Below are 247,744 nucleotides of genomic sequence, written 5' to 3' on the forward strand. Positions count from 1 at the left end.
TTTCATAATCCATTGGGTTTTGTTTTATTTTACTTGTGTGTGCATGCATTTTTGTGTGCACATGCACAGGTGCACATGTGTGTGTATGGGGGGGCAGAGGTCAACCTTGATATTCTTTAGTGTCATTCCTTAGATATCATCCATCTTGCTTTTGGGGACAGAGTCTCTCACTGGACCCTAAGGCTTGCAGATAAGGAGAGGCTGGGGGCCGATGAGCCCCGGGGATCCCCCATCTCTGCCTCTCCCCTGCTGGGATTCCAAGGGTATGTCACTGTGCCTGGCTTTGTCTGTGGGTTTGGGGATCGAACTCAGGTCCTCACATTTGTGCAGCAAGCGCTTTACTGACCACACTATCCCTCTAGACCCGGGTGTTTATTTTTTATAAGGTGAAATGAAATAATCTTTGTAAGCTTTGGGGCACCAAGGTCTCTGTGGGAAGACAGTCATCCTTTGTAGAGATGCTGTATCCCAGGGGAAGGAGGCATGCTCAGAAGTATAAGAATCGAGTGAGGAGGGAACACCAAGTTTTAGTCCCAGGCTGACATTTTCCTGCTTTGGGTTTCTTAGTCACTCTGATCCTCAGTTTTTCCACCAACAAAGTAAATGGAGCACTGTTGACTTCAGTAGAGTGACAGTTACACCCTCAGCAGATGACGGGGATGCTGTTCCGAGAGGTACCAGACAGGTAGCTGGGGTGGGGAGTCTAAAATGAGTGATTTGTATTCTAATCTCCTGGACAGCAGTAATAAATATGTATGTGTAAGGTAGCTCCTCTGTATATCACCAAGACTCCCATGTGGCCTGACAGACACCAGGGTTTGAGAGACACTCACCTGCATCCTGTGGCGTCTACAGTGTAGCCGTTCAAGACATGTCATCTGAAAGCTTCGTCTACACCCAGAGCAGTCCAACAGCAACTTTAAATAAGTCAAAGGTAATTCGTTTTGACTTGACCTTGAGTTTCGATGGCCAGAGACCTGGAGAGGAGAAGAGGGCTGTCAAACGTTAGTCTCTTCTGTGTCCCCAGCAGCTGCTCCACTCTCGGGCCAGAGCCTTCAGCCCGAGGCTGTAATTCCAGACCGTCAATGCTCATCCTTTCTCTACCAGTAGAGAAGTGTACTCTAAAAATGCGCACTTTACACACTTCTCAGTTAAAAGCTAAACATCCAAACTGACTTTATAAAGGTGGACTTTTTTTTTCATATTTTGGCTTTAACTGCATTATATAGTGCATGCATAATAATTTTAGAATACAGCCTCTCCTTTCTGTTATCGACTCACCTTATGTTATTAAATCTTTGACACCAGAATCACTTTGTTTGTCTCCTCAGTTCCTTCATATCAGGCCCCCCTGGATGTCCCTTCTGTGGGTGTCCCCATAGAAGGACACCATTGGGCTTACTGAGATGCAGAGGGACCACAGCTTCTGAGGCTGGAGAAGTCTAGAAGGACATATGTCCCTTCCTAATAACATGAAAGATTTAGCTAATCCACCTCAGGGTCCTGGCTTGTCTGATCTATAAGAGGGCTAAAACCACAGAACAATCAACTTTCCAAAACACTAGGGAACTGAGGTGCCCCCCAGAAGTACTCCTGAGCCCAGCTTACCTGTGAGAGAGGAACCACAGCTGCCACCGAAATGTCTGAAATTGGGTTTGTAATTGCCTTCTGAAGGCTGAGTGTGAGAAGGCCGGACACCTGGGCACAGAGGCATTCGCATAATGAGCACAGCCTCGTCTCTACAGACCTCCTGAGCACTCAGGAAAGAGCCAGTACTTGGAAGAGAACCAAGAACATCCCCTTAGATGGCAGATTCAGAGGAGGGGGCAGCCCCCACTGTGGGGAAGGAGTAAGTCTCTGGCTTAGATCTTTCTGCCCCATTTCTCCTATGGGCAGGAGCCATGAATGACTTAGGGGAAACTAGAGAGAAGACTCATCTCTGCTGGAGCAAAGAGAAAAGACAAGATCTACACTTATGAGGGAGGAGGATTCCATCACAGGCTCCTATCATTAGATACTCCTCTCATTGTGCCCAACCGTCACAAGACGTGCCCAAATCTGTGGGAGACTGTGGCTGCCGCAGGGAGGGGCTCAGCATCATTTAAATCATCTGTTACTGTGGCCCAGTAACGTGGGTCCTCAGGGCCTCATAAGACTAAAGGTGAGCTAAGCCAACAGGGAGCCTCACTCGGACAGTCAAGCAAAGGTCAAGAGACATGTCACAGCAATCCACCACTGGGAAGGTGCATGACTACTGGGAAGGACAGGAACCTTTGGTGGGACCAGGAGTATGGGGAGAGGGGAAACCTGTGCAGCCCAAGACTGTCCTGATACACAACAGTGCTAGAATAGCATCTGTAGTACAGTAGCAGACACCAGAGCAATAAATAGTCCCATGCCTAGCTCATCATTGACTAACATGTCCCACCTCTCCTTGTGAAGAGTTAGCATAAAAAGTCATGAGCTCAATTCCAGGCACAAAGACTGCTTATTTTAGCTTCTGGATGCAAATGATGTTTGGAATTCAAATAAAAGTTACAAAATACACACATATGCACACCATACACATACACATGCATGCATACACACATGCACACACTCATACACATAGAGACATACTACATAAATACACCACACATGCATGCATAACACACACACACACACACACACACACACACACACACACACACACGAAAACAACCTATTATCAAGAGGCAAGTAAATCAACACAGCATGGCAGAAATGAGTTATGGAAACTATCATACAGAATTAAATACCAAAAGTTAAGTGGTTCCAAACAAGGCTACGGCATGTGTAAGGACCTGTGTAGTCCAACAGATCAATGGCCATTGTATAAGACACAGAATGAAAATTACAGAAGCAAATACAGTGACAGACATGAAGAAGGTCTTCAATGGGTTCATCAATAAAATTGACCTACACAAGGAAATTATCTGATTATTCAAAAGTAGGCCAATAGAAACAATGCCACATAACAAACATAATTGCTCAAATAATAAAAATATCCAAGAGCTGTAGGGCGGTACTGAGCATCTTGAATCTCAGAGGAGAGAAGAGAAAAGATGTGTTTGAAGAGATAATGGCTGATATTTTCCCAAATGAAATGAAAGATATAAAATACAAATCTTAAACCTTTACTGAAGGGCTGGAGAGATGGCTCATTCGGGAGAACTTGCTGCTCTTGCAGAGGACCAGAGTTCTGTTCTCAGTTCCTGCATCGGGTGCCTCACAACGTCCTATACCTCTAGCTTCAGGGAGTCCAGCGCCCTCTCTGGTTTCTGTGGGCAACTACATGCATGTGCAAATACCCCCCATATATATATACACACACACATAACTTAAAATAAAATATTTAAAAGTACACCCACAGAAGAGCAAGCACTATAAATAAAACTCACAGAGAAGAACACACACACACACACACACACACACAGAGGCCTGGGTTGGTTATATTCAAATTACTGAAAATAAAACGTAAAGAAACAATTCTTGAAGGCAATCAAAGGAAAAATGAGAACATATGACACACACAGAGGAAAGACAGGCGTTCCAGTAAACGTCTTGTGGGAGATTTTGCACAACAGACGGCGGCGGAGTGAGGTTTTTAAAGATCTGAGAGGAAAACATGTCAATGTGGAAATATGTGCTGGTGAAAGTACAGAAGCAATCAAGATATTTTCAGGAAAAACACTGGAAAGAATTCATTAGCAGCACACCTGCTCTCTAAGAACTACGAGGAAGATTTCATTAAGAGGAGAAAGGGAGAGCCAGGCGAGAACTGAGATCCGCACAAAGGGATAGAGTGATGGCGTGATAGAAATGAAAATGTGAGAGTCATCTGTTCCGTCAGAACTGCCCCAAAAGATAGCTGACTGCTTAAAGCAGAAATCGTGCTTGTGTGTGCGCACAGGCTGTGTGCACGTCTATGCAGGTACCCGTGGAGACCATAAGGGGGAGCCAGGTCCCTGGGAGCTGAAGTTTCACCTAGTGGAGGTGCTGGGAACTGACCTCCAGTCCTCCATAAGAGCAACAAAAGCTCTTAACCCCTGAGCCCCGTCTCCAGCCACTGTGGTAAAGTATTCCAAGTTTACAGGCTATGTAGAGGAATATGCAATAGCAAGAGTAAGAGGAGATGGAGTAAAAGTCACACATTTGTGGTGTGGGGTTACAGTTTCTTAGTGACCACTGATGTGGGGCATCTTCTCATGTACTTGTCAATATCCTTAGAAAAATGCCCGCTCAACCCTTTTGCTCATTTCCCACTGGGCTGATTATTCTTGATGCTGTTAAATTGGAAAATCCTTATCAAATGTCATTTGCAAATATTTTCTTTCCTCTCATGGGTGGCCATTTCATGCGCCCAGTGGCGTCCTTGATTTTGGTAAGTAATATTTATTCATTGTTTTTCTTTCAAATAGTCTACATTTGATGTCTGTACTGGTTAGTTTTTTGTCATCTTGACACAAATGAGGGCCATCTAGAAACAACCTCCATTAGATTTGTCTGTAGGCAAGTCTGTGGGGACATCTTGATTGATGATTGGTATGGGTGATGCCATCCCTAGGCAGGTGGTCCTGGGTCATATAAGAAAGGAAGCTGAGCAAGCCAGGAGGAACAAGCTAATACACAGCATTCTTCCATGGTTACTTCTTTAGTTCCTGCCTCTAGGTTCCTGCCCTGTTTGAGTTTTTTCTCTGAATTCTCTCAATGATGGACTGTGATCAGGATGTGTAAGCCAAATAAAGTCTTTTATCCCCAAGTTGCTTTTGATCATTGCTTTATCACAGCAACAGAAAGTTAACTAGAATAATGTCATATGCAGGAAAATATTACCCCACCCAATGACACAGAGATATATTTCTATGTGCATGTGTGTGTGTTTATGGGTTTATGTGTACCACATGTGTGCAGGTGCCTGTGGAAGCCAGAAGAAGATATTTGATTCCCTGAAACTAGAGTTACAGGAGGTCGTGAGCCATCCAATGTGAGTACTGGGGACCAAATCCAGGTCTTCTGCAAGAGCGTTAAGTGTGCATAACTCCTGGGCCATGTGTCTTGCCCCAATACTAAGGTTTATTCTCCTGTGTTCTTCACAATATTCTCTGGTTAGAGGTGAGTTAGACAGATAACTTGAGTGATTAGCATGCTGTCTTATGTGACACTTTCCTAATGTGACACAGCACACAGACACAGATACACACACACACACACACACACACACACACACACACACACACACACACACACACACACACCTACTTACCCCAGATAGGGATGGCAGATCAAGATAACTATTCTATCAAAGTCCAATTTGGTGAACCATTGAGCTACTGGGGTTACACACAGGAAGAGTAGGCATGACTCAAAGGCAGTTGCATCACCAAAACCCCATTCTAACACAGATGGAGAGTCATGAATCTGTCCCCCCAACACTCTGAGCCCTCTGCAAGGTATGTGGTCAGCTCGAGGGGTCCAAGATCTCCTTTCAGCAACTCAGCTGCTCAGATCCTCCTCTCCAGCAGCTGTTGACTGACTCCATAACCTGGGAACAGACCCTGGTAACTCGAAAGTTTCTGCTTTCCCAGAGCATGAGGTTCATGCACTTCCCCCTCCTTCCTGGAAGAAAGAGTTCAGTTTGGAGGAGATTTTGATACAATACATGCCAATCTGCAGAAGGTGGCAGGTGTGACCCAAAACAAAACCAGACAGTCAGATAAGGGGAGAGGTGCCAGGATTCCACGCTGCTTTCAGTTCCCCATGGACTCAGCTGAAGGGCCAGTGCTTTTTAGCAGAGGCAGCTTCGAAATGCATGTTTCAGTCTCAGGGTCTTAGCTGAGTGTTTGCATGCCCAGGACAAACTGTGCTCACAGGCATTTGTATGTCCCCAGATCTGGTTCACTTGTACTTTAGGACACACTCTTGTGTAGGTACTCATAAATGACCTGAGTTTGTAGTTTTCTGGTGCTGGCTTTGTTTTGTTATTGGGATGCTGGGATGCTTCTGGCCTCCTGGGATGGCTTGGGAAGTTTTCCTTCAACATGTAAACTTTGTAAGCATTTGTGGAGGCTTTGCATTTTTTCTTTTTCTTTTCTTTTCTTTTTTTTTGGTTTTTCGAGACAGGGTTTCTCTGTGTAGCTTTGGAGCCTTTCCTGGAACTCACTCTGTAGCCCAAGCTGCCCTTGAACTCACAGAGATCCACCTGCCTGTGCCTCCCAATTAAAGGCGTGTGCCACCACTGCCCGGCCGTATTTCTTCTTTTTCTAAACATTTGTTAGAGTTAATCAGGAGATAGCTGAAATTCGTCTTCCCTGTATTTAAGAATAATTTTGGTTTATAACTCTACAATGTTACTTGTTCTAGCTCCATTTAGACTTCTATTCCCCTTCATCTATGGTGTGATGGCTAGTTCTAGTTGTCAACATGACACACCTGGGAAGAGGCAACCTCAGTTGAGTAACTACCACCATCAGACTGACCTGAGAGCATGGCCGTGGTGGCATTTTCTTAATTGCTAATTAGTGCAGGAGAGCCCAGCTCATGGTGGACAGTACCACCCTTAGACAGATGGGCCTGGGCTATGTAAGGAAGGTCAAAGAACCTGAGGTGTATTTACAGCTGCTGGTAAGGTATTTAAATATGACTCTTGAGAAGCCTGTGTCCACATGTGGATGTGCACTATCCATCAACCCCTGTGCTTAAATTGATGTTATAATGTCTTCTTGATAAACTCCAACTCTGCTTCCTATTGGCTCATCTTGAAATTCTCTTCTGCAGTGGAGTCTTGACTCCACCTGAGTAGAGGTCCCTGAGCAGAACTCCTTAGTCTTCTACAGCCAATAGCATGGAGCTGTGTCTCCCTCTTCCATGCCCACTGATGCTATGACACAAGCAAATCTTTGGAAATACTTTAAGTAGGCATGGAGAGTAAGAACGTCTGAAAACCTGCCCAATAACAAGAATTAAGGGGGAAGTGGTGTTTCCCCCCAGAAGTCTAGAGTCAAAAGCAACAGCCTGAACAGTATTTGTTCAAGAGAAATGACTGACTCTAATAACAGTGGGTGGGGGCTGGATAGATAACTCGAAGTTAAAAGCACTTATTGCTCTTGCAGAGGACCTGGGTTGGGTTCCCAGCACCACATAGTGATTCACAATTGTCTATAACTCCAGTTTCAGGGAATCCAGTGCCCTCTCTTGACTCCCTTGGTTACTAGGCAGACATGTGATGCACAAACGTACATGTAGACAAACACAACACATAAAATAAAATTACAAGTTAGTTTTGCAATGGTGTGTTTGTCCCTTTCTTCGAACCGTCTCCACAACTCTATGGAACACAACTCTGAAGCCAGCAGTGGTGGGTGGCAGTGGGTTCCATCTAGTCTGACTCTTGGTTTTATTGGTACTCAGAAAAAAAATGCTAATGTAACAGTTTCTCTCTTCTGAACTTAGGAAGCTGCATGATTTTCCTGATTTGGAATGGGCATTTGTAACAGTGGCCCTTTTTATTCCCAAACAGCTCAGTACTGATTTGGCTCATGTCAAATGTAGAGTAAACAGCGGACTCTGTCTCTGTGTAGTTGACTAGCTCTCTGATGCCTGCTCAGCAGCTCACACACCAACCAGGAGGGATGATTCCTGCAAACAAGAGTGGACTGTGCCCGGATTACACTCCAAGTCTTTGTCCTGAAGAGTTGCCAATGGCCAACTCTATGTGGAAGTTTCCTTAGGCTCGGTGGTCAGGAAATGTGATTTCAAGAATTGTTGATTTTGTCTGTAATATCTGCTTCAATATTGATTTAGCTCACACTTTCCTAGATCTCTGAACTACACATTTACATCTATAATCAATTTAACAATGGGATTGAAACCTTTTAGAAGCCCCAAATACATGCTTAATAAAAGACCTAAAACAACAATGAAGGAAAACTATTCCTTTCAAGATAGTTTACTGTGTGAGAACTCTTTGGCAACTGTGAAACTATTCACTCTCTTATTTATAAATATTTGTTGAGTAGAGTCTGCTCTAGGCCTAACACAAAATGCTGGAGCTATAATAACGATTAAGGTAAGCATGGCTGCCTTCCCTCTTTAGAAGAACTCAAAACCAAAAGGACAGAGAACTAGGTCGAAGAATTGCCTCCCTCAACCTTTCTGGATAAGCAGATATACACAGCAAACTCTGAGGGCTTGCCTCTGGGAGAGTACAAAACTGAAAGAAATATAGCCAAGATGTAAAACCATGGAGAAAGGGTCATCGTGGGCAGCAGACAAGAGCGCACGAGTCATTCCCTAAGCAACAATCTCCCTGATTGTTCAATGGCACCTGTACTGCTCATAACGTAAAGCATGCTAGAGGTGGGCACACTCCAGAGCATGCAGAATTTACTATGCACATTCCTGAGCATGCTCAGTTTAAGGTCAAGTTCAAGAAGGAAAGATGGTGAAGTTCAAGCAGGAATGCTTCTGGGCATGTTTAGCACATGTATGGCAAAGATGGCCAACAGGAATACCGAGCATGCTCAGTGTGTGTCATAAACATGGCAGTTAGCAAGACTTACAGACACTTAGGGTGACATGCAACTAAAGAGATGGGACATTTAAAATTTTTATTTATTATTTGTGTGTGCATGTGCATGCGTGCGTGTGTGCGTGTGTGCGTGTGTGTGCGTGTGTGTGTGTGTGTGTGTGTGTGTGTGTGTGTGTGTGTGTGTGTATGTAGGTCAGAGGATAACGTGTAGAAGTGAGTCCCAGGGATTGATTTCAGTTCACTAGGCTTGTAGCAAGTACCTTTATCTGCTGAGCCATCTCGCCTGTCCTAGAGATGGAGTAATTTTAGAGACTTCAGGATCCCCTGCCATTCCTGGCCCTTCATAATAGCACAATCTTGTCTCAGAAAGCTGTGGACTTCTGCTAAAGTGAAAAAAAAAAAAAAGCCCTGGGAAAGTCTTGAGTCATTTCTATATAGAAGTCAATGAGTTTATGCTAGAAATTTCTATTTTAAAAGTTAATTAAGTATGTGTGTGTGTGGGGGGGGTGTTATTATGGGTGTGTGCCTGTGAAGGACAATATGGGGTGTCTTCTGCTCTCCACCTTACTTTTTGAGGCAGGATCTTTTGCTGAACCTGGGGCTCACAGTTTTCTAGCCTGGCAGGCTAGGAAGTACCCAGGATCTGCCGGTCTGCCTCGTCAGTGCTGTGGTTACAGATGCTCATGGTCTTGCCTGGCTTTTAAATGAGTCTGGGATCCACCCTCAGGTCCTCCTCACACTTGCACAGCAAGCGCTTTACCCACTGAACCCCCCACCCCCACCGCCCAGCCCCTATTCAAGCCTTTTCTGAGAATGATTTTGAATGGGAAAGAGAAAATTTGGGTGACTGAAGCAGCTGGGAGGCTGGGGCAGGGTTGAGAGTAACCTACCTCCCAGGGATGAACGGGAAGGAATTCGGGCTGACAGGCAAGCTGCTCATTACTCAGCTCCTTTGGTGGATCCTCTGAACATTGTATCTACCGCTAATGTCAGTAGAATGAGAGATGATCAAAGGCCATTGTCTTAATACTGGGGAGAGGAAGATACTCCGGGTAGCTGAAAGGGCGTGGAGAGTTCGTTCCTCTCTGTGTTCTGTGCCTCTGATGTGTCTCTGTCCTGCAAGCCCATGCCCTCCCCCACCTCAAGAGAGAGAATTCTCCACTCAGAGGATGTGGAGTTCCACAGAACCCTATGTGGACTCAAAACTAAAGAGAAGCACAGAAAGATTTTTAGAGAGATCAAAGGAGCATTGAAACTTAGAGACAGAGCAAAGCCAGATGTGGCCATTGGCGTGGATTTGGTTAGCTCACTGTTCAGATGCACCTTGGTCAGTGTGGCTCTGGCAGTGTGGCCCCTTTTCTTAAACATCCGCTTTGACGGTTCTGTACAAATAGTCCCACTCCCCTCAAAAACAGCTCAGATTTGAATCATTAATCATTCTTTCCATTTCGGTAGGACTGTTGGAATCATTGTTTTCAATTTTAACTGATTAGTTTTAATGACTGGTTTTACAGTCCTATTAGACAATAAGGTTTTTAATGTGAAAGAAATGTCTTCAACCGACCCAGCATTTAAACAGATAGCAATTGTGTGAAATCAAGTGCAATCGCATCCAACGTAAAATATGTGGACATAACAATTAGAGGCCATCTGTTAAGCTGGCATCTTGCTGTAAAGGAATGAAATTTCAATTAAGTTTTAATATGGGAAAGTGTAAGTGACAGACCCCATATGAAAGTCTACAGCCAGTGAACTGCGGAGTAGAGGGTGGGCTGTTACACGGTTAATGAGTTGGATAGAGTTCCCTGATGGCATGCTTTATAGATAACATGCCTGTCCTCCAGCACTTGGACACACATACTGTTTGTGAGGATGGAGGCTTTGGAAGTGATGCCCATATGGAATGTAAATTGGAATGATTGTGTGGCACAGTCCAGAGTCATGTGGTTTATGTGTGATTTGCCACTTCAGCTGGAGACAGAATTAAATCCTGCATGAGATAAAAGGATGGCTTGGACTTGCCTCATGAGTGTGGAGACATGAGTTTGCATCCCCATGACCCATGTAAAAAAATCGAGTGCGATATTGCTTATCTGTAATCCGAGCAACGATAAGATGCAAGGTGGAGGGTGGCAGATCCCTGGAAGCTCATGGGCCAGCTAGTCTAGCCAACAGGGCATAGCTCCAGGCCAATGAGAGATCTGGTCTCAAAGCAAACAAACAAAAAAGGTAGCACGCACCTCTGTCCTTTATGTGGGTTCTTGTGGATGTGCAATGTGCAATGCATGTGCACACACACACACACACACACACACACACACACACAGAGGAATGGCTTGGAAATAGAGAAATGAAAGTCATACTTCAGCATTCTCTAAGAGCTGTTTGACTGGCTGGAAGCTGCACAGCCTTGGCTCATGGACCAGTTCTCAGTTCTGAGGACTAATGTCATGGCCCACCAGTGGTTCAGCTGTGGCTTAGAGTGAACCCACCAGGGAGAGTGTCTCATGCCACAAAGTCCCAGGACAGGAGCCCGGTCTACTAGTGGGAGAACATATGGACTTACAGTTTCATCAGCAACTGTGTCATAACTGATTGGACAAGGCCTTTGTTTTCTGAATTGTCACTGTCGTATCTATTATTGCCAGGGCTAGTGGGAAAAAAGAGATGACACCCAAATTCTAACCCCTCAAGCAATAACCTGGGGAGCTGTCAAAACGAAGCTTGGTTCTCTTCCCCATAAAACAAGTTAAAAATAATCTAAAGCTGCTTCTCTTTCAAGTACTTATGAAAAAGAAAAGCCATGTAATTAAATAGAGGCCTCATACATCATAAAAGGCTCAGTCTGCAGCTGTGGACCTCAGGGAATTTTTCAAACTTCCAGGATTTTTGCTGAGTAATGTCTGTGTGGGCTAACAGCCAGAATTCAGCACTGGGCACAATTTGCCAGAGGCATCTGCAGCTGGGCAGGGTGTCCTGGTGGGGATTACCTTCCCAAAGGAAATTCTCCAACATTTTTTTAACGACTGGCCATGTCTTCCAGCTTTCAGTAAGGAGTGGTTCTTGTGGTTTTCTGTCCCTCCTCCCTCCCTCCTTTCCATCCTTTCTTCCTCTCTCTTCGCTTTCTTTTCTACCTCTTTTTGTTTTCCCTTCCCCAGTGTGTGTGTGTGTGTGTGTGTGTGTGTGTGTGTGTGTGTGTGTGTGTGTGTGTGTGTGTATGTGCAGGCATACATGCATTCTGTGTGTATTTGTGTGTATGAACACGGGTATACATGTGCATGTATATGCCAGTGCCTCGATTTCTTTTCATCTTATTGATGGATGGAGACAGGATCTCTCACTGGACCTGGAGCTTGCTGATTAGGCTAGACTGGGTGCCTAGCAAGACCCAGGGATTCTCCTGTCTCTGTGTCCCATTGCTAGGAGAGCAGGTGCCCACCATCCTGCCTGGCTTCCACACCGGTGCTGGGGATTGAACTCAGGTCCTATTGCTTGCTGACAAGCACTTTACTGACCGAGCCCCATCTTCCCAGTCTCTTGTATTACCTTTAAAAAAGAATCAGTTGACCACAGGAAACCGTCCCCCCCCCCCATACATACACACACCCTACAAAAGGAAGTCTTCGTTGGAACTGGCCTAGAATACACTGTGTGGAGTCCCTCATGGTAAGAACAAGCCTAGCGCTAGGATGCACTGGAACACAGACACACCTCAACACAGCAGATGACTTGTGACTTAGTTTTTAATACATTTTTGTTTTTAGTGGAGGAGTAACTTACAAACAGGGAAACACACAGTTCTTGAGCCTGCAGTTTCTTATTTTCTGACCGTTGATACACCGTGAATTCCTACCCCTGTCAACACATGGAGAGTTCCCACCGTGCCAGAGTGATCTGTGTCCTCTTTCCCATCAGCCCATCTGCTGCCCCATCCTCCCAGGCAGCCACTGATCTGATTCATGCCTGCAGATCCATCCTGCTCTTTGCAGAGCGGTGTAAACGGAACCTTTCACATGATGCCTTTGCTTTGGGCTCCTCACATCCTGGGCAACAGCTCAGAGGTTCTTACACGTTGTGGGGAGTGTGTTGGTCGGTACTCTTACTGCTCAGGAGTGCTACAGTTTGGACCCAGTTTTATTTATTGTGTCTCTCCAGTGACAGTGATAGAATTTAAAAGATGGCTCGGTCAATAGAGTCCGTGCCTTGCGAGCATAAAAACCCAGATCCTGGGGTTTACTGTCCAGCTAGCTTAGCCTATTTGGTGAGCTCCAGGCTAGTGAGAGACCTTGTCTCAAAAAAACAAGCTGGAAATGTGAAACTGTGTAGGGAAGCTCAGACCCAAGGCAGCATGATGGCTAATCTCCTTTGTCACCTTGACCGGATCTGTAGTGATCTAAGTGACTGAGGCACGTTTCTGGGTCTCTCTCTCTCTCTCTCCCTTTCTCTCTCTCTCTCTCTCTCTCTCTCTCTCTCTCTCTCTCTCTCTCTCTCTCTCTCTTTCTCTCTCTCTCTCATAAATTCATTCATTCATTTATTATTTATTTTACATCCCAGCTGAAGTTTCTCCTCCCTCCTCTCATTCCAGTCCCTCCCCCACCCCCTTTGTTTCCATCCCCCAATCCACTCCTCCTCTGTTTCAGTAAAGGACAGATATTCCATGAGTATCAACAAAACATGGCATATCAAGTTGTATTAATACTAAGCACCTTCCCATGCATTAAGGCTGGACAAGGCGACCCTGTATGAGGACTAGGGTCCCAGAAGCTAAGAGTCAGAGGCAGCCCCTGTCCCCACTGGTAGGAGTCCCACAAGAGGCCCAAGCTACACAACTGGAAATATTTGCCGAGTGCCTAGGTCAGTTTCTGGGTATTTCTATGAGGGCTTAACTGAGGGGAAAGAAAGAGTCTCCCCATGGGCTGCGGCCTGGGATGGAAGAGAAGAAGAAGACAGACAGTGAGCTGAGCATCACTGCTGTCTTAACTGAGATGTGAAAAGGTACTGAGTCCCAGGTGCGTGCTCCCACAGCCACGGAAGAAATGCACCACTTCGAACCCCCAGCCGGAGCAAATCCTCCCTCCTTCAAGACACTTCTGCCAGGTTCGCTTAGCGCAGTCAGGAGAAAAGAACTGATACAATTCATGTCCAGCCTATCAGTCCCTCTGGGGTCAAGGACAAGTTCAGATGCTATTCACTGAGTTCTACTTTCGCCGTGATCTGACCCAGTTAAAGGCACCTGCAGAGCTTTTTTTCCAGTGTGGCCTCTGGTGTGACTGAAAGGTGGTTATCCCTTTAAAGCTTTGTCCTGACCAATGTCACCACTCAGTGCTCGTCTGATGTCAAAAGACACCAGAGATTAGATGTGGGAAAGACTGAGCCTGAGCAACAAGGTAAAACACAAGCCAGTTAGCTCACCAGAGAAGGCACAAAGATCTGCCTGAAGATCTTGGAAAGGGCTTTGAAGCTGCAGAGGGCACAACAGCTGGGTGGATACCACATGTTCAAACCCCAGTTCCCAGGAGAGCAAGTTAGGGTTTGAGTCAGACTAGAACCTCAAGTCTGGACTGGGGTGCGGTTCTGTTGCTAGAGTGCCTGCCTAGTATGCACACAGCCCTGGGTTTGATCAGAGCACCACGTGAGCATGGGCATAGCAGTGCACTGTGTAATTCCAGCACTTGGGATATGGAGGCTGGAGGATCAGGAGTTCAAGGTCATCCTCAACTATACAGCAGTCTGGGTCATAAGAGCCTGCCATAAAGCAAACTTTTGCTTATGCCTTCATCAACAGGGCCATGTTCGGGGGAAGCGTTCCTTAAAGCAGAAGCAGAAGCCTCACAAAGCAGCTTGCCTGGAGAAACCTGACAGGTGTCCTGAAGACTAGGCTGGGGTGATGGGGTGAGGGAGGCAGGCGGCCCTGCTTCGAGCATCAAGAGGGAGAGTCATGAGATGCAGGGATGCAGCCTGAACACTTTTCCTTCCTTCTTTATTCTTCTTAAAACCAAGGTAGGGTTGTCATTGGTTCATTGTTATGCCTACTTTTAAAATGTATTTTTTGAGAATTTCGACACAAAACACAAAGAACACTTCTTTCATTTGGAAAGTCTGGGTCTCTGTGACAGGCTGGGCCTCCAGCAGCAAGCATGTATGTCAACACGGCCGTTTCTGGTCTGCAGCTGCATCCTATGGCTGCTGTATGGGCAGGAATCTTGGCTTTGCTGAATCTGTCTGACTAGAAAGGTTTCGCCGTGGCTGCTGCTGAGTCTGTGTATCTCAGTGCGAACCCGTTTCCTGGAAACGCTGGAATCCCAGGGCCATCAGAAAATGGGAAGGGACTAAGGGCCGGGTTCAGTTTTCCTGTTATGATCTCAGATTTTGCTAAGTCGCCTCCTTCTCCCTCCCTTCCTTTTCCTTGGGTCCTTCCGTTCCTCTCTGCTGCTTCCTTCCCTTCCTTCCACCCTTCCTTCTTCCTCCCCTTCCTTTCCTCTCTCAGCTCCTCTCCTTCAATCCCTCCCTCCCCTCTATCCCCCTTCCTGTCTTCCCTCCCTCCCTCCCCTCTATCCCCTTTCTGTCTTCCCTCCCTCCCTCCCCTCTATCCCCCTTCCTGTCTTCCCTCCCTCCCTCCCCTCTATCCCCCCTCCTGTCTTCCCTCCCTCCCTTCCTCCCTCCCCTCTATCTCCCTTCCTGTCTTCCCTCCCTCCCTCCCTCCCCTCTATTCCCCTTCCTGTCTTCCCTCCCTCCCTCCCCTCTATTCCCCTTCCTGTCTTCCCTCCCTCCCTCCCGTCTATTCCCCTTCCTGTCCTCCCTCCCTCCCTCCCCTCTATTCCCCTTCCTGTCTTCCCTCCCTCCCCTCTATCCTCCTTCCTGTCTTCCCTCCCTCCCCTCTATCTCCCTTCCTGTCTTCCCTCCCTCCCTCCCCTCTATTCCCCTTCCTGTCTTCCCTCCCTCCCTCCTCTCTATCCCCTTCCTGTCTTCCCTCCCTCCCTCCCCTTTATCCCCCTTCCTGTCTTCCCTCCCTCCCTCCCCTCTATTCCCCCTTCCTGTCTTTCATTCCTCCATCTTTTCACCCATCTTTCTCTCCATGTGCTCACCTTCCCCACCTCCCTCAGTTCCTCCCTCCCTCCCTTTTGCAAACAGCTCTGAGATGTTTGTGGTAAAGGGCAGCCCCCCTGCAGAAGTCCAGTGCTCAGCAATCCTTGACCTCAGGGAAGGAAGGATGACTGGGCCCGTGGTTATGAAAAACAGAGGCCAAGGAGGAAGAAGAAAATCTCAAATCACAAAACAGCTCCCCTCTAGGAATTTTCTTTCAAGCCATTTTGAAGGGAAATGTTTAAAAACCACACACACACACACACACACACACACACACACACACACACACACACACTCACACACACACGAGAGTTGCTACCGTATTATTAAAGAATAACATAATACAATAGAGGGCTGTGAGTGGAGCTATGGAACCTTCATCTCAACACATAACTGGCTGTGGTTAGGAGCAAAATGACTGTAGAATTAATCATTTTAGCAGCGTACTGAATATGCAAGTTTAGTCTCAAATGCAGGGCACAGACATAGATTGTTTGGTTCATACAAAAAAATTGAACAATTGTACCTCAATTACAATAGGAATTACTGAACAATCCTAAAGGATTGTAATTTTCTAATTTTCTGCTTTTGTTCTGTTGGGAAAGATTTGAGGATGTTTGCCAATACTGCAGGAAATCGTTCATGGCGGCGCTGGGGAAGGCGATTACCGGCTGTCTGAATACTGCAGCTGTAGTGAGTAGGGTCAACAGGCTTCCCAACACCTGGACTCAGCTGCACCTGCAGGTCCTCAGTTCTTAGGACTTAGCAAGCCTGGTTCCAAACTCCACCTCAGGCTCCATCTCAGTTGAGGGTGTTTGCAGCTTTTATTACCCAGAGACTACCATATGTCAATCAACTGGCTCTTAGGGGTGGGAAAGAAACCTGGGTATTTCCTCCAATCTATCCAGGCAATTCGGAGTCGGGGGCGGGGGCTGGAGCCATGGTACAGCCATTAACAACACTCTGCTCTTGCAGAAGACCCAGGTTCCCGGCACCCATTTGGTGGCTCACAACTGTCTGTAACTCTAATTTCAGGAAATTCGTCACCCTCTTTTGGCCTCCTTGAGCACTGCCTTCACATGGTACACATTCATGCATTCACATACATTACACATTTGATGTGTGTAAGAACACATCAAATAAAAATAAAAGTCTTTTTTTTTTTTTAAAGGAAAGAGTTGAGAAACACTGTGCAGAGAGGGGGAGGGTAGCAATCATGTCCTGTGGGATCATCAGTGACAAACATAACAAATGCTGCTAGGGTCCAGAAAGGATGAGTGCCAGAAAGAAAGGCCCCCAGGCTGCAGACTAAGGTACAGAGCATCCCTTAAATGGGTCCAAAGTGGGAAAGAGAGTAATGACTTCATGTTCCCAACACTGAGGCCCCGGGTAGCTTCGAACACCTCAAGCCACAATGGGTGGTAGGTCATTAGAGATTCTGGGTCTTGCCAGTTCTGAAGAATTGCAGTCGATCAATGATATATAGTATCATCTTCAAAGATCCACGTTTCGGCAAAGAGGTGGCTCTAGGCAGAGTCAGCCCTGCTCTTCTGGGAGGGGTATATTAGAAGTTGAGGAGCCGCCACACAGCAAGAAGCTTCAAACAACAACTGTGATTGGCTGGCTTTTAAAGTAGATGCTAGGCATACTGCAGTGTCTCTAAACACTCGAGAGAAGGCAGGGGAGCAAACTGCTGGAAGTTCTTCCATGATGGGTGAAGACGACTTCAGGATTCATATAGCACTCAAGTCTACCCATAATTCAGTTATTCTCTCTCTCTCTCTCTCTCTCTCTCTCTCTCTCTCTCTCTCTCTCTCTCTCCCTCCCTCCCTCCCTCCCTCCCTCCCTCCTTCCCCCTCCCTCCCCCCCCATGCCTATTTGTAATAAATGTAGATGTAAGCATTACTATATGCATGTGAAGGCCAGCGATCAACCTTGGGTGTCATTCCTCAGGGACTGTCCACCTTGGATTTGGAGTCAGGGTCCCTCACTGGCCTGGAACGCACCATGTGGGTTAGGCTACCAGGCTAGCAAGTCCCAGAGACTCTCCTGGCTCTGCTTCCACAGTGCTGGGATTATAAGGAAGTGCCATCACACCTGCAATTTTCGTTAGATGGGTTCTGGGGATTGATCTCATGTTCTTGTGAGTTCGCTGTCTCCGTTACTGTTCTACTGCTGTAAAGAGACACCATGATCAAGGCAACGTTTAAAAGAAAGAATTGAGTTGGGGACTTGCTTATAGAGTGAGTCCATGACCAACACAATGGGGAGCATGGCTGCAGGCAGGCAGGCATGGCTGCAGGAGAAGTAGGTGGGAAAGAGTTTCCATGTTAAGACAACAACTGTGAGGCAGAGAAAGCAAGAGTTAACTGGGAATGGCGTGGGCTTTTGAAACCTCAAAGCCCACCCCCAGTGACACACCTTCTCCGACAAAGCCACACCTCTTAATTCTTCCTAAACAGTTGCAGACGGAGCATTCAAACATGAGCCTATAAGGGCCACTCTCATTCAAAGCATAAAATTTACAAACTGAGTTATCTCTCTAGCCCTCATATGACTTTATAACTGAGGTACCAAAAGCAAAACCTCTGGCAGCTTAGAAACCTCATCAGCTTAGTGTGTGCCCATCCTTGCATAGGCTGGTTTCATGGACTGCTACTGCTGGCCCGCAATCAGTCATTTACCTCATCACAAAAAGTGGATGTTTAACGATCCTGGTTTCTGAGGTCTACCTCTGAGGTTTCAGAAAGACTGAATCAAGCTGTCTTGTGTACCAACAAATGACACCCGGACCTGGTGCACAGGCTTGCTCCATGTTGTCATGATATTTCACTTGCCTGTTCATCTCGTGAACAGCTATTGCCAGTGCCAGCCATCTGGGTACCTTTGGAGGTCGTGGCTCCTGGAGTGCCACACAGTAGTCCTAACCTTTCTCCTTCAGGCTGTCACACTCTCAAGCACTCCCACGGTGCAGGGAGTGGTGGCACACACCTGTAATCCCAGCACTTCGGAGCCAAAGGCAGGAGGACTGAGGTCTCGAGACCAGCCTGGGCTGTGTGATGAGACCTTCTCTCAGCAACAGTGACAATGTGTTAGTTATTGCTCTTGTTGCTGTGACAAAATATCCAACCAAAATGACTCCGGGGAGAAAGGGTGTACACAGTCCACCCTGGCAGGAAGAAGCTGGTCACATGGCATCACAGTCAGGAAGCAGAGAGAGATGAATGCTGGGGCTCAGCTCTTTCTTTCTTTTTCTTTCTTTCTTTCTTTCTTTCTTTCTTTCTTTCTTTCTTTCTTTCTTTCTTTCTTTCTTTCTTTCTTTCTTTCTTTCTTTCTTTCTTTCTCTCTCTCTCATCCAGGACCCAGAGCATAGGCTAGTACCACCACCTTCAGGGTGTTTCTTCCAACCTCCATTAACCCAATCTAGAAACTCCCTTGCAGACACCCCCAGAGGTTTTCTCCTATGGTGATTCTAGCTACTGTCAAGATGACAACTAATATTAACTATTACAACATGTAAATGTATTATTTAGGAGCTGGGAGTGCAGTTAGTGGTCAAGTAGGTGTGGTTATCTGCCTGTAATCCCAATGATGGGAAGACAGAGACAGGGGTCCCTGAAACAAACTGCCTAGGTAGACTAGCTGAACCATTAAGCTCTGGGCTTGTAAGAGACTCTGACTCAATATGTAAGGTAGAGAGGAATCAAGGAAGACACTCAATGCTAACCTCCGGCCTCCATGCATGAACACAGCTGCACCCCCATGCATGTGAATACATGAACACTGCACATTCACACACATTCAAAAAAGATTACTTGTATAACAATGAAAAACCCCAAAGAAGCCTTTGTGTTAAATCTGTAGTGGTGCAAAGAATGGCTGGGGTCGGTCTGCCTCCCACAGACACACAGCACTGAGATGTTGTGCACCACATCTCTGTTCGCCTGAAGAGGTCCAAGTCACACAGGATGAGGAGTACATTGGGGTCAGGTCGGCAGATGTCGTCTTTGGTTCTGATTTCCTGAGGTCATCGTGGGGGGCAGGAATGCATTGTGTAAGAAACACCTTGGGTTAGCTCAGTGGATAAAACACTTGCCTTGCGATCACAGGAGCACACATAAGGCTGAGCTCTACTCTGTATTACAGGTGGCACCCCAGGCTATTTCTCTGCAAACTGCTGCAGCCCCCTCCCAGGTAGGGCAACCTGAGAGTACTTAAAGGAAAGAGATATATGGGGATGCCTCCCACATGCTCAGGAGATGGCAAGTGTATCCTTTTGCTTTTTCCACCAGAATGAAGATCTGAAGGGGCAGCCATGCTCCAGGGTTGCAGGTGTGTGCACACTTCCCCCTGGAGAAAGTCACTGTAGTCAGAGCCCAAGGTCGTGTGAAGGTGACGTCTTAGCTTGCTCAAGACTGCCTTAATGACCTTGTCTGAAAGCCAGCAGGTGTCTACAGAGGACATAAAATGTTAAGGTGGCAACATAACCATTTAGGGATAGGAGAGGGTGGAAAGTTGCAACTGTCTTTGGCATATTCCCCATGGTGCAGACAGTAGCCTACAGGCTAAATGTGACCCCTAGATAGTATTTGGTTTCCTCCTGTGAATCTAGACTACAATGTGTGTGCGTGTGCATGTTAATATTCAATTGTATGTTACACCTTAAAGCAGATTTCATAATTCCTAAATCCCAGCTTATCTCAAAGTCTCAGAAAACCTTCCTGCATCCAGCAAGGCAGGCACGAGCTATGAGCATCCTTCCCAATAGGCCTGGAGATCTCCAGGGCTGCTAGTCCTCTTCCTTATCATCTCCCCACACTGAGCCTAGTGTCCATCTGTCACTGCACGTGCATGTGTGCCACACTGCAGATAAGGGACGAGTCCCCTAGTAGAAGGAATGAGTTATCACACGTGTTTACCATGTAAACAGAGAACGAAGAAAGGAGGTCCTGCAAGGCGACCCTGGCAGCCCTTGGATGTACATTGCCCCTCCCCCAGCTTTCGCCAGCATTTGGGTTTGTGGTCCACGTTTTTTAACCCGCGTGCATTGGGACATCTTGAAGACATAGCTTAGCAGACAAGTGAGCTGGTGATGCTGATTCCAGGCTTCCCCAGAGCAAAGGCTCTGGAAGGCAGGCAGGACCCGGAATCTTCTGGCAGAGCAAGTTTCTGGACTAGTAGAAAGGGAGCTCCTGGAATGGGGAAGGAGCTGACGTGACTTCCGTCCCCAGAACCCACATGGTGGAAGGAGAGAACCGACACCTGGCAGTTGTCCTCTGACCTCCACACGTACACGCACATGCGCACACACGCACACACTCGCATATACCAACATGCACAAGCATGCATGCGTATGCACCCACATAAATAAAATGTAAACAAAAATTAAATGATGTGTTTGGTTGTTGAGCTGACAAGGTATGGACTTGGGATTGCCTAATTAAGAAATACTGAGGGTACTAATGGAGGCCCACTTTTGCATGTGTGGTTGTTTCTAGGGACATTTAACTGAGGGGAGAAGACTGTCCTAAATGAGGGTGACACTGTTCCGTGAACTGGAGTCCTGGATTGTATGAAGAAAGGGATGGGGATGGTGGGCTGAGCACCAGCATGCATCTCTCCTTGTTCCTGACTGCCGATGTGATGTGAGCAGCTGGCTCTAGCTCCTCCTCCACCCCTTCCCCCCATGATGGACTGTATCCCCTCAAACAGTGAACTCAATAAACCCTGCCTTCTTTAAGCTGATTTTATTAACAACAATGAGGTAAGTAACTAACACACCCGAGACCAGATCTTTAGTGCTAACTAGAAGTTCTTGGTCCCTTGGGTGGGTCAGTCACACTAGCAGGAGGCTCTACCCAGGTGGTAAAGGGGTCACCACCACAAGCTGACTCTTCCCAGCTTTGCCTACAGAGGCCTCAGGGGCTGCATCACCCCTGTCAGCCTGGGATGCCTGGGTTCTTGGCACTCACCCAGCACTGAGGATGTGTGTGTGTGAAGCAGCCTGCTACCATCTCTGAGTTGCTCGAATATACCTGGCCCTGACTTAGGCTTGGGGCTTCCTTGAGAATCTCATAAATTGCTGGTCAATTGCATTTTCTTCTCCTTGGTAACCTCACTCCAAACTCTCTGAGGCAGAGAAAAAAAGAGCTGGAGGCCATGGGCCTGGCAGGTGCCTTGGGTTCCAGAAAGGTCCACTGAAATGAAGTTGCTTAGCCAAAAATGTGGTTGTTCACTTTACCAGTTACCACTTGACCATCAGCCAAGGTTATACTGGAGAGGAAATTAGTAGTTGATTTTGCCAGAGGGTGATTTGGCTGATTTCATATGGCTGATTTCAGGGTCATGTCCTCTATGTGGGATGTAGGTCTCCTAGGCCCCTGCCCATCTCTGTCCTTCTCATCTGGACACAGCTCAGCCCTTACCCCATGCTGATCCCTTTCCAGCCTGGCTGGTCCACCTCCAGTCACTGTCATGCATGAGTCCTTGGAGTTCCTACAGCCTAATGGTTGGGCGCCAGAGCACGTGATTCTAATTTTGCTGAATTCCTGAGGGTCTGTCTAGGTTGAGCTAAGTGTGACTGTGACTTGTATGAGGAAGATTTTCACAAAAACAAAATTAACAGACAAAATTACAGGGATGCTTGGCTCAGAGACAGCACAGTCTGCTAAGACCATACACCATGTTCAGGGCTCAGGTGAGGTATCACAATATAGTCCAGACCCTGCCCACTCTCCTCATTGCGAAGCTTTCTCTCTTTCTCACCCAGCCCTAGCCCTCTGCATTAGCAGGGTTCTCTGGAGGGGCAGAGTCAATATATAATATATATTAGGACACCTCCCGAGGAGCTGGGTAGTCAACAATGTCTCTCTGCATGCTGGACAAACAGAGAACTGGAGATGCTCAGTCCATGAAGCTGGATGCAGCCCCAGTCTGGCACTGAAGGCTTGGCCTATGCCTGGAAGAAGTGGAAGAGGCTGGTGTTTGATGTCACTGAAGGATGGTGGTGGCAGCAGCAGTCCTAGACACTAGTCCTACCAGAAGGAACGGCGGGGAGGCCACTGCCTTTTCCTGGGACCGTACTGTATCTGGGTCACCCACTTTGAGGGCAGCCATCTCCTTTAGCCAGTCATCTCTGGAAAGCACCATCACAGAGGTGTGTCTCCCAGGAGATTCCAAATCAAGCTGATGATGAAGAAGAACCATTACACTACCCTAGTGGTCCTGGAAAGTCACTGCTATAAACCACATAAAAAAGTCCCATGACAGCACCGTGTGCAACTGTCACTCCAAAGAGCCTCAGGGGACATAGTCTGTGTTTGTCGGCGCTTGTTTAATGCATCAGTGGATGAGGAGGGTTTCAGCCACAGGGGAGATGTCAATCCATCTCCCCCAGGGGTTCTGATGGGCTCTAAGTAGGACCTTTGTGTGCATGATCTGGTGGCTTTAAATGAATGGGCTCACAAGACATGGGATAGCATGATGTCACGGCACCGTGGGTGACACTGTACGACCACATGCTATCAGTCTGTCCTTCCATCTTCCTCCAGCCCTGCTAGTTCCTCACAGTGGACTCTGGCTCTCCCTGCATCCTCCCCTAGCTACAGCCTTGGCAATTGTATCTGACACTCACTGCTGAGGCAGATTTGCGGGTCATCTCTGACGAATGCTTAGAGCCAGAAAATGGCAACTTTTGGAGAAGCTTCCAGCGTCCTACGTGCCTGTTCACTTCAGTTCCCACCCAAGGTCTAAGGTAGACAAGTCTCCCACCAAAGGACTTTCAGCATCACATGACATTGTTTTATTCCCAAAGCAGAAAGGCCAACTGACCATTGATGGGACCTCCAAAGCTGTGAGCCAAAATAGTGCTTTCTTCTTCATAAATTATCTCAGGTATTTTGTTGTAGCAACAGAAGCCTAACAAAGCAGAAATCTGTGGGTTCCTCATTTTCCTACTGCATTCTTTTGATTTTTTGAGCAAAGCATCTCAAAGGTGGGCCGTGTGTGTGTGTGTGTGTGTGTGTGTGTGTGTGTGTGTGTGTGTGTATGTGTGTGTGTGTGTGTGTGTATGTGTGTGTATCTGTCTAAATGTATATGTGTCTGTCATTCTTATTTTATTATTTTATTTTGGTGTGTTGAAACAGAGTCTTCCTATTCAGCACAACCTGGACTAAAGCTCACCATGTAAAGCCCAGGCTAGTCTCCAGCTTCTGGTCCTCCTATATCCATCTCCTGAGTGCTGGGATTGCAGGAATATGCCACTACGCTCGGGCTAATGTGTTTAATTCTTTATTTATAAATATTACCAAACTGTAGACCATTTAAAATTCTTGTGGCTGTCAATGAGTAGATTATAGAGACCATAAGTAAAAACTTATGAAGCATCTCAATGGAGAAGCTTCCCAGTTCTTCCCAAGTCTCGTCCCATGGAGAAAGCAAATGGATCTAATGGTCTTTCTCTCTTTTTTGTGGGGGGTGGTTGGTTTTTTTTCGAGACAGGGTTTCTCTGTGTAGCTTGCTCTGTAGACCAGACTTGCCTCGAACTCACAGAGATCTGCCTGGCTTTGCCTCCCGAGTGCTGGGATTAAAGGTGTGCGCCACCACCTCCCAGCTCTCTTTCTTGCTCAGTCCTAGAAGGTAAGGATGCAGGGCTATAAGTGACCCTCTCTCTCTTCTCATCATGTGTCCGGGGCCTTGGAAATCATGCCACAGCGCCACCTCCAGGTGAAGCAGATAGCTGCCAGCTGTGGACAGTGGACAGACCCTGGCAGAGATGCTCTGTGTTTAGTGAAGGGCTCAGCCACCTGTTTACAGGTATTTAGAAATTCACATTGTGAAAAGAAGAAACTAAAAGCACTGCATTTCAAAAAATCCACGAGAAGCCGGGCGGTGGTGGCGCACGCCTTTAATCCCAGCACTCGGGAGGCAGAGCCAGGTGGATCTCTGTGAGTTCGAGGCCAGCCTGGGCTACCAAGTGAGTTCCAGGAAAGGCGCAAAGCTACACAGAGAAACCCTGTCTCGAAAAACCAAAAAAAAAAAAAAATCCACGAGGATGATTTGTGTGTCCTGCTATATAGGTTAATGAGATGCAACTTATATACATACTCAGAGTCTAGAGGGTAAGGGAGTTGGCAGGAAAAGCAGGGTGGTAGAAAGTGAAGTATCGCTTCTCCCCAGGGGGGACGGAGTCTTGTGATGCCTGGGAGCATTTCTGAGTCAGGGTCAGGGTTGGCCTCCTCATGCTTCCAGAGGAGGAATTCAGGAGAGCAGGAAACCTTGAGATTGAGAGTGGCTCATGGGGCTGCAGAGTCAGCAAGTTACAGTACGGGATGCTGAGCTCCGTGCGGATTCCCACAGGAAGTGAACACTTCATAAACAAACCATCAGTGATGGTTACTACCATCCACTTGACAGGCTCTACAATCACTCAGGAGACAAGCCTCTGTCAGGGCGTGGCTGTGCGTGAGTCTCTAGACCTACCCTGAATCTGGGGTCACCACCCCATGGATTGAGGTCCTGGATTCAAAACAAAGGAGAAAAGGAGCTGAACACCAGCCTTCACCTCTCCGTGCTTCCTGACTGCAGATGCCATGTGACCAGTTGCCTCACACCCCTGCCACCGCCATGACTTTCCCACTGTGATGGACTGTACCCTTGAGCTAGGAGCCAAAACAAACCTTTTCTTTCTTAAGTTGCACCTTGTCAGATACTTTGTCGCAGCAACAAGAAAAGTAACTAATCCAGCACCCTTCCTCTACTGTAGCAAGCAGATGAAGCAGACCGAGGCACTGGCTGGGCACCTCCAGCAGATGTTGGTTCCTTACACAGCCTGACTCATCCTGTTTCTCAGGAGAATCCCACTTCACTAACTACTCCTGGCAGGAGCCTCCTGGAGACCTGTCTGTGTCCAGCTGGCCCCAGGGCCATGATGACTTATGCAGAGGACCGTGAGCAAATCCCATTGTTACTCACATAAGCAAGGAGACATGTGGCGTCAGCACATCGTTGGTCCTGAGTGTGGAGCAGAGTGGAGCCAGGACCCCTCAGACCTTTAGAGCCAACGTCTTCCTCTAATATTCTCCACTGAGCCAGAGGAAGCCAAGTTTGGGGGTCGGCAGGTGACAGAATGAATCACTTCCAGTCCCAGCTGCCCTGGTGTGTGTGCTGGTACGGACTCTGGTCGTGAATGTCTCCTTGTTTCTTTTGCTCCAGCACCCGTCCCGTCCTTTCCTTTCTCTCCAAGGAGAGAGTAGTCTGGCCTCATGTAGGTTCCAGATTGTGTGGGAACCATGGTCATTTTTGTACTGGGACTGGCTCAGATGGGAGTCTGTAACCAAGTCTCACCAAGAAAGGCGAAAGAAAGACCTCCATGGCTGCTGTCTCCCAAGAAAGAGTTTACAGGGGAAGAATGGCTTTTACCCATCTGGATGCCTTGGCTGGAGGAGCAGCAGCCTCCTTCAGCTTGAGAGACATAGACAGGAGAGAGGGTAGACTTTCAATCTGCAGCTGAGTTTAGATATTAGGAAAAGTCTGTGCTGGTGGATTCCTTTATCTTATCTGAAGAATTCTATCTTCCAAGGGGAGATGCTTTTTAGACACATTGTGCAGGCTTGCAGCTGGGGAAGGGAATGTCAGTAGAGATCAAACACCCATCAAAGGGAGTCCCACATACAGCTCACAAGGAGGCTGGACTTACGTCGAATTCATTAGTTACAATGTGCAGCTTCTCATAAAAGGAGTACAGTTCCAAGTGGTTAATAATGTCTAAATTCCTGGTGTTGGGGAACAAGAGGGAAATCAGACCCAGGAAGGTGAGGGGACCCTTTTCCTTCTTATGTCTTTTTTATTCCCTAACCAACTATCCTGACTTTCTACACTTAGGGACTCTGGGGACACAGATGTGTCAATCAAATCTTCTGGACACCTGATGCTTCCTAGCACCAGAGACAGTGGGACCCAGACAGTGCGTGGCCCTACAGCTGATGAAAGCCCAGCACTTCAGGGCTCCATGTGTGGATGACACCCCCACATCTGGTTGCAGCGATCCTCTGCCGGTGAGTTCCCAAGTTCACATCCAGCTGCTACTCATCAGCGCCTGGAGGCTAAGCACACTGCAGTCACTCTGTTACCAAGTTGTACCTGACGCCTTGTGCACTGTGGCAAAAGTAACCTCACCAGGAATTGTGGCAGCCAGATGTCTAGTTCTGTGTGGCCATTAGGGGACTGGAATCTGCATTAAGTGGAAGAAAGCCTCAATTTAATTTTGAGCAAACCTGGGTAGGAAAGACATGACCCAAGGAGGGCAGGGGGAAGAAAAACCCTTCTGTGGGAAATTCAGAAACCAACTGGAGTCTTTTTTCCCTGGTGTTTTTGACCTTCCCTGCTTTGTTTCTTGGCTTAGGCTACTTAGGATGGCAATGAGGGGGCCAGTGAGGTAGACCCCCTTCCCCTTGCTGCATCAGTCATGGTGACGGCCACCGCACAGTTCTCTTGTTAGCAAATTAAATGACTTTGAATAATTCAAGAGTGCTTTCCAGCACCATTTATCATCGCCGTGTTTTTTCTTTGTGGCACTGCTCAACAGTTACATATTTTATTCGCTTCAAGAGAACAAATTAGCATTGCTTTCTCCCTCAAGCCCTTTTTTGCTTTCTCTGTTACTCAAAGGAAGACCTTCTTAATGTCTCCACCTTCAGGTTTCAATGAGGAATTTGAAAATCTATAAGAATAGCCCCTTCGGGCTGGAGAGATAGCTCAGTAGTTAGGAGCACTGACTGCTCTTCTAGAGGTCCTGAGTTCAATTCTCAGCAACCACATGGTAGCTCACAACCATCTATAATAGTATCTGATGCCCTCTTCTGGCATGCAGGTATAGATGCAGAGCACTCATACATAATATATAAATAAATAAAAATTTTAAAAAAGAATAGCCCCTTCTAAAATTTTTATTTTTATTTCATTTTATGCATCTGAGAGTTTTGACTGCATATATGTATGTGCACAATTTGCATGCCTGGTGCCCATGGAGACAAAAAGAGACCATTAGATCCACTGAAACTTGCATTGCAGACAGTCATGAACAGCCAGGTGGGTGCTGGGACTGGACCGTGGGTCCTCTGGAAGAGCAGCCAGTACTTTTACTTGCAAAGCCATCTCTCCATCCCCGATAGTGGCTTTTAAAACTGTGATTCTGAAACTGCATCAAGTTTGTTGAAGACAGCCAACAGTGGTATGGAGGTGCCAAGCTTTCTTAGATTATTGTTTTTTAATTACTATTACATTTTTGGGGTACCAAGGGTTGAACCCAGGGCCCTAAGGCAAGGGAGGCTGATATGTACTGGCAATTTTTCATCCTTAGAGATATTCTTAGGAGAGAATCCTCAGGTGCAAGGGCTGGAGAAACCATTGCAAAGGTAGATGTGTGTGTGTGTGTGTGTGTGTGTGTGTGTGTGTGTGTGTGTGTGTGTATCTGTGTGTTCATATACATATTTACGTATTTGGGGTATACAAACACATATGTTTACATGGATGTGGGTCCAAGGTCAATGTCCCTTGGGAACCCTTTCTCAGCCATCCACTTCATTTTTTGAGAAAGTGTCTTTCCCTGGGACCTGGAGCTCCCTGGTTTGGAGAGACTGAGTGACCACAGAACCCCCAGAGATCAGCATGTCTCTGTCACCCTAGTCCTGGGATTATAGACATGCACCATGATGCATGGCTTTCTCACGTGAGTCTGGGGGTCGAGCTCAGGTCCTTTACTGACAACCATCTCCCCACCCCCTCCACTGAGCTTTGTTGCCCTCCACAAGCACATCCCACGAAAGTGGCAATGGACTGACTATCCCAGGGCCACACACAGTTACGGCAACCAAGGCCCAGGGCTGAAAGCTCTGACACCCCGCTCTGCTCCATGCGGAGAAGGGAAGCGCCAGCAAGCAGCCATGTGGCCATTGTGACAGGGCTCTGCTCACCCGCTGAGAAAGCCCAAGACAGAGCCTATCATTCAGGAAGCCAAAGGGAGCCAGGAAACAATTTGGCCCTGTGGGGGTGGGAGGGGCCTGCGAGGCAGGACATAGATACCTTTGTTCCACACAGTTTTTGAGCTCTTATTTAATAACAGACAAAGAAAAAGGTCCAGACCTGTAGCATCTTACAGAGTTCCTCCTTTATAGACACATCTGCATGCTCATGGTGGGGCCGGGATCTTTAGCCAGTGTGCCTGTCCCAAGGCTCCACGGCTTTGCTGCCACTCGAAGACCACTGTGATGTGGTTCCTGTTCAGTTCTCCTGTAAAGAGGCTTTTGCTCCAATTAAATAGGACTACTTGACTTTGAACCGGGGTGCATTTGTTATGGGGCACATCAAAGCCTCAGGAAGCAGTCTGGGGGTTTCCTGAGGTCTCCAAAAACCCCAGAAGTGCTGGGCCAAGCAAGGGGGAAAGCATGCTCATTTCCAAATTCACCAATGCTGGGCTGCATAGCAGGGCCACCCAGCAGGCTTATGGTAGCTGCTGTTCAAAAGGCCAGCCCTTACTTTTAAGTGAGGTAACCCCGAACACTTTGGGCAGGGCTCCTGGCTAGAGCCTGCAAGGCATCGAAAAAGCCAGACTATGTCCTCCCAGGTTGCCCCACTTGACACGAACAAATGGATTCATTGTAAGACAGGGTGACGGGGCTGGTGAAATGGCTCATAGCGTGTACTCCCCCCCCCCCCCCCCCCCCGCCACTAAATGTAAATAAAAACCTTAAGAAATAGTCATGAAGAAGCCATGTGTGAATGCATGTGGAACCCAGAGGACAACCTCGGGTGTCATTGCTTAGGTGCAGTCCACCTTGTCTTTTAAGGCAGGTCTCTCCCTGTCCTAGAATTTGCTGACCAGGTCAGGCTGACTCTCCAGTGAGCCCCAGGAACTCCCTATCTCCACCTGCCCAGCACTGGAATTACAAGCGTATTCTGCCGAGCTTAGCTTTTGACATGGGTTCTGCGGATCAGACTCAGGTCCTCACACTTCAAGGCCAGGACGTTACTGTGGAGCCATCTTTCTGTAGCCTGAGGTTACTGTGACATGGTTTGTTTTGTGGTTGTTTTAGCACTGTGGATGGAACCCAGGGCCTTGTGCATGCTAGGTAAGAGCTCTACCACTGAGTCACATCCCCAGCTGTAAAGAGTATCCTATGGGAGGAAAAAAGAGGCTCTTGAGAGGGGGGTAGAAAGTTCACATGATGGGCGGGGCCAGCCTCGGAGAGGTGCATTGTTTTCCTTCCTCCTCTCTGGTGGGTCTCAGGAGACTTTGCTCTCCCACTGGTCAGGAAGAGAGCTCAGGGAGAGAAGAAGGTGAGAAGACAGGACAGAGAGCAATGGTTGTTGTCAAATGAACTCCTGCTTAGTGTGACAGACTCCCATTCCCCACAAGAGAAGAAAGGGTCTGTCCTAGTTTGGGTTTCTATTGAAGAGACACCATGACCACAGCAACTCAGAAAGAAAACATTTAATTGAGGGTGGCTCCCTTACAGTTTTAGAGGTTCAGTCCATGATCATCACGAAAGGGAGCAGGGCGGCGTGAAGGCAGACATGGTGCTGGAGTAGCTAAGAGTCCTACATCTTGCAGGCAACAGGAAGTCAATTGAAAGTCACACTGAGGGAAGCTTGAGCAAAAGAGACCTTAAAGCCCACCCCTGCGGTGACACACTTCCTCCAACAAGGCCACACTTTCTAATAGTGCCACTCCCGTTAGGGGCCGTTTTTTCTTTCCAACGACCACAGGTTCCCTGAGAAGTAAGGTCTCAGGAGAGCCTGAGCAAGCAGGAAGTGGTCAGCAGGGTGGACAGACAGGTGCTGCATGCAAGCCAACCATTGGCCTGCGAGCTGTTCAGTTACATAATTTTCATGCTGTTTCTGGGGGTGGAGGGAAAGCCAAGGCCAGGGAGCTGCATCTCCAGGCTTTCTGTCCCTTAGAAGGGACAGGGAGGTGACAGGGACCCCCACTGAGAGACAAGCTGAGCCCTGGTCATTTGACACTCCAGGGGCACTTGCCTCTTGCTCAGCAGTTTAAAGAGATGGCCATACCCTCAGGAATCCCGGTGCGACAAAGTGCCCCTTCACTTTAGAGGTGGGGAAATGTGAGCTGCCAGGAGGTACCCAGGCTTCCCAAGGTCACACGGGAGCCAAGGGTAGAAGTTGAGCAATCAGCAAAGTCTGTGACAAGAGAAGGGAAATGTGAGAAGGACACGGGGAGGGAGCAGAGCATCCAGACAGAACGGAACTAATGGGCAGTATAAATTCTTTAAGTGATTTCTTAAGCTTGAAATTTCATCAGGAATTTATCGTGCAAGTTGGGATGCTGAGGGTCAAGGCTGGGGGAGTTTTGCCCTGAATACCCCCTACATCATCTCTGATGATGGAGTCATGTCACCAAGCTTTGTGTCACAAAAACAAAAGCCCCTGAAAAACATAGAAATAGACAAAGAAGATTAGGAGACCAAGCCTTCAAGCCCCAGACAGGCAGACAGTGGCTGCTCTCCTCACAGGAACTGTAATGAGGTCACATGACTCCCAGGAGCACGGTAGGCAGACAGTGTGGGTCAGCATGTGTCACAGTGATGGAGTATCTCAGAGCTTTTCCTGGGGAGACCTAACATAAAATGTCAACTCACCCAGAAAGAGAAGATGCTGGTAGACTAAAGGGATTCCACCTAAGCCTGGCTTGATGATTCAATGACTTTATTGGGGTGACTCACAGACCACCACACCGCTGGGAAGTCCCCTAGATAACTGGCAGGCGGCTACACCGCTGAAGAGTCCCGCATCCCTGGTCAGTTGTCTACCTCTTAGGTAATATCAGGTTGGGGCAGACTCTTGAGAGGATCTCATGAAGGCTCCTGAGCTCTTGCACCACTGTGCCCCATCTCCCCCAAAGGAATGCTAATAGGCCCTATCTGGAGATGCTCTAGTCTCCTGTGCATCATCACAGCTTCTGACTCAGGAGAGCCTCCCCTCCCTGACCTCCCCACCCCCCTGCATCCTTGCAGTCCTGACTTCGGGTCCTGTCTGAGAAGCATGGAGGCAGGAAGGTCTTCTAAAAGCTCGGCTTCTCTGTCACCCAGCATGTCATTCCTCTCCAAATGTGGGACCAACTGAGAGCAGAGCCCTAGAACTCCTGGACACTCGTATAAGTGAGCACAGCACAGCGTCCCCCACAGCACAGGACGTGAAATGACATCTGAGAGATTGTTTCTGGGGTAAGGTGGAGGGCACCCGAGCAATGGAAGTCAAGGTTGTCCTCTGGCCTCCACATGCACATGTGCATACACCTGCATACACATGCATTATACACACACACACACACACACACACACACACACACACACACACACACGAGGTAGCTCTGCTTTACTTGGTGGCTCCTAGAGCAGAGAGTGGAGAGTGCTTATACCTTTAATGTTATTTTCCCAGCTTTTGAAGTTATTTTGCTCTATAATTTTGGCTCATTATTTTCTCACTGGTCAAGTTCATGTGCAGGTTACATATAACAAAAGTCCGTTGTCTCTCCTCTCTCTCTCTAGCCTATCCCTATGAACACTAAGCTCCCTACATCTCCACTTGCTCTGACCGTGGAGCCCGCTTTCTCCTGCACCAGATTTGACAGGATGCATTTTATGGACACACTGACCGGAGGGATCATTCATTCCTGTGGTGGAGGTAGGAATCACAGACTTCTCTGCAGCAGCCATAGCTATGAACATTCGCTGTCCTTTGAGGTCACAGGGGTGGCTCTAAGCTGGTCCTTCTCCCATTCAACTAGTATATTAGCTACTTTTCTCACTGCAGTGACAAAAACCCCCGACAAGTAGCAACTTCAGAGAGAAAATGTTTATTATGGCCTGTAGTTCAAGGGGACACCGTCCATCACGGCAGAGGACAGGGCAGGGAGGGCATGACAGCAGTAGCAGGAGCCAGGTGGCCACACTGCACCCACAACTAGGAAGCAGAGAGGGAACAGGAAGTGGGGCCAGACTACAAAACCTCAAGGCCCGCCCCCACTAACTAACCTCTTCCAAGGTTCCACCTCCTAAAGATTCTAAAACCGTCACTAAACAGCGCCACCAGCTGGTAGCCGAGTGTTCAAACACTTACCACTGTGGGGTGACGTCTCACATCCCAATCACAACTTGTGCTGTGTAGTCTTAGGTCTGTGCATGTTTAATTTATAAAGATCTCAACAAGTTTCCAGCATGTCCTCTCTGCTTCAAGCCCCACGTTGGCTAATTCATGCCAGGGCCAACATTTGTTCCCAATCTGACTATGGATTTGAATCCAGAATATACAAAGAACTATTATAACTCTGCAACTAAAAACGATCAATAAAAAGGGGGAGGAAATAATGAATAGATGCGTTCCAAAAGAAAAATATACAAATGGCTAATTAGCACATGGAAATGTTCAACCTCATTAGTCACCAGGAAATGTGCATTCCAAACACAATAAGATAATCACTTAACAGCTAACATTAAAAACAGAAAAACTACCCAACAATAGCAAGTATTAACGAGGACACAGAGGAACGGAAACTTTCAGCCTCTACCAGCTGAAGTGGAAACATTTGTAAACACAGTGGTTCTGAGTGTCTTAAAGAGTCATTGAATGGAGCAGACGTTCCGCAAGTATTTACCTAAGAACAATGGAAATAATCATGAGTATGGAGACAGGGATACATGTTTAGGGGTCTCCCCCCACCTTCTTTTTCTCTCCTCTAAACTGGAAAAAAAAAAGAGTGCCCATGAGTACAGAAGACAACTGTGGTATACTTTATGCACAGAATAGAACATTACTGCTCAGCACCAAGAAGGGACAGACTGGAATGAAGGAAAAGCCCTCGTTGCAAACTTGGAGTTATGCATTTTGGAACCCTGTGCCATGTCAGCCTTGTACCTTCTTCTTGCTGCCTCTAGTTTGGTAGTTGGGTTTGTGTGGATCTCCTCTGGGGGTGTGACTCATGTAAATAACTACACAGATGGACACAAAAATCACTGTAGGTGAATTAGGCTAAGTGTCTACAGACATGCTATTCCAGACCAGGTGAAGCTAGCCGATTTCAGTAGAAACTGGATCAGGGCTGGTTTGGTTGGAGAGTCGAAAGGGATTCCAGGGAGGGAATTGGGAAGTTCTGGGGTCGGGTATCTGTCAGAATTGATTGAACGTACTTGCCACTTACTTTAAAACTCGTGTATCTATAGGGCTGGGGAGACCGCTCAGTCCTTAAAGTGCTTGCTGGGTGACCCTGAAGACCTGAGTTCTGTTCCCAGATCCCATGAAAACTGCCAGACATGGTACAATATACTTGCAATCCCAGCCAGGAAAGGTGGGACCCTGGGACTCCCTGACCAGATACCTCCAGGCCATGGAGAATCTGTGTCTCAAGAGGAAGTAGATAGTGTTCCTGAGGATGATGTTCAGCTTTGTCCTGGGGCTTTCACAATCGTGTATGCACACATAGATCATCTCACACACATGCGCACACACAGGCATACACACACACACACACACACACACACACACACACACACACACACACGCATTTTAAAAATTCAACACATACAGTTTTGTGGCTGTATGTATTAAATTAAATGTGGAGCACAACCAAGGAGGATCCCATTTTCCTCCAGTAGAACATAAGCATCTGGTTCAAACTGGAAACTGTAATGAGCAACCGAGAGGCAGCTTTCACAGGAGTAACCTACCTATTTGTTTAAAAGTTCTCCCTAGCTCCCCAGCTGAGGGCACCCCCTGAAAGCAACTCTGAGAGCTTCAAAGGAAAGGGATGTCAGGGAAGAGGGAGGACGTGGCTTCTCCTAAAGGAGATAAGAAGAGAGGCGGGTTGATTTTCTCCCCAATTTAAAACGGCCTCTTTGTTTGTATAATTAAACCTCTGCTAATTTGCAAGACCCGGCAGGCAGACAGAATGCTCGAATTCAAAGTCCACATTTCAGCAAAATACAGTTTAAACAAAGCGAGAGAAGCAGTAATTATAAATCGTTGTTAATTACAGTTGGAGGCCACGGGGAAGATTAGTAGTGTTCTATAAAGGACTCCCGGCCTCAAGTTCATGGGAACTTGAAAGTAACTGATAGCCCGTAAACCTCTGTAGAGGAGCAGACACTGTATTCCAGGGGCCTCTGGGACAACTCGAACTCTGTCACCAGGGGGATGGAGTCAGCCTTACAGTGTGGAAAGGGGACTCTAGATGTGTTTGTCTCGTTCCAGATGAGCTCTGGGATGGGGCGCAAATGCAGGTCCCCAAACTCCTAGGTAAAGGTGTGGCTCTGGAAAATGACCTGAGACAGAGTCACAGGCCAAAGCCATCTGGTGTCCCTTCCCCAGCTCCAGATTTTAGTTTGTGTTTTGTTCGGTTTGGTTTGGTAGCTGTATTTTATACGGACAACTCCATCCCCCAGAGTAGAGCAGCCGCAATAATAACCAGCCAGGCTGTGGTAGCCCTTTGTTTCCTTATTAACTGGCTCTGCTCCGAGGAGTGCTGTAGGGCCCTTGGATCCTATCCCAGGCACGTGGTGTCCCCTAGCCAGTCAGGCAGGAGGACATTAGCAGGCCAGGAGGTCCAGCCAGATGTAGCTGCCATGGTAAATACCGTGGGGCTCTTGGCACCCTGTCTCAGTATACTGTACTGCTGAACTGCAGACATGATGCTTTACAAGTGAGGACCAAAGTGACTCTCGTTTGCGTGTGGACATGTGTGTTTGTGTGTGTGTGCACTTGGAGGCCAGAGGTCAACACCAGGTGACATTCACTTTTTGATGCAGAGACTCTTGCTTTTATTTGGAATTTATTTGTCTAGGCTAACAGGCCACTAAGCCCCAGGGATCTGCATGACTCCACCCCTCTCCTGCTCTAGGATTGTATGTACCAACCCATTCAGCTTTTTCTTAAATTCTAGGGACCAAACTCAGGTCCTTTTGCTTGCAAGGCAAGTGTTTTGTGAACCGAGCCATCTTCCCAGCCCTGGACTGGCTTCACGGACCCAGGCTTGCTAAGTGGTGCTTTTTAACTTGGTGGTTGAACACAGAGGGTGTAGTCAGGTGACCTGAAGGCTGGAAGTGATAGAGCTGTTGCTACAGAACCACGCTCCTGGATTCCCTGGGACCGTGTGGTCCTGTGATGTCAAAATCAAGGTGACATCTGAGTCTGAGTGAGGACCCGTAACAATCGCAGCAAGGTGGAAGGGTAACTGGGAGAATCTAACCATCAGTATTGATCCTGATGGCACGGGATTGCCGCGGGGCGGGGTGAGGGGAGATGAAGCCTCATTTGGACATTCTGGAGGGCTGTACCTGGGATGCTCACAGCCATAGATGGGGAGCTCAGCCTGGTGGGCTGAAGGGAGCACCTCTCTCAGGTATGCCAGGTTGGGACGATGCCTGCCCTGTGCTAACAGTAATTCTCCTTGAATTTCGCCATGAATCAAGTCCTTCTCTTGCCTCAGCCTTAGCCTGGTCCCCAGCCGAGCTGCTAGAATGGAAGTGAGTGGATGCTTTGTCGCTACGGAGAAGAGGAGGAGGAGGAGTGGCGGGCCAAGACCGTGCCACTGGAGATAGACTGAAGACTATACCCCAAGTGTTTCACAGGACATACTTACGCTAAAACCTTCCATTTATTTATCTTCATCTTTTTCAGCAACTCAAGCACATTGAGGTGCTGAGCTCCTGACCGTCCTTACCCAGCTCCACATGGAGCGTGTGGAACCCTCAGGCCTCTTCCCTCTCCTCTGGCCCTTCCCCACTTTCAGGCCTCTGTGCTGGTGGATCTGGCTTCATTACAGTGTCGGAGCAAACAGCCTGGCTCCTCCTCCCCAGCAGCACGTAACTGGGCAGCAGCAGTTTCTATCCTGTTTGTAGTACTGGCATCAAGTACTTCAGGAGGCTCTGGTAGGAGAGCCGGCCCCACCCACATAGTTGATACCCACAGCTGTGGGCCTTCTAGTCAGGGGAGCCATCCCGGCTCGCTACCTTAAGTCCCAAAGTGAAGAAGCATTCCTAAGGGTGACAGTCTGCATACGCAGGGGTGCTCATCACAGAGGGCCCTCCTCAGCCCCTGGGCATCACAGACACCTGAGCAGCCTTCCATTGGCTCCCCCAGCTCAGTGCTAAGAGCTCTTTTAAAGGGTGCGTGCAGCTGGGCCACACAGCTCTACATGGCCACTTTGAGGGGGATCGCTAAGCCAGGTTGTAACGGACTCCAAGACAACACAGCACATTCAATACCAGCAAAGCGCTCTCCTCAAACGTTGCAACGAAATCTGATCCAGTTACGTGTCCGAACAGGCCTGCTGTTCAGGAGTGTCTCTATTCCCTGCTGTGCCTGAATCCCATAGCCTAGCATGTGTGGTGTGTGGCACACATGGGCTTGTATGTTTTCAAAAACACTATTCTAATTTGGAAAACACTAACTATAAGATTATAGTGCTGAAATTTAAATAACTTCCATTATTTACGCCGTCACTGCCAACATTTCAGATTACCTCTTCCCAATTATTTTCACGCAGGTGTTTTTCATTTATTTTAATGCAATTATAATCTCATGGTATGTGAAATGTCCTGGGCTATTCCTTTAAGTATGTTTGTTTGTTTGTTTTCTTGTTGCAAATGGATTCAGTGATCCTGAGGCTTTTTAATTTCCTGTGCCCCGAGGCCAGGCTGACTGGATGAGTGGGATTCGGTAGCTCAACAATTATAAAGAACTTGGTTCCTCTGTCTCTGCTCTGGCCAGAATCCTGACATCTGGCACAGAAGGAGGTGAAGCCTGCCCCATATAAAGACTCAAGGTGGACAATTTTCCAAACACAGGAAGGCTGAAGATGCTCGTTAGCGGAAATGGAAGTCCAATGTTAACGACACTAATTTACGGTGTCGTGAAAAGCTAAAGAATGTGTGCCAGAGTAGATGGCAGGACCCAGGAAGGGGAAGTGAGTGAAAGCTTTGTGCTCTATTGGGAAGAGGAAGAGGAGGCAAAGGAGGAGGGGGAGGAGGAGGAAGAGGAAGGTTCCACTGCAGGTAGACTAAAGTCTGCACCTCTTGCTTTTCACACACCAAGGAGAGGCAGTAGACACTAGCTGGCCCTGGCTAGGCCATGGGAGAGAGTCCCTTGGTGACTGCCAGTATCTCATAAGAAATGCAGGGCACAGAGCAGCAAGCGATGCAGTGCAACTACCAGGAACCTAGAAGGTGACACACCACAGTGTCTTAGGGTTTCTATTGCTGTGAAGAGACACCATGGACACAGCAGCTCCTATAAAGGAAAACATTTAACTGGGGCTGGCTTACATTCAGAGGTTTAGTTCACTATCATCATAGCAGGAAGCATGGTGGCATGCAGGCAGCCATGGAGAGGTAGCTGAGAGTTCTACATCTGGATCAGTAGGAAGCAGGAAGAGAGAGTGACATTGGGCCTGGCTTGGGCATTTAAACCTCAAAGCTCATCCCCAGTGACACACTTCCTCCAACAAGGCCACACCTCTGAATGCTACTCCCTAAGCATTCAAATATGTGTTTATTCAATATAATTAGGGGACATCCTTATTCAAACTACCAGATTTCTCTTCTTTTGTTTCCCTTCCTTCCTTTCTTCCCTCCCCTTTCCATCTGTCCTAGTTAGCTTTAATGGTTAACTTGTCACAGCCTAGAGCCACCTGAGAGGAAAACCTGGATCGAGGAATTTCAGAAATCAGTCTAGCCTGTAGACATGACTGTCGGAGATTGCCTTGATTGTTAACCCAGCTTACCGTGGGCAGCACCATCCCTAGGCAGGTGATCCTGGGATGTATAAGGGAACTAGGTTGGCAGGAGCCTGCATGGCGGATGCAGCAAGCAGTGTTCCTCCATGGTTCTTGCTGCACTTTCTTGATTACGAGTTCCCTGTCTGGAAGTAATGCTGTGTGGAATAGCAAGTTGGCCGGCCTTAGAGTCTGCCTTGAATTTCTGTCCTTAATTTCCCTTAATGTGGTCTGGAATTATAAGCTGAAATAAACTTGGTCAGGGTGTTTTGTCACAGCAACAGAAAGGAAATTAGAACTTCCTTTCCTTTCTCCCTCCTTCCCCCTCACTCCATCCCTCTTTCCTTCACCCACCTCCTTTTTGAGGCAGGGTTTTGCTACATTGACCAGACTAGCCTCAAACTTGAGGGTTCTCTTGCCTCTGACTCTTGAGGACCTGGGGTTACAGGTATGTAGCACAGCCTTCAGCTCCACTGATATTTCTAACAAGGAAAATGAAAGAAGAACAAAGGAGTTGAAGGCCTTTTACGTTACCACGGTACAGCAGGTGTTGGCCTCTGCAGCCCTTGCCCAGGATAGACCCAATCTTCCCGTGTCCTCCATTTCCTGATCCTCAGTTGCTCGTTCTTTGGTTGGTGGTCATCCCGCTAGGTACACATTGTGTACAATATTCTTTTCTCTACATCACGAACTAGTTGTATCATGTTAAGATGTGGCTTCTGAATGGGAAGTTCCCTGTCATGGGCATCTTTTCCCATGCAGAGTATCAATTTGCACTAAACATGGACAAGTAGAGGTGACTAAGCTACATTGACTGGGGACGGCTCTGTTCCATTTGAGAGTCTTCCAAAAGATCTCCGCCACAAACGAGGAGGCTTGGTGCTGATGCTTTCCATTGAAAAGTGAGCCGTCAAGTCTAGAAATGTATTTGCTTAACACTACTTGACTCTTGACCCTGGGGTTTCAGGGCTAAGCCTGGTCCATCCCTTCTCATGGGGCCTTCGTTTTGGCAGAGGAGAGGGTCAGCAAACAAACTCAAATGTTAGATTATCCAATTGCAGTTACGTTGAGGGAAGTGAGCTAGGAGGTGGGGCGGGAGACCGTGAAGAAATGCTAGAAGATGATTTGAGATTGGGCCTTTGAACACAAAGAGAAGGCACTGTGGAGACCCAGGGACAGAGAAGGCTGTGGCCATGTGGCCATGTGGAAACATTTCTGTCATTCCCATACCAAACCAGGGCAGGTGGAGGGCTGCTCACTGTCTTGCTGGGCTACAGAGCAGGGCAGTCCAGTGGCCATCTGCCCCAGACCTGCAAATGAAGGCTTTGAGAGGCAGTGAGCGCCGGGCATGAGCCCCTCCTCCTCCCAACAACTCTTTCCCCTGCTTCCCCCTCACCATGGGGCCTCTTTAGGAAACAAAGTAAGGGGCTGGGAGGCAGGGGTTCAGGAAGAGACAGGGTCCATCTACCCCCGCCTCTGAAATCGGATCGGTGTCACACTGGGTGACAGGAATCAAGAGCCCAGAATCTGCAGTTTCATTGGCCCACAAGCCACTGTTCAGCCAAGACACAGAGCAGGCTCTCAAGTGTCCCAAGGGGGCCGGGGAGACGGCTCAGCTGGCGAGGTGCCTGCCTTGCAAACAGAAGAGCAGGAATTCAGTCTCCAGAATGTCTGGAGAAAGGGGTGCGGTGACATGACCTCAAATGCCAGCGCTGGGGAAGTGGACGCAGAGAGACCCCTGGAGCTCACTGGCCAGGCAGCCTAGCCTACTTGGCAAATTCTAAGCTAGTGAGAGAGAGACTTTGCCTCAAATGTCAATATGGCTAGCACCTGAGAATGGCAGCTGAGGTTGGCCTCTGGCCTCTATGTACTTATCCACACTCACACACACACACACACACACACGCACACGCACACGCACACGCACACGCACACGCACACGCACACACGCACGTCCACCCCGATCCACAGGGTCTCAGACAGACACAGCTTTAAAGGGATAGTGACATTAGATTCAGGGGAGGAGCCACTGCATCCTGCCTCACTAGGAAGACGAGGAAACAATGGAGGAAAATGAATGACTTCCGAAGGTCTCCTGTCACAGTCTGTCAGCAGACTCTGTAACACTTGGTGAGGCAGCTCCAACCTGACTGACAGGATAACCTCACCTGGGAGTGGCAGAAGGCCAGGAGAGAGGCGTCACCAGTGCTTCCCACACACGTGGCTCCTCTTTCTTGTGCTATACCTCGCAGGTGATCCTGGGAACAACAGGGGCTGACCCCGTTAAACAGAGATGATTTCCATCATGGATGATTCAGGGGATTAGACAATGACCTTGAATAAACACTTACATGAGAAAAAGACCCTTCCTGCTGTCACAAGGAAGCCAGTGTGCCTGCCTCAGCTCCAACATAGCAGTGGCTGGTCCCTTCGAGGACCCACAATCTCACACCCAGAGTGCCGGGGGTGGGTGTGGTGGTGGTACTCTCATGGTGCACCCGCATGGCCACTTGGTTACTGCCTGACTAGGGTCATCCTGTCCACTAGGACCTGCAGGATAGCGAGAGCAATTCCAGAATGCTCTGGAGAAGAACAAAATGAAGCCAGCCGGAGAGTCTGGGTGACGTCTGTTCTCACAGTGGTGATGAGTCGCTGCTATCTTAGACCCTCTTCCTGCTGTAATATGAGTCGGGCCTTCCTCCATGGCAGAAAAGAAAGCCATAGGCTGTGTCTGTGGACCTCATGCACTCTTGCAGCTCTGTGATCATGTCGCTGATCACAGGACCACATCAGTGAGCAGAAATACTGTGCGGAGGGTGAGGGAAGACCGGTCCCCGATGCCTGGGTGGAGTCAGACTTGGTTGTCTTCTGTCTATCTATCATCTATCTATCTATCTATCTATCTATCTATCTATCTATGCAATCATTGTACACAGACACATACATATTACAGATGCTTCAAATTCTGATTTTCCACTTCATTGTAGTGTCGAAGCAATACTCAGTAGAAGGCAAACCTGCATGTTTTGCCTGGGACCTTGTCCCAGGATAGTCATCTGCATCTGATACTCCACCAGCCACGAGTGCCAGCTCCGTCAGCCTCACCCTCACAAGGGTGAACACCCCTCACTACAGCACATGGGGTTACCGCTAAGCCTCTGCAGTCTGTAACTTGTACACTGAATACATTTTCAACTGAGGGCAGTGTGGTGGGCGATCTTGACTGTCAACCTGAGGAGAAATTGATATCGATGGGTTTGGGGATGTTTTGGAAATGGGTGTACCTGGGTGGGTGATGCAGCCCTGGGCAAGCCCTTCCCCTGTCTGTGCCATGGTTTCTCTGTGTACGGAGTAGTTTCTCTGAGTTGCTATCATTTACAAAGCTCTTTGAACTGAGCCTCTCCACAGCTCTGTGTGAATGCTAGTGATTACTGCTGGCTAGACGTGTGAGAGGATTCAAAGGCCAGTGGCTGGAAGGTAATGCCAGCTCCCTCACCAGCAGAGTTTATTCAATAAAGCAGAAGACCTGACCTGAAGAGGCAGCCAAGGAATTTCCCCATACAGCACAAACAAAGGCATTGTACTTCGGAATGGAAAAACACTGTAGCTTGTGGTGGTAATCTAATTGTATTGAAATATTATTCTGATTTGTACTGAAATATTAATTTGATTGTATGTTAATAAATAAAGTTGTCTGGGGGTCAGAGCTATTAGAGCCATAGCAAGAGTGTGGCGGTGGCGGCACACGCCTTTAATCCCATAAGATCTCTGTGTGTTCAGGGATACAGCCAGCATTGGAGACATATGCCTTTAAGACCTAGGGGGCTGTACATTCAGACAGTGACGAGGCAGTCATGTGTTTGGGTTTACAACCAATGAGAAGGCAGAACAACATACTTTAAAAATACGAACGGACAGGAAGGAGGTCTCTTTTCGCGAAGCTGGGACAGCAGGAGGAAGGGTGAGATTTTAGCTCTGAGCTCTGACCTCTCGGCTTTCTCTTTTACATTGTTTCTGTGTTTCTTATTTAATAAGACGGTTGGTTACATCTACATCTGGCGCCCAACGTGGGGCACGAACCCACGACCCTGAGATTAAGAGTCTCATGCTCTACCGACTTTAAACTTTGTTAAGATATGAATGGTCACATAGAGTACTAACTAATTCTAGAAAAAAGGCTAGCTGCATATATATGTTTTTGTGTTCGAGTCTCTTATCAGTTTTCTGCAGGAAATCACGGCCAGGCCTAATATCAACTGAAGTCTCCAGAAAGAAGATGGGGCCCCACAACAACAACAATTCCACGTGGACAATAATAATATCATTAAGCTGACAAACATCATCCACAGATCAGCTTTGAACTACAAGGTGCTCAGAGCAATTTTGAGATGACTAGCTGAGATGATCCAGTCTCAAAGACTACTTGAATAAGGACTTGAGATAAACCCTGAACTTTGGCATTATACACAGACTGGATAGTGAAGGATATAGTTACCTCTCTTAGAATTTGACAATTAACCTAAAATTTTTCTTTCAGGATAAAGAAAACTTCGCCCATACCCAGCAGGAAGCAATTTTAAGAATACGACGCCCACATTCCCAAAGAGGTGGTGTGGGGCAGGTGGTTTTTTGGTCTTTTTAATGGGTTCTGGGTCTGGGATAATTTTCAGTATTTAGGGGGGTTGGTTACAAGTTATTGTCAAGGGTTAGGAAAAAGGCTAAGCAAAGGAGATTAGATTTAAGGTTCTTGTTTAAAAAAAAAAAGAAAGAAAGAAAGAAAGAAAGAAAGAAAGAAAGAAAGAAAGAAAGAAAGAAAGAAAGAAAAAAAAAAAGAAAGAAAAGAGAAAGACAATTACTAGTTTTAAATACTTTACATTGGATTGAATTGTTTTATATTCTACACAAATTTGAAACTGATATTGTTAGAAAATGCTATATGTATATTTCTAATTGTATTTATTCCATCCATTTAACAATGTAATGCAAATTTCTGATCCTTGAATGTTATTATTATCAACTATTAGGATATAAAGAAATGAAAGCTAGTAGTTAGACATTATCATAGAACTTGTAGTCATATTAGATATGTTTTAAAAATTGAGCAGAGATGTTTTAGACAGGTCATCTTCAAACCCTTCAGAGATCTACAGAATATGGCATTTAAAATGTTTTAATAACTTAGAAAATTTTTCTTTTTTGAGACATGTCGGCTCCTGGCAGTACCAATCTACTTTAGAGAAAATATGGGCATTGAAGAAACTGCATATGGAGTCAACTTTCATTCTGGCAAAAGTTAGCCACTGGACAACAAAGTATCCTCGAATCAACAGGACAAAATGGACAGACAGATCACGAAACAAGGGACTACTGATTCTTGCCAAAACAAGTGTGGTTATGGCTTTATCAAAAGGCATCTTCTGAGGCCAGGACAATATGGCCCCATCCCTGAAGTGGCCTTCGCATCCGGAAAAGGTACGGTGCCCTTTTCTTCGAAGGCAGCTTAACAGGCAGAGGGCCGATGGATTCTGTTGTACAATGGAACAGCAGCTGAAAGCTCATGCCTCTCAAAAGTAGACCGGCATTTAATAGAGGGATGTGGAGAAGAAGGGGATGCTGAGATGAAGCCATATATACACAGCCAAGAAGAATGGACAGCTGAATTAAAAAACTGTCAACAATTTCCAGAATTTAAAATCCTGAATCATGACAGGACACTAGTGGAATTCAGGTGTTTCTGGTACGTGGACTGCTCTCACCCAATGTGAGGTTGAACTGTTGACCTTGTGTACATCCTACTTCACAAATGAGTCTGTCAGATACACTAAGCCTATAGGCTGAAGATGATGCCCCAACACTGCGGAGAAACCTCAGGTGACTGCCCAGGCAGCTGGCTGTTTCTGTCAACTCACAAAATTTTTTTGGAAGTTGCTTGCATGCACTTCCTGTTTTTATTTTTGTTAGCTAATATTATTCCCTTCTTGGGTCTCTGAGGGAGTTGAAGATTAGTTAGTTATGGTTGAAGATTAGTTAGTTATAGTTGAAAATTAATTAGGATAGAAAGTACATTAGATACATCTTGGAATTATCAAAATAGGATAGATAATGGAATTATTTTCTCTGATTCGTCAAATACCTGTTTAGGTATTCATTACTTGTATATATTGTATATAGTTATTGTACTTTTGTATATAGTTTTTCTTTTGTTAGTCATAACCTTTTGCTTCTTTTCTTTTTATTAAAATAGAAAAGGGGAAATGTGGTGGTAATCTAATTGTATTGAAATATTATTCTGATTTGTACTGAAATATTAATTTGATTGTATGTTAATAAATAAAGTTGTCTGGGGGTCAGAGCTATTAGAGCCATAGCAAGAGTGTGGCGGTGGCGGCACACGCCTTTAATCCCATAAGATCTCTGTGTGTTCAGGGATACAGCCAGCATTGGAGACATATGCCTTTAAGACCTAGGGGGCTGTACATTCAGACAGTGACGAGGCAGTCATGTGTTTGGGTTTACAACCAATGAGAAGGCAGAACAACATACTTTAAAAATACGAACGGACAGGAAGGAGGTCTCTTTTCGCGAAGCTGGGACAGCAGGAGGAAGGGTGAGATTTTAGCTCTGAGCTCTGACCTCTCGGCTTTCTCTTTTACATTGTTTCTGTGTTTCTTATTTAATAAGACGGTTGGTTACATCTACAGTAGCTCCTAGATATTTGTATTTTTCTTCAAAATTTGAACATTAGGTATAAAAGGCCGTGTGTGTGTGTGTGTGTGTGTGTGTGTGTGTGTGTGTGTGTGTGTGTGTTTTGTGTATTTTTCTCATAAGGCTGAATCTATTTCAGACATATGTCAGATCCTGACTATCATAATATCTGGGGAAATGGAGGAGGAAGGAAGAAAGTAGAGAGAGGTGTGGAGGCAGAAAAGAGGAAAAGGCAGGGGGAGAGAAGGAGAGAAGGAAGGAAGGGAAAGAGGGAAGGGAGGAAAATGGGAAGGACAGGAGGAAGAGGAGGAAGAAAGGGGGACAGGAAGGCAGGCAGGCAGAGGGATGGAAGGGGGATGGGGGGGATGCAGGAGGGACATGTCAGCCAGTCTCTGTGCATCAGCTGCCTGCATGCATCTTCACTCCCTGCAGGCACTCTGACTCCCATGCAGCAGGGGCAGGATAGGCCACAAGCATCACCATCTGAGCCAAGGGGGTTGACTAGGAACCGGGACCAGACACACTGTCCTTCCTTACACAGGGAAGCCACACAAGCAAGCACGCTCTCCAGGCCTCCCATTCCCTGCCACTTGTCCTTAGTAATTCTCTAGGAAAACCTCTGCTAGCTTCCCACTTTCTGGGAGGGAGGCTGGAGGGAGTTCCCTTGGTTCCTGCTGGTTTGCTGGAGACTGAAGGACCAAAAGTCTTGAGCAAGAGGAGACAAGTAAACAAACGAGTTGTGTCTTCCAGACCCTGAGGGTTTCACCCACTGCTTCAGAGAACTGGACTGTGTGCTATCAGCAGGATGAGGGCTCAGGAGAGGCAGGAAGAAACAGCTGGAATCACCTCTCATTCAGGACTCCTCAGCCCAGGCTACTGTAACAAGGAGTCAGTTTCTTGTCACAGCATGCAATGACAAATGTGCCTCCCCCACAATTGTGGAGGCAGGGAGTCTAAGATCGGGGTGCTCCAGGGTGGATCTTTTCTGTTCATATGGTGGGGACCTGGGCACTCTGGAACCTTTTTGTGTTAGGTGGGGATTCCCGTGAATGGATGGAGACAGGAAGTCAGCCTGCACCACTGGGCAGTATCCTAGTGGACTTTAGAAACTCCCTGATTGTATTCATGAGGGCTCCACTCTCCCTAACTCATCACCTCCCTCCAGCTGGATCTCTTAGGTATTATGTGTGGTGGAGTGTTCACACATCCTTTGGGGACGAGGCACATTCAAGCCATGGTATCCTAATTAGAGGGAATCACAAAGGCTGTAGGAAAGGCTCAGCTGTCTTTGCATGCACCGGATGCAGTGGTGTGCACTTGTAACCTCTACATGGGGAAGGCAGAGACAGGAAGGTCCCTGGAGTACTGGCCAGCCACTTTAGTCTACTTGGCAAGCTCCAGGCCAGTGAGAGACTGTCTCAGAAACAAGATAGATGGTTCCCGAGGAACATCAGAGGTTGTCCTGTGGCTTCTGCACACAATTACAATTTACTCTCTCTCTCAAACACACACACTCACACATGAAAAGAAGATAGCCAAGTTTGGATTCCGCATGGTACTCGTTTGCTGTGACCCTTTTCTTTGATGCTAATTTACTAAATATAAAGTATTTAAACTATGTTGTTATTGGTGGAGACTGTATGAAGTGCTTGTTCATTGAGTTCTCATATAGTGAACATACAATATAACTGTCATATATTTAACATGTATATATTTAATGGATAAAGAACCTCCATCTAGCTGGATTTGGTGGTGAATGTCTATAATCCCAACATTCAGGAAGCTGAGGCAGGAGAAGCTCAAGTTTGGGGCTAGCCTGGGCTACAGAAAGATCTTAAGAGAATGAGCATGAGAGGGAGAGTGCCCAAGAGCAAGCACATCTATGTAGAAATTTTCTTTGTCTCCTGAGATACTGATTCTTTATGTCTGATTCTATGTCTTTGAGCTACTGAACTCAAAGTGAGAAAAGAAAACAACCAACTCTCAGCGGGCCTTACAATTCTAGACTGCGTGTCAGTGATGGAAAGTGTTACAGGATTAATATTTAAAATGAATATTTTGGATACAAGAGGCACTTAGGATCGTATATACATGCTTTCTTTCTGTGTTAGATTCTCCTGTGGGTTTACTTTGCTTACATCAGCTCTTCACCGACTCCAATCTGCATGCAGGTGCAAGACGCGGAAGGCGGGTTACCCATTGGGATAATAAGTGATACACCGTCATAGTAATACAGGATTATAAATGGCGCTGAGATGACCGTGGCAGGTGGAGCGTGCCAATCTTCTTAGGTGATTTCTTTCTAAACAGCAGGAAACTGGGCTGTTAGATTGGCATAGATGGCCTGCTGGAGGGAGTGCAAAAGATCGGTGTGTGTGTGTGTGTGTGTGTGTGTGTGTGTGTGTGTGTGTGTATGTGCTTTACACACACAAGCCAGTTAAGGTGAGTACTCCCGGAAATTGCTTTCTTCACCAGGATGGAGCGTGACCGATCACAAGTCCAACTGCACTCATGCTAGACTGAAAAGGTCTACAGGGACCTGGCCCACGGCCACTGCCACTTCCTTTGCTGGTGGGACTGAATCTCTGTGGCTAAGTGATGTGAGGATCCCTTACTTTCTTTCCGGGAGAGCCTGTAGGTGGCTGTGGGTTGGCAGACAGGGGTGTGGAGGTATGAAGCAAGGAAGGTGGGCTTCCTGTGCATGGCTGGGGACAGGAAGTCTGCCTGCATCAGTGGGCAGCAACCTAGGTGAGCTTGAAACCTTCCTGCAAACGGGTTACTCAAGCCAAACAGTTTAGGGAGGCCATTGTTTGGGGCCAAGCTGCTTGGCTAGCCCCCAGCAGTCCAGACCAGGCCAGAATGGGGGCAGTCACTAATGCTAAGGGTGACCGTCACACTGAGCTTTGAAACACTAGCGAGTTCCCCCAAAGTGGGGGAGTCTAGTCCCCTCAATCAACACACTGAGGAAGTCCTGTTTCAACCATGGACGGAGAACTCTGCAAAGAGAAGCCCCCTTTTCGTTTCGTTCTTCTCCGTCTGTCAAACCAGCTCCAGCTCCGTGGATACTCATTGTTTCCAGGTTGCAATAACAAGCTAAGTCGGGTCTTTAAACTAGACTCCTGCTACCTTGTCTCAGATACTCATCTCTGGAGGTGAAGGCCACGATAAAGCAAGGTTAACTTTTCCCCAGCTGACTGCTCTACACCAGTGAGGACACTGTACAAGGAGTTCGAATCCCAGCAAGGTCCGCTCCTTCAAGAAGGGTTTCTATGGCCCCTATTGTTACACAGCTGACCTGGAGCCGGGGGTGAGGGTCTCAGGGGCAGAACTCAAGGATACCTGAAGCAGCAATGGCAAGGTGCCTGACGCTCCCACGGACACATCCTTGCAGACACCCCACGTGAGTCTGTTACACAGTAGCACAGGGAACCCTAGGGACCTGGTTTTTCGAGACAGGGTTTCTCTGTGTAGTTTTGGTGCCTGTCCTGGAACTCACTCTGTTGACCAGGCTGGCCTCGAACTCACAGAGATCCGCCTGGCTCTGCCTCCCGAGTGCTGAAGGGATAGCTCAGCCATTAAAGGCTAGGCTCATAACCAAAAATGTAAGAGACCTGTTTCCAGACCTTACAGACAGCCACCACGTTAAAGCACCTAGAGCAGGGAGGAATGCGCGTGCGCTGTTTGGGGGTGGGGCGGGGCAAGTTGGAAGCGCATGCGCAGCTACGCGGCTGTACTTTCCGGGACGGCAGGGGCGTGACCTTCACCGTAGGGGCGGAGCCTGGCCGCCCAGTCTGACCCCAGCTGTACTGCACCGCGACCCCCTAAGCACATGGCGCGGCACGTGTTCCTCACCGGGCCTCCAGGTGACCCAGGGCCTGCCAGACTTGGCGGGGAGGGCGCGCGGCCTGACCCTCCGTCCGGGTCTCCGTCTTTGGCTGCACTTGCGGCTTGGCTTGGTGCATTGCAGCCCGGCGGGAGGGAAGGCCGGGAAGACGGCGGTGCGCCAGTCTCAGGTTCCCAACGACCGGCTGCCACCATGGTCTTAAGCCACGGAGGCCGAGGTGTACTTTGTAGGTTTCGGAGGCCCTTGAGCAGTCAGAGGCTTTGGAGAGGAGCAGAGGACGGTGGTAGGGGACGCGCCAGCCTTGCCCAGCACGCCCTGCGTTTGAAATCGGGATGCAGTTGGCTCCCCAGCATCCTGCTGTGGTGTTCACCTGGAGCCATAGCCATATCTGTGTTCATCAGCGATTTAGTGAACACAGGACTCACATGCTCCCCCCCCCCCCCCGCGCGTCCTAGCATAGCCATGGTGTGCAGGGTGTCCTGGATTTGCAAGCACCTCCACCCGCTAACTTGTCTCCCAAGTTGGTAGTGCTCCGCCCCTTGCGCTGCAGGCCCCACCCCTGTGGTCTCAGGAGCCCTCTTGCTTTAGGACACACTTTACTGTCTTGTTTGCTTACCACTAACTGTCCCAAAGGATCTGGTGTTCCAAGTCCCTATTCACACGCTCAGACCTCCAACTAGCTAACGAGACTTATAAAAGAAATCACCTTATGTACCTTCTTCTCTCAGCACGCCTGTCTCTTAGCACTTTCCCAAATACTGACCAGCATCTGTAAGCCATCCCAGAGGGGGCTCTCTGGTCACCAGAGCCCACTCAACCTAAGCCAACGTGGCATAGAGCTAAAGAAGCGCCAGGGGTCTGGCCCACGCTGCTGTTTGTAACATACAAGGTCCTGCGAAGTGATAGCCTCTGTCTTAAGAACTGTGGGGCTGCTGTGTGTTGTCTTTTTGAAAATAGGAATATACTAAGTTTAAAAGCTACATTTATTTATTTATTTATTTATTTACTTACTTATTTATTTATCTATCTATCTACTTGTTTATTTATTTAAGGGTATGTGCGGGTATAGAGGCCAAACGCCAGCTTTTGGGAGTTGGTTCTCTCCTCTCACCATGTATGTCTGAGGGATGGAACTCAGGTCGTCAGACCTGATGGCAAATGGCTTTACCCTTTGAGCTATCTTGCTGGTCCATAAATGCACTTTCTCTCTCCTTATGCTAAAAATGCTGCCTGCGTAGCAGAAGAACAAAAATGAAGTGTTAAGAAAGGGACAACCCAGGGAACTCATCAACCATGTAGAATTAAGACTGGGACCTTTGTTCTGTATTGCTCTAGACCAGTGTTGTGTGGACACATACATGCTTTGCTTAAAACCCATGAGGATTATACTGTGTATTTCTTTTATAATCAACCTTTTTATTTATTTATTTTTTTTACTGTGCATCATTTTTGTAAACTGGGATCCATTTTCCATGTAAGTAAGCAGTATCCCTTTTAATGGCGGTGTAACATAATCCTGCACTGCTGTGTGCTGGATGCCACAGCTGGTATTCCCTCTCTGGTCAGCATTTAGGTGATTTTCAGTGTTTTATTGCTATGGAGAAGCCCACAGTGAGCATCCAGTTTCACACATCCTTGTCTGGGTCCCCAAGCAGCAGAGGCTGGGGTGGGTATAGAGAGGTGGCCCTTCAGGAAGGGGGGGGGGCTGGCTCACATGGTCAGTCAGCATTAAGCAGATCCCTTGATTTCCTCGGCCGCAGAGGTTAGAAGTGGATCTTGATCTGTTCTGTGGGGTTCTCTGCCCACCCCAAGATCAGCACCTGCCACCACTGTGTGCTGCCCACACGCAGGCCATTATTTTAGTGTGAGTGTGGAGGAGAGACGCATCAAATAAGGACTAAGGATCAATTGTTTTCAGTACTTGTTAATTTTTTTGTGACTGTGCTAAAATACTGTGACCAAGGCAATGTATAGAAGAAATGATTTATTTGAATATAGGGGACCAGAGAGATTAAGTCTGTCACGGCAGGGAGGCATGGCCACAAGCAGCAGCATGGCAGTAGGAATAGGAGGCTGAGGGCTCATATCCTTTACCTTAGGAAGGAAACAGAGCAAAACAGAAGTAAGCGAGGCTCTTTAGACTCAAAGCCGGCTCCTAGGAACATACTTCCTCCAGCAAGGCCCTACCTTCTAAACACCCAAAACAGCGACACCAAGTGGACACAAGTGTCAAGATGCCCGAGACAATGGGGGACATTGCTTATTCAAACCACTGCGCAGTACTAGGGGTTGAGTCTAGGGCTTCAAAAATACCGGGTGATGGCTTACCACTGAGCGGTAAAACTCATGAATTGCCTTTTAAGGAATATTAGCCCTAAGGATAGCCACTGAAGTTGTACCGGTTGGGACCCTGTAGTGTAGCGGAAGTGCTCAGCTGTGGATCTGCTGGAACCTTCGCTGTCTTGGCTTGCAAAGTGTGTTTCCACAGTGTTTGTTCCCCCGGCTCTTGCGTGTGGCAGCGATTGTGCTGGTAAACACCCTGGAGTTTCTTAGTGTGGCTGGCTTCCAGACTGCGAGGGAAAAGGCCCCGGGGGTGGGATGTAGATTGGAGGCACGTGGGTGGCCTCCGATTTGGGAGCATTTGTGGGTCAAGAGGAGGGACTGCTTAAGAGCCTTGGAGCCCCTGATGTCAGAGCTTTGGGGGACAAGCAGGATTGCTTGGGGCCCCGGTGGAGGTGAAGTCCACGGAGGAAATCTAGGATTAGTCTGTGAAGCCTGGAAATGACCTCGTCTGAGCTGTTTGGAATTTAGAATATGTGTGTGAACCGAGTTACATTCACACTAGTAAGCCTAGGTCTGCATCTCTTGAAGGCTGCACTTTTGATTCCCAGTGCCAGGTCTGGCCAGGTCAGTCCCTAGGTGGTGTCAGTCACTTTTCATTGCTGTGACAGAGACTGTGACAAAGGCAACTTCATGGAAGAAAGATGCTTTGGGGCTCATGGTTTTGGGGGACACAGTCCAACAAGACAGCCAAGTCCAGAGCAGCCAGAGCAGCTTGGTCCGTGACAGTGGCAGCTGGTGGGACTGCTGTTTCTCATGGTGCTAGCCAGGAAGTGGAGAGCCTGGGCTGGAACCCCGAGGGCTGCAACCCTCTGGCCCCCCATCACTGACCCACCTTTATCAGCCTGGCTTCGTGCCCGAAAGGCTTAACAACCTCCCCCCACGTATCATCAGCCTGATTAAACACACGATTTAAACGAGAACAAAGCATAAATCTAGGGCAGTGGCTCTCAACCTTCCCAATGCTTTGACCCTTTAATATCGGTCCTCATGTGGTGGTGACCCCCCCAACCGTAAAATTATTTTCATTGCTACTTGATAACTGTACTTTTGCTACTGTTATGAATCGTGTTGTAAATATCTGTGTTTTCTGATGGTCTTAGGTGACCCCTGTGAAAGAATCGTTCGACCCTCAAAGGGGCGGGGGCGTAGCCCACAGCTTGAGAACCTCTGATCTAGGAGGCAAGGAACCTGGGTGCCAGATGCATCCGGGGATTGTGTTTGATATCAACTTCATGCCGCTCTGTCACCACTGTCCCTGTCTCCACTGGGGATGAGAACTCCTCACACCTGGAGCAATCAGCATGGCAGTGCAATTATTAATAGTCATAAAACCCATTTGCAGCCCGCTCCGTTCCCGGCGATTGCTCTAATAGGCTGGGCAGGCTTGGCGAGCTAAAGCTTCCCGACTTACCTCCTTTCTTTGTCTTTTTCAGGGGTTGGCAAAACAACCTTGATCCAGAAAGCCAGCGAGGTCCTGCAGTCCTCCGGGGTGCCCGTAGATGGATTTTACACCCAAGAAGTCAGGCAGGGCGGGAGGAGGATCGGATTTGATGTCGTCACCCTGTCTGGCTCTCGGGGGCCTCTGTCCAGAGTTGGGTACTGGTGTTTTGTTTCTTTGCGGTTTTGTCTCTAGCCTGTGCTGCCCACATCTTGTGTGAGTGTGCCTGCATGTGGAGCATGTGTCCGTGCAGAGGCCGAAGGAAGCCATCTGGTGTCCTGCTCTGCCACTCTGCCTTCGTCCCCCCAGACAGGGTCTCTCACTGAACCAGGAGCTCGCATGAGGGCCAGCAAGCCCAGGAAGTCTCCTGTCTCCCCTCTACAGCACTGGGCCTACAGGTACACATGGCCATGTCCAGATTTTTACATTGGTGCTGAGGATTTGAACTCAGGTCCTCAGGGGTATGGAGCAAGTGTTCTTGCTGGCTGAGGCATCCTCCTGTCCTGGGAGCTTCTTTCTTACTGTGATTTCCCTACAGCCGACTCCCCTAAAAGCCGTCTGTGGGGCCCATTTATGTTGTTCTGCCCATGATTGGGCTGAGGGTCTCACTGGACTCGGGGATAGCCAGGTGACCCTGCCTATCCTGGACTTCAGAAATTTCTCAGAGAAAGAAAATAGACCATCCTTGGAAAATGAGGATAAAAAAAAAGTCCTGTTTGATTTAAAACTTCGGCCACAAATTGTACACATTTCTCATGTGATTCTTAGCTCTGTGTCTAGTGCCGCTAATATTTACCTTATTGTTCTTTGGAGGTACTTACAATTGCACCCAGGACTCTCCCATATTATGCAAGCCTCTTTCAGGTAGCTATCTTTCCAGCCCTCTGTTTAATTTTAATCTTAATTTTGTTTTTGTTTTGTTTTGATACAAGGTCTTGCTATATGGCCCTGGCTCGCCTGGAACTCACAGAGATCCACCTGCCTTTGCCTCCTAGTGCTGGGATTAGAGGTATGTGCCACCATGCCCAGCACCCCCTATTTGCTTTTTATATTGAGAAAGTCTAAGTTGCCCAAAGTGGCATTGAACTCAACTCTGGCCAAAGAAGAAGTCCTTACACTTTCTGTCCTCCCGCCTCCTCCTCCTGGTTAGTTGGGACGATGACAGGCCTGCGCCATCACACTCCGGCTGAGACAGGCTCAGCTCTTGTGCTGTGCTTGTGGGCTCATTGGAGTTGCAGGGACTTCACTGGTCCACTGCACGACTGACTTGCAGAAGCAGTGCTGACGACGTTCATCAAGGCCCTGGTTTCAGGAGAGATACCCCAGCGGGCCCACGCTTGCACACTCCCACCTTTTGTATGGGTGATTGTTGAGGGTGTGTACAGAGAGCCAGTGACTCAGCAGATCAGCCAAACCCAGAAATCAATGGGGAATCCGCATCAAACACTCTTTATTTTTTAGGTCACAGCCTCCACCTGGAAAGCCTGAGTGCCGAGTTGGGCAGTATGTGGTGGACCTGGCTTCTTTTGAGCAGTTGGCACTACCTGTCCTAAGAAATGTGAGTATGCATTTTCTGTTTCAAAAGCCCATTGGCCTCTGTATTGTGGGATTCGCTGGCCACTTGAACACAGTGGCTTTTTTTTTTTTCTTGTAATTAGGTCTCAAAGTTTTAAAAGTCTTCCAGCTACTGAGCCTTGCTAAGGATAGGCACTCTACTTTGCTGTCACTCAGAGCGGTCACATGCCCAGAGAATGTGTAAAATATTCCATGTTAGGAAGGCATTATGCAGATCTGTATTCCTGTGCTCTGGTGCACAGAGCTTGCTTGAGTATGTGCTGAGGGTCCTGTGGATACTCTATACTGCTCTGTGTCTGCTCCATGGTGCACAGAGCTTGCTTGAGTGTGTGCTGAGGGTCCTGTGGATACTCTATACTGCTCTGTTCCTCTGCTCCATGGTGCACAGAGCTTGCTTGAGTATATGTTGAGGGTCCTGTGGATACTCTAAATTGCTCTGTGGTGCACAGAGCTTAATGTCATGTGCTATGTACCATTTAGCTGAAGCCTAGAGCTGCTGAGGGATTGGTCAGCCTCCATCTTCAGAGCCCTGGGATCCTGAGGTCTGTGCTGATGTGGAACTGCTGCTCCTAGGATCCCAATGAGGGCTCCTCTGCCTCCTCTCCTCCTCCTTTCCTCAGTTCCTCTGGGAATGAACCCCCATTTCTGGGCTGGGCTGTGGAGGCTTCTCTGTTGCTAGCAGCTGGGAGCAGGCAGAGAATGATGCATCTTTTTGCTTATTTCCCACGGGACCCATGCCTTCCTCTCATATTCAGACAGCGGTGGGAAGTGTCTGATGACATTCTGAGTGAGTCTGGCTTTGGGCGTAGGATCCATACAAAGAATTGATTTTTGCTCAGACAAGCAGAATCCTGGGAGGAGATGGAGTGCCCCATGCTTGGTGTCTGGCTTCAGACTTATGGAAGAGCTCCTGTGTGCTTGCTGACCAAGTCAACAGTTTGCCTCTTGTTTTTAATGGAAAAAGAAAAATAGAAACTGCTCATAGTTTTACAGTCACCCCATGCGTCTGTAATAATTAGGACTGTAAACTCAGGCCACCAAACTGGACTTAAGTTGAGTAATTACCTTGATCTGTGGCTGATGCTCCATCTGAGCTACATAGACATTGGTTCATCTCTCCCCATGAAGAGTCATAGCACATCCTATTACCTCCAGCAGTGATGGCTTCCTGGGGAGGGGTCTGAAGGTGAAGGCTGGGTGAGAAGGGTTGGGGGCTGCCCCAGGCTTCGGGGGCCATATATGGGAAACAGTTCATCACGCTGCACATCTGCCAGCACTGAGTATGCGCAGTAGAAATGTGCCTCTGGTCTGCATCTTGAGGGATGATGGACATACATACTTTTGGTAACTTACAGAGTGTTTTAGAATCTAACTTGGTGGTTCAGCCCTCTTTCCAGGTTTTGTGTTTTGATGTATCTAGACCTTTCGTTGCTTCTTCGATTTGATGTGTCTGGGTGTTTTGCCTGCTTGTGTGTCTGTTTGCTGTGTGTGTGCAGTGTCCTCAGAGGCTAAGAGAGGATGTCTAGTCCTCTGCAACTGGAACTGTAGACAGTCCTGAGTCACCTTGTGGTGCTGGGAGCCACAGGTCCTCTGCAAGATCAGTCAGTGCTCTCAACTGTTGAGCCCTCTCTCCAGCCCCTGCCAGATACTTCTTAAAGCAAATAACCTTTTAATTTTTCAATTCTACTTTTCTGTTCTTCATATTGATTCTTTCTTTCTTTCTTTTTCCTTTTTATTGACAGAAAAGCTCTGTCCTGATCCAAATTAATACAGCATTTTACCTATATGTTTATTCTTCTATGAGTTTGTTAAAAATATATTTTTAATCCATCTGGATTTGTTTTGAATATAGCAAATAGTGACACTCTTAATTAGTTTCTTCAAGATGCTTAGCCAGTTTACTAAAATTATTTGCTGAAAGCCCATGTCTAATTAGTTTATACTTTGTAAATTGTACTTTAAAGCATGTGCGTGATGATTTGGGATCATCTCTTCTATTCCACTGACCTTTTTGATGCTTGCCTGAATACCACTCTAGTCTGGGTAACTAGCTAATTAATTATGTTATTTTAGAAAAAGATTTTCATTTTTTATTTTAAAGTTGTGTGTGTGTGTGTGTGTGTGTGTGTGTGTGTGTGTGTGTGTGTGTGACATTGGAAGACTGTATCTGGAGCTGGAGTTACAGGTAGTTGTGAGCTCCCTGAAGTGGCTGCTGGGATCTAAACCTGGGTTCTCTTCATGAGCAGCAAGTACTCTTACCCGCATTTTTGGTCTTTAAAAATGTCTCATCATTTATGTTTGTTCCTTCCTCCACACAAAGCACTGACTGTATCCACAGTTCACCCTTAGTGAAGTGGAAGCTATGAGCCAGGCAGGAGCCCATTGTAAACTCAGAAGGCTCCATCCTGTTTCTCAGATGAGGAAATGGAGGCACTGAGTAGCAGGAGGGGCGCAGCTCATCAGTGGTGGAACTAAAATGAGATGTACAATCAAGACTTGCTGTCCATTCAAAACATCACACGACACAGTCAGAACTTCACCAGATTCACTGTATTTTCTTTCTCTTGCTTGGTGAGGTCCTTTGTAGGGGTCTTCTGATTTCTGGGACCACAGTGACTAGGTTCTTCATGGTCTTCTAGTAGTCAGGACTGACATGGTAGGGCTCATCTTCTCTGTAGTGGTCCTTTTGACAGCTGTGATACCAAGTGCATCATAGAATGTCCTGTATGTGTTGGTTTTTAGTGTTTCTCTTACAAAGGGAAGATCAATGAAGCGCAGCAAGCACCTGATTGCCACCATGTCCAGACCAAGCCGTGTCTGTTCCCTCAGAGACCTTTGGAGGCAATGGAGGTGAAGTCAGCTCAGCCCCTGGAAAGTAACTCCCTGTTCTGATCCAACATAGACTTTGAAGTGTTTAGGATCTGTTTTGGATCCTACTTCACATCTTCCAACTTCTACTCAGATAGGAGAACACTTCTGTCAGGGGATGGTGTGTGTGTGTGTGTGTGTGTGTGTGTGTGTGTGTGTGTGTGTTGTGTTGTGTTTAACATATGACCAGGAAGTAACACTTTGCGTTTCAAGCCACAGAGCTGTGGAAGCTATGGAAGGATCCAGAACAGTCAGGCTCCAGTTGGATCCTTTCGTAGAGGTTGGTGAGCTTCCCTGCATTGTTGGTGAACATGGCGTTTGTTTCTTGCTTTCACATTTTGGCTCTCTACCTCATCACCCCTGTGTCACAGGGTTGGCCATGGAAACAGAAACCATCTGGTGTGACGACAGACATGTTTGAAAGTCTTTAAAAGGCTTCAGTGAAAACATTCCTGCAGGGACTCCAGAGGAAAAGGAACTGGAAGCTCCGCCCCAGATTGGCTCCTTAGCTGCCCCCACCCCAGCCCCTGCTGACGACATCTTCATGGTGTCCCTGTGGCACTGCATGAGCATGAGCAGGGAGGCACTCCCTGTGGCTGTGGCCTTCTTCTTGTCAGACTTTCCCTGACAGTTCTGCTTTCTGTAAACTTTACTTCATCATCTGAGGATTAGAATAATCTCCTCGGAGGCCCCAGCCGTCAGGCAGATTTACCCATCAATCCCTTCTCCACCACAGTTGCAGCGATTAGCACGAAGTTACCGTGCGGTGAAGGGCTGAGCTCCCAACGCCTTGATGGTTCTTGATGGTTCCCCCAGATCTGATCTTCCCTTTGTGTCCAGTCACCTTGTCAGTTAGAAAACAGGTCACCACTCCTTCGCTGTAGCAGAAAACCAATTATCTGCCCCCCAGGCATCGAAGAGGACGGTGCCAGGCAGGAAAGGTCTCAAACTTTTATCAAAAGTTGAAATATTGATTCATTTTTCCCCCAGGCATGTGCAACTTTTAGAGAACGTTTGGCAGTTGTGAGCGCTTGGCATGACAGGAATTAGAGCCTGCTAGGTTCCGGTCACAGTTCTGTGTGTGCACGGAATAGCTCCCTCAGGCTGCTCAGGGCCTGTGCTGTGTGGTTAGGCCTCCCTGATGAGCAAGCTGTGCACTTACACACTCCCTGCAGCAATGTGGCGATGGTGACATCTCCCACACCCACAGTGTGTATTCCTTGTGACAATGTGAGCCGTCTTTATGTGTGGCCCTGGCCTCTGTGGCTCCCTGGGAACCACAGTGCCATCCTGCTTCTTAGACGCAGCTCTGCCTCCTGCCAGGGGAGTACAGATGTGTGGGAGGGGCTTCGGAGGCAAGTGAGTTTGACCTTGGCTCTTACTGTGCTGTCAGTAAAGGATATCTGTGCAGATGCTGTTGTAACAGCCGGGGACCGAGCACTGCAGTTCTGCTCAAGTCCCGGTGTTACTTACTGAAGAGCAGAGGAGATGGAGGTGGTGTAGGCAACCATACTGGGAAGGGACCATCCATCACAGCTTGATCTCTTTATCAGGGAGCTGGGTGTGGGGGGGCAGTGTGGGGACATGAATCTGCCATGGAGTCCCACAGGCCCAATGTCCAGGCTGGTCCCCAAGGCCTGGATTATGAGTACATCCTTCTTCACCCTCTGGGCTGTCAGCTAGGATGAGCTGTCTTGGTCCTAGGACCGCTCTCCTGTTCTGGAAGACACCTTGGGTACCACCCACTTCCTGTTTGGTCCTGTAATTGCATGCGACCCCAGGACCACAAGGTAGGATACCTAGACAGAGCCTCAGCACTTGCCTGCCTAAGCTCTGGGTGTCGGCTGTGTTGTGTATATTGAGCAACTGATGAGTGAGGAAGGGTCCAGCTGCAGCCTGGACACACCCCTTCCAGGTCAGCCCTGGCCTGGTGTAAGCAGCACAAGACTGGATGGAGCTCTGCAGTTCGGAGGCCCGAGGCACTGGCTCCCTGGCTTCTGTTCCCATTGTGTGCTTCCTGTCCTAGAATGTGTGGCTCTTGGGGGACAGGTTGCGGTTCTGCTACCTAGTGTCTGGTGCCACCCTCTTCCTTCCTAGTGTCCAGAACCCGCTGCTGTGGTAGATATGCACAGAAGCCAGACTCTGTGATGTGAAAATCAACTAACATGCCACCAGGAGGAGTACTTGATAGGCACACAGTTCAGATAAGGGCAGGGCCACTTTAACTACTTCACTTTTGGTTCAATATTTTGGTTACATAAAAATCTAGGCATAACTTTAATCCCAGCACTTGGAAGGCAAAGGCAGGTAGAGCTCTGTAAATTGGAGGCCAGCCTGGTCTATATAGTGAGTTCTAGGACAACAAACAAAAATGCTTCTTTGTATTCTTTTTTTTTTTCAAACTTTCTTTTTATTGATTCAATGTGTCTTTCACATCATGCATCTCAATCACATTCATCTTCCTGTCCCTTCATATCTGCCCTCTGCCCTTGCAACCTCCCTGCCAAAATAAAATAAAATTTAAGAGAAGAAAAAAAGAAGAATCTTGTCATGGAAGCTGTAGTGTGACGCAGTGTGTTACACGGTATATCCTTTTGTCCACAAATCTTTCCTTGCAGGTATTCATTGCAAAAAGTCTTTGGTCTGGTTCGAGGCCTCTGGTTTGTGCTACACTATCTATGCTGGGCCTCACTGGGACTCCTCTTGGATTCTTGGCTCTTCTGTTGTTGCCATGTGTTGTAGAGATCCTGCAGCTTTGGGTCTACAGGACTTGCTCCTTCATGTGCTCCAGGAGATCATAGGTGGGGTAAATGTTGGGGTGAGCCAACTCAACCCTGGTTCTAGGCCTGGGTAGTTGCAGCTCTTGCCTGTCTTCGCCACCAGGGTGAGATCTCCAGCATTGCCCCAGCTAGTTCACCCCTTATAGAGATGACCAAGGGACGGGCTGGCTCTCCCCACCTACACCAGCAGGGCCAGCTCCACTGTGTTGCCAGGCGAGGGACAACTCTCCTGTTCTTATGACCTCAGCGCCAGCTTTCTCAACTGCCACAGGCTGTGTGTGTGTGTCTCTCTCTCTCTCTCTCTCTCTCTCTCTCTCTCTCTCTCTCTCTCTCTCTCTTTCTCTTGCTTGCCTACACCACCATATGGCTGATGAGGGATGGAACCAGATCCATCAAACACACGTTCTCTGGCCGGTTCACCCGCAGGCCTGGTGAGGTGCAGGGCCCGCTCTCCTGAGTGCTGCAGCAGGTGAGGGGGAGGGTCAGCTCACTCCCTCCTCCCCCACCCTGCTGCAAGTGTGGAGGGACAGGGCCAGGCTTCTTTGTATTCTTAAAAGTACTTAAAAAGATAAAAACAAAGGAACAAGAACAGTGTCGCCCTCTTTTTGGACTGTGGAATGGCGTTCTGTTGCCCTGAGTCTGTTTCTTATCCTTCTGGAAGGCAGAGTGGTGGAGTTGAGGGGCTGTCCACAGCTCCTGGGACCCCGGGCCGACTGTTTCTGGGACTCAGGCAGCATCTTTCCTCCTAGGAGCTTTTCCTCTTGTCGCTGAGAATTTATAATCCGCTGCAACACTGGCCAAAGCCAGGTGCAGGACAGCTGTGATACATGAGTCAAGGGTAGGTTGAGCCCTTGGAAGTGACCCTGCACATGTCATCTTCTGGGGAGATGGGGCCACCCAGATGCCAGGCACACAGTGACTGCCTGCCATGTGACCAAGAGGCACCCCCAGCTCTGAGTTGCACAGGGAGGCCCTAGGAATGAGAGCAGCCTGATGTTGTCATCTTCAAACTCCACCTGGTGCTGTGGGCCATGACTCGGGAGCTCAGAATCTGGGTTAGGTCCACAGGGCGAGCCTCCATTGACTTCTGTGTTGTTTCCCTCTGGGCTGGCTCGAATATATATGCGAAAACAGCAGTTGGAGACATAATGATGTTTCTTTTTTAAGCTCTTCTGAATACCCTGTTGAGCTGTTTAGAGAAGCAAGCTGCATGTTGCCTGTTCTCAGTGCCCTGACCTCCAGCCCCTCTCTCTATGACATGTGAATCACTTCCATTTTTTTTTAAAAACCTTATTTTTTGCAATTCCTGCAGTCTGGGCAGAATGAGGGTGTTAGAAGTTCGGGGTCCACAGTGAACAACAAACACTGCCCTTGCAGGCCTGAGCATCTGTTCACTTCTGGGGGGATGTTTTGGAGAGCTGCAGGGGGACTGGTGTAGAGGTGTGAGCTTTGCACCCACATGTGTGTACGTTCATGCAGGGCCTTATGCGATTACCATCCGCCACATGTATTTACTGCACTCAGGTAAACACACACATTGTACACATGTTCTTCCCCAGTACCTCTCCCTTGTCTGATTTGTTGGCTTTCAACGTTGCCAATCAGTGTTCCAAACAATTCTATTGGTCTCTTACATGTCAGCTTCTGGGAAGGTGTCTGTTTAATCCACCGTCTCTGGGGTGGCAGTGTGCTGGCCATGCCTTGGTAAGGGTTGGGTCAGTTGTAGTGGCGTGGTTCTAAAAAGAGAGACCTTCCTGTGTCATCAGCTCCTTTTTAAAGCCACAGACTGCTGATAGCCATTTTCTTTCTCCCAATTTGGCACTCAGTTTTGAAGAAAAAGCTTAGATTAGGTGGCATGTGACCCCACAGCTGCTCTTCCTGCCTGCCAGTGGGGGCAGTGCCAGCCAGCCGCAGCTTCCCCGTCTCAACTCTGCAGCCCCAGGAAGTTCCACAGTGAAAGCAAAGCTGGGCACATGGGTGCTTCTGCCTTGGCAGGCATGAGAAATGAGGACAGGGTCCCCAGGTGGGTTGTGGAGGCCCACAAGGGTTTCCTAGTGAGATCTGAGCTTGCTTTAACCAGCAGGGCTGCATTAGAGAATTGCTTGACCATGTGTGTGATTACTAGGTGATTGGAAAGGGTCTGCACTTGGCTATGCTAGAGGGAGGTCTTTTGCTCCACCCCTTGGTATTCCTATAAAAGGCCTTTAGCCGGGCAGTGGTGGTGCACGCCTTTAATCCCAGTACTCGGGAGGCAGAGCCAGGTGGATCTCTGTGGGTTCGAGGCCAGCCTGGTCTACAGAGTGAGATCCAAGACAGGCACCAAAACTACCTGGAGAAACCCTGTCTCGAAAAACCAAAAAACAAACAAACAAACAAAAAGGCCCTTTAGAGGATACCGGAGGGGTCAGTGGGTAATGATCCAGGCTCTCCCGAGGCTATCCTGTGTTTCTGTTTCTCTCCCCTTCATCTTTCTATCTAAATATTTCTCCCTCCTCCCTTCTCAAGAACCCTGGGGAAAAAGTGGGAGCGGGCCTCCCACAGAGAAATGGGTAGCTCCCACCACAGTGGATGAAGGTCAAGTGTGTCGGAACACAAGCCAGGCCACTGTGCAGATACCTCAGGCTGATGTCGCTGGTGAAAGATAGGTGACCTGTCCTGTGGGCGTGCCAGTGGGTGGGAAAGAGAAAGGATGACTAGAAGACTGCGTTCCTGCCTCCCTCCTTCACAGCCTGGGCCTGCTACATGAAGGGCTGTCCCAGCAGGTGCCAGTGCTGATGCGCCTCCCTCTACCCCCTAGTCGCAGCTGGCACCTTTCCTTACCTGTGTCCCTCTTGCTTAGCTCCCCTCAACTAGAGGAAAAGGCCTCTGGCTCTGCTGTCCTCCAGAGCCGCTTGGCAAAGTCTCACCTCCAGGCTCGATCACGTGGGTGCTGCCTCTCCACCCTCTCTGGTAATGGTGTACGAAGCCTCAGTGGTACCTCACCTCAGACATTCATCAGTTGCCTCCCAACAGGGCACCACGTGCCCTCAGCCAGAGGAAGGCCAAGGCAGAGATGGCCACTTTTTGTTACCCAACCTGAGGAGGGCCTGGTGCCACGTCTGCTGCATCCTCAATGGCCACATGACCAACCCTGGGGAAGTGTGGCTGGGGACTGTGGAAGGATGTGATCCCTGGAAGTTGGGGAGGAGGCTGCATTTTCAGGGATGAAAGGGACCCAAATCCAAAGGGGAGCTGAGATTCACTTTCTCTTTTTAAGAACATTTATTTTATTCATTTGTTCATCCATTCATCCGTTTGTGTGTGTTTATGAGTTGTATGCACACATGTGTAGGGCGCATGCTTCCATGTGAGCCCTGGGAGGCTAGTCCTCCCCAGCTGCTCTCCAACTTAGTGCTTTTGCTGTTGGGTCTTTTGCACTTAGAGCTCATGCTTTTCTACTAAGATGGCAGCCAGCAACTTCCAGGGGTCATCCTGTCTCTGTCCCCCGTGGAGGTGAGGCACAGGCATGCAGGGTCACACCGAGCTTGTTGCATGGATGCAAGGAGTTGAACTTGGCTCCTAATGCTTGCTGGTAGCACCTTCTCCCCTGTCCCAATGCAGACACACACTGTACTGGCTGGTTTTGTGTGTCAACTTGACTTAAACTAGAGCCATCAGAGAGGAAGGATCCTCAGTTGAGGAAAAGTCTCCAAAAGATCCAGCTGTAAGGCATTTTCTCATTTAGTGATTAATGGGGTGGGGGGTGTCCAGCTCATTGTGGCTGGTGCCATCCTTGGGCTGGTAGTCCTGGGTTCTACATGAAGGTGGACTGTATAAGTCACAGAAAGCAAGCCAGTAAGCAGCTCCCCTCCATGCCTTCTGCATCAACTCCTGCCTTCAGGTTCCTGTCTGGTTTGAGCTCCTGTCCTGACTTCCTTCAGTGATAAACAGCAATGCTGAAGTATAAGCCAAATAAACCCTTTCCTCCCCAACTAGCTTTCTGGTTATGGTGTTTTATCTCAGCAATAGAAAACCTAACACCACACACACACACACACACACACACACACACACACACACACACACACGAATTTTGGCATATGTTACGTATGTACATACATGCTTATATTACCTGCCAGTTCTTTGTATAAAAATACAGATGTGATTATATCCATTTATAAAATAATAGGATTGTACCAGAACAACAGCAGTTATCTCTGAAATAGCTTCCATTTTTGTCTTTATAGTTCTATTTAAACGATTTTTATTTGGCAATACAATTTCATGCATGTACAGAATGCATTTTGATCATTTTTGCCCTCCATGACCCTGTCTCCCTCCCTCCCACGCCCACCACATTCTTCTTGTGAGGTTAGCCTCTGAGATAGCTCAATACTTGGTCACGTTAGTCGTCATTATTCTGACCACGTTCGCTTTGAACCAGACTCCTTTCCATCTCATTTCATGACTTTTTTTTGTCAACTTCTAGACTGGATTGGAATACACAGGCACCTGCCTGCAGCTCTCATCTCCTTCCCATCAGAGTTAGGAGTACAACCCAGCATTGAAAAGAGGGGGTGTGTTAGTGAGCCCCCCCCCCCCCCCCCGCCAGCACGGCTGTCCTGTTTCCCTCATACCCATGGCACTCTCTTTCTCTCACTGTTCACAACCTTTATTTCCGGGGTGTGTAAAGTGGGAAGTCTGGTTACCACTGGGCCATTCTAGAAGAAAACACATTTTGAGAGAAACTTGGGCGGGGAGGTGCAGTCACAGGGAGACTTGTATATGAGCCTTGCGGACAGAGCTGTGTCTCATGCATGTGGAGACAGTCCTCTGGTGCATAAGGCACAGCCCACTTGCCTTGCCCTGGACACCGGTGCATAGTTAGTCAGGGTGGGAGCCCCTGGGTTGCGACCCCAAGGCTTTGCTGTCCCGGTAATGGTGCCTTCCATCCACAGGCAGGTCCCAGCGGCGGCCCCAGGCACCGTGTGTGCATCATTGATGAGATTGGGAAGATGGAGCTCTTCAGCCAGCCTTTCATTCAGGCAGTCCGCCAGACGCTGTCCACACCGGGCACTGTTGTCCTTGGCACCATCCCAGTCCCCAAAGGGAAGCCACTGGCCCTGGTGGAGGAGATCAGGAACAGGCGTGACGTGAAGGTGTTCAGTGTGAGTAAGCCAGCCCTTGGGGACCTCCTACCCTGGGGTCACACCCCAGCCCTTGCGATCTTGCTCATCTACCTCTGCCAGCAGTGGCGTAGTCAGGGCAGGATTTGAGGTGTTGGCTGGGAAGGTCTGTCCAGGGAAGAGCTGTGGAGACCAGAGCCATGCAGGTCATGTGCTCAGTGGCAGAGTTCCAGCCCCATCCCAGCCGAAAGATGTGTGCTTATGGGAAAATTAGTTACTCAAGTCTGGGCCTTGACTTTGGAATTGTCTTCGTAATAAAATAAAGTAAACCTGTAAAAAAAATAAAAATGGGCAAAAGATTTGAATAGCTGTTTCTCCAAGGATCATGAGGAAGCACGGAGAAGACATGTACCCCACCAACCATGGTGACCATGACACCACACCCACTAGAAGGCCTTCCATTTCTGTTAGAGGAGAGAGAAGGGAGGGCTGGGAGAAACCTCAGCCTCTCTACCTTGTCAGTGGGAAGGAACTGAGCTGTCCCTGGAAAACCACTCTGGTTTCTCCAGAGGTTGTGTGTTAGTCACTATACCAGCAAGTCCACTCCTAGGCATTCATACAGAAGACTTAAAGACACGTGATACAAAGCTTGAATGAATGCCCACAGCAGCATTATTCACAATACTTTACAGACTGAGAGGGGCCCAGATGTCCACCAGCAGCTAAATGGGAGTGTAACGTGTGCTCTAGCCATCTGGTGTGGTGTTAGTGGCACAAAGGATAAAGCACAGCCACATTCTGAAGCCTGCATGAAGGCCGTATTGTGCTGAGTGAAAGAAGCCAGTCACAGAAGGTCACGAGCTCCGTGATTCCATTTATAGACTGGGCGTTGAGACAGGAAATAGAGTGGTGATTGCTGGTGATGGGCAGGAAGGAAGGAGGTGGCTGTGAACGGGGGCCTTGTCTGTGATGAAATGTCCATCTCTAGCCCTTAGAGGGTGAACTTCCATGGCATTTGCAGTGCGTCTCAGCCAGGCAGTTCACACACGTACGCACACAGAGGTCAAAGCCATGGCGGCACCGCTTTCCCTTTAAGACTCATGGGCATACCCTGTAAATGGTGACGGCTGGTCCCCTCCCCACCTAGGCATGGCCTTGCTGCATGACAGCATGGCGGAAGACCTCACATGCTGAGACATGGCAAGCATGCCTGCTCAGGTCTCCTTTCCTTTTACAAAGCTCCTAATGCTGGGCTGGCAATGACTCTGGAGTTCGTACCCAGCATGCACAGCGTCTTGTGTTCCATCCACAGCACCCTTATAAACAGGTGTTGTGGTACACGCGACACATCTGTTGCAAAAAAAATATATAAATAAAAAAGCCACCACTGCCATCCTATGGGCCCTGCCCTCAGGATGCCCTTTTAAAGCCCTTCTTCAAGTACCTTTAACTCATGGAAAGGCAGGAGATAGATTCTGGCGCATGCACTTTGGGGGTGTGATGAGACCTATGGTGGACAGAAACTCCTCCTCATATCTACATGCTCACTGAAGCATCCAGGCACACCGCCTCCTGCTCTCTGTGATTCTTGGCTCTGCACCTCTCTGAACATCATCCACCACCCGACCAACTTCCTTCCGCCCAAGCTTTCTTCCCCTGGACTGCTGTCTGCAGCCCCACCCAGCCTGCACTGCCTCTTCAGGGATCTTCCCCACAGGACCTTGCACACTTCTTGGTCTTTATGTCCTTTCCCATCATGGTCTGTGAGGTCACAACCTTGGGGGGTCTGATCTGCAGCACACACCAGGTCAGGAGACCTGTGTGAGACTCTGGGATGCATCCCCTTGTCTTCTCTGGCTCCCCTTCAGCTCTCAGAGGAGCAGGAAGCTGAGGTCAGAGGCTCCTTGCAGCACTCAGATTCTCCAGGGTCATGGAAAGACCTGTAGATGTCATTGTCCTTGGGAGTAACCCAGAGTTGTGGGCAGCTACTGCAGTGTGCTGCTCTCTAGGGCTCAGGTCCAGCCCAATCCCCTCTTTGCGCCCCCCCCCCCAATCAGCCTGCAGCTGCTGAGTCTCACTCTGTCCCACCTCCATCCTGTGCCTCCCAGTGCCTCCCAGTGGTCATGCATTCCACTTGGGACTTGGTGATCCCAAAGAGCTGGCTTCTGCCTCCACCCCTGCTCTCGAGGAAATGTTGGCTCGAAGGACTAGAGGGAAGTGCTCTCTAAGCTTGCTCTCTTGCCTCTTTCCACAGGTCACTAAGGAGAACCGAAATAGCCTCCTGCCGGATATTGTGACCTGCGTGCAGAGCAGCAGGACCTGAAGCAGCAGGCGACCTGGTCCAGCTCTGCCTGCTGGTTACCCAGGTTTGCTACCTCCCTGTCAATGGGCCTTGTGCCCTCTGTCCAAGAGAGCTGGGCAGCTGCTTTCTACAAAATGTGGGTGAGATCAGAATTAGCCCAGTGCCTGCTGGGCCGTGCACAGTGAACAGTGCACTGTGTCTTATGTATGCTCAAGGGTTCTGTCTATTTCCTTTTGCAGCTGTGCGTGTGATTTGAGTAAATTCGAAGTGAACGTGTCAAGTATTAGTGGAATTTGCTCCCGTCGGGGTTTCTGGATGTGTTTGGGGCTGGGGAGAGGAGTTCACTTCTTCACTGACTTTACATGCTGTGGATAGTAAATACCTCTCCAGGTGCAGCTCCAGACTCCTGCAGCTCAAGACAGTAACAACAACTTGATTCTCTTCGTTATTTCCAAGGAAAAGCATATTAGTTCCGCTCTTCATCTCTCGTTTATTCCTTTCTTTATTGCCTAATAAAACTGGAAATAAGTCCGGTGCTTCAGGCACAGGCGTCCTCGCGTGGGAGGGACGGTTTTCAGAATGCTGGTGTTAGCCGATGCTCCGCAGGCCAGACGTGTGCAAACCCTCCTGTTGTGCAGAGTTAGCTGGGCACAGTTTTCAGCCACAGAGCCCAGGTGCCCTCCCAAGAAAGAAAGGGACGGGACAGCCATCAGAGGAAGGCTTTGGAAGCTGATGTGAACTGCGGGCACCACTGGCTGCAGGCGCTCCTCTGTGAGGAGTGAGGGGACAGGCGGGGGCCCAGCCCACATTGGGCTCTAAGAAAAGCGAATCAACTATGGAAGCTGCTGGGTCCATAAAGGCCAGAGGCTGACGGCACCGGAACTTTAGTCATTTTAGACATTTTTTAACAACAGCATTAATGACAACACCCATTGATGTGAGTACCATGGGTCCCTTACTGGGACCATGGACATATATATGGGCCTGTGTTAATGGGGGTGCCTGTGAGCTGGACACTAGGACCCGGTGGATAGTGCAGTAAGCACTCCACTCAAGAGCCTGTGGCTAGGGCAGGATCTCATGTTGATCCTCCATCCAGGGTAGTTTTCAAAACTTGGCCTGCTCTTTCAAAGCAGGTCCCGGAGGGACCACTGCAGGCATGCCTTCTAGATCAGGAACTGAGCCTCGGAAAGGCCTTCCTGTCTAGTAGGAGAATTAGGTGCCTCCCTCCACCATCTGTGCCCCATTAGGTTCTTCAAGGAGGCCAAGTATGGAGCTCATGGCCTTGGACAGGCTGGCTGTGATGCCAGCCATGGGTACCAGGGCAGGTGGGACACAGCATAGGTGTGGGCCATAGCATCAGTGTGCCTGGCCACCCAGGACCTGAATGTACCCAGTCAAAAGCTGCTACACAGTCTGGCCCTGTCGGGGAGCCCTCCTCAGCGCTTTGAACCCAGATGAAGGAAGCAGGTAGGAGAAATGGTGGCGGTGGAGGCCATACAGTGTGCCCCTGCTAGGTCAAAGGGGAACTCCTGTGGGTACCTTACGTGGTCTCTCTGGTGGCGTGCACCTGTAATGGAAGCACTTGGGAAGCAGGAGGATAGTGAGTTCCAGGTCAACCTGGGCTACACAGGGAAGCATTGTCTCAAAAACAGTCTTAGAATGCCACAGATATGGGAGATGGGAGACTTGGACCCAGTCTGAGTGGCGTCAGAGTATCTGCTTAGTAATGTGCTCCCTTTTGTGTCTTCATCTAGGCTCTGTCATCTTGTGAATTGTGTGCCCTAGACCTCACCCTCACACTGATTTGTAATTGTGCAAACTGACACGTCCTTTAGTGACTACTACTCTGGCAGATGAGGGTCAGGGTCAGGGAGCAGGTACACGGATTTCAGATGCAAATCCTGGAACTCTAAGGAACGTTGATGCAGGGGCATTGGGGTCTCTAATGGAGTTGGATGTGGGTCCTGACTTGAGGAGTTCATGTTGAAAGAGCACATTGACGTGCGCATTGCTCACATGCATTCCAGCCAGAATAACATGGACGACAGGATGATGGAGAACCAGCTGGAGACAGACTGACGCTGCCCTTGCTGCCTCCCACTTAGCAGGTCATACCACCAGCCTCTTCACACCCAGTGGTCTGACAGTCATTTCTTTCTTGTCTCTGAATGAAGGTAAGCTCACGTGCGGAGGCAACTTGGCTTTCAAATAAATAATAGAGACTCTCCCAGGATCTCCTGGTGGATGGAGAGGCTTCCAGGAAAACTGCAAATTCCTGGAAGGTTCTGGGAACAGTGAGGTGACCCTGTCCTCCCCCCATCAAGACTGGTGGGTGTGCCACCTGTTCATGCTGTGACACGGGCTTGGGACAGAATGACACTGAGTGGGGAGTGGCTGTGTAAACAGACCGTGCCATACATTTCAGAGGCAGAGACACCGGAGCAGCCGCTGCTTTTAGACCAGTGTGTGCCAGACGCGAACACTACCGCACAGGGCAGGATTTAGAGTTGGTGCCGAATTAGCCACGATATATACAAAGCCAAGTGCTGCAGTTGTTGTATTAGCTTTGGAAGGGAAATGCTCTTGTATGGTGTCAAATGCATTTAGACAGATGCCAGCAGAACATTTGAGCCACCCTGGCAGGAAGTGCCGTGGAGGCCTTCCTCTTGTACCACCACCAGAATGAGGAAGGCTCTGGGATGCAGGACTGGCTACTGGGAGGACCAGGGCAACATGTCATACATAAAAGCTTTATAATTAAAACCAGATATGTACAAATCCCTCCCCTCAGGGCTCAGGAAACCCTGCAGAAGAGGAGGCAGAAAGAGTGTAAGACCCAGAGGGGGTAGAGGTCACCAAGAAAACAAGGCCCTCTAAATCAACATGATCAAAACTGGTATGAACTCACAGACTGAAAAACCGCAGGCACAGGGACTGTCCGGGTCTGCTCCTGTCCTCTACCTACATATTATGACTTCCAGTTTAGTGTTTTTATGGGACTCCTGAGTGTGTGAATGAGTGGGTCTCTGATTCTTGTGCCTTCTCTTGGGCTCTTTCCTTCTGTTTTGTATAATTTCGATGTGTTAGTTTTTGTTTTGTCTTATTTTATTATCCCTTAGAAACCTGTTTGTTTTCTAATGAGAGATAGAAAGGGAATGGATCTGGATGAGAGGGGAGGTGGAGAGAAACTTGGAGGAATAGAGGAAGGGGAAACCATAATCAAGATATGTGACTTAAAAATTTTATTTTCAATATAAAAAAAAGACCAGAGATGTAACACAGTGGACAGAAGCTTACCTAGCGTGTAGGAAGCCTTTGGCTCCATCCCCAGCACCACGTAAATGAGGCATGCTGGTGCACACCTGGAATCCCAGCGATCAGGACGGGAGGAGGCACGATCAGAAGTTAATGGTTATCCTTGGCTACCTAGCAAGTCTGAGGTCTGCCTGGGCTACATGAGATCCTATCTCCCTGCCCCACCCAAATTACACAATAAACAAAAAGTTAGGATCATGTTCTTAGTGGTCTTGGACAGCTCCAAGGAGTCTTTCCTTGGTGGGTTTGATGTGCAAGTCCACGTCTCAGCTTGTACACCGAGTGCCTGTGTTCCTCCATGGGCTTGTCTAGATGGTGGGCCTGGTGCTCACCTATTACATTTGCTCTTTCCTTACCAGCTGGTACAGCCCCTTAGAGAGCTTCCCTTTTGTGGATGCCAAGCGGCAGCCAGCTAGGCTCCCAGATGGTTGCTACTAGGCACATGTCTTTTCTCACTGGCGTCAAGCAGGGGCTGCACCCCCACCTCAGAGCTAGTCACTTAGTCATGAATGTTGGCATGCGGCCCAAGGGAGTTTCAGGAGAGGCCAGCCAAGTTTGATTTAGTCAACCTGAGAACAGCAGGTCACACCAGCTTCTCAGATCCACAGCTGCGTGGAACCCAGAAATATTGTTTCTAGGGATTATAGAGAGATGCCCTGTCTTCTGTTGACAGACCCCACCTACTGCTGTTAATTGCTAATTCTCTTTCATGTCTGTGTATGTACTCATGCTTGCTGGTGTCAGCATGGGTGTTGACGTGGCTCAGTGTGTATGTGGAGGTCAGAGCAGCCTCTGCTCTCAGTCTGTACCCTGAGACAGTGCATTGTTTGGCCATTGCTAATTCTTAACAAATAGAAAGGAGATGCTGGAGACATGGCTCAGTAGAGTGCTTGCCTGGAAAGCATGAGATCCCGAGTTTGGTCCCAGCGCCCACACAAGGAAAGGAACAGATGTGGTGGCGCACACTTGTAATCCAGCACTGCAGAGGACACACTGGGTGACTGGAGCTCACGGGCCACTTCGGCCTGACCTGCAAGCTCCAGGACAGCAAGAGGCTCTGCCTCAAAGACCAAGGTGGGAAGCCCCTGAGGGATGATGTCTGAGTTTGTCCTCAGGCCTCTAAATGTGCATGGTGTGTGCACTTGTGTACACACACACACACACACACACACACACACACACACACACACGGAGACCATTACCACCTCCTTTCCCAGTGGTGAGGGACTGCCGTATCCATCCTCTGCAGCTAATATTCCAATCTTAGATGCTTTTGGAGACTTTGCCTAAACCGAGCACGTCTCTCTTTTCCCTGCTGCCATTCCAGAAGGCTGTCAGAGTGAAGCAGATGAGTGGCGCCCTTGTCTTCCTAGCAGGAGGTTGTGCCTCTGCTCTACTTTTAGGAGTATCTGAGATGGGATTTGCATCTCTCCCACAAAGGTCTTTCTCAGAGTAAAGGAGACGTGTTTCGGAAGGATGGTACACAGACACAGACACAACCATAACTGTAAACATTTTAATCCCTACAACAAAGGTGTGTGCAAATGTGCTCAGATACAGTAGAGCTTGCTCAGCTTGGAAGACGAGTGAGCATGCATTCCTGGGAAGCACGCAGGGGGCCTGGGTGGCCCAGAACTTGAGGAAGGAGCCTATCACCTCTAAACTCTCGTCCTGGACCAATGCACCATCAGGCTGTGGCTAGTGGCTTGCACTTCCAGCTGCGCCAAGGTAATAAAGAATGAGGCTCTTTCCAGTTGGGCTTAACCTGAATGCCTGTGGCCTGATGGCCTCAGGAGCTGTGACTCAGTGCTCTCTCATGGTGACAATAATGTGTAAAATGCCAGTAATTTAGCATGCAGCTGTTCTAATGTTACCAGGGCAGGAAGGAGCCAGTTGTGGGCTCTACTCATTCTAATTGTTTTAAGATATAACATGGCTTTTGTGAGACTTGTCCAACTCTTGTGCAGTGCTTGAGGGAGAAGGTGCAATGTCATCTCCCGACCCCCACTATGTGAGAGTTTTCAAGAACCTGAGATAAAGTTAGTGTTTTCTAGAATAGCTCTCCTTTTCCCCCAGGAAGAACCACGTGGTTCTGGAGCAGGGAGAGAGTCCCCAGACATGTGTTCCACTATTGCTCATCGGAGGCACTCTGCTGGGAAGCTGTGTCATCCAGGCCCATGTCCTCCTGGCTCGCTCTCCGACACAGCACCCCCAGGTTCTCTGCCACAGCCTCTGCCAGTCGGCGATCTTGAAGCTGCCCTTGCTCTGGGGTATCAGTGGGTTCACATGGCTCAGAGAAGTGCTTCAAAAAGGAGAGAAGCAGAGACAGTTCAGTCTGTACTCACTGACTGGCCCGAGTCACCTCACCCATCACCCCGATATCATAGGAACTGAGGCCGGGGTGGCTGCATGCCTTGAAGGTGGGCTCTTAAGCTGCACAGGACTGAAAGGCAGCCTCTGAGGTTAAGATGTGCCACCAAGCTGCATGTCTACATGGCCTCTGAATGGGGCTTTGCTCTGGAGAGCTGGGCATGTCCCACATCCAAAGGGAGCCAAAGGGAGTGGCCCCATGTTTTCCTGCCTGCCACCCTGCGAGCCCTGGTTGACCCTGTCCACCCAGCCAGCCCTGGTACTACTGATGCTGCCCCTGCAGGTTCAACCCAGCAGTTACACAAGAGCCTTTGGATTCTGGATGCTTGGAGTCCCAAAGACCTTTCATCCTTGCTGGAGACAGAAAAGGAAAATTTGCCAGGACCCTCAAAGTATTCCTGTAGAGTAAGTTTTAGACAGATGGGAAGAGAAAGGAAGGACAGTCTGTGTCCTTTTATTGAAGGAGAAAACAAAAAGAGATTGAATGATGGTTTTGCTCCTGGAGTCGCCAGTATCCTTTCTTTGGCCGGGAAACATGAATCTGCCCGAGCCTTACCTTAACTCATTTTTTTTTTTCTTTCCTAACACAGGGCATAAGAGAATTCCTGAGTTCTGTCAATCTCTTTCTTTCTCACGTATGAATCCCAGCTAGTCATCTAATGTTAGTAGCATGAATTCTGAGCCAGTAGCATCTGATTTGATAGACTCTCTTAAAACTCTGTTTCTGGGATGGAACCACTTGGAAGAGGTTGGTCATCTTGAAAATGGGGAGCCCACGACAGTTAACTCCAGTGTCTACCCTTGCCCTTTCTTCTCCCTCAGGCCAGAGCGGCACAATTGGGAAGGAAGGAATCCTGCCTCCATAGACTGGGTGAAGGGAGGCTTCTCCCATTTCTGGGCTTCTGGCTTATGGAAATAATTATGTTGGGGTACCCTGCTAACACCCATGGGGCTTGTGACCCGAAGGCTGGGGGATGCTCTTTTGTTTGCTGTAGAGCAACCTACCCTGGAAGAAGACAAAAAGTATGTGACAGGTGGGTGGGAGCCCCGGGCCCTCTGATGCGCTCCTGCCCATCCTGGGGCAGTCCTTACCCGAGTGGCACGGCCAGCAGCCCTAGTGGAAGGGCCCATCACAATGTTGACACTGCTGGATGACTGGGTGTCGCTGGTGTTGCCCCCCTCTGCAGCGGAGAGTCCAGATATGACAAGTGCACTGGAGAAACTCCTTTTGCCGAAGAGGAAGCTGAGAGTAGAGCTGGTTGAAGAGCCCAGGCTAGACCGAATGAGTGCCTCGGCCCGCTCTCGGACACTCAGGTGGCCTGTGGTGGTGACAGGAGGTGGCTGGGAGTGCAGGGATGCAGCCGAGGTGTGCAAGGAGAGCCGGCTGCCTGAGGGTCTCTGGGCTAGCTCGTGCACAGAGGTGGATGTCTGCAGGAAGGCTTGGTGGCTCTCTAGGATGGGGCCCGAGGAGCTCAGAGTAGGTGGCCTCTGGCTTATTGCTGAGTGTGCCTGGACGGACTGGCTTCTGCCTTTCCTTCTGCCTGTAAGGGAGAAGAGCACCTGGTTGAGCCCTGGAAGAAGTACTTTATGAATATGGGGACAAGGTTGGCCCTTTTCTATTTATGATCCATCAATGAGGGCAACACCCTCTTGAACCTTATCTTGGGATGGTGGGCTTACCTCCTTCCTATGTGCCACTTCCCATGACTGAGTTCACTTCCCATGAGTGAACTCACAAACCATGACTGTCCCACCTTGGCTTTGCATTAAAGGCCACAGCTTCAAGATGTGAACTTTCTGAAATCATTTCCAATACAAATCATCGGAATGCTTTTATATGTGTAATTTAATTTCAGAAGACCACAGAAGGAATGTAGGTATATCACCAGACATTATTCCATCATTTAAAATATATTGTTTATTGTGTTCAATGAAATCTTTTTTGTGTGTATATGTGTCTCTCTGTGTGTGTGTGTGTTTGTGTGTATACACTTAAGTGCAGCACCCTTGGAGACCAGAAGTTATTAGATGCCCTGGGGCTGAAGTTATAGGCAGTTGTAAGCTGCCTGATGTGGGAATGAAACTCTGGTCCTCTGTAAAAGCAGTAAGTGCTCTTAACCACCAAGCCATCTGTCTTGGGGTTTCTATTACTGTGAAGACACCATGACCACAGCAACTCTTATAAAAGGAAAACAATTAATGGGGGGTGGCTTACAGGTTCAGAAGTTTAGTCCATTATCTTCATGGCAGGACATGGTGGTGTGCAAGCAGACATGGTGATGGAGGAGCTGAGAGTTCTATATCTTGACCCACAGGCAACAGGAAGTGAACTGAGTCTACATTGAGCATAGCTTGAGCATAGGAAACCTCAAAGCCCACCCCCATAGTGACACACTTCCTCTAACAAGGCCATACCTACTCTAACAAAGCCATACCTCCAACAGTGCTACTCCCTATGAGTTTATGGGGCTCAATTACATTCAAATGACAACATCATCTCTTCAGACTCCAAATGAATATTTTTAATATTGTATATGGCTATTGTCTTTAGCTTTCCAGGAAACTAATACCAAACCAAGAGAGTGGGATTTATGCTGGGGTTCAATAATACAATACAGTGAGTGTAACATCTCACAGCAACTAGATAGAAGAGTCTAAAGATGCCTAACATTGAAATGACAGATGTGGAAGGGGCTGTGAATACTGATTTGATCACCGCCCAATGTTGGCACACATCAGAGTTTCATTCTGTGCCTCATACATGTGGGCCAATTAAGAAATAAAAAAATTTTAGATCTTAAAAACAGAGCACTAACCACAGGTGGCCAGGTACACCAATATCTGTGTGGTGGGTGGGTATCTGCTTTGCCTGTGCCATAGAAAGCCAAGTCCACCCAAAGAGACTGGAAGAGGGTGGGAGCTGACCAAACAACCCAGGCCTCCCATTGATACCACTTTGGACACAGTGATGGTGGTGTGCTCATTTCCAAAGGGTATTCACTGGTGACCTGCATGGGTTTCCTCTACCTATAGGGAGTGAAAATGGGGAGACTCAGCTTGAGGCTCTGCCTGGGGTACCCAGAACTGGTGCTGGCCTCTCTGGTCTGAGTGGTGTGAAGCCTCTCTGTCTTGGGCACAGGGGAATGGCCTTGAGCCTGAAGGTCCCTGTTAAGAAGGCAGTCAAATATGAGTGTGTGTGTGTGTGGGGGGGGGACTCTAAGGAATCAACATTATGAGCAAGGGTAGTGCCTTGTTTAGCTAGAATCTGGAAAGGCCAAACTTCTGTGATTTCTAAAGCTGATCTCTGTCAAAACCTGCCACAGCCATCGCCCACAAATCAGTGTTCTCCACCTGCACTAGGCAGGGCCTTCTGCCCATCCCAAGGACAAAGGGAGAGATGGTCACAGTATCAAAAGAGAGCTAGCCATACCTAGTCCATGCAAGACAAGGGACTGCCCCAGTTCTGAAGCTTCAGCAATTGTGTGTGTGAGTGTGAGTGTGTGTGTGTGCGCGCGCATGTGCGCGAATGTGTTCACATATGTGTGACTCTGTGTGTGAAGGCCAGAGGCTGATGTTAGATGTCATCCTCTATCACTCTCTATTCTATGTGTTTTGAACATGGGCTCTCACTGAACCTGGAGCTGCAAATTAAGCAGTGAGCCCCAGGCATCATTTTTTTTTTTTTCTGCCCCACTCACAGCGCTGGGCTGATGGGCTGATGTTGCTCCCAGCTTTTACATGGGTGCTGAGGATCTAAACTCAGGTCTCCAGATTTATGTAGCAAGCATTGTACAGACTGAGTCATCTCTTCAATTACACCTCAGATATTCTTTCAGTTTTTTTTTGTTGCTCTTTTTTTTTCAATTTTAATTTTACAAATTAAATAGCATCAAGAAAGCTGTGTTAAAATCATCTGTGCTGCTCAGACTCATTATTTTACAATTAACTTATTTTTCCAATAACCGCATTATCAAATCACGAGCATTTCTAGGGAAAACCTTCAGACCTGAGTGGAAACATAATGTAAATTATGTTCCTTGGTTCGTTATTTTTTCTTTGTCTTTGATCATTAGCTGGAAGGTTGTGATGAGAGCCCTTGGAAGCAGCCCTTCTCTCTGGTGTGCGGTTCAGTCTAGTGACGGGTTTCTATCTACTTGTGGTAAGAAGTAGGTCACCAGGCTCACTGCTAGGCCAATTCTGCTTGGCTGTGACATTTACTGTTGAGGACGAGGAAACGACTATGGGTTGTTGGGAACTTTGTGAGGCTGGCACATGGAGCTCCTGGCAGTGGGTATGAGTGTGAAATACCCAGCAAGCCAGCAGTGGCTGCCCAGTGTGGTGGCCTGGGTGGCCTGCTTGTTAGGGTTCTGGCCAGACACCAGTCCTCTGGGATTCTGGCAAAGGATCAGAACTGGAATGGATGATGAGAATCAAGGCAAGGAGCAAAGACAGGGTGGGGCAGTGATGGGGGTGTGCTCAGTGGTACATGAGAGGTGAGCCCGGTCAGTAGGAGTGGTACAAGGTCCTGTTAGTATTGCACACTCACTAGTGCTGAGTGACTCCTACCTAGCCCTTCCCAAAGGTAGTCCTCCACCCTTGAGTGGCCTCGTGCCTCGCTATCACATGACAACTGGCACTTGTGGTGTGAATGAGAACCTGACTCCTCCAAGCTCACGTGTGGCATCCGGTTGGTGGTGCTCTTTTAGGAGACTGTGACACCTTTGGGTGGTGGCACCTCCCTGGAAGAAGTGTGGTGTTTATAGCCCACCCATGCTTCCCTCTGAGCACAGTCTGCTACTGTGATGACCAAATGCAGAATCCCATCTATAGACTCAGCTTGCGTCAGCCACCATGCCTTCCCCACCACGACGGACTCTATACCCTGAGTTAGTCACCCAGGCTGCTCAGTGAAGATTATGAACTTGTGACCTGTAGGGTGACAGAAAGCCAAAGAGAACCATAGCCAGCATAGCCTCTTCTTTCTTTGAGTTGGGGAGGGGCATGTCTCCTCTCTTCCTTTCTTTTCCCAGTCTACTGGGTATGGGCTCAGGCTCTGCTTGGGTGTCTTGCTCAACTGCAGTGCCTCCTTCCCTTGGCACATCATTTTGTCAGGAGAGGGAGGGGTCTTGGCTGTCTACCATGTTCCTGTCCCCATTCCTGCCCACAGTGGGAAGGGGCTGCCTCAGGAGGAAAAAAGCGTCAGTTCTACCCACCAAAAGGAAGTGGGCCCCTTGCCAGCCAGGGGACAGGGCAAGGCTGTGGCTGGTGGGGATGTAGTCAGAGGTACAGATGGAATGCTGGGAGTGTCCAGGTGTCCTGGGGTTCAACGCTGTCAGAGCTAGGACAGGGTAGCAGCTGAAGAAGCTCACAGTGGTTAGGATCGGAGGTTCAGGGCGATCTTTCCTCATCTGAATCCCAGGTTGGCTGCTCCCTGACTGGGTACCTTGACTTGCCTTTCTGTGCCCCTGTGTCTCCATCGGGGAAGGGAAGACAGGACACCCCTAAGAGCCTAGAGCCATGGAGGCGTAAAGGAACCTGTATAAGTACAGCCCTGTGCACACAGCCTCTGCAGCAAGGTGTGGTGGTCACATGGGATGCAGAATGAATGAGGAGAGCACTACAAGCTAGGTCAGGGCTGGGAGACCCTCGCCCAGGACTGATTAGGTTCAAGGGCTGGGAACCCAGGGTCTGGGGTATTTTGCCAGCATGCCTTGTTCCCTTAGAAGTTCAGACCTAGACTGGACTTTGTAGGAGAGTTTTAAGAAGCAATAATGAAAAATCAAGGCCTGGTTTAGCTTTTCAAATATCTTGTACCAACATGGGCCCTCAGCATCCTGCACCTCCCCCGTGTGGATCTGGTGGTAGTGGCAGGGACCCCAATGCCATGGCCTGGGTCTCGAACAAAGCGTGGCATCTGGATTCTCTGGCCTCACCAGCTAAGGGTACTGCTCTGCTCTGAAAAAGCAGAAGGCGTTCACCAGGAATGGACCTGCCAGGGCCTCTGACACACTCTGACCCTCTCTAGCCTTGCTCTGGCCAGATATGTCAGCAGCAAGGACAGGAAAGTGCAGGTGATCACGTTTTCCCATCTGGAAGATCACCTGTGTGTCCCTGGAACGTTTGTCCCATCATATCAGAGGCTATGGCAGCAATGAGACCACAGACTTCAGGTGCTGTGCTGGGCTCGGGGAGACAGCAGCTGGTAGGAGGGAGGAGCTATGTTTCCTTCCTAGCAGCTGACTTGCATTTCCCCTCTCTACCCAGTGCCTGCTCACCTGCTTTACTCTGTGCCGCCAATCACCCACCTGCCTATCTTCCTGTTATCTACTGCCTGTCTCCTCTCTCTATAGTCCCCATCTCTCACCTTTCCTCATCTGTCTGTTATGTACCTGTTATCTATCTATCTATCTATCTATCTATCTATCTATCTATCTATCTATCTATCATCTATCTATCTATCTATCTATCTATCTATCTATCTATCTATCTATCTATCTCCAGCCATCATCTATTTCTATGTATAATGTATCTATTATCTATCATCTCTCTCTGTATAAATATCTTTCTCTTTCTCTACAAATATATATGTATATAATTTCCCTAGCTATCTAATATATACAGATCGTCTATTGATGTATATGTCATCTAGACTATTATCTGTAATACTTATATACCTACCTACCTATTTTGTCAACTATCTCCATCTAAGTATCTATCATCTGTCTGTCTGTCTGTCTGTCTGTCTGTCTGTCTGTCTGTCTGTCTGTCTGTCTGTCTATCTATCACATCTGTCTATCTATCTATCTATCTATCTATCTATCTATCTATCTATCTATCTATCTATCTATCTATGTATTACCACATCTATCTACCTACTATCTATCATCTACCTATTATCTATGATATCCATATATCTATGATCTTCCAATCATCTGTCTATCATCTATTATCTACCAATCATTTATCTGTTTATTGGTTCAGGCACCACCCCACCCCCAGCCAACCAGTCACATTTATATAATCTTATATTTTGTGCCCCCATCCATGCCTTGCTCTTGGTACTCTCAGGTGGTAGGCACTGCCCTCCTGACCCCTCCAGTGCCGAGCTACAGGCGAAGCATGCACACACAGGGGTGCTTGTTACATGCTTTTAGAAGTTGAAGAAAGAGAAGCTGAGGGCCAAGGCCAGAAGCACTGACAGGCTGTCCAGGGCAGAGCCATGGAGCATCAGGAACCAGGCTAGAGCCTCTGCCTCCCCAGGCTGTGTCCTCTGTGAGCCCCTGGCCCCTCCTTTCTCAGCCAGCATTAGAGTCATGTCCATCTGGTAGAGTGTATTCCATGGCTGTGAGACATAGGGTTTTCAGCTTTAGACTCAGCTCGTCCCTTCCTCTGCTACTCTGCTTGTATCCTTCTACCCCATTCTTTCTGCCTTGGAATGGTGGTGGTCACAGAGCATGTGAGAGAAGCAGAGGACTGGCTATAGACAGAGAAGGACACCACGTAGGTCTGTGGCTGCAACATGACATACCCAGGATGCATATGGTGGAACAGCATTGAGAAGGACAGAGGGAATGGAGTGTCTAATGGTCGTGGAGACATACAGACAAATGGTACCCAAGGTAATGGACACATACATGGATGGATGAATGCCCAAAGCTGGACCCAGCCAGCCAGCAGGCATCACGAGCAAATCTCTTCCAGCAGCCACAGCCACTAACCCTAAGCTCCTTGATTGCAGCAAAGAGGCCCTGGAGATTAGAAAATACATTCCATGATGTTGGACCTCCGGCCCTGGGCACTCACCTGCCCGATGAGCCCCTCCACGGGGTGAGGCCCATTGCTGGGTGCCTCCTTTCCTGGGTTGTTCCGTGCTGCTGTCCCGGCTCTCTCCATTAGGGGCATTACTGTCACCTGCTGATGGCACTGGTCCGCCGTCTACGTCTTCGATGTTGCCACCTGTCCTCTGGCCCACACTGCAGTCCTTTCTCATCCTGTGGGAGGGGCGGGAGCGTTAGGGTCTCACTGACACATCTCTCACATGCCACACGGTGACATCACTTGAGGACAGTGATCTCATGAGATTGCGTCGCCAGGTGATGTGTAGCTGGCTTGCTTTGTGCAGCATTGATGTTCTTATCCATGCATTCCACAGGCTGGATTCCCATTGTGCCACCTAACTTACACTACTGATCCCCAACCCCAGCAATGAGCGAACTGGGTGGACGGGCACTCTCCTCAGTGGACAGCGCCCCTGGAGTGAGAAAGGGGCTCAGTGTCGAATAAACAAGTAGGCATGGCAGAATGAAGAAGCACCCGTCTGAACCGTCCATGAGAACCCACCAGGAATGCTGTCACACTCCAGCGAAGCTTAGGATGCCCCCAGCAACCAGAGGCTCATTACCGCGAGAGGAAGAAGACGGCACTGAGTGACAGGCCAGAAGCTTCATTGGTTCTCTCCAGCAAACAAATAGTTAAAACCCCGAGGAGAGCTGGGGAGGGGGAGATGGCTCAGTCTGTCAAGCAAGCAGTGCCAGCCTGAGGCCCTGAGTGAGGCCTGCGGATCCCATGTGAAAACACTGGGTATGGTGGTGTGCACTTGTAATCTCAGCGCTGGGGAGGTGGAGACTGGCAGATCCCTGGAGCTCACTGACCGGCCAGGCTAGCCTCATTGGTGGGTTCGGGGCCAGTGAGAGACCTTGTGTTAAAAAATGAATGCTGGCAAGATGGGAAAGGAACTACACAAAGTTGGCCTCTCAGTTCCACATGTGTATGTCTCAACACACCACACACACACACACACACACACACACACACACACACACACTGGCACACACATGAACATATACATAAACAAAATAAATTTTTTAAAAAAGTACCCACTATCCTTCAGACCAGTTAGAGGGTAGACACAACCTGGGCCTGAGGGTGGAGAAAGTGACTCTGTGTATGTGACATTCCCCAATGATTCACTCTGAGGCCACTTGTTAGACACATGACCTGCTGAAGGTCAGTTGGATCAGCTAGGCACAGCAGGTTGACTAATGTAAGACAACAGTAATCATCATCATCATCATCATCATCATCATCATCATCATCATCATGCCGCCCAGAGCTCCGGAGAGCTCAGCTCCACACACTCCTCCCTGGTGCCCAGGCAGAAGCCTCTGGGAAGTCCTACCTTAGCCACCTGGTCTGGAACCATGTCCTCATGCGGTTCAGCGTGACAGGCCCACCCCAGACACTCTGCAGCTGCTTGTGGGTGCCCAGGTAGGATGTGGTCAGTGGGGAGACATACATGGGGTATCCCAGTGGCTGGTCGCAGGAGGAGTTGATGAGATTGCGCAGGACCTGCTTGTTGTTCTGGATGCTTCCACGCTCTGGGTTGCGGTTGCGCAGGAAGATGAGTTCCTGCTGCTGCCCTGCCCAGAGTCCCCGCACGCACTCCTTATTCACCTGTAAGCAGGGGTGGGGATGGGAGAAGCACAGGGACCCTGGCTGTCAGTCTGGGTTTAGCCCATGGAGAGTGGGTATGGTTCTGGGACAGGGAGTCTGGGGATGTAACAACTCGGTCTAAGGCCCTTGTCTCAGTCCTGAAAATGATGTCATACTCACAGGGGAGGGGGCGTGGGGGGAGGAACTTGGGGAAAATTAAAGGAAGTAAGTTTTTTTCCTTAGCCCTGTGCAAAGCTGGGCCATGGGGAAGAGGACTCTTCCACCCAGGAGCAGGCAATCAGAGAAAAGTCTGCAACTTTGAAGTAGGCATGTCCAACTTGCAGCCCATGGGCCACAGGTCCTAAATCAGAAATTACTTAAAAGATTAAGATACTTAAAACAAAAAAAAAAAAAACCCTCTTGTGAATTTGGTGGACCTTTCCCACACACTGGTTCTCCAAGGAGGGAGATGACTCCAGCCGTGGACCGTGGCTTTCAGGCTGCGTCTCTGGCCGGCCTCTGACGCCTGGCTAGCACTCCTCCGACTTAGGGACCAGTTGTGCCCACTGCCTTCCCTTTCTTCCTGTTCCCCAGTTGGAGACCAAGGCATGTGGCCTACCTTGATGACCTTGAAGCTCAGGAAACCCCTGTGGAGCATGATGACCTTGTACTCATCAGCACCCTCGTCCACCACGTGCCTCAGAGTCAACAGCTCCTCCTTGTTGGACAGCACAGCGCCCCTCCAGGCTGGGTCTCCCTCGTGGCAGATCACGACTTTCTTCTCAAAGGACTGGATGGCCTCATAGAGAACTGCTGGGTCTTCATACTCATCCGGGCAGGTGAACTGGTCCTGGTGGGGAGAGCCCAGGTGGGCTCAGTGAGGCCAGAGCTGCTGGTCTGGGCAAGGGCAGAGGGGGACTTGCAGTGGCCTCTAGGGCCACATGCTCTCCTTGTTTTCCTCCCCCAGTCCCCCAGTCCCCACCCCATCACTGAATCCTAAGCTGGGCACAGAGGGCAGCTCAACTTATTGTCCCTAACCAGATGGAGCGTGCCTAGGAAAGAGCTGCATTTCTCAGACCTCTGTGACATTTAGGTCAACCCCCCTCTTCCTGGTTCTGGCTGTTCTAGAACTTGCTTTGTAGGCCAGGCTGGCCTCGAACTCACAGAGATCTGCCTGCCTCTGCCTCCCCAGTACTGGGATTAAAGGCATGTGCCCCCAACTGCCCAGCTCAGAGACTATATTTTTATTAATTCACTTTTTGTAGGTTTTTTTTGAGACAAGATCTCATTCTGTAGCTGAAGTTGACCTAGACTAATTCACCATTTTCATTATTATTTGAGCATGTAATATACATCAGAAAGAGATGAAGACCATGTTATTGACTTTCTCCTTCTATGTGTGCAGTGTGTGTATACTGCATATGTAGAGACCAGAGGACAGCCTTGGGTGTCTTCCTTGGTGGCTATCCACGTCATTGTTCTGAGATAGGGTCTTTCACTGATCCTAGTGGTCACCAGATTGGCTAGACTGACTGGCTGGTGACCCCCAAGAGCCTCTTGTCTTCTGTCCCCAGCACTGGGATTGCAAGCAAACTAACACACCTAGATTTTCTATCTGGGGTCTATGGTTCAAACTCATATTCTCATCTTGCACAGCAAACACATTATTAACAGAGGCCTCGCCCCAGCTCACATTATTTACCCTTTCCCTTGCTGAAACCCAATACTGGACACAAACAACTTAAGTTTGTTTTCTATTTCAGCCATGGTGAAGAGGATTTACGCCATACTCCTTGGCTGAGCTGACTCTAGGTCAGTGAGGAGGCAGATCATGGAGTGGGGTCCTTGGGAGGAGGGCGGAGAAGATGGCTGCTCACTGTACAGTGGGCAAGAAGTAGGTGTAAGGGGGCAGACTCCTTCCCCCACACCCCAATTTCAGATTAATCCTTCTTTCAGAAGTGGCTTTTTACCTGGTGCAGTTTCAGGGACATCCGGATGGCTGGAACAACAACTTTGTGCAGCAGGTCCATGTCGGCAAATACCCACTCATCTCGAGCTGTGACCCGGAAGTCACCTTTGAAGAGGGCATGCAGCCCGTACAGAAATGAATCCAGGCTGCAAAACAGAGTCACATCACTGTGGGATCACTCTGCGCAGTGCTTATGATCGCTTCATCCCCACCAGCATCTGCATCTCCTGCTTTAAAAATGATCTTCCTGGGCCTAGGAAGATCGCTCAGTAGGTACACACAAGCATGGGGGCCCGAGTTCCCAGTACCCCGCAAAAGAGTCATGTGTGGGGGTGTATGCTGGTTATCCCAGTGCTGAGGAGGCAGAGGTAGGATTGGTGCCTGGTTCTCACAGGCCACCCAGTGAACTTAACCAGTAAACTCCAGACCATTGAAAGACGCTGTCTCAAGTAAGATAGATGGTATCTGAGTGACAAGACATGTATGACCACTTGCACATGCGCACACACAAACACACTCATTATCTTCCTGTATTTTAGACTGACCCGGCATGGAAAGGAAGATGACTCTGTACTTTTCCCAGAACCCCCTGTGCCTGGCCCCGCAGCGAGGTGTGAAGTATGCTGGTGCCTTGGTGTACGGTCATCTCCCATCATCATAGGATCCACTAACATGATCTCTGAATGTGAAACTGAGATCCAGCTTGGAACAGGCCAAACACATACACCAGGAAGCAAGCTTGCCCTCCCCAGCTACCCTGGCTCTGCCACACATACCCTCCCCACACCAGGGTCTTATTCCTCCTCTTGAGATTTCAGGGCTGTGTTAACCATAGTAAAAATTGGATTCTGCCATGATATATAGAGGGGGAAAAATAACCAAATGTCATCCAAGCATGGATTCTTAGATTATCAGAGCACAACTGTTCCCTCTGCCACCCTTTCTTCATGGCTAGGGAAGAAGCAGGGTGACCAAGGTCAATGCCAGTGGCTAATGGCTCTGCCAGGGTTGTTCAGGTTTTCACAGTGTCTTAGTCAGGGTTTCTCTTGCTGTGAAGAGACACCATGACCACAGCAACTCTTACAAAGGAAACTATTTCGTTAGGGCTGGTTTACAATTTCAGGGATTTAGTCCGTTATCATCATGGCGGGACATGGCAGCGTGTAGGCAGATATGGTGCTGGAGAAGGAGCTGAGAGTTCTACATCTTGCAAGCAACAGGAAGTGGTCTGTCTCACTGGGTGTGGCTTGAGCATCTATGAGCCCTCAAAGCCCGCCTCCACAGTGACACACTTCCTCCAACAAGATCACACCTACTCTAACAAGGCCACACCTCCTAATAGTGCCACTCTCTGTGGGGGGCATTTTCTTTCAAAGCACCAACCATGCATGTCCAGGTTTTCCCCGCTTCGTTTCACTTCCCTGTCTTTCTCACCTGTCATTAAGTGCCACCTGAGTGAAGAACAGGCTGTCACGCAAGGGAAGTTGCTTAGGGCCTGGGACCTTTTCTGAGTGAACATGGTGAGTGGGCTCAGGAAAAGTGTGTCCTGTATTCTGGGTCTCGGAAGGAGAGATGGTTCTCCTCTCCTCCATTCTTATTTCTGTACGGCGCCCTCTCATAGCTACCTCCAATGCTCCTGAGATGCAGGGGTGAGGCAAACATGGCAGCCAGCACCCTGGACAGGGCTGGACAGGGACAAGAGGTGCAGGACATGCATGGGAAAAGGTTTTCAAGGATTTAATGAGAAGAGCTCTGACTCAACACAGTGCATGGGACCTGTGCATCAGAGAAGCATGCGCACCACTTGATGTTGTAGCACTCTGCTGTGGCACGTACCTCTGTTCATTTCCACCCGGAACTCCCGTGAGGGAGACTCAGAGGCTTTGCACTAGAACAGGCTGTGCCTCCAGGCCCTCCTCAGATGGGGCTGCTGGTGTGGCCTGGAGGAACCTAGAACCTTCTGGAAAGAGACTGAGGAAATAACCCTTCCCAAAGGGTTGTTTGCTCACAGAGCAAAAGCTCCCAAGGGGCTGAGAACCACAGCCAGCTCCTGGGAGGCAAAGAGGCCGTTGGAGCAGAGCAGAACTGCAGGAAGGCTGGAACCATGAGCAGAGGCTTCCCTACACGAGCGATGCCTGCCATCTGCTCTCCAGGGGAACATCTGAGGATGCCCCTGGTGTCAGAAAGACACTAATTGTAGAATTCGAGATGGGGTGCTAAGTCATGATGGGGTGAGTGGCAGGAAGGTACGGGGACACCACACTGCACACTCAGTGTAAGAGGAAAAACTCCTTTTAGATAGTACAATGGAAAACTTGAGGATTCGCCCAGATCCCCCAGGCAACACCCACAGATACAAGAGCCTCAGCCTGCTGCTTGCTCAGCCACAGGCCATTGCTTCCTCCAGAGCCTTACTAAGATACCCAGGCCCCCATCTGAGGCCTCAACAGTCTATACATCAGCTGTTGATTTTCTTTTCAGAGAAAATGACACATGGCAGCGCTTACAGGTGCTGTATTAAAGTGACTCTCCACGTGAGCCACAGAGCCCAGGTGAGAATCCCTCCAGCCTGCGGAATCACCCCTTGACCTCACACATGGAAGAGTTTTAATGGGAGGTGTTTCATAACTGGCCTTTCTCCCTGGAGGGAATAAAGAGGAAGAAGATATCCAGCAAGCAGCCTGGAGTAAAGCAGGGCAGGGGGTGGGGTGGAGCGAGGAGAGTGGAAGCCTCCAGAACGCCTGCCATGCCTTTGGATTTGGAGCTTCACTGGCCTTTGTCCTCTTAAGCCTCTGTTGAGAAGCCAGTGTGATCATAGCAGTTAGGATCCCTGAGTGGAGAGGCAGAGATAGGTGGGTCCCAGGGGCTCCCTGGGCAGCCAGCCAGCCTGGCCCACAGGGAGAGGCCCAGAAGAGTGACAGCCAAAATTATTCCCTGGCTTCCACACACGTGCACACTTAACAGGCACATGAACACACACACACACACACACACACACACACACACACACACACACAGTGACTAGACTGAGAAGTGACAGACTCTCACCCAGCTGGATCTGGGCTGCCACTGCTGTGGCACACAGCACAACCAAAGTTGTCTGTCTCGGAGGCTGAGCCCCATCTGAAGCCCACCAAGGAGGTAGGCAAGCCAGGCTATCTCACCATGGTGCCAGGATGCCGGGAGCATCAGTAGAGATTAGCTGTGTCTAGACAGGGACGGCAGGGAGGATACATCTGGCTCTGACCCCACCCCTTCTTGTCACTAGCTCCTTTTCCTGTCTGACCAGCTCTACCATGCCCTTCACATCATGATGAATTTGAAACCATGAGCCAGAACAAACCATTCCTTCTTTGAACTTGCTCTCACGGGCGTTCTGATCATAGTGACAGGGAGAGCAAAAACTCACACAATCCCTGACCAACCTGGCTTGGCTGTCACCTGTGATCTCTCCATGGTGCCTCTCAATCACCGGTACTGGGCCCACAGGGGACATCTGTCCATGTCTGGGGACAATTTTGATGTCACAACTGATACAGGGACACTGGGTAGAGTCGGGGGTGCAAAATCAACTCAGAAGAGCCACCCAAGGAACTGCTAGAGCTCCAATGTTGAAAACCCCCAGATGCATTGGGAAATGAGACCAGCCCCAGAGTGGGGGTCATCTAGTACCAGGCAAGAGATCACCGCCTTGGGTTTGTATTGTAGACTTTGGGGAAACAACTTTGCCACAGGAATCGTTTCTGCAGGACTCTTCAGGGTATGCCCCGCACAGACTGACTTGTTCTGCATTCCAAACACGCTGCCCCCCTCCACACTGCTACACCCAGGCTTTGTAAGAGCAGCGCAGCTAGTGAGGGGCACCCAAGAGGGGATGCACCACTGCATCAGCCTGGGGGTGCAGGTGCTCAGGATGTCAGCCTCTGCTGCCAAACTCGGGCGGGACAAGAGACCCGCCATAGGATCCTAGCCAGCTCTCTTCCTGTGTCCCTTACTCCCCTCTGGGACATCTGCAGACAAGGCATTGGCTTTTCTGTTGCAGTCACTTTTGTGGCATGCCAGTTCCCAAACACCAAGGGCCAGATGACCAGTGCCACCTCACAGGCATTTTAATCACAGTGACAAAAAAAAAAAAAAAAAAAAAAACAGAAACAAACAAACAAAAACAATAAAACCAACCAACCAAAGAAACAAACCCCCTAACACAGTTCCTGAGTAGCCCGACTCTGTTCCCATCTGTGGCTTTCCACGTGGCTCTCAACTATTGCCATCAAGGGATGTGTTAGAGCCCATTGGGTTCTAAAATCCAAATATTTCCATGGGGAAGCCTGGCTTATCCTAGGTGGTACAGAACACTCAGAATGCCCTGTTGTTCCTCCAGGGCAAGTGCCTCCCTGGGAGGGAAGAGATGTGATCCAGAAACTCTACTCCCCACATCCCTGTCTCTGCCTCCCAGCACTGGGGTCTCAGATGTGCATGATACCGGACCCAGGTTTTGAAGTGAGTAAGGGGATCTGAACTCAGGTCCCCATGCTCGAACAGCAAGCTCTTTACCCCATACCATCTCCCCACACCTCATTTTTCATTGTGAGTTAGAGAGCTACGGACAGGTTGGGGACAGTTCCCAGCGAATGCCTGTCAGCATTCATGCTGTGCTATGGGCCCAGTGGCTGAAGTTGAGAGATGCAGGCGTGTCCTAGTGACCTGGGCACAGAGGGTGTGTGCTGGTCGCCATGGCATGGGAAAGGATCCATGTGGGCAGGAGAAGACATGGTGCCGCTCCAAACGGCATGACATTCCTGAGCTCAGACTGTACTTGAGCCACCACACAGTTAAAGCCCAGGCAGCTTCTGTCATCAGTCTGGCACAGGACATGGCGACACAGAAGCTAAGCAGGTGGGAGGAAGTGGTAGACACAGGATGAGCTGAGTAGCTCTGGGGCTCTTTCGTTTTCTCCTTCCTTCCTTCCTCCTTATTTCCCTCCAGTGCTGGGAACAGAACCTAAGTTCCCATACATGCTAGGAAGTACTTGACCATGAGCTCTACCTGCAGCCCCATTTCCCCCCTGGCTTTTAAACTCAAATGTTCCCTCGTGTACCAAGATTCTGATTTCAGCTGATGTCAGGAGCTCCCTTCCCCCCGCCCTACCTCCCCCCCCCCCCCCCCCCCCCCGTCAGTTTCTCTAGTGCTGAGTACCAAAGATGAAACCACATGATAGCCACTGACTGAGGGGTTGGATGTCACTAGTTAGAGCATCTTAGCTGGAAGAGAGGGGACAGCAGGGCCCAGGCACAGCTTGTCTGTGACAGACCCTGCTCAGGGACAGAGGGTGAAAGGGGCCCAGGGAAAAATGATGGGGATGAACCTTTCCCAAATATCGACTTTGCTAGGCACCTCGAAAACCTCCATAAGAAGGCTTACAATCATTTTATTTGAAGACAGGGTCTCATGTATCTCAGGCTGGCTTGAACTCACTATGTAGCTAAGGATGACCTTGAACTTCTGACCCTTTGCTTCTACCTCTAGAGTGCAGAAATTACAGGTGTATGTCACCATGCATGCTTTATACAGCGCTGGCTGTTGAACCCAGGGCTTCAGGAACACCAGGTAAGCCTTGTACCTGTATTCTTAGCACAACCCGTACAACCTGAAAGGTCTGAAACCTGGGACCTCTGGGTTCCAACTGCCCATATTAGTATTTCCAAATGCAATAACATTCTCAAGTTTACAATGACAAGAAATGTTTTGCAGACCCAACCTGATTCCTGAGGAAAGACGCATCTAAAAGGCTTTCCAGCAGGCCAGTTTTGAAGTAAAGAAAATGACTGACATGATCCATCAAACACAAACCCCAGGCACATGCACAAGGCTAAAACACCCCAGCTGACTCCTAGGTACCTCATGGCCATATTGTGTGCTGCTGTTCCCAGAGCTCGCCTTCCCAGAATGCACAGGGCAAAGGAAAGTGTCACCAGAGGTGAGTCTTCGTCACTGTCCACAGGTTCCAGGGCCTTGGAGAGCTGGAAGAACAAGGATGTGAACCCAGCTGTCACACAGGCTTTCACAAGTGCGGCTGAAGCAGGCTTGTCGGGGGACACTGTCGCCAACCAGGCATCTCCGAAGTGACCCCAGAGAGAGGAGTCTTTTGCTGCCCATGGCCATCTCTCTTATGGTTGGGCATGGAAAGATATACATGGGAAAAGCAGTGTTACTTACTTTTCTAAACACAGTCATGATATTTCTGATAAGAGGCAATTTGAGGAAGAAGGGTGTTATTCTGGCCCACAGAAGAGGCACAGTCCATCATGGTGGGGGAGGCATGGCAGCAAGAGGGAGAGGTGACTGGTCATGTGTGCAGTCAGGAAGCAGAACATGAACAGGATGATGTAGGGCTAGGCCATAAAGCCTCAAAGCCTTTGTGGTGATTTGCATAAGAGTGGTCCCATAGGCTCATATGCTTAGTCACCAGAGAGTGGCACTATTTGAGAAAGATTAGGAGGGGTGGCCTTGTTGGATGAAGTGTGTGGTGATACATTGTGCATCCCAATAAAGCTTACCTGGGGATCAGAGGACAAAGCCAGCCACTATATTAAACATAAAGGTCAGGCAACGGTAGCACACGTCTTTCATCCTAGCATTTGGGAGGCAGAGATCTTTGTGAGCTCAAGACCACACTGGGAACAGAGCCAGTTGTGGTGGTACACACCTTTAATCCCAGCACTAGGAAGGAAGGAAGATGGCAGGGTACAGAAAGGTATACAAGGCGTGAGGAAACAGGAAGTCTCCTCTTGAGGATGAGAATTTTCCTAGAGGTAAGAACTTGTGGCTGGCTTGTTCTGCTTCTCTGAATTTTCAGCTTCACCCCAATATTTGGCTCTGGGCTATTTATTAATAAGAAAGTTTGTGTTACAGAAGTGTGTCACTGGGAGTGAGTTTGAGGTTTTAAAAGCCCAAGCCAGGCCCAGTTTCTCTCTCTCTGCCTGTGGATCAGGATGTAGAACTCTCAGCTGTCTCTCTAGCACTGTGTCTGCCTGTGTACCGCCATGATGATAATGGACTAAGCCTCTGGAGCTGTAAGCCAGCCCCCAATTAGATGCTTTCTTTGGTAAAGTTTGTTTTGGTCATGGTGTCTCTTCACAGAAATAGAACACTGACTAAGACAGCCTGCCTCCAGTGATCTACTCAGTCTAATGAGGCTCCGTTTTTTTAAAGATTCTACAATCTTCCCAAGTAGCAGTATCATTGAAGGACCAAATGTTCAAACATATGAACCTATGGGGGAAACATCTCACATTCAAACCACAATGGGTACTTCCCGAGAGCAAGGTGGCAAAGGTTAGGTTTGATGAGCAAATTCCCTGGGATGAATTCTTATGACAGATTTAGGTCACTAACACAGTCAGACCATGCCCTCTCAAGAATGCCCACCATTACTGGCTCCTACCATAGAGGAAGACCTGCCAAAACCAGATCAAGTAAGGCTTTTCTCTTCTCCCCCAGATAAGGGCCCTTTCAACAAACTGTGAATGCAAAATCAATGACTAACAGTTAGTTACATAAAGTCAAACTCGGGCCTGATGGTACAGGTCTGCAAGCCCAGCTACCCTGGAGGCTGAGACAGGAAGACTGTCAGCTCATGGTCTGCTTGAACTACAGAATGTATTAGAGGCCATCCTTGGCAACTTAGCAAGGCCCTATCTCAAAATACAAAGTAGAAAACAGGATGAGGCAGGCATATAGGTCAATCAATGGTAGATCACCTGACTAGTTTAGCAAGGCCCAGGTTCAATGCCTAGTACCACGAGGAGAAAAAAAATATATGTACATTTACACACACACACACACACACACACACACACACACACACACACACACACTACATGGTATATGTATTATATAATATATACCATATATTATATATAAAATATTATATACATATATATCATCTGTTTACTATAACATGGGATAAAGGAGGCACATCAAGAGTTCCTTTTCTTTTCAGCCCATATCCCTAGGCTGTGACCGGCTTCCTGACCCTGAGAAGTTAGTGTCATGGCTTGGTACTCTGTCAGCTGCTAGCGTTGTGGCTCTCAATCTCCCTCCTACACCAGCATTCATGGACTCAGTGTTCAGCACACAGAGTGGATGGACATCCAGTGCCCGGTTCACTCTGTCTCTTCTGTCTGTGAGCAGCCATTACTCCGGGCTTCACTTCCAGGAGACAAGCCTTCGGGTGTACACTCAGCACATGAGCACTGCCCTGGAGAATGGTAGTTATAGACGCATCTGGACTATCTGATCGCTGAGCAGATGGTGCGTCTATGAGTCAATGTGCTCAGTAAATCTTCCTGACACCAGCAAAGAAATATGTCATGGGGCAATCTCAAAAAGAAAAAGAGGTCTATTTTGAGACAATGGCTTGCTATGTGGCCCAGGCTTGTATAACCTAGAATGACCTTAAACTAGGAGATCTTCTGCCTCAGCCTCCCCACTACTAAGATTATAGACATGAGCCAACATGCCTAACTCAAAATACAATTCAGTCATTGGAGTGCTTGCTTCTCAAGCATTGAGACCCAAGTTCAGATCCCAAGACTTCCTGGAAAAACTTGGGGGCACGCTTCTGTAATCCCAGGTCTGGGAAAGTAGAGATGAGGATTTGCTGGCTAGTCAGTCTGTACAAACTAGTGAGCTCCAGGTTCAGAGAAACACTGTCTTAGGAGGAAGGTGGAGAGTGGTTGAGGAAGACACCTGACACTGACCTTTGACCTCCATATGTGTGTGCACACTCACAGGCACCAAATCAAATAAAATTTTTATAAAAATTTTATAATTTTGTTTTGTTGGTGGTGCTGGGTATCAAATCCAGGGTCTTGTCTTGTACAGGCAAGTTCTCTGTCACTGAGCCCTCCAAATACAAATTTATTCAATTTAATTAATTCATTAGTGTGTGTGTATGTGTGTGTGTGTGTACCCATAGGCACACTCTCCACATGACTCTCTTGAGATGGGGTGGCTCACTGGTTTGGTGCTGGGCTGGTGGCCAGTAAGTCCCCAGCAATCCTCCTGTCTCAGCACCACCTCACTAGCACTAGGATTACTGCCATGAGTCACCCCTCAACACACACACACACACACACACACACACACACACACACACACACACACTGCAATTTTAAACAAGGAAGTTTCCAGTATCTTGATGCTGCTCTAGAGACTTAAATATACTGACCCTGAACATCGTTTAAAGGGATGGATACTTTCAAAGCTCTGTCATTGGAGACAAAACATATTGTCTCTCAATTGTGTACTAAGCATTTATTCAGAAATGAAACTTTCCTCACCTCTATTTTCTATTATCTACCTTGGAGTGCAGTAAGAGGAAGGAGGTTAAAGAGCCTCGCTTTTTAGCCTTGTACTCAGTGGCTCAGCCCAGGTCCTCTCCTACCTCCTGTCTCTTCCCTGCGCAGAACTGAATCCACTCCAGGAACACAGTGCAGTAACTCGCCCGTGTGATCCCCTGGAGACATGGGACGTAATCGTCGTCGATGTTGATGTTAAACATTGCAAGGTCACGCTCGATGTGATGCCACTTGGCGAAGGGCTGGAGGGACTTCAGTAGGGGTTCGTTCTTGACCCAGGAGAGGAGTTTGGGGGAAGTCACCATGTAGTATATGATACTCTGCAGAAAGCAAGCAAGACTGTGAGATTTCATAGCCAGAAGACTTTATTTATTTGTTTTATTTGCTAGGTCTCAGTAAGAAGGGACTGGAAAGATGGCTCAGAGGCTAAGAGGAGACATCTTTGTCTCCATCAAAGACAGCTTTGGCTGGTAGGGTCTGAGGCCTCTGATGGGACCTTTTGACTCTTAGCATAGTATAGAGGGCATGAGGTTCTTTAGCTCATAGATAATCACTAGGGAAACCAGGAATGTTAAACATGCAGGGTTGTCTCTTCAAAAGAAGAGATATATAACCAATCTGCCCAGCCGGCTGGGAATGGATGCAACTAGATCCTGGTGACTTCTGTGTTATCTGTGGGGTCAGGGCACACCTGAGTCCTCCAGACTCTCATGTTTATCTCAGACTCTTCCTTCATAGACCCTTATCTTGAACATTGTTTCTCAGTCAATATAACCATCTTTATGGAAGAGGTCATACATACTTTGAAAAGAGTTTCAATATAATCATGTAGTAAGCTTTGCTATACACATAGGATTGAGTTAATTATCATCAGAAAATTTTTTCCCAAAGTTGTGCTGTGTTTAAATATGCCTAAAATAAATTGCCCGGGGTCAGATTCTAGAAGTTTGAACTAACACCGACTACTGAGTTGTGTTGAACCAGACTTCCTTCTTACCGCCCGTGGATTGACACTCCTGGCCCTGGTGGCTGCAGAGACACCCCCCCCCCCCCCAGGACAGCATTAAATTGCGGAGCCCTCAGCAGGCTTGTCCCCAGGCATAGCCTCCCCCAGCACAGGGTCCATCACGGGGGTTTCTTCTGTCCTCTTCTGTCCTTCTGGTCCCTGCTTCTTAGAACACAACTCAGCCCACCTGGACCAGAACCACATTTTTCTCCACAGGGCAATCAAGCTGCATGTTTCTTTTCTTGTCTTCTTCCTTTCCTCTTCTCCCTTTTCCCTTTCCTCCCTTCCCCTTCTCTTTCCCCATCCCTTTCTCTCACCCTCCATTCCCTCCTTTTTTGATTTTTTTTTTAAATCATTGTCCTTCCTAATCTTTGGATTGAATGTTTGAGACAGGGTCTTTTGTAGCAAGGTCTGGAACTCTCTATGTAGATGACCTTGAACTTCTGATTCTCCTTCCTCTACCTCCTGAGTGCTGGGATTACAGATGTGCATCACAACACAGGGTTTTGTGTAGTACCGGGGATTGAACCCAGGGCTTTGTGCATGCTAGGCAAGCACTCTGCCAGCTGAGCTACATCTCCAGTCCACAGTCCTGGTTCTGAGCGGGCCCATTTGCGCAGCAGCTAACGACAGACTGTGTCACTCCAGCATGGGGCCTGCCGATGCACCCTGAATATTTAAATTGGCCATCATAACAAGCACCCCCTGCTGGGGTGGAAATGGACAGACAGCCAAGGTTGCAGCCAGCCTTCTGAGTCCAGGCTTAGGCTAACACAGAGCCCTGCTGTGTTTTTCACGAAAGTAGAGGTCCCCAAGTCTGGCTGCATCTCTCACTGGGAAGCTGGGGGAAACCTCAGGCATGCCACTGGGTGTAGAGCTTGTCAGGAGCCCCACCTCTCACCCCCACTCCCCCGCCCCTAGGCTTTGCCCATAGTATCGGAAAGCACACCACACCTTGACATAGTAGCGGACGAGCACCCTGCGGAGGTCAAACACCTGCAGCATGGTGGCCGCATTGTTGTCGATGATGCGATAGCCCTCCAGGATGTACTGCGTGCGTGTGATCTCCCAGGTGAGCCAGCGCAGGTGGAAGGCGGCATTGCAGGACAGTAGGTGTGGCAGGTGGCCAGGTTTGCAGCAGCAGCAGCCCCTGTCATCCTCGTCACCTTCCATGATGGCCTCCACCTCCCTCTGCTGGCAGTAGGTTCCTGGCCAAGGACACAAGAGGCATTAGATCCTGCAGAGGTCAGAAGAGGGCATCAGATGATCGGGAACTGGAGTTACAGAGAGCTGTGGACTGCCATGCGTGTTGAGAGTCAAACTCAGGTCCTCTGGAAGAGCGGCCGGTGCTCTTAGCCACAGAGCCATCTTTGTAGCCCCATGAGGTGTCTCTCGAAGGTGCTAGAATATGCTGGAATCAAGTGCGTGTTCTTAGTTTTAAAGCAGGCCTACCAAACAACCATGATTCTCATAACCATTAACTCTTTGGGTGTGTGCCTATGTGCAAGGTGTATGTGCGTGCGTGCGTGCATACGTGTGCGTGTGCATGAGTGCGTGCATGCGTGTAGGTAGGTAGGTAGGTAGGTAGGTAGGTAGGTAGGTAGGTAGGTAGGTAGGGATGGAGGGAGGTAGATATGTAGGCAAGAGTTTAACCTTGAGGGTCATTTCTCAGGGGCCCTCTACCTTCGTTTTTTGAGACAGGGTCTCTCTGTGGACTGGAGTTCACCAAGTGCATGCACTAGGCCAGCTCTGGCTCTCTAGAACTGGAGTTACAAATGTGTCCCACTGCACTGGGCTTGTTATCAGTTCACAATCATTCCTACTTCCTCTATTCTCTGTGTTTTTATTTGGGGAGAACCATGCTTTCATAGTGGCCACAGACTTGGTGATGAAGACTCGTAGAATTACCCATCTCTGGTGAGACAACCTGATAAAGATTCCTGCCCTGGAGCACCTTCCCAGACAAATAACAAAGTGGAGACCAGAAGATAGGGGAAGGAACCTTTCAATATAAAACAGTAAGAATAATGTGAACCCTGGAACAAGGCAGGCCAACTGGATCAAGAACGAAGAACACAGAGGTAGGAGTGAAAACTGCATTCTGCCCGGGTCAACCTGAGCCTTGTATATGAGAACTGCGCCCATCTTCCCAGCCAACACCGGAAGAAGAAATCCATAGCCTCCATTTCTGTGGACTCTAACTCTGCCCTCACTTAAAGGCTGTGCTATGTGGCCTCAAACTCAGGATGAGTGTGAGAGAGGAGAGAGCTGACTGCACCCACCACAGCGGGCTAACCTGGAGCTTTTTCTAGCTTTGGGCCAGAGAGGATCACTCCGCTAACTGCAGTTCCTGCCTTTGGCTTCCCCTTTAGCTCAGAGGCCGTTGTAAGGCCTCTGCTGTGGGTTCGTCTTAACCTTGTGCTACAATCCCAGGCTGCACCTCTGGTTTCCCTCATTTGTGTGTGTGGGGTTTTAGAATCCAGACAGCATTGAAACAAAGGACAACTTGAACCCAAACCCCACACAAAGGGTCACTCGTGAAATGACACTGAACTAAATGGTCCTCTTGTGCTTTCTAAACCCTTTCTTCATTAAAAAAGTAACGAGGGCCTGGGCTTGCGGCTCAGTAGGCAGAGTGCTCGCCTGGCATGCACAAGGTCCTGGGGTTCACCCTAGTCCTGCAGGACATAAAGCCAGGTGTGTTGGGACATGCTTATTATTCAGCACTTGGGAGGTGAGGGCGGGAGCACCAAGAGTTCAAGGCCCTCCTTAGCTACATAGTGAATGTGAAGCCGGCCTGGGCTGCATCAGACCCCGCTTCTCAAAATTCCGACATGACATCATCAACAACAAGTGGATGATAAGACACGGGCTAGAATTGATTTGAATGGGGTAGATGATAAGACACAGGTAATGGGGTTGTAAAGAAGAGTAATTATACCTGATAAAATCTAAGGGGTTTTAAAGAATATAAATTATACTTGATAAAATCTAGAGAGCTTCTTGGGGCCAGTGAGATGGCTCCGTGGGTAAAGGGTTTTGCTATTAATCCTAACGACCTTTGATCCTAGGACCTACATGGCTGTGCTCTGCGATCTTGGTGGTGGCACCAGCCTCTGGATGGGACCTCTGATCTCTCCCAGCATAGCTAAAGCTGGGACCCCTGCTGGCCCACTGCCCCCCACCCCCAGGCTACATGTTGCTTCCCTGAAAAGTTCCCCTGTACTTCCTGGTGCCGCTCCTCAGCGACGGTGCACCAGCTGTCTTTAGCAATGATCTTGAGAATGTAGGTGAACTTCGGCCCAGGGTGCAGGAGAAGGAGGAGAAATTACAAAAGCTATGTTAGAGTGACGTATAACTTGTTTGCTTTCTGAGCACAACAGAAAGCTTTTTTTCCCCTCTAATAACAACTCTTTATTCTATGGAGTCCATAGGAATATGTTTTGCATTTAGATACAGCCCTAAGAACAAGCTTTTCCCTGTGTTGTGCTAAACGCACTAGACTTTAAACATGCGTGGTGTGATGCCTTTAATTGAACAGCCATGGTTTTTGACTTTGTTTCTGGACAACATCCATGTATGTGGCACTTATCACCTTAGGAAGGTGAGGTTCGGGGGTCTCGTGAGATGCACACACCAACCTGGTTATGCAGATGAAAGAGGTGGAGCCCCCTTTCTGTAACATACCCTGTGGTTCCCCAAAGCCACATGTTCTTCAGAACAGAAGGGTCTGGTCTCTTAGAATTTAAAACTAGTATCTTAAGTGTTAAATACTCACCACTGAAAAGTAAGCTTCCCAAGAGCTGGGGGAGGTGGCTCAGAGGGAACTGTAGGATCACTGGGGATCTGAGGCCAGACCCCCAGCACCCACATAAAAGGCAAGATGTTAAGGTATGGGGCTCAAGCCTGTAATCCCAATGTTTGGATATAGGGACAGGGTAATCCCTGGAGCTTGCTGGCCAACAAGACTAGCTGAGTCGCTGAGCTCCTGGTTCAGTGACAGACTTTGTCTCAACAACAATAAAAATAATAAGGTGGCGAGCCACTGAAGGAAGCATCCGACCTCAACCTCTGGCCTCCACAAGCAAAGTTACATACAAATATCATACACACAAATGCACACACACACACACACACACACACACACACACACACACACACACATCTAAGAAGTGGAATTAGTCAAAGCTTCCAGGCGCATCAGGCAGCGTAGTGCATGATGAATGCTGAAATGTGCAATTCTGTAATCATCGCTGGGAATAAGACCTCCCGAATTCTGCTCCATTTACAGGCTGGAGCAGCAGTACAACCAACTGGACTTGGAGGAGGGGGGCCTTCCTAGTTCATGGGTCATTCAGAACCGCCTCCTTCTCACACAGCCTTCCTGAGGGCAGGATGCTAAGGTGGCAGGGATTCTGCTGGTGCCCATGGGACACACCCTGTCCTGTTAGACCTGCCATATACACCAACATGCCTTAGGCTCCTCCAATGAGAAATGAAGGGAACTGTGTGTGCTGTGGGATGGTCTGTATGCCAAATTGCTCTGATTGGTAAATAAATAAAACACTGATTGGCCAGTGGCCAGACAGGAAGTATAGGCGGGACTAACAGAGAGGAGAACAGAGAAAACAGGAAGGCGGAGGGAGTCACTGCCAGCCGCCGCCATGACAAGCAGCATGTGAAGATGCTGGTAAGCCACAAGCCACGTGGCAAGGTATAGATTTATAGAAATGGATTAATTTAAGATGTAAGAACTAGATAGCAAGAAGCCTGCCACGGCCATACAGTTTGTAAATAATATATGCATCTGTGTGCTTATATTATAAGTGGGCTGTTGGACTGCCGGGGCTTGGTGGGAGCTGGAGAGAAATTCTCCAGCCACATATGTGTGCTAGCATTCGTGGGGGACAGAATTCTACTTTATGGATGAAGTTTGGGACCCAGGGAGTCAACAGACTATTCAAGCTATGTAGACACAAAACCTAAAGGCATGACGAAGAGTTGACGGTTGCCAAGAGGAAGAAAATTGTAGTTTCAAGTTAAGTGGGAGAGCTGTATGTGGAGCTGCCAGTTGAGATAAAGCTTTGGGTTGGGGTTGCTTTGGATTACATTAGGCTACACGGATATTTTCATATGTCCTCATGGGCCAGTGGTTATGGGGTCAGCCAAACTGTGAGAAGGCTGATAACATCTCCCACAGACAGGAGCATATAAATCTTGTTTTTGATATTCCCCAGCTCCAATGGGAGTGGTGGCTTCACCCTATGTAATAGCCTGTGCTTTCAGCGTCCCTTCTGTGACATCCATCAAGATGCTGACCAATGGCCTGCAGGGTGGGGCACCATGAAAGTGTGAAGGAATTCTGAGAAAACGACATTTAAGAATTTAACTTCAAATAGACTTAAAACGTTTAGATGTTCCTTAATTTGGTCTTTCCTTATTTAACCTCCCTCCTTATCTTTCTCCCTCCTCCCCTCCCTCCTCCTCTTCTCTCCTCACTCTATTCCCTCCTCCCCTCCCTTCTCCCCTCTCTCCACTCCCCTCTTTCTTCCTCCCTTTCCCCTCCTTCTATGTCCTATTTTTATTCTCTCTCCCTCTCTCCTTTCCTTCCTCTCTTCCCCTTCCTCCTTCGCTTCCTGCTTCCCTCTCTCCCTCTCCCCTTCTCCTCCCTCTCTCCTCCCTCTTCTTCCCTTCTATTTCCTTCCCTCCATTCCTCACTTCCTTCCTTCTTCTCTCCTTCCCTCTTCCCCACATATTCATGGTAACACCCCTAGATGTGGTTTACCAAACTTGCTTCCCTCTAAAGAGCAGCCGAGAGCGTCCCAGGCTCCAGCGGCCACTTTGTCTCCTCCAGTATTTTAACTCCCCTGTTCATCGCCCCCTTTCTGGGTGCACAGCGCTGTCCCTGGGCTCCTCCTGCCTCCTATTTCCCCATGGTTTGCTTCTCTCTTTCTTAGCCTGCCCAAGCACTATAATCTTGTCACACCTTTGCACGGACACATATCTGGAGCTTCCTGTATTTGGCTTTCTCTGTGACTCTCCCTTGGTTAGACCTGATCACATCCTTCACACTCACAGAGCCAGTATGGCTTAGGGAAACCCACACCACAGTCTCCACATGTCTGTTCAAAAGTGTCACCACTAGCCTAGCTGAGGTTTCATGCAGTACAAATCCTTACCCGATTCCCCTCTCAGCTCATTCATCTGGTGATAGAGGTGGGTAGTGCCACCTTACACAACAGTGACAGGACAGTGTCCACCTTACACAACAGTGACAGGACAGTGCACACCTTATACAACAGTGACAGGACAGTGCACACCTGACACAACAGTGACAGGACAGTGTCCACCTTACACCAACAGTGACGGGACAGTGCACATCTTACACAACAGTGACAGGACAGTGCACACCTGACACAACAGTGACAGGACAGGGCACACCTGACACCAACAGTGACAGGACAGTGCACACCTTACACAACAGTGATAGGACAGTGTCCACCTTACACAACAGTGACAGGACAGTGCACACCTTACACAACAGTGACAGGACAGTGCACACCTGACACAACAGTGACAGGACAGTGTCCACCTTACACCAACAGTGACAGGACAGTGCACACCTTACACAACAGTGACAGGACAGTGCACACCTGACACAACAGTGACAGGACAGTGCACACCTTACACAACAGTGACAGGACAGTGTCCACCTTACACAACAGTGACAGGACAGTGCACACCTTACACAACAGTGACAGGACAGTGCACACCTGACACAACAGTGACAGGACAGGGCACACCTGACACAACAGTGACAGGACAGTGCACACCTTACACAACAGTGATAGGACAGTGTCCACCTTACACAACAGTGACAGGACAGTGCACACCTTACACAACAGTGACAGGACAGTGCACACCTTACACAACAGTGACAGGACAGTGCACACCTTACACAACAGTGACAGGACAGTGCACACCTGACACAACAGTGACAGGACAGTGTCCACCTTATACAACAGTGACAGGACAGTGCACACCTGACACCAACAGTGACAGGACAGTGCACACCTGACACCAACAGTGACAAGACAGTGTCCACCTTACACCAACAGTGATAGGACAGTGTCCACCTTACACAACAGTGACAGGACAGTGCACACCTGACACAACAGTGACAGGACAGTGTCCACCTTATACAACAATGACAGGACAGTGTCCACCTTACACAACAGTGACAGGACAGTGCACACCTTACACCAACAGTGACAGGACAGTGCACACCTGACACAACAGTGACAGGACAGTGCACACCTGACACAACAGTGACAGGACAGTGCACACCTTACACAACAGTGACAGGACAGTGCACACCTTACACAACAGTGACAGGACAGTGCACACCTTACACAACAGTGATAGGACAGTGTCCACCTTACACCAACAGTGATAGGACAGTGTCCACCTTACACAACAGTGACAGGACAGTGCACACCTGACACAACAGTGACAGGACAGTGTCCACCTTATACAACAGTGACAGGACAGTGCACACCTGACACAACAGTGACAGGACAGTGTCCACCTTACACAACAGTGACAGGACAGTGCACACCTTACACAACAGTGACAGGACAGTGCACACCTTACACCAACAGTGACAGGACAGTGCACACCTGACACAACAGTGACAGGACAGTGCACACCTGACACAACAGTGACAGGACAGTGTCCACCTTATACAACAGTGACAGGACAGTGCACACCTGACACAACAGTGACAGGACAGTGCACACCTGACACCAACAGTGACAGGACAGTGCACACCTGACACAACAGTGACAGGACAGTGCACACCTTACACAACAGTGACAGGACAGTGCACACCTGACACCAACAGTGACAGGCACCCCAGGGATGTGATGGCTGCTCTGCTGTCCCCTGAGTCCAGCTGTGGCTCTGCGTCCTGGGTCAGCTGTGCTGACCAATGCTCCCCATTGGTGATTATGTCAAATGTAACAGAGAGGAGACTCTGGCTCCCTCCCCGGTCCGCCCTCCGGTGACCACCATTGTGTCTCTAAGTCAGAGCTGCAGAGGCCCTCAATGTCACACTGAGGCTCTGGGGCAGAAACTGAGGGTCTGTGGAGCCAAGTCACTGCGGACGTCCACTGAAGACCCGGATGTGAAAGCAGTTGTTTTTCCCAGGTAGGAAGGTGGTGTGGAGCTCTCAGAACTGTGTGAGAGACGATCGCTGAGTGCCTGTGAACCGAGTAAACACCATGGCACAGATTCAAGCACGTACCCACAGGCAGTGGCCAGTGGAGAGCCGCATGCTTGCCCGGGTGCACCCAGATCTAGCTGTGAGCTCAGACCTTTCTTCATCCCCCTTGGTTTCCTTTCGCCATTACTTAGGTGGGTGGGAGGGGGGATGATGCTTTTCCTGAGGGTAGCTGTCACCTTCAAGGAACTCTCTCCTGAGCCCCAAGTTCACAGGCATCTTACAAAGCACCAAATCCAATGCCTTGGCTCTTTACTCCTGCCGCTCACCTCCAGACTGCATCTTTGGATCTTCAGCCCCTACCCATCCCCTTCAGGCAGTATCTGGTCAATAGATTTTGGTGTCTGTTGGCACACACTTTCTCTATTGCCCTGACTTGGACTGTCGGCTGATATTAATCTGTCAGCCCTTGAATAATTACCTTAAAGGACCCTGGTGAGGTGGGTGCCTTTGCTGAGAGATGCACAGTGACTCCACATGCATGCATATCCTCTTCTCACGGAAATGGCTAAGCCATCTGCCTAGGGCACCTGACTAACCAAAGAACCACAGAGGGATGGGAAACTCCAATGAGAGCTCTGCTTGCTTTCCAGGTAAGCATGTCACTTCTATGGGGACCATAAAACAGAAGGAGATGCCTGTTCTGTGCTCAAACCTGGCCTGCAACCACCCTCCCCGCATTCTTCCACTTGCTGCCAAGCTCCACACTGACCCTCGGGGTGGCCTTGAAAGCGGTGTATAAAGACGCGTTGGCTGGGACACCCGGTGATGTTGAGTGGAGTTGCTCTGTGTCCTGCTACCTCTACATCTGCAGAGTAAAAGCACATTGTGTCCTGGACTCGGCACTCAGCTGTATTGTTAGAGCAGCTGGCCTTTCTTCAACTGATATCCCCACCATTTACGTCTCAGTGACCACCCCTCACTATGAGAAATGAAAAGCCAGATGCCCTTCGACCCAGAGCACATGTGTGTGACCTTGACTTTGGAGATCTGGTCTACCTGACTGGAACTCTGACCAAGTTGACAGCACCGAGAGGTAGGTGATGGGGTGCATGGAGGAGAGGGGTGCTAGAAGCTATTTATCCACTCTCTGGGGACAGCAGTATCCCGTGTTCAAGCTTGGGGATCAGCGATGCGGGGGCAGCCCTGGGTCCATTGTTGAGATGGGCTCCTTTGCAACCATCATGTGAATTTCAAGTGTGTGTGTGTGTGTGTGTGTGTGTGTGTGTGTGTGTGTGCTCGCACGCGCACGCCATGTGTATGCAAGTGCTCAAAGAAGGCAAAAGGGGGCATCAGACCCCCTGGAGTTGGTGCTGAGAACTAAAATCTAGTTTTTGGGAAGAGTACCAAGTGCTCTTTGTGACTGAGCCATCTCTTCAACCCCTGTTGTGTGATTTCAGATTTGAACTTGCCCAGCAGCCACAGGCCTCCCATGCTGCTCAGAAAGTCTTCATGCCTGGATGTATTTTCCATAAACCCTTCTTCTCTTGTGCTAAAATGAGCTGATGTCTGTGGCTTGAGGCCAAGCCCTCCTGTGAACTTGGTGCCTCTCTTTCAGAAGGCTGGGGCCAGGGGTGGGGCAGAGGACTCTTCCCCGTGACCTCAGGTTGCTGGCTTTCCTCTAGAGTAGATTTCTTTCTTTGTAAGAAGCATAGCCCAGTGGTGGAGCATGGCCTGGCATGCATGTAGTTCCGAGTTCGATCCCCAGCATGAGAGAGGGAGAAAAGGAGGAAGGGAGAGAAGAGAGAGAAAGAGGAAACGGGGGAAGAGTGAGAGCAAGCTGTGAATGCGCAAACAGTTCCATTCCCTCTACTGGCTTCCTCAGCACATTTCCAGAGAGAGACAGAAACTGTCTGTCTGTGCTTTGACTGCCCCAGGCAGTGCCAAAGTAGATTAAATTTGACCAAAATAAAACTCGCTCTTTCGGAAAACGGGGAATTCAGAAGAAAAGGAGAATGAAGAAGAAGAAGAAGAAATCCAGAACACCCCCCAAGAAGAAATCCAGCCCTCTGTGGGAATATTGTAATAGATGCTCTAATGAGGAACACACTCAACAACAGTCCTTTGGGGGCGACTTAGTTCTTCCTCAGAACTTGAATTTTGTCAAGCTACAGGGCTCTTAAAAGTCTCCATCTTTAAAATTATGATCAAACTAGGTCAGAGAAAATGTACTGTAGCAGAAGGGGTGGGGTGCAGGCAAGTTAGCTCCATTTTCCCCCTCAAGACATCGCTTCTGCGCTGATTTTACAATCAGGTGACATGCCCATGTGGCTGACTGGAAGAAGACAAAGTCATAAGCCATAACCGATGGCCCCTCCCGGAAGCCTGCTTACATAGCCCCAACCTTGCTCAGGCAGGCAACCCCCTTCTATATTTTGCCCTGTGAGGATTCAGGAATCCAGTATGTTGTGGTAATGTTGGTTCCCAGCAAACCATGCCTCTCTGTCACCCTAACACAGGACGAGGAGACATGATTATTTTTTTCTGCACCTGACTTTGAGCTGCCACTGGAATTGACTCTATGTTAATTACTTTTCTCACTGCTGTGGTAAGAGAACTCGGCTAAAGCAACTTAAGAAAGGAGGCGTTTACACTGGCGCTCGTGGTTTACGGGGATGCAGGCCACTGGGGTGACGAAAACATGTCAGCAGGAATGACTCTTGACCATAGTGGTGAGAGTGCTCCATCCGGGTGGACCAGAGAGCAGAGGAGAGATCAGGAGGCGCCACTGTTTGCCCAGCTGACTGGGAGTGCCTATGTCAGAATGCCTACTCAAAAGTAGAGGTGGCCTTAATCCCCATGCAGCAGAACAGTCCCCAAGTCCTTCTTTGGTCATAGGGGCTTCTTTTCCGAAAGTTTGCCCATTCATATTTCTTGGTGTATATGTGTGTGAACATGCACATGAGAGTTCAGGTGCCCACAGAAGCCCAGTTGTATCAGAACCCCTGGACCTGGAGTCAGGTGGTTGTGAGCCTCCCAGTCAGGATGCTGGGATTCCAGCTCAGGTCTCTGCAAGAGTAGTGCATGCCTTTAGCGACGGAGCCATCTCCCTACCCCTGATGATGGCTTGTAAGCAATGCTCTGCCTGGTCCTCAACCTAACACACTGAGGTTCCAGCAACGCTGCAAACCAAGAGACCCCTACCTCGGAACTCCAGTCCTCGGAGTTGAAAGGTCACAAGACCGTTTCCAATTTCGATCAGGTGGACGAAGGCATTGAGGTCATCTGAAGCCAAAATGAAGCAGTCACCAGAGCTGTAGTTACCCCAACGGCCAAGCACCAGGTCTCCGCAGAGGGACTCCTGCAGGGTCCGGGTCAGGTGCTCATAGAAGATGGAGTTGAGGTTGTTGTCGTCACTTCCTGAAGGCAGGCAGACATGAGACTGGTGAGTGTCTTACCCAGAAGCAATGTGCTATCTTGTGCTCAGATCCTGAAACTGGGAGCTGCCCTTTGGGAAGGTTGGAGTCTTTATGGACGTACAAAAGCACCTGTTTGCCACCTGTCTTGGTGGATTATCCTGAGACTACTTATGTCTTCCCTCTAGACCCTGAGGTGGGCTTCATACAGATACATCCCCGTCTAAATGCAAATTACTTAACAATCCTGTGTTATGCTCAACATTCTGACCTTGGCATCTGGCAGTGCCTATTGTGCAAGGATGAGAACCTGAGTTTGTTTTCTAGGATATACATTTTAAAAAAGACAACCATAGTAACAAGCACCTGTAATCCCAACACCAGGGAAGCAGAGACATGTGATCCCTGGGGCTCTCTGGCCAGACAACCTAGTCTGCTGAGGCCAGTGAAAGACTCTGGCCCAAAAACCAAGGTAGATGGCTCCTGAGGAATGACACTCAGGGTTGACTTCTTGCCTCCACGTACACATGACACACACACACACACACACACATGCACACGCACACGCACACACACTTTTGAACTCCAGGTCTGTATCTTACTTCTCTACTTAGCGTCTCCTGTCTCAAATGAACGGCTTCCTGCATCCAAAGGACTTTGGGGCTGTCTCAGTGTGCACAATCATGAGTAAAACCACTACAAAACCAAACCAACTTCTCATTGTTCTCGGGAAACACCATTCCCATGGTGGCTGTCCATTTTGTGTCCCCCAGCAGGGACTGAGAGTGTTGGTTCTACACCTTGACCAAGGCTTGATTCTGTCAGGGGCTGCCCCATGATTAAGATTCGACACTCAGTTGGATGGATGGTGAGAGCCAGGGAAAAGGAAGGATGTTGGAAGGAGCTTGAATCAGGATGTCCCACTTCCCAGTGGGAGGCCAGGGCTGTGTGTGGAGGCCTGTGGTACATTTCCGTGTCCTCCTTGCCCAGCTCTGATGGCAGCTCTCCCTCTCTGGGGTGTCTCAAGATGAGGGCTACGAGCTTTTCAAGAAAAGACTAGGCAAGCTGGGAAATCATTCTGGTATATGCTTTGGTAGATCAAAAAATGAATGGAAAGGCCAAAGAGATACTTCAGGACCTTGATTTCAGGAGCAGGAAACCTCTGAAAAGCCAGGCAGACATAGAGTCTCCCTGGAGGAAAGACCTGGAAGTGAAATTCAAGGCTCCTTGTGTGTTGTCTGCCAGAGAGGAGACAGTTCTGTGAGGTCAGCGGTAAAGACTGCAGTCTGACCTGAGTGCCTCCATTCTGCACCCATGGGACACAGAGCGTGAGGCTGGCCTCAGCCTGGAGACATCCCAGAATGCTTATAGGGGGAAGAGGACCATGCTGTTGCTAAGAGACCCATGGGAACAACTATCAGATACTGAGTACCTGACAGGGTGCTGAGGCTGGTTGGAAGCTAAAATGATAAGCTGAGACACTGGTAAGCTGCTATGACGGTCAGAGGAAACTGCTGATAAGGTGTCAGCACATGCTCTTCCATGTTCGAGCCTGCTGTCCTGCTCTTACATTCACAGTTTATGATGAATCAGCAGGCATCCGGGACATTAACTAAAGATTACCTGCAGTTCCCTGAACTTTTAAAGAAGAGGCCTGGAGGAGAGAATTAGCCCTTTCTTACTGTGTGCACTGTTCTACACTTTAATACAATAACTAAAAGTAGAAATTTGGCTCAGAACATCTTAGTACACACTGACCACACATCTGCCTAATTAGGGAAAATGAGACATTTATAGTTGAGACTGCCCATGTGCCTAATGCAATGACCTGCTATGTCACCGAGTCCCACAGCTGCATGCCGAGACAATCCCATCTCCCCTCCTTTTCTATACACTGACGTAAAGTTCCACAAATAACAAGCCTGGCTCTCCAAGTGCTTCCACACTTTCAACTCTGGTTTTATGCTAATTGTGTTTATTCAGTCCCAGTGTAGATGGTCCCAATAAAGATGGCTTCATCTGAGGATGCTTGACTTTACAGCAATGGCCAAGCAGGATGCATTTGGTAGTTGCTTTCCAGATTTTGTGTTTGATCTTTTCGGGGGGCTGGTGTCTTGCAGTCTGATGCTGGGTGATACTGGGTGGTGGTGGCCGATTGCAGCTTCAGGTCAGCTGTGTGATCACAGATCGAGGGAGCAAGTGATATTCTGGGGTGGATTATATTACAAAACACGGGTGGGAAGTGGATTAGAGGCACCACATGCATTTTCAAGTTACATGGAGGTGTCAGAGCATTGCCATAGATAACCAGCATGGACACAGGACACTATTCTCCCTAGAGACAAGGTGAGTGAAGCCTAAACAAATGTCCACCTAAACTAAAATTACACTTTAAATTGACATTCTGAGAAGAGGAAGAAAAAGACACACAGTTAAAAATGAGATCAACTATAGAAGGGAAAAGCTGAAGGATGTCCCAGCAAGTGACTCCACAGCTTGATGCTGACCAAAGTTTCTGATGAGCTCTGGGCGCTCAGTCCTACAATGGTCCGTTAATATAAAGGCCAACACAGGGCCATGGTTTTTAAAAGACAGAACCCCACTATGTCACCTGGGCTGGGCTGGAGTTTTCCTTCTGCACCTGTTTCCTGAATGCAGAGGTTACAGGCATGTGCTGCCATTTCCAGCTCAAAGGATGTTTTCCTAAGGGACCAGTCTGCTTGATGTCTACCATAAGCAAACAATTTAAAATGTCTTCACGGGGTGACTGAATCCAGTCACTAACCAATTCCAAATAATGGAAGGCTATTTCCAAAGCAAACCAACGGGGGTCTGATGGGCCTACTTGCTCAGTTACGCCCTGTAGTCAGTGTGTTTACCAAGCCATGCCTTGACTCTGCCACGAGCCCAAAGAATGTCCTGAATGCCTTCCTTTGGCAAAGAAACACAAGGTTTAAGGAGGCCAGGAAAAGCACTTACCTGGGTCCCTTTCCATTTGCACAGCCAATCTTGTGTTGGAATTATCCACACGCCTTGTACTAGAAGGGGCCACAGAAAAGTAATGGTCATGGTTAGATCACTGCCCATTAGGGAGCTGGTGTACTGAACAAGTGTGAGACACGGCATGCAGGATGCTTACAGGGAGAAGGGACACCACTGGCCAACCCTGCAGAGAGAGGGGAGTCAGTCACATCCACACATTCACACTGCGAAGGGGAGAGAAAGGTTGTCCTTTGCCTTGGGAGAATGTGCTTGTCTCTTAAGCCATTTTGAACATTTTGAGCATACATTTAAAGCAAGTATTTGGACTTCCAGAGAAATGCTGTTCCCTTTCAGAATTAAAACATCCATTATCCTCAGTCTCTCTCTCTCTCTCTCTCTCTCTCTCTCTCTCTCTCTCTCTCTCTCTCTCTCTCTCTCTCTCTCTCTCTCTCTCTCTCTCTCCACGTGCATGCCATAGCATTCATGTGGAGGTCAGAGGACATCTTGCAGGAGTTAGTGTCTCCTTCCACTGTGTGCATCCTGGGGATCAAACTCAAGTCATCAGACTTGGCAGCAGGCGCCCACTAAGAATCCCACCAGCTCATTTCAGTGTCTACACCAAGTACCTGTGCTTCCAACTGGTTCCAGAAAATGGCTGTGGGTAGTCACCATCTCCCCCACAAGCTTCTACAAGTTAGGGGCATGCTTACAGGCTTTTCTTTGGTTGAGCTGTGAGAACAACTCTTACAAACTTAGGAAAGAACAGATTTTCTGCAGCCCCGGAAGCAAGGGGTCACTAGAACAGGGTCCACCCTGACAGTGCCTCTTGGTTCAGGGCCCTTAAAAGGCATTGGTGGTGGCCAGCCTTATTTCTGAGAGTCAACAGTGGAGAAAGGATTCAGTCTGGGCTTCACTCTGTGACCAATCAGCAAATCTCTCCAAGTAATTTCTGCATGGAGCAGTGGTTCTCAACCTCCCTAATGCTGAGACCCTTAAATACAGTTCCTCATGCTGTGGTGACCCCAACCATAAAATAATTTTCAATGCCACTTCATAACTGCAAATCTGCTATTGTTATGAATCATAATACAAATATCTGATATGCAACCTCCAAAAGAGTCACGACCCACAGGTTGAGAACCACAGGCACAGATGCTCAGCCTATCAATATCTCTGAGACAATACCTGTCTTTCAGGCCACATGCCTCAAGACCCCTGAATGTCAGAGTGTGCTCTGCTTGGAGAGCCTGTGTCTGATCATCCATCTTTGCATTTCAGACACAGAGTACCAGTCTCGTCAGCCTTTAATGGTAGAGGTCGTCAGTAAGAAGAAACTGATGAGGCTTGTCTGTGATAAATGTGGCTATTTCACATTGTTAGGTCCGCTCCACCAACCATTAAGAAAGGCTTTTTGTCAAGACAGCATGAACACAGGTTTATACACAGGGTCCCGCCGACACTTCTGGAGGATTTCTTACTATTATACCTTCCAGGAAGAGAAGCAGCTGTGTGTGAGTGTGTGTGTGTGTGTGTGTGTGTGTGTGTGTGTGTGTGTGTGCATGTGTGTGTGTTTGTGTGTGTATGTGTATATGTGCATGTGTGTGTATATGTGTGCATGTGTGTGTGTCTCTGTGTGTATGTGTGTATGCATGTCTGTATGTGTATATGTGCATGTGTGTGTGTATATGTGTGTGCATGTATGTGTATGCATGTGTGTGTGTGCATGTGTGTGTATGCATGTGTGTGTGTGTGTGTGTGTGTGTGTGTGTGTCTGCAGGTGCAGGAGATAATCTAGGTTGTTGGTCCTCAGATGCCTCTCTCCTTTTGTTAAGCCGGGGTCTCTCATTGGCCTGCAACTTCACCACATCAGCCAGGCTATCTGGCCCACTAGCTTTCAAGGGTCTGCCTGTCTGTGCTTCCCATCCTTGCTGTTGGGATGCCAGGCTCACATTGCTGGTATTTTGTATGTGTTCTGGAGACCCGAACTCAGATCCTTATGCCTCAGGGCGAGTGCTTTACTGGCGAAGCCATCATCCAACCCCTGTCCAGCTGCCCCTGATGCTTCACACTGGACTTCAATTTTAACAGTCATTGACATGCTCACTATGATTTAACCAACAATGAGCCTTTGTCAGGAATGTCAAGGAAAGTCACTGGAACGCAGACCTCCCGGCTGAACCTGCCTCCCGGGGATTGGAACTGATAACAAGAGTCCCAGGATGGGATTATATTTTGAATCAATGAAATGGCTTGTCTTCAGGGGAAAAAATCAAAAAGCGCCATTTGCTTCCTTGTCTGCCTCAGACGTGTGCCAACCATCTAGGTCAGGTCCGGTGTGAACTGGGTGAAGATTCTGGAAGGACTGCAGAGAAGGGATCTTTGGATGCAACTCCAAAGGCCCTGAATCCCAGCACACTGCACCATCCTGCTTCAGTTTCCCTCCCTAACAGCCTCACAGCATCTCTCAAAACAGCAGAGCCCAGGGCAACAGAAAACCAAGCAAACAACACAACCCTTCGTAATGAAGGTTGAAATCCCACGTCTGCATGCTCGGTCCCTAAACGGAATTTTAATTTCACCTTAAGACCTCGGACAAATGGAATTTCCAGCTGCAGAAGAAACAATTTTTAAAGTGGGACCGAGCCAAAAGAAAGTCAATTATCCAACTCCTTAGGGAATTGAGACACTTTCTAAAGCTCTGTCCACGGCAGTGTTATCTTTCCAGAAGGTGACAGCCTCTTTGGAATGCAGAAAGCTTACTAAGTCCTCACAAGCAATAGCTCAGCCCGGCCACCCGGTACCCCCGGCCTAGGCCACTCTCCATTTCTCAGGAGACAAGCTTCCAGTGCTCTGGGCAACCTGAGCTCTCCTCCAGTGAGGTCCGCCTGGAAACTTGGTGCTCACAACTCAAAGGTGCTAATTATTTCTGTAATTGGATTTCTGCCTTAACTGTCCCATCACACAACATCCGATCTGTTTCTTCCATCTCACCCGTCCCTATCTCTGGGATGCAGGCAAGTCAGTTGGGTATGCACCCGTGGGCGAGAGTTTTCCAAAACTTGCCTTACAGAGTCCCTGTGTCCTGTGAACAGTGCCAGCCTGGAGGTCTAGGTAAGGGCTTTAGCAGGCCTCTAAGAGGTCTCTCCAGAGAAGCTGACCTGCTTCGAGGTTCTCTGCATGGCTTCCTCCCGACAGTCCTGTCCCACCCCATATACCTCCAAAGCCAATCACCTGCTCTGTCACATGGGTTCAAATGTGCAACTTAAGTAGTTTTACAGTCATTTTCTTTGCTGACACTAATTCATAGTCTCTTTGCCAGAACACAGTGGCTGTTCATGGGAGACACTTCCCCATACGTTAAGCTGCCAATGCTCCTGACTGGAGTAAGACAGCCAGCCTTTATCCTGGTTAGAAATGGATGGATCTTCTAGCCCTGGCAAAACCACAGTGTTGCTGATCTCCAAGTCCACCTTTGGATTTCAATTATTCTATTGTTTTTCTGTTCCACTTCACTTATCTCCAGGGTATTTTTTAAAAAAACTTCCTTCTGCAAGCTTGCTTTGGAATTTTTGTTTACTAAACTTTTACGGGGTACAGAAAAGAGAGTCACCTCATCTGTCTTATCTCTGGTTTTCTGTTGTGTGAAAGAGCAAATAAGGACATCAGAGAACCTCTGGAATGAAATCCAAGGAGATGCACACATGTCACTATGGTCTTAAAGGTGAGCACTTATGCCAGTGTGGGACAGGCCAGTTTGCCCTGGGGACGTGAGCTGTGCTGGGAGAGAAGAGGCGGGGATGTCCCTGCACAGGTGGATCTGGGAAAGGGTTTTTTGTCCCCCCCCCCACTTTTATTGGTATTTAATTTTCAGTAAGATTTCTGCAATCTTAAAATATTCCATAAACCCATATATACACAGAGGACAAATAGTTGTGATATATAATAACTATCTAAAAAAAAAACAATATTCCACAACTCAGTTGCACAGAAAAAGATCTAGACTTTTTTTTTAAGTTTTGACAATATTAGAAGGAAATTTGCCTCAAATTTGATGTTTCTTTTTTCTTTTTTTTTTTCCCCCCAAGGCAGGGTTTCTCTGTGTAACAGCCTTGGCTGTCCTGTCCTAGAACTCGCTTTATAGACCAGGATGGCCTCAAGTTCACAGAGATCCACCTGCCTCTGCCTCCTGAGTGCTGGCTTAAAGGTGTGCACCACCACCGCCAGCCAAGTTGGATGTTTCAGATACTAAAACAGGCTGTGTTGACTCTCAGCTCCAGGGTCACACAGCTGGCACAGCCCTTCTTCCCAGCTGTGGTGCATCTCCCCCCATCCTCTTGGCTTGCCCCCTCCAGTGGCTCCTTGACCGGGATGGGGGTGGGGCAGGGCTGGGGAGCAGTTCTTGAAGACTGCAACCTGGAAGCCTGTCTTATAGCATAGGAACTGCTCCTCAAAGGAGGTTTCCTGACATTCTAAAGTTTTCTACCCAAATAATTTCACTGATTTTTTTTTATTACATTTATTCAGTTAGTTTGTATGTAGGTGGAGGACAGTTCCCAGGAGTCAGCTCTCTCATTCCTCCATGTGGGTCCTGGGGATTACACTCAGGTCATCAGGCCTGGTAGCAAGCATCTTTACCCACTGAGATATCTCCCTATCTCCTAGGCCCCAAAAGAATTATCCTTAAGATCTGCAAAGAACTTCCTTTCCCTCCAAACCTCAGAGTATACACAGTTTTCTCACAAAGACCTCCCTGGCTGCGGCAAAATGTGCTCTGATGATTGATACAAAAGTCTGAAACACCTTCGGCTGCAGCACTCAGCCACGCAAAGGGATGTGCTCCACCCAGGGTCTTTGTGCCCTGGGACAATACCCCCCAACTCTCGCGTTTGTGATGATTCTGTTACTGCTCATCTTTCACTTAAAAACCGTGAAGGGAGGACGGAGAGATGGCTCAGAAGTTAAGTGCACACACTACTCTTGCAGAAATCCCAGGTTCCATTTCCGGCACCCTTATCAGGTGGTTCACCGTGCCTGTAACTCCACATTCTAGGGGGGCCCCAGGCCTTCTCCTGGCCTCAGCAGGCGCCTGCACTCACATGCATATACCCACACATAGATACGCACACACAGACACTCAGTTCAAAATATATGAACTGAATCATCAAAAGTCGTGAAGGAGGCTCTGTGAGCTTCATCGAGATCACAGAGAAGGCCCTGGCAGTAAGTCTCTCTTTATCATCAGGGCCTCCGAGGAGGGGAGATGTTGACAGAAGTTTTCCAAAGGGATAAGACAAAAAAAAAAAAAAAAAAAAAAAAAAACAAAACAAAAAAAAAAAAAAACAAACCCACAAACAAAAACCAAAAAAAAAACAAAAAAAAACAAAAAAAACAACAAAACAAAACAAAAAAAAACCAAGTGTTTTCTTGTACCCACATAACTAAGTGTCCCCCTGGGTACCAAGGGCAGACAGCGCCTTCTGTGGCATGAGCTACAATACAAAGCCTCAAGCCCAAGTCACCCCAGCGCCCCACTTGTCCTTTCCACAGCCCACTCTGTTTCTGCAGAAAGAATGAGGGTGTCCTGCAGTGTGGCCTTTAGTGCCACTTGAGTCTTGGCCCCTCCCCCTCCCCCGGTGGGGGGGGCACTCTGGTCAGCATTGCTAAGAGTTCCAGGCCTTGGGGAGTCCTTATTGACCAGGTACCCCGGACATGTCCCATAAGCCTCTTGTCCTGGGTATATTTAAATCACACAAGAGGTAAGTGTAGCTTTAAAAGCTCAGGGCTGGGGCTGAGCTCAGGTGGTGAAGGGCTTGCCTTGAAAACACAAGGACCTGAGTTCATTCCCCAGAATCTACATTTCAAAAGGCCAGGCCTGATGATGCCTGCTTGTAATCCAGACAGGCAGAGACAAGGGCAGCTCTGGGGTTTGCTGGCCAGCCAGGCTAGCCCTGCTTGGTGAGTTCCAGGCCAAGGAGAGCCCTGTTGAAAAAAAAACAAGATGGCTGTCTTCTGGAGAACAAATCCTGAGTTTGTCCTTGGACCTCTACATACATGTACATACCCACACACATGTAACCTCTCCCTCTCCCCCTCCCTCTCTCCCTCTCCCTCTCCCGCCTGTTTTATCCCCCTGCCTTTCTTTGTGAGGCATCGACCAGCCTCCTCTCCAAGGCTGTAGCACTAGAAAAGCTGTGTCCTCCACTCTGCCTGCTTGCCTTACCTCAGAACAGAGCTCCCCTGCAGCTGCCCTCAGGAGCCTCTTTCAGCCATCCACCGCCTTGAGTCCCTCCTGAGCCCAGTAACCTGGTGCCCTTGAAGAGTCAGCAGCTCCAGACAGCTGGAGAGCAGGTGGGCACATTTGGCTCTGTGCACAGCCCCACGCATGGCCTGCTTCACGACTCTGCACTTTTCAAGCACTTTTGCCACTCAGCAAGATGGAACTGGACTCCAAGAAAACCACACACCTTAGTATGAAGGCTAGTAAGCCCCAAGCAGCCACAGGAGAAACCCAATGCACTATCTCTCCTCAAAGACTGCTTTCTTCTAAAATGTATCTACACAATTGCTCATTGTCAAGGCTCTAGTGTCAATCCTGGCCCCTGGGGTCTGTGTGAGAGCTTGCTCATGGGCCACACAATGGCAGGGATAGGCCACGCTCATCATCACTTTGCTCACTCAGACACAGACCTGGGATTCCAGGCAAAAAGAATCCAGGGCCTGGAAAGAGACGAACAAACATTTCACCAGAGCAAAGAAACAATTTCCCTCAATTCTAGTTTGGGTCAAACTGGAATTATTTACAAGATCATGAGTGGGGGATTATAGGGGTGTGGGTGACTCAAAGGCAGTTGCCATCATCACCCTAATATGAGTAATGACCTATGAAAGCTGCATCCCTGGATCCAATGTGTAGGCAGCTCCACCGAAGAGTCTCCTCTCCTCAGCAATTATTCCTTGTAGCACCTTGGCAGAGGCCTCATGAGTCTTGCGTGTTTCGTGACTGTTCAGATACCTGAGGCTGTGGTGGGCATTTCATTTCAGCTGGTTCTAGTCTTGTGGTAGCAGAGGGCTGCCGCCAGCGTTGGGTTTGCACCCCATTCAGTCAAATCAGTGGGAGAGGGAGGCTCCCACGTGCTGGTTACCTTTGTTCAGTGCTGAGTCAAAATACCCGACCAAAGCAACTTCTGGAAGGAGGGGCTTATTTCAACTCACAGTTTGAGGGTGTGGCCCATCATGGTGGGGAAGGCATGGCGGCAGGAGCGTGAGGCCGCTGGTCACACCACATCCCAGTGAGGAAGCAGAGAGAGATGGATGATGGTGCTCAGCACATCTCCACTTTCTATTCAGTCCAAGACTCCAGCTCATCAGATGACGCTGCCCATGCTTAGAGTGGATCTTCCCACTTCTGCTAACCCACTCTACAAGCTCCGTCGCAGACACACCCAGAGGTGTGTTTCCATGGTGATTCTAAATCTCGTCAAGTTGACTATGAAGTGTAACCATCACACCCCCTTCCATCAAGGACCCTATATCCCACAGTTCTGATGTACCCTCCGACTGGGACCTCTGGACTCCAGATCTCACATCCTTCTTCACACTGCACTGGCCCTGCTGTCCATTCTCACCACCTGCCTCTTACCTGGCTGTGGCCTGATGCCAGCTTAGCAGTGTGACCAAAACATGCACCCACCCTGTAGGTTTGTCCCACATGTCATGACATTAAGCTGAGGTTTGTTGAGTTCCCTTTGACCCTCACTCCATGTTAACACATCTGTTCAGGCTTGGTCCAGTCTTGCCTGGTGTCTGTTAAGTCTCGCCTTATGCTCCTGTGGAAGCTCAGCCATATTGGTCTTTAAAGAGTCTCTGCTGCCAGGCAGCCCTTGCATCCTGTCTTAACTAGTTCACCCTGCTCTCACGATGCCTCCTGACTCAACTGCTCACAAAGACCAGGAACTTACTGTTCACGGCACTAGAGTCTGCAGGTCTGAGGCCAAGGTACCAGTGTGAACGGGTTCTGGGAGAGGCCTCTTCTGGACCACAGATGGCCAAGTTCCCACTGTGTCCTCACACTGTAGAAAGGGACCCAGAGAGCTCTCCTGTCTCGTTAAAGAAGACACAGATCTATTCACAAGGGTTTACCTAATGACCTGCCAAAGGTCCTGCCTCCTCCTGCCATAGTATGAAGTGAGAGGGCAGGATTTGAACAAATGGATGTTGAGGATGGAGACACAAACTGAAACCCTCAAAGCAGCGTGTATGGATTTTCGTATTACTCAAGCCCCATAAATCCACACATTCCACAGAACTCTGGGTACCTTCCCAGGAGGATGAAGGAGCTTTGCATCCCTTCCCCATTCACAGATGTGTGCAGTTATTTGGCACTCTGGAGCAGGAAGGAATGGGTGGGAACAGGAATCTCTTCCAATCACCCATTTAAGGAAAACTACATCAGGATTTCTTAGTGTGATCCCTTTTCAAAGCCCTCAGATAGTCATTCAGTGTTTCTGAGGGTCTTCAGGACCACATCCCTGCTTGTGTTCCTCTCTTCTTGATAGTGGAGCTGCTGAGAACCTAGGTAGGGGACACAAGGAAGATTTGGGCATTCCTTTTGGGAACGGGAAAAATGAAGTTGCAAGCTGATGACTCATTGGGACCTTGCCCTGTGGTCTCTCACTGTGCTCTCCAGTAAGCTGAAGACAGGCTCTATGTTTTCACGCTATTACAGGAATCACGGGGTTGACAGCTCAGCATAGGTACTGTCAGGAGGATCTGGGGCAAGTCACCCAGCACCAGCCTATCTGAGGATCTCAAGAAGCTCAGAGGCAACGTCTGCCCGGAGCTCTCCTGCTGCTGTAGGAGTCTGCAGGATGGCTTCAGATTCCCCTGAAGGGAGGCAATCAGACAGGGCAGGCTCGTGGCCTCTCCTTCCAGATACGCCTCCTGTGACCAAGGCTGCCTGGGACGAATACTTTAACTGGAAATTGCTGGGTGATGAGTGTGTGCATGTGCAAACGTGTGTGTGTGTGTGTGTGTGTGTGTGTGTGTGTGTGTGTGTGTGTGTCTGTGTGTGTGTGTGGTGTGCTCACATGCTCTCTATGTTTTAAGTGCATGTGTAGATTCTATGTATGTGTGTGTTTCTGTGTGTTCTCTCTGTATGTGTATGCATGTATGCATATGTTCTCTCTGTGTGCTCTGTGTGTTCTCTCTGTTCTCTCTGTATGCATGTGTTTATGTGTGTGCTCAGAGTATGTGTATATTCTATATGTGTGTGTCCTCTGAGTCTATACTACATTTGTGTGTGCATGGTTCATATATATGTGGTTGTGGTTGTATGTTCTAGGTATATTCTGTGTGTGTGTGTGTGTGTGTGTGTGTGAGAGAGAGAGAGAGAGAGAGAGAGAGAGAGAGAGAGAGAGAGAGAGAGAGAGAGAGAGAGAGAGGAGGGTGAGAGGCTTTAGAACACAACGGCAAGTGTTCAGGGACCAGAAGAAGGGCAGATTTGGGCAAATATTCTTGCCTGATCACTTGTTCTAGGACCTCATGGAAGCCATGTATTTTGCCAGGGTCTTCCTGGTCTGCTCTATGGGGTGAAGAAAACAGGACTGCACAGAGTGGCTGCCAAGGCTGAAATGACTCCCTTAGACATAAGAAGTGGATCAGTGAACACGAAAGCTGAGGACTTCAGTCACTGCCTCTGCTGCCATTCTGGTCCCACTTCCCCTGAACCTGTTATTACCAGTGATGGATCTGGGGCTGGCTCACCCAAGTCCAGCAAAGCTGTCACAGCAATGGGACACCTCATCACACAGCTTCATGACTTGCGCCTCAGTAATAATGACAACCAAGCAGGAAAAGTGTCATTATTTGTCCAAGAACCTTGTGGATAGATTCACTGAAATTAGAGAGTAATGGAACTGTAGGCTGGAGTGAGTAAGTCCCTCCCTGAATCCCCTTAAAGGGACATAAATGAACAAACGTACTACCCTTCCCAAAGCTGCCTGCTTTGTACTTCAGAGAAGAATCAAGGCTTGGTGGCCTGCACATGCAGTCCTAATACTTGGGGAGCCTGGGGCAGGAGGATCATGTTAGAACCCAGAGTGGGCTAAGACACTATCTCAAAAATGAACAGAGGAGAAAAGAAGGAAGGAAGGAAGGAAGGAAGGAAGGAAGGAAGGAAGGAAGGAAGGAAGGAAGGAAAGAAGGAAGGAAGGAATGAAGGAAGGAAGGAAGAAAGGCTAAGTTTTCCTCAGCTCCACCTGAACCTAAACTTCTGGGAAGTGTGTGCTTGGTCTGGTAAGCACCTTTCATCTCAGCCCTGAGTGGGAATGGGACCCCTCTGCAGAGCGGCCATCCTAGCCTGCCTGAGGATCACACTAGCTTGGATTCACATGGTGCTTAATGTGTGCTGAGAGACTAACTTGTTTTCTCCTTGCTTGAGTCGATGAGATAGGTCTCACTGTCACCTGCATCTTACAGACAGGGAGGAGAGGCCTGAGGCTGCCAATGTAGAAGCAAGGCTGTGCTTTGATCCGCATACCCCACTGCCTGCACCAGGACACATGCTTACGCTCCAATAAATTGCTTCACAGCGGAAACTGAAAGCCATGGTCTCCTACCTCCAGGCCAGCCTCTGAGCCACAAAAGGCACAAGATTAAGTACCAAAGTTCTGCTGAGTGTAAGCCCAGCACAGAGGAGCAAGGCCTCTGCCCAGGGAAGGGACTTGGCTCAAGGCTCTCCTCTCCCGACAGACCTCGACCCTCCTGGACAATTTATTAAGAGGTCTTTGAAATCCCACAGCAGGGACTAGGGGTTTAGGCAGTCAATAGAGTATTTTCCTAGTATGCATGAGGTCCTGGCTCCGATTTTACACACTATTTAAAGAGGGTGCGAGCCTGTAATCGCAGCAGCAGCAGGGCAGAGAGAGATTGGGATAATCAGAAGTTCAAGGCCATCCTTAGCTACATAAGGATTTTGAGACCAGCCCAGGAACACATTAGACCCAGTCTCAAAAAAAAAAAAAAAAAAAAGAAAAAAAAAAAGAAAAAGAAAAAAGAAAAAAGGACTCTCAGTAAGCCATTGTGCCTGTATTGATTTTGCCATTATAGTGAAGAGTGATAGAGTGGACTCAGTGTGTTGTGGGCTCTGGGTTCCATTACCATTACCAGAAAATAACAACAACAAAATACTCTATTCTACTACTACTTCCTGGGGAAATTGGTGGCTGGTCCAAATAGTCAAGGAAAAAGTGAATAAATGTGTTCTACAGATTCAGTGATGCACACATCTACACAGAGCTGTGGTGAGTGGATTTGGTGTATGCATCATGTAGCTGAGTTTCCAATGTTCACAGGAGGATCATGACAAAGAAATCCCAGCACATCAAAGAACATGGGCCATGACTTGCCCATCACATCCTTTAGGTTAACAGCTAAGAATTTTGGCTACTTAACTCTTTCCCTTCATAGCTGGAGAACCCTAATTCATTCCGTAATTCACCCTGCACCAGCAGCAGGTGACTGAGCCATACTGCAGCAATAGCAGATCACTGATTCACACTGTACCAGCACTAGAACTCTGATTCACACTGCACCAGCAGAAAACTCTGATTCACACTGTACCATCAGCAGATCACTAATTCACACTGTACCAGCAGAACTCTGATTCACACTACACCAGCAGCAGATCACTGATTCACACTGCACCAGCAGTAGAATTCTGATTCACACTACACCAGCAGCAGATCACTGATTCACACTACACCAGCAGCAGATCACTGATTCACACTGCACCAGCAGCAGATCACTGATTCACACTACACCAGCAGCAGATCACTGATTCACCCTGCACCAGCAGCAGATCACTGATTCACACTATACCAGCAGTAGAACTCTGATTCACCCTGCACCAGCAGCAGATCACTGATTTACACTGCACCAGCAGTAGAATTCTGATTCACACTACACCAGCAGCAGATCACTGATTCACACTACACCAGCAGCAGATCACTGATTCACACTGCACCAGCAGCAGATCACTGATTCACCCTGCACCAGCAGCAGATCACTGATTCACACTATACCAGCAGTAGAACTCTGATTCACCCTGCACCAGCAGCAGATCACTGATTCACCACACTAGCAGCAAATCATAAATTCATACTGTGAACCGGGGGATCATGGGAACCCGGATCAGCCCCATTGTCCAGTGGATATGAACAATCCAAAACATCCCAGAGGGGCAGGGAGTAGGTGCTGGGACACATGGAATATAGTGACTTAGCAGGGATGTTAGGTTCTTACTTATAGCTTCTCTCCCAGAACTTCACTGGTCTGACATAGGATGTGATGAATATGACGCTCCCAAGGAAAGGGCTCAGGGGCGTGGAGAAGATCGAGGTGGCGAATGCCTGGAAGAAAAGCATGGCGGAGTCTGGAAGGATGGGGTTAAGGCAGAATACATGCTGTCATCACCAGAGTTTTAAACACCATTTCCATGGGCCAGGGTCTCACACATCTGTCATCTTGGCACTAGGCAGGTAGAACAGAAGTTAAAGGTCATCCCCAGCTATAGCAAGAATTCACGGCCAACCTGGGCTACAAGGAAACTATCAATAAAGACGCCAACACTGACCTCTAGCTTCCACGTGTATGTGCAGATGCACACACACACACACACACACACACTAAAAATAAAAAGCGGAGAACTCTAGAGGAGGAGTGGTGTAGGGCAGAGGAAGGGAATGAATGAAGAGACTCTCCATGGGACAATGAATGAAGTATTCAGCTGAACAGTGACTAGTAGCACCAATACAGACCCTGGAGTGGCTGCTAGAGCAGGGGTCAACCAAAGCCTCCTTCAGTTCCTTCCAACAGAAAGTCTACAAGGCAGATGACCAACGGTTAGAAGTACTATTAAAGGGAAATCCTCAACACCAGTAATTAAACGCTTTACGAAAATCGTTAGAAGCTTAAAGGGCTGTGGCAAGCAGAAGTTGCCTTCCCACAATGCACATTTAGTGGCGGTAATGTAGGGAGGTCTGTCTAATTACGGGGAGACGAAAGCTGGGCACGGTGTCTACACATGTTGAAAGGGTGTGCTTTTCTCCCCAGAGGCTGGAAGCTCAGAAGCCTGTGGAGGTGGCAAGGGAGAAAACATGCTAGAACCGGAGAAAGCAATTTATCCACCAGTGCCCTGCTGGCTGGAATGCTAATTCAGTTCCAAAATAGAGCAAATGAGTCTGTTCTCAATGTGGGTGATGAGATCATTAACGTTTGGCAATTAGCTGGGATCCAGGCTGAGACTTAGGGCCTGACACCTTTTTCTGGACCATTATGTATACCCAGCTTCTCCATCCTTCATCTCACGTGGACACTGGATGTTAAGAGTCCTGACCTTCATTGCTGAGTAAGGATCAAGAGGTCTGCAGACAAGAAGATTTGGAGGCAGTGGCAGCACAGGGGCAGTTGGAAGGCCTTGTCTCAGCAGAAGGAACTAAGTGATATCATTAAAGGACCAGTTTCAGGGAAGAGATGGATGGAATATTCTAAAACCGGTTGTCAAATATCCTATACAATATGCATCTTTAGTGTCTCCATTTCATGTGTGCATGCCGTGTGTGTGTGTGTGTGTGTGTGTGTGTGTGTGTGTGTGTGTGTGTGTGTGTGTGTGTGTGTGTACTTGGGTGCATATTCATGTGAAGGCCAGAGCTCAATCTTGAGTGTCTTTCCTGAGATGCTGCCACTTTATGTTTTTGGAGATAGGGTCTCCTATTGACCTAGAGCTCATGGAGTGGGCTGCTAGGCTGACTGACTAGTGAGTTCCAGGAATCTGCCTGCCTCTGCCTCTCCATCACCGAGATTATAAGTGCCCATCAATACATCCAGCCTTTGTTATGTGAGTTCTAGCAGCCCTAATGTCTCTATGTCTCATGAGAAGGCGTCCACAAACGGAAGCACCGCTTTAAGCCATGCTGCATGCTGGCTTATTTGATTCTCTGGGGGTTGACTGAGTAGTCGACACAGGTTCTGGTGTGAACCCAACAGACAGGCAACCAAGCCAGGGAGCTGTGAGGAATGACTTGGGTCCATGCTTACCTACTAAGCACAGATACTGATGGGAAGTTCCACCAGTCAGGAAATGCTGGGGATCTGAGCTTCCCACTTTAAACTGTCACCATGGTTCCTCACCTATGCATTTGTAAGTCACTGATAATTTTCGTTGAAGAAATATGCTTGAAATTCCAGATGAGAGACCTTAGACATACATCAGAAATAAGAGGTCACCTCAGTCTTTCACCCTATCTTTGTTTAAAGGGCTCTGTTTAGGAAAACAAAATGGCTAGCAGTTGAAGGGTGGTACAAACATTTTTTATCCTCTTAGCTTATTCTGCCAAAATACCTTGAAATGATTTAGAAATATCAACATAGGTCTAAGAACAGGAATATACCATGCTCTGCGAAAGTAATCATCAGTCTCACTCACCCTGCTATGAACCCTGCAAGCTACAATAATAATCCTTCTGCAGGATATGCTCATTGTTACAATAGCGGCACAAGTATTAGGGGTTAACCAACAACTTTTAAAAACTGGATTTAAAAGTTTACTCCATGGGATTAAATTCACATCTCATACTATTAATGAGGCCACGGACATGAGACTAAACAGACCATAGGTCCTATGGGAACACCTACTACTATTATTCTGTTAAATAAACACAGTGATATAAGTACTCCTAATGATATAGTGCTATACCCGTAGATCAGTACAAACTCAAATCCCATCAGAGAAGCTTCTTCTTGCAGCAGATGGTAATTAACATGCAGACATACAACTGGTCAATATGCAGATTGAGAGTTTGGAGTGTACAGCCCTGAGTGGGATGTCTTTATTACACTCTCCTCTCAAGACTAGGGGGGTCTATGTAGTAGAAGGGGCAGAAAGATTGTAAGAGCCAGAGGTGGTGAATGATTTAAAAAATGTTTTAATGAATTTTTAAAACTTTAAAAATCTAGAATATGTGACTGCTTAGTGATTATCACAAGTAGGTTTCTGTTCTGATCACCAGGTTGCGTAAGAAATTTCCTGTGAGGAATTCCAATTAGCCTTCTGAAATTTTCATGGGAACCAAAGCCTCATTCACAGCAGCAAACAGCACCCAGAGTGCATTGCTAGAGTTTAGTCCATGCTGCCGTCACCAGAGGACACCAACAGAGCCACAGTTTCTGCGTCCATCTGTACTGGTTGGTTTTACCTGTTAACTTGACACTACCTAGCACCATCTGGGAACAGAGCCTTAAGGAGGAATTGTTCAGATCAGGGACTGTCTTGATTGTGCATTGAGGTGGGAAGACCTGCCTCCGATATGGGTGACACCATTTCCTGGGCTGGACTGTGTGGAGAAAGCTGAGCATGTGAGAACAAGCAGGCAAGGATGCATTCCTTTCTCACTGCTCTTAGTTGTCGGTGTGATGGATTAACTGCTTGAGTTTCTGCCTTGACTTACCCTCAGTGACAATTCCACTGTAACTTAGAATGTAAGCCAAATCACCCCTTGCCTCCCTAAGTTGCTTTTGGTCAGAGTGTTTGCCATGGCAACAGAAACAAAACTGGAACACTGTCTCAGGACCCACCCCCTGAATCTGACCTTGAAGTTGTGCTGAGCCCAGGAGTCTATCTCTTCATCTTACAGGTTCCTCCTGGGCTTCTGACAGCAGTGGCTCTGAGCCTTGTGATCAGAAACATGGGTATAGAAAGTCTAAAATCAGTGGCACCGGAAACCTTGAGGGATAGATTTTTAGGCTGATATCAAGAAACACTGTAGTAATCTCTCTTCAAGTGTGTTCTGGTGCATTCTTTGTTGGTTTGGTTGTAGTTTTGAGACAGAATATGGCTCTATAGCCTGACTGGCCTGGACCTATGTAGATCTGACCTACCTAACTTGTAAGCAATCCTCCTGCTTCTTCCTCCTGAATGCTAGGACTACTGGTGTGTGTCACCATGAATGGCTTTCTTTAACCAACTTTTCTATGTCTCTCTACAGTTGGGCATAAAACTTAGTTATCTGTGTCAATGTGATCATTAGAAATGGCATCTCCAACTTGCTTTGAACTGAATTAAATCAATTTAAAGCTAATTATCATTATGGAAACATATTTAAAATGTACAGAAACCAGATCTGCCTAGCGACCATGATTAATTTTTTTAGTCTCCAAAAGTATTTAGGGGTAATTCTACTTGTATCTAATTCTAAATTTCTTAATATTGATAAAGTAGATACAATAACTATATCACAATATAATAAATAAAATATTGAAGTCATTAACTCTATCTGTAACATTTAAGGGTAAATAGATATGTACAAGTTTGCATAAGTCAACCCAATTATTTAATCAGTTATTTTCATTTAAAAGGCAAACTCTCTCACTGCCCACCTGGATTTGGGAAATGGGTGGCTCAGAAAAAATAAAAGTTGGCTCAGCAAAATGGCTTGGTGGGTAGAGATACTTGTTCCCAAGCAGGATGATCTGAGCTCTGTTCCTGGAACCCACATGTCGGAAGGGGAGTCAATGTCTACAAATTGTTCTCTGACCTTCACACTTACACTATGGCACATGCCTCCCACTAAATAAATAAAATGTGAAAAAAAAAGTACAAATAACCACTGAGCATGCATCAAGGAGTGGGCAGAGTCCAGAATGACACAATGTCTTTTAAGGTTAAGTGGCTTGGAGGGGACCCAGAGTGCCTCTCCTCCACCCATTAAAATGTAATCGGACAGATTTTACAATGCTGTTACTGCCAGGTCAGTGGAAAGCTCGTGCCTGTAAGATGCAAACCTCCGCTTGGCAGGTGCGGGCAAGCAGAAAGGATACGAGGGATGGCGAAGAGCTGGGCAAACACGTGAAAGGAAGAACCCCAGGCCATCTGCCAAGGGGCCACGTAGGCCAGGACAAACTGCAGTTTGTGAAGCAGGTCCCCAAGCTGAAAGCAAAGAGAGAAAGGTTAGAAAAGACAGCGCCGGCCCTGGTCACCACATCAACGTCATTTAAAGGACATTGTTTTGGGGGTAGAGGCCACGAGATCACTGCTTGCTTCCACTTCACAGCGTCATCTGTCCAGCAGGCAATGTGAAACAGTGTTTGACATGGATGCTTCACAGAGGCCATAAGTCAACCAGAGAGGCTTGTCCAGTTCATCTAAGCAGATCCGCATACTGGCTCAGTGTCTGCCTTTCTTAGAGCGATAGTCATAGTTCAGTCTGCTGTCCTTCACAGGGCACCTTTTAGGCAGGAGATTTATGTAAAACCCAGTGTCCTTGATATTTCTCAGGTTTGGGTGTGTATGTGTGTGCGTGTGCGTGTGTGTGCGTGCATACGTGCATGCGTGCGTGCGTGCGCCCACGGGCACACACATGCACCTGAGCATGTGTGTACATGCATGGGAAGAACAGAGGTCAAACTCTTGTGTCTTTTCTCTGGCATAGTCTACTTCATTTATTTATTTATTTATTTATTTATTTATTTATTTATTTATTTATTTATTTATTTATTTACTTATACATGTGTATGTATGTAGTATGTGTGTTTGTGTGTGTGTCTCTACCTGAATGGGGAAGCCAGAGGTCAACCTCAGGTGTTATTCCTCTATCTGTCTGCCTATGTATCTATCTATCACCTATCTATCTCCCTGTCTGTCTGTCTATCTACCTATCTGTCTTTCTATATGTGGTGGTGTGCACATGTGTCCAAGTGGGTATGCAAGTGGGGTTCAGGTGAGATTCAAAATCTGGACCTCATGTCTGGGTGTCAAAAGCTTTATTCATTGATTCTGGGGACAAGGTGTCTCACTGACTTGGAGTCTGCCAATTCAACTGGCCTGGCTAACGAGGGAGCCCCAGGAATCCTCCTGTCTCTGTCTCCCCAGCACTGGGATTACAGACATGCACAGCCACAGTCAGCTTTGGGTGTGGGGTCTGTGCATCAAATGGAGGCTGTCACCCTTGGGTGAGACTGTCATCCTTGGGTGAGAAGCAGCACTTTATCAGCTGAGCCCTCTCCCCAGCTTGCCGCTCAGATTTTTGTGTCCTCATTTCATCTATGAGGCTGCTTGTGCTTGGAGAAAATAGTCCACCTATTGAAGCCTACGTTAGAATGCTGAAGCTGGCTAGGGAAGTGGCTGCAGCAGCCACAGCCAGCACAAGGAGCACCTGATAGCCAAGGAGACATCGTGCCTGCAGGCCCTGTCAGTGGAAGGTCCCATCTTTTTATTATTACTATTATTTTACAATATTCTAAATCACTTTCATGTGTATATGCATGTGTACACATGATGTATGGAGGGGGCATGCATGCCATGCTGTATATGTGGAGGTCAGAGAGGAGTTTTGTGGAGTCTCTTCTCTCCTTTGCTTTTACATGGGTTCCAGAGTATGAACTTGGGGTCATCAGGCCCATGCAGCAATCAGCTCTAACCACTGAGCCACCTCACCAGCCCGGTATCCCATCTCTTAGATTCACAGGAAGCCCAGGCTCCCTGCCCTCCATTGTCCCAGACACTGTGCATCAGAGACAAGACACAGAACGTTCCAACCCAGTCTCCACCCCTTGGCTGCCTTCTGGGAATAGAGGATCCCCTTTTAAGTTGAGATTTCCATCCCCCCCACCATTAACCTAGCCAGACAGGCTCAGGTTCCCTCCATCAGACAGACCACCCCTGGACTCAAACCCACCTGCCACCCCACTGTTAGCAACTCTTGGTGTATCCGTTAAGAATTCATCTTGTGGCTTGTGTCGATGTGAAAACTGCAAACACGAACAGGGCTTTCTTAAGTGATACATATCCCTTCCCCCCAAAAGCTTGGCTGATGAAAAGTTCTGTGTTCCCAGGGTGGCTGTGTCCTGGGGGGCTCTTCAGACACCTTCCCATGAAGCTAGTAAGTAGGTCAGGCCCAGCCACGCAGTCAGACAGACTGCCCTAGGGAGGGCATATCTGCAGGCACAAAGCTCTTGCAGGCCCAACATAGCGGCGTTGTGATTAAATGAATCTATTACAATTATTTTTTGCTTGGCACAGCAGTTTGTATTTACGCAGCAGCAAAACCAGTAATCAGCCATTGAAGGATTCCAAACCCAGCATTTTCTTGCTCTAATTGCGCCCGGGTCCCAGATATCTTCATTCTTCCTTACATCTCCCCATGTCTCCTTCCCCTCATGAATATCATGAAGGGTGTGGTGCCAGGTGCTGAACAGGAGCCTTGGGGGTAACTTTGGCTGCTTTCTGTCTCTGGAGGAGCTGGGGTGCCTGGCCGTCAGCCTGTTCTAGTTCTTCCACTTACTTTTCATGGATCCCCAAGAAAGATACCATGTGTGCAGGACTTAGTGCCTGGACCGTGTGGGTTTAAGACTATAGGCTGGAGTGTTCTACACAAGTATTTCAAATCCCTGTGACCTCAAATGAGAATGGACAGGGGCATGTGGGTAGTGGGAGAAACAGAGGCAGCTTATTAAGAAAAAGGGACAGAAGTACAGCAGCACCTGAGCCAGCAGACTGGGACCTTCTGGGTAATCTGTAAGGTAGAACTGTTCTCCACATGCTCTTTTCCATGTTGGCCTTGTGGGGAGGGGTTTCCAGTCTGGTTTATTTTATATGTTGTGGTATGTGTGTGTGTGTGTGTGTATGTGTATGGGGGGGAGAAGGAGGGAGAGGGGAGAGGGGAGAGGAGAGAGAGAGAGAGAGAGAGAGAGAGAGAGAGAGAGAGAGAGAGAGAGAGAGAGAGAGAATATGGAGGTCAGAAGACAATCTTGAGCATCATTTCTCAGGTACTGTGTACTGTTTTGTTTCTCCGTTTGTTTTGAGACAAGGCCTCTCACTGGCCTGGCTCTCACTATGTAAGCTATGCTGCCTGGCCATCGAGCCCAGAGATGCCTCAGTCTCCCTAACTCTGGGATCACAAGCATGCACATCACGCCTTGCTCTTCTATGTTGTTCTGGGGACCCAGCTCAGAACCTAATGCTTGGACAGCCAACACTTCAGCTATAGAACCATCTCCCTGGCCCCCTCACTCCCCACATGAGTCTCCTGCCCCAGGAGTGACCCCAGCTCTGAGCCTACCCTTCTGCACCTATAAAACAGGGTCTCAGTGTCTACTTGAAACAACAGGCCCTGTCTCCCCAAATTACCCACATGGCTCCCCCACCAGCCACTGTCAGGTGTGCACAGGCCACCAGTAATTTCTGTTCTCTTTTGTCCCTTTCCTGTCCTCCTCCTCCCTTCTGCTACCCTGGTTCACGCCCCTGTCATGAACCATATAGCTTACCTCCAAAAAGAGACACCAAGGTATGCCTGTAAGCCCAGAACTCCAGAGGATGAGGTTCAAGGACAGCCTGAGCTACATAAGAGGTCAAAACACCACACACACACACACACACACACACACACACACACACACACACACACACACACACAGCGCACACTTATTTTATTATTATATTATAACTTATTATTATATTATTATATTATAACTTATTATTTATAAGTTTATTAAGGCACAAAATATTTTGGGGAACACACACAGGCACACACACACACATACCACCACCACCACCACTGCCAAACATACACAAACATGTGACTCCTGTCAAGCTACACCCGCTTCTTAACCTTTGGCCAACACACAAATTGAGTCCTAACTCCTGCTCAGGCCTCAGTGTCCGGCTCATAATGCCTCTTCTGTTTTACTTCTAGATGCTTAGAACACATCCCTCCTCAGGCCTTTGCCCTCCCAGCCACCATGAAGCCCTCTGCACATGCCCCAACCTCTATTTCTGCACCTTTCAAAGTTTCTGTGAACTTCACATGCCTGACATCCTTCCTCCCGCTTAAAGCTCCAGGGAAGCACCTCCACGTCCCACTCATGAAGGCTGGCTGGGCACCACTTCCATGTGCTTTCTGGAAGCTTCAGTATAATGACCTCCTTACCCACAAGCCTCTTGTCCTGAACTTACCTGGCGTCACCACAAAATACAGGCTTCGCTGGGTAGCCTGCACTTGAACCTAGTTCTCTCATATGTAGTTGGATGATCATAAGATCATCCGGCTCACTTTATTCTCGTGCCTCAGTTTCCCCACCTATAAGCTGAGGGGCACATACCAGCAAAGCTGTGAAGATGAGTCAAGTGTTAAGGGTGGTGCCTGGCTCATGCATAGTCCTGGGGCTATGCTATCAATCACACTATTGGCAATCAATGACCCAGGACAGTGCTTGGCAAATCAGCACTTTCATTGATTGTTTTTGTGTGTGGTGTTATGTGCACATGTGTACACATGTGTGGAGGCCAGAGGCCAATGTCACATGTCTTCTTCAAATGCTCGATATCTTGCTAATTGAGCTAGGGTCTCTCATTGAACCTGGTGCTTGCTGACTTGGTTAGGCTGGCTGGCTGGTCAGTGAGTCCTAGGACTCTCTTCTCATCCTCTGCCCAGAGCTGCATGCCATCATACTTGGGCTTCTATCGGTTCTGGGGATCTGAACTCAGATCCCCCCCCCCACCATGCTTGTGTGGCAAGTACTTTACCAGTTGAGCCATCTTCCCAGCCCAACGGCTGCGTTTAGAACAAAGTTTTTTGAATGAATTATTTTGTAAAAGCCCAAACTCTTACAAAAAAGGTAGTTTATCTTAAATATAAGAGTATCCACCCATCCACACGAAGTACAAGGAAATGCCATTTAGAGGTTGCCATAGAGACCTTGAACATGAACTGTGGTCCTCCATAACAAGGCTACACGTTGTTGCTTGGTAGCAATTATTCAAACAGTATCACCCATGCTGAACTAATGGTTTGCAGAATTTCATGTTCAATGTGTTATGGGATGGCAGGGTTTTCTTGGGTCATGCAACCACATCCCTTTGCAAAAGTTATTCAAGACAAAATGGTTGTGATGGACGTCCCAGGGCCAATGGGATGGTGTGCAAGGACCTTTGACATCTGTGGTCTGCTTACAATCAAATATTCCTAGCCACCAAGGGTTCTCCACACAAAACTTACTGTGTCCCCAAATCGGGATGGGGCAGACGGCTCCCTGAGCATTGGGGGAGTTTATTTGGGCCTCCAAGGATGACCTTAAACTTTTCAGCATCCTGCCTCTATCTCCTGAGTGCTTGGATTGCAGCCTTGTGCTGCCGTGGTTGATTTAAGCAATGCTGGAGATCAAACACATGCTAGGCGAGCATACTACTGACTGAGCTACATTCTCCATCCTGTATCACATGAGGTGTGTGTGTGTGTGTGTGTGTGTGTGTGTGTGTGTGTGTGTGTGTGTGTACAAGCATACATGTGTGTTGTCAAAGGCCAGAAATGAAAGTTAGGAGTCTTTCCTCAATTGCTCCCACCATTATAGTTTGAAGCAGGGTCTCTCACCAAGCCAAGAGCTCACCAGTTCAGCTAGGCTGGCCAATGAGCTTCATCTGTCTCTGCTTTCCCATGGCTAGGATTATATCAGATGCCAACACATCCAGATGTTTATATGGGTTCTGGGGATCCAGATTCATGTGCTCATGCTTGTATGGCAGTCATGTTATCACCTTAGCCATCTTTCTGGCCCTTAGATGAGTTCATAAAAGTCTGTCTAATGGGTGGAGAGAGCTGAAATGGCAGAGGAAAGGAGGCCATGAGGAAGACACGCCTGCCAGCACTTCTCCTAGTCTACTGCCCCCCCCCCAAATCCACACATCCACAAGATTAGGGTGCCATCACTGTGGGCTGTCCCACTCACCAGGCAGGGTGGGGCTGAAGCAACCCCATCCTGGGGACCCTGGCCTTGAACTCATTATTTCATGTTTTCACCAGCTCTGATAGACTGAGAAGACCGGGAAATAACCTCTAGAAGCACAGGGTTACAAGAAAAGAAAGAATACCATGCTGAAAGGACCTGGACCCTCTGTGGCCATCTGTTCCATCCCATGGCTTCCTGTTGACCGAGCTCAATGGTGTCTCCAGCCACATCTCTATTTCCTTCATCCCCATAAAGTCTGAAGGATTAGGGTCAACTCACTTATTATAATCATGGTTTGAATGTGGCGTGTCTCCTACAGACTCCTGTGTTTGGACCCCAGCTGGGGGCACTGCTATGGAGTTTATGAAACTTTGCAGATTTGTGGTTTAGCTGGCAGAGGTGGGCTGCTGTGTGTGTGTGTGTGGAGGTGGGTGGTGGCCTTTGAAGCTTATTATCTACTTTCAGCTCCAGCTTTAGCTCTCTGCTTGTCTGCCATCGTGTGAAGAAGCAGTAGGCACAGGCTCCCACTACCGCAAACAGGCGGTGTACTGCCATGCCTTCCCCATCACAGAGGACTGAAGTCCCCTGAAACTTGGGGCCAAAACAGACCTTTTCTTGGGCACTTTGACACAGAGGTGAGAAAGGAAATTAATTGCCCCATGTATATGTGCAACCCCATCCAGTGTCTCTTTACTGTCTCCCAGCCATTCTGTGAAGGGCTTCCAGGCTGACAACAGCTTAGAAGGCTGAAGACCGAGCTTAGGACCTTAGGGACACCTGCGGTGATCAGAAGGAGGGGTGTGTCGTGAGCTGACTGAACAATAAGATCTCACACCACACAACGAGTGACTCATGAAAGCAGTGCTGTCGGCAAAACCAGCGTTGGAAGCTTCTCGAAAGCCTCAAGGACATACATGAAGAGGGGGCTTTCTTTCCTCATTTTTTAAAGAATCATTAGAGAGATGAGCATGAAAGGCCCCCACTTGGACCTGCAGGAGAAACCTTTCTTGGAAGACATGGCTTCACATCATCAGGATGCTGCCTGTCTCTTTAAAGGATGCTTGGGGATAGATAGGACCCTGCTCCTCACTGCAGCAGCTCTCTGGCACTGCTCTCTGCAGACAAGGAGTGAGCTTGGGGAGGAGCAGGATGGGCCAGGATTCAGTCTCATCCCTCACAGAAGGTTTCTCTGCCTATTGTCTCTGTTCTCTCTCTCTCTCTCTCTCTCTCTCTCTCTCTCTCTCTCTCTCTCTCTCTCTCATCTCAGCCATTATCCCAACCGAAAAGCTGATTATTCAAATGACAGTCCTTAAATGCTCCTTCAGTTAGAGAAAACACCAAAGTTCCTACTCTGGTTCCTTCTGAAATCATTGGCATTCTAATCAATAGTTCAAAAGGATCCAAAGAGGGTGGCCCAGGTGGTAGAATGGTTGTCAGGCATTTGTGAAGCTCTGGGTTCCGGCCCCAACACTGTACAGAATGGATGTGGTGGTCCACACCTACAATACCAGCATTCAAGTGGAGGATACAGGAAGATCATGAGCACCAGGTTGTGCTGGTTAGTTTTTTGTCAATTTGACACAAGCCTACACACATCTGGGAAAGGGGCGTATCACTTGAGGAATTGTCTTTATCAGGTTGGCCTGTGGGCATGTCTCTAGAAAATTTTCTTGATTAACGGCTGATATAGGAGGGTCCAGCCCACTGTGAGCAGTGCCGTCCCTCAGCAGGGAGACTTAGACTGGAGCAAGTCAGCAGGCAGCATTCCTCTGTGGTTTCTGCTTCAGTTCCTGCCTATGGCTTTCTTTGATGATAGACTGTAAGAGGTAAGATTAAGTAAACCCATTCTCCCCAGGTTGCTTTTGATCAGTGTTTTATCACAGCAATAGAGAAACTGGAATGGAAATTAGTATCAGGAGTGGGGTTTTGCTGTGATGGACCTCATCTTTGGCTTTTGTGTCTTGGGATATTATATAGGAGGAAGGTGGATGATTTTGGAGCTTTGGTCTGGACAGACATTGAATGCTCAGAGCTTAATGACCTGTTGTGGGAACTTGAAGGATAATTCTGAGAGAAATGTAGTTAAATGGAAGCTGGGCTTGTGAAGTGTCAGAGGGAAATTGAGAGTCTCTACACAACCCTGTCAGAGCCATTAATATGATATTTTGAATAAAAATCTGTGGTTTCTGGTTATCTGGGGCTGAAGAATCAGCTGCGGTTAACAAGAGACCAGCACCAATGAAGTGAAACCTTTGCTTTATTGGTACAATTAATGCTGGTCAGCTGGGTCTGAAGAATCAGTTGTGGTTAATAAGGGAGTAGTTATTATTGAGGTAAAATCTGAAAAGAATTTGCTTAGAGTCAGCATACAGAAGCTGTGGTCTAGTAAGGGCCAGGAATGAATCTCAAGCTGGAAGCTGAACTTGGCAATATGTAAGAGTCATCTCCCATTTGGTATTGGTTTTGAAGACATAAGGGAGTTATGAAGAGCAGCAAAGTCTTGGCACTATGAGAGGCCACTAATGAAGGTGTAGCCTCAGTTACAGAAGAGACTCTAGAATTAAAGGGTTTATAGAGAGAAGCTAAGTCTTGGCACCCCCCCCCCCACAAAGGAGGAGGGTCACTAGATCCTCCCTTGAGGTTCTAGCTACCACTTCTTCCTGTCTCGGCTGCATGTGGACTTGTCAAGTGTTGGTATACATAGGAGAAGATTCAGTGGGAGCTGTGGACTCTGCAGGGCTATAGCTGTCTGTGAGTTAGAAGTACTGTAGATGGGGTTTCCCAGTGTGTCTCCCATGCTCCCATAAATAAGCCCAATAAGCTCTTCGGCTCATCAAGCTGGCCTTTGATGGGATCCTGTCTTTGGGCTGTCTGTACCTTCTGTCCTTTCTGGTGAAAAGGCATTTCTCTAAGCCTCCTCAGGAAAAGTCGGGTAACATGAGACACATCCTTTCCATCATTAAAAATGAAGAAAACAATCAAGGAACTTGCCTTGGTGAACACAATGGACACCATGAAGAAATCCAGGAGGAAACTCTCAGAAATGTCTTTGTAATCAAAGTGGAAAAAGATGACTGTGAACCCCAAGTTAGCAAACTGGTGAACTGGGTTACAGAACGACGTCCTCAGTAGCTTCATGCCTGCAGTGATCATCAGAAAAATGTCCCAGCTGCAGGGAAAAAAAAGAGGATGGGTCAATGACATCATGCGATGTGTTATACAATCTCTTGCAGGCTCACAAGGCCAGTGTGGAGGTCCCACATTGTCCACATCTGCAGACAGTGAACAGGACTTCAGAAAACAGGGGTAACCATCTCAATTCTTAGGGGGAAAGCTTAAATGAAGACTTGGTCTGAACTGACTCCTTGGCACATGTTTCTTGCCACTGAAGACACTTTATGTCCGTCCTGGTTAGTCTTAACTGTCAACCTGACACAGCCTGGAGTCATCTGAGAAGAGACTATGAAGCGTGGTTCAGCTTGGCCTGGGGGCATGTCTCTAGGGGATTGTCTTCATTGTTAATTGATGTGGGGGGAGGCAAGCTCATCATGGGCAGCACTAGGCAGGTGGCCCATGGCTGGAGAAGTAAGCTCGTTAAGCATGAGCCTGGGAGAGAGCCTGCAAGCAGCACTCCTCCATTGGTTTCTGCTCCAAGCTCTGTCAGGATACAGTTCAAGAATGGAGTTGTACAATGGGGATTCTGAGTGCCTTTGAGAAAACTTCAGGAAAACAAGATAAGAGCCTGTGACCTCAGTTTCTTCAAAAGCATGGAATTGTTCTCAGAATGTTTTCATGCTTCTCCCAGGTAGAGCAGATAAGAATGAGTTTACTTCAGCTGTTGTTATTCATATGACTATGAAAAAAAGTTTTTGCCATGTGTGGCTTGTCCTTATGATTGTACGCTTCACTCAGATGACTCCTCTCAACCTTTAGAGTATAAATTGTCTGATGCTCTGAATAAAGTCGGCTATTGCATGAGACTTTAGTCTGCCTTATTTTTAGGCCACCAATAGAGCAGTAAACAAAACTCCCGTTTCAGTGCCTGCCTGGACTTCCCTCAGTGATAGACCTGGAAGTGTAAGCCCGTAAGTCTTCTCCTCCTCTGGGCTGCTTTTGGTCAGTGTTTTATCACAGCAACAGAAAGGACAGTAGGGCACTGTCCATCAAAAACTGTGGTCATGAGTCTTTGTTCTTAGCAGTCGCAGAGTGCCTTCAGGGTTGATATGAGGCCATGGATGCCATGTGAGAGCATGCTACGGAAAACTTGTAGACAGTTAGAAAGCAGTGTGCTGTCCTAGCTAGGGTCTGCTCCAAGTGACCCTTGTCAAGACAAGAGTAAAACTGAAACAATGGTATGGCAAGAGCCAACATTATGTTCCATTGTTGATGAAGCCATTTTCACTTCTACAGCTTTCCTCCAGTGTCTCTCATGTGTGTCACTCTAGTGACTACAGGCTTCCTGGTCTCCTTTAAAAGTCAATTTCCTAAATTTTCTCTGTCACGGCATCAGCGGAGCAGCTGATCGAGGCAGATCCACTAGAAACCTTCCCTTCTAGGATATTGCTTTCCTGCACCTCCTCCCACCGTGACAATGTATTCGGCCAGTGCCTCTCACCTTCTGTCAGAATGACAGATCTGCAAATTACCAAGTGGATTTCCATTTGTAAATTCAGAATTAATTTTTGTCTATGAAACTAATGATTTAATCTTACATGGCTTGTGCTTTGCAAGAACACAGACACCTTGATGAGGCACCACTTGATAAATGCAGGAAGTGGTGACAGGGTCTCTTTCCCCCTCCCCAAAGCATGATATTCGCTAAACGAAAATGATATGAAGCAATTTGTGAAGCTTGAAGCACAGCGGTGAGGACTCCGGGCTTTCCGATTCACGCTGAGCACCTGTCGGCTGAGGAGCGCCCTCATCAACTGCTCTTCTGCAGGGAGATGTTCAGACCCACCCCCACCACCCCACCACCCCCGACGTTCACTCTTGGCGCCACTGTGGGCGGATCAAACTTCGTTTGTGTCCCTGTCACACCACGGTAACTGTCTGCTCTAAGTGGATTTGAGTGCAAAACTGCCCTGGTTCCTTTCATGAGGCCAGTATACAAGGCGTGGGACATTGGCTTTTGTAGTTTCTCTAGAGAAAACCCACTTGGTCCTGAAAACGTAATCCCGATTAGTATGAGAATAGACTGCCATCCACTTACTGGGTGCCAAGTCTCCTGTAGTTGCTTATGGAGAAGGCATCAAGAGTGAGAGCGTTCAGGACGATGGCCGGGTATAAGAGATACTTTTCAAAACACTGAAGCCACACATAGAGTCTCTCGAACCACATTAAATGAGCAACATCTGAAAGAAATACAAAATCCACTCTGAGACTCTTCTCATGGGCAAACGGCAAGCACTGTCCCCTTTCAAGGGCTGTGGTGGGCTCCCGGGACCAGGCATGGTGTGCCAGGTCTCCTTATGGGCTGATGCTCTCAGCTCCGATTCTGCCCAGCCCACAGGTGATAACGCACAGGTCAACATCCGTGTTTTCAAGACAGTTGACGTCTTTGGAAATGATTTATGGACAAGGAAACACAGTCCTAGGTCACCAGGTCGCCACCCTCCCTTTCTTTTTGTTCTCACAGTATTTTACTTCCTCAGTCCCTGAATCCTTTCTCCCTACAGTTGATTCTCTTCAAGTAAGACTTATAAATGCCAAACCTCTCTTTATGCTTTGAATCAGATAAGGACAATGATCTTTATCTAGGGGAAGGTAAAGAATAACAAAGAAAAACAAAAGATATGCCAGACTCCACTAAAACAGGGAAAAGTCAGAGAGAATCAAGTTCAGAAAGGATGGTGGACACAGAGGTAGGAACGTCCCCTCCCCTCCCTTCCTCTCCCCTCCCTCCCCCTCCCTTCCTTCCCCTCTCCTCCCCTCCCTTCCATTTCCTTTCCTCTCCTTCACTGGTTTCATCTCTTGAAAGATCAGTTGCTTATGTTTCTTTCTGCAGAAAATTAATTTTTTTCTCTGATTTCTCCATTTATAAGAAATCAACAGTGTCAGATTGAGGCCATCACATCAAAAGCAATTCATTCAGCCTGTTTCAGAAAATATGTTAGAGTTCTACCAACATTTGTCATCAATTCAGAGAAACATGACAACTTTTCAAAGTAAAGGGACAGACATCCAAGCCATGTCACCCACAGTGCGTCAGCGGAAATGTGGGTGCCAAGGCTGGGAGAGCCGGGAGCCATCTGGCCGGGGGGGAAGGGTGTGCGTGGCAGATTTTCAAAATCTTGTCATGTTTGCTTTTAGAAGATGTTATTTTTCAGTGTGTGGCAACAAGAGTGGTTTGACAAGAGTGAGTCGAGATGGGGAGCAGGGAAGGGGGAAAAATCTTCCTGTCATGGTGACAGGGCCTTACTGCAGAACGTGATAAGAAAGGCAGGATGTTCGCGGGCTTCAGTTACTCACCCAAGAAACAGAAAGCAGCCAATTTCAATGAAAACATAACGCGCAGTTGGCTCCCGAACTCACCTCCTGTGAGTTACCAAAAATGTCAGAGTGGAAGGACTCGTTCAGTGAGCCAGCAAGCATCGGAGCGATGTGTGAGCATGCCTGTCGGTGTGTGCTTGTCTGTGTCTCTGTGTGCATGTCTGTGTGTTTATCTGTTTGTGCCTGTCTGTGTATGTGTGTGTCTCTGTTTGTATGTGTTTGTTGTGTCTGAGTGTGTCTACGTGTCTGCTTATGTGGCTGTTTCTGTGTTGTCCATGAGTCTACGCATGCGTCTGCATGTAAGTGTGAGACCACAGACCCACTGCCATTCTGAGCCATGTGCTTGTGATATCAGAGCTTCAGGAGACTTGGGCATTAGTGCTTACTATGGTTTGGATGTGAAAATTTCCCATTAGGCTCACGTGTTTGTACACTTGGTCCCCAGCTGATGGTGACATTCTAGGAGGCTGTGGGACCTTTTGAGTGTGGTAGCTAAGGAGAAGCCACCACTGCCCTGAAGGTGATACCCACTCCAGGTTGGCCAGAGCTGTTTTCTATGTTTTGAGCTGTAGTGATATTATGACCCTGATGCCAGCTCCTGTGCCCACAGAGCATCCGAGCTGCTCCAGCCCCCCCACACCCCATTCTTCCCACCACAGTGGACTACAATCCTTTGAACCCATGAGCTCAAGTGAATTGCCCCTAACAACAACAACAACAACAAAATGGTTTTGCTAGGCATTTGGTCACAGAGAGGAGAAAAGCAGCTACCAAGAGGCCTTCCTATTGCCTGACTCTGTGAGAGGGGGCTTTATGAAGCACATACCCCAAAAGGTCAGGCCATACAGTCAAGGATGTGGATGGCTGGTGCCTGGATCCTCAAGACATGCCGACCCTGTCACCAGGCAGAAGCTGCACAGTGACAGCATGAAGGAGCTCTGTCTCACTTATGTAGGAACAAAATTAACCTAAGAACCAGATCCAAACTCATTCACCCTGTGGTCTCAAGTTTCCAGAAAAAGAGGTGCGCCCTGTTAAACATCCTATATTTTCTGACTGAATGACTGATGGTTTAAACTTCTCAGGATTGTGGAGAGCCAGAAATGCCACATGTCCAGAGCCAAATTATCTTGGGTTGTCTTTAGCCATTTGTTGCCAATCTCTGGTTTGACCCTACATCCTTATGACCATTAGGTAAAATCCCTTTTCATGGCTCAGTGGGAAAAGCACATGATGTGCAAGTGTGAAAACGGAAGTTTGGATCCGTGAACCAGCGTTAGAAGCCAGCCAGGCAAGGTAGCCAGCCACAGGAGGTAGAGACAGGATCCCCAGGGCAAGCTGCCTAGCTAGTCTAATTGCTCAGTAAGCCTTGGGTTCAACTGAGAGACCCTGCCTCAATAATGAGATGGAAAATGATCCAGAAAGACACCTGGTGTCAACTTCGGGCCTCCACATGCATCAACATCCACAAGTGCTCACACCTGTGAGCATGCAGCTGCCTACACACATGGCACACACACAGAAGGAGCATACAAATGGCACCTTGTGTTCACCAACCCAAAGCTCGAGAACATCAACAGGCAGCAGCTAAGACCTATGGCTGAGATTGTTACCTTACTATGACCTGATATTTCCATCAATGTAGTTTAAAGGGCCTTGATTTACAACTTCCTTTGCTTTTACTATAAAATCTTCATGAAAATGTTACCACACTCGGAATATGGAATTCGGGGTAACCTAAGTCTGTGTTCTTGGACCATGCTCACCCATATTTGGCTCCAGAGTAAGATCTCTTCTCTCTTTGAGGTGGTGGGTTTTTGTTTGTTCGTTTTTCTTACTCTGTAGCTCCGGCTGGCCTAAAACTCACTATGTAGATTAGGCTGACCTTGAACTCACAGAGATCAGTTTGCCTCAGCCTCCTGAGTGCTGAGATGAAAGGTCTGAGCCACCAAGTTTCACTGACAACTGAGTTTATGAACCTTAGGCATACACACAAACACACAGAAGGGGGGGAGGAAAGAAGAAGGGGGAGAGAGGATGGAGGAAGCAGGGGGTGGAGGGGAGGACTGAGGGAGATGGTGACTGAGACGGAGTGAGAATCCAGGCTGAACTATACAATTCAGCTCTCTTTGACACCAGAGTGCTAGAGGGGACGAGAACTTGACAGTGGCTGAAATGGGATGCCTGCCACTGAAAGGTTCTGAATCTCTCAGTGAGGAAGCCCAGAGGAGAGGGCACAGGAGCATCCGTGTGTCACACACCAGCAGGAGCAGGCTGGACGGTAAGGGGAAACATTTCAACACCGTGGAACAGCTGAGTGGAAGTGGATCTAAGACCCCCCAGCCCCCAAGCTGTGAGGTCAGAGTCTGTTTACTCAGCTACTGATGGAAAATTAATTTCATCTTAATTCTTGCCTGTTTCAGAGTCCTCCAATCTCAGTAATGTATTCTAATGAGATGCTCTGAGCTCTGGGCCGATGGATCTCACAGTGAATGTTTGCAGTTGGGGGCAGAAACAGGCACATGGAATGGTGACCGATAATATAGAAGGATGCTTAGACAAAAGCCCAGGCCCAGGATTCTGAAATTTCGACTTAATCCTTTTTTGTGAGGTAACCAGGGAAAGCTAATAAAAAGCAAACCTTGCAATTGCAATAACATGATGAACGTGTGTCTTCAGTCCCCAAATTGTCTCTGTAGTCCTACACAGTACAGTTAAAAAGAAAAGCTGTGTGATCATATTTTATAACTGCCTCTCCGGAACGTCCTCAATATGCAAAGAGACCATAAAAGCACATTACCAGAGAATTGCTCTTTCTCTTTCCCTTGGAATATGAGGCCCCCGAGCACAAAATGCAAAATAATGATGCCATTTACAAGTTTATAGACGGCTCGCTGCAGTTCATGGCTTTAAATTTTCTTAAAGAGTTTGCAGGTTGTGTTTTATTTAGGTGCTTATGGAACTATGATGGTCTTAGCAATAATTAAAAATTAATCAGGAATCCTCAGGATGCTCTCAAGCTTTAGGAAACCAATCTATTCAGATCAGAATCAGGACAGAAGCTGAAAGGATTGTGGCTTTCAGCTCCGGGCACTCAGGGGGTCACCTCTGAGGAATCTATCACACAGAAACCCTACTGAGTGGCATGAACATGTTGGAGAATTGGCACCCCTGGCATGGACAATCTGTCACCTACAGGTATTGAGCCTGCTTGGGGCCCTTGACTCTGCTTGAGATAATCTCAAAGTTCACGACCTTGCTTTTCTCCGTAACCTCATTCTAGTCCAGGGCTTCTGGCATCTCAGCCCATGCCTGGAGGACTCTTCCTCTGCTCCGAGTTCTGCCTGACTTTCTCTTCAGGCATGTTTAATGTTTCTTCCCAGGGGTCCCTTCCCTCCCCCTCAAATCTGAATGAGGACTCCTGCTCCTTTCCTGATTGAGGACAGCCATAGCTGTATCCCATGGTATTTTTGTGTTCTTCTGTGACGGTCGCCCAGAGATAGGGAGGACATATAACCATTCACTGACTGACGAAGGATGCGACTTAAGAGCTAACCTGATAGATCAGAGTGGGAGTCCCTTGAGTAGAACCCCTGCCTGGTAGGGTCAGGATGGAATCCCGGCCGAAGCACCCTACTTCCTCAGCTGGTTTGACTCTTGCTCCAGCACTCTGCCCTGTCCTTGGCACATGCTGGGCACTTTATATTTTTGACTGAGCTGATCAATACAGTCAGGTTTCACACCACGGCAACCTTTCAAACAAGCACCAGGCAGGAAGAGCAATAGGAGGCAATGACAGGTTCAAGTTCACTGTTTTCAAAAAAGGTGTATGATTTTTAAATATGCATGTATATGTGTGGGTGTGTGTGCGTGTGAGTACAGGTACACTCTGAGGCCAGAAAAGGGTGTTAGATCCTTGGAGCTGGAGTTACAAGCAGTTGTGAGCCAATTGACTCAGGTGGTAGCACTATGCACTCTTAACTAATGATCCGTCTCTCCAGCTCTAGGTTCACAGTTTTTGAGGAATGAAAAATGTCCATTATTTCTCTGGTGGTGCCTCCTACTAGGGTCATGCTTAGAAAATGTTTTTCTTCTCTCCCTCAACCAGTAAAATATAACTCATCAATACCATGTTGTGGGGCGTTGTGCTGTCTGGTTTTTATGTCTAGACACAAGATAGAGACTCTCAATTGAGGAAATGCCTCCATAAGATCTGGCTGTAGGCAGACCTATAGGGCATTTTCTCAATTAGTGATTGATGGGGGAGGACCCAGCCTATTATGTATGGGTGGTGTTACTCCTGGGCTGGTGGTCCTGCAGCCATAAGAAAGCAGACTGAGCAAGCCATGTGGAGCAGGCCAGTAAGTAGCACTCCTCCCTGGTCCCTGCATCAGCCTCTGCCCCCTAAAACCTTTCCCCCCTAGGTTGAGTTTCTCCAGGCCCTCTCTCGTTAGAGTAGAGATAACTGGATCCCACAGCTTTCATGCCCACTCAGTGACAACTTACTGCTGTCACCTCGGCCACTCAGCTCTTGTGGCGCCTGACACAGGGAGATCAGTGTCCCAACCAAGACAAGAGGCCAGTCAGACAAGGGGAGTGAAATGCCTCTTTCGTAAGATGATAGATAAGCAAATCAGATATGCCAAGGCACAGAACCAATACGGTAGCTTTGTTTGGAAGAATTATGGTCATTCCACGGGGTGTCCAAAGAGGAGGAAGTGATTTTTCTCTTGGAAGGAGGAATCAGAGATGGGAGGGGCCAAGCTGACGGGCAGCTGCCACTCTTCATTACAGCTTGTTCTATTTGATTTCTAACGCTCCCAGTCACTTTGACATAAGTGAAAAAGATACATGAGAGAAGGCAGCTTCTCACTGAGCTACGTCTGTCACATGCAGAAGCCAGGGAGTCTGCAGCAGAGACCGGCTTTGCTAAAGCGCAAGGTAGACCTCATTGCAGAACTACAAATCTGGGGCGTGTTACTGAATCATTAATAGTGCATTTTTAAATTTTGATATTTAAATGAGATCCTCAATTGGTGTGTTGTGTAATTTACATAATCCTTATTCATTTATTCTAATGCATCCAAAAATTAGAGTGTAAACATTCCACAACCAGCATGCTCTCCCGTGGGTCCTTTCATCCGCCCTCCACTTCCAGAGGTTTCCCTGCACACACCAGTCCACGGGGACCTTCCCTTCCTTCTGTGAATTTACAAAGCAATAGGCAGTAGATGCTGTTCACTCAATCAACATTTACATACCAGATTCAACATGCAGTTCCTTAATCCCATGCATTTTCTAGTTTATCTGATTTTGTTAATCTAGTTTATGTAACAGTCATCATCAACATGGCAGGACCCAGAATCTCCTGGGACACAAGCCTCCAGGCACAGCCATGAGGGATTATCCAAAGTCAGTTAATGGAGGTGAGAAAACCTACTTTAATTATGGATAACACCATTCCATGATCTGGGGCCTGGGGAGGAATAAAGAGAAGAGGAGAGCGAGCTGAGCACAGCATTCGCCTCTCTCTGCTTCCTGACTGTGGATGCCGTGTGAACGGCCGCCTCAAGCTCACACTTTCCCTGTTAGGTGAACCGCTCCTTCAAACTGTGAACCCAGACCAACCCTTCCTTCTGTACCCTTCGTTGGTGTTTTTGCCACAGCAGCAAGAAGGAAAACAGCCAACCCACTGACAAGTGTCCTTGTTGCCTCTGTCTATTGTCACCTGATACCCTGAGAAGAGGGAAACTCAACCGAGGAGTGGTCTCCAGCAGATTGGCCCGTGGGGCCCTTTTCTTGACTGATGATCCATGCGGGAAGGCAGCCTGTGGTGGGCTGTGTCATCCCTAGGCAGCTGGTCCTGGGTGTTACAAGAAAGCAGGCTGAGCAAGCTGGTGAGCAGCTCTCCTCTATGGGTTCTGCTTCAGCTCCTGCCCTGACTTCCCAAGGTGCTTTTGGTCCTGGCCATGCTTTGCATTCAAGGAGCACATGAGATTGTTGACCCTTTGGCCAGGCTTTGCTTTGGGGAGGAGCCATGGGAACTGGAGCCTGAGTTCCATCCTTCATTCCCCACTAAAGCCAAAGGTTTTGGACACATTACTTCACTCACTACCCACAATTCTCCTCTCGTACGGCTCACAATCTTGGCAGCTTCAGGTCCCCGCCCAGAGCCATCCCCTGCCACAGGCTGTCTCTGCTGGACAGTGCCACCAGCACCCACTGCCTCCCCATTCCTTCATCTCATTACTTTTTCATTTTTCTCTTGGCACCTTAGGCCGCTGAAGCTGTTAAATCTAGAACCTTCCTCGAGTCCTTCGATGCCTTCACCCACCTGGTGTCTGAAAGGCACAATTGAATACTTGGTAATACCAAGAGGTCACAGTAGCCTGAGTGACTGTGTAGACCCAGCAGTGCTAGGCAATTTCAACGGCTTAAAATTGACTGGGAATTCATTTTAAATGTCTGAAAACAGGAACAAGTCAGTCTCTCTTCCATCTGTTCATGCATGGAGTGAGAAATTGCAGAGCAAAAGGGAACTCACCAAGGTATATCAAGAATTCCTATCTAGACAAAAAAATTACATTTTTTAAATTTATTTTTATTTAGAGGCAACAAGGGTCTTGTTGCCCAGGCTATCCTCAAACTTACTATATAGCCGAGGATGGCCTTGAACTTCTGATCCTTCTACATCTACCTTCAAATGGTGGGATTTCAGGCATGTGCCGCCACACCCACTTTATTTGGTGCTAGAGATTAAACCTAGACCTTTCTTGCGTGCTTAGCAAGGATTCTACCAAGTAAGCCACACCCCCAGCTTCCAGAAGAAATGTTTCTTATCTGAAGCTCTGAAGCTGCTGCTTACACCAAGCTGTTTCTCTCATGGGAACTGCTAGGTCAACCCATGTAGACAAAGCTGCTGTCTACACACAGCCAGTTCATGGAAACTCAGTAATCCAGAGCCTGATAGTTAATGGTTGAGTATGAAGTGATGCTCTCCTTAGTGGCCAGACAATTAAACCAAAATTATAACCTTCAAGCATGAACAACAGAAGTTAATTTTCCTATGAAATCAGTAAGCAGTGACTACTTTAACAGAATATGCACCTAATTTGACAGACTTCCTTTCTTATTCTACCAGACCAGGCTGGTTTGGGCAACACCTCGATTCTGAAGCACAGACTTTCTTTTTTTATTATTATGGGCAAACACAGAATGAACCCTGTGTCCTTTGAAGCATGCGGCACTGTGGCGTTGAGCACACTCACAGAGCTGTGCACACGGGCCATGAGAAGGGTGTCCACCACATCATTGTCCCTCGCAAGACAGGGGACACTGACCTCTTGCTTCCCGTTGCTGGCACTCCTTGCTCTTGAGCACAGGGTGTGAAACCCACATCCAGGGGTGGTGCTTTCGGAGCTGAGGGAGCAGGTGGTGGGTGATGAGCCCCACTGTGCCTGCCAGGGCAAAGAGCACGATGCTGAGAAAAGGCTGCAAAGGAGGAAGAGATCAGGGTCAATGGACACTCCTTCCTTTCCCCCGCTGATTTTGATTTGTTTGGTTGGTTTGTGTGTGTGTGTGCATGTTATGTGCATGCAAGTGTACATATACATGTATGAATGAGGAGGTCAGAGGATAATCTTGGATGTCATTCATTAGGTGCCATTCATCCTGTTTTTTGAGACAGTCTCTCACTGGCCTGGAATTCACTACGCAGTCTAGTTGGCTGGCAAGGTATGCCAGGCAAGCACTCTACTGACTGAGCCATGTCCCCAGCCCTCTTCCCATCTCCTGGGAATATCCATGTGCTGAGAGCTGCTAAGAACATGGTGAGGAAGAGGATGGGAGAATTCTGCCCCCAGGAAGGCATCCCCAAATGTCTTTCTAGAAGAGCTAGAGAACACAGATCATAGAATGCCCCGGGAAGATGCGGCTGTGTGTGTCCCACGTTTGTGAAGAGGCAGCAACATTCTGTAGGAACTGTGAGGCAGAGTCCCATGTGGCCCTTTTTTGTGCTTGTTCTCAGTAAAAATGTCCAAATGGTCCTGTCACTGTGGCTTCTGTCTCATCGCAGACACAGCAACTTTGCTCTCTACTGATGGAGGTCTGGTGTCTGTTCCCAGCCCATCACACTAACAACTGTCCTTGAGCACAAGCTGCTCCATCACTCTTAGGGACAAAATACCTCCCCCAGGGTGACATAAGGGGTGGGGTGGCCCAACTTTCCTCTTGGACATAGTTCTCAGAGTGCGTGCTTCTTAACCCTCTCCCCTGGCTTCTCTGCCCCTCTGCCCTCATTCCATAGACCTCCACCAAGAGAACAGCAAGGGAGGCCAGAGCCTTGGGGACACCTACCCGTAAGGACAGGAAGACAGTGCTGGCGCTGACTGCAAAGGAGAGGACAGCAGCTGCTGAGCAGACAACAAGATCTGATCGCAGGACATCCTTCTGGAAAGAGAAGGTTGGCAGGGAGGTCAGCTCTGTGTGGCTTCCTCAGCAGCCCTCACCAGGTGAGCCGGGGGCAGGACACCAACACTCCACATGCTGCTCTTCCATATGTGAGACCCATCCCCCAGAAGCGTCGTTCCCTAGCTTGCTCACCGGCTTCCACTGTGGACATCTCAGGAAGAGTGAGGCACGTGAGATGCTTGTGGATTAGCATACATACACTACCGTGGGATGAACACAGGAGTTTATACATAAGAAGCCTAAGGTCCCTTTCCACAAACTCAGACGGGACACACAGAGTCCCCATAGACCTCCCTCACAGGGCCTCACAAAGCAGGGCTGATGCTAACAGTCTCTATGAGGTCCCAGACGGCCTTGGCTGTCAACACATCTACAGCCTGGGGACACACCAAAGCCTTGCACATATTTCTTATACTCTGGACCACACTAATTGTACATTTTCATTCAACCATCAGATCTATAAACAAACAAAAGACCACTACATTTCAGCTACTTAAATACCCACATCGCATGGGACTGCAGGTGAGTGTCACCCCACCTGACTCTCTTTTCTTGATTTTTACATTTTAACCATGCGTGGTTTCTTCCCTACCATGCCGCTAGTTCAATGCCTGTGTTAACATGTAGAGCTGGACGGACATAGTGGGGAACTGAGGAGAGCCCTGACACTGACCATGTGTACTAGGTGAGACCATCCATGTGGAGTGGTTACATGAACGGGATGGTGCAGGAAGACCATAACCCCTACACCATTGCATGCCATGCACCTAATTCGCCTGTTCTGAACTTCCTTCTTGTAAGTCAAAAAGTACTAACCGTGGGAGGAATCAAAGTGATAGCGCACGGCTCTAGTTTCCATCTGTTGTGGTGACCAAAAGCAAAAGCAGCCCGGGCCAGGGGGATTTGCCCTTACACAATTTATCCTGAAGGAAGTCAAGGGGGAACTGAAGCAGGAACAGGAAGCAAAAACCACGGAGGAACATTGCTTGCTGGCTCACTTATAAGCTTCTGCTTAACCTGCTTTCCTCTACAGCCTAGCCTGCCTGCCTAGGGAATGTTGCTGCCCACAGTGGGCTAAGCCCTCCTATGTCAATTAACCATCAAGACAATCCCCAAAGACAGCCCCATGAGCCAATGTGATCTCAGCAGTTCCTCCGTCTACACTCCCTTCTCAGGTGACCAGGGAGGGCTATGTCAAATTGACTTAAAACTAACTAGGACAAACAGTGATTTGAGATTTGATTTATTTTAGCTTTATCTCCATCAAGGGAAATCTGATGTTGAAGCCTAAGAAGGTCTGTATAGGGCCTGTTGCCATTCCTCACACTTGTGAGACAGCAACCCTCCCAGAGGGCAAGTCTGCCATGCAGAGCATTTTCTGGCTGTAAAGATGATTGACTTTTTTCTGTTTTTCTTTGGCATGAGTTTGTCATTCAAAATTACTAAATATTTGCCCATCGGGAAGACAAATGCTTTACCAAGTAATCTGATTTACAATAGTGCCATATTTAATTGACCAGTTTTCCTGTTTGAAGGGTAAACAGTGAGCCATCAGTACCAGTGTGGGCAGGTAAGTTTGCATTTTTCTTCTCTTAGGGGAAGGACAAACATGAGCACAAGTTGTTCTCATTCTTTTCCCAAGTTGGACGGCATGTTAGAGCAATACTATAATTAATTAATTGAGACAGGCTCTCCTATTCCAGGCTGGATTTGAACTTGCTCTATAGCTAAGGATGACCTTGAACTTGTCTCTACCCTTACATTCTGTGATTACAGTCATGCACCACCATACCTGGTTTACATAGTGCCAGGGAATGGACCCAGGACTTTGTGTATGCTAGGCAAGGACTCTACCCACCGTGCCTCAGGCCAGCTGGCACTATGGTTCTTGTCAGATGTGAATGTCCCTTCTGGGAAACACAAATCATTTTACAGCCTTTCTCTACTTACAAACTTCTCTCTCCACCCATTTCCTTTTCTTACTCTAAGTTTGACACAGCATTGTTGAGGTATAATTTATGTATTCAAAATGTAAAGCCTGATGATATTTTAAGGTTTAATATTTTTATTCTGTGGGTATGGGTGTTTTGCCTGCATGTATGCATACCTGGTGCCTGTGGAGGCCAGGAGACAACATTGGATCCCCTGGGACTGGAGTTATGGACAGTTGTGATCTGTCATTCGGGTACTGGGAATTGAACCTGGATCCTCTTTTAGAGCAATGAGTGCTCTTAATCACTAAGGCATCTCTCCAGTCCCAGCATGATGAGTTTTGACACATACCTACCTCCAAAAGACCATCACCATTGATTGTTTAATTTAATGACTAAAGTGTAAATTAACATATTGACTGGCTCTGGGGGTTCCTTTCTGGCGTTTGCCCACTCTGTCCCCCTCTTCACACTATCTTCGTAGGATTACTGATCTGCTCCATATTTACAGTCTGATCTCATTTTCATAGTGTTATATAAATGGAATCACATAATGGGTGCTTTTATTTTTTTGATCTGGCTTCTTTAGTTCTGTCTTAGTCACTGTTCTGTAACTGTGAGGAGACACCATGACCAAGGTGACTCTTACAAAGGAAGCATTTCATTGGGAGCTGGCTTACAGTGTTAAAGGGCTAGTCCATGATCATCATGCCGGGAAGCAGCAGGCATGGTGCAGGAGCAGTGACTGAGGGATTTGCATCCTTATCCACAGGCAGCAGGCAGAAAGAGGCATGGGCCTTTGAAACCACAAAGCCTACCCCAAGTGACACACATACTTCAGCAATGTCCTGCTTCCTAATCCTTTCCAAATGGTCCATCAACTGGGAATTTAGCATGCAAATATATAAGCCTATGGGGGTCATTTTTATTAAACCACCACATATAGTATGATTATTCTGATGTTTGTCCCCGGTTATTGTCTATTAGGCTCATTCCTCTTCGTTGCTGAGAAGTATTCTTTTGCAGCAAATACCACAGTGTGTTCACTGTGGTATTCACATGTGGATAGGCCTTTGAGCGTGTTCCCAGTTTTGACTGTTTTAAATAAAACTGCTGTGGATATTCATGATACACCTCTAGGAATGTACATTCTTTTTTTTTTTTTTTCTTGTCTAAACATCTGGGGGTAAACAGCTGGCTTATATGGAACACTGAGGCTTAACTTCTTTGTTGTTGTTGTTTTTCAGGACAGGGTTTGTCTGTGTAGTTTTTGGTGCCTATCCTGGGTCTTGCTCTGTAGACCAGGCTGGCCTCGAACTCAGAGATCCACCTGGCTCTACCTCCCGAGTGCTGGGATTATAGGTGTTTGCCACCACCACCTGGCTAAGTGAGGGCTTTTCCTACAGCCCATGTGTTTGAAATGGTTTTGCAGATCCATGAAGATGAGGATCTCTCTTGCAGCTAAAATCAACAAGGAAGTAGATGGGTGTTCCTGCCTTTTCTGGACAGTGAGGACAATTAAACGGATCTCTTATACTTGATTCTGGCCCTAACCATGTAGACCTCAGTGTCCCCTGATGGTAGGTGACCTTTCACTGGACACCTTACCTTGCAGCTCCAGAACTGATTTCGTTCCACTGTGTGAGAGCTGAAGACCAAGGGTCAAATTCTCCCAGATGCCCTTGAACAAAGAGCTCCCGTCCTGCTTACTTTAATCCCCTGCTTGTCCAAATTCACCTTTATTCTTCTCTCAGGCTTCTTGTTTGTTTGTTTTTGTTTTTTTCTTAATAAGAATGGGGACGTAGTTGATTCAGATTGTTTCACTTTAATCAGCAAGTTTGTCTTGCTGATTTATCTGCCTCAGTGCCAGGTGGGCAGGACCCCGTTTGATTTCCTCTCTGCCCCCTCTCCCTCCTGTCTTCCTAAAACTATAATCCCTTTTGTGACATACCCTGGTGTCTATTGAAGGATTCGCAGGTAAAAATCCTTCTTTCTCCCACTGCTGAACACCACACGTCGGATAATCGATTCTGGATTGTGACACTGAATTTTCACACAATGTATTCTCACGACTGACGGCCCCCTTTCTGCCTTCCTCAGATGTGCTAACCCCACTCTGATCTTGGAAGGGTCTCCCCCTCTCTTTTTCCTCGCGATTCAGCCTTTTTATAAACTCTTAAATCTCAAAGCACTAAATTCCCCTTTCTCATCCATCTCTTTCAAGTCTTTCTTCCATGACGAGCTGCTATTTTTTTTCTAAATAAACCTTGCAATCATTTGCCAGTGCTGTGAATTTGATTCCATTGGGAATGTTTTGAACTGGATTAAGCACAGAAAATATTTTAAAAGGATTTGCAGTTTATAAACCTCAGTCTTCCACCGCAAGTCGGGGGCGGTCTCGCCATGGCTGTGGTGGGAGCCTCATTTCCATTTGAACAGGCTGCCCCACATCCTTTCTGTGTCTTATCTTGGTGCGGTCACCCCCATTATCACTCAGTGGTTCCGCACCACTGTGGGCTGGGGTGAGCTCTGGTTTTGCTCTTGAAGGTTATTTGGGGCTTGTTGATGTGCTCTTGCTGTCCACATTTTCTTTCCTGTGCTGGCATCTGGGGGTCCTTCTAGCAATCACACTTGACTTTAGTAAGATTTTCTGTACGTGCTCTTTAAAAAAGGCCCCTTAGGCCGGGCGGTGGTGGCGCACGCCTTTAATCCCAGCACTCGGGAGGCAGAGGCAGGTGGATCTTTGTGAGTTCGAGGCCAGCCTGGGCTACCAAGTGAGTTCCAGGAAAAGGCGCAAAGCTACACAGAGAAACCCTGTCTCGAAAAACCAAAAAAAAAAAAAAACAAAAAAAAAAGGCCCCTTAGCTACATTTTTCCCCATTTCAGGCTTTATACCAGGACATCCAGGGGTGATAATTTCCCCCATTTTAATGGTAAATTCATGAATGTTTAACCAAGAGATACATTTGTTCTTGGTGTATTAAGCATTTAAAATTTATTATCGGCTGTGGCCTGTAGGAGGGGGAATGTGCGTGCGTGCGTGCGTGTATGTGTGTAGAAGCTAGACATCAACCTCAGGTGTTATTCTTCATCAGCCATCCATCCTGTTTTTGACAGAGTCACTCACTGGTCTGGAGTTTGCCAAGTGAGTTACACTGGCTGTCTAGCAAGCCCCAGGGACTGGCCTGTCTCCATCTCCCCAATGTGTGCATGGGGTGGGGGTGGGGTGTTTACAAATGCACAGCATCACACCCAGCTTCTATATGTGGGTTCTGGAGATCAAACTCAGGTTCTCATGCTTGTACCTCCTCAGCTGAGCTACCTCCCCAGCCCTACTGTGGCATTTCTGGTAGGGCCCCGGGCTTCTTTCCTGAAGAGCAGTGTAAGAAGCCATCCTAACACTGTACAGCCTAAAGATCTAGACAGAGAGGGAACCAGAAAAATCTAGACCATATAATGAATGGTTTACAAGAAGTTGCCTGAATTTTATACACAAGAATAAGAGGTTTTTAAAAAAGTATTGGTTCATATTAATTGAATATAATGAAAATATCAACTCTCAACTTGACTAGGAGTTTTGAGAATGATGAACATAGGAGGAGGGTGGGGCAAAACCCAGAAGGCTATGTGCACAAGGCACATGGAAAAAGAATGTCGCAAACCATGAGGAATAAGTTCCAATCTTCATTACTCATTGAGTAAATTTGGGGGGTGACTCTGTGTGCATGACCCATCCCATCTTGCTCCTGCAGAAACTCACAAGCCCACAGGCATCTCCTTTCTCCATCAGTGTTTCTCCATGTACAGTCTTTGAAAACCTGGACAGAATAACCTAGTAGTTATTCCGGCCAAATGAGTCAAAACAGGGAGTGAGGGGCCACTATCTAATGAAGTTCCTCGGTGCTTCTCCCACAAACCAAAGTTAGAAGGAGAGAGGTACACAGACCGAGGGAAAAAAGGAGCAGAGACCTAGAGAAACACAGGCAGGATTTTTAACTTGCAGCAAAGGTTAGATAACCAGCCTGGGAAAATGGATGTGATAACCCCCTGAAAATATTATGATTAGACAGGGATTCCTCAGAAAGACAAGCACAAACATCCTATTACATCACCTAACACATCACAGCTTCCAATGGACAAAGCTCACACAAGAGCATGAAACTGGGGGCCTGTGGAAGAGCCCAGAGGGTACAGGTGTCCTCTAGGCAAACACAATGACAGGAGTTCAAGTCTAGAACCCATACAAAGGTGGAACAATAGAACCAACTCCAAAAGCTTGTTCTCTGACCTCCACAGGCACATGTGGCAAATGCACCCTTTCTCCTCGCCCCAATAATAAATGTATAAATGATTTTCTTAAAAGGTCATGAAAAGCAAAGAAAGCAACAAGTAACTTGTCGCATCTAACTGCACTGATGACGTGCTATCAGCGTCCATTGGGCATATTTATCATCATATTGCTCTGTGATTCCTAGCTTGCTCCTACTGTAATAAACAAGATAGTAGAGACACATCACCCTTAGTCATAACATTAAGGAAGACTTCAGGAACATAGATTCTCTTAGATATCTACGAGAGGTGGGGGATAAGTCCTGTCCCAAGACCCCTGGTCCAACATTCACAGGAAGGCTCTATGTGGTGCTCAAAATGCCGGTGTCTTCCTTCATGTTTAGTGCTTAGCTCCACACTCCAGCAGCGTCTTCTCTGTTGTTAAATACCTCACACTGATATGTTCTTGGATGCTGTCCTGCTTTGCCCTTTGTCACTGTGACAAAACACTCTGACCAGAGACACCTGGGGCAGGGCTCTTTACCTGGCTTTCACTTCCAGGTCACTGTCTATCACTGAGGGAAGTCAAGGCAGGAACCCAAATCAAAGCAGAAGCCATTGAGGAACACTGCGTGCTGGCTCATATAGAGAGTGGATTAAGCTCTGGGTAACCATGTCAATGGCCATGTCACGGGCCAGTTGACCCATGACAAATTATAAAAGACTTCATGGGGAGTCTTTATTATCAGTGTTTATGAATGACTGATCCATGTGTACAAATGCTAGCAACCACGGCTTTCTTCATCCTGAAGTTTACAGGCTGAGACTTCTCATCTACAGAGACCTCCTCCCGGAGACTACCTCCCCGCTCCCTTGTGATAAACACATTGAGGCTCCAGGTTGCTGTGCCCCCACCTGATTCCAGGTTCCCTGCCTGTGTGTCCATGTGTCCTTCCTTCATCCCCTCACTGTCCCTCCTGACGGAACCAGAGCTGAGCTGACATGCCGAGGTCTTACCACTGAATCCTTCATCCTCTGAGGGAGAGGGTCTGTGGCTGACTCTTCCAGGTTCTGATGCAAACATGTAGGAAGCAATCTGCACTGAATGAAGGACCTAAGAGAAGAAAGACACATAGGGTTTCGTCCTTTAAAATATGTGTCTCAGGCCCACAAGGGGAAAAAACCAAGTTCATTACAAAATCGCAGTAGAAAAGAGACACTCAGGAGATCCTGAGGATGCTTTCATTTTAAATTCATTTATTATTATGATGGTGATGATGATGATGATGATGATGATGATGATGTGTGCATGGTGGTGGGCACATGTGTGAGGGTCAGAGGACATCTCTGTGGAATCAGTTCTCTCCTTCTACCATTTTATGGGCTCTGGGAATCAAAGGCAGGCTGCCCAATCCCATTTCCCAGCTGAGCTATGTCCCTGACCCATGTTTCAATTGTTAAATTTCACCCTGACATAAGTGGCCAGGCATTTTAAGGGTATCAGTACTCTAACCACCAGCATCTGGGGATCTCCTGTTTCCTCCCACCCTCTGGGCTGCATCCTCACCAGCAGAAGGCAACCATCCAGGCACATAGCTGACATGAAATATCATGCAAATCATGTTTAACTTTCCCACATCTCCCCATTTTTTTGTGCCTTTCAACCTAATGCATCTAACAGCCTAAGACTTCAGTATCTCTGACTCCCAAGTGAGTTATCTTAAGTCAAAGGTTATGTAAGTTTGGTCAAATTACAGGACATGCTATTATCAATGTCTGATACACACTGTGACATTGTTCAGAGGACTTTTAGTCCCCAGAAACAGATCTATACTTCAAGTGACCAGAGATTACAATAGACATCATTTAAGGCCTTGACACAAACCTCATTTTAAAGTTCAAAGATGCTGGTTGTACAAGAAGAAACAAAATAAACCCAAAGCATCCTTTCAAGGACGTGGGTCTGCTCTCCACAGGGGACCTCCACAGCAAGACAGCAGTGGGGGCCCTGTGACTAGCTTTTTCTATGGCACTCCCAAACAAGTCCACCCAGCTACCTGTGAGCCTCCCTGCAAATGCACAGTTCAAAGGCAGAGGCTGGCTGGAAGTTTGTCCTTGAGTTTCGATCATTTCAGGTCAGTCCTGCATTTCTCCGCCCCAGTCCAGTGCACAACCAGCTTGCTTAAGCAAGTGTCAAAGAGCAGAGGGCACCAAATGGCCATCTCCACTTTGGTGAGCCAACAGGGCTTTGGGAAAGAGGGAATCATGGGAAGTGGGGAGATAGTGTAGTCAGTAAAGTGCTTGTCGCATCTGAGTTCAATCTTCAGAACTCATGTAAAAATCCTGGGGTTGGTGTCACACATTTATAATTCCAGTGCCGGGGAGGCAGAGACAGGGGACTCTCTGGGGTCTGCTGGCCAGCCTAGCCTAATGGGCAAGCTCCAGGCCTGTGAGAGACTCTTCAAAAGAAAATGGTGAACCACCCCAGAGGGATGGCACCTGAGGTGGATCTCTGACCTCTATACTCACACACATGTTGACACACATTTACACACACACACACACACACACACACACACACACACACACACACGACAGTTACTCACAGGAGCACTGATGGATCACTGCTCTGCCGACTCAGATGGTAAGACAGAGCAACCAGCAGGCCGCAGAAAGCTGAGAACAGTGCTGGGATGTGCTGTGTGCTCCATGGTTCCTGCAGAAAGACAGCAGACTGCTTGAGAACTGTGGTGACTGGCCTCCATCCCCCAGTGGCCTTCCTATCCGAGTGAGTGACCCACTGGGCTTGGTCAAGCATCAGGTACTGAACACGTGGTGTGTGATGTGCTGCCTCCTTTGTGAGCAGGGGTGTGGCGATGGGGCATTCCAGCAGCTACAGTGCCGATAGCCACTGCAGGATGATGTCCTCCAAGCAAAACTGTCGCCGCCACCTTTTTTGTTTGGTTGGTTTTGGTTTCTGAGACAGGGTCTCATGAAGTCCAGGGTGGCCTCAAACTCGCTGTGTAGCTGAATGTACAGTTCTCCTACTTTAACTTTCTGAGGGCTGACATTCCAGGCATGCATCACCACACTTGGTATTGTGAAGGGATGAGGTTGGAAGCTGGGGCCTTACACATACTGGGCAAACACTCCACCAGCTGAGCTACGTTCCCAAGAGCCACTGACACCTTAGTCAGAGCAATTATGACTACCTGCAAGAATTCAAGACCCCCCAACAAGGGAGAACCCACTAGGGTTCCCTTATAGGAGAGAGTGAGGAGGGTCATGGACCCTCACCTAAAATTCAGCCACACATTCCTACACCATCCTCCAGCTATATGGAAGGAATGCTCGAGAAGCAGTTATGGAGAAAACATCACCCATGCCAGGGTGGGGATTTTTTTTGTGATGTGGTTGTTCGGGGGTCTTTTGTGCTCCTGTGAGCAATCCCTCTCCCAGACTTTGTAAGTAACCCAAATAAAGTCTTTGGTTCATCAAACTAGACTTGGGCAGACTTATTTCTTGTTGTTAGTGCCCTATCTGTAGTGAATAGACATTTGTCCGAATCTCCTCAGGACAAGTTAATGCTGCACTAGGCAACAGGGATTTCTTTAGCCTCACTGTAATCCTACAGTGTTGGCTACTCATGTGCCCTGTTTATACCATGTTTCTCGATTTCACCAAGAAGCCATGTCTGACCATGATCTCAGATGCTGTGTACCTCAGAAGAGCCCATCATTAAGTGATGTGTGGCCAAATATCCACATTTATGGCTATTTGGTTAACACTTGCTCTACCCCTGGCCAGGTTCATCAACAGTAGGCATCCTCTGTCTCACCCCAGCTATTCTCACTACCTTGTTCAAGGCCCTGCCTTGAAAATCATTTAATAAGGCCAGGTGGCAGTGGTGCACACCTTTAATCCCAGCATTCAGGAGGCAGAGACAGGCAGATCTCTGAGTTCAAGGCTAGCCTGGTCTACAGAGTAAGTTCCAGGACAGCCAGAGCTACACAGAGAAATCCTGTCTTAAAAATAAAACAAAAACAAAAGAAAGAAAAGAACTGAATAAGCATGAAGAGAATCAACGCAGTGACTCTGAGCAACAGACCTGCGCCCCCCCCCCAACCTTATGATTCAGACCTGAGAGTAGCAGGGTAGCGGGGGTTAGTTAGTTGCTGGTTAGTTTCAACTGTCAACTTGACATAACCTAGAATCACCTGAGAAGAGAGTCTTCTTACTAATGAATTATCTAAATCAGACTGATAAGTGGGTCTGTCTGTATGGAATCGTCTTGATTGTTAGTTGGTGTAGGAAGACCTACCCCACCTTGGGCAGCACCACCCCCTAGGCTGGAGGCCCTGACCTGTATAAGAGCAAAGAAAGATAGCTGAGTAGTAACAACCAAGCAAAGATGGGCACGCTTACTCTCTCTGCTCTTGACTAGGGCTGTGGCACTCTAAGTTCCTGCCTTGATCTCCCCACAAGAATGGACTGTAACCTGACTTGTCGGCCAAATGAGCCCTTTATTCCCTAAGCTGCTTCTGGTGAGTGCATTTTATCACAGCAACAGAAATGACACTAAGAGAGATGGTCTGATCTATGTATACACAAGAACAGAGATGGCTGGCCTTCAGAGGTGCAGACAATGGTTGGAAGCCTGGACTGTGACTTGAACTGAAAAAAACAAAACAAAACAAAACAAAACAAAACAAAACAAAACAAAACAAAACACCAACCTGCTGTGCTGATGGCTCCCCATAAGTGAGAAAGCCTGGGTGAGCTTGTCCAAGAACCTCACCTGTGGGGTTGTTAGAACCCTATTGAAGAACTGTGTGTAAAACATCACTCAACGGCTTATACAAAACACACAGCCACACAGCAGACACCAGCTGTTCCTGGATGCTTCCTAACTATAGGGAAGGATGAAGGAATGTGCTCAAATCACACTCTTGAAAAGTCATGCTGGGCAGTGGGCATTATACCAGGCTTCTCTTGGAACAAGAAATCAGAAGGAAGAATTAGCGTGTGTGCAAATGTCTTATTCCTCCACTCTACAGTGCAGAACAAAGAGGAAAAGGGGCAGGAACTCCATCAGATGGGACCCTGCTGGGAAGGGGATGCTATTTGCCCAAGTGTCACTGTCTACACCAGGAGGCTGACAGGTGATTCTCTTGGGTCATTGTAGCACCTGCACTAAGGGTAAGTCTTTCCTTGAAGCAGAGACAACAGCTTCCAGGGCGATGACAAGACAGAATGAATGGCAGGTGGCTACAGGGGTGGAACGTGGGAGGAACATTTCCTTCAAGTACATAAGAGCAAAGTAATCTTCGATATGATCCCACTGTTTTACTCCTGTGCATATAGCCAAGGAAACTCCACACTCCGCCATAGAGATATCTGCACCCCATGTTTATGGCTACTTTGATTACTAGCTACAGCAAGGAATTGGAGCCAATCTAGTTATCTATCAACAGATGAATAGACAGGACAATTTAGAAAAATATATAGATCAGCTGTAAAACGAATGTTAGCAAAGTGATCCAGAATGGTGTAGTGCAAAAGGGTGAGGTGGGCAAGGCGAGGCCCAAGCTCTGAAGCAAGGAAAGGAGGAGGACAGGGGGATCAGGAAGTGGAAGACAATACGATGAAATGTAAGCAGATGAGATATCCTTTATCCACCCAAGGCAAGGCCACCACCCAGACCTCAGGGAGGCAGGCACACAGGCGTAAGAACAAGCACACACAGGCAGGCTGGGGAAGACATTCACCTCTGACCTCAAGGTTATATTTACATAAGATTACACAAATGTGGCATTTTGTCAGAAATGATTATCTATTGGATTATGTCACTGTTTGCTCTGGGTGCCCAGATAGTCAGTGCCAGCCTCCTTTAGCTGACTCTTACTGGGTGTCTATTATCAGCGCCATGTTGTCTTTGCTCAGCCCTTCAGGCAGCATCTAGGCATCCTCACTCCAGGTGTGGGCTTGCACATCTTAAAGCCTAGTCTCAGACACCACTGAATTCCTCCCTAGGAAAAGCCCAGCTTCCCAGCTCCTACAGACGGTGAAAGGTAAGACTGCAGGTCTCCTGGGGCTCCCTCCTGGAGGACTCTTCCCTCCACACGTATGTAACTTGATGTGTGATTTCAGTGGTGGTAGGTGTGTGTGCATGCACAAGCATTGACGCATGTGTACATGTTCACACACACACACTCACATATACACCAGTTTCTCAAGAAAGCAAGGAAAGGAAGGCTGCTTGGCCACCAACATGAACTGCTCCTTCATGTGCAGAGAGCCAATATTCCCCAGATCTATTCAGGAAAGAGCATTGGAGAGTTGTAAGGGGTCTCCCAGCTGAGCTGATCTTAGCCCCCCTCCCCCACCCCAGCTGATGATTGGGTAAGAAGACAGAAAGAATGGAAGATGCCAGCACATGGTAAGAGGGTCATCATCAGTCCACTCAGCCTCCAGCCCCTTGCTCTGTGTCCCCAGGACCTTAGATGTGTGCACAGCACATTGCATGGGAAACATGAGCACTTCACTGAAGGGGGGTGGGGTGGAGGCTTAAAGGGGCGGGGTCTGCTGGGGCTTAAAGGGGTGAGGTCTGCAGCCATACAGCATCAAGGAAGCCATAGGCTCCAAGAGGCTGCATGTGTCATTTCAGAGATGTGATTTTCTTTCTTTCTTTCTTTCTTTCTTTCTTTCTTTCTTTCTTTCTTTCTTTCTTTCTTTCTTTCTTTCTTTCTTCCTTCCTTCCTTCCTTCCTTCCTTCCTTCCTTCCTTCCTTCCTTCCTTCCTTCCTTTCTTTTTTTGGTTTTTCAAGACAGGGTTTCTCTGTGTAGCTTTGCGCCTTTCCTGGATCTCCCTCTGTAGACCAGGCTGGCCCGGAACTCACAAAGATCCACCTGGCTCTGCATCCCAAGTGCTGGGATTAAAGGCGTGCACCACCACCGCCCGGCTCAGAGATGTGATTTTCAAAAAAACCCAAGGAAAGCAGGTGAAGATGTTTAACTGTTCTTTGGATACAGAGAAGGGAATATAGACATTTTCAGAAAAAGAACTCAAGGGACCTGAGAAGGACTTTGAAGCTGACCATCCTGGTGCTCTGTGCAGGGTATTTACCAGTGAACTCAGAAGCCACAATGCCCTGCTCCTACAAAGAGAAACAGAGGCAGTGGTATGTGTGTGTGGGGAGCTTTGCTGACATTTCCAGGAGGTGAGGGAGCTGCTAAAATAAACTTTTATATTTGAAACATGTGTATTTTAGGCTTGAATTTATTTATACAAGCTGGGGCTACCCTGGCTTACACTAAAATTCTAGCTCACAGAAGGCTGAGGCAGGAGCATTGCCATGAATTTGGGGATAGCCTCAGCTACATATAGTATGAGACCTTGTCTTTAAAAAAAATTATTTTTACATTTATTGTACTCATAGTCACATATATACACAGTCACACAAATCCATGCAGATTTCAAAGGAAGATCAGGTTTTATTTTACTCTTTAGAAGATTTGTTGGTGTGTGTGTGTGTGTGTGTGTGTCCGTCCATCCGTCCGTCCAGTGCCTGCCAAGGCCAGAAGAGGACATTGGATCCTGGAGAGAGAGTTATACGTGGTTGGGAGTCACCCTTCATGGGTGCTGGAAACCGAACCGAGTCCTCTGGAGGAGCAGCAAGTGTTCTCAACGGCTGAGCCTTCTCTCCGTCCCAAGAGCTTGGGCTTTAAACCATCTATCACTCAAGGATAATGAAGCATCCGCCACAGGATTGTTTGCTTCAAAACGAACGCCCGTAATTGCCTTGCGATGTGTCTCATGGGCCCCTAAATTGGAGAGGCTATGGATTGATGAGAGCTGGTTTCATAAAGCTCCCCCAGGTTTTGAAATATTTTTATGAGGCAGGAATAAAACCGTCTAATAGCCTGACGGTCCTGCGGTGCGGTTCACGTGTGCTGGGGGGCGGGGGGGGGGGGAGGCTTGGACGAGAGCGCGCAGAGGATTGCAGCCTGCACAAAGGCACTCTGAAGAGGGCCGCTTCCAGCACTGTCTCCCAGAGAAACTCGAGGCAGCTCTTAAGACGGGATTTATGGGCAGGCTGGCTAAGAGCCTGAGAACGAACAGAATACAAACTGGTCCAAGTCTTACCCCTGAGCTCCTCAGATCACATTTCAATGTGCTCTGTTTGAAGAAGTAAGTTTCTCATAGCCCAACAAACTGGTGTTTCTGAGATCCACACACTTGGATTCTTACATAAGTCCTTTGCTGACCTCCCCCCGCCACCTCCCACTAAAGCTTATCTAAAGAGAAGGCCCTGAAGTAGGACTCCAGATAGTTGGGTCCTGGGTTTCACCAAGTCCTTGAACTGTGTACAGGGCACACTCTAGGCCAGTGGTTCTTAACCTATGGACAGCAGCCTCTTAGGGGTCAAACAACCCTTTCTCAGGGGTCACTTAAGACTATCAGAAATCACAGATATTTACATTACAATTCATAACAGTAGCAAAATTAGTCATGAAGTGGTAACGAAGTAATCTTATGGTTGGGGTCACACAGTGTGAGAAACTGTATTAAAGTGTCACAGCCGTAGGAAGGCTGAGAACTGCTGCTCTAGGCTATGAGCTCCCTTTGTTTCCCATGGCAGCTCCTGATTCCTGGTGGACCTCTGACACCCGGAAGGGCTGCCAGTGCCTAACACTGTGTTCAAGTCACATCAGACACTCGGGATTGGCCCAGTAAACTATCTAATGAGCATGCTAACAAATGTGGCAATCCATCCATCCATCACTAAACGTGAAGAGGAGATGCTTATTTCACTGTGCATTTCATTTTGGTGGAAAATACCATTTGTTTATGAGTCAAAATGTTATTTCACATTTAAGGGCGGATGCTGGAGAAAATTGGGGTGGTTAGATAGTAAGATGGGATGATGTGCCCCAAGTATCCAACCCTACCTAGATGGATAAATACATCAGTGCATGTACACACGCACACACCCAATCACAGGAACTCACGCATGTACTTCTTGGAAAACTAGCATTTCCCCCCAATCTTCTGTTACCAGTAAATTTTCCATCCAAGACTTTATATAGCACCTACTATGTGACACTCACTTCAGCAGGAAAAGAGACTCTAAAATAGAGCCCGAAATAAATACGGGCAGGCGAGAAGGCTCAGCCCCTAAAGGGGCTTACTGTGTAAGTGTGGTGACCCACGTTCCACTCCTGGAATCCACAGTTCAGAAAATTGTTCTCTAACCTTCCAATGTGTCTGCGCATGTGTGTCCACACACATCATGTGTATCTGCACAGCAATAAACAAAAAGAACAAACAATAAATAATAAATTTCAGTGTGTGACTTCTGGGTGCTCAGAATCAAACTGGGACCCACGAAGAGAGTCCACAGCCAATCATCGCCTCGGAGCATAGCATTCACTTGGCTTTAGAATGTGCTGCCCCTTTCCCCTCTCAGGACGCTGGAAGGCAGAGGCCACCTACTCACTCTGTCCTGGTGGCTGTGAGTCTGCATGGCTTATAGTATTGATTATGCACAGGGACACCGGCCTGAGGTGAACACTAACAAGCCAATACCATCCCCCAGTCTCTGCAGGAATGGCTTTAAGGCCACCCTCAGGTGCTGGCCACATGGTTCTCTCTTGAGCCATTGAGAAGGCCACTGGATTCCTCAAGACCACACACCCAGGCCTCTATTGTGTTCCTTTCCTCTTTGGACCCTCACACCCTCTTTTAAAAGCTTCCTCTGATGAGGCCAGAGCCACCCAGGACAAACTCCCTTTCAAAGTACATGGCTAGTTTCTACTTACAGCTACAAAATCTCCTTTCGCTGCCCACATTTCCTACACTCCAGGGGAAGAAGCTGTTCAGATCCTATAGGCCAGGCAGCTTTGAAATGCCACAGACCACTCTGTCTGACCGGAACCTTTCAGCTTCCCAGTTTTTTTCCATTCAAACTCAGAGTAACCAGCCTGTCTGGAAGGAATGAATATATTACAAAGGACACCTGTGTTCCCCTCTTTGCCTATCAGGATATGAGGATGGACTACATGAAATTAGAATTTCTCCAAGGATCTCCTGCTTGGAGGAGAAGGCCCGATGCCCAAAGGAAAAGCTTACCTCCAGGAAAAAAATTATTTAGAACTTCTCAGATAGCCTTAACAGAAAGATTTGGAGCTGAGACAATGGTGGGCAGGACCATGCCCTGGTTGCTCGGTTATGCATAACTCATGTTAGGACACGCCCAAAGATGGACTTGGGGATCACTGGATCTCTTTGTCCCTCTTTTGAATGTGCCCACATTAAATCAACCTCCTTTTTCTGCTTTCAATATTAATTTGGCTCTTTTAATTGGCTTATTGAGGACTGGCAGCTGGCCCTGGCTTGTTAGGGCACAAGATATGTGCCCCCTAAGTCCAATAGTGCCAACATCCTCATGAGGTGGGTTTCACTAATTCATTGTAAGAGGGAGAAAAAAAAACCTGTGAATTATGTATGAACCCCTGGGCAACTCACCACAGCACCCTGGACTTCAAGTTCAAGTTCACTTTTGGAATGCAGAAATGCTAGACTCATCCTTGCCTATTAGGGGATGTAATAAAAGGCAATGAGCAAACACTAGGGAAATGCTTCTGCAATCTGAAGTTCCATAGATGGGCTGGGGTCTCATCTGACTGTGAACTGTCCTGATGAGCAAGACTATTTACACTCACAGGGGTAGGGAGGACAGCTGAAGTCAGCAGAGACCTTGGAATCTCTGGTCTGCCCTGTGATGCTGAATGCCTTACTTAAGGGTTGCATGGGGGACTAGGTAAGGTACACACCAGTGACCCCCACTCCCCCCACCAAAAAAACCCCATATTCTCAAACTGTGGGGTTTGTTATAGATCTATAATTAGACTTTAAATCCTGAGTGCAGGGAAATGCTGAGGTGCAAGCTGTGATCCTTGAATGCTGAGGATTGGGGGGGCCTCCTACAATGGGGTGGGGGGGAGACACACACATGACCCTCCTACAAGCCATTGTTAATGATGCTTGGGGAGCATTAAATTGTAGCAATGCGCTTCAGCTTCTGAATCCCCTCACCAGCGATCAAGTGGAATTTCTTTGCAACCGACAATAAAAAATAGCAATCTAGGTTTACCTAGACAAACAGAGGTCCCGGCTAATTAACTGCCAAGCCATTTCCCCAGGGAGCAGACACTCGAGTGGCTTCCGTGTGTCACTGTCAAGCACGTAAGTCATCGAGGGGGTCTGCTCTATGTGATCTGCAACTATCTCAGGTAAGCCAAAGGGAATACGAGATTAAAAGATGAATCATATTTTCTTCCCCTAATTAATATTCCAGAGGGCAAAATTAACTCACAGTCCCCCCCCTCTCCACTTCTACCAAGTGGTAATGAGGCCTGAGAGGAAGCCGGGGAAACTCAGGGGACACCCAGAGAAAGGCGCCCCCCACCCTAGGATCTGCTTTGTGTTTCTTTCTGGCTCTGAGTCCAAACGCTTCAACACTACTGATACAATTGAAATTGTCTAGGGACTATGCTCTTTTTTCCAAAAGACATCTAAAACAAGGACGGTCACATGAGCCAAGCTGACTCAGGTCCAGGATGTTCAAGACCCTGACTTCTGCCTCATCAGCCATCCTCTCTCATCTTTAAACTCAAATAAGGTTTCTCATAACCCACCTTAAAATTTCATTCACAAAAGGAAATTCTTTAAGAGAAATAAAGAAACCAGCTCACACATTAAAAGACAAATTGGAATTTCACTTCCTTTGTAAACTGTACTTACTCTTTGTATCTGGTTATAAATTACGTCCTCTGAGCGAGGGAACTTCCCAAGACTCCAATCACATTATAGCCTTGGCTGAGGCACTTGGGGGGTGCCTCTCCCTTAAGAAGCCCACAGTTATGCCTTAGGAGTACACTGCAGTTTTCCTATGCAATATTCTTTTTAAATGTTCCCCGATGTATACTGCTTCATCTCTCCACTTAATAAACCGAATAACTTTGCATCACTCTGACGTACCCTAAAATTCTTTTCTGTGTTATTGTCGAGGACCAGGCTTTACCTGAGCGGAGGTCCCTAAGACAGGGATTTTCCAGGCTCCTTGCAGCTGTGCTTGGCTGCATCTCCCAGCTACCATGGGCAACAACAACAATAAATCAAGGCAATAAACACATACTAAGACTTAGCTAGAGAGAGACATGTGCCTGGCTGGGTGGCTGACATGCAACCATTGTTCATGAGGACCTGTTCATCCATCACACTTGTCTTAGGGTTTCTATTGCTGCGATGAAACACGATGAGCAAAAAGCAAGTTGGGGAGGAAAGGGTTTATTCAGTGTACACTTCCACATCACTGTCCTTCATTGAAGGAGTCAGGGCAGAAACTCAAGAAGGGCAGGAACCTGGAGCTGATGCAGAGGCCATGGATGGGTGCTGCTTATTGGCTTGCTACCTATGGCTTGCTCAGCCTGCTTTCCTATAGAACCCAGGACTATCAGCCCAGGGATTGCACCATCCACCATGGGCTGGGCCCTCCCCCGTCAATCACTAATTAAGAAAACGCCTTATAGCCAGATCTTATGGAGGCTATTTTCTCAACTGAAGTTCCCTCCTTCCAGATAACTCTAACTTGTGTATCAAGCTGACAGAAGATTAGCCAGCACAGGACTGAAGAAGATGTAGAAAACACAATATCCATGTTAGAAACAGAGTAAGCAGAATGGTGTAGAGAAAGCACCAGAGGAAAACAGTACAGCCCCAGTTCTGGCTTGGGCAGTGTGATGGCTGTTCTTGCTGGTCAACTTGACTACATCTGGAGTTAACTAAAATCCAAGTAGCCAGGTAGACCTGTGAGGGATTTTTTTCTTAATTAAATCATTTGAAGTGGGAAGACTCACCTCTGATCTGGGCCACACCTTCTGCTGGCAGCCTATGTAAGGACATGGACAAAGGAAGCTCGCCCTCTGTCTGCTTTCTCTCATTCTTATTAGCAAGTCCTTTCCTTCACTGGCATTAGAGCCTATTTATTTGGGATTCCAGAGTACACTGAAGACCGATGGAGACATCAGCCTCATGGACTAAAAATCTACTGGATTCTTGGACCTTCCATTTGTAGACAGCCATTGTTGGACTAGCTGGACCACAGCCTGTAAGCCATTCTAATAAATGTTCTTTATATATATATATATTTGTGTGTGTTGTGTGTGTGTGTGTGTGTGTGTGTGTGTGTGTGTGTGTGAGAGAGAGAGAGAGAGAGAGAGAGAGAGAGAGAGAGAGAGAGAGAGAGAGAGAGAGAGATTCATTCTATCAGCCCATTCCTCTAGAGAACCTGAGTAATACCATCAGTGTTTATGGAAGATGGGGTGTATTTTCCCTCCCTCCCCAGGACACCCAGGTGAGTTCACTAACCACATTCAGTCAATTCACAGCATTTAATAGGTGCCACATCTTAAATCAGAGAGTCAACGTGGGACCACTTGAAAAGTCAGTACTCACAGATGAGAAGAGAGGAATGCAAATTGCTTTATGGTTTTTTTTTTTTTTTAAACCAAAAGGTGTTTAAAAAGGCAACTAGGGCCATTAATGTTCTGTTACTGTTTGTCACTTGCTCCATACTAAGCAATTGCAGCCAATACCCTCCTCAGGAGAAACAGAGCTCCCTGAGTACCTCCTCATCAGAAGCCTGCCCCAACACTCTGGAAACCTCAGAGCTGGAAAGCGTGGGGTCCCGACCCTGAGAAGGCAGTGACCTTGCAGAAGGGGTCCCTACAAGATCCCCAGCCCCTGTTTTTGCTTCTGCAGGCAATGGCGCATGGCTGTTTCTCCTTCATCTATTTCTTCCCACTCCCAAACAAGCCAATTTTTCTGGTTTGACTTTCTTCCATGTTGGATGTTACTTGCAGAGTTCCTCTCATTGAAGAAGGATCTAGGCTGCTTCCTCCATTGTTCTATACATGCCCATTCTTCCACTAGAGATACAGGATTACTCGGGCTTTGTAAATACACAGTCTCGATCCACAGCCCCGTGGTGTGTACATGCACGATTGGGCCATGTGTGTGCAACAGTTACATGTCTGACAGAATGTCCTGGGCTTCCGTCGTCTGTACTTGTCCGGTTTCCTCACCATCCTTCCTTTCCTAGACCTGCCCTGGGCTTTGCTCTTCTTGCTCTGGGGAACGCTGAAGTCCATCTATGCTCTAGATTCTGCACTGGTATGGCTATGCCCTCCCACCCCATTCCCTGGTCCACACGGCTTCACACAGATGTACTCCCACCATATTTGGGGTGCTACCTCAGACAAAAGCAAAATGAACACATGGGTTACAATGACTCCCATGGCCGGCAGAAGTCCTTCTGGTGTTCCTGACCATAGAAGGGACATCGTAGGGGACTAGGCAAGTGAGGGTTACATCCTAGGATAAGCCAGGCACTGTGACGACCTACCTCCAAACTCAGCCAGGCCCCCTGAAAAAAGATCTGATAAAAACAGTATGCTGAGTGGCACAGGCTCTGGTCACCACTGTGGTGTGTCTGCATACTTACCTTCACGGCGCTGAAGCAGAAGGCGTGGAGCAGGGCTGCTACCAAGACACTCCGGCCCACACTATACACAGCTGATGTGATTCCAGAAACAGCTGGAATACAAACGCCATCACAACTTACTAGAGGAGCCCTTTTCAAAATCAGTACAGGGGTAAGGAAGGAAAGGGACTGTTGCTTTCAGCATAAGTTCCCTGGCCACGGGATCCATCCAAAGACACAGGTCACTTAGGGTGGGGAAGATTGTGACCATGGAACTGACTATCTGTGGAATAATAACACTAAGGGTCAGCCCTGTATGCCACTCTCAGAGGACACTGGGGTCATGTGTCTTTTGGGGGAAAGATTTTTAAAGGCTCATAGGTACTCTCACAACACATAGCCACAACACTACGCACACAAGTGCATGCTGACCTATTCCCACAATGATACATGTGCATGCTTACACACACACACACACACACACACACACACACACACACACACACACACACACTTCTCCTAAAGAACAGTTTGAAGAGCCCCCTTCACTCACTCTAAATCAAGGGAAACCCTTCCCTTCTATGTACCTTTGCTGGGGAGGCCACTTCTGATTCTACGGAACCCAGGAAATTCAAACTAAAGCAGGTTTGCAGCTCAAGATAGAGCAAACAAACCTCCCAGTTAGGCCCCCATCCTCTGTCCTTGGGACCCCCCAGACCTTGTCCAAACTGAAACAGGAAGAGCAGGGGCAAGGACTCACCAGAACCTCCAAAGAACAGCATGTCGACTTGTTCCAGAAGGTACGTGCAGAAGGTGTTGATCTGTGGGAAGAGTCCGAGGAGGGAGATCGCAGGGAAGCAGCACAGAAATACTGCAAATGGACAGACAAAGGCATTCATGAGCATGGGCCGGGGTAACCACGGCCACGGTGTGGCTGCAATGTGGCTGCCTTTTTCCCTTTCAGATTCTTTACCCCATCCAGGGAAACTGAGGCAACAAGGACTCCTCTCACCCAGGCCACTAGAGGAGGAGAAAAGAGAAATAGCAAGTGTATTATCCAGGGCTGGTCTGCAACCAGCTTGGCACCTAAGGGAGAGCTCGCGGTGGAGGAGGGAGGAAGGCGCTCGCCTGCAGCTCAGAACAGAATCAGACCTGGGGAGATGAGGAAGGGGGGTTAGAGGACAGGGAAAAGTCCAGAAAGATGTGCAAAAGGAGACAACAGTGTAAAGTGAAGTTTTCAGAGGGAAAAAAAAAAAGCCATACTTGTGTGCATGATCCACAAGACCCAGAACTCCTGACTAGGGCTTTCTGATCTTGGAGACATGGGATGTTATAGTGCCAGGGCCACACCGCCCTGGCCTATTTTTAGTCCCCCGACTAAGAGTGATTCATTGCCCACTCAACATCGTTTCATCAAATAAAACCTTTAAAATGCGTTCTTAGCAGACTTGTAGCTTCTACCAAACACAAATGAAAGCCATTCAGGTAACATCTGAAGCCTGTAGCAGTTTGTCCCACTCAGCTGCAATTTGTCTGTCTGGAGTCCTCACCAACATACATACATACATATATATGTATATATATATATATTTTTTTTTTAAAGGCAAGGGGCTACCGAGGACCCTGATTCTTGCTCTAACTTTTATGCAGGAAGGAACAACACATAGCTGTTGTTGCAAAACACAGATTTCTTCAAAAGAAATAAGCCAGATATGAGCGACTATGGTTGGGAACACAGATGTAGGTTGTTCCAGAGGTTTTGTTGTGGAAACAGTTACATGAGGTTTGATCAGTTACAGAACAAAGGTCCATTGGCTGACCACATTGTGGGTGTATGCATGCATGTTTGTAGTGGTGGTGATGGGGGGGGGAGTGCTTGTGTATGTAGAGTGTATGTGTGTGCATGTGGAGCCCAGTGGTTGACCCCAGGTATCATCCCTCAGGAGCCATCTTGCCTTATTTGTTCACACAAGGTCCCTCATTAACCTAGGACTAACCTGGTTGGTGAGGCTCAAGCCAGCTCTTGTCCCTGGAGTCTCACTCTGCAGGCCCCACCACAGCTGTGCCCTGCCTCTTCTGACATGGGAGGCTGAGAGCTGTGGCCTTCCCATCCACAGGGTAATCGCAAAGCCAGTCTATCTCATAGGCTTTTGCTGAAGTTACCCAGCCAGGCAGTAACAGAAATGCCAGCCCCAAGGTCAGCAGCATCCCTGAGCCCAGGGAATGAGTAACCCCACTGTAGAGGTCCGTCACCTGCAAATGCAAGCAAAGGAGATTCTCGCCAAGGAGGGAAAACAGAGTGATCCACTGAATACACAGCTCAGCACATGTGAAAGAACTAACTCACAGAAGAGTGTTATCCCTGACAGGGCTTGGAGGTGCAGGCTATAATCACAGCTATTCAGCAAGCTGAGGGTTGTAAGTCCCAAGGCAGTTTGGAATATGGAGTGAATTTGAGGCCAGCCTACGGAATTTAATGAGAGCCTATCTCAAAATAAAAAGTTAGCAGAGGGCTGGGGATTTGGGTTAGTTGTGGAACACTTGACTGGATATTTGAGGCCCTGAGTTCAGTCCTCAGCACCACAAACTAACTCACTATCTATCTATCTATCTATCTATCTATCTATCTATCTATCTATCTATCTATCTATCTATCTATCTATCTATCTATCAATTTATCTATCTATATCATCTATCTCCATCATCTATCCATCCATCATCTATCTATCCATCAATCTATCATCTATCTATCCATCCATCCATCCGTTTATCGTCCATCTATTATCCTGCTGCTTCTTTTTCCACCCCAGGCTCTCCTCACATCATTCATTACCTGTTCGTCTCTCTTTGCCTTTGAGCTGTTTCTCCTTTACACCTCCAATGACGAACAGCATCACAATCTTTCCCACGGCTTTGACCCTACCACTGGGTGGACAAGTGACCCCTCTTCCCCAGGGAGGCAGCCTAGGCTGGGCTCTCTTTGAGCAGCAGATCTGATCTCCTGAAGCTGTCCTCTTCTCCTCTCTCCATCCAATGATGGGAATGCCAAGCAGAGCCTGAACGTGTAGTGTGCAGCAGACCCCATCCCAAGAGGACGCCCTGTGGGACCGTTCCCCGTGCTCTGACTGTAGTCCCGGGAGGGCCAGCTCCGTGTGGCTCTGCTGGAGGTGTCTGTCGGTGGTGTCATTTAGCTCTTGCTTCTCCTGTCCTTCTATCCAGAGTCCCTCACTGTGTGTGTGTGTGTGTGTGTGTGTGTGTGTGTGTGTGTGTATGTGTGTCCCCTCCAAAAGATGCTGCAGTCCTCAACTTGGCTCTTGTCACTGTGTCTTAGATGCAGGTGATAAAGTGAAGACCCTTGTGGGTCCCTTGTGGCCCTAAACCAATGTGAAGGGTCTCCTTTAAAAGAGGGCAGTTGGGCTGGGGATGTGGCTCTTGCCTAGCATGCATGGAGCTTGAGAGGGTCAAGCCCCTGTACCTCATAAAATCAAGCATGGTGGTACGTGCTTATAATCTCAGCACTCAGGAGGCTGAGACAAGATCATGGTCACAAGATCATGGCCACAAGTTAAAGGCCAGCCTTGCTTACCTAGTGAGATTCCCTGTCTCAAAACAGACAAACAGAACACAATAAGGGGAGAGAGGAAAGGCAAGGGGGGGGGGTTGATAAAAATTTAAAAACCACAGTAAGGGCTGGTGAGATGACTCAGTGGGGAAAAGCCCTTATTCATAAAACTGATGACCTTAGTTTGACCCCTAGAACCTGTGGTAGGAGAAAACCAACTCCCCAAAGTGGTTCTCTGAGCTCCATACATGTGCTGTGCTGTGGCATGGGCCAACACACACACACACACACACAGACACACACACACACACAGACACACACACACACACACAGACACACACACACACACACCACATACACACACTCAAGCATATACACAACACACACAAATACACATACATGAACACCACATACATCACACATACATCACACATACACACTCATAACACACACACACATACACACACACACTCACACACACAGACGAAAATTTAAAAAAAAAATCAAACAATAACAATGAAAAGGCAACGTTTGTGCCAGAGACAGACAGGCAAAGGGAGAGATGCTGTGCTGTCCCAGAGGGAGATACCCAGCTGGCCCCTTGCTCGGGACTCTAGCTCCCGGGCTACAAAGCCATGGGCTGCTTGTTTTCCTTTCTACCCGGGTTCTGACGGGATGTCACCACAGCCCAGGAAGGTTTCTGACAGGAAACTAGCCCCGGAAACCAGTGTACACCTTTTCTCTCCTGCTAATCTTACAGTCCTGGCTTTCTCCTTCTCTCCTGATCCCTGGATATGACCGTGGTAGCAGCTACATCACTAAGTCTCCTGGTGAAGAGGCTGCATGGAGCACGGTGACCTTGAATTGCCCTTGTCTTCTGCTACACAGTCAGAAACCCTCTCAGCATGCCCCTCCTCTGCTTTGTTCTGACGCATTTTTTCTGTTGTTTTATGCTCTGTGCAGATCAGTGTGTTTAACCCCCTCCCTCCTTACTCGGGGATTGCTACCCTCCTAGTTTTCCTTTTATCTGAGCCACAGATATCATCTCGTCAGCTCGCCCCGTTATTTATCACCTTTTTTACCTGTCACTGTTGAGGAGCAGACAATACGTATTAGGAAGTTTTAAGGAGAGAAATGTATTTCAGGAGGGAGGTAAGAAAGCCATAGCCCCTGTCTCTCCCACACTCTGGAGGAAAAAGAGGCAGCTAATGTCCAGCGGCCTATTTGGAGGCACGGGTCACTGCTAAATAAATACCCCAGGCTTCAGCCAAGCATAGCCCTCTTCCCTCCTGAGCCCTAATAAAGTCTCTGGTTCTCCTGCCGCGGAAAGCAGGGTACACCAGGAACTCAGGGTCCTGGCTTTTTCGGAGTAGCAAAGGAAAGAAATATAAGAAGGGAGGGTGAGCAGGATCCAGACATGAAAAGCAATTTGTAAGTGAATGTGTCAGGCTTTGCCTCTCTTAAGTCTCTCTTCCTTCCCTGCCCCTCCCTTCTTCTTCCCTGCCCCCTCCTTCTCGTCCTCCCTCTTTTCCCCTTCTCCTCCCTCTCTCCTTTTTTTTTTTGGTTTGGAGGGGTGCTGTTTTTATTTCTGCTGTCTTTTAAAGCTAGGATCCCATGTAACTCAGACTGGCCTCCAACTTGCTGGTTAGCCAACAGCAACCGTGAACTCCTAATCCTCCTGCTCCTACCTGCCAAGCGTTGGGACCACAGGTCTGTCCCGTCACAACCAGCATCCTCAAGTCTCATTCTACACTTATCTGAAAAATATTCTTCCTCAGGAAGCCAACTTGACTCTGAAGTCAAGGGAGCTGTCTGGGATTTATGAGTGGGAAGCACTCCAAAACCTCATTTGCTCATTAACTTCTGGAGTGCTTGGTGACTACCTCTGTATTCCTTAGTTTCTCCACTCGGCCAGGCTTATCTGGTACCTGTGGCTTCCAGGCACTGAGCGGCCGGCCGTGCAGGAGTTCAGTTGATTTTGTCAGGGTATTTTATCATAACAAGGATAACAGAGAGAGAGAGAGAGAGAGAGAGAGAGAGAGAGAGAGAGAGAGAGAGGCTGCAGAGGGCTGGGCCCCACGTATCTGGCAGGCTGCTTCTACTGTTGAAGACCTCACCTATGCAATTAGCAGGCGGCTCACCTGAGTGGAGCACTGAAGACAGGCGCTGCTTGGATTTTAAGGCAAGCCACGCATGGCAGCACAAGCTAGAGTGACCAGAGCCGAGACCGGTGCTCATTCATGCATGACCAGAGTACCTGGGCTATGTGGAGAGAGGCCTGAAGCCCAATGGCCAGCTCACCTCAGCAGGCATCACTGCCAGCATGCTTCAGATGCCACAGGGGTGCAACTTCTTGGTCATAGATAGCAAAGTCCTTTCAAGGAATCCCATTGTTAAGGGCTAGGGAGACGGCGCAGTAGGTGATGTGCTTGCCTTGTGAGAGTGGGGATGTGAAGTCAATACCCAGAACCACATAAAAAGTGAGACATGGTGACAGGTGGCTGAAATGCCAGGGCCGGGGAGGTGGAGTCAGGCCCAGTTTACTTATTTTAAATTACTGAGAGACTCTGACTCAAAAAACCAAGGCGGTGAGTGCCTAAAGAATGACTTCTGAGTAGTCCAGGCTACCTCCGCCCAACCATTGTTATCTTGGGCTCGCAGTCTTCTATAAACATAACCAAGAGGAAAATACTTAGCTCTTTACAGCAGTAATCAAGTGTGCAGGATTTTTCCCTTAGGGGTGCAAAAGATAAAGGGGAGACCATACCTTCCCTTCCCAAGACTCTTCCCCATAACCCCAACACTCACTCACCTATTAAATGGTCCCTGACTGATTGCAGGGTCTCTGGTGAGAAGAGCTTCAGGCCATACACGACATAGCTGTGAGGGTGCCTGGCTTTGGCCCCTGCATCGAGAAGCAAAATAAGGCCACACAGCACACAGAAATAGATTGGTCTGCTATAGGCTATGATTTGGTTGTGTCCCTAGAAAACAAATACAAGTTCCAGGTTGTACCTTTTATTTTGACTCATTGAAAAGAGTCACAGAGTCAGGGACTCACACCACATGATACAACTGATACTACCCCAACACCTGTCCCCAACCCAACATCCATCCCTACCCCAACACCCATCCCCACCCCAACACCCATCCCTACCTCAACACCCATCCCTACCCCAACACCCATCCCTACCCCAACACCCATCCCTACGCCAACACCCATCCCCACCCCAACACCCATCCCCACCCCAACACCCATCCCTACCCCAACACCCATCCCTACCCCAACACCCATCCCTACCCCGACACCCATCCCCACCCCAACACCCATCCCCACCCCAACACCCATCCCTACCCCAACACCCATCCCTACCCCAACACCCATCCCTACCCCAACACCCATCCCTACCTCAACACCCATCCCCACCCCAACACCCATCCCTACCTCAACACCCATCCCTACCCCAACACCCATCCCTACCCCAACACCCATCCCTACCCCAACACCCATCCCTACCCCAACACCCATCCCTACCCCAACACCCATCCCTACCTCAACACCCATCCCTACCTCAACACCCATCCCTACCCCAACACCCATCCCTACCCCAACACCCATCCCTACCTCAACACCCATTCCTAGCCCTAACATCCATCCCCACCCTGCTGTAATTTACAAGCTCAGAATACCAGGAAGAGAAAGGCGAAGACCAATAGACAGATGCAGAAACAATGCTAGATGTTTATTTTGCCAAACCAGAATGAGAATATCAAAGAGAATGTTGCTGTTTAACTCCAATAAGATTTACCTATAAGCACCAACCCCAGAGAAACCCATCTAACCCAAGATTCTCCTTGGGGGCAGACTTCCACTCTCCTTGCTCCTTTCGGGTGTACGACACTTTGAGACCTTGGTTAGTTATGCACATCTAACTTGGGTTCCCTGTCAACAAGAAAGAGCATTGTGTATGTGTGTGTGTGTGGGGGGGGGTGGTGCTTTAATTCTCTCATGACAGGAAGCAGGCCAGGGAGGAGAAAGCTGTGATGGCCAGATGAGCAGGTGTCTGTCTCAGCATGGCAGAGCAGTTGACTTCTTTGACTTTAAAAAAAATCTTGCTATTTTGACTAATTATTGACAGCACTTTTCATCCAAGGGGAACCAAAGCCTTTGCAGACCTCATCTTAGTCCTCAAAATATTGTTAAGAGGGGTAGTAACACCTTTATTCTTTCCAAATGGCGGTGAGAAATTAAGGGGAAAGGTGGCGGGCGAAATGGCTGGCTGGGTAAAAGTGCTTCTGTACGAGTCTGGTGCGCAGGGTTCCATCCCCGACACCCACATAAAGGTGGAAGGAGAGAACCAACGCCACAAAGTTGTCCTCTGACCTCCACACATGCGCCGTGGTGTGACCTCACGCACACACAACAGACACACGCACACCCACGTTATGCACACATGCTCAATAATGATAAAACTTAAAATATTTTAAAATCAGGAATGGGGTACTGTGCCACAGGCTTTCCAGGGCAAACCCCAGCAGAACTGCTACATCTCTGAAATAGATGCAGAATTCATAAGATGTGAGAAGGCCGCAGTGAAGCAGGTGGAGAGTGAGCTTTGCAATTCATGAAGCGCCCTGCCCTGCGAGCAGCAGGCAGAGGGAGATCGGGAGATAGGCCTGGTCTCAGACTGGTGTTTTTAGTCACTGCCTCGAATGTGCTATATTTAGAAAGGGAATTTAAATTGGCACTGCTTCCTAAATAGAAACGGTCCTATTCTGAGAGCATCTTTCAACAGGACAATACCAGCGTCTGTCACAGAGACTGGCTGCCTTTGGTCCTGTGGCCGAGCTCAGTCCAAAAAAAAAAAAAAAGTGTTGCACTGGTAGGGAATTTTCTTCAGAATCCAAGTAGGTCATGGATTAATAAATACAAGAGAACACTTTCTTTGCATTAAAAAATAATAAGACCAAAGCCAGAATGAAATCTAAACGCCGACTAAGTAAACGGCAAAATAAATTAGCTGGTATAAATAGCTGTGTGGTGCATTAAAACACACGCACGGGAGAGATTTCCTCAAACTGACATGGTTTAAGAAACACAATTAAGCAGCTATCATTTGTTCTGGTTCTTTCTCTTATCAAAAGGTTAATGGGCTGGAGGGAGGATGGCTCAGCCAGCAAAGTGCTTGCCTTGCAAGTGTGAGGACCTCAGTTCAAGCCCCAGCACCCAAAGTTGTAGCAAGCCTACAGTCCTAAAGCTGGGAAGGTGAAGGCAGGTGGGCGGGTCCCTGGAGCTTGCTGGCTAGCCTGGCAAGCTCCAGGTCAGCGACAAACTACTTCAAGACACACATTTGTGCGTTAAAATACATTATCTAGGAATCGGCCATCTCAGCCTGGGGCAATATGAAACACAATCAGGCATCTTTCAGGGGCTTTGCTGGAAGTGTGACCATGGCCTCCATGCTGCTAATTTATAAAACCAAACACAAAGCCCCCGGCAAGGGCTTGCCTTTGCTACTGTGATCATGTATCCAGCGTTTGGGTTTCCAGAGCTATCCTTAACACGTTGCTCATACCCAGCACACCAGACACTCTTATCGGAGTCCCCAGAATGCTCACTAATGAATTTCCATGATCCTCCATTTCTGAGTGCACATCTGTGTCAGCCATCAAAACCCCCAAGGATTAATTTTTAAAAGTTTTCAATAGAAAAATTTCACCCACTCCACCAGGTGAAATCTAATCACGGTCTCTTAAAAATTCATTCAGTCCCCCCAGTCCAGTCTGTGGAAATTTTAACCTTAATTTCCACAGTGGGTTGCATGGCTGGAGGCATCCTTGAGGCTGCTGTCTGAATCCTGACCTTGTGTGCTTGTGGGTTTCCCATCAGCCCCACCCACCATCAACAAGGCAGCAGACTGTTCACAGAGCAGTTTGGAAGGTCCAGAGAAATGAGAATCCTGTGTGGAAGCCTGTCACCAGGGGCTAAGTGACCAGAGACCTGCTCACTTTTTACATGCAAGGTAGTTCATGAATTGCAAAGCAGACCCCTTTCCTAATTCACTTTTTTTTTGGGGAGGGGGACCTGATGAATTGCATGTTGATTAGCAAGATGTAAATTCTTGCCTGGCTCTCTGTCTGGAAAATTGCATTTCATGAGAAAATGCCTTCGCCTCTTCCTCTTCTTCTTTATCAGAGTTTCTAGAGACAAGCTCAAACCAGGGCTGATCTCTGTCAGTAAATCGATGACTGCAGTGAACATGGGTAAATGTCTGACAGTAGTTCACTGTGACTGTAAGAAAAACTACTGCTCCCTGTCTCCCTGTGACTTGTCTTCTCTCTGTGACACAGGCCTGCTTGGAGCCTGGGATGGTAGCTTGGTCTATTCTCATAGGACTCAGACAGTATGACTCCAGCTCAGCACAATTTTATTTATCTGAAATGTGAGGTTTGCCTGCTGCCCGTCCCTCCTCATGGTCTTGGCATGTTTTGTATCACATCCTAAAGTCCATGCAGGGAAGGAATTGTATATGTGTAAATATGCTTGCATGCACATGTATGTGTGTGTGTGTGTAGAAGTTTGTATGGGTGTATACACATGTGTAGAAGCCAAACATTGTGTATTTGCCTCAATCACATCTCCACCTTATTTTATTTGATAAAGGGCTTCATTGAGCCTGGAGTTCTTTGGTTGTCCATACTGACTGGCCAGTCAGCAGCAATGACCCTTCTGTTTCTGTACCCACAGTACTTAAATTACAGATTTGTGTGGCCCTGCTGGCTTTTACATCGGTTCTGGGGATCAAACTAATCCTCATGGTTATATGGCAGTCGCTTGGCTGACTGTGCTGTCTCCTCAGCTTCAAGGTAAGGAGTGTTTGATTCCATGTAACACCATCAGCGAACCCCCATCAGTGAGGGAAAGGTACAGGAAGGGAGCTGGTGATGAGCTGCCTGGGGTGAGCTGTAGAGATCCTTCAGAGCCGCACACCTGCCCCAGGATTCTGAGGGCAACCCCAACATCACATCTTCATACCCTAATTATGCTGCTGCTAGATATCCTGATGCTGAGACTCTCAGATAAAAGATGTAGCATACACAAACCAATTACAGGGAACAGAGGAATTTAACAGGACAGCATCTGCTACCACGATGACGACCACCAGTTTGAAGCCTTTCTTAATTATGATGAGCTAGCACAGATTAAAAATCAGTCTTAAAACCTGGATATGAATTTTTAAAATGGGCAATGATGGGAGGATAGTTTCCCCTCATTGGATAGAGTTTTCAGAGCACGTGTGTGTGTGTGTGTGTGTGTGTGTGTGTGTGTGTGTGTGTGTGTGTGCGCGCGCGCGTGCACGCGAAAAAACGCTGAGGGTTTGCTGTGACAGGCGGGAAGGATTCACAGAGCACAGGAGGATAAAACGCACATGACTATGTCCTGCACCTGAAGAGCAGAACCTGACCCATAGCACCCACAGCCATGGGGGTACCATGGCCAGAAGCTATATGTAACTGGGAACTTGTAGCACGAATCTTAAAAAGTTCTTATTAATAAAAACAAACCCAGTGCCAGTTATTGGGGTGAATGCTGGAAGATCAGAGAAGCAGAACAAGCCACAGCCACCTTGCCTTGCCAGTTCCTCAGCTGATCCTGTTTCCTCAGACTGGATGCCTCTGAGTCCTCACCCGAATGGATCTCAGCTGAGCTGCTGCTGAAAGCCTAAAAGCCTGAAAGCTTAACCAGGCTCTAGTTCCTGGTTTTCATGCCTTATATACCTTACTGCTTTTCTGCCATTACTTCCTGGGATTAAAGGCGTGAGTCACCATGCCTGGCTGTTTCCAGTGTGGCTTTGAACTCACAGAGATCAGGATGGATCTCTGCCTCCAGAAGGCTAGGATTAAAGGTGTGAGTACCACCATTTTCTGGCCTCTATGTCTGTCTAGTAGCTGTTCTGTTCTCTGACCCCAGATAAATTTATTAGGGTGCACAATATATTGGGGAACACAATATCACCACAGGAGCTAGAAGACCCTTGGCCACCAGCAGGTTGGTCTGGGTGAGCCCAGATTTTCTCCCACAAATCAGACTCCAGGTTATTGAGATAAAGGGTAAAGGGCACCTTAACCAGAGCAATAAAAGGAGACTAGCTTCATACACAGAGTTTCCATGTGTGGCCATGAAAATGAAAACCTCAGTGGGAAATGAACTCACACCTGTTAGAGTGACATTTATCACCAAAGCGAAAGGTAATTTCTGGTGAGGACATGGAGAAAGGAGACCCCTTGTGGTGTACTATGGATGATACTGCCATTAAGGGAGGTTCTCAAAAAAGTAGGAACCTTGGATGAAAATGCCTGCCTTGCAAGTGGAGGAACTGAGTTGGAATCACCAGAACCCACATAAAAGATGGATACATAGGAGGAGTGTTTGTAAGCCAAGAGTTCTTATAGGGAGAGGAACAGCAGACAGAAGAGCCTCAGTCAGTTACCTTGGCATTTCAGCAGTGGAAACACTACAGAGATCCTACCTCAAACAAAGCAGAGGGCAAGGGCCAGCACCTAGATTGCCCTCTGACCTCTATATACATGATATGTACCTGCACAAGTACATGTGTGTACTTGGTCATGCACATGTGTATACACACACACACACACACACACACACACACACACACACACACACACACACACACACACGGGGAGGGGAGCTGGAAAGATGGTTCAGCAGTTAAGAGCTCTTGCTGCTCTTCCAGAGGACCTGAATTCATTTCCTAGCATCCACATCAGGCTGCTCAACTACTTGAAACTCCAGCTCTAGAGGATTTGGCGCCCTCTTCTGGCCTCTGCAGGCATGTGTACACATGCCATATATACTCACATAGATATACACATACATATAAATAAATATTTTATAAAATACGAGCTGGGTGGTGGTGGTGCACACCTTGAATCCCAGCACTCAGAGGGCAGAGGCAGGTGGATCTCTGAGTTTGAGGCCAGTCTGATCTACAGAGTGAAATCAAGGACAGCCAGGGCTACACAGAGAAACCCTGTCTCAAAAACAAAACAAAACAAAAACAAAAACCAACCAAACCAAAACCAAAAAGCCCAAACAAACAAAAAAGAAAACAATAACAACAAAAACAAAATAGAACTACTATAGGACCTACCAATCCCATCTCTGGGTCCAAAGGACAGGAAAACAGTATGTGAAAGATGCCTGTGTGTCTGTGTTCATTAAGGCATTACTTGCAATGGCCAAAATACATATGGACTGAATAGGGTAAGGTATTGGATACTTGGCCCTCAGCTGGTGACACTGTTTTGGGAAGTTATGGAACCTTTAAGGGGTGGACCTTACTGAAGGAAGTACGTCACTGGGGGTAGGCTTTGAGGGTTTACAGTCTTGCCCCACTTCCTGTGTGCTGGTGAAATGTGATCAGCTAGCTTCCTGCTCCTGCTGTGCCTCCCTCACCATAATGGACTCTCTCCCTCTGGAACCACAAGCCAATAGAAACTCTTTCTCCCTTAAACTGCTTTTAGTCATGGCATTTTGGTCACAGCAACAAACGCAGACTCCCACCTAAGTATTTGTTCATATGCAAATGGTTTTCAATACCGTGGTGTGTGTATATGAAATGCTATTCAGCCTTGCAAAACATGGCAATCCTGTCATATGTAAACATGAATGACCTTGGGGAACATTGTGCGAAGAGAAATATGCCAGGCATAGGAGGAGGAATACTGCATGACCTCACTCGGTATGGAATATAACAAAGTCTGACTCACAGTCAAAATGAGCAAAGTGGTGGGTGCTAGGGACAGGAAGTGGGTAGGGAGTACTGGAAGAAGGGAGCAGAGCCAAGCACATGGGACCAGTGAGCTTTGTAGATCTATTACATAGTACAGTGACTGTGGCGACCGTACACAATGTCCTTGAAAACGGCTGAGAGCACACTGTAAATATTCTCATCAGAAAAAAAAAGTATATGATATGATAGACAAATTAACTTGACTTAATCATTCTACCATTTTATCCACCAAATTATCACTCACCCCCCCCAATATATGTAAGAGTATTTTTAAACACACAGTTTATGATTACATACTAAGAACACTCGAGGAGGAATTGCCAGGTGCCAGCCAGTGTTTGAAGCACTTTACATGCACTATTCACTCAATCCCCACTGACGTTAACCAGCTTTATTTGCACATAAAGAAACTGAGGCATATAGTGGACGGCCATCATGCTCAGCATCAGATAGTCAGGTGAGTAAGTGGTAAACAAAGGCAGGCAGGCAGATAGCAGAGTCTGGACCACCCCATCAAGCTGTGTCTTTTCTCCCAGGAGCCCAGGGAACAAAAGTGACCTGTCACCCAGGGTCCACCCTATGCCTGAGCCTCCCCTCCACCAATGCCAACGCACCATGCGCTTAGATTCAGCCAGAGCTTTGTGCCATGCACTTGGGTATCCATCCACTGCTTCTAGTCTTGTATTCAAGATACAGACACAGATGCAAATTCGACCCTTTGAACAGACGTTGGCGTTGCCTTGTTTTCAATGCAAGCAGATGAGACAAGCTGCTGGCCTGCACTTACGTGTATTGGTGAAGCAGGGTCAGGCTGGACGCTCTAAAACACAAACCAGAGGGCCTGGGTCACCTTGTGATTGCGAGGCTATGCTAGTGACAGTACACACACACACACACACACACACACACACCCATCCCATCTACCCACCCCCACACACAAAGGATGGGTTCTTGCCTTGAGCAGGGAGTACTGGCAGCTGGCCATGACCAGGCAGAAGAGCAGGACCCACAAGTCTCTGCAGAAGCCACGATTCAGTGTCAGAAAGCCCAGGAGGGAAACCAGAACGCTGAGCAGAATTGCTACCACATTCTCCTTCACATCTTCAGTTCTGTGCAAAACACACAAACAAGCATGGAGTAAGACCTGCAGCCATGTCATTATCAAAGCAAGCTTTCCTACATGCATCTACAGACTGACGGTGAGCTCAGCGGGGCTCTGTGGTGCCAGCCCCTGCATCGATTTATTCTTGCGCTGTTGAAACCAAGTCCTTATTTTGACCCTGGGTGTCTGTTCTTGGAATAAATGGAACGGGATCTCATTGACTTCCTTGGCCACTGTACTGGGCTTCCTAAGAGGAGGAGGTCAGTGATTTCAACCAGAGCCTGGAACGTTTCAGAACTTCACAGGCTCCTCTCAGTGAGGGCTTGGGAAGATCTCGTTGACACCGGGATAACTGTTTCCAGATGGATCTTCTCTGGAGTCAAAGTTTGCTGCTCAGTTCCAAGGGCAGGAAGCTTCAGAGGGAGGTGTGACCCCTCCAGACAGTCCAGGGAGCCTCTCTGGGTGATTTTGTCTGTGGAGTCCTCCATGTGAGATAGAAGATGCAGTGGAGCCCTCATCCAGACATCTTATCAAATAGAGGGTGTGAAAAAAATGTGAAGGGGTATTTAGAGCATTGCTAAAGTGTGTGGGGGGTGCTGAAGAGCTGAGTCAACCACCTGGGTAGGGCAGTGTGTGTGTGTGTGTGTGTGTGTGTGTGTGTGTGTGTGTGTGTGTGTGTGTCCACAACAGGAAGGGCTGAAGGAGGAAGAAAGGTAATGAGCCGAAGTACTAGAGATGGCCAGGCAATGACTGAAGGAGTTGGTCGGCCTATTGGTGGGAGGGAGAGGAGCTAGATATGAAAGATGAGCAGGAATGGGACCATGACTTCAGAAGTTCATGACCTTGACAGGAGACCAGATGCACAGTAGGACACAGTAGCTCTGTGGGCCACAAGGTCAGGGGTGGGGGGGAGAAACAGGGATTGTGGATTAGTGGGTCGTTCATGAGAATTTTGAGTACGTTTTTGTAATTGAGCAACATTTACTCATATACAATATGTTTTCACCCACTAAACAGTGATCCTTAAAGGCAAGGATAGTTGGTTATCTTGTCTCTCGAGACAGTCATGAACCTTTTATTTTATTTTAAAGATTTATTTTTAATGATGTGTACACAGTGTATCTATGTATGAGTGTGAGCACAAGTGTGTGCAGGTGCCTTTGGAGGACAGAGGAGGGTGTCATATTTGAACCCAGGTCCTCATGCTCTCTCCACTGAATATCTCCCTAGTCCTGTAAACTTCTGACACTAACTAGTGGTGTCCCTCCATGTCTGGCTCCTCTGCCTGGGGACCCACTGTGTTCCTTCTGCGTTTGCTGTTGTCCCCAGCACAAGCCCTGTGGAGGCAGACACTGTGGCCGTGGCATCCACTAACACCTCAGTGCACAGCACAAGCCTGGCATGGGGCGGGTACCCAGCAAACGACGGATGGACGGACAGACTCATGAGATGCTGGAATAAGGCAGAGATGGGCAGCTTCTTAGTTTAGATGCTGACCTGATACACAAGACAGATGAAGATAAAGCTTGGGTGTTTTCCAAAAGGGTAAGGGTGGGATAGGAGACAAGAGTCAGGAGTATGGACACAGCTGGAAACATCCGAGAAGGATGGATGGACAGAGGACCAAAGGGAGAGGCTACAACTACGGACGCCAGGAAGCTGCCATTTGGAGATAAAGGAAGCGAGAACGGGGTTCAACAGCACCGAGTGAGGGCTTAGGGGTGCACAGCATGGCTACCTTGGTCCCAGCACCACACAAGCTCATCTCATCTACTTCCTGTACAGCCTGTCAGTTCATCTACCACATGTTCTTTCTCAGCTTCACACCCTGGTAGTTCAAGTTCGCCCATCCATGTGAGGTTTAAAGACACCTCCCGCTAAGTATCAGGGGAGGATTTAATTGATGCCTTTTGAAATAAAATCTCAGCTGTATGATAAATAAAAATGTGGGGAGGGTAGCAGGAGGGGTCAGCCAGGGAAGCACTTGTCATCAGTCCGATCCCTGGGACCCACGGGGTGCAAGGAGAGAAATGACTCCCGCGGGGTGTCCTCTGACCTCCATGTGTCACTGTGGTGGACAGGCATGGGTATGTGCGACACACACACACACACACACACACACACACACACACACACACACACACACACCTATAAAGAGATCTGCTTTTCACGTGAGGGGTTAACACAACCTATTCCTTCTTACAGAAAAACAAAGTAGCATTTTTTTTAAAGTCTCATCTAGCAGAATACATTATCTTGGATTACCAGTCACATATTCTACGCTCAGCTCATATGCATGCCCTAGGGTAACACGGTATTGTTAGCAAAGTGATTACAACGCTGTTCCCTGACTTGTGGGTCCTGAAATTTACTGCTGTAATTTTGCAAGACCATCGTTTTTCCGCATGTGATCCCACCATTTAAGATATGATTGTATCATTACTATAACAAGTAGTCACTGGGGGACAGGCGGCAGCTAGAAGCCCTGCCACTGCCCCAGAGGCTGGCACGGAGCTCTGAGCAGACCCTGCTGTGTGAGCACTAGTGATCATACCATCAATTTTCAAATCAATCCCCACCAGAGCCACAGCCTCTGAAAACCCTAATATCGTCCCCCACATCCTGACAGGGGAGCCCACAAACTGGACGTTTCCATTCTAAGTCTGTCCTCATCACCATAGCAAACTGGAACCTGCCTGCCTTGCCTACCCAGGCTCCATCTCCACCCACAAAGTGTTTTATTCTAGGGAGCAATAATAAGAGGGAGCAAAAAGGGGGGAACGGCCCAAATGAGAGAGCATCATCAAGTTAGCCTACAGCAGACGGGAGAGGGAAGCCGGAATCGAAGCTGTGCAGGGGACAGGTTAGCGTCACCCCACTTTACCTCCCCTCCCTCCGTCCCAGGGCCACAGTCCGTCAGGCAAGGCAAGCCTCCCGCTGATGAAGCTGAAAACACTCCTACCAGAAGAGGGCAGGGCGTGAGCAGACCAAAGCAGACTGTCCGCCCAGCAAACCTGCCATCTAGTCCAAGCTGTTCAACTGTCGCTTCCCGTGGCAACTGTGCAATTCAATGTCTAAGTCACGGGGGTTCACAGGAAAGTGGGGTGTGGGCTGGAAATAACCCAGGGAACCTTAGCGAGCAGGATTTTATAGTTTAGGAGCATTCGAGTACGCTCATTGTCTTCTGGCCACATCTACGCGTGCTTGACAGCTTACCGATCCAATAGCGCCAACAAGGTGAGTCGATCATACCAGACTTTAATCCACTTCCCGGGGAAAATGATGAACTTGTAGAACTGCTCTCGGTTAAACTTTCCCTGTGCCGAGGAACGTGATGAATCTTCTAGATCCTGGCTCACGTGCTTTACACACCAGAAACAGAACAGAGATCAAAGGCAGAAAAGAACGTTACTGTAATGTGTCCTTATCACAAAAACATCCCGTAGTTTAAAAACACAAGGGCGGCGGTGGTGGAGGGAGTGGAGGTGGGCTGGCAAGGTGGCTCAGTGGTTAAAGGCGCTGTCTGTTCTTTCAATGACCAAGTCTGCCCTAAGAACAGCATGAGCAGGGGCAGTAGCTCAGCCAGGAAAGTGCTTGTTACAGAAGCATGAAGACCCAAGCTTGCTCCAGAGCGTATGTAAAAAGCCAACCATGACAGTGTGTGTCTGGAACCCCAGCACGGGGAGGTGCTGATGGATGGCTGAGGCTTACTGATTGGCCAGTTTGGATTACTTGGTGAGTGCCAGGCCACAGAGAGACCCTGTCTCCAAAAACAAAAGTAGAGAAAGACTGACAACTGAGGTTGACGTCTGTCCTCTGCACACATGAGCATGTACATGCACCAACACTTGTGTGCATGATGCATTTGTGTGTGTGTGTGTATGTGAGTGAGTGTATGTGTGTGCACAGGCACACACACGTATGCTAGCTCTTCACTGGTACGTCTAGAGAAGACTTAAAGATGAAGCAGGAAGTGAAGGAGGCGAGCAAATAGTGAGCTGGTGAAGAACTGGAGTTTGGAACAGGAAACCAAGCAGAAGCTAGGGTGTCCACGACCAGCCACCACCACCGTCTCTGCAGTCTGGGACCCCAGCATTCAGATGAACTACATCTATTTTGGGGCTGGGGTCAGCTCCCCACCCAGGGGGCTGCGTGGAAAAGTGCCTGCTTCTGGCTGGGTATGGGGTGATGGGGCCCCACAGCTCTCCTGAGGCTTCCCTCCTCCTACCCCTGCAGGTCGGTAGCCCTTATTCACACTACGTGGATGCTCCAAATCCCTCAGAGAATTTACCTTAAAGCGTCTCTTCGCACCTAGCAGAAACAAAAGTACACTTTAATCTGGAAGAGCGAAGCTTTGATGTGTGTCTCAAAGAATCACACAGATCAAAATCCAAGGCAGGAGCGACACATAAGCAAACAAACAAACAAACACCCATGTCAGCCTGTGCTAGAGCCCACGGGCTGACAGACCACACACACACACCCTGGGTGAGTTTGGGAATTGAAATCATCAACTTCAAGGACGGTTGCTGATGTCCGAGAACTTAGTATGTGTTCAGAGTGGCCCAGACGTTCCTTCACAGACCCCTGCAGAGCCTTGGGCGATAGCAGGCCCCGCCTTCTCCGCAGCACCAACATGGACTTGTTAACTCAACTTAAGGACCAGGAAGTTATCCTGAACATAAAGTACTGATGCACACATAGGCATGGGAAAGGGAAGCCACCCTGTCCCAAGGGCAATCCCCCGGAGCTGATGGGCAGGGGATACAGTGGCGCTGAAACTCAGAGAGCAGCATGTGTCCTGGGTGTGTGTCTTAGAGCTTCTATTGATGGGATGACACACCATGGCCAACAGAGCAAGTTGGGGAGGACAGGGTTTATTCTGCTTACACTTCCATATTGCTGTTCCTCATCGAAGGAAGTCAGGACAAGAACTCACACAAGGCAGGAACCTGGAGGCAAGAGCTGTTGCAGAGGCTATGGAGGGGTGCTGCTTATTGGCTTGCTCCCCATGACTTGCTCAGCCTGCTTTCTTATAGAACCCAAGAACACCAGCCCAGGGATGACCCCACCTACAATGGGCTGGGCCCTCCCCCATCAATCACTAATTAGGAAAATGCCCTACAGGCTTGCCCATAGCTCAGTCTCATGGAGGCATTTTCTCAGTTGGGGTTCCCTCCTCTCAGATGACTCTAGCTTGTGTCAAGTTGACATAAAACAAACCAGCACAGCTCTGTTTCCAGACAAGGTACCATCTTAAAAACCACCTGGTGCTGCATCAGCAGGAACTTGTACAAATGGCCATGGCCTTGGCTTTGTAGCAAACCTTACACCAAGGCTCTTAGCCTCGATGTCCACTGATACAACATGGGCAAGAAATACATGCAGCAGCCAGTCAGCTTGCTGTTCTGGTGATGTGGGGTCCAGGTGTGGTGCATGTATGGGCCGAGGCTGGCAGGAACTAAAAGTCCCCAAAGGAAACAGACTGAGCCTGGGCCTCCACACATTGCGTAGCCAAATGTGGATCAGGAGGGTAGTGGGGGTAAAAAGAGGGCTACAGCCTGTTTCCAGTCCTTGCTAAGAAAAGCAGGCATGCTGCTAGCCCTGCAAGTCCTGGCTGCTGCAGGAAGCGTGCCTGTGGCTGCCTCCCCTGCAGGTCTCATCCAGCTGTGTCCTCCCTAGGCTGGTCTCCCATCCCCACCCCTGTTCCATCCCCGGACTGCAGCATCTGTCTCAGAGCACCTGATCCTACTGCAGTGACCATCTCAGCCAGATGCAGATGAACTGGCTGGTGGGTTAGGAGACATCTCAGCAGTGGGGCAGAGTTTCCACCAGCACACACACCTGTGACTCCTAGAACCAGCCAAGGCATCCGGCCTCCAGCAAGGATTTGCTGGGTCACAAGCAAGAAACCATCTCAGTTTTTATTTTGTAAACAAAGCCTCATTTCACTTCTAGTCAATTTAAATTAAGTCAATTTGTAGAACTTAAGAACTTCTAGCAGGGTGGTGGTGGCACACACCTTTAATCCCAGAACTTGGGAGGCAGAGGCAGGTGGATCTCTATGAGTTTGGGGCCAGCCTGGTCTACAGAGTGAGTTCCAGGACAGCCAGGGCTACAAAGAGAAACCCTGTCTTCAAACCCCAAGATCAAACCAACTCCCTTAAAAAAAAAAAAAAAATAGAACTTTTAAAAATTACTTTTTCCCCCCAGTATGATCCTTTTACAAATGTACATATCCAGGATACATATCCAGCAGGGGCAGATATTTATTCCCCCACCTCTGTGTGTATAGAATAAAACCACAAACTGCAAGCATTTTATATTTAACTTAAAACTGAGAAAAGACACTGTGGTGGTTTGAATAACAATGGCCCCCACAGGCCCATAGGGAGTGGCACCATTAGGAGGTGTGGCCTTGTTGGAGTGGCCTTGTTGGAGGAAGTGTGTCACTGTGGAGGCGGAGGGAGGCTTTGATGTTTCAGAAGCTCAAGCCAGGCCCAATGTCATTCTTCCTGATGCCTGCTGATCCAGTTGTAGAACTCACAGCTCCTTCTCCAGCACCGTATCTGCCTGTGTGCTGCCATGTTTCTAGCTGTGATGATAATGGACTGAACTTGTGAAACTGTAAGCCAGCCCCAATTAAATGTTTTCCTTTATAAGAGTTGCCATGGTCATGGTGTCTCTTCACAGCAATAGAAACCCCAACTGAGACAGACAGAAGCTCTTCTATGGATGTGGTTGAGTAATAATAAAACTATGGTAAATTACTTTTTTATGTGATTTTTATACTCACAGTTTTTGTTTTTAAATTTATGTGTATGCTCACCACAGTATGTCTGTGCGGAGGTCAGAGGACAGCTTGTGAGAACTGGTTCTCTCCTTCCACAGTCTGGGTCCTGGGAATTGAACTCAGGTCCTCAGGCTTTGCTTTGTGAGTCTTTACCAGTTAAGTCATCTTGCAAGCCCCACTTACAGAGCTTCAAGAGTGAAACCAAGGGCATGATAGCTGTATCCAATCAGTCTTTGCAATCTCTGTTCCGGGTTGAGTTTCTGCTAGAACCAGGATGCTTCCGAGACTTGCTAGTGTCTCTGGTGTCCACAAAGGTCCCTTCACCTCCAGCTCTTCCACCCAGGGCACTGGAAGCAGTCACACTCTCCCAAGCTGTTTCAGTATATCTGGACAACCCTCCGGGTGGATCAACACTAACCTGCTGGAGGTGGATGTGTGAAAAGCAGCGGGCCCTGCCCAGGCCTGCACATTCTTCAGGGGCTGTCTGCACCAGGGCTGGGGTGAGAACTGAGCACTGGCCTTGGGATGCAGCTGAAAGAGCTCACAGACCTATCTAGGACCTGTGTGTGACAAGAGCCCATGCCAAGGTCTGAGGGCCTCAGAGGTCCAGGAAAGATGCGTGACCTCAAAGACAACTTGAAGGGGAGAAGCTGTGAGATGATACATGGTCCTCAGAGAAGGGGGAAATGGTGAGGTCTCTGGTGCTAAGTGGGGCAGAGCCAGCCCCACCCAGAGCCAGGCAGGAGCTACACCCACAGCCACCATGCTGAATTTATTTATTGTTATTGCATGTGTATGGGTGTTTTGCCTGCATGTATATCTGTGCACCGTGTGTATGCCTGGTGTCTGTGGAACTGGAGGTAGGCAGTTGTGAGCTACCATATGGGTACTGGGAATCAAATCCAGGTCATCTGTAAGAGTAGCTCCTGACCACTGAGCCATCTTTCCATCCGTATTAATTTTTTAAGTTAGCATACAAGGTATTGAGTGTCCTTCTGGCACATCCAACAACATGTTCTTTAGTGAATCTCCTCTCTCCTCATCTTCTCCTCCCTCCCCTACTCTATTCCTCTTTGGGTCCCCTTGGTCCTTTTGCTGACCCCCAGTCCTTCCTTCTCCCCTATTTGCTCCTTCTCATGGTATCCTTCAGTTTCATGACTTATACTAACCCCCACACATCTAAATATTAAACACTGGAATTCTCATATGAGAGAAAATGTGGTGTTCATTTTTCTGAATCTAGGTTATTTCACTCAATAATTTCTAGAACCATCCATTTTCTTGAAGTTTTCATTTTTCTTTATAGATAAATAAGACCCTGTTGTGTACATGTACCACATTTTTATTATCTGTTGATGGACACTTCAGCTTGTTCTGTTTCCTGGATGTTGCATAGAGCAGCAATGAACAGGAATGAGGAAGTCTCTCTGTGGTGGGATATGGAGTCCTTTGGGTACATATCCAAAAGGGACATAGGTGCTCTTTTAAAATGATTTTTAATTATATGGGGGGGGGTGAGGGGAGGGCTGGGGGGCAGGTATGTGCACGTAAGTTGTAGGTGTCAATGGGGGACAGAGGTGGGCATCAAATGCCTTGGAGCTGGGGTTGTAGGAGGTTGTAAGCCACCTGACATGGATGCTGGGAACCAAATATGGGTCCTATGCAAGAGCAGTGTTGTGGAATATTCATTAACACTATGTGAAGATGCTTCATAATTAATAAAAAGTCTCTGTTTGGGGGGCTGCTAGTCCAAAAAAGCCTGCTACAGAGCAGTATGTGTTCTTAACTGCTGAGACATCTTTCTAGCCCCTACTTCTAATTTTTAAAGAAACTTCCACAATGAGTTCCATATGAATACACTGGTTTGGACTCCCACTGGTAGTGAACCTTTGTCAGGTTTCTTGATGACAGCCGTTCTAACTGGGGTGAGGTGGTATCTCTGAGTAGTTTTAATTTGCACTTTCCTGAGGACTAGAGATGCTGAACACTTGTTAAAATACTTATTGGTTATTTGTGCTTCTTCTTTTGAGAACTGTCTGTCCTTTTCATTAGCCATTCGGGTACATATGTCAGCACACAGTACTATAAGACTTCTTTGAGAAATTTTTGCAGAGCCATTTTTAAACCAAATATAAAACTGTATTAATTTTGCAAAGGTGAGGCACTTTAGGAGGACTAGAAACTTTGACAGAGGAAGGCAAACATGGAGGCTGAGAAACTTCCCATGAACTTGAACTTACCCTGTCTGTAATCCTCTCTGCTCAAGCTGAGCCAGAGAAAGCCCACCCTTTTTGGAAGTCAATCCCAAGAATTCCTTCCCCTAAGAAGCCTGCCTTTTCCCCTATCCCTAAGGCCCAGGCTACACTTGCATCTCATAGGCCGGCCTGCACCCATGTCCAGCCTTCCTGGATGCTGTTGCCTGGGAATCCTTGCTCCGGCTCCCTCAAGTCTCATTAAAGCTTGCCTGGATGACTAAATGAACATTAATGAAGAATTTCTGAGTAAAACAATAAAGGCTTCATGTTTTACACCCTTGATATTACCTAAATAAACAACAAAAACCTCTTCCAAATCAAGTATTTAAGAATCTTTGCATGCTTAGTCAATAAATACAAAGTTATCATAATTTTTTAAAAAAGCAGATATTTTTAAAACCAGGTAGGGTAAGGCAAAATAGACAATTACACTCTTGAGGGGTTCCTGCATTCAAACAACCAAAGATCAATATGACAATATGAATGGATTTCTACGGGAAAGTGATTGAGACAGCAGAATGCAGTAACATTTGCAGAGGGTTATCTGCCATCCGCATGGTCCTTGCTTTTCTTTCCATCAGTCAGACAGCCCTGTAGTGATGCTTGACGGGAAAGTCAGGGTGAGGTCTGACTCATCAGTAGAAGACAGACCTTACGACCTGCTGCTGGGGCTGGGGAGGTGACTCGGGCAGTGAACTGTTCATCACACAAGCGAGGGCCTTGAGTTTGACTCCCAGAGCCCATGTGAAAGAAAACACCAGGCATGAGTGGTACACACTTACAATCCCGGACTGGGGAGGCAGAGACGGGTGGGTCCCTGGGGCTTGCCGGCCAGCCAGCCTAGCTTCCTTGGAGTGTTCTAGGCTAATGAGAGACCTCGTCTCAGGAGAGGTAGACGGTGTTCCTGAGGAGGACTCCAAGTTTGACACCCGAGACTGTCCTCCAAATTCCAAAAACACATGCTCATATGTGTACCTGCATCCACAACCCCCCACATGACCACATATGTGTGCATGCATGTCACACACACACACACACACACACACACACACACACACACACACACACACACTTTATTCAAAAGACCCACGGCTTCTACAGCAGACACTAACAGCAACACTGGCACACACATACCCGTGGGGTTTCCGACTGCGTCCTTCGGGCCACCATGAGTAACAGCTGCTGTTGGAGAGCACTGACTGCAGGGTCCCCTGAGGACGGATCTGGACTTCCTGAAGTGGCGGTACTGGAGGAGCTGAGGAGGATCTCTCTGAGAATGGGGAGAAACAATCCTTTGGTGACCATCTCACATTAGGATACACTTATTTATTACATAGGAACCCAGGGGGTTGGAGACGTCCAGTACAAGAGGGGACTGTCTGGGTCCTGATCTTTATGTTCTCTAAAAGAGCTAACAATTCTGTGTGTGAGGCTAACTGCAGCCTCCAGCCCTAGGTCTGGATGCAGCTGCCGTGTGTGAGTGGATACTTGGTGCTCAGAGGCAAAATCTCCGATTTTCTGTACATTTATGGGGCAGAGGTGACCCTGACAGGTAGATTTGGGAATTCCCAGACCCCAGCTGGGAAGATGAAGAACCTCTGTGTGATGGTTACATTCATTGTGAACATGGCAGGGTTTAGACTCACCTAAGAGACACACCTCTGGGCATGTCTCTGAAGGATTTTCTAGATTGGGTTAGCTGAGGTGGAAAGACCCACCCTGAGTAAGTGTGTGATGCCTTAACAATGGAACAGAATTTTTAAAAAGGAAGTTAAGATGAACACCAGCTTTCACCTTCCTCTGCTTCCGGACTGTGAATGTCATGTGACTCCTGCAACCACACCCCCCTGACCCTCAAACGGAGGCAAGGTGAACCCTTCTTTCCTTGGGTTGCTATTGCAGGACGTTTGATCACAGTAATAGAACAAGGAACTATGACATTATGCTGGTTCTCCAACTCCAGCACTCTGTCTGCATCGCTCCCGCAGACACCCCAAAGCAAGAAAGCCCATTTACACAAAAGAAGGGCCTTTGTAGTAGCTAGAAGGTCCTTGGAAAAGCAGCCTTTGTTAAGTGGTTTTAAGTCTCTATCTGAATGTTTCGGTATCTTAAGTCATATGTGAGTCACTGAGACTTAATTCAGCTCTTGAATAATCACAGTCCTGGCCCTCTTAACTCTTAAATTCATTTTTATTTATGTGTAATATGTATGTACCTGCACCACATGCATGCAGTGTCCACTGAGGCCAGAAGAGGATGCCAGATCTCCTGGAGCTGTAGGCAGTTGCAGACTGCCTGATGTGAATGCTGGGAACAGTGCTGAGATCCTTAGCAAGAGCAGCAAGTAGTCTCAACAGCTGAGCCATCTCCTCAGGCCTCAGCCCTCACTTCAGCTCAGGGAGCAGAAACTAAGACATATTCCACAGGGCTTCCCAGGAAGGTGACTACGTTTTAGGAGACAATATTGGTTTGCTTACCCCATGGTTGTTTCTAAGGGAACTCCTACTGATGTGGCCCCATTTTATCCAAATGGCTGAGATTGTATGCTAACAGAGGGGTGCAGTGTGTCAGTGATACAAGACTCCGTCCTTCCCTGGCCCTGGTGATAAAACTGGTCTCATCATCCATTCATCTTGCTAGTACTTAGCTTGGGATTGGGGATATAACACAGTTCTAAAGAGTCACCTAGGGAGAGGGAAGTGTATGGACATGTATATGCTCTCACACTTGTTTATGTATGTGTGCATTCATGTGGAAGCAGAGGTCAGCCTTGAGTGCTATTGCTCAGGTGACATCCACCTTAATTATTTTATTAGTGGAGGAATTGCACATTTGCCTTGTACATTTTTGAGAGTTCCAGGGATTGAACTTAGACTACCAGTTGCATGACAAGCACCTTAAGCCATCTTGCTGGTCCCCTTTCCATCTTATTTGTTGAGACAAGGTCCCTTACTTTTGACCCAAAACTTGTCAATCCATCTAGGCAGGCTGGGCAGCAAGCCCCATGGTCTACCTGTCTCCACTTCCCCAGCACTGTCACCATGTGCTGGAGGTCATGGGACTATACAGCAGGTGACAACGAGTATTCAACAAGTTGACCCACCAGACGAATAACTCTCCAATGGGGAGCTCCGCTTGGCAAAGACTATGGGGCCACTGACTGTAAATGACTGGTTGTTTCTTTCTGTAATTTTTCTCATGTGCCACTACATTTCTTCCATAAAAACAGCTATGGGTGTTTTCCCACAGCTTGTGTGTTTATCTTATGTAGATATTCCACCTATTGGGCACACTTATAGCTGTGGATAGTCAGGAAGATTATTTCTGCTTAAGTTGTATAGTTCTGATGAATAGAAATAATATTAGAATATTTTTTTTTATGATTACCATTTTGAAATTTTTTTTTACTTAAACTTTTTTTTTTGTGATATATATTTTTTATTTTACAATACCATTCAGTTCTACATATCAGCCATGGGTTCCCCTATTCTTCCCCCTCCCACGCCCTCCCCTTACCCCCAGCCCACCCTCCATTCCCACCTCCTCCAGGACAAGTCCTCCCCCGAGGACTGTGATCAACTTGGTAGACTCAGTCCAGGGAGGTCCAGTCCCTTCCTCCCAGACTAAGCCAAGTGTCCCTGCATAAGTTCCTGGTTTCAAACAGCCAACTCATGGAATGAGCACAGGACTTGGTCCCACTGCCTAGATGCCTCCCAAACTGATCAAGCCAATCAACTGTCTCACCTATTCAGAGGGCCTGATCCAGCTGGGAGCCCCTCAGCCTTTGGTTCATAGTTCATGTGTTTCCATTCATTTGGCTATTTTTTTTCAATAATTGAGTAAAACTGAAATTTATTATATGCCACCGTCGTCCTAGGGACCTCCATGCTATATATATAGCCTCTATGGTTCTATGGGTTGTGGTCTGATTGTTTATTTTATATCTAGAATCCACCAATGAGTGAGTACATACCATAACTGTCTTTCTGGGTTTGGGTTACCTCACTCAGGATGATTTTTTCTAGTTCCATCCATTTGCCTGCAAATTTCATGCTTTCATTGTTTTTCTCTGCTGAGTAGTACTCCATTGTGTATATGTACCACATTTTTTTCATCCATTCTTCCGTTGATGGGCATCTAGGTTGTTTCCAGGTTCTGGCTATTACAAATAGTGCTGCTATGAACATAGCTGAGCATGTATCTTTATGGTATGTATCAGCATTCTTTGGGTATATGCCCAAGAGTGGGATGGCTGGGTCTTGAGGTAGTTCGATTCCTAATTTTCTGAGATACCGCCATACTGATTTCCACAGTGGTTGTACAAGTTTACATTCCCACCAACAGTGGAGGAGTGTTCCCTTTGCTCCACATCCTCTCCAACATTGGTTGTCATTGGTGTTTTTGATCATAGCCATTCTGACAGGTGTAAGGTGGTATCTCAGAGTCGTTTTGATTTGCATTTCTCTGATGATTAAGGATGTTGAGCATTTCTTTAAATGTCTTTCAGCCATTTGTAGTTCTTGTTTTGTGAATTCTCTATTTAGCTCTTTAGCCCATTTTTTAATTGGACTGTTCAGTGCTTTGATGTCTAGTTTCTTGAGTTCTTTATATATTGTGGAGATCAATCCTCTGTCAGATGTGGGGTTGGTGAAGATCTTTTCCCAATCTGTTGGGTGTCTTTTTGTCTTATTGACTGTGTCTTTTGCCCTGCAAAAGCTTCTCAGTTTTGAGAGGTCCCATTTATTAATGGTTGTGCTCAGGGTCTGTGCTGTCGGTGTTTTATTTAGGAAATGGTCTCCAGTGCCAATGGGTTCAAGAGTGCTTCCTATCTTCTTTTCTATTAAGTTTAGTGTAACTGGATTTATGTTTAGGTCTTTGATCCACTTGGACTTGAGTTTTGTGCATGGTGACAGATATGGATCTATTTGTAATCTTTTACATATTGACATCCAGTTATGCCAGCACCATTTGTTGAAGATACTTTCTTTGTTCCATTGTATAGTTTTGGCTCCTTTGTCAAAAACCAGGTGTTCATATGTGCATGGATTAATGTCAGGGTCTTCAATTCGATTCCATTGGTCCGTATGTCGGTTTTTATACCAGTACCAAGCTGTTTTTATTACTATAGCTCTATAGTAGAGTTTGAGGTCCAGGATGGTGATGCCTCCAAGGGTTGCTTTATCGTATAGGATTCTTTTAGCTATCCTGGGTCTTTTGTTTTTCCATATAAAGTTGAGTATTTTTCTTTCCAAGTCTGTGAAGAATTGTGTTGGGATTTTGATGGGGATTGCATTGAATCTGTAGATTGCTTTTGGTAAGATTGCCATTTTTACCATGTTAATCCTACCTATCCATGAGCATGGGAGATCCTTCCATTTTCTGATATCTTCTTCAATTTCTTTCTTTAGAGATTTAAAGTTCTTATCAAAAAGGTCTTTCACTTGTTTAGTTAGTGTTATCCCAAGGTATTTTATATTATTTGTGGCTATTGTAAAGGGTGATGTTTCTCTGACTTCTTTCTCAGCCCTTTTATCATTTGTGTATAGGAGGGCTACTGATTTTTTTGAGTTGATCTTGTATCCTGCCACTTTACTGAAGGAGTTTATCAGCTGTAGAAGTTCCCTGGTAGAGTTTTTGGGGTCACTTATGTATACTATCATATCATCTGCAAATAGTGAAAGTTTGACTTCTTCCTTGCCAATTTGTATCCCTTTGATCTCCTTTTGTTGTCTTATTGCTCTAGCTAGAACTTCTAGTACTATATTGAATAAATATGGGGAGAGTGGACAGCCTTGTCTTGTTCCTGAATTTAGTGGTATCGCTTTGAGTTTCTCTCCATTTAATTTGATGTTTGCTGTTGGCTTGCTATAAATTGCTTTTATTATGTTTAGAAATGTTCCTTGTATTCCTATTCTTTCTAAGACCTTTATCATGAAGGGGTGTTGGATTTTGTCAAAGGCTTTTTCAGCATCTAGGGAGATGATCATGTGGTTTTTTTCTTTCAGTTTGTTTATATGGTGTATTACATTGACTGATTTCCATATGTTGAACCATCCTTGCATCCCTGGGATGAATCCTACTTGGTCGTGATGGATGATTGTTTTGATGTATTCTTGGATTCGGTTTGCCAATATTTTGTTGAGTATTTTTGCATCAATGTTCATGAGGGAGATTGGTCTGTAGTTCTCTTTCTTTGTTGCATCTTTGTGTGGTTTGGGTATCAGGGTAATTGTAGCCTTATAAAAAGAGTTTGGTAGTGTTCCTTCTGTTTCTATTGTGTGGAACACTTTGAAGAGGATTGGTATTAGTTCTTCTTTGAAAGTCTGGTAGAATTCTGCACTGAAACCATCTGGTCCTGGGCTTTTTTTAGTTGGGAGACTTTTGATGACTGTTTCTATTTCTTTAGGGGTTATTGGTCTATTCAAATGGTTTATCTGGTCTTGATTTAATTTTGGTATTTGGTATTTATCCAGAAAACTGTCCATTTCTTCCTGGTTTTCCATTTTTGTGGAGTACAGGTTTTTGAAGTATGATCTGATGATTCTCTGGATTTCCTCATTGTCTGTTGTTATGTCTCCCTTTTCATTTCTGATTTTGTGAATTTGGGTGTTCTCTCTTTGCCTTTTGGTTAATTTGGCTAGTGGTTTGTCTATCTTGTTGATTTTTTCAAAGAACCAACTCTTTGTTTCATTGATTTTTTGTATTGTTCTCTTGTTTTCTATTTCGTTGATTTCAGCCCTCAATTTGATTATTTCCTGGCGTCTATTTCTCCTGGGTGAGTTTGTTTCTTTTTGTTCTAGAGCTTTCAGTTGTGCTGTTAATTCATTGGTATGGGATTGCTCCATCTTCTTTATGTGTGCATTTAGAGCTATGAATTTTCCTCTTAGCACTGCTTTCATAGTGTCCCATAAGTTTGGGTATGTTGTACTTTCATTTTCATTGAATTCTAGGAACTCTTTAATTTCTGTCTTTATTTCTTCCTTGACCCATTGAAGTTTCAGGTGGGTATTATTCAGTTTCCATGAGTTTGTGGGTTTTCTATAATTTTTGTTGTTATTGAGTTCTAACTTTAAGGCATGGTGGTCTGATAAAATACAGGAGGTTATTCCAATTTTTTTGTATCTGTTGAGATTTGTTTTGTGTCCAAGCATGTGGTCAATTTTTGAGAAAGTTCCATGGGGCGCTGAGAAGAAGGTATATTCTTTTGTGTTAGGATGGAATATTCTGTAGATATCTGTTAGGTCCATTTGAGTCATAACATCTGTTAGGTCCTTTATTTCTTTGTTAAGTTTCAGTCTGGTAGATCTATCTTTTGGTGAGAGTGGTGTGTTAAAATCTCCCACTACTAATGTGTGGGGTTTGATGTGCATTTTAAACTTTAGTAGTGTTTCTTTTATGAATGTGGGTGCTTTTGTATTTGGAGCATAAATGTTTAGAATCGAGACTTCATCTTGGTGGATTTTTCCTGTGATGAATATGTAATGTCCATCCTGGTCTCTTTTGATTGATTTTAGTTTGAAGTCTATTTTATTAGATATTAGGATAGCTACACCAGCTTGTTTCTTAGGTCCATTTGCTTGGAAAACCTTTTCCCAGCCCTTTACTCGGAGGTAGTGTCTGTCTTTGGAGTTAAGGTGTGTTTCTTGTATGCAGCAGATGGATGGGTCCTGTTTTCTAATCCATTCTGTTAGCCTGTGTCTTTTTATAGGAGAGTTGAGACCATTGATATTGATGGATATTAATGACCAGTGATTGTTAATTCCTGTTATTTTTTTGGTTGTGTTGTGTTGTCCTTCTGTGGTGTATGTTGGTGTAGGATTATCTATTGCTTGATTTTTCATGGATGTGTTTAGCTTCTTTGGGTTGAATTTTCCCTTCTAGTGCTTTCTGTAGGGCTGGGTTTGTGGACAGGTATTGATTAAATCTGGTTTTATCCTGGAATATTTTGTTTACTCCGCCTATGGTGATTAAGAGTTTTGCTGGGTATAATAGTCTGGGTTGGCATCCGTGGTCTCTTAGTGTCTGCATGAGGTTTGTCCATGATCTTCTATCTTTCATAGTCTCTATTGAGTAGTCTGGTGTTATTCTGATGGGTTTGCCTTTATATGTTACTTGGTCCTTTTCCTTTGCAGCTCTTAATATTTTTTCTTTATTCTGTGTGTTTAGTGTTTTGATTATTATGTGGCGAGGGGACTTTTTTTTTTGGATCCAGCCTATTCGGTGTTCTGTAAGCTTCTTGTATCTTCATAGGTATTTCTTTCTTTAGGTTAGGAAAGTTTTCTTCTATGATTTTGTTGAATATATTTTCTGTGCCTTTGAGTTGGTATTCTTCTCCTTCTTCTATCCCTATTATTCTTAGGTTTGGTCTTTTCATGGTGTCCCAAATTTCCTGGACGTTTTGTGTTAGGACTTTTTTGTCTTGATTGTTTTCTTTGACTGACGAATCTATTTTCTCTATCGTGTCTTCAGTGTCAGAGATTCTCTGTTCCATCTCTTGCAATCGGTTGGTTATGCTTGTTTCTGTAGTTCCTGTTCGTTTTGTCAGGATTTCTATTTCCAGCATTCCTTCAGCATGTGTTTTCTTTATTGTCTCAAATTCATTTTTCAGATCTTGGAATGTTTCTTTCATCTGTTTAATTGCTTTTTCTTGGCTTTCTTTGATTTCTTCCCATTTTTTGTTTTTTCTTCCATTTCTTTAAGGGAGTTTTTTATTTCCTCTTTAATGGAGTTTTTCATTTCCTCTTTAAGGGAAGTTTTTATTTCCTCTTTAAGGGAGTTTTTTATTTCCTCTTTAAGGAAAGTTTTTATTTCCTCTTTAAGGTAGTTTTTCAATTCCTCTTTAAGGAAAGTTTTTATTTCCTCATTGAGGGAATGTTTTATTTCTTCTTTAAGGGCCTCTATCATCTTCTTAATGTCATTTTTAGGGTTGATTTCTTCTGTTTCTTCTGTCATGGTATGTTTAGGTCTTGCAGGTGTAGAATCACTAGGTTCTGATGTTGCCATATAGGTCTTTATGTTGTTGCCTGTATTTTTGCACTGGCGTCTACTCATCTCTTCCTCTGTGAGGTGCAGGTGGTGTCTGTGTCTGAGAGTGCCTCTCTTGTTCTAATTTTTAGTCTTGGTTTAGTAGTGGTTCTGGGTTAAATTGGTGCTATTGGGCTATTTCTTCAGGGGCAGCTGATTTCGATCAGTGAATTATATACTTATGATTCTGATGATCTGGTTTGGTGTCTGGGTAGCGCCTTCTTCTGTGTTCTCAGGTCACTTTTTGTTCATTTGTCAACTCCTCAGCTGATCTTTTTTCTTCAGACTTTAAACTGTAGGCATCTGAATCCTCTCCCAGATGGGTTTCAGCTGAGCGGGGTAGTCTCACCAACACCTCCAAGTTGTTGGGTTTCACAGGATCAGCAGCTGGGCCCTGGGTTGTCCTCAGACGGAGTGTTCAGATTCGTTCTGGTTCTGACCCACGGAGATAGCTTCTTCCCCAGATGTTGGGGTTAGGGGCGTCCCTGTTCCAAGCTGCGTCTGCTTGTCTCCATCCCTGGGCCTGTTTACCTCTGCGGACCGCCGCCGGGCCTGTATGTCCCTGTCAGCTGCCGCTGGGTCTGTCTGCCTCTGGGGGCCGCCACCGGGCCTGAGTGTCCCTGTCGGCCGCTGCCGCCGGGCACGTCTACCTCAGCGGGCCTCCGCCACAGGCCTACCTGCGTCTGCTTGTCTTCGCTGCCGGGCCTGTCTACCTCTGTGGACTGCTGCTGGGCCTGTCTACCTCTGTGGACTGCCGCTGGGCCTGAATGTCTCTGCCGGCTGCCGCCGGGCCTGAATGTCCCTGTCGCCTGCCGCCGCTGGGCCCGTCTACCTTAGCGGGCTGCTGCTGGGCCCGTCTACCTCCGCGGGCCGCCGCCGCCAAACTGTTTATTTTCTAATCAGCATTTGAAAGCCGCTCTCTCTGAACCAGAGTCTCTACATGCTGCTTGTCCTGGCGGTGGCTGCAGTGTCTCTCCTAGAATATTTTTAATACTCAGACTAACGTAGGAAAATAACTGTATTCTCAGCTGCAAAGATGGCTTTTCACACATTTAGCCAAAACCTCAGAGCAAATCCAAAATAGACTAGTTGCCCCTGGAGACAAAGTGTACAAGCACAAGTTCCCAGGTGTCTGTTTGTTGAACCAAAGCCTGGCAGATAACATTAAAGACCCAACTCCCTGCAACAATTGAATTTCTGCACATACTCCTAACCTCAAGGTTCAGCCAACTAACTGTTTATTGTTTAAGTCCTGAATTTCAATGTCACTCTCTGTCTGGGAACCTGAACCACTTAGAGCTACAACCTGCTTTACTCACCATGCCCGGTCATCACAACATCCCTACCCTGAGAGAAACGGTGTGATTCCTTATGTGTATCAGGATGGCTCTGTCTCTTATTGTTTACTCAAGAAATGTTTTGTGACCCTGAAAATGTAACTCCTATTTGTCCAGAGTTTTTGCTGTGGAACAGAGATGTGTATGTAGGGCAGAAAAGTGTGTGTGTAGAGGAGAGTGAGTGAGACAGTGAGTGAGTGAGTGAGTGAGTGAGTGAGTGAGTGAGTGAATGAGTAAAGAGTGAGTAAATAATGTAGGAGTATGTGAAGGAATGTAGCAGAGTAGAGACAAGAAGTGTATATAGAAAGAGAGGTGTGTGTAGAGAGAGATGTGGAGCTATGCAAAAAAGAGATGTAACTGTGTGTAGAGATGTGTGGCTGTGCAGCAGAAGGTATGTAGCTGTTGAGGAGAGATGTATGGATGGAAGAGAGAGCTATGTGGATGAGATGTATAGCTATGTAGAAGAGGTGTGTAGAAAAATGTAGCTGTATGGAGAATGTAACTGTGTGGAGACAGAGAGATTTTCAGAAAGAGGATTTTCAAGATGAAGTAAAAGAGAAAGTTACCATCAGAGAGTGTGTGTTTCCTCATTTACCCCTCAGATAGAAAAGTCTAGCCCTTGCCATATGCGTGGATTTTTTTTTTTTTTGGCATACCCTGGAGGCGGTCTTAGAGCAGGCTCTCCACAAAGGCTGCCGGTAACCATGCCCAGCTTTTCTACATGAATTTTGGGGGTGGGGGATGGGGATTCAGACTTCATGGCTAGTACTTTATGGGCAAGCCACATCCCCAGATAAAATGTCTTACTTTCCAAGATAATGTGTTTCCTCCTGTTTAATCCATTTTGAATTGAGTCTTCAGTAGCCTGCAGCCCAAACTGTGCTAATTGAGGGATGCAGATGCATCAGTGATGTGATCTGACCTCTAACCTCTACTATTCTCCATACCCCATGACCTTTCTCTCCTTATGTCCTGACTTCTGTGTTCACAAACACATTCACTTGTTTATACACACAGACACAGACACACAGACACACAGACACACAGACACACACACACACACACACACACACACACACACACACACACACACACACACACACACATCCACATGAATCCTCTATACTTGTATGATGAAATTCGTGATTGCTAGGATAAGTCAATGAAGCCTTCCTTAGTAAGAACCATGTCAAGCGCACACCAGGTAAGCCAACATCGCAGAACCCAAAACTCTAAACCCCAGTGTATTATGGTCTGGAAACGAAACTCCAGTCATCAGCAAGAGCAGTATGTGCTCTAAACAGCTGATCCATTTGTTACAGTCTAGATACAAAATGGGCTCTCGAAAACGCCTGTGCTTGAACCCTCGGTCTCCAGCAGGTGGCGCTGTTTTAGGGTGTGTGTGACTCGGTCTCCAGCAGGTGGCACTGTTCTAGGGGGTTGTGAAACCTGTGGGAGGTGGGGCCTTGCTGGAGGAGGTGGGTCACTGAGGGTGGAATGTGAAGGTCATAGCCCAGCCCTGCTTTCAGTCTGTTTCCCGACCCATAGGAGTGTGAGGAGGACCACTTCTCCACTGGCCTCCCTAGCTCGATGGACAGTTTCACCTGACTCCATGAGCTGGAGTTGATCCTTCCTCTGTCAACTTGTCACAGCCATGCGACCAGCTCACTAACACACTGTCCCTACATTATTCGGAATGACTACTCCCCAGCACTCGCTTTCCTTCTTGCTGGTCAGCTCATCACACCCCGACACGAATGGGCTGATCCATTAGCTTGATCAAGACAGCTTTTCAGCAGGACCTTGAGGGGTCGCGTGCACACCACTGAGTGACACTGTCTGGACCTCTAGAGTGAGAGAAAATAGAAATGGGAGTTCCTTGATAGGATAGGGTCAGAGACTCAGAAACGTGGTGTGGGAGATGCCCTGGAGCCAAGAAACTAGACGACGTTGCAGGGGAAGGAGGTCATGCTGACCCGGGAGCAGGAGACGGAGAGGCGCACTCCTGTGTGGGGAGCTGGAGACATATGGGCCCTCTCCTGCCAGCTACTTCAGGATATGTCAGATCAGCTCTGCGAGAGGCCTGCCTGCCAATGCTTCCTGCCAAGAAGCAGAACTCTAAGGAGGGGCCACTCATTCATGGGCGTGACTCCCCATATTATTAAGCATGCTTTTAATTGCGGAACAATATGTCACAACACTGGGTGGGACTGGGGCTCAGCTGGAGTACTTGCCTGGCATGCACAAAGCCCTGGGTTCAGTTCTCATCGTTGCACAAACAGACTGGGGTGGCACACACCTGTAATCCCAGCACTATGAAAGTGGCCTCTGTAGGTTCGGAAGTTCCAGGTCATCCTGGGCTACATAGTGGGTTCAAGGCTAGCCTGGGATACATGAGATCCTGTCTCCAAAATAAATATTGGCCAGAGAGGTGACTCACTGAGTAAAGAAGCTTGTCTTGATCCCTAGGCCCTTTCTGGTAGAAGGAGAAAAACTACCTCTCCAATTGACCTCTGACCTCTGAACACTCCTCCAAAATAAATCAATCAAAATGTCTTTTAAAATGAAAATAAATAAGTAGCTTTTGTAAATATCTTATTTTATAAGGTTTTATTTGTTCAGACTTATTTTTGTTTGTTTGTTTCTTAACTTTTTTTTTTAATTGACGCAGTGTCTCACTGTGTATCCCTGTCTGTCCTGGAACTCACTCTGTAGATCAGGCTGGCCTCAGACTCACAGAGATTCACCTGGCTCTGCCTCCTGAGTACTGGGATTAAAGTTGTGTACCACCATTCCTGGCCTTGTTTTTTTTTTCTTTTCTTAAGAACCTTTGGGTGAGTCCTAGAATGAACAGAGGTGGGTCTGAACCACAGCTGGTCTGTCTACTACCTGGACTTTGAGCACACTGTTTTCCCACCATGGATCCACACCTTTCAGAGAGGTATTTCCCTCCTGGAGAGAGTGAGAACTAGACTAGACCGGACAGAGTGTCCTGATGAAGCCTCTATTCAGGCACGCAGTGAGAAGTTCTGGTCTCCGTTGTCTCCTATTGGTAGGGAACTTGACAGGTAGCAAGGTGGCTGCCAGCCTTTCCACAGATGACACCTTGGCTCCCGTAGTGGCGGGGAAGAGGATCAAACCTGCACTCATCATATCTCACACAGACTCAAACAGCAAGTCAGCTTCCCTCTCAAGGAAGCTCTTCCACTAGCTTTGGCTGGGTCCTTATCACAAGCATACACTCTGCCACCTGAGCTGGCTCTTATGCAGCCCGGAGGGACGTCTGTGATTAGCGAAGCCATACCTCAAATGGAGCTGCTCTGCTGGAGCCTATTCCCCCCACCCCACCCCACCCCGCTCCCCCATCCCGAGCAGTGGCAGCTGTAGGCATGACAGGATCATGAGACCGTGCTAATGAACAGTGTATTTCAGGACTGTTCATGAGGGGGTGGCAAGAGACATTCCCACTTCCTGAAGCATCAGAGGGTGGAGAGAGCCACTCTGTGGAATGACGGTCTCAATGACACCACCAGGTCTCCTTCAACCAGAGGCTGGGTTGGTCTCTGGTCAGCTAGTTCCATTCAGGGTGGAAGCAGAGGAGAGAGAGTTCAGAGAAGCATGAGGGAGGGAGATTGGGGGTGGGTGGTGGGGAGTGGGATGTGGCAAGAAGAGCCAGCCCTGGAAGGAAGCCAAGAAGATGAGGGTTAAGTTGGGCTCCAGTGGCTCCAACATGGAATTCCATCACTTGGGTGACTGAGGCAGGAGGATTGCTGGGAGTCTGAGGCCAGTCTCAGCTACACAGTGAGACCCTGTTTCAAACAAACAAAATCAACTGCAGCTAGACTCTGGGCTGGGCTGGCTGGGACAGGGTTGGGTCTGGGGTGAAGAGTAGTTGGTGCTGGGTTTTAGATTCCCTGCAGTCCACTGGCCCTAGCTCCCCCTTCCTAATGGAAGCTTCGAAAGGTCACAAAACAACCCAAGGGGGATGCTGCTACTTCCCAGTGACAGAGAAAACATCACCAGAAATTCTTCATCCTCACCCAGATTTTAAAACAATAGTTTGTTGTCCCCTGGAGAAGGCACCTCTTCTGCCTGCCCTTCCCGGGGCTGCAGGCCCTCTGTGGGATGGACTGATGGCAGGACCTAAGAGTGATGGATGCCTAGGAAAGAAGTTAGTGTATCACATGATCACTGGCTGTGAAGGGCACTGAAGGACAGCAGATGGAGGTAGGGTGTTTCTAACAGGGAGCTGACTTTAAGGCTGAGATCAACTCTCCTTTCCTAAGACCATACAAATGAGGGGAAGTCTCAGACAGGCAGCAGAGGGGAAGCAAGTGGATGGAGTGCGCCCCCGTGTGGCAGCTGCGGCGATGTGCAGGCATAAGGCCACAGCTTCCCGCTTGGATTTCTGTTCCTGGGACTTCCTGGCCTGAAGGGAAACACTGCCTCAACCCCGTGTCTGAGTCCCCAGGATGGGGACCACTGCGGGGGTGGGGTGGGGTGGGGGGACGACAGAGATCACCGAAGACTGAGAAATCAGCGAGGCTGGGGAAGAAACTGCAGGAAGGCCCACTGCAGGCCCTTCACCTGGCCCTCCACGTCGTCAAAGGCAGCAAGAATGTCTTTCACTCGGGCATGGCAGCAAACGCACATCCCTCATTCAGATGAACAGTGACAGGGCTCCGTGGCTGAGGTTAAATATCCCCCACCAGAGCTGAAATGTGCTGTGCAGAGTGCAGTTGATCGGGTTTACTGAGGAGCCCCCACATCTCACCGTCCCGAGTACCTCACAGCCTCACCTCAGCGCCCTTCACTCCTGCTCTTGCAAACTCAAGGTCTCCACTTCTTCAGAAAGAAGCAAAAATCAACGGATTCTTTCTGGCAATCCTCTGCCTGCTTCCCTTCCCAGGTGCACCCTTTAAACACCATGGCTGTGGGCTGAGGAGACGGCGATAAAGCATTTGCCACCCAGGCGTGAGGACCGAGTTTGAGCCCCAGACTTGACAGAAAAAGTCGGGTGTGCTGTTGCACACTTGTAACCTCAGTACTGGGGAGGCAGAGAAAGGTGGGACCTTGGTGTGCACTGGCCAGCGATCCCAGCCTCCATGGTGAGGCCCAGGTCCCAGGGAGAGGCCCTGTCTCAAAAAAGGAAATCCAAAGTGGATGACCACTGAGAGATGGACTGAGAGCTGTGCTAACATCCAGGTTGGGTCTTTCAAAGGAAAGACGATCCTCGGGAAATGTGTAGACAAAATAAATAGAAATCTTTGCTGAACAAAGAATAAAAGTTCTTATTGTGGGCTTGGTGGTGCCTGACTGTCAGCCCAGCACCTGGAGACAGAGGCAGGAGGACCCAAAGTTCAAGACCAGCCGGGGCTGCATCTCAAAAATCAAACAAGGGCTGAAGAGAGAACTCAGTCACTGGAGTGTTTGCCTTGCACGTGTAAGGACCTGAATTTGACCCCCAGAACCTACACAGCAAAGCATGGCCATGCATGTTTGTAATCCCTGCACTGAGGAGGCAGGGACAATTCCTGGGGCCCACCGGCCGGCCAGCCCAGCCTGCGTGGGGAGCTCTGGACCAATGAGAGACTCTGCCTCCAATGACATCTGAAGTTCTCTCCTGTCCTAGACACACACACACACACACACACACACATCTCACACACACACACCACACACCCCACACACACCACACATCTCACACACATACCACATCACACACACACACACCATACACACACACACCCCACACACACCACACCACACCCACACACCACACATACCACACATACACACCCCACACACACCACACATACACCATACACACACACACACCACACCACACACACCACACCACACACCGCACCACACATACATACACCATACACACACACCACGCCATACACACACAACACACACACCACACCACACACACCACACCACACCACACACAACACACCACACACACCACACCACACACACACACCACACACACACACCACACATACATACCTCACACACACACACCACACACACACACACACACACACACACACACACACGCACACCACACACACATACCACACACACACACCACACACTACATACACACCACACACGCACCACACACACACACACACACACCACACGCACCACACACACACACACACACACACACACAGCACACACACACACACACACACACACACACACACACACACACACACACGGCCCCGGCCGCAGCAGGGGGAGGGAGGCTTTAGTGACAAAGCCTGGAGAGGAATAGTCAAAGTCCAATGTGTGGTGAACCATTTCAACTCTGAACATTCGTTAACTTTCCAGGCAACGTCTTCCATTTCCTGGGCTAATGACCTACTTCCAGCTCAGTTTTCAGGCAGATCAGCTCACTCTGGGCTCTGAACTAGTAAATCCGTCCTGTGTTCTGGTCAGTTAAACATGAAAGGGATTTGTTGTCAGGCAGTATTTCCCAGCAGCCCCTGGAAAGGCTGCAGTTCGGGTTTCTGGGGGAGAGCAGAGAGCAATCAGATAACCTTCCCAAAGGCACCTGCTTGATGAACAGTTAGTGTGTGACTCAAGGTGCTCTGTGAGACTCCGGCAGTGGGTGGGGGAGGTGTGCTGTTTCTCACAGTGTTTTCAGGGGGGCCAGGAAGGGAAATAAACTTCCTCTCTCAGCTTCCTCCAGGAATCCCTACAGAGACAGGGAAGTTACATGGCTCACAAGTCCCCATTCAGAGCCGAGCATCTGGGACGTAAAACTGTCACGTGACAACCAGGCCTCACAATGGCTAAGAGAGTCTCCTTCCTGCCGGTAATGGGATCCAGCAGTTTAACAATTTAGTTGGAGGTGCTCCCAGCCACTGAGGTCACCTTAGAGGGGAAGAGCTGGTTTTCCAGTACCTTCTATGGAGAACAGCTTACGGAGCCCTCACCAGGCTCCCTTCCAATCTGAACGTCTACATTTGTATTTGCTATGGTTGGAGGACCCAGAACTTAACGGCTTTGAGCCCTAGAAACAGAATATTAAGTACACACCCTGAAGCTGCCCCAGATGCCAAGGCGTTGGACCACAGGCTGCTGGGAAACACCGTGTCCTTAGCTGCCCACTTCACAAACAGGTAAAGTGGCCCCTGCTGAGAACAGGCTTCCTCTTGGCAGATGCCAGGGGCTGGCTGCTGTGAAAAGTTAACCCTGGACTTTGTCCTCCTTTTCTACCCAGAAGGGGAACACATGTGACACTACTGAGTGCCCTCTACACAGGGTGTGTGTGTGTGTGTGTGTGTGTGTGTGTGTGTGTGTGTGTGTGTGTGTGTGTGCGTGCGTGCCCTGTGGTGGGTGTCAGAGGTCAACCTCTGGTGTCCTTTCTCAGATGCCCCCCCTTGCTTTGAGAGAAGGTATTCTCACTGACCCAGGATCTGCTGACTAAGGTGGGCTGGCTAGCCAGTGGGCTTTGGGAATCCATCTGTTTCTACCACCCAGTGCTTAGATTTCAAGTACGCTACACCACACCTGGCTTTTGAATGTGGATTCTAGGTCCCTATGCCTCCTGTGCGGCAAGTGTTTTACCAACTGAGTTAACTCCCCAGGCCAACTTTAATTTTTAAAGCAAGCCAGTGAATTAATTCATTATTTCTCTCAACTTACAGGTCAAAAAAAGTTGACAAGGAAAGGCAATATGGCTCAGTGGGTAAAGGGGCTTGCCACTAAGCCTGATGACCTGAGTTTGCTCCCCAGGACCCACATGGTGGAAAGAGAGAAGCTACCCTTTGACCTCCACATATGTGCAGTGTGGCACACACACACACCTAAAAATAAATAAGTGAAAATGTAATGCAAATATTTTAAACTTAATGAGTAAGAAATTATACCACATGAAACAGAAAATAAACACAGGTATTGAGATTCGAACCCTCGTCAGTCTGATGTAAGACTTCTGCTCATGTCCAGAGTGGCTAGAGATGCTGCAGGTCTGGGTCAGCTCTACCTCCACTTTCAGCTTTCTTGCTGATAGAGAACTGCTTCCCTCGGAGAACGAAGAGCTGGAAGCTCAGCTCTGATGTCCACAGACAAGGTGCCGAGAGAGTCAGGCTGGAGGTTTCTGTTTGCTCTAGTTTCTCAGGGCTGAAAGGGAGTCCTGTTAATTCTGTATTCGCGTGTGCTGATAACTCTCTCAGCACTATGAGCTACCACACTGCTTCACAAAGACTCAGGGCATTGCTGGACACAATGTAAGGCACGAGACCCCTGTGTCTTCCTGGGGGCAAAGCCACCAGCAGCTGTCATTGCTCTGGCTGGGTCAGAGGTCATTCTTCACCTTTAGTGTTAGAAACAATGATTAGGGGATGCCACCCCCCCCCACCATGTGCTCGCAAACCAGTGAGGGGCAGATACTGACCCAGCAGCAGGGCACTTGCCTACGATATTCTAATGAAGGGTTGGCTGTAGCTCAGGGGAAGGGTGCTTGCTATAACCCTCTAGTGAGGGGCTGGAAGCATGGCTCAGTGGCAGAGTGCAGCCTAGAATCTACTGTGAGGTGATGGGGATGTTGCTTAGTATAGAACACCTGCCTAGAACCCACCCGCGAGGGACTGGGAGTGGGGTTCCTCTGTCGTGTTCTGGCCTAGCACGCAGGAGGTCCTGGGATTCAACTCCCAAAGTACATACACATAAAAGAACTCTAGCTGGGAAAGGCGGTGATGAGATAATGAAAGAAAATAAGAAGGGGGTGATTAATAAAGAGAAAATAGAGAGAGAAAGAGAGTGGGTGCCACTCACTGAGGTGGTGTGGAAACCCCAAGGCCTTCTCACCCACAAGTGCACCCTTTATGGCTTTGTTTTTAAATTTTACTTTTATTTATGTATATGTGTGTGCAATTACTTGTCTGTATGTGTACCATGTGTATACAGGCACCCACAGACGCCAGAAGAGAGAGGTGGATGCAGAGAACCACAGAGGTTTCCCAGTGAGAACTTACTCAGGGTCTGAGAATCTGAGCTTGCTTTACCCAGCAGGGCTACATAAGGAGATGATTTGACCACGGGCATGGTTACCAGGTGTGTGCAAGGGTCTGCACTTGGCTGTGCGGTGTGCTTTGATCTAGCAAGGGGGAGGAGGTCTTTTGCCCTGCTCCTTGGCATTGTTATAAAAAGCCCTTTGGAAGAGGCCATTGGGTTTTGATCCAGCCCTCCCCCCCCCCCCCCGAAGCTATCCCATGTTTCTCTCTTTCTCCTCTTCGCTATCTTTCTATCTAAAAGTTTCTTATCCCTCTCTCCTCCTCATAGGAACCCTTTAAAAGATGTGAGCTGGCCTCCCACAGGTGGATCCCCTGCAGCTGAAGTTACAGATGCTTGTGAGCCACCCGCTGTGACTATTGAGAAGAGAACTCATGTCTTCTGCAAGAGCAGCAAGTGTTCCTAACCATTGAACCATCTCTCTGGTCCCTTAGTTTTTCAAGGCTCAGGATATGTGAATACAATGTATGTTATACTGGTAAATTGTCACATGCTGCTTGAGCTTACTGAGGAACTGGCTCTGAAGACACAATTGCCCACCCCAGCCTCAAAGTCTGTCTCCAAGTGTCTTTTGTCTGGATAGAGCTGCTTCCCCAACTCTGTGACAGGAAAGAGAAGATCAGCAAAACAGCTCAAGAGTGAAAACACAGTGCCCTTGAGAGCAGCCAGAGGTGAGCCACTGTAACAGAGGTCACTCTCTAACATCTGTCCATCACTTGCTGTTTCTTACTTAGGCTTTCTGTATACTTAGTAAAGTCAGTTATGGGGTTTGAACAACGGCTCAGAAGCTAAGAGCACTCACGGGCTGCTCTTCCGGAAAACTGGGGCTCAATTCCCAGCACCCACATGGTGACTCCCAACCTTCTGTAACTCCAGTTTTAGGAGATCTGGCTCCCAAAGACTTTTGGTCTTCAAGGGCATTACACACATATAGTACACACACACACACACACACACACACACACACACACACACACACACACACCACGCATGCACTCACGCATGTACACAGGCAGGCAAAACATCTATACAGGCAAAAAGAATTAAAAAAAACAATAAAAATAAACATGCTCATTCAAAACTGAAAATACAGCTCTCACAGATCATTCTCTTGATTCAGAACACTAGCATTACTGGTAAATTCAGGTCAGTACTCACCTGGGAAGGAAGTAGTGTATATTTACTTAGAGGAAACAAAAATCCAACAAAAGCAAAGCTCCTGCTTTTACTGTGGGATGAAACAGGCGGCTTCTGTTTGCTCTGAATTTAACATAAGAGCATGTCAACCTGCCTCTGGGGAGGAGATGTGACAGTTCCCTGTGTTTCCCTGCACTCTATTGAAGACATCACCTGAGAAAACTGCCATGCTAGATGATGAAATTCCCTAACTGCGATCCTGGCATGTGCTAACACTAGAGCCCAGTGGAGGACGCACGCCTTTCCTTTCAAGTGTCTGTTTGCTCGGGGATTCTGCTTGTCTCTAGCTGGGGAAGCCAGCTTTGATTGGTGCACACAGTGGTACCTGAGACTGGAAGAGGCTGCACGACAGGGAGGTGGTAAGATGTCAGCCCTGTCCCTGCGGGACTGACTGAGTTCAAGTAGAACACATCAGAGCAGAACAAGAAGGATGGGGTGGCAGGGAGGGTGACCTCCAGACACTGACATCGGGCACTGGGTGACAGGAAGGGTGACCCCCAGGCACTGACATCGGGCACTGGGTGACAGGGAGGGTGACCTCCAGACACTGACATCAGGCACTGGGTGACAGGGAGGGTGACCTCCAGGCACTGACATCGGGCATAGGTGACAGGGAGGGGTGACCTCCAGACACTGACATCGGGCACTGGGTGACAGGGAGGATGACCTCCAGACACTGACATCGGGCACTGGGTGACAGGGAGGGGTGACCTCCAGACACTGACATCGGGCACTGGATGACAGGGAGGGGTGACCTCCAGACACTGACATCGGGCATAGGTGACAGGGAGGGGTGACCTCCAGACACTGACATCGGGCACTGGGTGACAGGGAGGGTGACCTCCAGACACTGACATCGGGCATAGGTGACAGGGAGGGTGACCTCTAGACACTGACATCGGGCACTGGCATTTTTGATCAGGTAAAAATTGATGATGGGGTCATAGCATCAGTGAGAGAACACTGCACTGCATGATGACAGGAAAATTATGTCCTTTGTTTCAGGTCCCTGGAGATTACCATCACACCCCTGAAAAAACTCAGGACTCAGGAAACACGAGACCTCCGGAGTTAGATTCTGTTTGTTTTGTTTGAGACCAGGTCTCATGTAGCCCAGGCTGGCCTTGACATTTCTCTGCAGCTGAAGATGACCTTGAATTTTGGATCTCCTTGCTCCCACCACCTCCCGAAAGCCAGGATTACAGTTCCCTGCCACCATGCTTTGCTTATGTGGTGCGGGAGTTGGAATGGAGGGCTTCAACTCGGTCCTACCAACGGAGCCACAACCCCAGGTTCTCTAAACACCACTTACGCTCTCCATGCGGGAAGCCCACGACAGGCCGATTATACCATAGTAGTCTGCAGTTCTTCAAACACACATGCAGTTCTAACACACGGCACGTAACGAATTTACCTCCATATTTACAGCAAGCAACTGAGACCCACCCATTCCGATTGCCAATAAAGACTCTCTAAGCCTGGGGAACCTCAGACCTGCTCCACAGCTGGTGAGCTCAACAGCTGGCCCTGTGCACAGAGAGCTGTACAAAGCTGCTTCAGTGCCAAGGGAACTCACACTGCGGGGAACTGGGAGCTGTTCAACATGTTTTCAGCAAAACAGAGAAGACACCTAGGGCCTCCACCTGCTGAGTGGCCTGTGAACTGGAAGCATCCACACTTCCAGGGTGCCCTCGGGCAGATGTTGCACTGCCCTCTAGAGAGCAGAGCTCTCAAGCTGCCGGGCTGATTCCTTCACACAGGTCCCCTCCCTGTCTCCACCTACATGTCCTGTTCACCTTCCACCAGGGCCACGGCCCCCAATATGGTTCTGCTGGGTTTTCTAGCATGTCATATTTTCATTTCACACAAAATTCTGCCTCAACCTCTACGGAGGAGCCTGTGGACCCCAGCACTGTCCAGGCTCCCAGACCTGGAGGCCACGCCCACTCACCTGGCACGTGAGGCACAGTCAGGGTTCGAGGACCGATGCTGAGAGGAGCCTTCTTTCTGATTTCCAGACTTTAAATAACACGACCTGATTTCCCCTGCAAAATTGTGAGATTTGAGCGAAGAGCACCGTCCCATGGTCTACGACGCATGAGCTCACTCCCACCGTCTTCAAGTCAAAGGCAGCCCCGTCAGACTGTCTGTGGAGTGACTGGCTCTGTTTCATTCGGTTTCACATTTGAAGCAGAAGTTTATGTAGCAAAGGAAACCACTGAGAAAAATGTTCTGCGTGTCTGCCTGGTGCAACCGTAGTATTCACTACATCACTGCCTTTGATCTGCTTATCAGAATCGTTCTGTTAGTCAATTAACTTTTGTTTCCTTCTTTTCTTTTCTTCTTTCTTTTTTTTTCCATTTCTTTTTCTCTCCCTGTGGTTACAGGCTGGCCTCCAATGATCAATCTTCCTGCCTTGGCCTTATGCTGGGATTACAGGCATGGGCTACTATACCTAGTATTCTTTCTCAGGTAGCCCAGGCTGGCCTTGAACTCACTGTGTAGCCATGACACCCCTGAACTCCTGACCCTCCTGCTCGAGTGCTGGGATTGTAGGTGTGGTTGAGTGGTGCTGGGAATCTACCCCAGGGCTCATCATACCCCACAGGCAGATATGTCCCCAGCCCTTTACTTCACATGTTTTCCTATGTTCCACTCATGTAGCAGCAGGACTGGAGGAGGGCTGGAGCAGGTGGTTTCTGTGTGCATGCACATGGGTATTGCATATAAGAAGAGGCTCATTAGGCCTGCAGCTTAGATGGAGGCTGCAGAGTCCAGGCTGCCTCAGGGAAGGTGGATGAGCATGGCTGCTGACTTCGTGTCAGCCTGGTCTAGAGGAGAAGAAAGGGTGGCATTCCTTTGCAGAGTTCAGTTAGTTCGGCTGGAGGGTCCTGGGCATTGAGGTGTGAAGATCAGCTCCTGCCCTGATGTAATCTCCTAGTCCCAAGGAGCACCTTCCTCTGGGGCCTTAGGAAATGCAGCTAATTCCCTGGTGGAGACACCTGCCAAAGTGGCCTTCAGCTCCAAAGTGCCAACAGCCAAGGCCTGGCCTCACTTTCTGGAGGCTTAGATAAAAGTGTGTGTGTGTGTGTGTGTGTGTGTGTGTGTGTGTGTGTGTGTGTGTGTGTGACACAAGACATTGAGCCAGATAAGGCCACAGAAGTCAGCATCCTGAGTACTCTGTAACTGACAATGGACTGGAGCCATTCAGACAAGCAGCGCATGCTTTCTCATAGGCAGGCCCTAGCCTCCTTCTCACTTCCAATGTATGTATGTTTGTGTTTATGTTGGAGTTAGTGTGTATAGAGACCAAGAAACCTGAGAGGGGCCAGGAGAGTGGGAAAAGAGGGCTGTGGGAGGAGGGAGAGGAACCGGAACAGGTGATTTCAGTGTGGAAGGTGGCTATGTGATGGAGGGGTCCACGCCAGGAGGGGGGCTGGGAGATGAGGGAGAGCCGGCCAGGACCAAACCAGTGTGGAAACCCCATTAGGAAACCTGCCACTTTGTACACTGATTAAAAAATAACTTAAAATAATTAAAAAGGATGTTAGCCAAGACCCAGCCCAGAACAACCAGAGTCCACATCTCTTGTCTTTGGGACTTTGACCCAACCATTTGGTGGGTGATTCCTCTCGTAACTACTTTAAATCATTTTTATATGAAGACACTAGGAAAAGCTATGAGGATGTTTAACAAACACCTCATAAGTATTTACGGGGAACTGGGCATGCGCCCTGATGAAGTCTCTCTCCACTTGGGAAAGAGAAATATCATTAGCGGATTATCATAAGACAAGAAATAACTACTGTAATAGTGAAGATGAAAGTCAAGGATTGGGTGTTTAGAGAGCCCAGGGATGTGGCTTCCTGGGTAGAGTGCTTGCCTGGCGTGCACAGAGCCCTGGTTTCTATCCCCAGGACCACATACACCAAGCATGCTCAAACAGCCCTGTCATCCCAGCACTCAGGAGGTAAGGGCTGGAGTGTCACAAGTTCAAGGTCAGTCTGAGCTACATAGCTAGTTGGAAGTGGGCCCAAGCTAAATAAAACCTTGTGTCAGAAAAATAAATGAAAAAATAAAATGTTTTAAAAGAGCAAAAATCAGGTGCACCTGGTTAACTCTAAGGTTTGCCTGGAATTTTCTCCTTGGAAATAAGACAAAGGGTAAGTAGCATACCAAAGGTGTAATAAGCCAAGGCAGAAAGGAGAGAGCTCCTTCGATAGTACTAAAGGCAACCCCAGGACGGTCTGACTGTTTTAATATCCAACACTTAGACTAGGGACCAGGCAGAGCTCCCAGGAAAGCCGTGGCTTTCACCCTTCTTGCTCTCTAGGAGTTCTTTAAGACTCACCATGCTCGTCGATGAACACGTGCATGGCATCCAGGGAAATTTCCTCCTGTACAGATGTTTCCGGCCCACTGATGACCTGCAGCACTGAGCTGTCTTGTTGGGAAGTCACTCTGTAGATGATCTGTCTTTGCCGACTGCCCTGGAAACTGAACACACAGGAAAGCTTCAAGGTTGCTGGACTGGCTAGTTTTATGTCAACTTGACACAAGCTAGAGTCATCAGAGGAAGGAGCCTCAATAGAGAAAATGCCTCCATAAGATCGGGCTATCAGCAAACCTGTTGGAAATTTTCTTAATTTGTAATGGATGGGGGAGAACCCAGCCATTGTGGGTGGTGCCACCCCTGTGCCGGCGGTCGTGGGTTCTATAGAAGCATGCTGGGCAAGCCAAGTGGAGCAAGCCCTTAAGCATCATTGGTCTCTACATCAGCTCCTGCCTCCAGGTTCCTGCCCTGTCTGAGTTTCTGCCCTCACTGCTTTCGATGGTGAACTGCTATATGAAACTGGGAGTGAAATAAACCCTTTCCTCTCCCTTTCCTCCCCAAGTGGCTTTTGGTCATGGTGTTTTATACAATAGTATAAAATTATGCAATAGTAACCCTAACTAAGACAGATGGTGAGGGGCTGGGGAGATGACTCAATGTTAAACTGTTCACCATGCAAGTGTGAGAACCTGAATTCGGACTCCTAGGACTCATGTGAACAAAAGCCAAGCATTGAAGCATGCTCCAATAATCCCTGGGCTAGGGAAGAGACAGGAGGATTCCCCAGGATCCCTGGGCAGCCAGTGTAACTTGAACAGGTAAGCTCCAGGTTCAGTGAGAGATGGAGAGCTACTGAGATGTTCAACATCTGGCCTACACACACACACACACACACACACACACACACATACACACACACACACACACACACACACACACACACACACACACACACTCCCCAGGAATTCTTCTTTACCCTCCCCAAAGCATTACAAGGAGCACCTGGTGGGAGAGGCCACCTCACACTCCACACAGGGCTAAGTGACCAAGTCCTCCTTACAGTGCTGTGGTCTTGGCAGGCTGTGTGGACACTGGGCTGGCGACTGCATGGTCTTGGCTCGGCAAATCTGGTTTTCCTGGCTTCGGATCATGTCCACTGGGTTTGTCACTCTCCACAGCTTCTTCCTTGGTCCCTGGGGAGGCACGATCTGAAAGACACAGCTTTCCATGTTAACAAGAAACAGGAAAACCATCTCAGTGTTCAGGGAATGAACTATCAGCCCTGAAATAGGAAAAGAATGAAGACAATCATACCAGCACTTAGGAGACTGAGGCAGGAGAATAGCTATGAGTTCCACCCTATCCTGAGCTACAGAGTGAGATTTGGCCTCAAAACCAAGCAAACAACAAAACTCCAAACAATCTGGGTGTGATCATGTACACCTATAATCCTAGCACTCAGGAAGCTGAGGCAGGAGGATCCCCAGGAGTTTGAGGCTGGCTTGGTCTACATAGTGAGAAAAGAGGGAAGGGAGGGAGAGAGGAAGGGAGGAAAGACAGGTTTCTAGATAGATGTTCCTTTCACTAAGTATGAAAGTCTATAAATATACTTGAAACAGACACGTCTATACATTTGAGACAAGTTGTTCAGGCATCCACAGTCACCATCCACTCTACCAAGGGATTCAGAGACCCAGCGGCATCCACTACCCTGTTGGACCCCTATACACATACATGAAAGGGTCTGAACACACAAATGCTCAGCCTCAGATTTAAAGAGAAGACTTCAGTAGACTATCTATTTTTGGTCCCACTGACCATTTGAAAAATCTCATCATCCTTCTAGTCACTCATTCTCTATAGGTCAATCTAGCTAATGGCAGAATGGCCCCTTGGGAGGCAGCCATCTGTTGATTGCTACCAATTTGGAACTACTGGCTTAGGGCTGTGGGAGAAGGCACAGCCCGACCCCTACTCACCCTTTCCTGGGACTACCTGAAGACGGAAAGCTGTTCAGAAGTCAGCAGGTACAGATGGGAGGCGAGGAACTGTTTAGAATGTTGTCTAGACAGTGGCCTAGACTAAGGATCTGCGCTTATGCCACTATGAGAAGTGAAGGATGCATCTGGCTTGTGTGTGGACACAGGGTTCAAAAGTGTCACTATCTTCTGTGTAAACTGTCAACTCTGAAGGGTCTCAGCCTGGACTGAAAACAGGGACAAAAGGTCTGAACCTACAGCCCTTTCGAGACACGCTGTTGAGGGGCAAGGAAGATGGTTCAATGAATCAGGAGCTTGCTGTGCCAGCATGAGGACCTCAGCTTGACCCTGGAACCCACCAAACAAGCCAGGCATGGTGGCACACATCTGCAACATCAGTGCAGGGAGGCAGAGACAGGCAGGTCCCTGAAGATTGCTGGCCTAACTGAACCTGTGAGCTCCAGGTTCAATGAGTGATCCTGTCTCAAAGAACAAGGTGGAATGCAATAGAGGACACCTGACATCTACCCCTCACCTCCACACGCAAGCATACACATGTACACAGACACACACAGACACACACACAGACACAGACAGACACAGACACAAAGACACACACACACACACACACACACACACGCACACGCACATGCACGCACGCATGTGTGCACGCCCACACACAGAAAAGACATGCCACTGGACTGAAACTGCAGTGATGTGTCTGAGGATGTCAACCACATGACCACAGCAGTCCCTTCTTGAACTTCTTCCCAGCCACTGGAGGAGATTGCTGACTTCTGAGTGGGTCACAACACTAAGCATTCCCAGCACATCAGTGGCAAGTGTCTCTGGCACACAAAAAGTTTGGATTTCATTTGACAGTCTGTCAGGCAGGCAGTACTCAGAGCTGTCAAGAAAAGCATGACATCAGAACAAATAACCATGCCAGGCCCCATTTCAGAAGAGGGGTACGCAAGGAAGCTCCCTGCACCACACTGCCAGGTACATCTGTCCATCTCCAGCATCTTAGGTCCTCTATCTTAATGTGGGCATTCCTCAGGTCAGCATATGGGCCACCTCTCCAGGTCCCCTTAATCCAGATGTTCGCTCCTACACCAGAGCTCGCTGGAGTTTTCATTTTCCTAGACATGAGACATTTTTCATAAAATAAACCAGTACTAAAGATACCCTGTCTCAGTTGGGGTTTCTATTGCTGTGAAGAGACACCATGACCACAGTAACTTTTATAAAAGAAAACATTTAACTGGGGCTGGCTTACAGTGCAGAGGTTTAGTCCATTATTGTCATGGTGGGAAGCATGGCAGGGCGCAGGCAGATATGGTGCTGGAGAGGTAGCTGAGAGTTCTATATCCAGACAAGCAGGCAGGAGGTAGAGAGAGTGACACTGGGCCTGGCTTGAGCTTCTGAAACTTCAAAACCCACCCCTAGCGACACACTTCCTCCAACAAGGCCACACCTCCTAATAATACCACTCCCTATGAGCCTATGGGGGCCATTTTCATTCAAACCGCCACATACCCCCTTTTAACTATCATATTTACTTTAAAGATTAATGTTCTCAAATGCCACTAGATAATCTTCCAAGTCACCCTAAAATAGTTACATCTGTAGATACAGTGTGGCATGTTAGCAAGATCCTTGCACACTTACAGTGTTTCACATTCCATGGAAACACTTTCTCTAGGGGGGAAGCTCCCAACTGGAGGACACTTACAAGCTTCACAAAACTCCTCCCTAAGATTACAAGCAAGATTAGGGGGTGAGGGACATTTTCCAATCGGCAGTCTCCTGGAGGAGACTCTGACCTGTCACGCAGCCTGCAAGAAACCAGGAAATGAAGCTTTAGTGAGGGCTTGTGGTAATGCGGCTGCCCTTGAATCTCTCATGCTTCTGTAAGCAACACCAATAAACTCACTGGGTCACTAAGCTCGGCTGGGGTGAGAGGTTCCTTTGGTCTGTCCTTGATGTCCTGTCTGAAGTACTGGTTTATGTCTCCCTGAGGAAAATCACACACCTATGTTATAGATAATTCTTCCACAGATAAAATCTTTATGTATGTAGCACATTTAGAATATGGTTTGTAGAAATTCCTAGACGTTAATAGACTACACAAACAAAATAATGACCAGTTAATATACACAGAGATCTCTAGTCAATAGCTGAAGCAGCCAGCAACCCACACATTACCTTCAGCCCCAATCCCAGGACCAGGGCTACTATGGGAGAATCAAGCCTGGTAGAAGTCAGGCCACCACTAGCAAGCAGTCCAGGAAGCCATCCATGCTCTGACATTTAGCTCCACATGGGCAGGACCTCTCAGTAACAGAGCTTCCCACATCTGTCCCTGTTTTCAGTATTTCTAAGCAAATAAAGCTGAACTCGCAGCCCTAATCAATTGCACAAGATGATCCATGTCTGGTTTCTCCAGTCAACAGCTTCCACCTGGGGCAGACAAGACCCCCCCCCTTGCCCCAGTCTTCACCAAGGAGCTGTGTACCACCCTCCTGGCTTTAAGTTACTCCCCAAATCAGCTGATCTCCTCGCTCCAGGGAAACCTTTGCTTGTTCTCAGCTAATGGCTATGGGTATCTTTATTTACACACACACACACACACACACACACACACACACACACACACACACACGACAAAAATGAAATCAAACAAACTTTATGCTATTATCAGTTGTTGCTTTGGTTTGGGTTTTTAGACAAGGTCTCACTGCTGACCTCAATCCTCCTGCCTCAGCCTCCGAAGAGCCAGGATGATGGGCAATGCACTACCACACTCAGCTCTAAGCTTTGAGTGGTGCATGATTTTCCTCAGCCTTGAGTTGAAGGATGATGTGAGGGCTGAGGACCATTTGCTGTCCTTCCTTGCATAGCTCAGCGGATGGAGAGCATCCTAAAGAGAACTAGAAGCTCCACCCCCGCTCCAGTGAGATCCAAGGTCAAGCTGCATCCTCCTGTCAATCAGAACTATGACTAGAAGAGATACCGCAGACCTCCAATGTCATCTCACAGTCATCCGTATAGGCACATTCTAGAACTGGGCATTCAGATTACAGTAATCAACTATTCTTCAGAGATAGAATCGCACACAGCCATGGCAAAACTCAAGAGGTCTGAGCGCCACAGAAGCCTCTCTGGTACCAACAGTCTCCAGGCACATGACTTGTTTGGCCCTTCTCTTCTTTTCTGAATGAGATGCACAGTCTAGTCCCACTCTTGAGGCAGAAAGACAGAGGAATCACAGGGACACAGGAAGAAAAGGCAGCCTGGAGTCTGGCTGAAGCCCTGCTCCATCTGACTGGATGCCAGCATGGTTAACAGTTGCTGGCAAAGTCGATGACAATATTCCTTCTCTATGGAGATATTTTGAATAAGAATCTTAAAATAGCAAGGACTCTTTGCTTAAGGTCTATATATGGCCTTAACCCCTCTCCAGATGTGACCCTGGGTTTTCTGGGACTCTTACAAACAAGAGTATAAATTTTTGTTTACAGTGAAGACATCTGTCATAGTTCGCTTCTATGTTGATGTCATAGAACACTTTGACCAAAAAGCAACTTGGGGAGGAAGGGGTTAATTTTAGCGTTCAAGGTACATACAGCCCATCATTGAGGGAAGCCAAGGTAGGGAACCACAGAGGAACACTGCTTCCTGGTTTGCTTTCCCTCTCGCGGCGCGTTGAGCTACCTTTCTTACACACCCCAGACTACCTGCCTAGGGGTAGCACACCCACAGAGGGCTGAGCCCTCCTCCATCAGTTAGCAAGCAAGTGAAGGCCCCGCAGACATGTCCACAGGCTAATCCAATGGAAGCAGTTCTCCAAATGAGGCTCTCTCTTCCTAGGTGTATCAAGTTGACACAGTTAGTCATCACAGATCTTACCTTCTCCTGTGACCCAGGGTTTACCTTATCAGTTGCAGTTCCATGTAGTCAACACTGAGGACCAGGATCACCTTAGCATCCCATTTACATTCCTCAGCAACCTCTTGTGATGTGACCCTAGAAGCCACCAAAACCACTATATACAACTACTGTAGACACTTGAGTGTGACTCTCTTGAAAAGCCCACTCTCTGGGGTGTATACTTGTCTTTTACTAAATGCCTCTCTATTAACCGCCACATTTGTATCTGTTTTAAACTTTTTCCCTTAACAAATTCCAACTCTGCCATATGTTGGCTCACCCTGAAATTCCTTTCTATGGTGCAGTCAAGAATCGCAACTTCACCTAAGCAATGGTCTCTGTAGGTGACAGCATGGAGCTGAGTCTCTGGCCCTTTGGCCACTGACACTTCCTGCTTTGGGACCATCCCAATCTCAACAGCTAAGCCTGGTCCTCTCACAGAACACCCATGTTGTGGTTTGAATGTGAAATGTCCTTTGCAAGTGCATATGTTTGAACATCTGGTCCAGTTAGTGGTACTGTTTGGGAAGTGTGGTTTGGATGAGAATGTTCCCCATGGGCTCATATATTGGAATACTTGGTCCCCAGTTAGTGAAACTGTTTGGGAAGTATTGGAAGGTGTGGCTTTGTAGGAGGAGGGGTATCACTTGGGCTTTGAGGTTTCAAAAGCCCACATCATATTCTCTCTCTCTCTCTCTCTCTCTCTCTCTCTCTCTCTCTCTCTCTCTCTCTCTCTCTCTCTCCTGCTTGTGGATGAAAATGTGAGATCTCAGCTACTACTCCAGTGCCATGCCTGCCTGTGTGCTACCAAGCTCCCCACCATGATGGTCATAGGGTCATCCCTCTGAATTGTAAGGCCCCAGTACACTCTTTCTTTTATAAGTTGCCTTGGTCATGGCTTCTCTTCATGGCAATCAAATGCCTCAGCTGCACACTCCTGCCATCATGCCGTCCCCTCTGTGGTCAACTACACTCCACCACACTGAGCCAACATAAACTCTTCCTTCCTTAAGTTGCTTATTGTCTGCTATTTGGTCACAGCAATGAGAAATTAGTAAGTAATCCAGCCTGCTGGGGGCCTCACCTCCTTGCAGCCTACTTGTAGTTCTATGAGGCTTAGTTTTAAATGTCAACCTGCTACAACCTAGAATCACCCAGGAAGAGAGACATAATGAGGGATTGTCTGTATCCAGTTGACCTGCTGCACATCTTTTGGGGACTGTCTTGATTGCTTTAAGTGGCAGGAAGACCCACTCAGAATGTGGCTGGTACCACTTCAGGGTCTGTGCCTTCAAACCGTAAGAGTAAAGAAATCTAGGAGCCAAGTATGTAGGCAAACAAGGATGAGTTTATTTTCTCTCTGCTCTTGGCTGTGGGTGTGACATGTTCCTGCCTTGACTTCTCCACGGTGATGGACTGTAACCTCGAACTGAATGTAAGCCGAATAAAGCCTGTCTCCCATAAGTTGTTCTTGGCCAGGGTGTTTTATCACAGCGACAGAAAGCAGGGAAATTTGCAATGTGATACTGCCCTGACTGAACTCAGCTGGCAAGGAGTTTAAGAAGTATAGACTCTGAAGTAGGCAAACCAAATAAGCCTTACAAGTAGCCTGAGGGACACAGAAACAGACACCTGTAATCCCAGCACTGGAAAAGGAAGAGGCAGGAGGATCAGGTGTCTAAGTTATTTTCAGCTACATAGCGAGTTTGAGGCCAGCCTGGGCTACATGAGACCCTGTCTCAAAAAGACTGCAAAGGGGTGAGGGTGCAGATGTAGCTCAGTTAGGGGAGTACTTGTGTAGCATGCACACCACTCTGGGTTTGACCTCAGTGTTGCATAAACTGTGTGTGGCGGTGCACACTTGAAGTCCCAGAACTTGGGAGATAAAGGAGGTGGAATCTTAAATTCACAGGTCATCCTTCGTGACACTGAGTTCTAGCTAACTCGGGCTGCGTGTGAACAGTGAGCTGGTTCACTGGGTAAAGGCACTGCCATCAAGTCTGAGGACATGAGTTCGATCCCTGGGGCCCACACGGTAGAAGGCAAGAACTCAAAGTTGTTCTCTGGCCTCCACACAAATCTGTGACATGCATCACCGCCCCCACTCAACACACACACACACACACACACACACACACACACACACACACACAATCAATCAATCAATCAATCAACCCATAATCAATCAATAAAATGTAAAGAACTCTTATCTCAAAGATATCTTTACCTTTGATTCATGTACTGTCTGTCTGTTTCAAACTTAACTGAATTGGAGGAAGTTGCTCAGAGCTGCCAATATGGAACTGTCCTGAGAGCGGAGAATGGCCAGTAGGTAAGCAAACACTGCCCGGAGTGTCACAGTCAGCAGCCTTGTGAACCCACTCAGCACAGACACATACAGAGTGGCGCCAACACCACAGCACCATGGGACTTTAAAGCTAAAGAACACAGTAACTCTGGTATAGTGGCATCATTTTGATCAAAGGGGAAACCATTTCCCTTGCAAACAAACCCCTCTGCGATATATAGTTTGATGGTGATGAGCAGGGGCCCTGGAGCAGGCTGCCACCATGAGCCTCAGATTGGCACCTCTTGTACTGATCAGGTAACTCTGGAAAGTTAGTGACAGTCTTTGAGCTTCAACTTTAAAGGAGGATTAACCATTGTATCCAAAATACCATGTTGTGTGGAGAATAAGCTATAAGATTAATCCACACTCAAATTCTGGATATTTTAGTGAGGTCCTGGTACCCATAAATGATGACAGTGTTGGCAGAAGAAGAGTGAGTGAGGACCCTCCCAGGGAAGGGAGGATGTAGCCTCTCTAGCTAATGTAAATAAAGGACTCAAGATCGTGCTTGGCATGAATGAAGAACTACAAAAGGATTTGTTACGATGCGTGCAACTTGGAAGTACTGGGAGTTTCCACATCCTGAAACATAATTTTATAGGAAAAGTAAGGATGTGTGTGCATGTACATCTGTGTGTGTGTAGGTGCACACAGAGCCAGAGGTAAATATAAGGTGTCTTCTTGGATTGTTCTTACCTTTGTTCTTGGGACAGTCTAGAGCCTGCTAGTTCAGCTAGACTGGCTGACCAAGGATTCTCCTACCTCTATCTCCCCAATGCTGAGGTCACAGACACTCACTGCCATGTCTGGGTTTCTTTTCTCCATGGGTTCTAGGGGATCAAACTCAGGTCCTCATGCTTACATGCAAACATTTACCAACTGAGTCATCCCTAGTACCCAGCGTAGGGTCCTCAACAGAAATGTGCTTTGTGCTGAATTTTCCCAGAAGGCATGTCGCCTATACTGGAAGAGACATCTGTTTTTCAGTTGTTGGAACTATAGGAAACAATTGCTTGTTCCCTGGAAACAAGCATCCTTGGCTTCTAGAGAATCTGGAAACTCCTCGTAAAGCCTGAAGTTTCCTGTGTAGTGAGTGGATGCAGGTAGGGCCTCCCCACCTTCAAAACCAGAATCTGGGAATTCTCCAAGATCCAGAACTTTCTGAGCAGCAACATGCATTGCAAGAGGAAACTTATACCTGACCTCCAGTGACAAGGCACAGTTAGAATCCCGGAGCATTACAACCATCCATGGCTGTGCATGGGGTACAGCCAGAACATAAATGAGTGTGAACATACACATGAGTCTCATAGGTCTTACCTGAAAAATACCTCATTGTGGGTAGTCAAATATCCTAAAACCTGAAAACACCCAAAATCTGCAACATATCAATTCCAAAGCATTTTGGATGAGGGGTGCTCATCACAGCTCAAGATCAGCACCTGGAGTAAGGATGGGTAGCAGAAACAAGCCACATGGTAGGGGAGATGGCTCAATCCATAAACACTTGCCTCACAAGCATGAGGAGCTGAGTTCAGATTTCCAGAACCTACAAAAAAAAGCTGACTGCAGTGGCAAGTCCCTATAATCCCAATGAGGCAAGATGGGAGGTAGAGATAGGCAGATCCCTGGAAGCTCAGAGGTCAACTAGCCTGGCCTATGCAGTGAGGACCAGAACAATGAGAGCCCCTGTCTGAAACAAAAGATGGAAGGCGTCTGAGCACTGTCCTCTGACCTCTGTATATGTGCTGTGCACACTTGCACCGACATGTGCATCCACACAGATGAATGTGAGCGCATGCGTGTGTGTGTGAGCGCGCGCACGTGCACACACACACACACCAAACATCCCCTGAGAGCTGATGCCCCAGATTGGATAACACAGGCAAAGGACAGACTGACATCCCTGCTGTGATGTCATCAGGGAGAAGTGGGTGGAGTCTCACCTTCAGGACCTTTTGGCTCTGCTGCTGAGTCGGGGGCCACCACTTTGGATGTATTGATGGATTCCAATAGGGAGACAAACTCTAGGAAGTTGGACTCATTTGGAATCTGTCCTTCCTTGGCTTCCAGGTCTGATTTGGATGTTGGGATGGCTTTCTCGTTGTCACCGGCCACCTCCTTGGTACCCCGGCTCAAGAACGCATCAGTCCCGCTGTCCACACTGAGCACACGGGCATGCCTTTGCTCATGGCTGCTTTTACAAGAGGCTGGGTCAAGGTTAGCCTGGCCCTCCCTGCTCCCCTCAGACTCGGAGTCCACCCTGGGCGTGAGTGGTGCGGGTGTGGGTCCTGGTTCCCAGGTACACCTTGGGGTGAGACTGCCATCCTTGGTGCTACGCTCCCCGTCCCCAGATCCACAGCCAGGACAAGGATCAGATGACATCATCTCCATTCTTGCTGGGGTCCTTTCTCCGCCATTTCTTTCAGGACAAGAGATGCCTCTTCCTCCTCCATCCTCAGTTAGCTCAAGGGTGATCAGAGGAATTCTGACCTGCTCAGGGTCTGCAGGACCAGCCATTCCTGGGCCAGAAGGCTCTGCGTCGGGCCTGACACTGGTTCCGTCAGAGCTGGTTACCCTCAGGTGCAGGGAACTCTCCAGGTCACTCATGGAATTTGGGGTGCTGCTCATGGTGATAACTATCTTAATGGGCTCATGCAGACTCAGCGGTTCCCCAGGCTGAGAGTTATCAATGAGGGTCACTGCAACCTCGCCCTCAGAGTCAACCACTTCCTGGTTCAAGGGCAGTTCCACGGGACCGGACGTCCGGGTCAGCTCCTCTTCTTCCGTGGGTTTGGCCAGGACTGTGTCGCACTGGCAGCAGCTGCTGCTCAGGCTGTCCTGAGGCGATCTGCTCTGGGACGGTGTCCTGGTGGGGCCCTGGGGACCCTTGGTGGACTGTGGAATCAGAGCTGAGTGCTCACTGCCCCACGGCTGGAAGGAGATGTCAGTTTCTAGCAAGTCATACTGGGACAACGACAGGTGTGGCAACTTCTTCAAGGCTCCTGTGCTCACCAGGCCACTCTCAGACCTGTGGCGGGCCGGGCGCCGGCCAGCGCCCCCTGGCTCTTTCCCTTTTCTTCCTGTGAGGATCTCCGGGGTTACTGGCTTCACTGGACCTGCTGGTTTGGGAGTGGGTTCTGGTGTGCGGCCCTGAGAAGCAGGTAGGCTTTCCGACTTGATGCCCAGTGAGGTAGAGGACACCACCGCCTCGGGTTGATCCTCTGACAGGACAACGCCTGGAAAGAATGACAGGGGTGACGTGGGACCCATCCGCAATGATGTTTAACACCTGAGAGTGAGACATTAAAACCCAAACCAGCAGCAAACACTCGGGGTGTGTGTGTGTGTGTGTGTGTGTGTGTGTGTGTGTGTGTGTGTGTGTGTGTACATGAGGGTGTGCACATGTGCCTGTATGTCGAGGCCCAGGGTCATCCTCAGCTGCCATTCTTTCAGATATCATTCACCTAGTTCTTTGAGTCACTGGTCTGAAATTTACCCACTGGGCTAGCCTGGCTGGCCAGTGAGACTCAGGGATTCCCTTGTCTCTGTCTCCTAAGTGCTGGGATTGCAAGTATGTACCACCACACTCAATTTTTTTATGTGGGTTTAGGGATCTGACTTAGACCCTCATGCTTACAAGGATCCAAGTCATCCTGGCCCTGGAAGCTTGTTTTATAAGAGTGCCTCTTCTACCTTGGCTCCTAAGAGGTCTGTACTATAATAGTGACTCACATTTTTTTTTCTGTGCTGGGGCCTCAAGAGGCAGAGCAGTATGGTCTAAATCACACACTCAGGCCTTGTGGTTGGAAAGGGCTTGACTCTGCTCCCCATCACCTTCTCATCTTGAGCAAGTTACATGATCCCTCTAGACCAGAGGTTCTTAACCTTCCTAATGCTGTGACCCTTTAATACAGTTAGTTACTCATGTTATGGTGACCCCAACCGTAAACTTATTTCCTTACTTCTTCATAACTGTCATTTTTCTACTGTTACGAATCATAATGTAAATATCTGATATGCAGGGTATCTGATGTGTGACCCCTGTGGGGATCAAGACCCACAGGCTAAGAAACATTACAAAACCAAGGGAAATAGCAGTGGTCCAGTAGGTCAGACAAACTCATTCTCTGCTCTGTGGGGATCACTGTGTGCACCATATAACACTCAGATGTGTGTGTGTGTGTGTGTGTGTGTGTGTGTGTGTGTGTGTGTGTGTTTGTGTGTGTGTGTCTACGAAGGTGTATCATCCTGGCCTCCACCTGCTCGATGTCAGCAGCACTCTGTCCTCATTGTAACCATCAAGCCTTCAGCATGGTCACATGTCCCATGGGAGCAGGACCTTCCAAGAAAGACTCACAGCTCTGACCCTTACTTAACACCTTCACCTCAGAGCTGGAGAGGAGGCTCACAGTCAAGAATGCTCAAAGCTCTTGTAGAGGAACCCAGCATGGTTCCCAGCAACCACATCAGGCAGCTCACAACTTCCTGGAACCCCAGCTCAAGGGGGTTCGGCACCCTCTTCTGGCCTCTATGGACACCTGCACTCATTTGTGCCGGCTTATGTGTACACACAGAAATACACACATATACACATGATTAAAAGGAATTCTTTAAAAAAATGTATTTCCAGCCGGGCAGTAGTGGTGCATGCCTTTAATCCCAGCACTCGGGAGGCAGAGGCAGGCAGATCTCTGTGAGTTCGAGGCCAGCCTGGGCTACCAAGTGAGTTCCAGGAAAGGCGCAAAGCTACACGGAGAAACCCTGTCTCGAAAAACCAATATATATATATATATATATATATATATATATATATATTTCCCTAAGGATGTAGTGGTGATTAAATATCAAACAGTGACAATACTCTACCTTTGAGGTCTTCTACTGTCTCCTGTGCTGGCAACTCCTGAGGAAACAGAAAATAAACATCACTATAGGAGTCTGCCCAATGCACATTCCCCACGTTCCACACAGCTGGCCACCACCCTTCTCCATTCGGCAGCCGCTCAGTCTGTCTAACAAAAGGGACACATAGGGACACCTCAGCGTTTGTGCTTCTTAAGTGTTTATAAAATGGGCAAAAGAGGTGGATTCTAAAACATGTCTAAGTGCAGACATCCTCCCGAGAGGACTGTGACAGGAAGGGGGAGGATGCTAATTAAGAACCGAAAGCCAGGAGGAGTAAGGCGTAGCGACCACGGATGGAGAGCCGGAAAGCTACCCTACAGGGACAGTGATGTGCTGGTATTCCAAGATGCAAGATTTAATAAAGCAGTGAGGAGGAGATGGAGTTTGTTACACGTGGGAAGTGCTAACAATCTGATGACCCCATGACTGACTGCAGAAGACAAAAGGAAGGGAGAGATTTGCACCATAGTTCTCAAACAGAAAAGACAGCCGGAGAGGCTGCTGGTGTTCTGGGGACACACAGTAGGTGAAGTCTGGTGGTCCCAAGCGTACCCGTGGGCCATTTCCACAGCCGATGGCATGAGAAGCCCAAGAAAGCAGTGACTACATAGGGGCCATGGCAGCCCCCCCCCACACACACACATTGGATGCTCCACGCTGGGGAGTGAACACCAGAGCAACAGGAAGCGGTCACCAACCAGTGGCGAGGAATGCTGGGAGTGGACGCTCTGCCCTCGGGAGCTGCAGCGGAGGGGTGGTGTGGGCAGGCTCCCTCGAGGCTCTTCCTTCTTGGCGCTGTGGATCTGCCTGTTATTGCTGACCCAGGGTGAGAAAGAGCAGGTGTTACCAGAAAGCCAGGCTCTTCCATGTGCCTCCCAAACTGTTCCCCGCGGGTCCTCCCTTTTTTTTTTATGCACAAGTCCTATTTTTCATAGCACATAAACTTTTTCCTGAAATTAGAAGAATTGTTCTCTCTTCTCCTCCAATCCCACCCCCCGCCCCCGTGTGTGTGTGTGTGTGTGTGTGTGTGTGTGTGTGTGTGTGTACATGTGTACCTATGGAAGCCAGAGAGAACTCAACCACAGGTATAGCTCAGCTGCCATCTACCTTGTTTGTTGAAACAACGTCTCTCATTGCTCTGGAACTTGCTGATTTGGCTAGGCCAGTGGCCAGCAAGCTGTAGGGGTCTGCCTGCCTCCAGCATCCCCACAATGGGATTATAAGCCTACATCACCATGCCTGGCTTTTAATAGGAATTCTGGGGATCAAGCCCAGGCCCTCCTGTACCCTCCCCAGCCTGGGAGACACACCTTGAAAATCAGACTATAAAAAAATGACACAAGCATGGGGTCCTTAAGTTTCCTTCAAACATTGATCTCAGAACCTCACTCTGTGCGGTGTGTGATCTTATAGTGATGCACACTGTTCTTTAAGATTCTTTGGTGTACTCTGTAAATTTAAATAACAAGACAAAATACTCAAGTAGAATACTTTGCATTGTTAAGCCTAAGACAAATGAATTTTAGATCATAGTGTAAAGCTATGTTGGTGGCCAGATAAGACATCCAGATTGTAAGAATTAATTTTATTAAGTTTAGCTTTAAATACACAGACCCATGTCTGCCTGGAATGTTTACCCTCATAAGTAACTCATAAGTAGAGGGCAACTTTTATTTATTTATTTATTTTTGAGCCCAAATTTCATTCAGCCCAGGTTGGCCTGGAACTCACTATGCCCCCGTAGATGATGCTGAACTCCCAAACGTCCTGCCTCCACCTCCTGGGTGCACACATCATTATACAAGGTTTCTGTGGTGCTGAGAACTGACCCCAGACTGCTGTGCATGCTAGGCAGGTGCTCTACAGACTTAGACACAGCCCCACCCCACACAGCATCATTTTCATCAAAACCAAATCCTTCCCCTTGGGAGCAGGCGCTCTTCCGGACAAGGTTACCGTGGGTTTTTGTGGCTGGCCGTGTGCTGGCTGCTGGCCTCTCCCTCTGGCCTTCGCTTGTTTTTCTTTCGAGGGGATCGGGGCTGGATCACTTCACCCTTGTCGAACATGAGGTGCAGGCGGTAGCTGATGAGCTTGATGACCGCAAAGAAGATGGTCACAGAGCCGCAGTAGAACAGCGCGGTGAGGACGTTTGGAGGGAAAGCCTACAGAGAGAAGAAGAAGGAAAAGACATTCGTGTCTCTAGGCTTCTACCTTGTTTTCAACCTCAACGCACAGCCAACTCTTTACTGAGCATAAGTCAGGCAAGAGTTCAAGTGCTTGGAGCAAGATTTCAAGTGCTTGGGGCTTTTTCTGGTTAGAGTCTCCAAGGAAAAAAAGTTATATTATCTGTTTACCTTTTTTTTTTTTTTTTTTTTTTTTTGCTTCCCAGGTTCTGATCAGTGACTTTGATGGCCAATGTTTCGACTGAGCTCTTTGATTTTTATATATGTATGTTTTTTCACTGAAATTCGAATTACTAAATATGTTACTATAAGCAGCAGGACTCAACTCTTACATAATGTCTGCACCAATCCACACATCAATGTGCTCTTATTCTGTGAATTTAAATAGGACTGGAAACACAGATCAGTGGTAGAGCACCTGCCGAGCAGATGTGGGACCCTAGGCTCAATTCCCGGCACTGAGAGAGAAACAAAACAAAACAAGCTATTGAGGCTGGGAGATGGCTCAGCCAGTAAAATGCTTGCCACTCAAACACAAGGACGTAAGTTCAATCCCCAGACCCCGCAATGAAAAAGCCAGGCACAGTGGTGTGCCCTAACCCCAGTGCTAAGAAGGCAGAGACAGGAGGATTCCGGGTACCCAGCAAGCACTGGGATGCTAGCATCTCTAAGTTCCACTGCCATTCTCCAGGCCAACACCCACCTGCATCCTTAAAACTACACCTGCATTTCCTACTGCTTATCAGTTAATCTCCAAACCATGCATACTATTTACAGCTCGGGTAACAATTCAGATGCAGTTTTCAAATGCAACAAGGGACCATAGAGCCAATGTTTTGCTTGGCTGGTGGGGTGGGTCCGTGTGTCCATACCTAAGGTCAGTGTGTCCATACTTAAGGTCAGTGTGTCCATACCTAAGGTCAGTGTGTCCATACCTAAGGTCAGTGTGTCCATACCTAAGAAGAAAATCGTGGAACGAGCCAGGCAACTGGCTGCATTAGTGACTTCTCTTCTCACTGCTGTGACAGTGCCTGGCAAGAAGCACCTTCAGGGAGGGGGTTCATTTTGGCTCACACTTTAAAGCATCAATTCTCAACCTGTGGGTCATGACCCCTTTGGGGGTCAAATGACCCTTCACAGTTATTGCCTAAGACTATCTGCATATCATATATTCATTATGATTCATAACAGTAACAAAATTACAGTTATGAAATAGCAACAAAAGTAATTTTACGGTTGGGGGTCACCACAACATGAGGAACTGTGTTAAGGGGTTGCGGCATTAGGAAGGTTGAGAGCCACAGCTTTAAAGGGACACAGCCCAGGCTAGAGGGAGAAGCATGGCAGTCCCACACCGGCAGACATATGCTGGTGGGACTCTAAACCTCTTCAAATCTTGATGAAACTGGAAGTGGAGAGTGGACAGGAAGTAGGACTGGGCTATATAACGTCAAGGCCCACCCTCAGAGAGCCACTTCCTCTGGTGAGGCTTCATCTCCCAAAGGCTCCAGAACCTTTCCAAACAGTGTCACAGATGGGAAGCACATGTTCCAACCAGCCTGTGGTGATATTTCACGTGCAAACCACAGCAAACATTTTCTAGTGAAAGGTCTTTTCAAGGATTCCTCAGGGATATTTCCTCTGGTCAGACATTTTTCTTCTTTCCTGGTTATTAAGTACTGAGGTGTAGTCTTTATTTTAGAAACACATTAACGAGACAAAAAAAAATGCAATGGAATATGTTTCAGCTTTCTTCTATTTTTCTTCCCCTCTCCCATTTTTCATATGTGTGTATGGTGTGTGTGTGTGTGTGTGTGTGTGTGTGTGTGTGTGTGTGTGTGACTGTATGCATGCTTGGCATGCATGTTGGAATGTGTGTGGAAACTTATGAACATGGGTGAATGTGTAGGTGGAGACCTGAGGCTGAGATCAGGAATCATCCCCCATTGTTCCTCGACCATATTCACTGAGGCAGGGTCTCTCAATCAGTCCCAGAGCTCCCAGACATGGCTAATCTCACTTAACCAGCTTGTTCTGGGGATTCCACCTCTGCTTTCTGAGGCTGGAATTCCAAGTGGGCTGCCACACCTACCTGACATCCCATGTGGACTCTGAGGATCCAAACTCTGGTCCTCCCATCATTCATCTGGTAACTTAACTGCAGTGCCATCTCCCTGCCTTTTCTTTTGAGATGGTAAAGATTTGGGAGGAAAACTAAAACAGACACATTGTGCAAGATAAATCTTTACATCAGAGAATAGAAGGACCAGAAGATTCTTAATAGCCTTCAAAGACCAAAAAGCCTGTATTTCTTTTCTATATTTAAGACAAATCAATAGCCATAAATATAATGAAGCCATTGTTGTTTGATCTAATGGTCTATAATTTGTTTTTTCATGGAGAGGGTGGGGAGAAACTGGAGGTGAATATAATGCTGGGTGGTGGGAGTAGAAGGCGAGAGAAGGAGGAGAGCTGGGACTGAAGAAAAGGATTGTGAAGAGCTGAGATGAGAAACTTCCCGAAGGGCTGAGCATCTCAGACCCCGTAGGCCTGAGGACTTGAACGCTAGCTGCTGGCCAAGAGCAGAGTCCGAGAGCCAGGGCCCTCACCCCTGTATTAGCTGAGCACCCCAGTACTGGAGGTGCATTCAGGAGCTGCTATACTAGCAGGCGCTACCTGCTCCTGCTCGCTGCTTCGAGAAGCTGAAGATGACCTGAGCTGTTGGGATGCTGGGATCGAGGTGCTTAAAGCCCAGAACAAGTGCATGTCTGCTAAAGCCTAGAGTAATAGGCTTCTGATGTAGGGCGTGAGCTGAGAGCTCTGTGTCCTCCAGCCCCCGCCCCTGGGGACCCAGGATTCCCAGTGACCAAACTGTATCTCCTTGCATACAGAGTCCCTATCCAGGTAGAGTAGAAGAGTCCTGGGCAGATAATTGGTTACAACTGAACATCAAAAGGAATGCTTATGGAATGGAAGAAGGTGCCAGGCACCTAAACAGGAGGACCCAAGTTTAACCCCTGATGCCCACGGAAAAAGCCTGTGTGGCCATCTATGCTTGCAATCCCAGAGCTGGAGAGTGGAGACAGAAGGTTTCCTGGAACTCACTAGCCAGCCAGCCTGGTTGAACTGGGGAACTCCAGGTTCAGAGACAGACCTTGTCTCAGCGAGTAAGGAGGGGAGCAATTGAAGAAGACACCCCATGGCAAAAGCTGGCCTCTACACATTCATGGGTCACATGCACACAATCACACAGACACAGACACACAAAATGCTTCTATGAAGTCAATGGTAACAGAATACAGCTCTAGGGAGCAAAGGTCAGAGAACACTCTCTTCAGCAGAACAAAGCCAACTGAGGAAGGCTGGAAGAAGTACAGAGGTGCAAAGGCAGCATTTTGTGAGTACCATTGTGAGAAGTATTTTAAGTCAGAGTATGACAGCCACTGGGTTTAAAACTGATGGCAAATGAGACCTATAGAGTTTTCAATTCACCGACTGCTAAAAGCAGAAAGGAAATACATACTTCACAGTGCAGAAACCTAGTTGGCTCCATGCCGACCCATGACCACAGTCAACAGCAGCATTGATGGGAGTGGAGGTGGGAGAATCTGTCATGTCTCTCAACATGCTGCACAAGGACACAGCCTGTTTTAGTGTCGCCTTCCCAAAACTCTCAGTCACACACATAACCCCCAGAAAACAGAAAAATACAAATTAAGAAATATTCTACAAAATAACTTTAAATACTACAAAAAGTAAAAGGGGTTGAGGACCCTCTGGAGTAAAGGTTAACCAAGGACCTGGAAACTGTTCAAGATCCTTGATGGGATCTTTGATCCAGAAAAAGCAAGACGCCCTACTACACCGGACGTGATGGGGGACATCTGTATAGAAGGCACACGTTAGAAAACAGCATTATTTCAATCATTCTCTCACGTGAGGATGATGTGGGTGACTGTCGTTCCTATGTGATACACAGTGCTGTTGCTATGCAGGCAGTGTCTTGTGGTCCATCACTTATTTTGAAATAGTATAGTATGTTTATTTTTAACGTATAAACACATAAAGTAAGCAGTGAAGTAGATATGAGACACTTGTGACAGTGAATCTTGATCGTCAGCGTCACAGGATCTAGAGTCACTCGGAAGGCGAGCCTCTGGGCGTGTCTGTAAGGGGCTTTCTAGACTGGGTTGGTTGAGGTTAGAGAACTCACCCTGAATGTGGACGGTGCCCCCCCATGGGTTGGGGTCCCAAACTGAATAAAAGGGAAGTGAGCGGAGTACCAGCTCCCATCTGTCTTTCTTCCTGACTCAGGGCATAATGTGACCAGTCAGCTCACCCTCCTGCCACCAAGCCTTTCCTGTCAGGATGAATGCACCCTTGAGCTGTGCGCCTAAGTAAACTGCCCTTCTTTAAGCTGCTTATGTTAGGCACGTTGCCACAGCAACAAGGATGGTGGTCACTACACATGGTAAAATGTAAAACGCTAAGACTTGGTTATCCAGTGAAGACGGCAGAGCACCCTTTGTATGAGTCTTGCAACTTTTCTGACAGTTAGGCTCCCTCCCCTCCCTCCCAAGACAGGGTTTCTCTGTGTAGCTTTGCACCTTTCCTGGAACTCACTCTGTAGACCAGGCTGGCCTCGAACTCACAGAGCTCTGCCTCCTGAGTGCTGGGATTAAAGGCGTGCACCACCACAGCCTGACAGGTTAGGCTTTTCCCCGCCAGACTAACAACCAGAAGCCAGGGATGTTGGTACACACACACCTGTCATCTCAGCACTCAGGAGATAGAAACAGGAGGTTCAGAAGCTCATGGCCAGCCTGGGCTATCAGAGACTCTGTCTCAAAACGCAAAAGCAAAAAACAGTAGCAATGACAACAAAAACCCTTGGGGTTAGAAACTAACTCATATCCTACCTCAAGCTTATATTTTTGAGTATTTTTTTTCTGTACCGAGAGTTGAACTCAAACTCCTGGTGGCTAATAAGTTCTATAAGGTCTAGCCTAGGCAACGTCTCCCAACATGTCCCATCACCCTCCCTGTCACATGATAATCCTACCTCTTTACTTCCCACAGTGGACAAACACCTGACCTACTCACCCTGGAGTCCTTCCCTGCGCTGGGAGGCCCACCCTGATCTAATGGCTCATCTGTATCCTCTGCTTTGAGATTACATCCAAAAGACCAGCATCCAGACACATTTTAACACCAGCACTCTCTGGAAGGGACTCCATCACTCTCTGGAAGGGCCTCTACCACTCTCTGGAAGGGCCTCCATCACTCTCTGGAAGGGCCTCCATCACTCTCTGGGAGGGACTCTATCACTCTCTGGAAGGGCCTCCATCACTCTCTGGAAGGGCCTCCATCACTCTCTGGGAGGGACTCCATCACTCTCTGGAAGGGCCTCCATCACTCTCTGGAAGGGACTCTACCACTCTCTGGGAGGGACTCCACTATTCTCTGGAAGGGCCTCTATCACTCTCTGGAAGGGACTCTATCACTCTCTGGAAGGGACTCCACCACTCTCTGGAAGGGCCTTCACCACTCTCTGGAAGGGCCTCCATCACTCTCTGGGAGGGTCTCCATCACTCTCTGGAAGGGCCTCCACCACTCTCTGGGAGGGTCTCCACCACTCTCTGGAAGGGCCTCCATCACTCTCTGGAAGGGACTCTATCACTCTCTGGAAGGGCCTCCACCACTCTCTGGGAGGGCCTCCACCACTCTCTGGAAGGGACTCCACCACTCTCTGGGAGGGACTCCACCACTCTCTGGAAGGGACTCTACCTTAAAAAACTAAAGTCTAGGTAGCTCCAACATCAGTCTAATAAGCTGGTAAGCCCAGGTCCAAGTCAGACTGATCCAGACAAGACGTCATGTGTACTGTCTCATTGAACTCCACTGCACCCACACACTGGTTCTAGTGGCCACAAGATAGCTCAGTGGATAAAGGCACCTGCCACCAAGCTGAATGACCTCATTTTGATCCACTGAGCCCACATAGCAGAAACCCTGTAAATTGTCCTCTGACCTCTCTACATGCCTGCAAGTACACATACACACTCCACACACACCACAACCCCCTATACACACACACACACACACACACACACTCCACACATACCACAACCCCCTATACACATACACACACATACACACCATACACACACCACACACACCTCAACCCCCACACCATACATAGACACACACATCATACACACACAGATACCACACGCATACATATCACACACAGCACACCACACACACATCTCTCACACAAACACACCACCACACACACATCACACACACACACATATATACTACACACACACACACAGCACACCATACACACATCACACATGCATATCATACACACAGCACACCATGCACACACACACAAATAAATAAAATGCAAAGATAAAGCCCCGGTTGTATTCTTTCTCTTGTATTGTAGCCTAGAAAATGAAAAGCAAGAGTAGATTAACTTCTTTCAAGGTTCCAGAACTGGGAAAAGCTGGAACCAGAAGTCACCTGAGGCAGCCTGCCTTCAGAACCACAGCTCTGGACAAACTGCCAGAAAAAGAACCAGAGTCTGGGCATGCCAAGCCACAGGCATCTCCAATGTCAGACTCGGGACCTGTCAGCCATGCTAACTCATTGAAGACTTTGTGGAGGAGAACACAGTCACGTGCTGTTTTAGGGGTAAAGTCCTTCACAGACACCCCAGAACTGACTCCTAGCTGAGGTTTAACGGCAGGCAGCTTTTAAGGAAGGTTCGTCATGGCTTCAGCTACCTCTGTGTTTGACTGACCTATGAAGGTCATCTATGTGGTCTCTCAGCAAGCATTCTCTAGCATCCTATTGGGGTCCATCCCGGAGGAGGAGATGCCACACTGCTCTGGAATACAGTACATGACATTATTTATCCACTCCTGTTATTTTTTTTCAGACTTCTATACACCACGGTGTAGAAATTGCAAAGCAATTGATGGTAGAATCTGCCTTCCTAAAGCAAAACAGGAAGAGAGGAGAGGAGAGGAAAAACAAAAAACAAAAAACAACCGAAATCAGGTCGCCTGGGAGAACTCAGATTGCCTTTTCATTGTGACTGTGCACGATGTGTTATAGCAGATATCATCCCGAGCCTTGAGGCCTAGGGTTGGGTACCCACAAGCCAGTCTCAACAACTCCCACCAGCAGGACCTGACTCATCCAGGCAGACCGCATCAATTCTTAATGAGCCCACAGTCCCCAAAGTCCTAGCTACTTCTATCCTGTGACTCCCTGGTGTCCTGCAGGACTGCTGTCCCCAGTCCCCCACATTCTTCCGTCCCTACTTCTCAAAGGTCGCTGCCCCCTTCCCATCCCAGGTCTCCTCTGTGGCTCTCCATCCCCTTCCTTCTCTTTCTCCTTCATATCCTCTCTCCCTCCTCTCTTTTGTTCTTTCTACCTCATTCCTCTGCTTCCTTCTCTCCCCTCTCCTTCTCTTTTCCTCTTGTTAATTTCCTTTCCTCCTTTTCTTCCTCCTCCCTTCCAGCTTCTTCTTCTTCCCCCCTAACCCCCGCCCCCATCCATTCCTAAGCTGGGGACTCACCAGGTGCAGGGCCAGTGGCAGCAGCAGCAGGAACAGCCACAGGTAGAGGTGACAGCTGTTGGTGAATTTGCTATGCTCGGGGTCATGGTACCAGCCCCCTGTGAGCGCGGCCCACACTCCCTGCCTGAGCAGCTGCAACACCTGGGACGCCATGCCAGGGATCTTGCGTGCCCTGGGGCTCAGCACCCTGGGGCTCAGTAGGGTGATGTGTACCGGTGTGCTCCGGTGGAGCCCCCGCCCCCGGCGCCGCCGCCGCCCAACCCGCGGCAGACGCTGGACAGCGCGGACTGGTACAGCGCGGTGCTGGAGCCGGCCGGGGTTGCCGGGCAGGTGCGCGCCATGTCCAAGGGAAGGAGGATTTTCCCATCATGCTTCGCGATGGCTGCTCAAGGATGCTCCCGCGGCTCCGCCCTATGCCCACCCCAGAAGGAGCTCAGTCCCTCCCTCTCCCTTCTTGATAGCCGGGGCTCCACCAGCCTTTCTCTCTGAGTCTCCCAGGAGTGAGTTTGCGAGGTGTGAGAACCAAGAATGTTCCCGTGTGAGAACCACAGACAGGAAACTCCTTGGCTTTTGATTTTGTTTTGCCACTTGGACCAAAAGGTTTGTCTAACCTCAAGTCCCAGGCTTGCAGCACGCAAAGCAATTTCCTCTGAGCTCCACCTGAGGGCCTTTGGCCCCTGTGACCTTGGTGGGCCACAGACCAGAGCCTCTGAAGTTTTATGCTTGACCTGATCTGCTCTCATTGACTTCCACTCTGAGTTTTTCTCCTCCACGCCCAGTTACCCAACTGGGCACACAGAAACGACAACCGTCTTTCTGAAACAATCTTTAAAGCTTCAATTAGTCACTGGTGTTTTTATTTTACGTTGTTTTATTTCATTTGTGAGGCAGGGTCTCACTCTGCAGACTGGATTGACTTGGAAGGGATTGTGTGGCTCAGGCTGGCTTGAAAATCCATGGCAATCCTCCAGAGTATTGAGATTACAGGCGTGAGCAACTGCATCTCGTTCTCTGTCTTTTTATATGTTTCCTGAACATCATCCAGGATATCAATCTACCATTTCGACTAGGAGGAAAAGACTAGGGGAAAAGAAGCAGGGGAGACAGGAGGAGAGGGAAGAAAAGGAGAAAAGCAGATTTTTATGTGTGGCGCTAGGTGGCGCTAGATCGCCGCTAGACTAGAGTTAAAGCCTCTTGGTATTGCCAACAGGCGAGGATTAATAAACAGGGCAAATTTGATATAGCAGAAAGCTTGTCCGCAAAACGACGGCTCCAATTTTCACTTAAGTTTGTTCACTTCTCACATAGGTCAGTGTGTATCATGTGTGTCTTGTGGGGACATTGTTGCTTATTTTAGGTCTTGTATTTTCTTTCTTTCTTTCTTTTTTTTTTTTTTTTTTTTTTTCGAGACAGGGTTTCTTTGTGTAGCTTTGCGCCTTTCCTGGAACTCACTTGGTAGACCAGGCTGGCCTCGAACTCACAGAGATCCGCCTGCCTCTGCCTCCCGAGTGCTGGGATTAAAGGCGTGCGCCACCACCGCCCGGCTCGTATTTTCTTTCTTAATTTTCTATATAGTGAGGGTCCCTGAAGCTCAGGAGAGAAATAATGGAAGGAAGATTCTGAGTTTCAATTGAATAAGTTTTAAAGAAATAAGAAAAGAACTTTAAATATTAAAGTAATGTGCCGTGATCTCCAACCCAAAATGAGATAAAACAAACAAACAAACAAACAAACAAAAATTAGCTTTAAAATAAATCCTAGGACATTAAGGTCTGCAGCTATAGAGTAAATAGCTGATGGACTCATTGTCCCCCAAAGACAAGGAGAATAGAGCCAAAGCCGCTAAAACCAGCTGTTCCAGACTCCTGAAATGCAATAAAGCCACAGACCAAGTGGAAAATCATCTATTTTAATATATATATTTAATCGAAGCAACACAAGATTCTCTGTTCCGTATTCACAGGAGCTGCCGTCTCCATCCTGGGACCAGTGTCGTGAGTTATGGAGTGACAGGGAGGACCACTGGCGACAACTTGAATGCGCACAGAGACCCGCACGGCTCTGAAGGGAAGCTGCAGGTAGGCGAATGAAAACCAGGCACAAGCATAGTGTGTACACTGCTCCCTTCGCCCCGACAGCTGCTGAAAAGGACAACTGCACACAAGTGTGAAAGCCCTAGAACTGTGGCCGGCACCGTGGCTCAGAGGCTTAAAGCACTTCCTGCTTCTGCGGAGCACCAGAGTTTGTCGGTTCTGCTCCAGGGGTTCCAGCACCCTCTTCTGGCCTGCAAGGGCACTGAGCATGGACACATAAGCGCAGCCAGGACCCCCATACACAAAATAAAAATAAATAGGGCTTTTAAAAAATGTTGTCATCTCCAGTTACTAGGCACTTGACAGTCACTGAATCTGTGCTCTAAGAAAAGAAATGGTGTGTGTGTGTGTGTGTGTGTGTGTGTGTGTGTGTGTGTGTGTGAGAGAGAGAGAGAGAGAGAGAGAGAGAGAGAGAGAGAGAGAGAGAGAGAGAGAGAGAGCAAAATACCAGACCCTTGAATGGTCTCAGAGTGCATAAGCTGACTCCATAGCCTGAGTACCCCCTCCCACATAGGAAATGACTACAGTATAAACGAGCTCATGTCTATTATGTTGGGTCACCAAAGTGTGTGGGATCCCTTGGTAATGACAGCTTAGCCCTGTTCAGTGAGTCCATGAAGCAATGAGAATCAAGCAGACTTTGAAATCAAGAAGTAAGAAAAGGCATCAAGCCGAAGGAAAGCAGCTGGGAGGTTCCGGTGAGTGTAAATTCACACACCAGAGAGGAGGAAACCCTTCAGAAATAAAAACTAAACACACAGGCTAATGTGTGCCCTAGAGGTGTTGGGGCCATAAAATACCTCAATCACTAGCTAACCTCAGCAGAGACAGGGTAAGCCATGAATACACTGGCATGGGGTGTGGGGAAAACAAACAGTTTACATAGAAAGAAGACAAAAGAAAAATAAATAGAAAAAAAGATTACAAATACGTAATTAATTGCAAGGATAATGTTGTTCTTCAGAAGTATCTTGAAGACACGTTAGCTGAAAATGCTAAAGGAGACGTGTGGGATTGGAGAGATGGCCCAGCAGTGGAGGGCACTTTCTGTTCTTTCAGAGGACCTGAGTTCAGTTTCCAGTACCCACATGGTGGCCCGATCTGCAGCTCCAACTCCATGGCATCGGATGCCCTCTTCTGGCCTCCGAGGGCACTGTGCACACATGCACATGCGCATGCACACACATACATAAAAAAAATATTTTTAGAAGGAAAATGCTAGAGTATTCTATATGTATTTTTAAACGTATATGCCAGGTATGGTGGTACATGTTTAGCTACAGCAGCCAAAAAGCAGAGTCAGGTGGATGGCTATGAATTCAAGGCTAGCCTGGTCCACATTGTGAGCTCCAGAACAGTCAGAACTGCACAGACAGAGAGACCCTGTTTCAAAAATAATGTGTGTATATATGTATGTATGTATGTATATGTATGCATATATGCAAAGTATTCTATAAATGATATATATTTGTACAAATGTGTCTCTCATGTATAGTCATATCTGTTCTTGGAGAGATAAAATTAAACTCTGAAGCAAGAAAACAGATGGCCAGGAGATGGAGGGAATGTGGGGGAGAGAATCAACTTTTGTGTGAATAGCCTCTTAAAAACAGGCTTTTTTTTCATATTTTTCATACTTAAAATATGTATTAAAATGACATAGTATTTACACTTAGATTTCCTAGGCTCCTTTGAGGTAGATTTTAAACACACCTTTTAATTCCAAAATTAAAAGATGAAGAAAGGTGATTATGAGAATAATTAACAAATAGGAGTAAACCAATTTCTTCAGAGACCAACTTCCAGTACCCAAGTTAATATTTAGGAGAATTTATATGCTGGATAAACGGGAAATGGATTCAAACTTCACTGTTAAAAGACACCAACATGTGCTAATATTCCTTCAATGTATTTAATTTTAAATCTTGGATAGCAAGGCTGTAAGTTTTGAAAGACAGCTTTACTGTTTTTATAAATAAAACCATTTGTTCAAAAAATAGACAGGTAAGAAAATACCCCTGCAAGCAACACTAAGTGAAACTGTTCACTCACTTTGCTTTCTAGGGGGAAACACAAAGATTGAGAGGATGTCAAACAGCCATTGATGAAGTGACCAAGCAAATAAGCACATATATGTAAAATATCAGTTTGTTTTTATTTCATGCATTCCTGTGTTCGCCTACAAGTATGTATGTATGTAAGTGCACCATTTGCATGCAGGAGCCCATGGAGTTTGGAAGAGGCATCGGATGCCCCGGAGCTGAAGTTACAGGCAGTTGAGAGCCACCATGTGTGTGCTGGGAACTATACTTGGGTCCTCTGCATCTCTCCGTTATTGGAGCAAACAATTATAAACAGTGGTTACATGTCTAGAGTGTGTCACTGTTTTCCCAGTATGTCACACTCCTTATGCTTCAGGGTGGTAAAAACAACCGTAAAGTAACAATAGCATCCAGAAAAAAAATGAAGAAGGCCATAACACAAAGCTGACCACCACAAATATGACCACCATGAAGCTGACTGACGTAACGCTGACCACCATGGCTTTGGGCCTAGATGCTCTTACAGGGAAAGCAGTGAATACTGAGGCCAGAGGAAAGCAGCTACCAGGATAGATTCACACAACCGAGTTACACCTGGTGCGCTCTCATTTATTACAAGGGATGGGAAGGTCAACTGGGCTCCCTGGAGAGTTCCAAAGAAATGCCAGCTATTAGTTTAAAAGATGGAGAAAAAGATGGCTTGGCGGATAAGTCTTGCTCACTAGCAAATGCTGTATGTAGGAACTAGAAAACAGTGCTTGTATTTTGAGCATTTTTTCTGAAAGCCGCAAAAGAGTTGCTTATTTGTCCTTATTAATCCCCCGTCAACATGTGCTTGTGGGGAAGGTATGTTGATAGCCTCCTTTTGTTGTTGTTTGTTGAGATAGATTCTTAGGTAGTCCAGGCTGGCCCAAACTATATAGCCAAGGATGTCCCTGAACTGCTGATCTTCCTTCTTCTACCTCTTAAGTACTAGGTCTTAGCTGCCAGGCTTAGGAAGTGCTGGGGATCAAACCAGGGCTTCCCAAAGCTAGGAAAACATTCCACCAACTGTGTCTCATGCCTAGCTTTCCTCCTATGTCTACAAATAGATTTCAACAAAAGCTGAAGTTCTCTAAGAGGGTCTGTAGTCTGACTCTCGCTGCGTCTAGTCTAGCTTAAGGAGTCCACTCCCACCTCAAAGAGCTGATATTTGGGGAAAACCCTCATTTCCACCAAGTGAGTGAGATCAACAGGCCAGACAGGAAATCTATGCGATGCAGAAAACTTAGCAAGCAAAATGGGGAGTGTCCAGTTTTGGGAACTCAATAAAAATGAACAAAGAAACCCATACAAAGCCCATCTTTGTAGAGTCTCTCTCTCTCTCTCTCTCTCTCTCTCTCTCTCTCTCTCTCTCTCTCTCTCTCTCTCTCTCTCTCTCTCTCTCTCATTTTTGTTCTCCATGACTTCAGATTAGTACCTGCAGCACATTGTAAAGAATCGGTCATTATGTTTGAAAAGAGTCAAGGACATTATAAAAAATGCAACAACATTGAAGGAGCAGGTGGCAGGTGGACAGAGTGGTGCCGGAGTGGAGCCCAAGGTCATGAGCACGGCGATTCTGCACATAAAGGGATATCAGCCAGGGTAGAAGGATGGCCTTGGCCTTCCGGATGCCCTCAGCCTTGCACACTGTAGCCGTTTAGTGAAGTGGTCCATTGTTCCCTTCCCCAGCCCTGTAGTAATCTGTAACTACAGGACTCTCTATCTGCAGGGCCGCAGCTTGGCCCCAGGGATTAAAGTAACAGAAATCTTACAACTCAGGATGACTCGTCTCAGGCAGAGTGCCAGTTGAAACTGAGAATAAACAGCAACCCGAGTCACAGTCTGCACTCAGTAATAGATGCCAGCAACTAGCTGCTGTTATCGTTATTTTTATTCATTTAACTCCACATCTTTAAGTATGTGAGACTGGAGACGGGGTGGGGGGAGCACCCACTAAATTGCTGCTTCACAATTAACTAAGAAACCGAGAGCTCCAGAAAATAGCGGCATGCAAACGCCCCCTTGTGGTGCTGACTGTTTCTTTCACTCAGCGCTCGCTCAAATCCTGTCCTCTCAGCCTTTCTTTGCTCAAGTCTTGCCTTCTGCATGAGGCCGCCCTCACTCTGTCCACACTTTTGAAGATCCCCACTGGCTCCCGTCCACGCCATCTCCCCGAACTATTATCTTTATCCATCATTCCCCGATGTCTTTTCTATTGCTACCAAGCCAGGCCTGGTGGCAAATGTCTAGAATCCCAGCACTTAGGAAATTGGAGGCAAGAAGGTAAGGAGTTCAAAGCCAGTCATGGCTACATAGTGAGTTGGTGGCTAGCCTGAGATGCATGAGACACATGAGAAGAGAAGAGGAGAGGGGAGGGGAGGGTGGCAGGGGAGAGCAGAGGAGGGCAGGGGAGGATAGCAGGGGAGAGCAGAGGAGGGGAGGGAAGGGGAAGAAGACAGAGAGAGCAGGGGAGTGGAAGGGAGGGGAGGAAAGGGAAGAAAAGGTTTAATTTGGGGCCGTGAATACAGTTCAGCAGTAAGGAGCTAGCCTAGAGTTCAGTTCCCAGCACACAAATAAATCAGTAAATACTAAATTCCTGTGCATAAATAAGTAAGTTCTAATACATGGTGTATTCATTTGTCCTGTTTATTTTTTTTCATCTAATCCTGGTAAAATACAAGTCCTGTGATGGCTGGCACTTTGCCTTGTCACCTTTTCTATCTCAAGCACCTAGAGAGTGCCTGCCATCCTATGTGTTGAGTAATCAGCTGTGTCTTCCTGTCTGTCTGTCTGTCCTCTCTGTTACAAACAAGGTCCGTGTATTTACTTGGTCTCAGTTGTGGCATTGTTCACAATAAGTAAGAATACTGGTGACAAGAGGATGTAAGTTCCAATTAGTCTCTGGATACATGATGTACTTTCCGAACAAAAGTGTCCTGAAGGGCTGGAGAGATGGATCAGTGGTTAAGAGCACTGGCTGCTCTTGCAGAGGACCTGAGTTAGCAACTACCTGGTCCCTCAACCATCTATAACTCCAGTGCCAGGGAATTTAACACTCTTGGCCTCTGAGGGTACCAGGCATGCAAATAGTGTGCAGATATATGCAGGCAAAATATTCATACACATAAATTTTAAAACATATTCATACACATAAGATTAAAGCATCATGACTTACTTTATTTTTTTGGTGCTAGGCATTGGATGTGGGGCCCTGTGCATGCCAGGAAGCACTGTACCACTGAGGGACATCTCCAGCTCTTTGTGTCATGCTTGTAGATGTAATGCACCCTAGGGCCTGGGAAGTCCCCCCTCCAACTTTATATCCTAAACATCTTGGGGAATAGTTTTAATTTCAGTTGGAAGAATGAAAATGATCTTTGATTCAGGAACATATACAAAGTATAAACATTAGAAAACAACAGAAAGAAATATACTGTGGATTTTCTGTTCTAATAAATAATAGGGTCCACCATGAGCAAAAGTAACATGAAAATAATGTCGCCATTACCTAGCACAGATGGAGGGCTGTGGTTTGGACAGTTCAGTGAATGCTGGAAGCGACCCCTGGGAGAGACACTGCTGCTCTGCCATGTTAGAGAGGGAGTGACTGAAGACCAAAGATGAGGTTTCATAGGGCACTCACTGACCAAGCCAGGACGGGACCCTGGTCTGCTATCAGACCCCACTGCTCACCATAATGCTGTGTCTCCACTCATGATGGGTCATATTAAATTACAGCACACAGATGAAACCACACACACACACACACACACACACACACACACACACACACACACACACGCACGCACAGGGTCTCGGGCTGTCCATATATCCATAAATAAGCTCAAGATAGACTCTTTCTGGCAGTTAGATAAAAGCCAGCATTCCTCAGGAACCTGTGAAACAGGTTTTGAGTCCCCAGGAAGGAGTCCATTCCCTGATCTCCGGCAGAAGGGACATATGGCTCTCCGACATGACATATACCTGTGGTATCTATCAGTGTATCAAGACCCACGCTGGCCTCCAGGCTCCCTCAGTATCACAAGTACTTGCTATACATTTCAGAATCCATACTAGCATACTAGCCGACCTCACCTCCTCTTCTATGACTGCCTCCCTCCAGCTACTAGTTCTCTGTATAATCTGCCTAACTGTCCATGGGATGGACTTTCTCTCTCTCTCCTCTCTGTCCCCCCTCTCTCCCTCTCTTGCTATCCTCCCTCTCTCCATTTCTCAATCTCCCCCTCACTGTGCTCTA

At 47.9% G+C, this 247,744-nt stretch overlaps 2 protein-coding genes across 5 annotated transcripts; one reads left to right on the forward strand and one right to left on the reverse strand.

The window, feature by feature from the left end:
• The first annotated feature begins 48,832 nt into the window (after positions 1 to 48,832).
• On the forward strand, positions 48,833 to 67,654 carry Ntpcr (nucleoside-triphosphatase, cancer-related). Of its 2 annotated transcripts, none has more exons than XM_076572347.1 (5): positions 48,833 to 48,982; positions 52,740 to 52,902; positions 54,206 to 54,302; positions 64,905 to 65,114; positions 67,327 to 67,654. In XM_076572347.1, the coding sequence occupies exons 1-5, from the start codon at positions 48,949 to 48,951 to the stop codon at positions 67,393 to 67,395; spliced, it is 573 nt and encodes a 190-aa protein (XP_076428462.1). In that variant the 5' UTR covers positions 48,833 to 48,948; the 3' UTR covers positions 67,396 to 67,654. The 2 variants fall into 2 exon arrangements, with proteins under 2 accessions (XP_076428462.1, XP_076428463.1); XM_076572348.1 differs by lacking the exon at positions 48,833 to 48,982 and adding an exon at positions 49,036 to 49,189.
• A 4,540-nt stretch (positions 67,655 to 72,194) lies between these two features.
• On the reverse strand, positions 72,195 to 239,702 carry Pcnx2 (pecanex 2). Of its 3 annotated transcripts, none has more exons than XR_013051388.1 (34): positions 239,328 to 239,702; positions 231,507 to 231,712; positions 230,249 to 230,366; positions 229,512 to 229,548; positions 226,589 to 227,881; positions 217,441 to 217,588; positions 216,399 to 216,544; positions 213,999 to 214,092; positions 192,591 to 192,726; positions 185,625 to 185,770; positions 182,262 to 182,415; positions 182,094 to 182,126; positions 174,304 to 174,475; positions 168,690 to 168,800; positions 167,951 to 168,042; positions 155,991 to 156,100; positions 154,402 to 154,498; positions 147,071 to 147,163; positions 146,056 to 146,206; positions 137,436 to 137,577; positions 135,215 to 135,392; positions 126,323 to 126,431; positions 121,751 to 121,880; positions 109,448 to 109,506; positions 106,257 to 106,472; positions 95,786 to 96,039; positions 93,912 to 94,145; positions 90,362 to 90,483; positions 84,465 to 84,609; positions 83,114 to 83,391; positions 82,241 to 82,515; positions 80,866 to 81,053; positions 74,155 to 74,603; positions 72,195 to 72,994 (listed from the first exon to the last, which is right to left on the reverse strand). XR_013051388.1 is itself a non-coding variant. In XM_006982493.3 (34 exons), exons 1-34 carry the CDS (start codon positions 239,478 to 239,480, stop codon positions 72,821 to 72,823), a joined length of 6,396 nt encoding a protein of 2,131 aa, XP_006982555.3. In that variant the 5' UTR covers positions 239,481 to 239,702; the 3' UTR covers positions 72,195 to 72,820. The 3 variants fall into 3 exon arrangements, 2 of the variants coding, with proteins under 2 accessions (XP_006982555.3, XP_076428461.1); XM_006982493.3 differs by having other exon boundaries at positions 83,114 to 83,344; XM_076572346.1 differs by lacking the exon at positions 72,195 to 72,994 and having other exon boundaries at positions 73,729 to 74,603; positions 83,114 to 83,344.
• Positions 239,703 to 247,744: the final 8,042 nt, after the last annotated feature.

The sequence above is a fragment of the Peromyscus maniculatus genome, chromosome 5 (assembly GCF_049852395.1).
Source record: "Peromyscus maniculatus bairdii isolate BWxNUB_F1_BW_parent chromosome 5, HU_Pman_BW_mat_3.1, whole genome shotgun sequence".
Taxonomy (NCBI): domain Eukaryota; kingdom Metazoa; phylum Chordata; class Mammalia; order Rodentia; family Cricetidae; genus Peromyscus; species Peromyscus maniculatus.

Coding starts and splice junctions, on each gene's coding strand:
- Ntpcr (XM_076572347.1), top strand. CDS start 48,949: ATGGCGCGGCACGTGTTCCTCACCGGGCCTCCAG. Junction 54,303..64,904: donor CACTACCTGTCCTAAGAAAT/GTGAGTATGCAT, acceptor TTCCATCCACAG/GCAGGTCCCAGCGGCGGCCC. Junction 65,115..67,326: donor GTGACGTGAAGGTGTTCAGT/GTGAGTAAGCCA, acceptor CTCTTTCCACAG/GTCACTAAGGAGAACCGAAA.
- Pcnx2 (XM_076572346.1), bottom strand. CDS start 239,480: ATGGCGTCCCAGGTGTTGCAGCTGCTCAGGCAGGGAGTGTGGGCCGCG. Junction 174,476..182,093: donor ACCCTGCTTCACCAATACAC/GTAAGTGCAGGC, acceptor TTTGTTTTCTAG/GGACACAACCAAATCATAGC. Junction 109,507..121,750: donor TTCTGGGAGAGAAGCTATAA/GTAAGAACCTAA, acceptor GGCCCCTTCTAG/TACAAGGCGTGTGGATAATT.